Below are 245081 nucleotides of genomic sequence, written 5' to 3' on the forward strand. Positions count from 1 at the left end.
GACTATTTGCCAACTATTTGTACTCTGACAGATGAAATCTCAAAACTCCAATTACAGCCTCTTTATTGAACAGAAACCAGGCTGTTATGGCAGATTTGATGGCATGTAACTGAAAATAAACTTTGAGAAATGGTCATAAGTGTTCTTAGACGCATCAGATGTTATTGAGGAACAACACTTGTTTTTTGTCTCAAATAACAGCCTGACGTGACTTTGGTGTCCAGTTGTTTTTGTTTCTGAAGTAAATAGCAGCTGAAATTACCATTCGCCAAACCCCTCCTGTGAAACAGCAATTGTTCAATCATGGCTTAGCAACAGTAACTAGAGACAGCAGACCTGTCAGGGTTCGGATTGTTCCACATGTTGAAGTGGTGCGCATGATGCTGCCGTGAGGCCGATACTCATTAAATGAAAAGTCTGTAGGGTGGTGTCTTGGTTTTTTAGCTTCTCCAAAACCAAACACACAAGAGTGTATGGAATAGATTAAATAATGCATTAACCTGCTCTAACATAACCTGCAAATGTCAGCAGTCCAGGCTTACTAGCTTTTTACCTGCAGTAGTGGCCCTACATTATTTAACCCTACATTTTGTGGGGTTACAGGTTATGCCGCTGCAGTATCATATATGTAGCCATTAAGTGGACATTAAAGAGACTTGTATGGTTCTCGTTTTAAAAGGACTAAGCATTTTTGACCAGCTCGAAGAGAAGCCTGCTTTTGTCTACCTCTGTGTAAAGTCAAGGTCTCATTGTTTCAAGAATTTCTATGAATTTTGAGAGCTAAATCTGCCGCCATTGTCATACTACACATGTGGCGTGCAAGAATGGAGAATTTGACAGATATAGGGACAGTAACTAAGTCACTGTGCAGGGCTTTTTTTTGAACTATCAATCATGACTGAAAGTTGTATGCGATAGAAAATCAACACTAGCACTTCAGCTCTTGACTGTGGACAGTATCACTTTCTGGACTCTAACATGAGGGCTGGCCTGAAGCTGATCCACAGACAAATGAAGTGCAGTGCATATTTTCTAACCTTGGACTGATAATCCTCTCCCTGGGGTGTGCTATGACATTCCATGTTTCACTGAAAGTGCATTTGAGTGAGTCAGCGTGGTTCGGCTGCTCTCTCTACCTCTCTCTATTACCATAATGATGACTCAGTCCTGTTCTCTCCCACCCCGTCCTGTCCAATCCTGTCTCAGCCCTCCACTCTCATAACCTCTCCTCTCCACCCCTCCTCTCCTCTGCCGCCTCTCCTTCCACTGTCCTGTCCTTTATCACCTTGTCCTGTCGTCTGGTATTCTTAGACTGCTCTGTCATCCCTTGACCACTCCTCTCCTCATTCCAGATCGCTCCTGTTCCCGCAGTTACTCACATTCTCGGTTTGCTGACACAACCTCCCATGCTGTCTCTTATAGTTTTTCCATTACCGTCAGGTAAAAGGATTTGAATTGCTATGTTGTGTTAAGGGACCACAGTGTCATTTCTCCTCATTAACCGGCACGCTGATTAGTTTGAGCTGAGTCGATGGATTCTAGCCAAGTGTGTAACCGAGCTGTTCCACCTTCAGCCAGCTTTGTGTTTCCTCACCCCTCCCAGCGATCAGAGCTCATGTGCCGAGGCTGAAAATAGAATCTGCTGCATCATATTCCCAGTACTCCTGGTAAAGTACCCATGGTTTAGCACACTGCTGTGACGGCTGCTCTAGGTGAAACCGTCCTAGGATTTGGCAAAGGTTTTTCTAGAGGGACTGCACTACACATACAGACAGATGGATGGATTGATGAAATCTTCCATCTTAATCCCTGAAAATGTACATTCTGGAGGTTCTCCCCAAACGCAAAAGCAATTACATCTTTTCTCCGACTGAAGCTGATGGTGTTAACATGCCATTGTGCTCTGTCTCTGATATTGGATCTGATAATGCTCTTAATTTCCTCCACCTTCATCACAGCCCTGTGAGCTATGATATGCACCTTCAAACACATTCTTAGAAATATGATGTGATGTAGAGTCACATAAATTCAAATCACTACACTGAAGTGTTGCATAAATAGCAAAAAGACCCCAGCCCGTGACACAGGTTTTCATGATAAATAGCTTTTGATAATAAATAGAATTTAAACAGACAATATTTTAATATAATAAAATACAGAAGAAAAAGAGATAATGAGCCGGCTCAAGGTCTCTTTAAAATATTCATTCAGACAATGTCAGAAATGTTGCCAGGATCGTTACTGTGAGTGATTAAACAAATCAAATGCAGAATTAAATTTTGGGATGTTTCCTGGCAGAGTTTAAAACTGTTGGATGGCAGCATCTGATGCTCTGAAACCTGCCAGGATGATAGGATGCTGGGTTTAATCCAAAGGCACACAGGCAGGCTCAGCCTTCAGTGGACCATCTAGGTCATATCCAGGACCATGATGAACAAATACAGATTCCAATATGTTTGACTTGACACGTGGATCTGATGAATGAATCAATTACATGTTACAGTTCAAGATAAAATTTAAAAATTGTGGCAAACTATCGGTTAATGGTGAAGAAGTGAAACTGATTACACAATGTCACTGAAACTTTGTTTGTCCATGAAGGTCAAAAGTTCAGACTTACAAAAGCTAAAAAGTGCATTTTCATATGTCATGTATTTCCTCACATAGTGACCAGGGGGCTTTGTTTACCTCAGTTGCAGAAGGTAATGGGAATTTATTTGAAGCAGGCTTGTATAAGAGACCTTTATTTATAACCCCCTCTGTGTGGTAAGTACAGTACAATTGCTCATAAACTAGTACAAAGCCTTGGTTTTGGCTCCCCTCTGCCCTGTTAGTTACTACGTTCCTCTGTTAATACAAACTCTTCTTGTATCCATCTCAAATTAAAAGCTCTCTCATGTTTCAGTGGACAGAAACCCTTCATTTCTAAATAGGGCTTTTATTGTGAAACATTTGCAGACATACCATATGCAACAACAGCCGGACAGGATTAAAAGACAACAAAACAAAATGGATCAGAATGAATGGGTCAAACTCCACCATTGTGTCAGTTTAAAAACAAAGTGCTGAAAATAGCATGATATTATTGTTACATATCAAATTAAAGCAGTAGAAAAGTACAGGCAGGCACCAGGAGTTTCCAGTCTTTTTTTTTCTTCCTTTTTTTTGCGTCAATCAGGCCCCCAGCCATTATCAGAGACCCGGCTTTTAATTGACTACCAGTTTTATTTGATCAAATACAGTAACAAGGCATAGTTTCTGTATTGTGATTAAAAGCTGCAAAAGCCCATACAACTATTAAACAGATGTCTGGCAAATGCACTGACAAATAATTTACCATACTTTAGTAAAAACACGAGTGTAGTCCAGTGTAACAGTTTAACATTCATAAATAATTCAGTAACAATGACTTGTTAATAATTAAGTCATAATTTAATAACCATTAGTTATACTGATAACTTTTTAGCCTGATTACACACGTTAACACAAATGAATTGGCAGTGAAATGTGCTCCCGTGTTGCAAAAATGATTTCTCCATCATCATCATCGTTTTTTATTATGTTCCACTAAGTACCAAGTATTTGTGATATAATAGCAATAATCAAACCTTCATTCATAATCCGCTCATGGTCAGTGTTTTTAGCGTTTATACACTTTCAGTATTCTAAGTATCAGGATTTCACACCAGTTTTTTTCATCAGACGAGCAACTTGCCAATAAAAAGGGAATCAAACTGTCACAGTCTGTTGTGCAGTCAGTGATTCAGACATGTGGGGTTTATATACATACAGTGCTCCTCTGTCATCGTTAGAGAGTCAGAGCGCACGCATGAATTATTCCACTTCATTAAGTTATGTAAATATCATTAGAACGTCATACGATCAGTGGATTGATATCTAATTACATTAAATCTCTATGAAAGGATTTAATTAACTTGGTGTACAGTGCAAAGTAGAACCTATATGAATAAATCCATATGAATCCCTGATCATGGAGACTGCAAACCAGTCACTCTGCTGTCAGGCAGAACATTACTGAAGTTAAAAATGGTGTCAACCTTCGTCTTTATTTATATCATCTTTTTCATAAGAGTTAGCATTTGTGTTCTAATGATATTGCTGCGTTGCACTTTAAAATGTTTGCTGCCTCCAGGGCAGTTTATTGTTCAGTTATCACACCATGGAGAGAGTAGATTTAATCTATTACAGACTAAGAAACCTAAGAAATGAAAAGTTCTACAGTGAATGTGACTCAGCAGGTGATACAAATACTTGTTATCAGACTAAGGTCTTGATATTTAATATTGGTGAGCAATGGAGACATTTTAATGGATGTGACTAAATTCATGGTTTCAAATTCAACTGTCACTCATCAGCACTATCATACCATGCTTACCATACCAGCATCAAACCACTGAGACATTAAAGTTGGACTTTTTGACCGTTAGTGGTGCTATGGAGCAATGTTTGACGGTGTGAGTGGTCAAAATTGCTTAATGTAGCTAACCGCTGCACTGTGGAAACTAAGGGCCTTAACAACTGACACGATTACATCATTTTTTTTTCAGCACTTAACAGTTGCTTTAAGTGTGTGGCAGCAATTATAATGCTATTACTGTGTACCGATCTTTGATCGTAAGGTCCAAAAGGATTACCACTGTATCAAAGAGAATTTTCACAGTCGTTCATCAGAGTCCTCAGCTAGCAATCCCAAAATCTAACCCAGCAACTGATGGTCCTGTTCAAAAGGAAACACTCTTGATATTTGCCACACAGCCCAGATAAATGCCCCTGAGCCTGTGAGGCTCCGGGTTTCATTTGATCATGGTCTGACCTGTGTAATTCACTTATGATCAAAGCTTGGGGAATGTTAACCTTCATTTGTGCTCTATCCTTACCAGGCTGGTTAATTTAAGAGACCCTTGTACATATATGCGAGGAGGTCACAGTGACTGACTTTATATTTTTCCTTAGTTTTCTTTGTCTTTATCAAATTAGCATATCTGCAACAAGGACGTGCAAGCTAAATTAAAAAGCTAAAGGTGGAGATGGTACATTATTCAACATTATTACACATCTAAAGTTTGGTTTTTAGGGTCAGGTTTAAAAACATTTTACAAACTCCAAAATGCCCCACTCAGTCAGCTTAAGTAGCTTACAGTCCAAATCAAACAAACCTCTCCAGGTCACTCATTACTGTCTCATTCAGGGATGCACAACAACCTGGTCCTTGTGCTCCACAGTGGAAGACCTGAGGTGCTCTTGATGAATCTCTGAGGTAATTGTCCATATTCATTTAATCTGGTGGACAATTACTGTCCCGGCTGTGAGCGGTCTGTGTGTGTTTGTGTGAGAAACTGTGTGTCAGCGCATACATTTGCAGTGATACAGATGCTGGCAGACGGTGTTCGTCATTCTCTGTGTCACCAGAGCATCTGGCCGCACACTCCTCCAGGCACCGTTGTTCAATCAACAACAGCTGGTTATTACAGCAAAAGGAGGAGAGCGAGCTCGCCTCTTTGGGCTTCAACAGGCTCCGACTGAAGCCTCAGTGGTCTGAAGTCTGTGGCTTCACAGCCAAAGAATGTTATTCCAATTCTTTCGTTCTTTTGAGAGTTGCCTAAGAACAAAACTTTGACATTTTGTGTGGTTGGCATTCTTCATTTTTCTCAGAATGAATTCAGTATTCTGAAGATGTGAGCCAAACAAACCTCAGTGCTCGAGTGAGGACAGTTTATACCGTGTCTGATCAACAGATAAATATTCAGAATTATGTGACCGATAGGTGATTTTCCACCTATCTGCCGTTTTAACATTTTGTTCGTTAACAAAATAAAAACACACACTCAGGGAATTGCAATTATTTTAAAATGCACTATTTTTATTATGTTTGGCACAGTTCTGAAGGAGGTGGTCTTGCCAATTGCACCTGAATTTTCTTCCACAAGCAAGATTTAACAACGCAACAATAAGCACTGCTTTGATGCGTAGATGGCCATAAACGAGGTTCCACCCATCAACAAAATTAGGCTCTCAATAAAGCTCACCAGCTTCCAGATATTTGTCATTAGAGGGAAATGATTAAAATGTGCTCAAAGTTACCTCCACAATCTTTTATCACCTTGTCTTAATAACAGCGAATAGAAGTGTTTGCTGGAGGCTTGATTTTCTGAAATCCACGGTGATCCATTTCCATATAAACATGCTTAAGGCAGGAAATGCATTTTTGCCACATTTCACTCGATGGACAAGCAAATCATTTCTCTGACTTTTATTTTCAAAGTGATTAAATGAGCCATGCACGCTTCTCCCTGCATGCTGTAATTTAAATTTCCAACATCGTAGACAGCCGCATACGTCAAACTGTCAAAATGTCAAATATAACCTCCTGAGGAAACATACAAAATTAGACTGGCTGTGAGAGATTACAGAACACTCAAGTGTCTCATCATTGGCTCTCAGTTTAAAGCTTTAACCCTTTGATGGGTTTAATTTGTGATAGAAAAACATCAGTTGGTGAACAATGGAAAGTGCTATTGTGAGACAAATCGATGGTTTCACCACCGACTGTGTCAGAAACTCCATGCATAGGTTGGTGAACTTTTAAAAGGTCACAGTCAAAGCTCATAATTTCTGCTAAATAACACACAATCTCGCCTCGCTGAAAAAAAAAAAATGCTCCATATGACTCTTTGCCTGGTCGTTCTCTACATGCAAGAGCGCACTGATACAGACAATAGAACAGCGATGTGCACAGATAAGGAGATTTCTATCCCCAAGAGAAACCGTTCAGTTGTTAACATGGCGCAGTCATAAAAGGCATGTATTTGTGTTTCGTTGCTGTGCTAGGTTGTGTTTAAAGGTTGGTAGGTTTTAGGTATGAGCTGATAGATTTCAGTGTTGTCTCCTTCATGAGGGATTAATATCCCCAACTTTCCCAGTGCAGGACAGGGACTGAGAGATAGCAGAGCCCTCTATCTAAGAATACTTTGTTGTGCATTTTTTTTTTTTTTTTTTTTTAATCTGGGTGCTCACAAAGCTTTAAAACAAACTGCAGCTCACAAAATAGCCTTGCCTGACACTCCCTGTCTGTGATGTTGTTTAAGCTCTTGGTGAAAAAGGCTTTTCTTACAGATTTAGATGGCACAGCAGGGAATGCAAATGCACCCAGAAGATGTCTCCCTGTCAGATTTATTAAAAACTGAAGTTAATTTTATTTATCGTACTTCTTGTTCATGTGTCACAGAACAGAAATGTCTGACTATGTAGGTTTTGTGAGCAGCTCTGTGGCCGAGGCCACTTTTCAAACTTCTACCCTCCACAAGTTTAAGGGAATAATATATTTCAAGGGTAATATTTGGAAACCACAAAATGAAGACGGAGCCAAATTATATGTTTATTTCCATTTAGTTCTAAGTAATTAAGCCAAATAACTGTGGGGGAAATAAATGAAATTACATTTTTACATTCAGCAAATCTGTGGCACTTGATGTCATACCGAGGATGGCTAAACTAATATTTAATGTGTTTATTTAATATGTATTTTATCATGTCGGTTTTGGATGTGTACCATGCATATCAGTCTTTGTTCCCACATTCTAAGTAACAATAGCACGTCATTAGTGATGACAGTTGAAAATTTGTCATCTGATTCATGGGAAAAATGTATGTCTGTAACTTAATCAGTCAGTAGTCTAAATACGGTTACACCTATATAACATGCTTGAGGGACATAAAAAGTTGTAAATTCAATTATAATTGTTTTTTAATGCGCATTTGTTAAATAGTTGTACGTGGGTTTATAGTCATTTGTCCCTCTAATAATCTATTAATGTGCCAGAAATGTCAGAAGAGTTTCCACAGTTACTTAACCTCAAACATTAATAGAGATTGCAATAGATACAAAAGATTTATCTGATACTTAATAGACATACTAAAGTACAGTAAAATACAATGACACGTGTATGTGGATCATGAATACACATAAAGTGGGCGTGAGTATTTTGGAGACCTTGATGATTTTTCTTTCCCTTTCTGTGTCTCTGTATGCGTGTGTGTGTACGTGTGTGTAAGTGTGTGTAGGTGTGAGTGTGTTGCTGTTTTCATCTTTACCTTTCAAGGTGAATCCAGATGGCTGAAGAAGGACCATGTGTTCTTCCTGTCTCCTCTCCCAGTGTTGTGCGCTGTGATATCCCGTCAGCGTCTCTGTTATTACTCCACTTGATCAGAGAGACTGAGCAGCCTGACAGGCCTCTGAATTAAACCATCTATACACTGCAACAGCCATTCCTTATTGTACTGTAACACTGTGATATGTAATGTGTACAGTAATATTGTATCAGCAGTGTTGTTGCAGTTCAGACTCTTTCTGTGGAGGTTGTGTATCTATAAGGTCACAGAACTGTCAAATAATTTACAAGTATTTTCTAGAATTGACAGAAATATATTAACCCTGCAGGTGAAATGGGTCAGAGTGAATGAAAACTGAAGGATTCTCAAGCTGTTTGATCGACTGTGCTTTTTAATTCACTGTTTGACTGACATCCCAGGGTGTGTGGTCAGCAAATAGCAAGTAAACATCAAGTCAAGAAAAACTGTGGCTCTGTGTGAATATTAAAGTGAGGCACTCGTTTGTGATCTATGTCAGGCTTCTGTAACAAAATGCTAATTCCATTTAGCTCCTTATAACCCATGTTAATTCCACAATGGTGCATGAGCTCTCTTTCGCTCATTTTTTTAGTGGTGTCTATCTGAAGCAATGTCGCTTTTTAAGTGATGTCCATGCAAAAGTCAACACCTACCCTTAAAGCTCTGAAAGGTTTAGGATGTGAGAAGGTCCAGGTAATGAGTCATTAGGTTCTAGCAGTGGAAAAATTCCTCATGTTAGCAACACCTATTGTGGATCGATCCTTTATTACCATTATAGAAAACAAAGGCTGACATCAAAGTTGTTACCTAAACTTTCTGTTATACATGCTGATCTTCCAGGTTCATCTGTACTGTAATATGATATATGCAGACTTTCTAAGCACCAGAGGATTATGTTTGACATTTTGGTCAACCTCACTTAATGTCATTTCCAATTAAATATCATTAATTATTTTAAGTCACATTCCAAAACTGGGTATATGTTTACGACATGTCTTAGCTTTTTATCACTTGTATCGTTTGCTTTACTCTATTCACAGTGATGTGTTGACCTCACCAGAACAAAGCAAGTGACTTTGTAAGTTAAGTGCTTTTACAACCAATCGGACATGTGGCCAAAACACTGAAAAACACAGAACTGCTGTCCAGGCCGGGGCAGCAGGCAACTAATAGTATACTTACTGCAGATCCTGGTGGATTTGTGAAAGTAAAAGTAACATGAATCAATCCCAATCATATGGTATTGCTGACCATTTGCTAGCAACAGTGTACTGGGCGTCACTCACATTCCTGCTTGTCTACCTTCTTTTTTGGTTACGAAACCAGGCATTTTGACTGTGAGAACATTTTTATTACAGAATATACCTTTACCAGCTTTACAATGTGGTAATGTGAAAATATTTATGTGTGGCCAGGCACAATGAGTAAAGAAATTTCTTTTTCCTGAATGGCAAAGAACTGTCAGGTAAAGCTTACTTGCCTCCTCTTCTTATTTTCTCAGACATCCACAGTAGTCGTCGCATTTGCCTTTTCACAGCCCGCTCCTAAATGTGCCCAAATCTGTCAATTGATTTGGAACCTTTTGGTTTGTAGCTGCTTTTCATTATCAGCCTCGGCGGTTCACACTGCTAAGAGAAGCTGGCACATTATCTAAGCAAGAACCCACTTTCAACGTCTCCCGCACCCCTCCACTAATCTGCTTATCAGCTGCTGATAGCATGAGAATGAATGGGCTCCACTAATGGCAGCTACTCAAATAATGGTCTTTTCTGAACAGTAACACTCAGCAATTGTGTGTCGCACTAAATCAAGCATATGCTGTAGGGGCATCTGCCTTAAGTATTCAGATAAAGCTAATACAAATGAAAAATTAATTTCACCGGTAACTATTTTTATTCTGGACTTTAGATTTTGATATAAATGATTAAAAGAAAAACATAAAGTCCTTGTTGTCAGTATTGGTCCAGTGTAATAAACCTTGCCCTTTTATTCTGCAGTGGGAGGCAAAAGCACAGAACAGTGAATATCAATATGTGGGCTGTCAGTCTTCCCTGTGCTACTGTGCTCCTTACTGATGCTGAACCAGCAGCCAGGGAAATTATTTGAACATCACAGCTTAAAAATAGACTTCTCTCACCATGCTTATAATTATAATAACCAAATTAGACACACTGTAGTAACATTGCACAACACTGTTATGTGACTGCGTGATCTCTGTTGCGTCAAATTAAAGGCAAGTTATGGAAGATGTGTAAGATCTGATAACATCAATGAAATGTAGTAATTCTGTTTGTAAGTGTAATATCTGAGACATTCTCACCTGACAGACTATGTTTTCTAGACAAATCTCAAAACCACAAATCTTTCTCGGTGGCTACAAATGTCTGGTAGTAAATTGTCGTGTGTCGTGTCTCGATTGTAAGTGAGCAAACAATAAAATGCCTCTGTTTCAATCTAAAAATGGCAACAATGACAGTCAAGCAACTGACTACAAGCCAACAGCCTGTAAGTCTCAGGTTCTAACCACACTGTCTTTTTCACAGATTTATAGCATCTTGATATATGAATGCTACTGAGACAGCATCATCTGCTACAGTAATTGCCACAGATTATGTATGAAATGATATTCTTTTTTTTTTTCTATTTGGCAAAAAAGTCCACAAAAAGACCAAAATGTAGAATTAACCCTGTGAGCCCGTACGTATCATATATGATACCCACATTTCTGGGACTCATTGCATCACCATCAAGCATAAACTTTGCATTTAACCCTTTTAGATGAACTCTTATGCTCGTATACTGACTCCTGGTAGACACTCCTCACTTTTCTAAATGTTTTGACATGTGTGATACAAACAAAAAATATACTTAGAATTTTTTTTTTTTAATTTTTTTTTTTTACATTTTGTCAAAGGGACAAATAAAGAGTTCATATTTGAAAAATTAGAATTTTCTGACCATTCTTTCATAGTTCAGGTCTCACAGGGTTAAACATGTATTTTCTGAGTATCCAAAGCACATTATCATATTCCTCTGATCCACAGAGCTCCAGTTTTGTCCAACAGCTATTTAAAACACAGCAGTTAGCCACACTGTTGCACTGGGTGGCATGTTTCTGCACTGTGATGAACAAGTGCACTTTTGTTAATTTTGTGTCAGTGCAACATACAGGAAATTAAAAAATCCTTTTTTTAAAATGAAACTATATTTGTGACCCATTTTTAAAGATTGTAATCATCAGAAAGCTCCACAGCTCACAGGCAGGACTAACACTACAACTGTTCACTTGTTTCTATCAGATGCAGAAACACTTTGTTCATAACATTGTGTTAATTCGTTTGGAATTGGGAAAATCATTTACTAAAAAAGTAGTTGAAATCCACTCGTGCATTTGTATGTGAATTGTTAAAACAGTTCATTTCTTGTGTGGCATGTGGTGAAATATATCATCACGATTCTCTTACAAAGGGAAGGGGATGCATGGAAAACTGCAACAAACATAGAGCTAGTCTTATTTTTATTTGTGTAGAGTTTGTACAATAATTTCCTCAGGTATCACAGTCTGGCTCCTGAGTTGGAAAGGACTCATTAGATGGGGATCAACCAGCTTATTCCCCCTGATTTGATTCATGATGGCCTATCTCTGTCTGTGGAATTTGCCTACACGATAGTGCTGTCAGATATAACCAAGACAAAGTGTTGGTGCTGTGTCGAGCATATCTATGTGTGATTCTCTCAGTGTGATAATAGCTAAAATATGTTTCCTTATATACCCAGATGCTCCTGTTTCTCTTCTCTCAGGTACATAACAGAATTTGGTTTGGATGAGGAACTAATGGGAGATATGAGAAAAGCTAAAACACATGAATCATTTATTCAAGTCGAGGGTGACTTCAAATCTTCCGCGATCTCTGTGAATGTCGTTGTTTGCTATTGTGAGGCTTTCCTTAGCATGATATAATCTCTATATTTCTCTTCATAGTATTTCTCTTCAGTGGACAGAATCGTCCAGTATGAAAGTTAATCCTGGGCAGAATAGGCTAATAACGATGTTCCATGTTATGTGTTTTATATAAGTTTTTAATGACTAGTTACTTTCATTTGTAATCTCTTTTTTTTATCTTAAGCAATGTCTGTAATTCAGACTTAACTGAATTGTCTTAAATGGAAAAAGAAGCCGATCTTGAAGACGACTCAAGCACTGACAGGTGTGATAGAGGCTGTGTGTTTACCAGCACCAAGCTTTATTAAGGGCAAGAGTGACACTTTCATTAGAGGAACAGGAGGTTGTCTTAAATGGAGTGTCACATCAGTATTTTGGATTCTGATGTGCATGTGTGTGTGTGTGTGTGTGTGTGTGTGTGTATGTGTGTGTATGTGTGTATGTGTGTGAGTGTGGTGTGGATGAGCTGGTGTTAGTTGATGCTGCTGTGTTTCTACTCTCACTCAACTTCCATAGTTGCCTCTTTGTGTAGCTGAAATTCTGTTACTGTGATTTCTTTCTGCATGTCCTCTATGTGTTATATTGAACGTGTTTGACTTCTTATATGTAATAATATCACACTGTAATAATTTAAACTGTCTTCTATGAAAGTTTGGAGGCTAAGAAGATCAACTTCAGAGTCACAGGCCTGCAGCAAGGTTTTGATTCATTCATTACATTCAAAAGCGTAGATTTTCTTTTAGTTTGATTCATCATTTTCAAATTGCAGGTGCACCCCTTTTAAGTGCATTCAGTTCTTCATTAGCTGCTCTTTGTTTCTTTTTAGAGGCTCAAATCCCACAACTGAAAGCCCAGGTGTCATCACCGTTTTGGGACTCTGAGGAAGGAGATAAGCATAACAAAAACCAGGAATACAGGTGTGCATGTCAAAAGATACAGTAAAATACGGTTTTAAGATGTTACCACTCTCACTGTCATTTTGCTCTCTAAATTCACACAAGACATTTACATGTTAAACACCAGTAATCCAGATCTCTCAGTAGGTGCACAGCAGGGTTTCAGAATGCCAAACTCAATTAAGCCAGATCCGTAGCCCGTTTCTTTCATCTAGCTAAGGCTAGACATAAGAAAAAATGTTGAAATGCCAGCGTCACGTGGTTAAATTATAGTGAGTGAGGTCTACCTATCATTTCTCAGTTAAAATGACCAACTATGCTGTGAAGACCTATGGCAGTCTTAAATTTAAATAACACTCTTCTCTTGTATTTCTTTACCATATATTCTACTATCTACTACAAGACATTAAGATGGAAGTTCTACTCTCATAATTAGCACTGGATTGAAAAAAAAATGTTTTCCTGTGTGGTTTAGACTTGTGGTATTTAAGCTGCTCTACAGGAGGTCTAAATACACACTAATCAACTAATTGCCACAAGCTGCACGTTCCATCAGCCAAATAGATAATTAGCCAACGTGTAAACAGCCATGGTGGCAATTCATCCATAAATCTGGAGTTTCGTTTATAAATGTGAGCATCCTCTTCCTCACTGATGATTTTAGTAAGAATAAAAAATATTGAAGCTTGCCAGAAACTGATTAAAATCAAAAAAAAAAAAAAAAAAAGTATGTGAGTGGTAAGATGCCTTTTCACAGGAGATGCAGTTCAAAGTCGGTCTCTTAGATAAAGCTTTTAGCATCACTGCTTCCTCTCTTGCTCAGCATCGTACTCCCATCTCATCTCCAGAAATTTGTGTGTGCAGGGAGGGAATCTTTCACTTTGTAAATTAAAGGAGACAGGCTTTCACTACACTGCCTTAAAAATGTGCATCTCTCCATGCTGCATAGTATTAAATTTGAATCACTTTAGAAAGCATTTATTCCTAGGCGTATTTTTGCACTTTGTCATATTGATAGTATGAAAGGTTGACAGAGTTTGACCAGATTTTAAGGAGATGCAGTTGTGTTCATGAGAGAACTACATGTTCACACACTTTATTAATCTTGAGAGGTGTGTGGGCAATCCAGAGTCAGTGTTTTTTTTTGTCTCTTTTTTCTCTCTGCTGCACTGTTAACACTTCACTCACATTTGATTTAATATGAAGGAAATTGCTCCACTAGCCTCTTGAGCAGTCAACCGAGAGGAAACCGCAAAAGGGGGCAGGAGTATATATGACCCCAACTCTTAACACAGGGAGTTTAGGTCCAAGGTAAAATTGGAAATACTCAGCTAATTTCATCCAGTGCATGACCTCTGCCACTGTGGGACTTCATTGCCTTTAATTCATCAAGGGTTTGAGTTGGAGGCATTTATTCTTGCTGATCTCAGTTATTCGCTGGCATACAGCAGTGTGTTGGGAATTGGTTGAATTATTTTGTTTTATCTTGTTTTTATTTGTTTCTGTTTTATCTTAACTGAAAACTCTGCTCATCATACAGGTCAATAATCCCAGATAGATACATGATTACTCTTGATAAGTTACAACAGCTTTCATACTTCTTCTCCTCTGCTGCACAGAGAGATGAAAATTTGTGTAATAGATTTTGTGATTGTCATTCTTTCATGAGCCGGCCTTGACTTTGTGATGCATGCAGGTGTGCTCTGACTCTCTCCTTAATATTCATGGAAATGCAGAAAAAAGTAACCGTGAAGACTGCAGCTATAATTTTGTAATAAGTGTTGAGTTAATTACAAGGCAAACTCATAAACTGGGACATGTAATGAGTCCATTATTTGATTGTGTGTCACATCGTCATAAAGTGTGTGAGACACTACACACATATATGTTCTGTCACAAACATAAACATTCTCCTCTTTTTATTTTGAACCCTGTGACATTTATTAGACATCATGCTACCTCATTAAATGCTATGTGTCTTCATCGAGAGGGCCAGCAGAAAGACAAGAAAAGAAAAACTGTTTAGTTTATAGTACATCAGTATTTCAGTTCATGTGCTACATCCAACAATCATGTTATGGAGGTTTCACACCCAGGCCATTAAAAGCAGGATATAGCATTCACATGCACTAATTCTTAAACAAAGCACTCAAGCGTCAAACAATATGTACATGTCATTTGTATATACAATGAAAAAAAAACATCCCTCTGTGTTGATCTGATGTGGCTTATCTTAGAAACCTGGTTGTTATGATCCAGATGACTGAAGTTGTCCTCTCTCAACGGCTTAAGATAAACTAAAAGGCAAACACATCAGTTCCCTCAGTCACACTTCCTCCACCTAAATTCATTATCATATCATATCCTGTCAAAACACACAGGACCATGCCTATTTTCCTGTCATAAGAGTGCCACCTGCTGATCTGAATTATGCCCAGCGTCCATTTGACATATCTACTATAATGGACCCTATGTGTCAAAACAAAAGCACAGCCAGTCTTTCATAGGTAAACTGCTGCTTCAGCTGGTTTTACAACAATTTATTATGCTAATGCTCCAGGTCTGCTTGCTGTTTATTTTAAAGCTCCTTAATCATCAAGGGAAAGGAAACTGTGATATTAAAGGCAAAAGGTACTGAATGCACCAGGAGGGTAATTGCCAGTGTCTTTGATGCAGCCTGTTAATGATGAAGGAGCTGAGGAGATGTTCCATTTTTATGAGGAAAACAGATGCAGGAGACATAAATGTAGGGCTAACAGCATACATGGGTAAACTCAGCAAAATGCACTTGGAACCAGGAGAAGATTTTCTTTCTCTGTCTACACACATACAAACTTAAAATGCCATTGGTAGAGACGCAGTTATTATTATTTCACATTGCAGACAGGTGAGAGAAAAAAAAAATCTCAGGATGCTTCTAGTAATCTTATTAATTCTGATATGCATAAAATAATAGGCTTTCTTAATGTTTATATCCTCCTTGAGAACCACAACCCTGACAGATACACTTTTATGTGCAGTTCTGTGATGTGCCTCTTCAAATGTAGCTTTCAATGCATCTTCATCCTCATATTTTCCACCACAGAAAGTGGAACAGCAGGTATTTAAGATAACATAATGATTTACAGTAAACGTACATGTGCAGCTAATTGCGTGCGCTGTGGTTGAAGAATGGCAGTTGTGTGTGCTGTCTGTCCCTGTGCATGCTATTGTCTTGTCCTGCTGGTAATATAAAAGAGCTATAGTCTTTGTTTTCATAGGGAAAAGAGGGATGGTTGCTTGGCAACACAGCATGCCTGGAAAGTTAACAAACAAAATGAACAAATAATAATAATAATAATAATAATACACTTTTTCATTATTCTTTTAATCAAATTCAGTGATTTTTCCAATCATCATATTACTTATGCATCATAAAATGTACTGCCACATGCCGTAATTGGAAATGCATACAAAGAGTCTCAATGTGAGTCATTTAGTTAAGCCATTAAAGGTATGACAACAATAAACATGTAAATATAGCTATGTGATCAAATATCAACTTTCACTGCTACTTGAAAAATGAGTATGGCACATTGACTCGTGCTATTTGCCTCAAAGCAAAGATCACAATAGCTGATGAGCCAGATACTCCCATTTATTAAAGTGACACTCAGCCAAGATTGTTCCTCCCAGGCTTGTATCAATGTGGGCTTTGTGTTATGATCTAATGGCTTGCCATAGGAATAGAAAAGGTCATTAATAACGTTATAGCATTTGCAGTTTTGCTCTGCTGTTATTTTCATATTGTCCCTCTGGTTATTCACTCTGTTTATGATACTACAAAAAGTCCACATCTGTGTGTGTGTGTGTGTGTGCGTGTGTGTGTGTGTGAGTACTCCTGTTTGCAATATGATTAGAAGTCATGACATGAGGGTGAAGAGCCCTCTTTCCACTGCTGCTGTTTAGTTTTTGTATAAAGTGTATGCCTTCAGATAGAGAATTAGAATAGAATAGAATAGAATAGAATAGAGAATAGCTGAACTATATCAGTGTTCTTCACCATCTACCTCCATCTGTTTCTCATGAGACTGTATAGAATGAAAGGCAGTAGTTACAGTAATTGACTCATTTCATGTTTAATACCTCATGCCAGACTTACCAGTGCACTTACTCTCTAATCAGTAAAAAGTCCTATTTCCTGTACAGCATCAATAACACTATTAAGTAATGCTATAACACCCTAGTCCATCATGAAGCTGGGAACCAATTTAGAACTGTGGATATTTGTTTAGTTACTAATTAGCTTCTGTGACATTTGTACGAGTGGTTACCTTGACAGATGTCATGTATAATGGAGTGCTGGAATGCAGATGATCCTAAAAATAAACCATACTGAGAACCTCTGTTCATTTTTAATTGTTTAACAGTAAACCAACATTAAAATACTGTATAGTAGACACATATACACTCATGTTATTGACAGCGAAATTTCAGTAGATATTCGGTATCACTCTGTTGGGGGGGTGGGGGGGTGCTGTTGTCAGAGCAACGAGTGAAGGGGCAAAAAAAAAAAAAAAATCTGCCATTTAAAGAAGTATCACAATGATCCACGGGAGAAGAGTAAAAGGAGCTCAAGGGGATTCAGCCTGACCATCCTCTCTGCTCCGTTACATCGGTGGAGAAATATCTCTCCCACTTACCCTATGAAACACCAGCCTTCTATCTTCACCCAGAAAGAAAAGTGATCTGCGGTGCTGCTCATGTTCTTTTATTAGGTACCACAGAGTTATTAAAAAATCTATATAACTACTTAGAGAGTAGTCTATTAGCTATCCTGACTGTAAATGACCTAGGCCATAGCCTAAATGTATAAAGTGTCATTTGCTGTGTGTTGCAGGTACACTCCAGAGCCAATGGGTGTTTAATCATCTTGCTACAATGTTACCCAAAATATGCAAGCAAACAGGAGCGCAGAGGAAACACACTATCTATTGCCTCGGCAGTGGTTCACAATCTTAAATTAATATAAACGGCCAAATGATGAAATCAACCTGTGATTTAAAAACAAAATTACCACTAGTACAACTAGCATATTGCATAGCAACCACCTTGCACCATGTGGCCCTGTGTGCAGGACATTTCTTTGTAAGAACAATGTTCCATGAATGCTTTGAGAACATGTATCAAAATGGTTTAAATTGAAATGTGTCTAGAACTTTCACATTTCCATACGTTTTATGAAAGCGTTGTTCAGCCCAATGCAAAAAGGCGTCTTAGCTGTGATATAATCCCAGTATATCACAGCCGGTTGTGAGCTATTGCTCAAATACACTGTTAATATTTAGTGTTTTTAAAACAAAATGAGTGTATAGGAATAGTTTGGCATTTCAGAAAATACAGATATTTTTTGAGAGTTAAGGCCTGGCCACACCAGAAAACTTGATCTATTTTGACTCTATTTTGGACTGTCCTGTTCTCCCCTCAGTGGTAAGTAATGTCAAGAGGTTTGGAAGGCTTATCCATGGGTCAAATGAATTTACTTTGCCCACACAAGACTGGAATGAATCTATTTTGCCATTAAATTTCACAGTTTTAAAGGCTGACCTTTGGATGAAGAGTTTAATGCCATAGCCTACAGTAAAAGGAGCCTCTGCTCACAGTAACAACAACTTCAAGAACACTTTTATGGTGAAATAAAGTGATTTTTTTTAATATGAAAAATGTTGGCTATTTCTTGAATCTACCGTTCTGAGAGTGAGTTTACAGTAGCCCTGAACACCTATTCTTCAGCAGGTTGTTTTGGCATAAATGGGGCACGGCAGTCTCATGTGTAAACTGATTTAGGTGGCAGTGAGTGTGAAAGTGTAAAAGCACTGTACAGCGTAGGCTACAGGAGATGATGCTCGGGCTCCTCTCATGCACTTAATAGCTGCTGAGTGACTTAAAGGGAGGCGCTAATTCAAGGGATTTATCACATGATGGATGGGAGCTGATGTGTTAAGAGACCTATGAGGGCCCTAGACAGCAGTCATAAATCTTGGTTCATGCATGAAACCACAAACATATTTGCATCTCTCATTTCACCACGTGAAATTAGCTGTAAAATGTGATGGAACGGACCAGAGCCCATTCCACGGATCACTAGAGGAGGGATAGCCATTTTCATCCCAATTTCTGCAATCTAATTTGAGCACTGGGTTGGACTCTGAAGTGGAGAGGTAATACTGAAGCATTGCTCATATGGAAATGCACTGTCATATTGGTTTGATGCTGTCATGGTCTGCACGTACAGAAGCAAGATAAGAAAACTGCAGATCTCAAGGTGCTGATGAAGACAAATCAAATATATATTTTTTTCATTCCAGAGAGAAACACAGACATGTCACTCTCTATTGAGCTCTGTTCTAAATCTGTGTGTGTGTGTGTGTGTGTGTGTGTGTGTGTGTGAGCAATTAGTTCATTGATAGCTTGGGAAAAGAGTGCAAGCTGCTGTAATGAACAAAGTGCTTGGCAAGGTATTGTTCTGTCTGTCAGTTAGTAGCTTTATATGGAGAAAACACTGTTCTCTGTGTTTCTGATGCCATTTGTCTTCTTGATATGTGATACTACTCAGAAACCATATTGAGGTGCAGGTGTTCTTCCATGTCAGTGTTATTATATTTTCTGCAAGTTAGTATTCATCATGACTGAAATAGATTTATTTTCTGTGCAAGAGGCTACAAAGCTCCAAAATATCTGCACTCCGTTTGTTTTCTTTGTTTTCCTGTCCTTCTTACAGCCTCCATTGTTGTCATGCATCTGATTAATCCTGTAAAATGAACTACTAAAATAAATATGGGCCATATATACAGTGTTTCATCAACTCCTTATATGGTAATTCCATATGCTCAGCTCTTTAACTAATGTTTACACATTCAGTATTTATGTAAAATATATAAGAGATATAACAAATTGTGTTCTACCTAAGGCAGAACAAATAAGTTCATGATTGTACGAGGGCTGACTGACCATAGCAGAGATGGTACAGTCGTCATCATTTCCTTCTACCTTAGGCCACAAACTTATCAATCACCCCCATAAAGCTCTTGATGGGGTTGAATGTATATCTAAAGTATACACATTGAAGTGAAATGCAGAAGCTTTAAAAAGTGCAGACCACATCTTTTTTTTCTCCTTAATGGTCTAATCTCTGTTTTCTGAGAGAAATATGTTAGAGAAAAAATATCCTGAGATAAACAGAACAAGCAAAAGAACAGATCATTTGTTGCAGTAATTTCCAAGATCAAAACAGTTCACTTGATTTGATGTGATATAATTTTTCAATTATATCTGTGGTGGGGAGTCCTCCCCTACTCTAGGTGGAGCTGCTGAGTGCAGTCTTGAGCTAGTCCCTCCCAACTCCTCCTAATCAGGGTCAAGTTATATAAGACACCTGTGATCTTTTGTCTCTCTGTTTGCCTCCTGCTCTGTCCCTGCTGTGGTTGTCCAGGTGCTGCATTGCTTGTGAGTGGTTTGGATATTAGTTTTTAACATCTTGTGGTGAGTTGGCCTGCGACTGTTCTTTTTTTAATACCTTTTAAATAAGCAGTGTGAACTCGGTTAATGGTGTTTCCCCCTCTTCTTTTTAGATTCACCTGCACTATTGCTGTGTTTTGCCCCTGGTCTTTTTAGACATAGTTTGCTCCTTAATTTGCTCCTTAATTTGCCTTTGTTGGACCTTAGTTTAACTTTTGTCTACTTGTTTAGATTTCTCTTTTACATTTAGTTTTGGCTGGTAGATTTAGTTTGACCTTTTGTTTTTGACTTTTGCCTTGAGTTTAGGTTTCTGTTCCTTTAGTCATCTTTCTTTGATTTCATTTGTTTGAATTTGCTTCTGTCCAACTGGGTTACTTTGTATTTTTGCTTTGCTGTTTATTGTTATTGTTTATTGGGTTACATTATATTTTTTTGCTTTACCATAATTGTTCATTTGCTTGTGATTTGATTTAGTTTTGAGATTCTTTTCTTTCTAGGTGGAGTGCTACTGTGGAGAGGCTAGGCACCTGTGGTGAGGGCCTTTCACTGAACTGCATGTGCGTTAACACACAGGGACACTGTAGACTGCACCATTTGCTGTGAGGTTTCCATGAGTTTGATTTGCTGCACCAAGTGAGAGTAGTGGTACCACTCCTTTTGCTTAGTCTGCCTCTCTGTATGTGGCCTCTGCCTGGTGTTTTTAACTCGAATTTTAAAAACTTTAAAGATGTTGTCTTTTTAACTGAATGTTGAGGCCTTCCTCCTTTTTAGTATATAGATTATAATAAAGTACATTTTAACTATCTCATTCAGTTACAAGTATTATTTTCACATTTTTTTTCTTTCTTTTGCAGCAGTTTCCATCAGTTCCAGTCCTTGCTTGTTTTTTTTTTTTGTTTTTTTTTTTTGATTATTAAATAATTTATAAATCTTATAACTCACGTCTCTGCCTCAGTAATGTACCTGTGTGCCTTGTACTTTCAAGTATTTGTGCTAGGAATTTCAATCCTCCCCTTAGTGTCCCTTGCCACATTTGCACTTTTACAAATGTGTGTTCTCTTTAATAAACTATTTGAAATTCTATTAAGTGCACAATTGAAACACAATCACAGTATAAATCGTTTCATCATGCCTTCAGAAAGAGACTGTGACATAAAGGTTTCCAGATGATTTTATTTTATGAAACCCTTGTGTATTTGCAGATTACTTCAGCATGATCAGTATTTCTTGAATCCTAAAGCAAGAGTCTGTTTCCATATGAGTGTTTATGATCATGACAACCAAGGTGTATGTGTGTGTGTGTGTGTGGACACTAAAATATAAATGCTAAAAGGATTTCATTTGATACAGTATTTCACGTCACAGAGCTACAGTACTTTTTATCATTCAGACATACCTCTCCAAGACATTCAGTTCAGAGAGATCATTCCTGTTCTGTTTCCTTTTCATCATGTCTGAAGTGACATGTTCCACTGCCTCTGTGTTAGAAGCTGTTTCACAGATACTCTAACAAGGCTGTTGTAGGATTAGACGTGTCTGTCAATTAAGCAGCTGAGCTTATGGGGGGATGGGTAAAACAAGAAAACTGAAATTATTAAGGAAATGAGTGAAAAATGTATAAATAAGAACTAAGTGTTCACTATACATTGATGTACATCCATTGTGATAGGTATGATTAAAAGTTAGCGCACTTGAACATACAGTATGCACCCAGAGCAGTGGGTTCTAATTAAGATAACACTTTACAGTTCACTCTACAGTTCTTTCATTACTGTATGATCCAGTCAACAACTCTGTTTCCTGTCTGTATCCATCAGTTATCTCTGAGTTAAGTTTTGTATTAAATAGCGTGCCAACACAACGTGCATTCATTTTTCTTTACTACAGGCAAAAGTGTAAAATGCTTCAGTAAATAAACACCTGGCTGATCAACTCTTGGATAATTAATGTTACGCCTGATTTCATTTTTCATGCTGTACTTTTTAATTACTTTGGCCCATAATGGTTACAATAAACAGGTGAACCCAAATACAGGACTCAGAGTTAGAGGTGAGCAAGAGAAGCTTTATTGCTTGGTTGCAGAGAGTGAATGTGAATTGGGGAGGGATGAGGAGCTGGCGGCAGGCGTTGGGATGAGGGATGCTGAATTCTGGTGAAGGAGAGCTGGTTGTAAGAGTGACAGAGTAGCAGGCAAGTTGCTGGCAGGCATACAGTGATCCCGGAGCACAAGGAGACAAATATGTCTGGGAATACATGAGAGGTTAACTTAGGAGCCTGAAGGTATTGTACAATTGTCAGGTTAAAGAGTAAATGGTCAGGCTGATCAGCAATCAGGGAGCACTTCCACAGTACACATCCGAGAGAGACAGACAGGGAGGACAGGAGACACAGGGGGAAGGAAAAAACACTAGAAACATAAGGAATAAACTGGAGTCACGGCTGTGACTGTGACATTCATAAGGATTCAGCTCGAGGTAGTGCACTGTGAAAAGAAGAGTGAATATTGGACAACCAGACATGCTAATACAGCTCTATATCTGTTGCTACACTTATTTGCATATGTTAACAGTTACTTTGTATGACTGTCAGCTTGTTGAGGAGTTTTCCTGCCACTAATTAGTAAAATGAATTAATGCAGCTTTGAAGAACAGGTAAACTTGCCCTATGTGAGGAGATTATTTTCATCTCAGAATTTTCAGAATAATATAATACAGAAGTCACCAGGACTACAGAGAAACTGCTCTTCCAAAGTTACAATTTTTCAGTGCAAAATTTCTCTTTTCTTTTGTTGTCCCTGGACTGTGGTTCCCTGCTGAGTTGCAGCTCAGGGATAGTAAAACATAAAGTGCAAAAGTATTTTGTACTAAAAGGGCTGTAACTTTGGAAGACACCCATCTGATTTGTCTAATTTAGATTGATTTAGATAGATATATACGTATATATGTATGTGTATGTGTGTATACTATAGCTATGATACTATATTTATTATAGGAGTGCAAGAGTGTTGGAGTGTATATTTTATTTTATGCATTTTGACCTAATTTTGACACAATTAATCTTTAGTGCTTTTATTTTGAAGGTTAGCGGGGGGCTGCGCCTATGGATGACGTCGCAGGAGGAAATGGAAACGCTGATTTTATTTCCTCGCTCAGAAATCACAGAATATTAGTCTGTTTGTTAGTAACCCGGTTTTATAAGTGGTAGACGCCCTGTCACTAACTTATGAGCACTAATTTGTCTGACAGAGCTCTTCAGCTTTTTGCTCACGTGGCTGTTCTTATTTCCATGGCAATAACACTGTGTGTTGTTTTTATACTTTTAGCTTCTGTTGATAGCGATGGTGAGTAGACTGAGCCAAAATGTGTGCAAGCATTAAACTGCTGGAATGCAAACTAATAGTTTTCTCACTGTATTTTTGTAGAAGTACTGCTGTAGTCAAGGGGATAATATAATTGTCTGTGTGTGTGTGTAGATGGGAACTTGAGCTTTGCCTCCTATTATGGGGACTACATGGTACTGCAGAAGTCTCCAGAGAGAGCTGTGCTGTGGGGCTACGGCCCAGAGGGTGCACAGGTCACCGTCTCCTTGTCAGGACCAATAAAACAGAAAACCTCACCGGTCAATGTGACAAAAGGTAAATGCAGCCAGTTGCTGTCAGATGAGAAGTTAATCCTGACATCTGCAGGGTACTGAAGGCAACAGAGGTCAAACTAAATGATCCTGACAGAAGCAGATATGGCAGAGACCCTAGTTTTGTGTTAAAGTTTGTTTTGTATAACCGCTGTTATACAATTATGGTTAGAATGTGGCCTGAAAACATCATATAAACGTTTGGAAGTTTCAGAATTTGTCTCTCAGTCATGTTCTATAGTGTTAAAATGATTTTGTGTCATGGTGTTTTTTGATTTGCCTTTTCTATGGAGGCAACACAACATCTGCTGTAACTAATGCTTTCGTTAATAATGTCTGTTTCATATCCAGGGGTCTGGCGAGTCACCCTTGATGCTGTCGAAGCTGGCGGTCCATACAATGTGACAGCAGCCACTGAAAAAAACACAGTCACTTTGACAGGCCTGCTGTTTGGAGATGTTTGGCTGTGTGGAGGGCAGAGCAACATGTACTTTAAAACTTCTCAGGTAGCCCGAGCTAGATGAACACCTGTCTGTCTTTTTGATGAGCTAATTCACGCTAACATACTGTAAATGTGCTGTAGAAGTCTGTCTGTAGGGTTGAAGCTTGAATTGAAAGCCTTACAATTATATCACACCCAACTCATAGGAGGTTAGTATGAATTAAATTGACTTTATTTCCAATTTAGTGCAACACAGCTGGTTTCAAAGGACAGTATCAGTGCTAGAAAGACAAATAACCACATCTTTGACATGGAGCGAAACCTTAAAAATCCTACTTTAGATATAATACTCATGAAGGTTGGACTAATACATTTGTGGCACAAGGTATTCTAGTCAAAAGGAAATGTGTTTATTCATATTTTATTGTTTAATGAACTCTCTCAGTTACCCATTTATTCATTGTCCAATAGATTTTCAATGCATCAGAGGAGCTGGCCCTCGCGGCGAAGTATCCTCATGTGAGGACGTTTATGGCAGCCTTGCACATGAGTGAAACTGAGCTGACTGATCTGATTGAAGTGGAACTTCCCTGGACTGTGCCCACAGAAAGTGAGTCAAGGACTCATTTGTTTACGGGGTATATGGGGCATTGAACTGCAACAGAGGCTGTTAGAAATACTGTGTAGTAAAAACATGCATATATTGCATGTGTTCTAAATCTGGGCTTCTGGGTTTTTTATGTTTACAGCATAGGACAATATAGCACTGTGTAATGGGCTGAGATTTGATAAAATAAATATCGTATAAATATCAACCACAGTGCTTTTTGTTTATGTGTGTATCACCACCAGCTTGCATTCTACTGAATGATTAATGAACAGCCGTGTGTATATCCAGGCAGTGTGGGTGAGTTTTCTGCAGTGTGCTGGCTCTTTGGACGTTACATGTACGAGATTCTGAAGTACCCCATAGGACTGGTGGAGTCTTGTTGGGGAGGCACGCCTGTCGAGGCCTGGTCATCTTCAAGGGCCCTGAAGCAGTGTGGACTAGAGCAAACTATAAACAGGTAAATATGCAATTGAGCTGACCTGCAGTCTGATATGCATGGTAATCCTGTTCTCAGGCAAGTGTACTAATTATTCTAGTGTGTAACAACCAAGATAAGCGAGCTCGCACTAACTGAACTGTTGCTAACTCTGCATGTTATAATCTCTGAGTCCTAAAGATAGAAATTCGGTCTTGTGGAATTCAATGATCCACCCACTGCTCAACATGACTATCAAAGGAGCCATCTGGTACCAAGGTACTGTAGGACTTGTTAACCTATTGCACAATAACAACTAATGTTTACAACAGTTCACACTGTACTACCTCTGCTACCTTATCAAAACATATTGTGACTCTGTTAACATATTTTTTCCAGTTCAAGCAATTTGCAATTTTCATATTTATACATATATTTTTTTCCATATATTTCGTACACACTTTATATTATAGTAAAGTTTATTTAGCTGGTTTTGTTTAGATTATTTATTATTGTATGCACATCGCAGAGAGAGAGAAACAACATTTCGATTCCCCTGTATGTCTGACATATGGTGAAACTGACAATAAAAAGCCTTTGAATCTTACTTGCACAGGTGTTACAGGTCTGTTCAGCATAGCCAAATACAAATACGCCACATGTATCTATGAGGTATTTCACACTTTCAGGTGAGGAAAATGCAGGCTATCATCAGGACAAGTACAACTGCTCCTTCCCTGCCATGATTGATGACTGGAGGATGGCTTTTCACCTGGGCTCAGGGGGGCAAACAGCAAAGGATTTCCCCTTTGGCTTTGTCCAGGTATGTTACTATGTGTATTTCAGTAATAGAAACAGATAATAAGACAAGTTAAAAATTTTCTGGCTTTGGCTCCCCCTTGTGGTAGCATCAAAAAGACACACTACCACTGAAACATAGCCTTTACATATATAATTTGCGTTACTGTAGATGTGATCCATGATTCCTCTCTATGTGCAGCTGTCCACCTACAAAAAAGACTCCACAGATGACGGCTTTCCGAACATCCGCTGGCACCAGACGGCAGACACTGGCTTTGTCCCCAACCCACGGATGCAGCGAACCTTCATGGCTGTGGCTATGGATTTACCGGATGAAACATCACCCTATGGCACGTAAGGATCCTTTTTATAACTATTCATAGCATGTGAAATCTTTCCTACTGAATGTATGATTCACACTTCGTAGCAATTAAGAGCATGCTGATATAAGAATTTAAGAACATTAACACTATACCGCAGACCTAAGATTCTTTCTTAGGTGGTAGATGGAGATACCTTAAAAAACATTTAAATCAGTGCTGTGTAATTCCTTCACATATATTTGATCAAGTCTTATGTGTGTTAGAATTTTATGTATTGCTAACTAAATTTTAGAGGTGTGGTGCATAAGGTCAGTTCTGTTTTCAGCCATTACAAGTTTGATCTGATGTCTCTTCAGAGTGTTTATAACATGTTACTTCAAGAGTTTTAATTGGAGCAAAGAGCTCAGATCACACCTGTTCAAACTTTCCTGGCTTCTTCAGTCTTGAGGTCCTTGTAAATATCTATAAAATGTTTCATGGACTAACCTTATGCTGCCAAGACACAGTAAGTCCCTGGCATAACTCTAACATCAACAGACTTTGATGTAAAGCACCAGGGAAACTGCTTTCTGTTGTTTTTGTCTTTATTAGAAAAGTATGCAAATGCGATGATGTGACCTGCTTTTGTATTTGGAAGTGATGGGCTGCTTTTTTATCATGTGTATTTTTTAATTGGCTTTCAAGCTCCCTACCTGGTCTTTTTTTTTTTTTACCCCCCCCGTTTGTTTCAGGATCCATCCCCGGGACAAGCAGGATGTAGCTTACAGACTGACATTGGGAGCAAGGGCAGTGGCATATAATGAAAAGGACATGCCCTTCCTTGGACCTTTCCCCCAAAAAATCATTCTCTCGCAAATGTATGTTAACATTACCTACGACCAGTCAGTCTCTGTCACATTCTCTAAAGACATCTTTGAGGTAAGGCTGGAGGTGGTGGAGTCGGTGTAAGTTAAGATTTCTGTTCCATATTCTCCCACTAGTTTTTATAATTAACTTAACACAGGTTTTCTTCAATAGTCGTGTAATTGCACACATGTAGTAGTGGCACAACATTGAGGATGTACCACTTTGGCTGTGAGCACAGTTAAATAACCATGGGTTGTAACTGATGTGGTCGTGTTAAAGCAAACTCATTGCTTGTTCAGTAAATAATTGAGCTGTCTTGTGTCCATCTGTGTTTTTTTTTTTTCCAATAAAGATCTGTTGCTCTGGGATTCAAGCTCCATGCGGGCCTCGGTCCCCCTGGGTTCCAGCTCCCATCATCCAGTGGGGTCCGACCACTGTCCTGTTATCTGCCAGTTTGTGTCCGCCCACTGAAGAAGTAGCTGCTCTTCGATATGCATGGAGAGACTGGCCCTGTGACTTTAAAGCCTGTCCAATCTACAGTGGCAGTAGGATTTTACCTGCTCCTCCTTTTATTTTCAACGTAGCCAAAAATATTAGAAGGTAGTGAACCAGAAACGTATTTTAAAAAAAAAGGTTTGGTTCTGAAGGTCAGAATTACTTGATTGGACGGATATTAAGCTTATCTGTATACGTACATACTGTGTGCCACTGTTTACCCTCTATACAAACTGCCAGTAATTAATGGACTATATGAATGTAGAAAAGCATGACAAGTGTGTTTTTATTTTAACAAAACTCTGATTCAGATAAATCATCTTGATTTGCATAATTTGCACAAATAAATCACAAATAAACAACTAAGTTATGGATTTGTTACATTCAAAGCCAAAGCTTCTGCATTGGTAAAACAGAAAAACGAAACGAAAAGCAGTAAAATTACTGATTAATCCAAACCAAAAAGAACCCCTTTTTCAGGTTTTCCTGTGTGATCGCCAACAGGTAAATCGACTCAATTTCTAAAACCCAGCACATATGTTTGTATACACAGAGCAAAGAATGTTATTTCCACTACAGAGACATTGGGTTTATGTTGCTATTGGCAACGTTAAGCACAAAGCTAACTCACTAGCCACATCCAGTATATTATTGTCAACCGTGCTAGCACACATCCCCAGTGATGCTGCCTGGGGCTAGCTCGAAGATGACATATGAAAAATAGCATACATTTGAGTTGTTATGCCACCATTTCAAGAATCATTTAACCAAGAAGGTATTCTTGGAAAAACAAAACCAAAAAACATAAGCCTTGTAAATGAGAAAGAAAGTCCACAAGGATTAAGACTTTGCTGTCAGGATCAGGAGCTGAAATATGAGGTAGAGGGCTTCATGGTGGGGGAGGTCAGGTGATGCTGATGAGAGGAGCTAGGAGACTGCGGTGTCTGTCCTGAGGAAAGCCAGATGGGCAAAGAGAGGAAGAACAATCACTGTCAATGTGATGCAGTGATCACCATATGAGCATTAAAAAGTGCCAAAAATAAGATGTTCTGTGAAATAACTGGACAGACTTTTACTTTGAAAACCCAATACTAACATCCTTTGACTCCTGTAGGGGAGCGCACTTTAATTTTTCAGCTAAACAAACTGCTTACATTTAGGATGTATTATTTACGACAGAGGCCTGGAGAAGCAGTTGGTGGGTTTAGGAGGGTGACTGACAGACTCCAGCAGTTGTCGTGGAACAAGACACAGTTTCTTTGTTGTTTCCCCACCAGGTCACAGATAAACCTAGCAATTTAACCTAGAAGCTACCCTGCCCCTGTATATTTGATGGACACAGCAGCTTTAACACACACCTACACTGCTTGTGAAAATATTTGCTTGTGCAGCACATGTGATAATCAGGGTCTTGTAAATGTATGAGACAGAGATAATATACAGTACAACTAAGCTAAAAACACTGCCACTATGGAAAACTTCTATTTAAGCCACCTGTGATGTGCTCCGTCTTGATGTTTTCATCAAAGCCCTGGTGTCTCTGGAAGGCCTCGAAGTTGACAGAGGCATCGTCCTCTGATAGGCTTTGAGGAATCTGGCCATCACCTGGACGACACACCTCAAAACGAATCCACCTGTAGCTAATTAAAAAAAATGTAAAATATTGAATACAAGATGATCTAGTTCTAACAAATCATAGATGTACTATGCACGATGTCAGCATATTTCCTTGACCTAAAAATGTTACTTCCTGTATTTTTAATGTTTCCTAGTTCCTTATTTTGCTGCTCCTCCTGTTTGTAGGAGTTTGATTTCCACATCACCCAGAATCACAATTATCTTAATCATCATACAGTTCTATGAGTAAGATAAACAGGTTGGAAAATATATTTCACTCTGTAATGATTAATGTGACTGGGTGACCAACCTAAAAGATTTACTTATAATCCTCTGTCTGGGAGACACCTCCACATTTCATGGGTTTCCCAAAGTTACACAACCAGTGTGGATGTTGAAAATGCTGAGAATTGTCTGTGCTGAGTTTGAGGAAGTTAATCTGCCATGTTTTAGACAACTAAACCTGTATTGTTCCCCTGCAGGTTGTCGACAGGAATATTACCCACAGTACGCTCTTGTTTTAGTAATGAAGACCTACACTAAAACATGAAAAGTGCATGTTGTGGTTTGTAATAGATAATCCACGCTCAGCAAACAAAGTCAACGTACTTGGTACATTTTCGAGCTCCAGGACAGCTCTGGATGAGGTTCTGGATGGTTGGGTGAGAGAAGCCAAAGAAGTCAGCTCCTGATGGCACAATAGGCGCCACAGACTTGGAACTAGGAGAAGGACATGTTGAATGAATTTAAATTTAAAGTGACATATAATTATATATATGACATATATTCTGAAGATTTTTTTTCTGGGACATATGGTAGACATTTGACTAACAACATACCAGAGAAAACAAAACCTGTAAATATCGGTTTTGTGTTTTATTAAGAATAATCGCAATTCAATCAAAGTCTCTGTGGTGAACATCTGTACCTGACAGATGCGATGGCCTTCAGTAGGTTGGCGTGGCACATCAGGGCAGAGGAGGCCACAATGGCATTCTGAGGATCTTCTTCAGGCACAATCTCAAACTGGGGAGGGTGGGGACGATGTTGAAAATGTTTAAAGAAAGCCCCACACAAATCAGGTTGTGTTTTTGTCAGTAAAATTCACTGATGTCAAACTGGACAAAAACTGGTGTTTGATCTGAAAGGACCAAACTTTTTTATTTACTATTTTTTTTATAAATACTAAATAAATAATAACATCTGTGTACAAGGTTCAGGAGAATGATGATGGACATTTGGCAAAAAAAAATGACGACAATCACAAACCTGCGGGCCTGTTCCCCCGTCCTTGATTTGGCAGGTGTAGAGGCACTGCTGGTCTGGGTTCTTCATGCTGGCAAAGACTCGTGTGCTGCAGAAGCCCACTGGGTAGATGGCACACTCGTCATGGAACAGCATTCTGTCTGTGATGATCTGGAGAGAAGTCAGACCATCAATCTACACTTAAGATAGCCAGTTTAAGTCATAGCAAGATTTCATTTCAGAGGTTTCCAATAACTGCACCATAGTGATAACAAAGCTAGGACATGTCAGTCTCAGACACTGACCTCTCCGAGACTGTACACCGTTAACCCTCCCAGTACGATGGGAAACACGGGGCGGCCAGATGAGTCCAGAGGGATGGGCTGCACCAGCTTCCGGGACCCGTCTGCTAGCTTTCTCTTCTTTGACATCTTCTTTGGTACTGTACAAACAAGAGGGAATAAAATGATTGGTCAATTGTCTTGATAGATGAATACAAATCATTCAAATTCCATTTATAATCAATAAGTGTCTGCATTAATAGTTGATCATTGCACTCACATTCTTCCTTTCCATTCTCCCTTCCTCGTTCCTTCCTTTCCTTCTTAGGTTTTTTAAGATGTCCCTCTTCCCCCGTCGACACCACTGGCGCCAGGTTGTGCCCCCCAGAAAGGCCTGAAGGCCCCGCAGGACCTGAGGTTAATGCCACAGGTGGCACAGGTGGATGAGAGCTTGAGCTGGGTGTAGGTAGTATCTCCCCCTCTGACAGTGACTGGTACTGTAACAACGACTTCAGTAAAAACCTGGAAATAAAAAACGTTTCTGAACCTCACACGAAGTGAAAAATGTGCAAAACATTGCACTAGACCATCATAAATCCTCACCATATGGCATAACATAAACAGATCCATCTTACAGTATATAATAACAAAGCAGGATGAATGGGTAGCACCTTGCTGACCAAACCAGATGGCCAATACCACTTTTTTTATTTAGAACATTATGGGGATCATAAGCATAGCTGAAACATGTCTCACTCACCTTCGCTCTTCCTTTGCTCTCAGAAACTTCTCTTCTAAGTGGGCAACTTCATCGCAGAGGGCTGCGTTCTCCTGTGGGTGAAACAGTTTTACCATACAGATAATTAAAAAGCTGTGTATCTGAACAGTTCCTGAGTGTAACTTAAATTTTCATTCATTCCGTATAAGCAAGATGTGGAAGAAAACCTACAGTAACTAGGCACAGGTTTTTATTCATCAATAGGTCACTCACAAATATCATGGCACGAGCTGCTTTGCGCAGCCTGAGGTACTTGAGCCGGTACTTTTCGTTCTGGCTTTTCCGTGAACCTCTCCTCATCTTGGCCTTATGCTCAGAAGAACTGGTGGGGGATGGGAAGGCAGGTACCGAGGCACCTGAGCCAGAACTCATAGCATTCTGCTGCGGAGAGCTGAGAAAAGACTGGGCGGTGAAGGCCTGCAGGGCCTGCTGACGCTCCTCATCAGTCTGTGAGGAGACAGAAGGGGAAAGAAAGACAGAGATCCATTCATATGTGCCGTGAAGAATCTGGGGCTTCTGCTTGTGCTGCCTTCAGTAGAAAGGATGAAAATATAAACTCAAATAGAGATGAAAAACTAGAATCACCGCCTTGCAGTTGTCTGCCTCTGCCAACTAGTCAAGCTGCAGTTTATATCCACGCCTGTCCAGATTCATATATGTAGTCAAGACTTGGAAGGTATTTAGTAAAAGGTTTTAAGTGTATTTTGTCAGAATAAGCATGTGAATTTTTGAGGTCACAGTGATCTTGACCTTTAGCTACCAAATTCTATCTAATCTAGTCAGTTTATCCTCGAGTCCAAGTGGATGTCTGTGCTAGATGCAACAAAATTCTCTCCAGGCGTTCCTAATATATCCCGTTCACGAGAATGAGTTGGACAGATGGACAACCCAAAAACATTATGCCTTGGCTTTATCCAGCACAGAGGCATAATTAATACTGATGTAGCTTGCACTTAAATTGCTGTATGACAAACAATGAAAGTTGCTGAAAGCAAAATGTGCATGAGCTGTTCAAAATTAAAGAAATTAAAATAAACGCATTATTTCTACTCTGATAAGGAAATTAACACAAGATATCTTACGACATTAAATCAGATTATAAAACTGCCAGATTGGATCTCCGCTGCAAAATCACTGCGCCTGCCAATTTTAATGATACTGAAATGCAATTTTCAATGTCAATAAATTCTGTCTTTATGGTACAATTATGCCAGGCAATGATGTGTATCCAACTGTAGTTGGACACACATCAAGACCCAAGACGAAGGTCTTCTGTGAACAGCAACGCCTCAGTATTTATCAGTGACAAATAGCCTGGCATAAAAGGTCAAATGCATTTTCAGTGTCCCATAACATATTCAGGGTCTGTGTGAAATTGGCATCGTTGTCCCAATTAACTCACCAGCAGTGCAAAGACTCCGTTTCTGTTCTCAATCCTCTTGAATCTCCTGCTGCCTTTTTGTGTCTGAAACATATGTGAGACTGAGGCCAAATGCACAGGGCTGGAAAAGCCAACTCTGACTCCCAATTTAGATGAATTCCATCATTATTAGACACAGCAGGTTCAAGGCTTGTGCATCAGAGCACAGGGTATCCTTTGTTCTGATTACATCAGCGCTCGTCTTTAAAATCGTGAAATAAGGTCAAAGAAGCAGGATGGAAAAACATGGAGAAAGAAAAAATAGTAACAGAAATACAGATGATGCATGCAACATATCAACTGATCTAACACAAATGCTAAATGGAGATGGAGGTGCAAGTTATTACACCCAACAGCAGAGGTTGCTGTCAGACTGAGTCTTAAACACCGTCCTTACCTCACGGTACATGACAGCCTCCAGGCTTGATTTTGCACTGCCAAGGAGACAGCAAGACAGGTAGAGCGTAAGATTAGAAGAGTGTGAATATGGATTCATGAACACGTTCATGATCTGCTTAATAAATTCAGACAAACATTAGGCCTAATTATTCAGTGAACATTTTAAAAAAATCCTCATTGTTTCATGATTTTGCTTAACATCTGAATACATGGGAAAAAAGACGCAAGTAAGTTGAGAGGATTTCTGTACTTGGATTGAACAAGTCCCCTGTCAATGATTCTCTGTTTAATCTCCTTTATGTGCATGGGACGTCCCGCTTCCTCCAAGACAATCTACATGAGAGACAGGTTAAAACAAAATGAAACAAAAAACCTCACAGGAACTGATTGTGTTAAATGTTATTAATAACACCAAACTGTATTATGAGGAATAAATGACAGACACCTGTGCAGCATCGAGCCATGTGAGGTTTGGCTTCTCTGCAATTTCACTGGGTGGTTCGCTGCAAACAGAAAAAAACTAAGAATCATCCAGTGAAACATCAGATTTTAATTTATTAGCACTTAAAAATTCATTATTAGTAAAATACTGACTCCCACAAATTATAGATTTATTTCATTCTGGCACAGCTAAAGTATGTAACATCATGTGTGTTTTGAAAGCACATTATTTTGAACAACCTCTCCAGTGTCTCTGTTGTCCCAGAAAGACTTGCAATGCTGTCCAGAGCAGGAAACAGAGAGTAGTTCCCCTGTCCATCAGCCTCCATCTCAGATTCAAACGTGTTGAGAGACTCCATAGGAGACAGGGACGAACCTCTGCCCATTGGAGAGAAGAAACGTTAGTGAGACATTTAATATCCAGCTTATCTTTCTGTGTATACATGCGTCATACACTCAGCTAGAATAACATTGGCAACAATAAGCCTGTCAGGCAACAGCAACACAGAAACCTGCATATTCTGTTACAGTGAAGCTAAAACGTGCTAACAGCTCATAGCTGCTAATACCGTAAAATACAAGAGTAAATGTTATGTAGAAGCTACAACATGCGCACACAGAGAGACACACCTCAGTTAAACTGCAGCAAACCAACAAACCCACTTCTTTCAGTTTCGTGCTCCGGAATGTTTGTTTCCGTGTGTCAACCGGAACCTCCGCTCGTGCACATCGCATTGTTTACACACAGAAGCTAATGGCTAATGTTAACCACCATACAGTAATACAGTGGAGCCGTGTACACAATAAACGTTTCGGTAATATAGTTCAAAACGCGAGTATCGACGCTAAAAAAAAAAAAAAAAGAGAGAGAGAGAGAGAGAGAAAGAAAGAAAAAAACCCGTCATTAATAGAGATCGTCAGGGGAACTAAAGACAGTAGTTTCCACCGGACATTTTTACTGCGAGCACTTTTACCGGAAAAGCCTGTGAAATCAACAAAATAATTTTTCTGTTACAGTTACGGATATAGTGGAAAGTTATAGATTAACATGGTGCGTTTTGCATGTTAAAATATTCTGAGCTTGTAAAATGATTTAGAAATTAACTTCTATTCCACAGAAAACTGAGAAATTCGAGTTTGTATTTGTAGAGAAAAGAATTGGCTCAAATTGTAGGCTACTTATAATTTATGTGTAAGTCTTCTGAGTGACACAAAACTGTAGCCTACACGTATACAGAAGCAGTGTTTTTGTTCTAAGTCTTTCCTCACTTGTTTGTACCAAGTATCATTGAGACATTCTAAATTTTATGGACTGTAAATATTTTCTACACCATTTCTAAACACCATTTCCTAAGCTAAAAATATACGAAACTTTATTTTAGGCTATTATGATGTAATTCATTCAACACTGAAAGAACTAGGAGTGAGTTTTTTTGTTTTCTTTTTAAACATGCAATTAAACTATCATCCTGTGAACCATTAAATGTCTTCATATCAGTGGAAGAGATGCTGTCAGTGCCAGAATGAATCGCACTTCAGAGAAGCAGTTGTCGGTGTTAACAAATTACAGAGCGTAAAAATAATCTGAACTGGGTGTATTTTTTCTTTAATTACTCTTTAAATGGTCATATTTAATTAAAACTAAACTCAGTTACTTAGCAGCAGTCTTTCCTCCCACCTGGTATCATGCATAACTGTTGCTCTTGATCCCTTCTCATCCAGGTCACAGGAAATCTAGAAGCACTTAAAGAATCATTCATGTTTCCCTTTCAGTGTGTTGGTGTTAAGGTACATACCTGTGTAGTTTTGATAACCACTGTATGTAGCCATAGATCTCTGTGCACCATGTACTTCTGCTTCTTGTCTTGCAGCTGCAAATTAAGATAACATGGTGAGATATGCAAGTTTCTGTAAGGTCAAGATAGCTCTCATATTTACTTTAATTTTCTGTTTTTCCTCTTTCTGGCACGTGCCAGTGTTTTTAGATCATAACTTTCATCATATCCTTCAACACAACACCTCAACAAAGGCTCTTCTTCCTCAGGAAGCTCAAAAGGTCTGGACTCTCCCCTCAGCTCCTGACAAACTTCTACAGAGCCACAATAGAGAGCATCCTCTGTTTGAGTGCAACAGTGTGGTACGGGAGCTGCACTGCACAAGACTGGAAGGACTTGGCCCGGGTGGTGAAAACAGCACAGGGGATCGTGGGGAGTCCTCTCCCACAACTGGACTCTATATACGACGGCCGGGTTCAAAGGAGGGCCAGTCGTATAGCTGCAGACCCCACCCACCCAGGTCACAAACTGTTTGTACCTCTCCCCTCTGGCAAGAGGTACAGGAACATCAGAACCCACACCAATAGGCTAAGACACAGCTTTTTCCCCAGAGCTGTGAAATCCATCACCCCATCTCCTCACACATCCACCCTCCACCAATCCAAAGGCTGATCACTAGACGCCTGCAAAAAGACACTCATGCTGCACTGCACTTTAGTCAGAAATAAGTCAGAAATAAGCTGTACTCTGACCCATATATCCATATTCATACCAGTCACTTTATATATTGTTGCACTGTTCACCATATTCTTTATCCCTATTTATTTTATATTTTATTCTATTTTATACTTATTTAGATAGATTTTAAATATGCCTTTATGTTACTATTTGTGCCAAAGAGCTGCTGAACAAAATTTCATTGTGCCTTGCATAATGACAATAAAGATTCTTGATTCTTGATTCTTGATTCTTAATATGTGGAACAGTCCTAAATGTTTGTGTGGTTGTTTTAATGTGCAGAGAACGACACACAGATTAAAGGGACATTTTGCAGAGCATAAATATGCCACACCTACATTAAGGAAGGACAGTCCCGCAATAGAATACAAAGTTCTTTAAATTCATGGGTGACTTTCAGAAATGAGGACAAATTGGACCCATTTGCTGTGAATCCAAACTAAATTACACTAGAATTATTGCCTATTTTCTGTCATTCTGTCATGGTGGCAGGAAATAAAATGGTTAGCTTTCCCTTAAATTCATTTTAAACCAACCAGTCTTTTCTTAAGAACACCAAAAATCAATAATTAAAGTGTTCGTTCACCCAAATTACAAAAAAGAATTTTCTCACATATCTCTTATGGTATGCAGTCTTGCAGATAGTGTTAGTCTTATCTGCTGTAGTTTTGAGATAGCCTCTATGCTTCTTTCTTTTTTTTTTCTTTCCCCCTCCCTAATACAGTGGAGGTGACTGGAATTCACTTTGTGGTGTTGTAAACTTGTAAACTCAGATTTGCAAATTTTAACAGAAACATCTTTTTCCAGAAACCGTGTCCTGATCTGGATAATTCACAGGACTCACTGTGGACAGTTTTCAGTGTATCTGCTTTCTTCTGTGGTTATAGCCCAAATCACAAATGTTGACAGCATGTTTGGGGGATTAGCTGGAGTATTTGGACATGTGTTTGTGGAAAGAGATTTTGCTGTTACATAATACTGTGAAGAAGACACAAATTTAAAATCCTTTCATCTCCACTGCATTGGAGTGACAAAAGAAATTTCAGAGATAGATATCTCCAAACCTGGGCAAATAAAACCAAAACTATTTACCTTGCTGAGTACCACTACAGATAAGGGAGAAAATATCTTATAGTTTGATCACCATCCTTTTAAAGCTCCTCCTTTCTCATTGATTGTATCTTCTTGTATCATCTTTATTACCTCATTGGCCTGGGTTTGTTGTGTGCCTCAACCTGGATTCTACTGCATGCCCACATGCAACAACAAACTATAAAATCCTTAATATATCCATGTTCATGAAACAGTAGTGACTCAGCTCATTTTCTGTAATGGATTTCCTCTTATGTGGCTAAACAAACCCTGTGGTCCTAATTCTAAAATTGCTGCATCCAGGCTAAAGACAGGGTTATTTCACAACATAATAGTTCAGACATGATCGAAAACAACTAATGGCTTAAACTGTTTGCCTTTTTTTTTTTTTTGACTGTAACTAAAATTGGTATATTCAAATAAGAAAATCCTGCAAGCTGCGCCCAATTATGGTTAGAAAAAACAGTAAAGTTGTGGAGGAGCTTTTGCATGACTCCATTGTAGCATTTATTTGTAATCGTGGCATATATTCAGAAGCTTGTAACCCTTTATTTTATGCCTCAAATTGTGCAATTTAGCCTCAGTGAAATGAGTAAACATCTATCAGCAAATACATTCATCATCAGTATGTTCCTTTGCAAGTTCCATATAGAAAAAATTAACCAGAAGCATTTTGAAACAGGTCAAAGATCATTTACAGAATTGATCAAATGATAAACATTCACCGACCGACCTTTGCCTCAGTTTGACATATTTGCTATTCGTCTGCAGTCAAGCAGTCATTAGACTTCCAACAACATCTGTCTGTAAAAACTGTTCACCACATCATAGAAAAACACAATACTGTGCATCACATGACTCATTCATGATATGCATGCCAACCGCAGTTGCAGTTACGGCACGGACACTTGTGCTTCAGTAACAGTTGAGCCAGCCATAGTTGAGCAGCACACGCATCACTCTCTTGTATGGCAGGTAGTATTCGCTCTGCCTGGGCCCATCTGAGAAGTATAGATATCCTGTGGGAGGGAAGATTCAGTTTATATGCCATATGTATGCCGATGAATTTACAGGCAAATTAACAGATGTTTTGGCAGCAAAACAAGCTGTAAACATAACATTCACATTGTATTACAAACAATCTCTGTCACAGTAGCTTGAACATGAAAGCAAACAGTTGTCTTCTTACACATCCAGCAGGTACAGAGAAACATTAGCATTTATTTGAAACCACGTTCCTTTAAAGTTATTTATTTAATATAAAATACTAATTAGTGTAGCTTTCATTAAAAAGCATTTCTGTCATTCTAACCAAAAAGCTTCTTGAATTGTATTAAATGCATTAAATGTGAATGAATTTCTCACCTTGATTCTCAAACGCTGCATCTACTTTGGAGCCAATACCAGGGAAATCCTGAGTGATATATCGCGGGTATCCAAAGTCCATTCTGTTTCTGCTCTCATCATAGCTGCAAGACAGAACAGTGAGACACTTATAGATGCTTTATGGGTATGTAGCCATACCCAATCATTATTTCAGTGATCAGTTATATCAGTTATTTTCATTTTTGTCTACTAAAAACCACTGGGTACATGTCATGTCAATGACCAACACTCACCTCCAGTACTGGTTATTCACAAAAATGAGCGTTTTTCTAGTGGTTGGCACGTAAACAGCTGCATTAACCTTAGTGACTGAGGAGGGGAGGCCGAGGTTGGTGATAGACTTGGGATAGCCTGGCATTATTGTCTTTGCATAAGCCCTTATGCCCCAGTATTGACGACCTGTAGAGAAGAAGTTGGAGGTTATTATGTATTGTGTAGTTACCTGAAAAGCTTCACAGTACTCATGGCATTGTCTACAATCAATATTTAAAAGAAAAAAAAACCCTTTGAAAATTACCTTCAAACAGATACACCACATTGTTATGTGGGATTTCAAAGGCAGCATCGACATAGCTGATCCCAGGCCATTTTGTGCTCACTTTAGTGAAACGGAGTCCATGGAAACTTGTGCTCTTTCTCCAGTAGTATCTAGAAAGGAATTTAAATGTAAATGTAAAAAAAAAAATGTAGGACTTGTGTTTTACATTAATACATTGATGATATTAGAATATACCCGTTTTTAAAGAAGAACAGGTCTCCCCTGATGGAGGTAGCAGCGTCAAACACCAGCCCACGGCTGCACTGCTCATTTCGGGGGTCGGGTTTTTCTGTTGGTTCCTCCGGCTCTGGTTCAGGTTCTGGACGAGGAGGTGGCCTTGGATTTGGTTCTCTTGTGGGCACTGGTGTACGGCTTCCTATGAGATGGAGTAGCAAAATCAAGAGTAACTTAACTATGATCTTCAATCATCAGAAAACAGCTAACCATTAACATAACAAAATTAAAAGATGGGCTTTTAGTGCTTAGTTAATTCCTGTGCAGTCTGCTATATGAAAATGGAAATTACAATTGCAAACTGCAGCACTAGGAAATAATCCACTGTTCACAGTTGTTTAGTGATTGAATAGGAGTTTCCGTCATGTGATATAGAAAAGCCATATTTGAAGTTCAAAAATTCAGTTTAGGGTTTTTTTCTTACCATAGAGTGCTTGAACGCCACGCCTGTCATCGTCTGGTAGCCTGTACCTGTGCGTGTTGACATACTGATAAGTGGGGTACATCAGCGCACTTCTGTCCCTGGAGTGATCCAGGCCCAGAGCGTGGCCAAACTCATGGGCCGCCACCAACAACAGATTCACACCTGAACATAACAATAACAACAATGTAAGTCTGGTGCATTTATGATGCATACAGTACACTTGCTAGTTAGAGGCAAATTTGGGGGGATTTGCAGCATCTGAAAGAATACATATTTGAGTAAAAATCCAATTTTCAGGAAAATTCAGCTGAAAACAGAGGCTTTGTTTATTCCTCACACACCAAACAGTTTTCAGCTCTTATTCAGCGTTCATCTGCTACACAGGGAACTGCACAGATTATGTACTTCTTCCTCAGTGGACAGGGCAGGTTCAGCTTTACTAAAACAGCATGGTGGACTTTATTTACCTCTCTGGGTAAGAGTCCACGTTTCATCATCGTCAAAGTGTGTGTCCCCCCCGGCATCCCGTCCAGGAGAGTTAGCATGAGCTAAGACTCCACCTGCTCCGTCAAAAGGGTAAAAGTCTCCGTGATCTGGAATAACACAAAAATGTAATGTACTCTATAATTTAAACGTTCAAGTCTGTACTTGCGTGCAGATAAGGATTCCCATAAAACAAGAGGTCAGCTGAAATCACTGACGTAACCATGATCAATAGAAATAATGTGTATCAGGTCAGATTGCTCTAAAACAAAGTGACAAATTTTGACTTTTTAATTTTTAATTATTATTATTTTTTCTTCCTGGTAGGAGTCGAAAATGTGTTTAAAAACCTCTTATTATATCCAGACTCACATCCACCCTTGAAGAGAATCATGATATCCGCAGTGCCAGTGTAGATCTGTTTGAAGTCCAGAGGGATGACGTCGCTGTAGAGTTGGAAGGCCTGAGCTATGGTTGCATCCACCTGCCTCTGGGTCAGATCTGGGGTGTACCTAGTGATCCTGCTCAGATTATACATTGTTATGAGTGTCATTATTGTCACTGCTGTCATCTAGGAGTCACGTTTATATGTTAAACAGCCTGAAATACAATTGTGTAACTGAAGTATGGACAATATTGTAACCTCTTACCACTTACCTGTATGTAATTAGTCTTTTCTCCCATTTGGGTCTCCCAGGGAAGTGTCCATATCGACTGATGTCTGACACTCCACACCGAGGTGCTTTCATCACCTCCAGAGTCTTTTTATTCAAGACGCCAGTCACCTGGTGGTCAGATGATGACATGAGTGTTATGTTTTTAAACCACAGAATTGAAATTAGTTTTTTTTTTCCGTTTTGAAATGACATCCATAGCAATCAGCTTTCCTTTCTTCATCATTCCAGCTCACTCAGGTGATATGGGTACTGTTAAAAATAAAATGTTTCATTCACTGTAATTACCTCCAGGCCGAAGAAAGCTTGCATGGCCTGTAGGTCCTGGCTGAAGGAGCTGTTGGTGATGCTTCGCACTGACGAATTTGTCATCCCAACATCAGAGTAGAACTGAGAAACATATCCCTGACACAGAGAGAGGAAACATGATTTTAGCAAGAGGTGATAATGGCAGTGCCTATTACCAGACTACAATCTTAGTCTATAGTCTCACTATGTCTTCCCTTTGACTGATTACTGCGAAACAAATATGCAGGACACATACTGCATTACCTCAGCCAGCTCTTGGTCCTCTGATGAAACCACTGGAGCAAAGGTAGGCGCCGCTTGACAAAGTGCTGAACAACCCAGCAGCACTATCCAAAAATCAGTGAGAGACATCTTGTTAAAATGTTTTCTTCTCTCCATCCACTCTCCTCTTGTAAAGGCAGCGTTGACAGCCAGAGGTGTGTATTGGTCTGATAAACGCTGAACAGGAGCATTCCAGTAAACGTTAAAACAAGCCCCTGTGCCAGAGGGGGAAGGAGAGTAAAGAGTGGCCCCTGTGATAACACAGTGGGAGGAGATGATGCGATCAATTTAACTTCACTTTTAAAACACGTGAATTGGATAGTGTTTTGTAGACAATGTCCTCCTGCTTTTTCTTTTCAGTGAGATGCTTTCAACCAACCTTCACCATTTTCCATTTTCTTTTTCATGTGATATGTTTGTAGTATTTTGTACATTTGAGTATGATGTTGTATTTGAGTAAATATGCTGTAGATGCCGGTGCTTTATCAGCCAAAATCAAATACAAAGCTATATATAATAGCAAAGAGCGACCCAATTAAATGAGACCTTTTTTTTAATTTGCCAATTTGATATTCTGGTGTTTGGTGGAAAAACACCAGGAAGTGATAAACTGAAACATGAACAGAATAACAAAGTGTTTCCTTCACTTAATCCAGCAAACATCATATCTGTGAAGAAAAAGATAGATTTGTCAGCACTGCCTCTGTGTTTCCGATGTTCCTTTGTGCTTTTTGATAACCTTTGATGTATACTGACCACAGTCCAGTTTGGTGGGTAAACATAAGCATGCTGTACGTAGTTACCCAATGTTACATGGCTATACTCTAAGCACTGTCAATATTGACATTTCAAGAACATTTTAAGAGCACTAAACGTCATGTTTCAGCTGACGCTACAACACTAAAATGCTGTGTACATTTTGTTAATAATTGTCACTTTAACTTAAAGTTTCAGAGACTTTTACTTGACAATCAGAAGTATTTTTAAATTGGGATATTCCTGCTTTTACTTTGGAAAACAACTCTGAATATATTTTTTCCACCACTACCCTGGAGGGAAAAGAAGCATCTGAGAACTTTCAAGAACAAAAATGACATTTTATTGAGTTCACTTTAAAAAGACACATCCTGTTCATACATTTTCAGATTTACAACTTAGTTAAGCTTAGGTGTACACCAGGGGTGTCCAAACTGTTCCACAAAGGGCCATGTGGCCGCAGGTTTTTGTTCCAACCAATGAAGAGCACACAGTTTGACCAATCAACTGTCTGAAGACTGAGATCAGTTGATTAAATGAGTCAAGTCTGGTGTGCTGCTGCTTGGTTGGAACAAAACCCTGCACACAGCCCTTTGTGGAACAGTTTGGACACCTCTGGTGTACACTAATGTCATGTATTCGTGAGGTTTCTTAAAGTACATTAAGATCGAGTAAACTGAATTAAATAGAAAAGTTTAAGAAGTCCACATAAAAAACAGTCTACATAAAAAGAAAAACACAAAAGCCTAAACTGTAGCAGTTCAGTCAAATACATAATGTTACATTATTATTATTTTCTTTGATAAAAAAGAAACCCTCAGAATTTCTCATTTCAGTGTTATGAAATGTGCTATGTAAAAGATGTATTCTCATTAACAATTTAAGAAGCTCCAGCACTGTATCAACATCCCAGCCAAGAATTTGCTGAAATTATTTTCACCACCCGCTTTTGTCTGTAGTCGTACTGGTAGGATTTTATCCCACTGAGGAGGAAGATGCTTCCTGTGGACAGAATATCACACAAAAACTGACTTCAAATCACAAAAACAAACAAACAAACAAACAAACAAACAAACAAACAAATAAATAAATAAATAAATAAATAAATAAATAAATGAATGAATGAATAAAATCAAACTTCTGAACCATCTGTATTTCATTTCATATGTTAAGTGTTTGTTCATATGAAGTGTGTTATCCCCTCATGACGAGCTGAAATGTGCACAACAAAGCTCAGCTGTAAATAGAACATTTCTACTTGTTCTACACATTGTTCTAAAACTGGGCAAAATGGTGTTTTCTGTATAAGTGTGTCCAGTGCGGTAAACCCCACCCGTCTACCACCTAAACACGGTAAAAACAAGAAATTACAACTTCTATTTCAGTTGTTTTCTATTTGTATCCTGCTGCTGCTCAGATCCACGTTATACAGAGTTCATGACCATAAACTGTGTTTCACTTTTTTTTTTACCATGCAACTTAAAGACAGCGTCGACCCTTCTGGGGATTTCAGGCCAGTCTGTTTGGATGAGTCTGGGGAAGCCTGGGTCCATCCGTCTCTTGCGCTCATCATACCTGAGGTTGGATCATTCAAATTAATTCATTTTAAGTGCTATACAAAGGCAACTGGGCTTGCTTGAGGTTCTTGAACACATTTCATCTCTCATCCAAAAGTCTTCTTCAGTTCTAACTGACCAGTGGGGAGTCTTGTCTTAACCTCTTGTGGGGTCATTGACACCTTGTGTTGTTGTTGTTGACTCACCCAGCTACACTGTGAGTTGTTGCGGTCACACAAGTCATGGTGTGAATGGGTGTTAAGCTGCCTGGGAAGGGATCTCAAGCAGTTGTCCCAAACGTTGTAGACAACCTCATCTGTTTAGTGATGTTCTTTCAAACCATCAGTCTTCTCAGTCCAAAAATGTGGACTGCTGTCCTCAAATGAGTGTCCCTTGTCCTTGAGATGTAAGTGGACTGATGAGTCCTGACCTGAGAGTTGGCTCTCGACTCTCAAGATGCTAAGGACACCTCAAGAAGTTAAACGCCTGGATTCCCCACCAGTCAGTTAGAAATGAAAAAGAGAGACGAATGTCTTCAGGACACTCTAGTGAGTCCAGTTGCCTCCATATAGCATTAGAAAATACTGCAACTTGACAGAAAAACCTCACAGACATCTTCAGATCAGTTTATTTTGTTCATCTGGTTCATACTAGATATTTGCTGTTTGGCAAAGTGTTCCCTGATTAAACTTACAGCTGTTAAGCTCTAATGTAAATTTCCTGCACGTAGATGGAATATCTTAGTGGATAATCTTTGAGTTGAAACAAGACGTGTCACATGAGCTGTATACAGTGTTAAGACGTTTTGGACCAAACAATTCACGGAATTATCAAGAAAATGATTGGTAAATTCCTTGATAAGTAAAGTAATCATTAGCTGCAGCCCTGGGCAGCAGCCTGGGGCTGCGTGAAACAACTCACTAGGTGGCAGACTTTAACAGTTTAATACTGGAACATTTTCCATCATCTAATGTGTAAGTTTTCCTGTTTTTTTGTTTCTTTGTTTGTGTTTTTGTATGTTCTTTTTTTCCAAAATGTTAATGTGATTTTTTTTAACGTGAAGCTATTTGACATTCAGAAAAGTTACCTGTAATAAAATTCCCCCGTGAAGAAGAATGTTTTCCCATATTCACTGACGTGCACGGCAGCGTCAATCTGCCTGATTTTGGAGGAGAAGCCGTACTCATGGATGGAGCCAGAACGACTTTTCATCTTAAGCTGTTCAACCACCCAGTACTTATGACCTGGAAAAACACAGCCGTGTCACTGCATTTTAGGACACTATGAAAAACAGCAACATACCACAAGACTCAAACTCAAACTCAATGAGCCTCTTGCATGAACTGCAACACTTAAGTTGCACAAGGCTGTAATTTGGGCGCAACGCTGCGCTCTCCGACTGGAAATCCAGCCTTGTCATGCTGACAAGGCCTAAGTGATGCTTTACAGACTGCCCATTACTCTACCAGTGAATATGTATGCCACGCCTTTGGCAGGGATGTCATAAGCAGCATCAACGTGAGAACCGATGCTCGGTAAATACGTGCTGCTGTGGCCCTCTGTCAGGCGATTCCAATAGGTCGTCCATGTTGTTCTCATCCACATGTACCTGGGTCAAAACAACAAGTAGATTCAGTTGCAGTTCATCCATATAGAAGTCAGTCTGCGATCATGATCAATCCATAACGTACCTGTTTTTAAAGAAAACTATCACATTTCCAATTACTGTTGCTGCATCAAAAGAAAAGTTGGGGTCACATTTTTTGGGAGCCTGCTGGGTTTCTTCTTTTTTGGAGGGCTTACCTGAGAAATAATATTGTAGAACACATCACATATTATTAAGTGCCACTCTCTATAAATCATTTTTTTTTGAGCAAATAATAATTTTATATTTTTAATTTGTTCCTCACCGTACAATGTTTGGATGCCAAGCACATCATCTTTGGACAGAGAGTACTGTGTACTGCTGCGATACCTGTAATTGGGGTACATGATAGCAGAGGGATCCTTTGAGTGAGTCAAACCCAGTGAGTGGCCAAGCTCATGAGCTGCAACAGCAAACAGGCTGTAACCTGAAATACAGCAACAAACTCCAATTAGTCCAATTTCCTTCAGCTGCCAAAGACCCCTGTTACACCTGCTGTGACATCACTGACAGGGGTGTGGCCAGATCTGTTGACCCACACAGAGCCACCCAACAGCTTTTTTGCCCACTGTGTCAGTGTGTTCAGAATTGATTTACATTACATTTTAGGTATTTTAGGTGCAAGAAAATAGTCATTCAAATCAAAATAAGAAATATTGCACTGTTCTGATCATCTGCAACAAAGTTTTACATAACAATAATTTCATTTGTCTGGTGCTTTTGTCCAAAACGACTCACGGTGAGTGCATTTAAAGCATGTCAGATCAAGAGATATAATCCAAAACCAGGAGTGTATCTCTTTTAAACAAATAACTAGAAGCAGATTCAGTGCCAGAGTATAAGAGCTTTTTTTGTTCATTTAATTATTTATTTTTTAAACAAGACAAGTAAGGAGGTGTTAGCAAGGGTTGAGATAAAGTTTGAAAAGGTGGTTTTTTAGCTTTTCAGATTCACGACTTAAAGGATCAGCTTTTGTATTTTATTTTCTGTGGAACTTTTGTTGCTTCTCACAGCATTGCAAACATGCTTTGACTGACAGACCTTGCCTCCCTGCCGTCCATGTTTCATCCTCATCAAAGTGTACATCTCCTCCCATCCCCTCTCCAGGCTGGAAGGCGTGAGCCAGAACACCCCGGGGTCCATCAAAGGGAAAGAAATCACCATGAGCTACAACAGAATGAGTGAATAAGTTTATAGCGAATGTCAGATTTTCTCTGTTTCAAAAACATCACATCTTCTCTGTCTTTTTGGCATTAACCATAATGAGGAACTCCATTTTGAATGTATTTTAAACAACATAATAACTCCTCAGAAGTGGTTTGCAGATTTACTTCTGCGGGCGAAGGATAAGACTATATCAGCTTTGCCATGGTTGACTTTGATGAACCTCAGTGGTGCTGCATCACTCCACATCTTCAGGGCTGAGCGAAAGGACTTTTCCACATCCTCTCTCTTCATGTCCGGAGTGTATTTGGCAATCCTGTGTGTGAGACAGTAGGAGTAACAGCTGCAGCTACATAACCTCTATCGGCAAAAGGCAATCTGAAAAACATCCAAATAATCTACAAGAAAATTATCATTTTACAGTATTACATTGATCAGAATGATTAAGATGTGAGTTAGAAAACTAAGCATGGTTCCGAGTTGACACTAAACATCTCACATGTATGTGATGGTGGGGTTCTTCCATTTAGGTTTTCCGGGGTAAAAGCTGAAGTTTTCCACATCTGGAACACCACACCTTGGCTCCCTCATCACTTCCAGGGTATGAGAGTCCAGGTGTCCCGTCTCTCTCAGACCGAAGAAGTTTTGCATTTCTCTGATCTTCTCCTCCATGACTGCTGGGGGGGACCTAATCCGTCTCACTGGCACTCTGTGTCTGCTTCTGTCGTCCAGGTTGTAAAATCTCCTGAGGTAGCCCTGTTGTGAGAGGAGTTCAGGTCTGGGGGGTTAGGTCTATGTTGATCTATACACTGTAAATGGTGTTTTGAATGCTTTTTGTGCCACACCAGGTTACAGCAGATGCATTCTCTGACACAAAGATAAATAGGACTAAGGGATCGATTGTTATTTCTACAAATCATTTAATGTTAAAATTTAAATGACTAAGTTGTGTGTCCACCAGAGGAGATTTCTTAGAAATATCTTTGTTTTTTTATTTTAATTTTTTTTCATGAGGGACACAATGAGGAACGGTGTTAAAAGCATGGATTATGACCTTTTGATTTCACTTGTTAAATACATATTGCAAATAGTAGATAAAGAGCAGACATGGACAGTTTTTGTTCTGTTCAATTTGTTAAAATGTTGTGGACAAGGATTCGAGATTAGGAAAAAAAGAAAACATGCATGTGGTGGATGCGGTTAAAACCAAAATGTATTTCTGAATTCATCGACAGTTATATTTAAATGCAAAGAATTATCTCTCGTAATGTAACATGATCGTATTTACTCTTAAAGAATAAATATTTGTAGTTTGAATTAATTTAAAAATACAAATGACACATCTGCAGCTAAGCTTTTATAGTGGAACCAAATCAAATCCCACATAAGTCGCCATAAATATAGGCAACCAAACTGGCTTGGCGCAGTTTGTAACTGTTTTAAATTAGTTCTTCACTGGGTCCCTCAAAACAGTCACACTCCTCAAAATGTTCTGACGGGATATCTAAATCTAATGCACATGGCTCTTATATAAACAATGAGACCCTCTCATCTACCCACAAACCTCAGCCAGCTCCAAATCCTCAGGCCTCAGCTGCTGATCCTGATCAATGGGTAGAGTCCACGAGATTTCCGCAAACATCAGAGAGCCCAAAACAGATATCCACAACCCGAGCAACTCCATGTTTTAAATGCACATTTTCAGCAGGCTTCACATTTTTTATATGGGGTTGTTGGGCAATCACATGGCCCAGAAGCACACAATCCTGGTAGTTACAGCTGGGTCTACCTGCCCCAATTTTCTGGAGGTTTTGTGGTTAAAACCTCCCAATGAAACTTCTACATACTATGTCTGGGATTTCTGTCTGTAATGATGAAAGACGGGTGTAGTGTGTGTTTTGTAGTATAGAAACCAGAAGCCTAAAGTGTTTTTTGTAGATTCTGTAGTTTGTACTTACCCTGTAGCTGTTAGTGAGGCAAACCATATTTACACTCTACCATCATATCTGTAAATCAGTCTCCACCAGGGTGATATGCAGATTTTGATAAAAAAGACTTAAGCTAAACAAACCACAAAAGCTAATCTGTAAATGCTTTGAGCCTTTTTCTGTGGTGTACATGCAAAAACCACATGTCATCACGTTTAAATTGTAGTTCTTTATTTTGACAAAATGTGACCACTGATAAATAAAACCTCATTCAGAAAAGCACAGTATTTCTTTCTTCTTCTTCTTGTTTAATTTAATCAAGGTTTTCAGGTAATTTCCTTGTTGAAACACTGTAAATCCATGAGATTTACAGTGTTTCAACATCCAAGCCAGGAATTTGCTTTCTCAACTCCGACAACAAGCTTCTGGGTGTAGTCATATTTGTAGACTTGTGGTCCGACAAAGAAGTAGATGAAACCTAAGATGAAGAAAAATCAGACCTTTAAGAAACAAACAAAGTGATTCACATATATCACCTTTGTCATCTTGTGCTGTCTTGAACGTTTGTGCTGTTGATGATCATAATGATGATGATGATGAACATCTTTCTGAACTCAAATATCCACTTTTGCTTGCAGTTGAAATTACAGTATATAATCTGAAGGACTTTAATTGGTAAATTATACTGTTTAAATGATAGAGGGGAACAGTGTGCTCTGTAAAAACTTAACTACGCAGAGCTGTTGTTGCATGTAAATTAGCATTCCTGTGCTACTAATAACAATGCAACTTGCAAGAGCCCCGCAAGCTACAGACAGAAATATGCTACCTGCTAAATATAAACAAGACTACGGCGGTTTTCAACCTGAGGATCACCCAGTTTGTTTTACTCTTGTTGTGTGTTCTAGGAGAGTGGATCATTTTTAAGCTTTTGCATTTTGCATTCATATACGTATAGGCTATATATGTATTATGCCGTAAATACATATGCAGCTTGGATCAATTGCAAATGTCCAGCACAGTGGGCAAGAATAAAAACATTTGCTCACCCTCTTTATGAACAGCAGCATTTATTGTTGTGTTGACTCCTGGAAAGTCCTCGCTAATGTACTTTGGGTAACCAAAATCCATGACCCTTCGGTTTTCATTGTAACTGAAAATAAACAAGTCATGACTCATGATCATCTGTTTGTCCCACAAAGCGGAGACAAAACATTTGTGTACCGTTGCAACTGTATGATCACGTCATCAAACCTCAGAGTACAGTCTGAGCCCTTTGCTCTCTGTGTGAGGTCCAAATGACAGAGGAAATGTTCTAGTCCAGATCTGGGTCAACATTTTCACTGTCCAAGTCCATGTCTACCAGTGCTTTGTGATTCAACTCTTTTATATCATTACAATTTAGTTTAACATAATTTAGAAATAGCGCTTCATTAAGGCTGAAATAAGAAGTGTAATTTGATTTAACTGAGTCTGAAGCGCTCACACACATTAATTATGTCACTTGCTAATTTATGATGTTGATTCCTTGTGTTCATAAATGAAAAACGTTTTTATGCAGTACAAAATATTATATCCTCACACTTGCAGTGCATAAATGGGGTAAACAGTTCAAACAACGTCAAATGATCAAAATCAGAAAACTAAAATACCCTGATGTGTAAACGTGCACATGCAAAGAAAAGATGGGATTATTTTTTTTTAACTAATTGTCATTGGATTCAAGTTGTTAATTTGTTGCCTTACCTCCAGTAAATATCATGCATAAAGAAGAGTGTGCGTCCTGTTTTCACTATGTGCACGGCTGCATCAACGTCCTGCACCCAGGCTGGAAATCCAAAGTGGCTGAGTGCTCTGGGCTTTCCCTTCACAAGAGAGCCTTTCACCGTCCAGAACATGGATTCTGTCCAAAGATAAAGATCATTGGAAATATGATTGTTTACTTTGCAGTAATGAGTGATGATTGTATTCGTTCATGTTTTATGTCACAGGCCGTTTACTATTTTGGTGACTGTCAGTCTGATTGTATCTTTGAATCTGCTATGAATTGTGGGTGTGAAGTTCTGGGACAATTACTGGTTTAACAGTGTATGAAAATTGGGATTAGATTTAGTTACGGGGATGGAGTGATCAATGATCAATGAAACCTATGTTGCAGTTTACCTGTAAGACCCTAAGTATGAAAGATAGTTACCATGAATGAGGTACGCAGTGGATCTGCGAGGAACCCAGAAGGCTGCATCGATGCTTGTTTCAATCTTGGGCATAAAGTTGGTGATGGGACCTTCTTTGATGTCATATTGCTCATTATGTTTAATCCAGAGGTATCTTGAGGGAAAAATAGTATCAGTCAAGTCAAAAGTACCTTAAAATGGACCTTAAAACGTACTAACAGCACCAGATTCTGTTCATTGAAATGAAGATAACATTTGCCTGGAATTATAGACGGTAACAACCCTCAGATGACGAGACAAAAAAAAAAGGAAATTCTTCTGGTTTTGTTTTCCCCACATGAAACATATTCTTCTTGTCACTGAACTCTTCAAGTTAAAACTAAAAGCCATCAGCATACCTTTCTCTGAAAAAGAAGGTGGCATCCCCAAGAGTGGACACTGCATCAAAGGTCAGGTTTGGAGAACATTTGTTCTGCATGAGTTGGGGGAACAGCGATCCTGATATCCAGGGGTTAAACTGAGAGCTCCAGTCGTACCTCGGTAAGTGATTCGGACGACCTCCAGCTGGGCCTAACATACATAACCACACACTTATGTATCAGGTTCCACTTGGGGGAAATACAATGGAATAAAATATAACTATAGTAGTTAAATCAGTATTCAGGTAGAATATATCCATAGATAGATGAATCAAAACTCTTTACTGTAAAGTGCGTTGATATTTGCTACATCTTCTCTAGATAATAAGCTGATTGGACGGGAGGATTTGTAGGTCGGATACATCAGCGAGTCCGGGTTTCTGGAGTGCTTCAGGCCCAAAGCGTGGCCAAATTCATGTGCAGCTACCACAAACAGATTAAATCCTACGATGGCACAAGGAAAAATGCATTCAGATCAATATCTATTTGTTCCTTCAGAATGAATTTAGAGTGCCAGAGTGATTCAGCTCAGCACCTGTTTCTCCCGCTGTCCAGTGCTCGCCATCATCAAAGTGTGTGTCACCTCCAACGCCCAGCCCTGGACCGAAAGCATGAGCCAACGTGCCTCCGGGTCCATCGAATGGATACAAGTCACCATGTTCTTCATAATATAATCCAGGCCAAACATGAAATAGAAACCACAGAGAAAACCATTTTCTTTCATGCCACTAGAAAATTACAGGCCTCCATTCACCTCATCTAAATGAGTTCAGCAGCCAGTTTGTGATGACGCTGCCTTGGTTGGCAGCTAAATTACTGCTGAAGATCTCCATGTGCAAACCCATGACACTCTCATATTTACATAATACAGAGACTATCTTTCTTTATGAAAGCAGGACTCAAACTGTTCAATGCACTTTTAAACATCTTCCGCCGCTGTCCTTTATTAAACAGACAAATAAAAAAAAAAAGACAAACCCACCATAGGTCACAAACTCCACCATGATGTCAGAGTTGCGGGTGTGAGACCTGACAAACGTCAGACCACTGGCTCTGGCCCAAACGCCGAAAGCTGACTCAACCAGCGAGTCCACAGTGTTGCGAGGCAAATCTCTGGTGTACCTGCCAATGCTGCAAAGTATGTGTCATGTTGTTGAATCATGTCAAGATCAAAACACAACATCCTCTTTATAAACGTGCAGTAAATCTAAAAACAATGAAATCTTGTAGGGTTATGCAACCTTTTGGAAATCAACTCTTACATTTTAAAACAATGACAATAGCTACCTTTCTTAGTTTACCCTTTAATTATACATTTGTTCTGCATGTTATCCAGCAGGCATGTTTAAATCAGAAATAGACAGACAGTGTTACATAAGTTCAAGTGAAGCTGGCACTTTAACAAAAACCATAATAACTTTCAGAGGCAGGAGTCACAAACCCTAAATCTGCTAGTTATGATGATTTGTGAGAGTCGCTATTTTTCTGCCAAAGATTTTATTGCTTGCTGGCTCAAACCGTTTCCCACGAATTTGGCAGAGTTTGCATTTTAGGGACAACCAGACTTCTTTTTTTTTTTTTGGCAAGTTCAGTCTAGGTCAGATATGCCTATATCTTTCATTTACTGTAAGCATATATCTTTCAGTGACTGAAAGCATCTTGAGCATTAAACATCATTAAAGACCACATAGATACCTGTAGGTGATGACATTTTTGTTCCATCGGGTCCCCTGGATGTGGCTGTACTCCTCCACATCTGGAACGCCACATCGAGGGCTCCTCATCACCTCCAGGGTGTCTGAGTCCAGCACACCTGTTGCATTGAGCCCAAAGAAAATCTGCATGTCTTTCACTTTGGAGGTGAAGGCAGGCCCGCTCCGCTTCATGCGCCCCAAAGGCTCTTTTTGCAGGTTGTAATACTGCTGAAGGTATTCCTATGAGTAGATTTAAGATTCACATCAGACATGATTTTGTACAACTGTAACTGTACGACAGTTAATGCCAAGGCAGAAAGTTGTATTCTCCTCATGGATGAGCTCCTTATTTTCAGCATGCATTATATTCATTCATAACAATATATAAACACACAAAACAACCACCTTTGGGTGATCAGATTTACAGCATCAACTGAAAATTACACCTTCACAACTACTATTACAACAACAACAACAGCAACAACAAAAAATCCATTCACAAAAATAAACTGTAAAGATTTAGCAAGCAACACTGGTAATCAATTCCTATGCAGATTATCTTCTCCAACAGAAGAAATACAAGGACACATTTATGACAAGGATTTAGGCAGAGGAAAGAGAGAATAAGGATGCTGAAAGAAGCTGCAAAAGCATGCAATATAACAACTTCAAGGACTCAGAGGGCAGTGCAGTTGTTTACCTCCGCCTCCCACCCACACAAAAACAAAAGAAATAAAAACCAATATCTCGGCGTCTGACATGCAGGGGAGAATGGACCCTTCCATGCCAGTTAAACCCCACAGTAGAAACACTTTTAAATTGGCATGCTTTTGGCATTGTACAAGAGATTAAATCACATGCAGTCCAATCTCAAACATTTGTAATGCAGCTCATGCAATTACGCACTTACTGTGGCCAGCTTCAAGTCAACCTGTGGTTCTGTGGAAGGAGAGCTCGCTCCCTCCGGAATAAATGTGGGCGCCGTAAAACATGGACCGGGCAATAGCAAGACCAAGACACAGCAATAGAGCAGCATGACATGCATTTCACAGACTTTCACACTACATGAATTGTAGTGGCCTAGTTTACACACATGGAGATGGGAGTTCTGGTTAATGAGAAAGCCTTTTAAATGGTTATTGTGACTCATACCACTTGCAAATCCGAGGAAAGCCTCAGACAGTACTATGGAATTAGGGAGGGGTTTGCAGACAGCCAAGGACAGCAAAAAAAAAAAAAAAAGAAATGACAGTAGAACAGTTTTTGTCACATGACATGCTTTCTCCAATGATAATTTAAATGGATGAGGTGTATGGTTTCAATTTCAGCATCTTATTGAAATTCACTGCAAACTTGGGACTGAAATCAGTTGTTTCGAAGACAGATAATGTGAATAAGACGAAAAGACATAGTTTTTGAATGGGAGTTTTTAGAGTGCAAAGTGCTGGCTCACAGATAATCCCAAGCAAGTGGTGAAACTACAGCATGAGGCAAGATACATTGTAGAAAAGGTTTTGTTCTGCAAGATGTGATCATCACTGTTACTATGAGTGTGGTCGCCATAAAGATGCTGATATTTTCATGTTTAGAAACCAAGTAGCTCTGATATTGAGTAAATGATTTTCACTAATGGAATGTAACAAAGTATATTCACTCAAGTACTGTACGTAAGTACAAATTTGAGGTACTTGTACTTTGTGTGAGAATTTCCATTGCATACAACATTATACTTCTACTTCACTAAATGTCAGAGGTAAATCCTGTACTTTTTACACCTCTACATTTGTCTGACAGCTGTAGTTTCTAGTTACTTTTTAGATTACAATTTTTCATGTCACCCTTCCTGTCCAGTGAAAGCTGCGTATCTCCCAAACGTGTTGATTCTGAATTCTTGGTTTTGGTTTGTGATTAACCAAAGGTTTGAATGTTCCTTCATAGGTTGAGAAAATGTTTCTGTGTCTTAGGCTAAATAAATTATTCGGATTATTCGGATTAGCTGAACGTGCACCACCGCAGAGCTGAAAACAGGACTGTTTTTTCTGAGCTCATGAGAAGTTGACTATTAGAAATATACGGTTCTCATAATGCAATTTACAAATGTGACAATCTTATAGATTGTGATGCATTGTTGGAGAGTAAACTGCTTAATAGAACAGTCAAAATTAGCTGAACCCTATATGTGTACTGGACTAAAATGATTAATACAAGTTAATGCAGTAAAATTAATCCAAAGGCATCACATAGAATAGTAAAACTCAGACAGAGACTGCCTTACTGCACAATGAGCACATTTATTTTTCATATTTTTAGTACATTTTGCTGATAAAACTTTCAACTTTTTGCTTAAGTTTGGGTTTTGAATACAGGACTTTTACTTATGTATTCTCATAATGTGGTATTAGTACTTTTACTTGAGTAAAGGGTCTGAATACTACTTCTACCTCTGCTGATTTCCTCATGAGAGTCTCTGGAGGAACCTCAGCTTTACTCCCTCTAAACTGATATAACAGTCTGAGCTGGGTGGCACTGCTCAGTCCCACGCATTCTGCAAGCTCTCCCGAAATAACAGCATCAAAGCCCATTCTTGTCCTGTTTTAGCAAATACAAGCAAGATCTTTCAATGAGAGAGTTCACCGAAGGGGAGCTGAAATTGCAGGGGTGGATTTAGGGCCTTCGAAAAAGAAAATGGCTGCCAGCCAGGATGCCTAGACTGGCAAGGGTGGTGCCGCGGTAAATTCAAGCTGCAATTATGGTTGATTGGTCATTGTGGCGCTTTATGGGAGCAACAGCATTCCTCTGCGGGGCAACATGAGCTGACTTTTCCAGAGTTGCGCTCTTTCACAGAAAGACTCGAAGAATTTGTGTCGTTCTGGTTTTATGGTTTGAGTACAGACGAGGTAATGAAGTCATTTTAAGCAGGAGTGATGACTGAGAGTGTAGCTTGGACCTGCAAGGTTACAAGCTGGGGGAGACCGCTGTAGTAGTTAAACAAGCAAGAACATCTCTGTTTTCCAAACACACACTTTCACACTGAAAAGGTGCCAGAGATGTTACATACCAGAACCCGCATCTCGTATGTACCTTTGTATCTAATGTTAAGTACTGAAACGCTTTGTCCGTGTTTTTCTACTTTGTGCTGTACTTCAAGACTGTACAAAAAGGATGGAAATGAAAAAGCTTCCAGTGGCTGATAGGCGCATTTATCAATGTTGCAAAACAACAAATGCTGATTTTTTATTTTTATTCATTTATTTTTACAATATTCGCCAGTCACCATCACTGATACGTCCACTTCAGAAAACCACAAGTTCAGAAAATGCTGCTATTATGTTTGAAAATGTCTTATCTGCTTCTGATTTCAATCAGTCTCTCTCTCTAGCGTTAGAATTGCAATGATGCAAATGCTGGCACGTTCAAAGTGGCATATCCACTGTTTGAAACAGTCTAACGAACGATAAATCAAATTAAACTGAAACACATGATGGTGCCTCTAAAGCCACCACAAGATCTGACTTTGGCTTCCCCTAAAGTCACTGAGACAGACAGCTATGCAATGTGAGATGAACAGAAAAAAAATGAGACAGAGATTTTCTGATGCCATTAGAATAATTTTAGACGCTACAAACACATAACAGACTGGCTTTTAAAAAAAGTCAGCTTATATCTTAGATGTAGGAATACTTTTCACAGCAGTAACCTCACTACATGTTCAGTGATCACTGCATGATAATGTCTGGTTCCTTTAAGAGCTTTCAAAAATCTGTAAGCCAGGGGCCAATGAGCCATAAAGGGCATGTAAGACTTGTTAGTGCACATGCAGCTCATTGCACATCTGTGGCAAAGCCAACTCACGTTATGTTCAAGCAAGCAATTAACTGTGCTCACTATCAATGCAAAATGGCCCAAAAGCAATGAATAAGGCAACACAGCAAATCATCTTGTTGTCATATTTTAGTTTAGTTTAGTTTAGTTTTTGAAGGAAAAACAGGGACTAGAGCCATTTGTGAGAGAGACTCCTGCCAGAGTCTCTGCTGCCCTCTCGTGGCATCTCTCCAGTACATGTAATTTCTGAATTTTGCTGACTGGGCCTGAGTTTTCCTCACAGCAGTCACTGTGGTTGGAATCGTTGCAGTTTTTCAGCATCTTAATTTAATTTTTGTGGACTTGCAATGTGAGCAGATTCAGTACCCTTGCTAGGTGGTGTAATCCTGTGATACATTCAAGTTAGGAACTCAGTAGGCTATTATGTATGTATGTATGTATGTATGTATGTATGTATGTGGGTATGTATGTATTATGTATGTATGTATGTATGTATGTATTATGTAAGTGATTTTTTTTCCTTGTTTTATGATTCAAAATGTCTCTGCATCACTGCTTCGCCTCTCCTGAAGCCAGCTGTCCTCTGTCACTCAAAATATGTAACCAATTAGCAACACCAAATTCAGCTTTGCTAGTTTAGATTCAAACTCAAAGGCTTCATTCCATAGATGACTAACAGGTTAGCAAACAAATTCACCAGTGTTTCATGTGCATTAAGGAGAAAGATCTATATAACTGTCACATTTGTGTCCAAAATTTCAGGCCACAAAAAAGCTGAATGTGAACATGTGGTTATAATAAACCCCCTACTGTAAATCCCTTTCAGTGCAAACTTAGCACATTCCCAAAGCTTATTTTCTGAATGATTCTATGTGACTATTTCAAGTAAATTAATTGAACTGGCTTACCAAATTTTAACAAATAAATAGAAAGAGAGAAAGGAGAGATAGATAGATAGATAGATAGATAGATTGTGAAGCTCGTCTGATGCAGCAACAGGAACACAACAATCATATATTCAGTTTATCACCAAATGCATTCTTACATAAAACAATGGTTAAAATGGACAAATGGTTCATTACACCATCACATAATATTCTTTTTCTCTAAAGTTCTGTATGCACTAAACTCAATGAATGAAGCAAGATCAATCAAGATCATGACTCACTTATTTGGCCAAAGGGAGGGCTCCTGATTCATTAATCCTGATTCAGTAACCAGTTCCAAGTGAGGATCTAAAGTCATTGCTGTTTTTCACAGGAGATCTGTTGATTGGAGTACGTCCAAGGCCAACTCTGCATCACACCAGTTCTGAGCACTGAATTAACAACAAAATCTAAATGGCTTTGGGTTGGAAAGTAGCAAAGTGTTGATCTTTCTTGAGAAGAAGCAAAAAGGGAATCAAAACAGCAAACTACCAAGTAGCTTAGCCATTCCCCTCCAAAGGCATGAGTCACTTCCCTGTTGTGCCAAAGAAAGGTCAATGTAGGCTGATGAGGGACCAGATCATGGAAAAAGAAAAGACTAACTTTATATTAAGATAATAATTTGCCCCCCCAGCTCCCATAATTCTCTTGCCAACTTGCTATGAAAGAGCTGCTCTATGGTGGCAAACTGAGGTTTTAGCATGAGGCGTGTTTACACTGGAGAAGTGACAAACAAGCTATAATCAAACCGCACAGCATGAATACAAATGAGGTTGCTTTTTGAGTTTGCTGTTAGTGGTCATTCACAGAGGAAATGGAGAAGCTGATCACAGCTGAAAAAGAACAAAATTGTGGTGGTTAGTTGAAACCTTAAGAAAAACATTCTCATGTCTCTTTCAAATTTGATTGACATGCCATGTACTGTGTCATTTCCTGTTTGTATAAAATGAAATGGCTGCTAAAACGGTATAGAATCACTATGTATTATTGAATTGAGACACAGCTGCCACAAATATCTGGCACATTTGCTGTAAAACTAGTTGTTTTCAGCTGGCATTACCCTGGATAGTGCTATGGTAGCAGATATTTCAACACATCCGGTTACACAGCTGAGGCTGATGGATGTTGAGCTAAGCCTAATACTGTAAAGCAGAGCATTACAAGTTTAATCTGATAAGTCCTAAAACTCTCGCTATAGAGAGGATCCTCCAGCATCACCCTGAAGCAACATTTTACTTTTTTTGCCCCATATGTGGCAACAATTCCATTTTTTTTTTGTTTGTTTGTTTCTGCTGTATAATGAGGATTACAGCCTCGTGGTACAGCTAACATGTCCTCTGAGACAAGCAAATGCATCTCTCACTGAATATCATTCAGTGTACCAGTGTATCAGACTTGCCACTATAATACGCAGTCCATACAAGATGGACTGCGTATTATCTTTAGAGCTATGAGTTCTGGCATACAACAAGTAGGTCACAACACATACCAGCAGTGTCTGTTTCCATATATTTGTGTGTATGTGTTTGTTAGTGACCATTTTAAAATAACAGCAAAAATCCCCCTAACTCCCAACTTCCCCCAGGCATGAGTCAGGAGCACCCTGTTAACCACCGTCTGAAGAGTGATGTTACTCCAAAAATATTTGTCTCTGTAGGATGCTGGGGTGTTTGGACACAGTGTTTGGTATACATTGCACATGATATCACTAACGGGATGCATGACATACCTTTTTTGTGATGTTTATATATTAATTACCATTATTATTCTAAATATCATGTACATTACCATATCTTTCTTCCTTAAGAAAAAAAGTTTAGGATCAGTTTGAATTTTTAAACTGATCAGAAGGCAGTTAATGTTCCACATATCTCTGCTACTATAACTATTCCTCCTTTATAATGAAAGCAACTATTTGTAATCTGAACTTCTTATACAGAATATGGGATTAGGTATTCTCTCGCATCACAGCAGCTTAGTACTGGCCTTGACTGCAAAACGTGACGACTGTCTCACACTTAGATAAACACTGTTATTACAAGACATTTTCCAAAAGTATGTTGATAATGACTGGAATTGTGACACTGTAAAATCATTTCGTCAAATGTTTGACATCTCCTAACATTGTTGTTAGTGCAGATATTGAAGTTGAACTGGATTCCTTGAAAGCACAACTCCAACAAACAAACAAACAAACAAAAAGAAAAAACAAAAAACTGCCATTAGGCGAATGACTTAATTTAGAAAACTTCAGAATATTTCAAAATTTGCCATTCAAGTGGTCTTTTTTTCACCATGTAGAAGTTAAGGAATTCCTTCCATGTGGCAGGCAGTAATAATTATATACCATTGTTGTCTCACACAGACACTGATGGAGTTAAAGCAGTAATAGGCAGCGTGTCTTTACCTGCCCTGTCTCCAGGGACTGACGGATAGCTACACAGCTCTGTGTAGCAAATTTGGCAGTTCATAGTCCAACAGTTGTTGAGATGAATCACTTGATGTGAAAAATCTGACCTGCTGGTGGAACCAGATGAAAAGTCAGATGATTACCAAACAAAGAACGTCACTGCCGTGTCTAGTTACATTTATGAGTAAGTAGTGTGGTCTTTGTGCTTCTAAACATGAAACATGTGATAGGCTGTTAATCATTATTTGATTAGCCCGACTACAGTTTTTCCTCACTGGCAACACCAGGATTTCAGCTGTATCTTATCATTTATATTTTCTGGAGTGCTGGTAACTCTGAATCAGATACGACTGCAAATGGAAACAGGAAAACACTTAATTCAGGAGCATCTGGTTGTAATTATTGCCAAACAATCCCCAGGAGGGACATTTATCATAAAGAACATGTAAATCACTCGTTTTGCATTTATATTTCATGTTTTCGTCATCTCTTTCATTATATCAACGTGTTTGTTAGTCACGTATCCTGAGACGTCTTCACCTTAAAATAACAAGACACAGAATGACTATCATGAGACAAGCAGCAGCAGAAATGTATTCACAAAATTCCCTATTTTTTATAGTATAGGCTTCTTTTTTCCTTTTTTTTTCTCCAACTTAAAAAAGATGGACAAATAGTAACTAATGATGTGACATCCTTATTAATCCCAATGTGATTTCTACTTCTTTTAAACCTGCAACAGGAAAAGACGTAAAGATGTTTTGCCTCACAGACATTTCCAGTGAATTTATTGGCAAACTCCTTAAGTCATGGTAATTTGGGAAATGTTTATCATTGCATTTTACGTGGCTTCAGAGGAGTACACTCAGACCACAAACAAACCACGGTGCAGTTTTACAGATACAAGCACATTCTGGATATGCAAAGGAGGAAGTGGCAAGGTGCTTTCACATGAATCACTAAGCCCCTTTGAAGAAAAAAAAAAAAAAAAAAAAAAAAAAAACGTGGGCCCAAAACACTATAAATACCCCTCAGAGCTTCTTGACACCAATGACTGGTTTGGACAACACAGAGACAACAACAATGATAGCTTTGCTGCTGCTGCTGGCGCTGGTCGCTCACTCCTCCGCTTTGCCTCTGCCGTCTGAGGACAAAGACAACTGGCTTTTAGCAGAGGTAAGATCGGAAGTCTCTCATTCAGACATTGTTTAGTCTTGTAAACTGGTTTCAATTGGCTTTTTTGTATAATCAGTAATCTTCAGATTACCCACAGTCTAAAATGGAGCAATCTGATCTTCATTTTTCATGCCTCTGTGTGAATCAGACTCTCAGATTTTGTTCTCTTTCAAACAGAAATACCTTCGTCGCTTCTATGGTCTGCCAGCTGGTCTTCAAGGGAAACAGAAGGGATCAGGTGCCTTTGAGTCCAAGGTCAAGGAGATGCAGAGATTCTACAAACTCAAGGTGACCAGATGAGGAAAATGTCTCATTATACCGTTTTTTGTTTTAAGGGTGATCTTTCCTCAGTATCTCATTATGATCTGCAATTGTGGTTTTGTTGATTTTGTGGGAAAGAAGTTGAATCGGTGCATGTGCTGAATTGGAAATGACAACCTCAAAAGAAAATACACCTTAAAGGTTTATTAGATATTAAAATGACACCAATAATTTCCAAAGAAAACCACAAGCTAGAAACTTGATGAGGATTAAATCTGGTAATAAGTACTTTTATTGACAATTTCTTTCTTACTGTGGTGACACATATTTTCTTCCCATTTCTTCCGCCTCTGAAGGTGACAGGGAATCTGGATGACAGCACTTTGGAGCTGATGCAGCAGGCCAGATGTGGTGTCCCTGACATCGGGGAGTACAACCACTTCCCTCGACATCTCAAATGGCAAAACAACAACGTCACATTCAGGTATGCATTAAAATGACAATTGTGAATATGATGCAAATGTTGGCAAAAAAAAAAAATGTTTTAAAAAGAGCGGAACTTTTCATAGTCAGCCACTTACCTTATCCTTGATTCCCTGATGTTTCAGGATCTTGAATTATACACCAGATCTGAAGAAGTCTGACGTAGACAGGGCCATTCGCAGAGCGCTGAATGTTTGGTCTGATGTAACTCCCCTGACCTTTAAGAAGCTGCACAATGGCAATGCTGACATTATGATCAGCTTTGGATCAAAAGGTACAATAAACCTACAATGTTAACTTGGATACACTGTATATGTGCTTGACACTGGCTGAAAGGGTAATTATTTCCTCTAAAGAGGAGACAGTATGATAGTTTAAATATTCTTTGTCCAATATTCTGCAGAACACGGAGACTACAACCCATTTGACGGGCCTAATGGACTGCTGGCTCATGCCTACCCACCAGGCCAAGGCATCGGAGGAGACACTCACTTTGATGAGGACGAGCACTGGACCAAAGATTCATCAGGTAAAAAAGATTATGCACAAGTGTTCAACAAAAGTCACCATATTGTAGTGCAATGACTACCACTTATCTGAACAGTATTTTGACTGAACATCTTTTCTCTACAGCTTACAACCTGTTTATAGTGGCAGCCCATGAGTTGGGCCACGCCCTCGGTATGTCCCACTCCGCAGACCCAGGTGCCCTGATGTATCCCATCTACACTTACACCACCACCTACCCGTTGTCTGAAGATGACATTGAAGGCATCCAAGCTCTCTATGGTGGGAAGATACACAATTTTGCGTTTTAAGTTCACAAGCCAAATCACAGCTATTGATGCTTTGTGAAACCTACAAATTTGAATATTTCTGTCATTGAAAACAGTGCATTAATGCAGGATGTTCAATCACAGGTCCAAACCCAAACCCAAAGAAAGTGAAGCCAAGACCTGATGCACCAAGCAAGTGTGACCCCATGCTGAGTTTTGATGCTGCCACAGAGCTCAGAGGGGAGACCATCATCTTCAAAGACAGGTACAGGAAGAGCCATGATGGTTCATACAAATATATCAACTTTAGATCTTAAATCATCACAGACTAGACTGAAAATCTAATCTTTTCCTGTCCAAAGTCTACCCAAAAAAAAAAAAAGCTCTGTATATTCACCTTGTATTGTCATTGAGATTTGTGAATCAGTTTGTGCTTTATTTTGTTAACATTTTGCACCTTGTTGCAGATTCTACTGGCGTCTCCATCCTCAGATGCCAGAGCCTGAGCAGACATTGATCAAGTCCACATGGCCCTCTTTACCCAACAAGGTGGACGCAGCTTACGAGAACCCAGAAAAGGATCTAGTCATCATATTCAGCGGTGAGTGACTCTTTTTTTTTCAAGTGCAGGTGTTGTTATTTTATTTTATTTTATTTTATTTTATTTTGACTTTGATTTATTTGTGTTTCCACAGGGATCCGAATGTGGGCTTTGAATGGGTATAACCTTGTGGATGGTTATCCGAAGTACATACACAAACTCGGCCTTCCCAAGACCATAAGGAAAATAGATGCGGCTGTGTACATCAGAGATTCAGGAAAAACTCTGCTCTTCACCGATGAAGACTATTGGAGGTCTATAGATGTTACACATCTCACTTATTTTAAAGTTTAAAAGCCTTTAAATCTGTACAGTACAATATTCGTTAAAAAAGACTGCTTGAGTCATTCTTGCCAAATGTAATCTTGTATTTCATCAACACTATTTTGCTGTTATTTGTCACCCACAGCTACGATGAAGCGACAGGCACCATGGACAGTGGCTACCCACGATCCATTGAGGACGATTTTCCTGGAATGGATGATGAGGTCGATGCTGCCGTTTACCACTATGGTACCGTGAAGTCTTGAGTCCCATTTTTTCGTGAACATTCAAAAGGGGTATTTTTCCAACACTTCCTCTGTGTTGAATTTTCTAACACTTATCCCCTCTCTGCTCTCTTTCAGGATTCTTGTATTTCTTCCATGAACACATGCAGTATGAGTACAGCTATGCCTCAAAGAAGGTCATACGCATCATGAGGACCAACTCCATTCTCAACTGCTGATAAGATGGTCTGTGACTGTCAGCTGTGGCTTAGAAACATGTATAAATATAGCTGGCCACATGGCAAATGACTACAAACTTAATATACACAAACATACAGACACTTCAAAATGAGACAGGATGCAGTGCAGTGAATGAGCAGGGAAATGAATGCATGCAGGGAAGAGTTAACATAAGAAAAATGTTTTAGTTTTACCAGTGCTGGACACATGTAGGTCACGTAATTTGTCAGACACAGAATGCTGGAAAATTCCTCGTTTATATACTAGATTACTAGATTATTGCTATTTATTTTACAACTCTAAATTTGTACAAAAAGACACAAGATCCTTAGCAGGTTAAGTTTCTTGTCAGTGACAGTTGGTCTGTGAGCTCATTATTTAACTTCTTGTTACACTAATGTTTTAGTATTTCAACAAAGTGCTTTTGTAAGTTTTACGATTTATAGAAGCAGAGAGTAAAGTAAAGCTGTATTAATAACGTCAGTGTTAAAGAGCTTTGCTCCTGTCACCTTTTTGAAAGAGCATTTTGAGGCAGATTGCACTTAATTTATTATCACATTTATTTTTCAACATACTGCTTTTCATCGGATGTCATTTTAGCACTGAAACATTTCTGTGAATTTTATTGTCAGTATTTTCTAAAGTGTTGACAAATGATTTATTCCAAAAAAATATGTGAAATGAATTTAATGTGTGTTGTCTTTGATCAGGGCAATAAAGTTGTGTGTCTTCCTTGCACACAACATGCAACACAACGTGCAACATGCACATATTTTAACTCAAACTTCATTATACTTTGTTACTAGTTGTTTGTTTGTGTGGGAAGTCAGATTGGCTAAATAATGTTAATGTGGCTGGGCTCTTGCCACCATTCACAGACGGCATGGTTGCACACAGTGCACTGACCATGTGTAATGAACTTCAGTCAGACAAGAGACTTGAAAGGTTTTGGAAAGCGGTTTTATTCCTGATCCTCTTCCAAGTATTTGTGATTTTTTTTTCCTGGAGCCAACTATCAACCTCAGAGATGGTTGTTGACTTATTATGGCAAAAATGCATGATATTATGGACCAGTGTTATATTGAACAGTTCTCAACAAAGTTGAGTATTATTAAATTAATAATATTATTACATCAGTATATCTAAATCTCTCTCTCTCTCTCTCTCTCTCTCTCTCTCTCTCTCTCTCTCTCTCTCTCTCTCTCTATATATATATATATATATATATATATATATATATATATATATATATATATATATATATATATATATATATATATATATATACATATATAGATAGATAGATAGATGAATTTGACTGTGCACCACCAATATAACGTTAACAATACTAATAATACTAATTTTGAAACTACAACCCAGGAACCTCTATCCTCTAGTTACCATCTTCTTCCACTAGAGAGCACTCTTATCAACTGTTTGAGTACATAGAGGTCCTGTACAAAATATTGCTGATTTCAACTGAATCCTGACAGCAATTCCGGGATCAGGTTAAGCAACTGTAATACAGAAATAATATTTAACACAGTGACAATATTCCACTGCTTAGGTCTCCAAACCCTGGAGCTTCTGGCTCCCTTCCTGAGTTCGAAAAAAATAAAAATAAAAATGACTGTATGCTTCATTAGGACAACAAATGTTGGGGAAAATCTTTGGCTCTGGCCACATTAAATCTCAGCATACCACACATCAAACAGACTAAGCACTAATCACATTAATAAAGGGCCATTACACTGAGTATCTTCATCCACCAGCATACTGTAGCAATATAAATCTGTAGCAATAAAGTTATCCAAACAGAAAGTATAAGGATATGTGAGATGTTCTATGGAAATTAAAAATTTGTGCGCTGTGAGCAATCCAGTTTTGAAAGGTCAGTAAAGTATCTCTAGCTGAAGTTTAGGAAACAGCATAGCTTGAGCCAAGCAGCATAATCCACAGGCCCAATCATGTGGATGTAATTACAGTGCAGTGAAGCAGTCACCTCATTTGCTCATTTCCGAGGTATTGCGTGGTGTAGGCTCTGTCGGCGGCTCTCAAATTCTGTGTGTTCATCACTGATGTTGACTTTGAAAGTCTAAGCTCCGGTTTACAGGAACACGGATGATGAATCTAAGAGTCAGAGGCCTTTTTACTTTGGTCTTTTAAAAAAAAAAAAACAAAAAAAACAAATAAGACTAAGATTATCAGATCATTTGCATGTGTCAGAAATAATGCTCCACATTTTCATGGCACTCTAGCTTTTGAATGTCTGAGTGAGAACTGTAATTTTGCAGTGAGCAATTGAAAAAGCGGAGAGAGACCTGAGAAAGAAAACAGTGAAACTAGAGACCGTCTTGCGATGGGATCTTACCAGCAACAACCATCAACATGTTGACGGTCAGACCCATGAGTACTGAGTAGTCATTACTACATTATTACATGAGTACTCTGTACTCATAGGTCAGACCACACCCATCTGCGAACTCAACCTTCATTTTTATTCCCAAGTACACATTTATGAGGTTTTGTGACATGCACCTTGCACAGTTGTGACTCTATTGCAGTGACAAAATCTGCCAGACAGACATATAAACATTGCAAGCATTTATTAAAAACATTTAATAAATGCTTATTTCAGTGCAAGGATTCTTGTTAGTGTTTTCACTCCTTGGGAAAAGTGAACTGGACAGTATCTTGTCTCTAAGCATTTGCTGATGGCATGATCTTACTCTTTTGCAGAAATTGAGTAACTTTTGATATTGACTTGACTTCTGACTTTGGTCGAGCAGTGCAACAGAGGAAGATAAAAAATGAAGTCACTTTTAGCCCGTGTGGATTTAGAGGTCATGTAAGTCTCTCTTTTTTTTTTAAATCTTATTCCAGTCACAGTTGTGCACCTTTCTCTGATCCTGCACCAGCCAGGAGTCATTACCATAACCAACTCTTTCAACTCATTCAAAATGCAACAAGGAGGATTTGATCTGGTGCCAAATGGAGAGATCATAAATCCTGAATTCTAATGTCTTTCCGCTGGTTACAAGACCATGAGCTGATGCTGCTGTTTAAAGTACAGCTAAGTCAATGTTTAGCTTCATTACAGAGCATTCACTGCTCTGGGAGCTGAGGATTTAGATCCTGCAGCCAAAACTCGAGAGAAGGTGGGTGTGCTTTGGCCTGTGAGTGTTCCTAGACTGAAATGAGCTCCCAGAACCTAGAACCACAATGTTTTCATTCACATCTTGTGTTTTGTTGTTTTGATTTCATGTTTAACCACTTCTTTAAATTCATTTGCCGTTTTAATTTACTCCAATTATATTTGACAGGACTTAGTCTTCTGTCTCTGTTTAAGCACCACAGCACATTAACACTATGACAAATGCAGAGCAAGGACAGAGAAAGTTGAAAGAGGTCAATGAAAAATGGCATTGGAAGGGGAAAGAAGGTGGTTTCCTTTGAGGAAAACCTTTGCATAGTCCAGCCTAGCAGCTCCTGATGGAAACCAGATGGAGAAACATGACAGAGAGGGCAACAGAATCAGGATATATCCCTTTTCCTGTGGGGAAACTCCCTCCTTAGACCACCGATATGAGAAGTGGTGATGCAAGACTCCTGCTGTTCCTACACTGTGTTGGTTACACTGAGTGTGAGCAGGCAACAAAGTTTATGGATCACCAAGAAAGAAATTTCTTTTATTTTCTTTTTATGAAACACAGCTATTGTTTGTGCTAGTGCTGACTTAAGCAGTGTATCAGGTTGTTAATTTTGTCTTTGTGCTCACTTTGTGTTCTCTAACAAACACATTTTAAAGATAGCATTAGAGTGCAGGTCAGATACATGCAACATCCTCAGGGCAGGTAAGAGTCTTGTTTACTTAGTTTTAATGGTGCTGATGACTGTTTTTGTGAGTGAGCTTAGTGTTTGTTGATGGTGGCAAATATTATCTTCCTATGTGTATCTGTCCAGCTCATGCTCCACCTTTATCATTTTTTGTCACCTTCTGTGTGCAGCTTGTCTCATCTGCCTGTTGTTAATTCCTCCGTTTTTCCCTGAGCAGAATAGAACAAACTCTGAAGTCGCAGTGTTTATAAAGCTGCCACCTCTTTGCTGAAAAGGCATGGTCTCTGTTTTTCTTCCGCCTAGATGCTGGAATGTGAGGGAAGTCAGGATCTGTTTTGTGTCATTCCATGACTATCAGTAAATCAGACCAGATACGACCCAGGGCAGAGTCTTAAAAGTGACCCATAAATTCAGTAACTGATGCTATGTCTTTGGAGTGACAGCAAATCATTCAGCAGTGTTTTGTGATTAGATTATGTTAACATAAGTCTACAACTTCAGGTATTTGATACCTCATCTCATGGAAAATAATTAACTACACAAGCTTTTAACAAATATTACAAATATCTTTGTAAATACAGGAAAGCAAGGCCTTCAGTGAGAAGACTGCATGGTTTGTATATATGTTAAAGATACAATGGATTTTGAGCTATATTTTCTTTCCTAAAATGTTATATAAAACATGTGAAACAGAATTAATTAGTGAACAGACAATTTCCCTATTTGGATTTATTTCCCACAACAGTCAATCTAAAAGTCAAATTCATGAATGGAGATATTTAAAATCCCACTGGATATTTTCATTTCCAACTGTAATTTTGTATGAATATGTCCATTTCTAATGACTATAGTATACTATGTGTTTGAAAAAAATACAGTGTAAGCCAAAATAGAAATAAGCCAAGGTGTCAGTGAGAGAAATATGATCCAGAATTTGTTCTTTGACAAGCAAAGTCATGCTTTTCTCTCACATACCTCATGTCACAGGCTATAGATCCAGCTACTGATAACCTGAAAGTGTAGGAACAAGGTGTAGTTACTATTGTACAATATGTGGTGGTCTGACAATGTTGCTATATGAAGGCAAACAATGCTCCACCTTCATTTGCAACATAACCTACTGACATGTGGACGCAGCACACTGTCTCTGGTATTTAAGAGAGACATGGAAAAATAAAGAATTATTTTAAACAGTCTGGGTGAGTCAGATTCACATGGACATTTGGACAAGATGTGTAAGTCAGTCCTGTTATAAAATAGCTTGACCTTGGTGACTTTGCCACCATTAGTTACTGCTTGTAAGATCAGGAATATCTGAACTTGACTTGGCTCAAGGTGGAGGTGACATTTAAACAAGTTGGGATAGTTTTGTAATGGTAGAGTTGTCATGGTGCAGTTTTTATAATGCATGGGTCCATGTGAAGAGATGTTTATTCCTTCTGTTAAGTTTGACTTTTTGCTGATGTGAGATTTTTCAGCCATGCCACAGCGGCAGCTTTTTTGGTTTACAATGAAATCCCACAAACCAGTGGCTCCCAAAGTTGACTCTGACCCCTAGAAACAAAGCAGTGTTTGTCTTTGGGTTGTGACAAAGAAAGAGCCAAAAACCTTTAACTTTAAATGTAACTTTCAGAGGCCTGAAAAGGTAAAATCCTGCAGTAAGTATAAAAATAAACAATCTTTATTATCTGCTTACAAAGGCTTTTAATAATCTTACAATCCCTCAGATTTATCTTGTGCCTGACAACCCCCATGTCGGTTGGGACCTCCTGTCTTAAACTACAATGAGGCAGTACATTTTATTTATGTATTATAAATCCAATCATGTTCATGTAAACCTTGCAAACCTGACTCACAATATAGTGTGAAAAAACGTACATAAATGTGTCGCCTTTTCATTGTTTAAGCTGAATGTAAGAAAAAAACTTTTTTTGCATTGGGCAGATATTTACAGAAGAAATAACAATGTCATACTGTGGTACAGACTTCAGCAGCGTTTTAGTGGCTCTCAGAAAAACAAGCAAATCTTTGTGAACTGTGACAAGTTGAGCTGATCTTTTGTTTGTCTGAAAAACAAAACCTCTGTGCTGAGCTGCAGCACGCTGACACAGTGCCTTGGTGTCTATTGTCACGGTGGCACGACAAGCCAGAGGGCATTCGGGGCATCACTACGTCAATAATACCGTTGCCAGATGAAAACTTCATATTATTAACTCTTAAATTCTACCAAAAACAAAAAAAAAATGTCGAAAATTGCTATTAAAAAAACACACTGTTGGATTTTACAGCCTCTTCCAGGAATGAAAAGTAAAACCCTGCATGGAGCAATATATGGGCTCATTGTTGAAGCAAAGTGAATTAGCTGCTTGGATAGCTTGATCCTCCAGAGGATCTATGAGGGAAGGTCAAATTACATTAGTTTGATAGTTGTTCAAGCAAGAACAGAGCACTTAATAAAGACACCCTGGTTCTGCTTGCCTGAATTAATTATACACGCTTCAAAGCTTCCCTCTGCTTTGAAGCAATTACATCTCAGAGCCAGACCACTGCAGAGAAGCAAGTGATTACCTTTTGATTTCCTCACTCACATGTCCCGCTCCACCGTAATGCAAACAGCATGCCTGAATTAAGTTGTTTTCAAAAAATAAAGAATAATTATGATGTCTGAAATCCGCTTTCCGCTGCCGGTGTGCTTTGAATTACAACATGAGAACAAGAAAAACAGATGAAGCTGTTTCGGTAAAAGCTGACTCAAGAAACAAATCTTGTTGACGCTTGTCCAGACTTGGATAAATGTGAACCGTTGTTTATTTGATAGCGATTGCACCACAAATATTTGCATATAAGATATATATATATATATGTATGTGTGTGTGTGTGTGTGTGTGTGTTTTCAGACACCAGCTGAAAACTTTACTGAAAACGTGGCTCACTCTCACAAAGTTTCTGTTGACCCAGTTTCAACTTTATCCACAGAGAGAAACCTGAAAAAGGTCTCTTGTTCTCCTGATTACTGCCTCCTCTTCCTATGACTGACAGATTTTTGAAGGTACAGCATTTGTGCGATATTACCTCAAACCACAAAACCAAGATGTTATGAGGAGATAAAATAAGACGTTTCTTCATTGTCAGTGGATGTATTTCAAAGTGTCTGTTTCTTTATTTTTATGGGAAATGAAAATTTTCTTTGTAGTTGGGCAACCATATTCTGTTTAAATGTCATTGCACTGCTTTGTGAGTTCATCAAAGTTTGTTGTTCTGGATCAAACAGAAATGTCAACATTTCTGTTGAGATCTTTATCGATTCCCGTTCTGTGGGAAACTGTTTCACCTTCACTAGCTGTAAAATAGCGTAACAATTGCCCCACAGAATCAGTTTCTCATCTATAATGTTTCATACAGATTGCATGTCAACAGATTTGTGCTGCTTTTCAACACATCTGTGCATGTCCCAGAACAGAGGGCCATTGTTGGGAGCAAACTGAAATGTAAACAAACATGTGACCTGATTTTCATTCAATATAGCTTTCTGGTTAAGTTCTTCTTCTGACTTCTCTGAAATTTCAGTCATAACTCAGATTCTTGAACACACAATTTCACTTCTAAAAAAACTGGAATTCAAACTGGACTTGAAAAAAAAATGGCAAAAATGGGGACCCAAGTAAAAAAAAAAAAAAAACTCCTTACTTTTTGAATTGTAACCTGATTAGTTATGCTGTTGCATTCCCTGAATGTCTTTGCGATTTCCCAGTGTTGCAGTGAGCCTTTATCAACATTACTGAATGCAACCGGGACAGTTACTGATGGATGTTTGGTTTCTTAGGTCTCAACATGCCAACTGCTCAGGAGACACAAACATCTGGAAGTGTTTTCTGCAATGGGGTCAATCCACCAAGGGCTCTCAGGCAGCCTCCCACCCACTTGAAGAGAATAGAGTCACATTCACACAAACACACGTGGGTATAAATAAACTCAAATACAACACAACTAGATGAATTTGAGCTTGTTTAAAGCCCAACCAAAAATACTCTATATTCTTAAGCTCATTTTTCAGGATGTAACATGTACCGTCCAACTCTGATGCAATCTGTGAAAGTCCCTTGATTTAGTCAGCCTTTTTTTCTTGGCTGTTTCTAGAGTTTTAAAGATGTCACAGAAAGGGGGGGGGTGAATGTTTTCTCTGTCTCACAGGACAAACACTCATTGCCAGACACACACACACAGATCAGTAAGCTGCCGTGACTGAAACACAGCTTTCTCCCTCTTCTTTCTCCTTTCTCTTCCAGTCTCATTCCCAGCCACCTCCTTGGAAGGTTACCAGCCCAGTGTCGCATGGTAACCTGCCAAACCCTGCCGTGTCTGCCCACTTCAGTGTTTATTAAGGCCCATTCAAGACCACAAGTGAGTGTATGAGTCTGTGTACTCAGACACTTTCAAATAAAAAAAGCAAAAAAAAAAAGCTTTATACACAATATGTTACTGAGTTGTAAAAAGTGAAGAAACTGCTGTGAGGGTAAACCACTAAGATCTAAGCTTTAAGGAGTCACACCCTGCTATGAGTCAGTCCTGTGCATAGAAAATCTCAGACTGCTTTGAAAAACAGGATTTTCCGCAAAATGTTAGAATGCAGTGTCGACGCTGACACAATCTTGTCTTGTATTTGGTCTTGATTTTAATGTGTGTTTATGCTGCTTCGCCGACGCACCGAGCAACTGTTGCCATTCTTACATCATACAGCACATGAGTAACAGCAGTTATTCAGACCAAAGGTGTGAGAATAGTCCATTTATTACACATATGATTCATTTACATATATATATAAAGTTATATACAATATAGTTACATACATACAAATATAAATTTTGCACCAAGACTGGGCTCATCGGGTTTTCACTTGACCAACTGAAAAAGGTGGTCTCAAAACCAAAACCTTTATAAACAGCTGACATTCAAAACCCTAATATGCAGTCTTCAGGCTGATCGTCTTCTTAGAAATACCACAGGAATGCTAAGGAAAGGTTAGAGGTGACAGCACAGTGCAGCTGGGTGTCTAAATATCAACAGATACTGGCATCGCTTCATTACTAAATAGGTGAAAGTTGTCATAGTTCACTGGTCAGATCTGTTTTGAAACAACTGTCTCATTCAGCTGCAGACCGGTTTGTCAGAAGATAAAGTCCCAGTCAACATGGACGCAGCTTGTTTAATCCAGCGGTGTGATGTTATCGAAACAAAACGTAACACAGACCAGTGACCGTCGTATTAAAGGACGCATGCACCTAAGTTACAAAGGCTGTCCACCAAACTTAGTGTCAGGATGAAGAGAAATTGTCCAAAGACAATGGACAAGTTGTCAGATTTGGGCTAATACTTCTAGAAGGAAATTCAAGTAATAATAAAATGGTAATTTTGTGGCTGTGGCATGAAAAGAACTTTACCCTCAACTATTTTTGTCACAGTGTGTGTAACAAGTCTTTGTTGTAAGTGTCCCACGCAGGATACGCTAGATAAATGATTTCTGGTCCTTGGGTTGTACAGGTCGACAATATGGAAAACTATTTACTTTGTTACAGCGAGTTAGATAAGAAGACTGATACCACTCTCATGTCTGTAAGGTAAATATGAAGCTATAACCAACCAGTTAGCTTAGCTTAGCATTAAGACTGGAAACAGCTAGCCTAGTTCTGTAGCTCCACACTGAACAAACAGATATAAGAGTGATATCAATGACCTCGTCTAACTTTCCACCAGACAGCAAATACGTGCATTTCATGAAAATGTCGAACTATTCCTTTAATTGTTTCCATAAAGCATCACATTCAAAGTCAAATGAAAATTCTTAGTGGTCAGCAGAAGTTTTTGTATCGCACTGGATGACATTTTGGCCATGTGTAAGTGCATTATTCAAAAAAAAATCTGCAACCTGAATAAGTGCAAATAACTAAATGTGGTCCCACTTTAAATAAAACACATTAAGTACAAACATTACTTAAAGTTTTGGATCTATAAAAGTTTCTCTATGACCTTAGACTATACTGTATGTTAAGATGTAAAAGTAATTGATCTGTGCTCCTTTAAAATGCTGTACATTCTGCCACTGTGTTTCTAAAAGGAACAGCATTTGAGATACTTGTGTCAAGAGTTCATGAAGGCTGCATTAAACTTTTAACACATATTCCAAAGTTTCCCCTTGGAACAGAGGTAATTGAGTGAGAGTTACGCACAAAAATGTGTTTTGCATATCAACGCAGATAAGGCACAGCTCTGGCATCAGGACTGTTAGGAGCGGTCCACGTCCACAGGCACAGTCTCACAACACGATGCCCTCCACGTTACAGTTCAGAACCTCGTTGTGTTGGACCTGACCCAGCTGCCGGTGGAACTGCCCCTGTTTCTGGGTCCTCCAGCAGTGGATGCTTCGTCCCAGTGTAATGCTCTTAATACTGGGCAGGTGGGTCAGCATGTTATTTGGCAAGGATGCCACACCGGAGCCCGACAAATTCAGCTCTTGCAGGGAGTCTAGTCCGCTAAAAACAGCAGGGCTAAGAGTCTTCAGCTTGTCGTTGTTGGAGAGATCCAGAACCTGGAGGCTCTGGAGGCCCTTGAAGCTGTAAGGCTCAATTTCCTGTAGCTCACGGAGGCCGCTGATGGATAAATAAACCAGATCTTTCAACTGAGCAAAGGCTCCCTCCTTGATCTGCATGATGGGGTTACCATCCAGATTGAGGTACCTCAACGGAAGACCTGCCAGCTTCGGTACGCTCGACAACCAGTTTGCCGACAGATTTAAGCTTTGAATGTGTAATACTCTTCCATGGGAAGCTGGGGAGACTGACGTGAGCTTGTTATGAGACAGATCCACGCTGACAGGTTCACCATTGACTTTAGTAGCGAACACATCCATGTCGAACTCCTGGAAGCTGTTGTGGCTGAGGTCGACTTCAGCCAGAGGGAGGCCGGAGAAACAGCTCAGGGGGAGGGTGTCCAGGTTGTTGTGGCTCAGATCCAGAGTCTCCAGGTAACGCAGCTTGGACAAAGCACGGGGGCTCACCTGAAAATGAGAAGGCAAAGAAGAGATTAACACAGAGAAACGTGAGACGTTGAGACACGTTCGACATCCCTCACTTTTCCGTTGTTGTATAATTTCAACATATTTTTAATGATTCGTCCTGCTCTCTGAGGTGTATAAACAAATTCTCATGATTCAAATTTAAAACACATTGTAACTCATTAACAATGGTGACACAATGTCCATCAAAAGAGTGCATTGAGTAAGTGTATGAAACTGAGAGTGGATAAATTATTTTCATTATATATTCAACTTTTCATTTGTATGATAAAGGACACGCTATGTGTTCATTCAAAAGTTGGATTGCTTCATTTTATAAGGTCTAGACGTGACTTCAGCAAAAGACAGACCTTTGTAATGTGGTTGCTGCTGAGGTCCAAGCTGACCAGAGTGGTGTAGCCTGGACCAGCTAACATGGTGTCACTGAGCGGGCCCATGGAGTTGGAGGACAGGTCCAGATGGGCAGTGTCCAGCGGGATTGGGACAGGCCTGGTGGTGCTGGGTCCCAACCCTCGACAGTCCACCCTGGTCAGGCTGAAGCTGTCGAACAGCCCAAAGCTTTCCACCTCACAGTGGCAACCAGGGTGGCAGTTCTTGACGGAGCTGGACTGGACAGCCGCCAGCAGCGACAGGCCAAAACACAGGAGGAGTACCATTATGTCCTGGGACAAGAACAAATTAAATTATTTGCATTTCACTGACGTCCGGAAAGTTTTTTTTCTAATCAAAACCATCCTTTGACATCGAATCAGCTCTCGGGTTACAAACTGCACAACCTCAATCACCGGATCAGATCAGAACGCCTTGTTTGCGACCTTAGAAATTAGAGAAGCTGTCTTTGTTAATCGCTGTCTTCAAGGTGTTTGTAAGTCTTTGGGAAAAGACCTTAAGCTTTTTTTTTTTCATGCAGCTTGAGTAGCTCCAGTTTCTCTCCCTCTTGGCTTCCCAATGGGTGCGACCTAATTTCTTTGATCAAAGAGTTCATTTGCACTTTCTTCGTTTACTCACTACAATGAGTGTGCATTGCTGTAAAAATGAAACTTTGAGTGCATCGTAAATCAAGGCCCTTAAAATATTCTGGCTCCATCTTAAAATAAGAAAAAAAATTAAATGTGCCCACTCTCTGAGCATCTCCTCTGAACCTCAGTGCATTGAGACAAAACAAACTGAGAAACAACTTATATACTTCCATACAGTCTGATACTCATTGCATCTGAAAGAGCAACAGAAAGGAAAGCTTCAAAATGAAACAAAAATAAATTAAACCAAAGGACACAAAGCCTGTACATTCATATTCATAAAGAAGTGAATAAAATAGTACACACAAATGTATGATAAGCAAATTAAAAGACAGTTTTATTTAAAATCAGAAAACCTCTCATACCCTTTTTCAGCTGTTGCTAGGTCCCTCTACGTGTATCCGTTAAGTATAAATGGAAGCTGAATAGAGTTCACCCTGTTCTTAAGTAACGTGTACACACACTCACACACAACACTCAAATAAGTATGAAAATTGGGCAGAGGTTAACAGTTGCGTAACAGGTAAAAATGAAAAGTCATGGTCAGCTCACCCCGGACATGACACAGCAGAGAGCGTGTCAAGTACAACCCAGTGTTTTACAGCGTTACAGCCGCCCAAGAAATTCAATTACAGCCTCAAAGACGCATTTAAAGCTGACATCAATCTCTAATCAAACTATGTGACAGTGTGTCAAAAATATTTTTTTAAACAGGAGACATAGAACTGTTATTATTGTCTGGGCTGACACTTGGCACAACCTTATAAAGGACTGTATATTTTTTAAAGACTATTTTGTTGCATTGCTGTAAATGATTATTTAAGGGCCTTATTGTGACCACTTCTCTTCACAATTCACAGAAAATGCTCCAAAAAACAAAAAAAAAAGGATTTTTCATGAGTAAGTTCAGCTTTTCCACGAAATACATATTAGTATGCTCTTGCAAAGAGCAGCAGGCTGGTAAAGCTCTCCAGTCTTTCAAGTTGTTTTAAATTCTGTCTTTTAGTGTATGTAGTTAAGTCACACACAGCGACCCAGGCTGAGGCTGTTAGCAGATAAATCTAATTGGGGTTAAGGTTGTTTATCTTAGCTTATGTAAGAGGATGAGGTTGCATAGCTGCATAGTACTCCTGGATCTACATTTGCAGGCTGATTACCAACGGCTCAAAGTCTACTTACACAGAGCTGTTCACCTCTGTGCAGCCTTTCTTTTGTTTTGACCCTTGAACTTCTCACTGCTTCTGGGTCCTTATAATTTATGAATGTAGTCAACTGTACAGTTTTAGTTTAGTGTGTCACTCACTAGTTCTATTCAATTTGTGATAACGTAAGTACATGGAGTTATATTCTTTATTGCTATGTGTAAACACTTTACACTACCTTTACACTTTATGAAAAGGAGACTTTAGAAAAAGAAAACAAGCAAAAAAAGAAAAACAGTAAAAAGCTGCTGCTAAACACAAATTAAAAAATGCACAAAAGACAAGAATCTGAAGGTGCTTCTTTGCACCAGAGACTAAAAGTGGTTTTGTAAAGGCCAGAATCTCTCAAGCTGCAGGTTTTGACCAAACAGGAATGGACGAGTTTTATGAGTGTCAAATTAAGCCGAGTACACGAATCTTTCACTCACTGAACAAAAATTAACAAGATTTTTTCTGGTTGAGCACTTCAGAAGCTGAAGAGTCCACCCATGGAATGAAGCACGTAAAAGGACAGGGGAGGGAGCTGATGAATAAATTGATGAATGAATTCTCTGTATTTTAAAGACAGAGCCGTCTGGTGTAACCACATTTCGTGCACAGTGTTTTAGAAATTAACTTTACATCTACAGTTTCTATAGCAACTGCTAAACTCCTATTTTTGTGTGTATTGCTAACCACTGGCTGTCGATGGCATTAAGGCCTCTCTGTAATTACAAATTTTGTTTCACCTCATGCAAACTCCATGGTTTTCAGCAGCTCGTCCCCCTGCTGTGTGGTTTTGCGGCCACATTCATCTGTCCCTCCTTCCCCTCTTGTATCCCTCTGCCTCCATCTGTTGCTTCAGCGAGAGCCGTGAACCCTCTGCACCAGGTGTTCCTCTCAGCCTCTCACCAATAAATCTCAGCTAACAGCAAACTGCTGCTGGCGCTGCCTTCAAATCAGGCACTTTCTAACTACTGCAATTACCCAACGGCAATGGCAGTTAGAGCTGTGAACCCCCCTGAGCGGACAATTGGCAAAGGCCTGTGAAATCACGCCCCGACACCTTCTCACTTTCAGAGGTCTTTTCGCACCTTTTTATCCTGGGAAAGCAGCATAACAACCTCCGCTGTCCTGTAAGGATCATCAGCCATTAGCTGTGTATATATTTATTTACCAATCTACAGCTAATGTATACCGCGCTGATTGCTTTTTAAGCCACGATTTTCTCTAAATTTTAACTTATCGCCTCGCAACTATGTACAGACTTTTGCAAAACTTTATCAATGTGATAATCCAATTACTGCAGTCTCTTATCACACAATGACTTAATGTGTCAAAAGCCCCACTTTTATTGCCCACAAGCAACAGACTTATCTAAAGTCAAATAAAAGAGTTCTTCCAGCTGGCTCCTCTTTATCAATTGTATGCAAATTTGTTGACAGTGAAAAGTCTGAAACTTGATGTACATTTAAAGCAGAAGATAAAGTGAATGTGCCGAACACAATATCTTCTTAGCTCCCCCATTTAACACGTTAATTTGCATCTGTAACCCCATCGAGCCCTCAGCTGGTTTAGTATCCTCCAGTGCTCTGATGCGTTCTTCATGTCACTGAGGCCGCTCTTTCTCAATTTAATCTTCAAGTTGAAGGCTGAAAACTGTGTAATTAGAAGATGGATGCCACGCTAATCCTTTTAAGCCAAATTAATGCATGACACTGAGGAGGACGCAGTGAGGTTAAATTAAATAGATGGTACTTAAGTGTTTTAAAACAATTAGGCAGCAATGAGATGCCTGTAGTTATATATAAATCCGTTCACAAGCACAGAGACTGATCGAATCCATCACAGTGTATTGTAGCAAGATTAAAACGGTGCTGAAAGATTCACAGGAGGTTTTACTAACTGCATGGCCTGAATATAATTACCAAATCTGGCAATGAGAAAGTGTAACAGGTAAACTTCACTGAAGGCTGTAGGGATAATATCCATTTTTTCAACATACTGTTGAAAATGTTCTCATTATTTGCCACAGAAGAATAAGCTGAAGTTGATATTAAAATTAGTCTCACTTACCAGAGTATAATCTTAATGTCTTCTTAATGTATTTCTATGCCTCTGTGATGCACTTTGAATTGTCTTGTGTCTGAATGGTGCAATATAAATAAACTTGCCTCGCCTTGCAGAGGAGGAGGTATACATATACGTTTGTTATATAAGACCACAAGTTTTAGGTACTTGTACTTTACATCAGTATTCCTATATTATGGTGTTTTATACTTCTACTACACTACATTTCAGAGGGAAATATTGTACTTTTTACTTCATAACATTTATGTGACAGCTTGAGTTAAAATTTTACATAAAAATACATCTATGATCACTTTATAAAGTATGATGTATTGTTATAGATTACCAGTCCGCCAGTATATAAAGTAGTTATCAGTATCTTGCACAGTAACCAAACAGTAATAATAAAATAATATAAAATACAATGATATAACACAGACAAAGCTTGTGCAGCTGCGCTATGAGTAATGTTCTATGAGTAATTCAGCTGCAAATACTTCTGTACTTTTGCTTAAATAATATTTAGAAGTCAGGACATACTTACTTACTTGTACCAGAGTATTTCTACATTGCAGCATTACTACTTTTACTAAAGCAATAAACCTACTTCTTCCCAACCAAAGAACCATATGAGCTCTTCTTTCTGGCTTTAAACGCCGACATCCCGCCCCCCCGTGTCATAAAAAGTCTGACTAACTGTGACAAATTTGTCACTCCTCTCTCTGCATGCATTACCACAAAGTGAGCCACCGTGCCATGCTCTGGGAAGTCAACATAAGGGGCGGGTGTAGAGTCTCTGCATGGGCACCTCTGCAGATCAAATTTCCTGCAGCCGTACGTGGCAAACCACGGAGAGCGGAGAACTCCACCGGAGCCTCTCCGGATAAAATATCCTAAACAATTATCACATGTGTGTCTCCAAGTCTCCTTAATAATACCTTCAGTGTCAACCCCGCCCCTCTCAGCTGTCAATCACAGCTCCACATGTGACCCCTGCGCGCATCATTCACAGGAGTTTGTATACTCCATAAAGTTTTTTTTTTCTTCTCCTTCTTTTTCTTCTTCTTCTTCTCTGTCTGGATAATTTGCGGTAACGACACACAAGAGCCTGGTCAGTTCAGTCGGGACAGACAGGGGCGGTTTCTAAAACACAGAGGCAAACGTGAAATCTGATCTGACCACAGAGGTCCTCTGTCCGAAACTGCACCGCTGACAGACGAAGGCTTTAACAGACAGCTTCTGACGAACAGAAAACTAGAAGTAAAAGAATAAAAACTGTCCCACTCTAATTACTTTTCTCTTTCGCGTGTGTATCGAGTAACTTACTTTGGTGCCTTTCATCCAGACAGTGCGCTCTTCGGCCGTTTTTCACTTCACCGCTCCCATTTTTTTTTTCCAGACCCCCGCAGAGCCGCCCGGTGGTTAGCCTGCCCGCTGACTGCTACATGAGCTCCGCAGATCCCTCTGTGTGTCTGCTCCGCCGCAATAAACTGCCAAGAGCTGGAAACACTGGGACCCACTCGTCTGCACCCATCCCATGAAGTCCTGCCTGATGACTTCGGCTCGTTTTACCACGGTCAAGTCAGCCGGCGTACAAAATAAGAGCACTTCCTGCCAATGTTTTCCAAAACAAAATGCTTCAGCTGCAACTTCGGGGTCTGCTTGAGATTTGAGCAGAAACATGCGTTAAATAAATAAAACATAAAATAATAAAATAAAATAAAAACATGATTTTTTTTTTTCAGTCTGTGCTACACAGAACATTTACAAGAAAAGAATATGTTCTGAAACCGTCTCAGCAAATACTGTCTGTTAGGCACTATATTTCTAACTACATAATCTCAACTTGCTCCCTTGACTTATATTAAGCTTTTATTTTTTTTCAAGGCGCACACGTGTAACTTCCGGGCTCTGTCCGCTGTCTCAGCCACTGGTCGGCGCGCACTCTAGCGGAGTCGCCGCAAACAAACTCTCACGAAAACAAAAGCTAAAACACTGTTGCGCAACAAGGCGGCGGTTTGTTACATTTGGCCTGACGTTCACATTTTGATGAAACTGATAAAAGATATAATGAGAGCGGAAACCAAAACATTTCCTGCTGCTGCCTTCGCAGCATTTCGACCCTCGTTCTTTACAATCTTGCAGACATATCCTAAAGGTTTATTTAAAAGTAATTTGATAAAATATTTCACATAATATAACTTAAAAATAAGCCATTACAGTGTGTTATGAAGAAAAAACTAGTTTAAAAATATGGAAAATCAGCTTTTTCCTAGCATTCATCTAGACAGGAATATTACAAGAGCCTGACAGCCTAGGACAGGACAAGTCCTGCACATATTACTGTGCTGCAGGCCACAGAAAATCTTGTGGAGGTATAAAACTGCATCCTATTAGATCAGACATTGTACAAAGTTCTCAAAAAGGAGGGACAGAAACACACAGGTCAAGTGTGATGAATTATGGTGAACATCTGTTGCTGCTCACACAATGCTGAGGGGCCTCCACTCTTCATCTGCCCCCTCGGCCATTGTTTTCCTCATGAGAGCATGACAGAATCACAGCACACACCCATACAGTACAGCATACACATGCACTCTCACGAGTCCACACAAACTAAGGCTATAGTTTGAAAAAAAAGCGGGGGGGCATTATTGTTGTTTTCATGTAGCTATTCGTACATACACACATGCATGTCCACACACAAGCCACTTGCGTGTTGCAGTGTCTGTGAATCTTCAAGGCTGTGAAGATAAGATAAGGGCTGAGGCGGATAGAATGCAGCCTGTGACAAGTAGTTAAAAGGAAAAAAGAAAAAAACGCACAACCTGTGAAAGAAAAACATGACAAATGAATGCAAATTTTACCTAAAGCAAACACAAGGTGGACATGTATTATCACACAGTAATTATCTACACATTAGCCTATTAATTACACTCAATTCTTCCAGGCCTTTGTTTGAACAGTTTTTGTCCTTTATACATAGTTTTTATTTTTTCTTCAGTCACCTGAAGCCATCACGTGTTGTTATATGCTTTGTTTTCCGGTGAAAGTTATTGCGAGTCCAAGTTCATCAAAGGCTTACCAAATTGTACAGCATGTCCCAATTGTTTTATGTACTGAGGAGGGTAAATAGCAGTAACATACATTTTAATAGCAGAAATACAGTTTTGCAGAGAGTTCAGTTTAAATTAATAACCATATAATAGATGTTTGCTGCTTGAGAAAGACACAAACATTCTGTTGCCAAATCTCAGCTCTTCTTGCTGATTTGTGCTCTTTTGTTATGGAGGAATGTTATGGAAAACAACCCTATCCAAAAAGCATGCATAAAATCTACTCCATCCCAGTGCAAAATGCAAGAAGCATCACTGCATACTCTTTTCCACTAGATGGCACCAGAGCTAAAGACATCCTCTAATAAATTCCCTGTATGCCCTTGCATTACAAAGGCTAATGAAGCAATTCACACAAAAAAAAAACTTTAAAAAACATGAGAGTTTTCACTGAAAGTAAAAGGAAATAAAACAGTGTTGGCAGACACAAGTGGACAGCTTGGCTGCCATATTACAACACCATCAGCGCAGTCAGTTTTAATTCATGGCTTGTGTTGTGACCATGAGGGTAATTATTGCATAGTCAGGATAAATAATGTTCAGAATAGGCCTGACATTTGTTTTGATTAAACACTGATCTTGGTGAGTCCCAATAGTGACAGTGAGAGTCCATCTCAGCCATGAGTAGCTTTATATACACTCTTGCTCAAAACAGCTTTAACAGAGGCTATGCCTACCCATTCTAAATAAAATAGCCCTTCAGCTCACTGAATACATTCAAGTTCATCTTATTTTTTTTGCATTTCCTTTTTAGTTTTTAAGATCTCACGTACATCATGAATACAGATTCAACTACTGAAGCCATTATTGTAGGTTAAGCAACATTCAGGGAGTGTTTCACCTAAATTGCAAAGAACTCTGTTGTCTGGTGTCTCCATTTACCTTTCACTGGTTTATTTTTTTCTGTCCATCTCCTCACTGATCCCATTTTATCAGTACAAGGACAAATTCAATCATCTATCTCCTTTTTTGCCCACACAGCATTTCCAATTTCCCTCCTAGCTTCATACAATATAATGAAAGAAGGGTCTTTAAAAGTCTGAAACATCACTTGCTTGTATTATTTAGCCAATCCACTTTTTTAATCATTAATTTTTTTCATCTTTTATGAATGCAGCATCTGATGTGTTGTGTTCACTTCTCACTGGCTGGATTTTGCGCTGAGTCGTCACTTCTATCCTCTATTCCTGGATGCAGGACAGCGGTGTCAAGGTGTTACGTTTAAGAGGCTCATCGGCTTATGTGGGATATGGGTCAACAAAGGTGGAATCATTTTCCAACTCCATGTGCATTTAATGCAAAGTAATATTCCTCTAACAACGAACTGCGCTGTATTCTGTAAAATGTATGTAATGCTTATTTACAGCCTCACCTTCCCTTTAAACTCAGAGGTCAGGTCTGAGTTTAAAGGGAATGTTTCTGACATGACAGACAAAGAGAGAGAGAGAAAGAAAGAGACAGACAAATGGAAGAGGGAAGGAGACAGAAGGGGTGGATAAGTCCCTCTCTCTCTGTCTCACACACACACACACACACACACACGCACACACAGCTGCAACCTGATGTTGGCTGAACTATTCATTGCAGATTTACTCCTTTAAGCATAAACACACATTTAATTTGTCTTTATTGTATTTATTATATATACCTTGATGCATACATGGCCTTTTGGGGCCGCTGCAGTTTACCAGAGGCCTAATAAAAGTGATATGTTGATGATATACAACATTTTACAAAATCTCTATAATCTAAATTTTCAGTATTCCCTTAAAAACAGTTTTCTATGGCTGTTTGCTTTCTAATAATCCATTTCTTTTTTTAATCTAAGCTACCTACCACTGCAGGGTCTGATATGGTTTTGTTAAGTCATCCATCCTGTCCATATTCTGTCCCTAACACTGTCATCCAAGGGTTGATGTTGTGGCAACCAGCTGTTCTTGGAATCATTTGCCAGGCAGGCTGTTTCACCAGTGGAGTCTGAAAAAAAGAGCTGAAAAGACTGACGCAGGCAAAACACAGCACAACTCAGGGGACCCACAGGGAGAGCCCTTCGTTATCTTTAATGACTCCCACTCCACCAGGGTTCAAATTCATTTAATCTATGGGACCTGCTGCACTGAGGGCATATTAGGCCAATTAAAGCACGGTTCAGGTGTCTTTGCGCAAGATGGCTGAGGTGTATCCATGGAGAGAAAAATAAATAAATAAATATAAATATTTATGTCTATATTGATGTAGAGATCTAAGCTATAATTTTGCATTTTTATGATATTATTTTAATAACACACCCCACATATTATCATCATATCTGAAGAGAAAAAAAACAATTTGTGACTAGATTTCCACAGGAGTATATAAACTGGTTTGAAGAGGCCCTGTTGCCTCTCCAGCAAACATGATAACAAGGCTTTTAGAGTGGACTAAGGCCTGTTGTCAATCCTCTTATACTATGCCTCACTGAAAATGGATTAGTGAGTAACACCTACGTTTTGGCCCCAGGTCACTTTGGAGGGATTTGATTGAATGGGCCTGTAGCTGACACCGGCCTCCTATATTTATAATACATCAAATACTTTTCCATTTTTATTCATCAGAAACGTCTCTTGAGGGAAGACAGCTCATTTTTGCTTTTTACCTCGAGCTGGAATATAGGATTTTTTACCCACCCCCAAAGATACACATGACCGACAGAAAACCTGGGGGCCAGCGGTGGTTTTTTCCTCTGCTGCCTATGCTGCCTGTGAGCAGAGCTGTTTGTGGAAACGCACGGGAGCCTTCAGAGGCGCTGACTGCGGGACGTCAGTAGCTCTCCAGGGTGCTGAAGTTGTCTCCAAACGCGACAGACGCGGCGCCCGAGCCCTGCCTGTCACTTCCAGCCCATAATCCAAGCACAATGACTTGGCTGTGTCCTCGTCGGAGCGGCACGGCGGATCCTCGGGGTGAATAGGTAAGGTTTTGGAATGGTTAGGTGAGGGTTTTACAAAAAACAGACCCGAGAGGACACCTGTAAGACTGTCTCATCGGACCTTGAAGCTGTCCTGATGGCATCAAAGAAATGGTAAGTTATTTATTTGTTTAAATTTAGCAGTTTATGTCTCTTAATTTAATTTCAAACTACAATATCACACAACATTATTTTGCTCTATTTTGCAGGTGTCACTGGTCTAATTGATAGTTTAAAAAAAAAAAGTGAACACAAAGATTCACTCCCTTGGACTCCCTGGAAGGACAATGCAACATATTCCTCCAAATTTCAGAGGGACGCTATGGGAGTCCAACCATTCATGTGTTCCCATCATTAAAAGTCGACCAACTCTGACCACACTGCCCTTTTATAACTTTCTGTTATGGGTCCTCCTCGGAGTGTTGACGTTCCCTTGTTGTGTCCGATGTTTAATATTCAAAGTGGGGGTCTTGGGGCCTTGGAACTGCGACCCTGTATACTACAGGGCCCTGCCCACAGCGGCCGCAAGGCTCGCTGTAAGCAGGATAAACGGAGACCTGAACCTGGATCTCGGCTTGAAAATGGACTTCATTATCCTCCAGGAGCCCTGCGAAACATCCAAAGCTCTCACCGCCTTTATTTACTATGAGCAGATGGCGGATGTGTTTCTGGGCCCCACCAACCCCGGATACTGTATTGCAGCTTCTCTGTTGGCCAAGAACTGGGACAAGGCCGTCTTCTCTTACGGCTGTCTTAACTATGAACTGGACCGCGCCACAGGATACCCGACTTTCGCCAGGACAGTGCCGTTTCCCGTTGAGGTGTTGTTCACCGTATTGAAACACTTCAGGTGGGCCAATGTTGTGGTGGTCTCATCCAATGAGGATATTTGGGTGGATACTGCTGGGAGAGTGGCCACTTCTCTGAGGAATAAGGGGCTTCCCGTTGGCCTGGTTACATCTATTGGTATTAATGAGACAGAGGTGGAGAACACACTGAGGAAGATCCAGGCTGCAGGAGAGATCAGAGGTGAGTCTTTGAGGAAAAAACAAGAACTGGTGGCATTACAGTGATGAATGGTAGCTGTAAGATTATTATATGACACCAGGAGAGATAATCATTAAGTAGAAAAAGATAACAGTGAACGTAGCACTGAAATAGGAGAGTTATAGAAATAAAAGAGCTGTGGGATATTAAAAAAAACAAAAACTTGAGAAGTAGATATCACATCACAGGTGAACAACTTGCAGAACTGCAAAATATCAGACCATCAGCTGTCCTGATTTGCCCCACCTGAATATTCTCACATCCCCATTCAGCTGGCTAGTCACTGTCATCTGACCAGGAAGCCATTTTGACTCTTTCACCTTGTGTTTAAGGTGAACTGGGGCAGTAATTAAAAAAAAAAAAAAACATTGCAGTGATTCACCACCTCCCCAATCTCTCATTCTCATTTAAATATTTTTTTACCAGTGGTTTAGTTTCACACATTCAGCCAGTTTGTATCCTATTGACCTGAATTTACAAAGGAAATAAATAAGTCTTTGTGATCACGTGGTAGAAGGTAAAGTCACTTCAAAAACATCTGTACAAGGATCAGAGAACTCTAGCTAAATACATTTACTCCTGTTACTCAGTGAATTCTGGGCACTGCACAGGAGGAGGACATTAAAGCACTCTTAACGACATTGTTTTTGTTCATACTGGTCATCTAAACTACTACCAATGAAGCATATATTTTACTGTGTTTTTTCCTTGTCTGTTTCAGTCATAATCATGTGCATGCACTCAATCCTGGTTGGAGGTGAGCAGCAGGCTGCTTTTCTTCTCAAAGCACAGAAAATGGGTCTGACCTCAGGGAAGTACGTGTTTATTCCCTACGACACCCTTCACTACAGCGTGCCCTACACCAACGTCTCGTATGTGCCCCTGCAAAACAACAGCAGGCTGAGGGAGGCCTACGATGCTGTGCTTACTATCACTGTGGCCTCCGAGCCTTTATCCTTCAACGAGGCGTTCACTGCAGCCAAGAGGAGTGAGGAACTGACGCTGGCTGTGCAGGCAGAGCAGGTAGGAACTGTTAGGATGTCACACCTAACAGTATCTAACAGTACGACATTCCATCTTTTTCTTACTTTTCCTCCACCACAGTTCCACAAGAAAGGACAGTCCAGGGACAAACAGATACTGATGCTCATTATTTTGTGCATTTTTAATGAATGATTGTGAGCTTCCTTTTGCCTCTCCTCACGCCATGCATCTTTCTATAGATACCCGTCATTTGACCTCATGCTTATCATAACAAATACATCCCATATTTAGTATTTTTGCCTCCATTATCAGTTATTAACTTTGTATATCAGCCCAGCTTTCAATTATTTGCTGTTATACTTTTCTACAGAGGACATTTTAAGATATTTGTTATTGAATATAGTAACACATCATGTTTTCTCTTGTGCACTGACCAACAACCCTTGATCGTCTTCGCAGGTTAACCCACTATTTGGGACCATCTATAACAGCATCTACCTCCTGGCTAAGTCCATCCACAATGCCAGGAGAGCAGGCATGCAGCTGTCAGGCTCGAACCTGGCCTACTTCACAAAGAACACAACCTTCAGTGGTTTTAACCAGAAAGTCCAGGTGGACAGCTCTGGGGAAGTCAAGACCAATTATGTCATCTTGGACACTGACAACACTGGGAGTCAATTGTACCAAACTTACATAGTGGATCTAACGTCCGGAGTGCTTCGTTTTGCTGGGAGGTCCATTAATTTTCCAGGAGGATACCCTCCGCCGTCTGATTCCAGCTGCTGGTTTGAAAAGAATACCGTCTGCACTGGAGGTACGATATTTCAGTTTGGCATGTGTAAATATTCATCATGTATGGATGAGTTTACTCAAGTCTTCACAGTTCCACACTTGTTTCCCACATCATCTCATTACCTGTTGTCATCCTCAGGTGTGGAAGTCACCTATATCATAGTGGTGCTGGCTGTCATCTTGATTCTGGCTGTGGGAGGGCTCGCTATAAGTCTTTATATCAGGTACAGCCTGTAAAACCAAACAGATTCATGTTATGTAAAATTATACAAATCAAGCTTTGTGTTTCTCATTTCACCTCCATCTCTCCTACCATTTCAAGTAGAGGGATTTTTGTACCGGAAATGATGAATTTGAATACTCGATGGTGTGATGTGCACAATAACAGGTTTTCTGTCCTTGAGAATAAAAAAAGGAAGATTGAAGGGATAATCCTCTAAAGCATTAGTGATGAAATAAAAAGTCAGCCATATTTTTATTAATATTTTTGAGAGTTTGACTCTGCTTAACATTTTATAGAAGTTGGTGGAACCAAGAGATGATTACAATAACCTATTTAAAATGTAGTTCAGACCACACTATTGATTTTCTTGACCTATGGCAATAAGTCAACAAAACTTTTTAAAATGTCCTTAAAATGTTGTGTGCCATCTAATGTACATCAAAATACTGTTGAAATCATGTAAATGGCTTTTTCAAAAGTGAAGACTTCACAGATATCTTATTCTGTATCTTCTGATCTGACTACCATATGCTAACATTAGACTAAATGTAGTTCTTGTTCTTAATCTTCCTTTGCTCCAAAGATGATCTCTGAGACAGTTTTAGCAAACCCTAAAACTGATTTCCTTATCTTTTCTGAATCTCATTGGCAGGCGGCGGCTCCAGCAAATCCAGCTTGTCAAAGGTCCCAATCGGATCTTGCTGACCTTAGAAGATCTCACTTTTATCAACCCCCAGCTTAGCAAAAAGGTAAGCAGCATCTCTGCATCCTAGTCACCAATATCAAATTAAACTTTAGAACATCATTCTTTTGACCATGTTTTTATCTGCATTTCTTGGGCATAACACACAAAATATTTTTGTATGTTGTATGTGTATTATGAATCACAAAATATAAGATACAGCTCATTTCTGTCAACTCTTCACCTGGTGGCTGCATTCCCACAGAAAATCACTTTGGAGGATCTGAGCGAGTCCAAGAGTGCTCTGGACGAGAAATCTGCTGACTGCTCACGCTCTGTAAACAGCATGCAGACAGCAACTCATGAGACCACCAATGTAGCCGTGTATGAGGTGGGTCAGAGTGAGTCAGAGTGAGTCAGTGCACTTGCTGCTTTATCCTGTACTGCATGGATACACAATATTTAATACAGTTAAGTATGTAAGCGAGGGAGTAAGGGTGTTCTTTTGAGGCACATATCTTAGTGAAATGTTTTGGTTAAGGGTGGAGTACAGTAAATTGATCTGGTTAAAGTTAGAGTAAGGTTTTGTGCATTTTTTATACTCTCTAATTAAATCACTTTGACTTTTTGTATAAGCAAGCCAAAGTCTCCTGTAAGATTAAGATCCTATGTAATCAGGAATTAATTCAAAACCTCCAAACAGATGCTCGCATTAGTTTGCTAGCTGATGAACAGGCAGCACTGAAACAGTATGGTTATTGTTTATATCATTCAAGATTATTAAGAAGGCATGTTGCCACATTTAGAAGTAAAAGAAAACACATGAAAAATGTTTAATACCTCTTTAAGGATTTAAAACCATCCACTGTTTCACTGTTTGTAACATTTCCAAAAACTGCATGTAGAAGACAATATTCAAAACAAAAGTTTGATCCCACTGTATGAATGTGGTTTCTTTTACAGGGTGACTGGGTTTGGCTGAAGAAATTTCAGGAAGGGCACTTCAAGGAGGTGAAACAGAGCACCACAAAGATTTTCACCAAGGTAGAGTAACATATCCTGACCTGTCGGGGGGGGGGGGGGGGAAGGCACAGACACACTGACACAGAATCACCAAATTTAGGTGGTTTGAAAAGCTACTCAGTGCGTCAAATGTTGACCACAGTTTTTTATATTCTGTGTTGATAAAGTAGTCAACAAACATCACAGACGAGACACTGTTGAAAGCTAACAGCTGGGCATGGAGTGCCAGTAATAACTAGAATGACACTCCATAGAGAGCATACCTCCGCTAAGGCCAGTGTCAAACAACATACACAAGAGCTCAGAGAGAAAAATTCAAGCTCATAGTAAATGATCCAGATCTGCCTCAACATTTAATGGGTTCCACCCTGGTCTATGTCCCATCTCTCCACCAAGTTCGGTGCCAATTGGTTCAGTGCACTAACCTGTTTGTCCACCTGTGCTCTCTCAGATGAAGGACCTGAGAAACGAGAATGTCAATCCATTCCTGGGCTTCTTTTCGGACTGTTTCATGTTTGCGGTGGTGACAGAGCACTGCTCGCGGGGCAGTCTGCAGGACCTGCTGAGGAACGAGGACGTAAAACTGGACTGGATGTTCAAGTCCTCACTTGTGCTCGACCTCATCAAGGTAAACATTAATATGCTGTAGGTGATAAAAACTCAGAGGTTTTGTGACAACCCGGCTTGTCATTTTACCATGTTTTTCAAAGGTGAATTTTCCTGAGTTGACCACTGATATTTTATGTGAGTTGAATGTGTTTTGCTTCCAGGGAATGAAATACCTTCACCACAGAGACTTTCCCCACGGCAGACTAAAATCTCGCAACTGCGTGGTAGACGGCCGTTTTGTCCTCAAGATTACTGACTATGGCTTCAATGAGCTGCTGGAGTCACAGAAAGCTCCTATCGAAGAACCTCCACCTGAAGGTAAAAGCAGGGCTTACATTTTTTTACTGGTAGTGTCTAGTGATGCACACATACACAAAGTCATAGCTAAAATTTAGTACCACCGGCAAATCCTTTTTTTCCCCCACTCAGATCTCTTTTGGACAGCTCCAGAGTTCCTCAGGGACCCTGCAAGCTCACGTAAAGGGACCTACAAGGGAGACGTGTACAGCTTTTCTATTATCCTCCAAGAGGTGGTAGTCAGAGGGCCACCATACTGCATGCTGGGTCTACCACCTGAAGGTGTGTATCAATCACAAAGGAGGAGATGCAGATAAAGAGAAACAGCGAAATTAGAGAGGGATTCTTCAAACGTTTGAGACAAGTGAGATGCAGAGTCCAGGAATATGTCCCCAACAACTTTACATTTCTACCACGGAACAGAGCTAAAATCCGAGTGTGACAGAACAGTGATCCATATTGTAGTCTGACACTGCATTGTCCCATCTCCACCATCTGCTCACCAGAAATCATCCGTAAGGTGAAGAAGCCTCCTCCAATGTGTCGCCCCACTGTGGCCCCAGACCAGGCTCCACTGGAGTGTATCCAGCTGATGAAGCAGTGCTGGAGCGAACTGCCCGACCGCAGACCAACCTTTGATGAGATCTTTGACAGGGTAACACCGCTGTGACGTTATTGTTCCAAATTGTATTGTTCTCACAATATCTCACTCAAATTAACCCATTTTTGAAAATGCAATACATGTTGTTTAACATGATTCTGTAAAAAAAAAAATTTACGGCTAGTTCAAGATCATCAACAAGGGTAAAAAGACCAACATTATTGACTCCATGCTGAGGATGCTGGAGCAGTACAGCTCCAACCTGGAGGACCTCATCAGAGAGAGAACAGAAGAGCTGGAGGTGGAAAAGCAGAGAACAGAAAAACTGCTGTCAGAAATGCTCCCACCGTGAGTTAACTCACATCATGATCAAATCCACGCCGTGGAGTTAGGAAATACATGTAGTGTTTACTGCCTGATTAAGTTATTCTTGTAACCTTCCTGCCTCTCTGTCTCCAGTTCTGTGGCAGAGGCTCTGAAGACCGGTGCAACAGTGGAGCCAGAGTACTTTGACCAGGTGACAATCTACTTCAGTGACATTGTAGGTTTCACCACCATCTCCTCGCTCAGTGATCCCATCGAGGTGGTCGACCTTCTCAATGACCTCTACACTCTGTTTGACGCTGTGCTCAGTAGCCACGATGTCTACAAGGTCAGAAAGCATGCATATCTAGTAAACTCTCATTTTCAATCAGTGCGGTTGAAAAAGTTCATGGAGTTTGTTGCATTTATGGCCTATGAATGCATCCTTCCGGCATCTTAACTCAATATATTGATATTGCCCAGGTGGAGACCATTGGAGATGCTTACATGGTAGCATCAGGTCTGCCAAAAAGAAACGGCAACAAGCATGCTGCTGAGATTGCCAACATGTCTCTGAACATCCTCAGCTCTGTGGGAACCTTCCATATGCGGCACATGCCAGACGTGCCCGTCAGGATACGAATAGGAATCCACTCAGGTGAGCCCCGTTCACAGCCAGAGCGCTCATCACCCTAGCCTCACCCACGCCTTGAGTGTTGTTGGGCTTGTACTGATAGGTTTGAAAACTGTACTGTTAGTGCATATAAGAGTTGCAGTAATTAACACAATCTCTTGATATAAGATACCCAGGTACAGCAGTGGTGGAAGTGTTGCACATCAGCTTGAATCATACTTTATAATGTCTCAGTTTTAACTAGGTTCACTCTATTTAGAGTCTTACTGTTTAATCCATCTCTAGACTGAACAAGCCTCAGTTCTTATCTCATATATCACTCTTGCATACAGCTGCAACACAACTGTATAAAAATACATGTAATACAAATAGCAAAGCCTATACAACTGATATATCAGTGTGTAAGATGCAGCAACTATGCATCAAATGAAAACAAAAAAAAATGATGTGCTCGGCTCCTCTTTTTCTTAATCAAATTCTTTTACATATAAGTGTTTGTTGTTGTTGTTATTGTTGTTGTTTTCCACAGAATGGCTTCATTTTGCTCTGTATGTGTTTGCAGGGCCGTGTGTTGCTGGAGTGGTGGGTCTGACTATGCCTCGGTACTGCCTTTTTGGAGACACCGTCAACACTGCCTCTCGTATGGAATCCACTGGGCTGCGTGAGTATCCTGAACACATCTCCCACTGTGTTCTATTGTGTCGTTTCATGTTTTGTTTTGGTCCGATCTCTCGCTCTTCTATTCTTCCCTCAGCTTATAGAATCCATGTTAATATGAGCACTGTGAAGATCCTCCATTCTCTTAACGAAGGTTATAAAATAGACGTCAGAGGCAAGACAGAGCTGAAGGTAACATTTTACCTCAGTGTTTGAGACTAATATTTTCGGGGAGACAGTCTCAGATTCTTCTTATCCATGACTTTTTTTTTCTTTCAGGGTAAAGGTATTGAAGAGACATACTGGCTTGTGGGGAAAACAAACTTTACAAAACCTTTGCCAAAACCACCAGAGATCAAACCAGGGTAAGAGCTTCAACTCACTGTTATTCTTTTTATTCTTGGCAAGACTGAATCATTCAAATTTGAACAAGATGTGTACAAATTCTTTATAATGTAATATAATATTCAGAACATGGCATTGGGAGCACGCTCACCTCCCATGTGATCTAAAATTGCATAAATACCACTAACCTGCAACTGAAACAACTTAGAGTTCATGCAAACTGCCACTATATGCCTGTTACTTCAGGGAAAACAATCATGGGCTGAACCCTGAGGACATAGCTGCGTACAGGAGAAAGAAATCTGAGAAAAAGGCTTGATCTTGTTGGTCCAAACACAGGAGGTAGAGACCTGCATGCCAGCTGGTGTTGTGGTGTGGAAATGTTATCGTGGCTGTCAGTTTGATGTGACCAAATGCAACCTTTGAGCCTGTGCAGACACAATTCCCTTTCATTGAGTTCTGAATCGTAGTGAGTGCCTTGTGATTCCCTAGTCTCATTAATCTCTTGATCTTATCACCTTCTACGTCTTCTTAAGCAGATTGGGAAAAGCCCTCTTTGTTTACTTCATTTACTTTACTTACTGTGGCCGGCACATTTTCATAATTAACATTACTGTTGTGGCAGCATTGTTGGGTTTTTTGTGTGCTTGGTCGTACGCTTTCATTGCGTTTTTGTGTGTTTGCTTCCTAGAGCTCTGCTTAAAAATGAATGTCTCTGTAAAATACAATATAGGTTTCAACTCCACTCTCTGTCTTTACTAGCGACAACTGGCAGGAGATGGTGACAGAGGAGATCAAGACACTTTTTCGCAAGGCCAACAGGCAGGTGGACAAAAAGATCTGAATGAGAAGAGAGATGTGAAAGACGCAAAACCACAAAGGCAGAAGAGAGGAGGACACATCCAGAGAAAGAAAGAGACAAAAAGCTGTGAGGGGTAGGCAGAGGACAGAGGGTAGCACCCAGCCTCTCACTGTGGCTTAACGCAGACTTGTTTAATAGGATTGTCCATCGGCTGGCTAATCTGCCTGTAGCCAGCGCAGCAGAACACGACGAAGCTAATGTAATGAGAGTTGTCGCATTACTTGCCTACGTATCTGCTGCTGAGAAGCGCAATGAAGGTGCACCCGCCCCTTAATGAAGGATGCACTCATTCACTCCTCTCTGCACACACTGGCCACTGAGTGGTCACCTATTTCAGGGCAACAAGAGGTTCACCCATTGGAAGATTCAATGCCCCAAACACCTATTTCAAAATGAAATGTTATTTTATTCTGGTGATAATGTCTGTCTTTAGTTTGTCATGAAAGCGCAGAATAGAGTTGTGGAGCCGAGGCTGTTACTTAGCTATGGCTGAATATTATATGTTATTAGCCCTCCAAAGTTGGAGGCAAAGGCTGCTATTGTATATAATTATCAAAACAGAAGAAGAGGAATTTGCCACTTTTATTTCTACTCTACTAGAGCAGAATGAGAAGGAAGTCAGTCCAGTCCATAAATGAAAATGTATTTTTTTTAAGCTGTCACCCTTTTATTAGCTGATGCTAATGAAAGGGTGACAGCACTTTGGAAAAAACGACAATGCAATGAAAGCAGTGAAAATTATCGCTCTTTCGCTTTTCTGTCATCGTCAGTAGAATTTTAAGGTTTAGTTAAACATGTAACTGTTTCCAAAGTGCTCAGTGATGGATTTTATTCCACTGACACATGTTGGCACATTCTGTTTGCAGTAAATTGAATTGATTGCGCTACTTCTCCAAATGATCTGAAAACTCCTGCCGTCAATAACAGACCTGTAACACAAAACTAAATTATGTGAAGGAAAATGATTTATAATGGCCACTGACATTTATGCATTTTAACAACTTAAAATCTTGCTTATTTTCTGTTATCACAAGTTTACAACCTCTTTATAGTGCGTCAGTGTAAGAACACAATCTGTGTGTGTGCCTGTTCGTGCAGCAGTTTTTTAAACATCATTCAGCATTTCATGACCAGAAATTCACTTTGCAATGTCAGAGTAACTTTTGTACACAAATCCGTACATGTTTGTGTCTGAGTTCAGGAAAGCAAACTTTGTGCACGATGTTCATCACATCTGGAAGTGTTACAGCTGATTTCCCCAACAGCTCATGTTGCACTTTATTAATGTTCTACTAAGTTACATTGAAAGACTTCCAGAACCCCAGGTATGTTTTCCTCACAGAAGCACGATATGTGTGAGAGCTGTGCACTGGCTGAAGAGCGCCATCTAGTGTTGCTCCTCTTGTCCCAAATTTATACATTTGCTAAGGAGCATTGAATGGATTTTTATTATTGAGTGATTTTGAGTAAAAATTTAAAACCAACAAAATAGTTAGTAGATGTTCACTGCAGTTTATTAAAATGGCATGTAGGTGTAAAGGAATACCTGAGAGCACAAACTAAATAATAATTATATATTAAAATATGTTATTTAGTAGAAATATATTTGTGAAAGTTTTGACCTAAACCCCAAATATTGAGTCTTGTCTCAACCAAATCTTAGCCAATTATTGTCTATTTTTAATAACATTTGGGAATAATCCCCTTATGTCCCATGATTTTAATGTCGACTATAGGAGCAGCTTAATCCATGCTTGGTGTACAGCAAAGCCAGTCAGAAACTTGTACATTGTGTAATTTATGTTGTTATTTGTCTTGTATATTACTTCTTCACTGCAACGTACAATGTGTATGTAAATATGACATGATAAAGGAATTAAACCATTGATTTGTAACATCCTTACTGCCATTCTCCTTATAGTCCTTTTACTCTTTACAACCAGAGGGTGGTGCTGCAGCTCTTACACAGAAATCCATCAAAGGTATCTCTATCTTACAAAGGGATTGCATCATTTTGGAAGAGAAAAGTATTCAAGAACTTTTTTTCATTCAAGTTTTGACATTTTTCTGTGATTAAATTTTGACAGTACATGAAAACAAAAGTCTTGAGATGATGCTTTGACCATGTGAAAGATGCTGACAACCATGGATTTTGATTCTTTACTTTACCTTCTGTTCAGTTGCAGCTATGCCTTTGCATTTGTTGTGCTGGAACTGCAGGAGATTAAGTTTTCCACTCACCATGAGAACACTGCACTCCAAATTTTTGTAGTGCAGAGTCTGCTTTTCCTCTGGTTGAGACGTCCTAGCAAAGATCCCACTGACTTATTATTTATGCTAGTGGTGGTTGGAGAAATGAACCACAAATTCCTCTGGATGGTTATCTATGGCAGATTAGCAATATGAGGAAAGGCCGGTCATTGTCATATCCCTGCATTCCAGACCTGGGAGGATTGTTCGACCTCCAGTCAGCTGGAAAGATTGTTATCCCTTTCCCTTTGAGATGTTAACTCTAGCGTGCTCACATTCCTCTGTTCAACACTCTGGAGGAGGGTATCACCTGCTTTTTTGTGGTATTCAGACATGCTTTGTAAAAATAGAACATGCACACAAAGGTCCCTTTCTTTATTTTTATTGAAAAATCAAGACATTATCACATAATCGCACAATTCCAAAAAGCCTCTTTGTGGAAAATACCTACAGCAACAAAATGGCACAGTATGGTTGGCAAGTGGCCATAAATAAAGCACCAGACGTTTGCCTCACCTTTCCACTGCAAGCTCATCTCGTACGGAGGAGCAATGCAGTGCAGTGCAGACTGGAGGCAGTTAAAGGAAGTAGTGAGACAGAACTGTAAAACAAGCTTGTGCAAAGATCTACCTCTCTTTAAACATTAAAGATAATGCAAGAAAACGCACGTGAATCATGGCTGAACCAACAAAAGTAGGATGTAAAGAAAAAGAGATCATACTTAATATAAGCATGTTGTCTGAGTGCCAACTGCCATTTGCCTATGGAAATCTCAAATGAGGCACACACTGGTGTATTTCTGTGCGATTAAGAACATTATTCAGTCTAAAGGGTGTTGAGACTGAGATTTAAACATACAAAATTGTTCCCTGGGAAGGTTAGGTGTGTTTAAAAACATTTAGTTCAGATATTCAGTCCACAGATTGTCTACTGGAATGTGCTCATGAGGTAACAGTCAAACCAAAAAGTACACACACAGGATCCTGACAAAATTTCACAAAGCTACCCAATTACCCAACATTAACATTATAGCTCATCACGCATCTTCTCTCCTTTAGGTCTAACCACTCTGCCAATGTAAAGGATGGAGTTGGTCTTGTTGTCCTTCACCAGGAAAATGAAGGGGTGATCCACATAGAAAAGTTTGGGGTTCCTCAGCTTTTCGGTGCCGAAGATGCTGGTGTCGTACGGATTTCCATCGACATCCAGCTCCAGGGCTGAAGCATGGAAGACACTGGATAGGTAGAGGTCCTTCTTTCCAGAGATGTTGGACAGGTCAGCTTTGGCTTTGTCCACAGCCTCAGTCAGGCCGAGCTCAGCCAGGTGTTTCTGGAAAAGCCAGAGAAAATGTATTTGCTCAACACACAGAGTTCAGTTGATTTTTTGATGTCTGTACTGTATCTCCATGTTGTGATAACCATCAAATTCCCACCATTTACCTGCAGATTGTGGCTGACTTCCAGAGAGACCTTTGGAAGAGAGATAGCCACTGCTCTGTTCTCCATCTTGCTCATCCAAGTGGCCACCTGCTTCCTGGTTAGGAGTTTCTCCAGGCGTTCCAGGGGCTCCAGGTGGTAGGGCATAATAAGGATCATGGAGGCCTGCTTCTGGCCCAGAGGCATGTTGAGCACAAAGATACGGTTCTCTGTGTCCTCATAGAAGTCATACAGACCTGTGAAGAGCAGCCAGACAAATCAGATATCTTATCTGGTTTGCATTCTTGTTGAGCCAGTTATGAGTTTTGAAGACATAACAAGATCAGAAACAAAGATAATGAAGAAACTCACCTGTACGATGCATCATGGGAACTCCAATGGTGAATGAGCGAGTAACCAGGAAACCACGGGTGTCCACCATTTTATCATGGAACTTCTCGTCCCAATGAGCTGTGGGACAGAATATTAAAGACTCGTGTAAACCTCTGCACTTTTTTTTTTACATCCCCATGTGTTCCAGTTATGATCAGAAATGTAAAAATAACTAGGCTTTGAATAAAAGACACTACTTATACTCACGCTTGAAGAACATGGCGTTGACAATCATGGCTCCATCTGGGTTCTGCACGTCTTTGGTGATCTCAGGCAGCTTGCCATCTGTTGACTTTGCCGCCCATTCATTGATGGAGTTTACAGCGCTCCTCTTGTCCCTGAAGTTTATTTTTGAGTGGTCGTAATTGTAGTGCTTCTTGCTGTTTTTCACAAACTCATCAGCAAAGGAGACGGAGCTTGGGCCGTAGATACGGTTGTTGATCTTCCAGGTAGTGTTGCGTGTCTTGGCATTGCTCACCTTGTGGCAGTAAAAGAGAATTATTAAGGATGACAGGTAATTTAACATGTTGATAATAAGGTGTAATATAATGTATTTCATATTGGTGAACTCACCTCAGAGAGCAGCTCAGACAGCCCTGCATGCAGATGCTCATCCTTCAGTTTGTCAGCACTGAGGACTGTTTTGACCTGGGAGGCTGTGGAGGCCTTTCCACCAAGAGCCACCATCCCCAGAGAGGAGGCCACCACAACAGGAGAGATAAGGATGTTCTCTGTGTCTTTGTCCTTTGCCATGTTGTGGTAGAGGCTAAATCACAGTCACAAGAACAGTTGTTTGATTGCGTTTTCTAAGAAAAAGGTGTTTCAGCAAAACTAATTCAAATCATTCAGCCCATAATCAAGCAACTTTGTGTTACAGTTGTATCATGGCCATAATATAGTTAAGTATTATCAAGTCAACAAACCTAAAAGCCAGGTTGGCGCTGTTGTCAGCCAGCGTGGTGGCATGGCCGCTCAGCTTCTTGTCCTCTGCGGAGGCCACAAGGGCCAGAAGACAAAGAGCTACAATGTGAGTCATCCACATCCTGTCTGTCTCCAAAAGCTGTAGCAGCCTGCGAAAAAGGAACAAAAGAAAAAAGATGGCGTTAACATTACTTAACCTGGTTTGGTTTAGTAAACTCAAACAAATCGTTTACATGTATTGAGTTTGAGATGGTAGGCGCATGTCAGAATATTTCCTCAGAGAGAGTTTTGTGGAATGAATAAATATTCAAAGCAATATTCGTTTATTAAATCTGTATATTTAGCCGAAAGAAACGGTGGAACTGCCAGGATGCAGACTGGGCAGGGCAGGGCTCAGCCCACACAGAAGCTTGGGAATGCCTCCAGTTTGAGGCAGACATGTTCCTCGCCACGTCAGCAGCAAGCAGAGGCTCAGCTGTACAGCTGGAGCTACCATCCACTCAGAGTGTAGCTCTGTGCTGTGTCAAGGCTGTAATATGACACCTCTCAGTTCTCTACCTTTTTTTCCTAATTGATGCAAACTGTTGCACATACTTTTTGAAATTTTATTACTTTAAGGGCTGATTCTTCTTGAGCCAGTATAGAGCTACGGATCAGAAAACGCTGTGTTTGATAGGTTTGTTCTCTGGTAGCAACAATCTGAGCCATCTTTTGTCCCAGAGAAGGGTGTGTGCCTGCTGCAGGCTATATCTAACTCACCCCATCACTTGTTCAAACAAAGGACCAAATGCATAGCCTAAGGTTATAATTTACCAACTGCCCTGGTATCTCTGAACACGTTTTTGACTTCCCTCCACCACTGCAGAGATATGTTGTCTGCATCTCTGTATTTGCATATTTGTGACACAGAAGAAATGACTTTTTGCATCATGTTCGGATACCTTGAGATGTTTTGATGTCTGCGATTTTCATTCTGAAAGACAAGAGGTGTATGTAGTAATGTCCACAGAGCAGGCAGTAAAACATTATTCAGGCTCTGATGGAAACATTCTGTGTTGCCTAATTTCTCCATCTTATTTCCTAGTTTTCATTCGTCTGACTTAAAGTTAAAATTATTATACTAGTTATCCATCACTTATTCACAATCAGACACGTATGCTGTTTTCATTGGCTGTGTGTGACCCAGAAAAAAAAAAACTTTCATCCAATCAGCTGTGCCACAGTAGAGCAGCTCTGATATCAAGAAGATAGATTTGAACCTCTCATCGTCAAAAAGTGATGGATTGAAGTTAGTCAAAAAGCCAGATTGGGTGCATATGAAGAACTTTCTCGTTATGAATCTGATAGCACTTAAACGCTTTTAGTACAAAGCAGCAACATGCAGGAAGCAAAAAAAATTTTGTATCATCATGCCGGGATAAGTTGCATGAAAACTTAAAGCTCTGCAAACAAGTCTGAGTTTGTTTTCCCTGCAAATAAGCCAAAGATATTCTGTGAAATATGCAGGTCAAACAGCCAGAGAAGTAGCAGAAGATTTCAAACTGGTTAAAATGGAGAAATGCTGCATTGTAGCTTTAAACCTAAAAAAAAAAAAAAAAAAAAAAAAAAAAAAACCCTCTGCATTCCTTCCTGAAAACAAAGACCGTTATCTTTTAATCCTTACCTGGCACAGATTTGCAGCGTTGCTCTTCTGAGTTGTGTCCTGAGGATAGTGTAACTGTAACACACTCTCCTGCTCTATATAACCCTGAGAGAGAATTTTCTAGAAGTGGGAATGGGATATTCAAATGAGGGTGGCTGTGTTTTCCTCAGGAAGTTGGGAGCTGGGACGTCCCCCTTGAACCGCAAGCTGCAATGAAAGGGGTCGGCTGAAGTTAACTCCTCAGCACTGGTCTGGGTTCAGCTTTGAAACTTTCCCATAAGCGGCTGCAGACAGCAGCTCGGAGAAAATCTGATTGTGGGTCAGTTGTAGCTGCTGATGTACAGAAACACTCGTCAGCTTCTAGGTCCTAATGCTGCTTGCTGACTCAATCTCTAACACTGGTTTCATCACATATAAAAGACAAAGATTAAGCTGTGTTTTAATACAACAGAATGATTCTTCTGCATAAGAAAACAGTATGTGGTGTGTCAAAGCTGGTTTTGCAGTTGTTGCAACTTTTGAGTGTGTCAGCCTCTTTGGGACACCACCCCTCTGCATTCTCCGCAGATACGACTCCAGTGAATGGATACAATTGTTCTCTGAAGACAAGCAGTAATTCATTGTAGTGAACCTGGTTAGATTAATGTCTAATTTCAAATGGAAATGTTAAGTACTTCAAAAGCTTCATTCAGTTGTAACCATGCTTCGCAGAAGTTGCTAGAGCTCCAGCCCTGCCCCCACACCCACCCCCACAGTGCCACGTCTGTCCAGCTCAGCTGCTGATTGCAGGGTAGTTAAAAGACAGGGGGGGTTGTAGAGGACCAGTGTTGTAAAAACTGTTGAGTCTTCACCAGGTCTGTCTCTCTTAATTTGTGCAAGAGTATTTTAAACAACATAAGTTGGACATATAACGTATGTGAATATGTTAATTCTCCACTTTAACACTTCAGACTGATGTTAAAGTCTGCATTATGATAACACAGATTAACAATGTTAGCCATAACATTTTTTTGTATAATCTTTGTAAAGAAAAATTTATCAAAATCATAACCGCTGTGAAAGGATAGAGCAGAACCATTGATAGTGTAAAACACTGATCATGGTGTTTCTCAATCTCTTAATCCCCAAACCCCTCCTCTTTTGCAGTTCTCAACAAATTGTCCTGACATGTCAAGTGATGAGTGACTTGCCTTGTGTTTTTTTTTAGTGACTGGTCGGGGGAGGTATCCTGAAAATTCAAAGAAAGTTTGAGGAATATACACTGCACATTCTAACTCCATAGTCCAGCCATGGTCATTGGGATCTTAAAGAACATTTAAAAATTCAGATAAGATGTGACTCACATACTGGGGACGGTGACACCAGCTAACAAATCTGACTTTGCAGCCCCTTCCCTCCTGTGAGGGATTGTTTGTCCACACAGATAAGACTTGGAAAGTAAAGGAAGCTCATGGGGAGGAAACATGAAAAAGATTGTGTATGGTTACGTTAAAGGGTGCAATAATTTTGTAACAGTACATAATCTCATGTGTGCTTTACAGAAAAAGGCTCCTAATACATGCAAGAATAGGGGGTCGTCTAAGATCACACACCCTGTGTGTAACCTCTTTGTGCCGTCTAAACTTATACCACGTGTCCACGTGTCTGCTTGAGCATAAAGAAGTTTCCAGCACTCTTCTTAACCACCACCACCACACATAGATTATATACTGCAATACTTTCATCCTTAAAAATATGTTGGGGGAAGGATGTAAGAGCTCTAGGCACCGCGATAAATGATGCAATTTTTCAGAAAAGGGAAAATTAAAAGAAAATTACTTTTAATGACGTAAGTGAGTAGAGTCAGGAATCCAGCACACGTCTGTCACGTTTTCTCTACTACAGAATTTAATATGAGAGCAGGAGTAGCAGACCTCAGAGGGTGGAGCAACTCTTACATAACTACAGCCACAAAATGCTATTTGAAGACAGGAGCCCATTCAACATCTACTCGTCACTACACTAACCTCAGCACCAGTTTTGGCCAGTCGCATCCACAGCTGAGTCTCTCTTAACATTGCTGAAAGATAATCTATCACGAAGGTTTTTGCTTTCTGCTTTCCTTCAATAAATAACATTGATTTCTAGTCTATACATTTGGATTTCACTGACAGATTATGTTCATTGTTGGCAGCATTTTTACAAACAGGATCATCAGCGAAAGATTTAGAAGTATTGACTGGAAAATGTAAGGTAAATCACTTTTATAAGCTGTTAGTCTTGAGAATTTTTCATGTTATATGGTGCATTTTTTAAGGAATCGAAAGCAAACAAATCAAATTAAAACAGTGGTTCATGCAATTGCACTGTAGTTAAAGTTGCTACTGTAGAAGAAGACAGAGCCATATAGGGGGGTTGTGAACAAACAGAGGAGTTCAGTCACTCTAATGTCCCACCATCTGTGTTAGTTCTGCAACCGAAAAGACCACCAGGATTTTAACAGACTGCTGCAACTGTTGAGGGCTTTTCTAAACACCTTTCTTCCTGCTTATCTCTTCCAAATGTATCAGTGTTAGGTTTCCTCTACTATATACATTCCACATGGCCAATGTTGTTTACTGATTCCAGAGCTATAGATCGCGCCAGGTGCATCCGAGACAGTTTAAAGCACTCAGGAAGGACTAAAAACCAAATATTTTGGATTGTGATAAAAGCTTTGATCATACATGGTTTCAAAACAACAGCAGGTTTCTAAAGGAATTTTAACATTTACAGATATATACTATCTATCTATCAGCGTTGGTTGTATTCTGTCACAATCTGCAGCAGCCGCTTCTCCACACTGAGGAAATGTTGGACACAAAGACTCCACTGAAGGAAGTGGAGCACAGCTGCCAAGAAGACCATGACGCAAGAGCTGAGAAATGTTTCAGCTCTGCTATGTGATGTAACTTTCTGAGGATTTGTGTCTATGAGTGCACATAGCTACTGGAGCATATTGTAATCTGTCCATGTGCATTGTCAGTTTAACCCAGACTCACATTATAATGTGGTAGCAGTAACAGTCTTACTTCACTTTTAAATAGACTGAGCTCAGTAACTGAAATGAAAGCTTTTATGAAGTTGAAGATACATAAAAGCAGGCCATGGACTTGGAAGACATGAAATGCGCAGCAAAGCAGAAGTCTTTGAAGGGAACCAGATCTTATGGCTCCCTTCTTTTTTTACCACTCAGTTCTCCTTGTTCTTACCAATCAGCCACTGAAAAGAGTCCAACCGTAACCTCAGCAAAGACTTTCGTAATTTTTTTCATATACGCTATAAGCCCCAAAGTACTGTAAAATCCAGTTTCAGCAAATTTTTGGTTAAATAGTTGTATCATCCAGACTGTATGTCATCACTTACCAGTCTCATCTTTCAGTTTATTAAGAATTGATTAAGTTACTCCAACATTTGAAACCCTCGTGCCTGATTTAATTTGATATAAAATGTTTGACAATGTTTGAAAGTAAGTGAAATTTCAATAAAATGTGCTTGCATATTTCACTAGATCACATTTTTTCACTTTTCACTTTCAAAAAAAAAAAATCTATTTTGGACATTTAACTTGTGAGCTGTAGCTGTAATGTGATGACAAGGCCTGAAGGTGAAGTTTTGCAATGGTTTTAAAATGAACATGCCCCCTGGTGGGAAAGGTTTGAAAGCTCCAAGGCCACCAAAGTTTTCTTCACAGTAACTGAAGTCTTAATTAATGTTCTTAATTAAGTTTGTATTAATTCTTTTACTCCAGAGGTGTTTTTAAATTGAACGTCTTTTATTAGGCTTCATCTTAAAATACAGACAGGCTATTACATTTTTTTTATCCTCCACTGCAAATATGAATGACAGACAATTAAATTAAGTTCTGCACATAAACCAAAGACATCCACTGACTCTTCACTGTGTTTAAGGGAAGCCTATTATCTTGGATATTAATGTCTGCAATGCCAGAAGAAACAACAGCAATAATTCTAATTGTTAGCTAGACACTATTCTTACCACAGATACAGTGCCAGCTATTGTATTGTGGACTAACAACCACTAGATGGAGTGAAAAGCAACTAAATAAATTACTACCACTTTACCAGAGGCTGTTTTCCCTCTCAGGATGATTTCCTGGGGCATATCCCTGTTTGATGTGGCTGACCCAGGCTTCCCTGCTCCTCTCTCCATTGGTTGGCTGTTTTTAGCATCCTCAAAGATAAACTCACAACAGACGTTATTGATCTATGAGTACAAACATGCAAACATCATGAAGTTATAAGCTTTGTCAGCAAATCTAATACATTATTAGAAAACTAATTAAGCTACTCTGTTGATATAAAATAAGAAGAAGCTCAAGACACGGTTACTACCACTTTCTGTTACGGGTTACAAATATATATTTTTGGTTTCATAATTTCACCTTGGCAAAATAAAGGCAACCGAAATCCAAAAACCTAATATTCATGAGCCCATTGCTGCCTCCAGACGGCAAGAAACACAGCGTTCACACTCCAGCTTCTACCTGTGAGACAGCGGATAAATAGTTTCAGAGCTACGCAATAATTTTCATACCAACTCCTAAAGACATCTATAGTTTTATACGTGTATAAGTATTATACTAAGACAGTGCTGTCTCAGTTCTTCTCCAGAGTTGGTGTGAGTCTAATTCAGACCTTCAAAGTCAGAAACAGCTGTTGTATTTGCACTCAGATGACACAGTCTGACACTTTGCTCCCCTTCTCCATGCTTTAATCGAATTCTGTCTCCTTTCAGACAGAATCAGTCACAATCTCTTCACCTGACCCTGCAGCATTACGTAACACCACCTGCAGAGGAGACCCCTACCAGCTGTCCTCCCTTTCCTGTCTGTGGATGCTGGTTGGCATTTTCAAATGGGTGGAGTTCAAAACAAAGCTCAGCAGCTGGAGCTACTGAATAATGCCAACCTGTGGAGAGAGAAGCAGGGAAGCCTGGGTCAGCCACATCAAACAGGGATATGCCACAGGAAATCATCCTGAGGGGAACATTTCCCTTTTTTCCCCACCCGCAGATGCACATGGAGAGACAATGTCAGGGTGTGTGTGTGTGTGTGTGTCTGTGTCTCTGCGTGTCTGTATAAGCGGCTGCATGGATGCGAGGGTGGTCGCATAATCATCAAACATCTACTTGACTTGTATTAATACCAAGATATTTAAAGTACTGTTTGATCTAAATACAGTTTTATGCCAAAAAATCTTGCAAGAGAACATACACAAACACTTCATTTGCATCAGTCTGGCGCTAATGAATCTGGCAACATCACTGCACTGACTGTTTCCTTGGTGATAAATCTGAGCCATTACTTCTTTTAACTACAACTCCTCCACCATTTGACGTTCATAGTTCAGGCGACCAATTAAATTCAGCTGATCTGAAAATGTTTGAAAGCTTCAAACACTATTCGTATCCCTTGATGAATCATTTCACACTTCAGAGACCTGCTGACCATCTGTAATTGTCTAAGATGATCATCACAGTCTTTGGTGCAGAGAAACATAATACCATGTGACATAATCGAAACTCAAACAAAAATCCTTTTCAAATTAAACGCTTTGTTTGATTCATGTGCTGGAACTCATTCTCCCCATGAGAGGTGAATGTTTGATATCATCCACCGGCACCGTGGCTCCATCAGTGGTACTTCAATACAACCATGCCACTGTGCGCGTCAGTGGGTTGATTATGACGCACCGCTGACAATACATGCCATCTCTGATTATGACTGCAGATGATGTTGTTTTGACAAAAATCAATAAATGACTTTGGTTTAATGAGTCATCAGATACTTGTCAATATGACAGAAGATGACGAAGTCTGGAAAACACAGAGTTCACAAAAGGCCAATAAACCTTTTGGTGGTTTGCCTGTTTACTTTGTTTATTTGCCTGGTGGATTGATGAGGCTTATTTGAACAGTTTGAATCTTTTTCCCAAATGAAGTGGTTCCCAGTGATACTGTAAAATAGACCCTATAAATAATAGACTGCTTGTTAAGGTGGATTATAATCACATCTCTCAATATGACAGAAACAAGATAAGTTTGATGGACATAAACCTGCTCCGATTATGTGTATGAAAATAACCAAACCACCATCCAAGCGGACATTGCTGTTAGTGGGCATTTACTGTCTGTCACATGTTCATAACAAAAACTTAATTTTGTTTATTATCTCTTGATATCAGAAAAGTTCTTGGTGTATGCTGTTAAGATATTTAGCAGTTTGATAAAATCATATTTTGACTAAAAGGGTAGGTTCACAGCTTTTCAAGTCTGTCTTAAAGCAATTGTCAGGTGCCCTTATGAACATTTGATCATTCCTCCTGTTCATGCTGGACATAGAGCGATCCAGTGGGGACCGTATTTATAGTCCTCATGTTGTGGGAAAATGTTCGAGGTCCACTTGATTTTGACAAATCAAGTGGGTTCCTGAGACCTATCTTGTGGCAGACTTGAACGATAGTAAACCATTTTTTTAATTACTGAATTTGAATGTTGTGACGTTCAAGTCCCGTCGGATTTTCTGTGTGCCAACAAACTGCCGACCGAGAGGAGACGGTAGTTCAGTTTAGTGCCTTCGACATCTCTCCTTACACAGAGCCAATGGTTGACATAGTATAATGGCAAGTAAATATGTAAAGCCAACAAATGTCCTTTAATCTTGGGAATTGCAGTTTAATAAAAATGGCGTGAATGGGTTTAAGGTGCGGTCCGGTCAACGATGTGTCGTGAAGGCGCAGACCTGGAGTAAAGTCAGCCTGGTGACGCTCCCTCACCGTACAGGGGGGGGGGTGGAGATAAAGAGACCGACTCCCACTCCACCCACAGCTCAGCAGCCTACGTTGAATTACGGTGCCGGTGTGTGTGTGAGTGTATATGTCGCTGCTCACACAGAGGCGAGGCGGCACGCTGTACCTACAGAGAGGACGAAAACAAAATACGAACAGGACGAAGTGTCTGAAAACATGAGACGGGACTTTTTGTTGTAGCCACTGACACCGTCCTCACCCGGCTCCTTTTCTCCTTTTGTTTTCGGTGTTAAACTTCGGCTCTGCCAGCGTTTACCGGAGTGCCACTCACCTCGCACGCGTTACCTTTCACACCGGCTGCCTCCGTTTGACTTTTCGTGATTTTTTTTTTTCTTCGGGTCGGGGAGGAAGAAAAACAAAAGCCAACTTTACCGTGGTCCTCTGAGCCAGCTCTGAAATCAGAGAAAAGTGGTCGCAGCCCTCAGACAGGTGAGTGTGTAACGGTATGGGTTGTTTGACTTGTTCATCACGGTTCAGTGATAGCATTTATGAGCAGCCTCTTTTTATTATTATTATTATTATTATTATTATTATTATTATTATTAGTTTTATTATTGTTTTTTTTTTATATTATCTTATATTTAAAATGTTTGTGGTTCTCTATAACATGCCTGTAATGTGCCTATACAGTCAAACACAACTAATATCCCTCACAAGTTTTCAGGATTTGCATTTTTCATTCCTGTGTGTGTGTGTGTGTGTTTTTTTTTTTTTTTCTAAACCCATCACAGCCTTTAAAGCTCAGCACTTACCCTGCTGGTGGTCTCGTGCACCCACAGACATGGGGGACACGCCCATGATGTTTTATCCCATTAAAAAAAACCAGGGTTGATTCAAACACTGGAGTTTCCCACCCTCAGTTTATATCTGTCACAAAAGAATGAATGTAATGGAAAGCTGTATATTGCAAGTCTACAGAGGTTGATTGTTGATTCATCCATTCATATTTACAGCACATGTATTTGTGTTTACTCATTTGCAGCTCTCCTTCCACTTACTTGCATAATTCATGACACCTGTTTTTTTTTTTTTTTTTCATTTGAGGATGAGGCTTGCCATTTGGATGTTGCTGGTGTATTACCATTCCAAGAAAGATTTAATAATGCGGTTTACTTATTATCTTCATGTCATGTAGCTCTTCCTCAGAGGGATCTTACTCTGGTAAACATGTAGGACTTTAATCATCTTAAAACTTTGGCTGTTGGAGAGGATCCATTTGGTCCAATGTCTCTAACCGTTACGTCCTTCTTGACCATTTTAACACTTCCCCATCTGTCACTGCTACACTTTCAGTAAAAACAGCTAACACCTATTTGTTTTTGTTCTGAGCTCCAGTTGACAGATGACATTTATTTACATCCCATAGGCATGTAAATAATTACTTTTAAAAGGGATTAAAAACCTGTTTGGTCAGGGCAAGTCAAGACTTTAAACTGCAAGGCTGTTCTCTTTTTATTGCTTCTTTTTCCCCCCACAAGATCTATAAAAGGATTGAAGGCAGTGGAGTGCAGTGTGCTGAGTATTGTGCTTTTGAAGTTCTTTTTGGCTTGTATAGCTTGTTCAGTGCTGTATATGCTCCTGTATAGCAAGAGGGGCTCATGCCCTGGGGCCTGCCAGCACTATGAAAATGTTTTTAGGTCATGACACTGCAAGTCATGCTGTAGCGCACAGGAGAAAATAAATATTGCTCTTGATATTCAGACTGCTCCCGTTTCGGCAGAGGAACTTTGATAAAATGATACGATAGTTGACATTTTGAGGTTATTTGGAAATATGGTGACATAGCATATACATTTCTACAGTTCTTCCACTTTGCTTGGAGCAGAGTTTAGATATGGGTGAGGTGTTGCATTTAAAAAAAAATAAAGTCTTGCTGAAAAGGCTTGGATTTGCTTCAAAACTGTTTTAAAGATCACAGCTGATTTATAAATGTTATTTTAAGAGAATAAAGGGAGATGTAATAGGCTAGAACAGTGAGGAATGTGGTGTGCTGAATTCACAGCAGTAATCCACTTACTGGTTACCTGCTCTTTTACACACACAGTCTTGAAGATGCATTTCTGCACTGAATATATGTTCTGTTGTAGAGCTTTTAAACCAGCTTTCAAGTTTAACGCATGTTATTTCTGATTGGAATGTACACTCGGCAAGCACTTTATCAAGGACACCACACCAATACTATGTAGGGCCTCCATTTGCTCTCAAAACAGCCTCAGTTCTTCGTGGCATGGATTCCACAAGATCTTGGGAACATTCCTCTGATATTCTGCTCCATGTTGACATGGCTGCATCACATCATCTCTGCAGATGAGCAGTACTTTCATGCCGTGACTCTCCTGTTCTACCACATCCCAAAGGGGTTCTACTGGATTTGGTGACTGGGGATGCCATTGAAGTTCACTGAACTCACTGTGATGTTCATGAAACAAGTTTGAGACAACTGTTGCTTTCTGACATGGTTCATTATCATGCTGAAAGTAGCCATTAGAGGATGGTATACTGTGGCCATAAAAGGGATGAACATGGTCACCAACAAGACTGTGAGATTCGGACTATGATTCATTGGTATTAAGGTCCAACGTGAGCCAAGAAAATATTCCCCACACCATTACACCACCGCCACCACCAGTCTGGACTGTTGACACAAGGCAGGTTGGGTCCATGGATTCATGCTGCTGACACTAAATTCTGACCCCACCATCTGCAGCCTCAGCAGAAATCCAGATTCACCAGACCAGGCTACATTTTCCCAGTTTTCAGTTGTCTAGTTTTGGCGAACCTGTGTCCACTGCAGCCTCAGATTTCTGTTCTTGCCTAACACTCTTTTGCTGTTGTAGGTAGCCCATCCACCTCAAGGTTGGACATGTTGTGCATTCTGAGATGCTTTTTCTGCTCACCACAGTTGTGGTTCTCTGAGTTACTGTAACCTTTCTGTCAGCTCCAACCAATCTGACCATTCTCCTCTGACCTCTGTCATTAACAAAATTCTAGAGACTGTTGTGTGTGAAAATCCCAGGAGATCAGCAGTTTCAGAAATACTGGAACCAGCCTGTCTGGCACCAACAATCATGTTGAGTCTTTGAGATCACTTTTTTCCAAATTTTGATGTTTTATGTGAACATTAACTGAAGCTCCTGACTTGCGTCTAGATGATTTTAGGCATTACAGTGCTGCTACATGGTTGGCTTATTAGATAATAGCATGAACAAGCAAGTGTACATGGAGTTCCTAATAAAGTGCTCCTGTGAGTTCAGTTGAGTTGTGCTGTGTAGACAGAAGTTGACCCGTATTGCCCATTTGAGATGAGTATTGATTCTCCGTCTCAGCCATTCTACTTTGTCCTGCTTATGTAATGGCCACTATGTACTTAAATGTTTATGTTCTGTAAACTTAAATAGCCGCTTCTAAGAACAGAAACATACACAGCACTCACCCTTCAATAGATGTGATATCCTGTAGGATATTTACTAGCTTCATTTATCAGAGGAACACATCTGGATGATCTTTTGAACTCATCCAGAATTATCCAGAGGGAGTGTGGGTCTGAGTTGTAAAACACGACCTGTTGTCATTGGCTGTCCTGAACCAGTGAAGTCAAGACCAGCCCTCTCTATCTCTGTCGCACCCACACACACACGCACACACACACACACAACACACATGCACTCATCTTGTATGCCAGTCTCCAGTAAGGATGATGAACCTCCACATAAAAGCCGCCACTCTTCTGAAAGCATTTGCTATTCATTTGCAGCGCCCACATGAAAAAATCTGATTTCTCTGTGGTTCCTCTCAATGAAGCAATAGCAAACATTTAATGCAGAAGTAAGGGGTAACTAAATTGGATTTAAAGATTTGAAAGAAAGTCGTGGATACAAGGCTGTGTATGTAACATCCTGGACTCAGTTGGAAACTCTAATTTCCATAGTACTTGACGTCATGCTGCTTCTTTATTGCAGGCAATTTTCCCTTCTGCCAATACATCTTACACCATCTTAGAAAGAGGTTAATAGAGCTGGAATGCAGCACATGCTCGAAACACCTATGGTCGACTTGATGGTGTGGAGTGGCAGCTCATGAGGTGTAGGGATGTTGAAGGTGTCATGGAAACGTAGATAAATAAGAATGCTTGTTTTTTCAGAGCAGATTTCGAAGGACAGTCATTGACGTGCATTCACATAAAGCCTTGTCTGAAGGAGCAGGCTTACTTAGCACTGAACTGACTGAATGCAACCTGAATTTGGATGATTGCCTGAGAATCACTTGTGTATAATAACTCAGCTCTTTATCTGCACGTGATAACACAGACGTTGTCAGCATCTTTCCATCCACAGCTTTCAGTCTGTCAGAGAGCAGAGTGGGCAGGGGGGCTGAGCTTAGATCATTCACCAGCCAGGGTCGTAGCCCTGCTGTTCCCGAACGAGTCCCCTCTGTGTACCACATGCTTGATATTTGCGATGCATAGCAGACCTTGTCACTGTGGATAAGTTCACTGTTCGGCATTACATAAAATTGACAAATTGTTGTCAAGTGGGAGCCTGCTGTAAGAGTCAGATGGAAAACATTGCAATTTTCCTTTTCTCTGCTGCTTCCGTTTTTTTTTTTGTTGTTGTTATTGTTTTTTTTTTTTTTGCACATGTAAAATTTCCAGGTCTAATTACCATTAATGTAACTCACATAGGAGCATGAGAGGCTATGGCTCACCAGTTTGCAACTTGAGCTCTCTTCAAAGCTCATCACAAACTGGGAGGTGCACAGTTATTTTGTCAAAGCTGAGGTTCCCCTTTGAAAGAACGCAACAATACCTCCTTCACTGGATAACAAGTCTGCTTGTTTTTCTTTCATTCTTGGGAATATTCCCACCATCTGAAACCCACCACCACAGAGTTCAGACATTGACTTCTGTAGTTGAAACATTAGAATTAGCCTTTCTACAGTTTTTTTCATATCATCTGTGCCTCAGGTGTCTCCCTATCACCTCCTTTAGGGAGAAGTATCTAAGGTTATTATCTAATCCTCTTAACTGGAAAAGGAAAGTAGTTTTTCAGGTTTTTTCAGGAGTTCATTTCAGACATACTGTACTTGTATTTACTTCTTCTTTGCTGCCGGGTTTTGTTGTTTTTGTGTCACCATCCTTTGTCTAATAGAATTAAAGAAACCAAATGTTCATATGATGAGAAAGCTGAGTTCCTCTCTCAGAAAGCCAAGTTCATCATGGTGGCACCTGCTCGTCTGGCCATGCCTCCCGGGCTCAGACAGCAGTCACAGTGGAGGACAGAGCTTGGTGTAATGTCAACACACAGATGGTGCTGAAGAGCCCTCATGCAGACATACAGATGGCACCTTGATAAAACATACCAGTCCACCCACTTTTTTTTCTTTTCCTTTCTGGCCATGACAAACGTTCAGGCTGAGGAGGCCTGAGTGAACTAAGCCAATGGAGTTGTCCATTTGCCCACACGGTATAACAATGGTTCCCACCGTGTCTCTGCATGCCACGGATGTCTTTGTCAGCTGTTTGCTTTCCAGGCCACAGTATCAGCACCACAGTATCACCTATGATTGGGAACCAACCCGAGAATACTTTTTCTCAACCCTAACAAGCAGACAGACCAGGAGGAGTCCTGACATAACTCTTTATGTCAGGACTATTTATGTCCTGTTTATGGAAAATAAAGTTTTCAGGCAGCATTACTGTCACATGCCATGAAATGCAAGGCACCCTGATTTCATTACAGTTCAGTCACTGATTTCACTTCTACAGCTTGGCTGCCCAAAGAACTGCTCATTTAGATCACCTGAAAACCTGAATGGTCTCTGCTTCTATGAAATGTTATTACACATATCTGCCGTAAACAGCTGTCAGTGATTTATTGCTACAGTGAGGGGCCCTACACCTCCCTTTCTGTTGACTAATCGTGGCAAAAGCAGCTGTGAAAGCACTGACATTTGTTGTATAAAATACTACAGGTTCAACTATATGTGGAACTGTAAAAAACTGAATTAGAGCTTTGGCTTAAAAGTATTTTAAGTATGCTGGAGAGCTCTGACAAGTGGTTGTAATGGACTGTATCTGTTGCCTTTACACGCTTTCAGACAAAATGCATTTTGTTGACTTATAAAAATGACCATTAACGTCATCAGTAGACAGATATCCAAAAATATCTGTCCACATTTTTCTCTTTCATTACCAAATCCATGGACCATTTTCTGAACAGTTTGGTGAATTAACAATTATATGCTTGAACAGCTGGAACAGGCTGTTTAATGGAAGCTGCTGATATGCCAGGCGAGTAGGGCACAGAAGCTTAAAGCTTAGTTCTCTTTCATTATTAGAGCTTTAATAATCAGCAAGAAGGAACATCAAATCCAGATGAAAGTGAGACTATAAAGCTGTTTGAAAAAAAAAACCTCTTCATATAAGGCTTGAATATATGATCCAGATGTGGCTGGTTATAACACCAACACGCTCAAGTTAGTTTGACAAAAGAGGCAAAGTGCCCACTTTCATACCCCAAAACTACTCTCCTCAAAACCATCTTTGTCTCACTCTTTAGAAAATATATTTGCGCAAGTTAGTTTTGGTCGTTTAATGCAGGGTAGCAAATCATGTGTGTCTGTGTCAGTACAGTCGTTCATGTCATAAATTTGCCTGTAATGTTATATGTTTGAAAAGGAGTCAAACACGTCAACAGTGTGACTTGAGAGGTCGTGCATTTAAGAAAAGGAAAACTGTATCTTCTTATTTTACTTATGTATTTGTATATGTATGTATTTGGTTGTTCCACTCCAGTTAAACTGGACTTTCCTTAGAATTACCTCAGTAGAATCAATTTTTGCCAAGTGAAGCCAAAGCATCTAGCTGTAATTTATGGATTATAGTTAGTTTGAATGTTTTGTGTGGGCATCACGGACACTGACATTTAGCTCTGGCCTTTCCCACACATATCCTTCATATTGGCTCTTCATAGCCTGGCACTCTTCTCTGGGGGATCCACCTCCTATTCTGAATCCTGTCTTTCACTTTCCCTCCAGACGTCTGAAATCGCAGGCTGTACTAAAGTGGATGAGAAGTGGTGGTGCAAATATACATTATGCAGACAAGAGTCAGTGTCATTCGGTTTTTAAAGTGCTAATTATTCAAACCCACACACCATCAGCTGCCTAAACAGTGGCTTGGTGGAGCAGTGGTTAGCACCGTCACCTCACAGCAGGAAGGTTCTGGGTTTAAACCCCAGAAAGGGCAACTGAGGGTGTTTCTTTGTGAAGTTTACACCAAAACATGTGTTTGTCATACTTCAAAACACACGTTAGGCATTGGGAGGACTCCCACCTTTGCACCTGATGTCTAGTAGATGAAACCTAATAGAAGCTGGTCAAAATGACAGGTGATGCCTCAGTGAAGAAGCACTGCATTTACAGTGCCTCAAACGCACAAGTCAGTAATGACCAACCCCTCCACCCACATGCTTCTATAAAGCTCCTAATATGGCTTTATTGTTTTCTGTAGCCACATTGCTTTGCCAAGTTCTGTCCTTGCAGCCACATGCTAGCTTATACTCATCAAACCAAATACACTTCTATGTAACCACCTTTGCTCGGAAACCAAACCTGTCTTCAGCTCTTGAAGGTGGCTTCATGCTGTAAGATGAAGCCTGCTCCTTAAAGATTATTCTCCCAAAGAAAAATGAGAGCGATATCTCCACATATTACTTGACCCACTTAAAGGTGGATTTCCTTCTCCTCTCCCAGGCATTTGTTTCATTTTGTTTTGCTCTAATAATGGAAACAAATGAGAGTCACAGGACTTCCTCTTCCTGCTGTCAGTTTTCTAATTTGAAGATACTGATGGACTGTGATTAGATTAATTTTTCCTTGGATTATCTCTGGCCCACATTTTTTTTACAGATTGATGGGCTGTCAGTCTGATGAGCAGTGAGATGAGAAGTGTCAGATTGTCTGAATGTCCCCCTCCCCCCTCAATTCTACTAATTCTGTTTATTTGCTGCTGTCGAGCAGTTTGCAGCTTCTCTCTCCTCACAGTAATTCTTCTTTCCCAGCTGGCTTTGAGCTACAGCAGCTCTGCTCACTACCTCCCATGGCACAACCCTGTAGCATACCTTTTAAATCAAAGGTTTAATGTATGCCTGTGATATTGCAAGCTGCTGTGACAAGCTTGGCTTAGCTGGCCACAAGAAGACACTAATCTCCAACAGTGAGCAGTTTGTGCTCCTTCAGGCTGTTCAGTTTCTTAGGTTATCTGTTAAACGGTTATATTAATATGGTGCCTTTTCTTAAGCCTTGTTAATTTCATATAGAAAACTTTTGCTAATGGGTTCTGTCGCTTTAAGTAATAATAGTAATTAAATATGAAATCATGACATGGCCATTATCATGAGATTGAAGGTCATTAACACCTGAGAGTCTGTCCTTACGTGAGCATTTTGCAGTAGCCCTCCATTCTCAGTTGCCGGGGCAGAGCGATCTGACACCAGCGTCTCTCCACAAGTACGTGTTGCATACTCAATTCTTTTTTTCCCTATCTTGTTGTCAAAAGCTTTGACAGCAAACAAGAGAAACTTGAATATTGATTCATGTTCCTGAATATTCATTGTGCCTCAGGTCTTGTCTGCATATAGATGAAACAGCATTCTTTCTTATGAATATGTTAAGGAATATTCCTTAAGGCCACCAGGCAGACAATAGACATGTCGCCTCGCATTGCCCTCTTGTTAAGATACATTTGCTGTGGAAGCCTAATGGCTAAAGCACATAACACGTAACCACAGCGTCCACGGTTTGACTCCCAGCCAGAGGACCTTTGCTGCATTAGTTTATTAGTTCCTATCTGTATCTCCACTGCTCCACTATCAAATAAAGGCAGAAATGCTGAAGGAAAAAAAAAAAAGAAAAAAGAAAAGACATCACTACTACAGCCACATCCTCACCCAGCTTACTTTCTGTACCTGCATTGAAGGAAGTAACAAGGGATGAATCACCTTGATTATCTGCCAGTACTAAGTCTGATTCAATATTTCTGTGTATATCAGTACGTACTTTTAAAACATGAATAAGATATCTTCACATGTACAGGCCAGTTTATTCTTGTTGCATTAAATCCAGCCAACCATTTCTATTAGAAAATGGAAATGCATGTACAGAAAAAAAAACAACTAAAAATCATTCTTTTTTTACCCTCAACATTCAGGGTTAAACATGTTGAACAAAGACCTCGAGAATGATTTTCTTGACATCAACCTTCAGAGCAACTTTCAACATCAGAGCAAACTGCTTGTTAGCCAGAATGCACTTAATTCTGCGTTGTCAGTGCTTACTAACTTGCCTTTTGCTTGCATGTTGTCAACTAATCATTATTCCTCCCTTCACCTTTTGATATTCTGAGAAGGCAGGCTGTTAATTGTAGCGTCTTCCTCTTATTAAAATGTCCTATTAATTCTTGCACCAGATTTCTGGATGAATAAATTTACTTAGGTGGAAAACTTTAAGCACTCTCACCATGTGGGCCTACATGTCTGAAAGGCATAGGGAAGGTGATGTTTTCTGCACTATCACAAATCACCTTTCTTCTCCATGTGCGATAGCTGTCACTGACTTGCACAGCTGACAGGGCAATTTTCGAGTGGTTTCTGGTGGGACGTAATGTCAGACTCAGGAGCTTGTGGGCATCAGTTCTCTGCCACACAACACACTGACTCATGGGAGTGATATATATTGGGATGTGGCCAGTTATGTTGATGACTCATGTTGAACTGATAATATGTATGAGTGCATTTAAGATTAATGTCTAAGATTAATGTTGGGTAATATTTGTATTGTTAACACATTACATGCAATACTTTAAAATCTTTGATCTTTGAATCTTTGAATGCTTCTTTCCAGAACTCGCAACCTCATCTGAAAGCTCAGTGTTAATTTGTCAAGCGATTTTCATGTCATGAAGAAGTAAACATAATAATATTTGAAAATATAGAATATTAAATCACTGCAAATTAATTAATTGAAGATTTGGAGCAACAGGAGAAACAGGCTGTGGAACCTGAAAAATTTGTCTTGTTTTACAACGAAAAGTCAAAGAAAGTTGTTGTGGAGAAAAATCTGCTTTTTTTTTTTTTTCAACCTTGGTGAACAAAATGTTGGTGGGTCTCGTGCCAGAAAGCCTGCAACACATGCATGATAAACATGTGTTCACACTAAGTCACTCATAATCTTGTGATGAACTGCCCCATATTTGTTACGCATTTTGTCCATTTCATGTGTGCATGCTGTCCTGGCGTCAGAATGAGAATTTGTGATGAGATTTGAGGTTTGTTTGAGGTTTGTTACAGGGAGCTTATGACCTTAGTGACTGAGCAGCTCCATTGATGTTTTATGGTTAAATCCGCTGCTCATCAACTCCATGATTATCAAAGGGGGTGTTTTCTGTCAGTACATGATGGTGGCTAGCTGATGATTATTTTCATCATAGAGGTAAAAGACACCAAATGAAACAGTTGCTTTGAGGGCCTCAGAAGCCCTTTAGTGTGAATAAGCTAATTGACATGGTGAACGCACGGTGGACGATTACCTCAGTATTTGTTTGTTGTGCTTACTACTTGATTGCCTTTTAAACGTGGGGTTACTTAGCTGTGATTGCCCAGTCTGTTCTTTATGATACAGTTGACTGTTTGCATTATTGTGCAGCCGTTTCAGTTTTTACCATCCAGGCGCTGTGCTGGCACTCTTACAGAGATTACCTAATTAAATGGCTTACATTGTAAGTAGTCTGCATTATGGAGGAGTAAGGGCCAAAAGTAATATTAAGGCAGTATTAATTTATGTTACAGTGTTAGGGAAAGAAAAGAGCTGTGCAGAAAAACAGTTTTTGATGTATGTTCCTCAGTCTCTAACTTGGTTTTAAGAGAGTTTAGACCGCCTCTTTTCTTTGATCCACAGCTCTCCTATATGTCTAAACTTAATTTAACAGAATCAGTTAGTGACATGTAGTTTTCCATTTGCTTCACTTGAAGTTGAAGTAGTTATGTTTTGAACAGTACACACTCACACACATTATGCAGTCCAAGCCTTGCCAGTAAGAACTTGTCTCAAGATTTTTGGTTTCCCAGGAAACTCACCCGGCTTTGTCTCATGGTAAGAGGAATTAAAGAAAGCAGTGTGAAGCTCAGCCTGCATTAATATGAGTGTGTGTCCATCTTTATTATCTGTGCTTACTTCTGTCTACATGATTGAATAATCTGCTTTTATGTGAAGCATCAGTAGCCATACAGAACTGATCAATTGGAAATCAGCCTTCTTTCCTTTTTAGGTTACTTGATCAGAGATTTGCTGAGGCCTTGTAACATAATTTATACTTTCAATTACTCCTTAAACTAAAAATTTTTCATTTTCTTTATATGCATATGAATTTTACTGCATTCTTCCCAAAGAAATGACAGAATCAAGGGCAAGTTTTATAAAAGGACATTCTCTGTTGTGAACACAGGAGTCTTGTGCTTCAGGTCTGTCCGACAGTGCACAGGAAGTGACAGGATTTACTTTATAGAAAGCAGCAACAATGGTTTGTTTAAATTAAACAGCAGAAGAGGTGGGTAGCGTGAACTACCACTACCAACAGTACTGCTTGAAGGTTGATGGATCTTTTGTGACTAAATTTTAAATGTTGCCAAGTCTCTCTGTAGCAAGAGCTGTCGACTGTCAGTGCTGAGCCAGCTCTAACAGCTCTGATGTAATGACTCTCGCATTGCATGTTATAATGGGCTTTATCACCCATGTGTCACTAATCAACTCTCTCACAGGCATCTTCTGATGCCACATGGTTCAGCCAAGTCTCCATGGTGCCGTGTTGCTTGGGATCCATTGCACATTTCAATAAGCAATTCAGAACATTCAAACACAACCGGGATCAGGAGAAGAAATGGAGTTACATTTTTGTAAGATTATAGAATAGATCCCTTAATGTACTGCAGGTAGACATGTGCCTGCTGTATTTTGCTGTATTTATTCAAGATAACCCCATGCTTTTTTTTTTTTTTTTAGAGTCCATTACTGTCAGTGTAACCAAGGTGTTTGCATCTGATTTTTCCCTCTAGAACTTTTTGGCCTTTATACCAATATTCTTCTGATTTCACTTACCTGAGTCATGCAAAAGTCTACTTTGTTATGTTTACCACTTTGTTGGGACACCCTATCATGCACTGCAAGGGACAAGATAACGAGTTAAATATGCGTTAAATATGTTTTGGACTCACATTGCAAACCATTAAACTCTGAAACATTATGTTATATGAATCATTTTCTTTTCCCCTTTTGGGGAAATACTGTATCAGACACCTCTGAATTGAAACTACAGCAGCTCACTAGCTAAATGTTCCATTAACATACAGAGATTATTAAAATACCACATGACAGTGGCCCTAAAATAAAGCTTACCTTTGTGAAGCTTAGTGTGTCACCTCTTTCAGTTCAGTCAGAGTTGCTGGTCCAACTCATTAGTGATAATGAGTTGTGAACAAGAACATCTTGCACTATAACACAATCCAGTACAAGAACAATACTCCCCACAGTGTAAACAAAGTCTAGCAAGTCTACTAAATACCTCCCTGAGAAAGGTAGTGAATGAAGATTAGAAGCTTCACAGCATTAGTGATAAATGCAAGCCTGTTGTATGGGATTATAACATTGAACAGGAATTTTTGTCATTTTGCCCACTCTCTTTACATTACCGTGGGGTTTTGAATGATATTGAGGAGGTTAAGTGAGGATAATTTGTCCCATTTTTTTCATGAACTGCTCCTTTAAGGATCTTCTCCTTCTCAGTCGTGGGTCGGCCTTTGGTCCCACAGTTCTCTGCTGCTTGGCCTGTCCCTCAGTTCTCTTGTCAGAAGAAGACACTGCGTTCTGCTGCGGAAACTGCTGAAGCATTTCCTCCCTTGCAGACTGTTTTCCCTCACTGTGCCTTTGATTGGAGGAAATGAGGCAGCAGAAAAGGAGATGACAACAGCCCTTTTGGGTTTTTTTTTTATACCCCTCATAACTTCTCTCCTTGTTGATCCAAGTTCAAATAACTTGTGACAGACACAGAAATGCCAGGAAAGCAGCTTCTCCTGTTGATTTCGCTTGGTTAATCTGTTTCAGTCATGACGTGGTAGTGCAGAGAACAGGTTCTAACAGGGTGTATAAAGCCTGACGCAGTGGATCTATTTATTATAAAACCTGATGTGCAGCTTAGCATGAAGAGAATGGCCTTATTTGTATTTTGTGCTCAGTTTTACTCAGAGTTTCAGCTTTTGTGACTCAGTTGTTGTGTCTGTGACACACTGAGTCATTGTGACAATGCAGCCCACTCTCCTTATGGTGGTCACATTTCTACACCTGCTGTGGTCAGAGGTGTCACATCCATGTTGGCAAAACATGGTAGTGCTGCAGAGTCGTGGACGAATATAATTTCTTGCTGTACAGAACATCACTGCTCATGGTGTATTTAACTTTGCTTTGCCAATTCATCGCGTTTTATTCAAGATTTAATTGTGTCCACCGGGTTGAATTTAGCTGATGAGTTTCTGGTAAGACATCTTTCTGATAAAGGGATTAATTGCAGAATTTTTCCAGCTGTGTTTACACAGCCTAGAGGGAGGGTTGGGGCATATTAACTATGAAGTAAAAAATGGATGAGCCTCTTATTTCAAGGTGACAAGCCTGTATCCTCAGCGCTGCCCTGCCTAATTATGATAATATCCTACATCAAATAAGTGAAATTAAAGGGCTTTTGATATTCAGCTCAACTGAAGTAGCAGTGATGAGTTGGATACTTCTGACAAGTGGCTGCGACACTGGCATGAATGGAAGCTTTTGGAGGTAAACTTGTTGCAACATAGTCTGCATGAGCCACTTTGCTATAACAACATGGAGACTTTGCTGTGGATACATGTTTGAACATTATAATTTGTCAGCATGTGACAACATGACAGTGCTGAAAGTGGTTGTTACTTTGCCTCGATGAACACACCAACAGAGCTTCACTGTCAGCTGCATGATTGTTTTCTGTCTTGAAGGCTTGGTGTTCATGCCCAGACACACATCCATATTTGCCTTCTGTTCATTATGTTTGGAGTTGTTGATCATACTCAACCAACACTGAAGTTCAGGCCTACCAGTATTAATAAAGTAGTCCAGTGGGAATGTCATTTTGCATTTGCATGTTAATGATACAGGTTGAATGTTTTTTTAAATTTTTTTTAATTTATAAATGTTTTCCCTTAAACAGACTGAGAATGCTGTGCTTGCAAAGCTGTGATCTCCATCCACCAGACAGACATGCTAATATAGCATAGTAGATAAGCCAAGTCCAGCAGTGCCTGATCTGATCCTGATCAAGGTTTATATCCTTCAGTTCAGTGTAGTTACTGCATGATACCTAGATGTTGTGTAATGCACTGGCACAGACTCCGAGTAAGATAAATTGATTATTGACAACACATTGGTGCAAAGTGTAATTAGACAGTGGTAGGATATAAGAATGTGAGTCTCTGCATTTATCTGGTCTGTGCCTGGTTTTATTGGACCAAGTTTGTCTTGTGAGTCAAGCGCTGCATTGACTGTCAGCATTTTCATTCTCATCGATGCCACTCAGTACAAACAGTATAATTACTCACTGTACTTAATGTATGATGTGTATGATTTAATAGGGTTCTGAACTTTTATAACCTTAGATGCCTAATGCCTAAAATCACTTGCCAGTATTGTGCTAGCTAGTGAGCTGCTAAAGATATTACACTTTGTATATCCTATTTAAAACAAACAAAAAACTGTCAAACTATAGTTTTGCATAGCCAGACCTCCAGATCTCTCCAGATTAGATCTCCACACTTTGTTTTAGCACCGTGCTGGAGAGTCAAATATAGTCTATAGCCTCAAATATGGTCTGTGTTAAATTATAATAACAGTGTAACTTTCACTGTTTTGGCCGGTGCCCAGGTTGCTTGCTCACCTACCTTCAAAGTGTGAGCATGTGCATGAGCAACAAGAGGCTGCCTGCAGTTCAGCCGCTGGTGTCATTAATAACAAAGGTTTTCTAAATATTACACATAGAATCTTTTAAAAATGTGGATTTTTGTGCTCGAGCTCTGTGCATTTGTGCTTTCCTTCTTCAGTTTTTAGGCTTGATACTTCTACAAATGATTTGTAATTGCCATTACTGTATGTAGTTAATTAAAGTATAACACTTAACACTTCTCATTTTAAGGCAGAGTGCAGCATTGCGCATTGCCTGTCAAAGACCCTTGTGGTCCTGCTGTGGTGGGCCAGGTTCATTATACCCCCGGGTCAGGCACGCCCTCCTCAGAGCAGTTTTACTAATAACAGGAAGCATGGTCACTGCTGCAGATGCTAATTAGCAGCTGCCCAGAGCCTGAGACAGCCTGATTACAGCAGGAGGAGTGTAGTTAGCATGCAGAAAAAAGGCTCTGAAACATCAGATCAGACTTAGCCATATGCTAGCTGTGCCTCACAAACTGCAACTAAAGAGGAATATCTCCACTTAAAATGCTCCAGGGAAACGTGTTTGTGTGTATACACTTTTACTCCTGTTTGACTCTCATCAGCAGAGAGATGCCATTAATTATGCACAGTTTATGCTTCGATAACACCAAGGTGCACTTTCTGCCCCAGATTGAACTGAGGTGTGTGTTTTGCAACTGCGGCAGCAGCGCAACAGGCTCCATCATGTCCCCGGAGAGTGAGGCAAATTTGTGATAACAGTCAGCACTGCTGTAATATCATTGTTGTTATTATAGCTGATTGCGGAGTCTAAGTGCTGAGTCAGCAGCAGTTCAATTGGAAGACTTATGGTTATAACCCTGAATATTCACAGCTAACACAGCCTGGTACGTCTCACTGTGGTCACTACAACAGCATTAGTCAGGAAGGAAATGGGCGCTGGGTTTTTTCAAAAGTATCATGGTGTTCTGATCCTCCTACACACTGAGAGGGAGTAGTGGAGCTGGAACAGGCACCAGGGTAAGATGCCTCCCTGATATAGACCTTTGCCAGCTGAAATGATGATTTGTAGAAGGATGTAGAAAAGGCAGGAGAGAGGATGGGAAGGCCCTATGCACATGTCTGGGTTCAGTGCATCACAGCTTTGTTGTTGTTGTTGTTTTGCTCGCAGGTTCAGTTGCCACAAGTACAAAACAGCGTACATGTGGTTTTTTTTTAATAATACTGTAAGTTGAAGGGTTTTGTTAAAATGTCACTGTTACATAACATGCTTGTTACATCTATTGGCCCTTTCTTTGTCTGCCATTTTCTGGCCTGGCATAAAAGGGAGAGATGGCGCCTACGTGCTGCCTTTTGGCCCAGATATGTAGTGACTGTGCTGATATATTCATGGTCACTGTAATTTAATGTGATGTTCAATAGATGGTCGGTTCACTGAGCTCTTTTCAATTACATTTTTCTTTTTCTTTTTTTTTTTTTTACCTTGATCATATTGATGAAAGCTCCTAGCAGTCTCAGTTGTCACTGGAAACAGGAGCTGGGAAACAAGGTCTTAATTTGAGGCTGGGCTTTGTATCAAAAGCATGGTGCTTTTCAAGCCAGCATGTGTTTTCTATCAAATTGCCAGACATGTTACTCCAGTAACTATTTGTTCCATGGATTGTCCAGTGTGGTAGTAGTCTTTGTAGTCCCCAGACAATTGTGTTTGTATATGTGTGTCTGTGTGTGTAGTATAGAGCCTGGCAGTTGTTTGTAACTATGTTGTTTTCTTCAACATTAAAGCTTTTTTTTTTCTTTTTATCTTCTGACAGGATCTTTCATAGTCAGTGGGATGTTAGTGCTCTGGAAGCAGGACCAGGACTGACTGAAGGAGCATGGTGAAACACCAACCCCTCCAGGTCTATGAGCGCCAGCTGTGTTTGTCTTGTATCACTGGGATCTACGGTTGCCGCTGGAAACGCTATCAACGTTCCCATGATGATACCACTAAGGTGAGAGGCGGAGGAAACCCCCCCCCCCTTTATGGGATCAGAATTTGCTGGACAAAAAAACACACACATCATGAAACACACAACATACTGCATAACCTGACACTGTGTAGCTTATTGCATACAGTACATGTACAGGATGGTCACTAGTTAGAAAGCCTTCAGCAGCTAATCTGTTAATGTACCAAAGAATGACATTTGCCTGACCTTGCAGCGTTGTATGTCTGAATCCTCCACATCTCACACATTTACTCATTTATACCCACATTTAGGAGATTGTAGATGAGCTTTCTCCTGTGATGAAAACCCTTTTGACAGTTGAATATGTGAAATTTTCCTCCCAAAATCACTGGGAGGCAAAGCAATAGGGAACATTGTTGAGACTCCCCATGCTGTCATTGATTATCTCACAAGATAATTATAAGCTGTACACACTCAAACTGTGTATGCACATGTGCTCACGTCATATTTGCAGCATGGACTCGATTGCTCCATGCTGTGCAATTTATCTTGTCAAGGTCAATTTCCGTGATAACAGCACAGCTCTCCTTAGAGAGACTGTTGTGGAATGATATCAATTTTCAGGTTTTTAAAAGCATCCCTTTTTAAGAAAGTTTTTTTTTTATGATTTTCTTAAATTAGACATTTTGGTTTTCCTCATCTGATTTGTCCATCTTTCAATGACCCTATCAACTATATTTCTGTCCAAAATGTGTGTATAAGAAAATCATCACATTCCTCTTTTTAGATTTTTGGCTGCTGAATTTAAAAGCTATTACTCTAACTGTTAGATTAATGTGAGTCTTTTCACAGCTCTGAATAACAAGATGGCTGTGTAGGAAGTGGAAACATTGCGAAAGCACTCCGTTACTGAATGTGCTACTAAGGAAAAAAACATAAAACCCATAGAAGGATGTAGTGTACAGTTTCTGTTTGGCATCCGCTGCAGTGTGCTCTTACACCTCATGGTCTCGAGATACCCTTCACTGATGTTTGACTTTCAACATTGATTTACAAAGAACAATTATCTTTGACCAAATATGTCCATGCTGGCTTATCCTCCATTCAGTAACCTTGAGTTATCCACATAGACTCTTTCGACATTACAATGCTCCACTGTTTCCAGTCTGGAATCATTTTTAATTAGTTTTATCAGATTTTTTTAACCCATAAAATGGCCTGTCTGTTGTTTAGTGCAGGTTATACTAAAAGTATTCTGATAAAAGTCACATTTGTTGCAGCCTGTTGAAGACTTTGAGACAAGGAAAGTTGTGTATTTGGCTTATAAATTATTTTTTAAGCAGGTAAGGGTACGTTCGAAATTATGCAATTTTTAAATTGTTTTATCATTCTGGCACTTTTTGTGGCTAGACTTTCTTAATAGAAATTTAAGCCAGTGTGCAACCAAAACCTTTTTTTTTTTTTTTCTAGTTTTAGGGACATCTCAGGATAATTATCACAGCCTACACAAGATGAGCCGTGTGTCCTGACCGTTCCCTTAATCTCTTCTATTCTGTATTTAGGAAGGACAGACAGGTTATGTTGCTGCAACAAACTCAAACACACAGCATATAACCATGTGTGCGTGTTCATGTGCACACAGACACAAGGTTGGATGATTTATTTATGCCCACATACCATACTGTAGACAAGCAGAAACCTGGGACACACACACAATAGGCTCATGTCACTCAGCGCGCACACACAGATGTACCAAAGAAAATATATAGCCTACATTAACCCTGCATGAGGTGTTTAAACAGAAACAAACAACAAAGGCATTTAAGGGTGGTTAACACTGGATCACAGGGTGGACACTTGGATCACATAAAAAGCATAGCAGAACTAAATAAAGAGATATTGATTCCCCCCCACCACCACCACTGTTTGCAGGAAACTGGACACCGTGTAGCTCTGTTTCCTGTTTCAAGTGGTTGTCTTTCAGGCCAACTGACAGGATAATGCCCAGTCAGCATTATTTGTTCACTGCGCTCATCCTTTGTTTTGACCGCGCGGTGTTGGACGCCACTTATCTTGACCTAAGCATAAGAAGCTCTCAGTTGGGCACTCTGCAGGCAGCTGACCATTTCCATTCAGTGGATTCAATATACCCCCCCCCCCGCCCCGCCACCACCAACATTCTTTTAAATTGTTTACCCAATGGAGGAGAGAACTGAAAACAGACTGAGCCACTACTAAGAGTGCAGCTTTGCCCTGGTGCTGTCAATAGAGCTGTGTAATCTGCTATTTATTTATCTGTCTTTATTTTAGAGTCTGCTCGAAGCAGAGAGCTGTCATTTCAGCACAAGTCGAGGTGACGTTATATAAGACTGCATCTTTAACGATCCCAGTAAACAAACTGTGACCAATCAAGGGCAGGTATCAGCTACATGTAACCGGACCGGAGCGAATCACAGAAGCGTGAGAACTGAGAATCTCATGTTGAAACAGCTGTAGACTCATTCATAATCCACAAGTAGATCGTGCTGTTTCTCTCCTTTTTTCATCTTTGTTCACTGTGATGAGCCGTTCAGCTCGACCGGCTGTCTCCGTGAAGCTGCTTCTGTCTGTGTTCAAGGTGCTTTGTGGGAAGACAGCCCACGTCACGCAGTGCAAGCCGATCTGGCCTCTCAGTAATAATTGAAAGTATTTCCATTTAGCCACTCATTACCATTCAGTCACACAAAGGCTTCAAAAATAGAAACAAAGGTGCTCTGCCATCATTTGTCAGTGATCTTGTGGTCTTCATTTGCCCTGGACTGTGAACCTTTGGACAAGGCAGACAACTCAGTTACCTTAAACTAGCAGTCACACTTACTTGGTTGCAGGAGTGATGGTGACTCCACAAAGTGACAAACATATTATTGCTTTCATTTGCTTTGTATAGCAGCAGTTAAAATGGCAGAAGAACAGGAAGTCGAATGTGCAGAATTCAAATGAGATAGTTGTTGACAAGATGTTGCTCATAGAATTATTCAGTTTTTTTTTTCTTGCTTTGGATTTATAGCATCCTCTGAAATTGAATTTTTAATGATTTCAGTTTTTGGACTAAAGGGCATTAATGTTTTCTGGCTTTTTTTCCCCCTACATTTTAGGTGTCTGATCACATGCTTGTCCGCTCATTTTCCCACTAGCTGTCAGACTGAAAGGTCATAAGCTTCAGTAAATCAGATGTGAGGTGACTCAGTGATGAGGCTGAGGGTGTGGTGGTTAGTGATGTCTTTTTGGATTTGAATTTGGCAAATAGATACTAACATGTGTATTATATGTATTTTAGTGAAATTTTTATAGATGTGTTATTTCAGACTTCAAGATAAAGCCACATTTTTCAACACATTATCAGGTTTTGGTGTTTTCTGAGTGACTTTTGCTTGAATGGGATGCCTACATGTATCGCTTTATGTCAAAAAAAGCAAAGAGGGTAGTTTTTCTGGATCATATTCTTCTGATGAACCTCCTTTCTTTCTAACTTCCATAATCATCTGAATGAAGCTAGACATTTAGATTTACTGGTCCATAAACAAACCCATATATCCACAGCATATTTATAATAGGGAATGTCCTGAAATGCATGGGAAAAACCTTGTTTATTCACAGTGTGTAACGCAGTTTTGTGCTCTCCACTCTGATAATGGCAGTTCATCATCTACAGTAAATATTCATCAGAAGCTATGAGTCACGCAGTGTTTGTAAATGATTCATATATTTTCAATGAGTGAGTTTCCCTGATGTAGTAAAACTTTCACCCTATGATGGGAAAAAAAAGATGATGCAGGGTTAAGCAACGATAAATTTGGAAATTCAAATTTCAAGTCAAGTCTATTCTGATCAAAACCCTTGAACAGAATGTTCAGTTATTAAAAATAAAAAACAAAATGTTTGTTATTTTGCTCAGCCACGATATTAACAGCTGGAATAAACCTGAAGTGCTGTGTTCACTCAGTTCACTGGTTGGGCCTTTATTGTAGCCTCACTATTATGTCAGTACACTACACGAAAGGGTTGCAGTTTTTTGTTTTTTTTTTTGGAGTGATTTATTTTGACTGAATCAAAATAGATGGTCGTTGAATAACATATGTACTTTATCTGGTGCGATTAGAAAAACCCCAAGCTATTTCCTGCGTGGCTGTTCAAGCTTGTGATGCATACAGTAAGTGCCTTGTGCCAATTAGTCTGGTTTGTGGTCCACCTCAAAGTAGAAATCCCAACCATCAAATGATAAATGCAAAACACTTGTATACTGTAAATGGTAGCATGATTCCTGCTTAAATTCAGTAGATCTACACATTAAATTTTAGAAAATGAACAAATGTTAGTGCATATAACACATTGACAGTATTATCTGTATTTATTATTTATTTTAGTATCGAGGGCAATATGTCTAAAGATATAGAGGAAAATGAAGGTTCAGTTCAGTATTAGACAAGTGTTTGTAATGTTTTTCAGTTTCCAGGACCTTCTTCATATTGAACACTTTTGCATTTTGCGCGTTTCTCTGGTCGTATAGCTGCATTGTAAAGCAGTGTACACTCAGCCTGAAATGCCAGGGACTTATCGGGATAGGCTCAGGAATGTGACGAAGGACTGAGGTGTTAAGTCCAGTGAAGATAGAGGCAAAGGGAGAGGCATGTGAGGCTGTGCCGTCCTGCGAAAGAAAAACAGCTACAGCAGCTCTGTATTTTTCTTTTCTGCTTTCTCTCCTACATACGCTTTAGTTTACAAGTTTACCCACACAAGCGGACATGTTTGTGTTTGTTTCTGTGTTCATCTTTGACTACAAGTTGATTCAGGATCCCATGCCATATTTTCTCTCCACAGTGTTGGCACATTAGATGGCAGCATACTGAGTTGAGCTGCCATACCTAATTGAATGCATCATTTAATTGTGTAGCTGTGTAACTATATAGCAGCAGAGATCTGCACTGAAATGATCTGACCAGAAATCATCTCATAAATGTAATTTATCATGTGTATGTTAAAGTTGAATATGTATTTTGTTAGAGGAAACCCTGATGTTAGCTGTCAAAACATAGCTAAAAATGTAAATATATAATAAACTAGTAAAAATGAATAAATTAGTTGCATTTACATGTTCTCTAAGCTTAGGTATTATGCTTCTTTAGACATTGTCAACATCTCTTAGTACAGTCAGTACAATAGTTAGTATTTGTCTTCCCTCTGATGACTAATCTTATTATTTATCGGTTTGTTCAATAACCCACAGAAAGTGCAGTTCGCAGGAAAGGAGTTTTATCACTGCCAGAAGTTCATAAGTCAGTGTTGAAAGTTATCTTGTTAAAGTGGTATCGACACAGTGACACACTGCACATGACACAGGCACCACGTCTTCATGTAACCCTCATACTGTATTTCTTTAAGAGAATGCTGTGGAAGAAATGTGTGTAGTTATTATTATACTGGTTATCCATATGCTTGCCCGTGTGATTTATTGGCTGTTGGCCTGTTTTCTTTCCCTGTGCGCTGCTGTAAAGGGGGTCAGAGCTAAGCCCAGTATGCTCGTGTATTGTAGCTATATTTGCATGTTTGACAGCTTGAAGAAGATTTACATTCATACACAACAATGCATGCTTGACTTGTGAATGTGCAGAATGACTAGTTTTGGTGTGCAAGTGCATTATTTATTTACTTTTTTATAGCGTCCTGGTGTGTCTGTCTGTCTGTGTCATGTCTGTCTCCAGGTTACCTTGCAAATCAGATGCAAATCAGAGTAGATAGTATTGCTATATGCTTTGTTTTGATAGTAACACAACACGTGTGTGTGATTTTATTATGTGAGTCTAAGTAAGCAAGCATGCCCGTGCATGCGTACACTGTGCAGTGGTGTCTCTGCTGAGCATGAATAATAACCCTTCTGTGGACACCATATTGTTGCCCTGATCCCGTTTGACATATTGAAACATTCTTGGAGGATTAAAAGAGAGCACACACCGATTGTTCAGTCATGTTAGTGTTATCACTAGGAACCGCAGTCATAAGGAAAAGGAGGAAATGAAGATCAGAAAACCTCTGTAACCAAACATTGCAGAGTGAGCTTAATGCTGCTATTGCCTTTAATTTGACCGCGATCTGTGCATGCCTTATTTTCCTGGTTTTAATTTGATTGGGCACCACATTGGTGGTGGCTGTTCCAAAGGACCACACAGAAAGAAACGCCAGCAAGTCTACACACAATTTAATTTTTTTATTTAAAAGTCACCTTAGGAGACCATATATCTCTGTACACTACTCTACCACAGTAAATTGGTACGGTAAACCTGACCCTCGTGGTACTCCAGACACAAAGCAGAGATATTCACCGTGCTTATGACAGTTTGCCATCAGGGCTGCAAAAAGTTTTTGGTTTAGTGGTTTATTAAATAATACTAATGATGTAAATGAAGCCTGGCTGCTATTAAGTTCATTTGAATGAACTAAATTCAGACTGATACTTTTTAAGACTATTCATATGCACATGTAGAACACAACAAAGCACAAATGTTCTCTACTAATGAACTTGATATAAAAGGGAGATGCTATTTTGGAGCTTTGATCAGACAGATGAGGAAATATTAACTAAAGGGCTTGATGGTGTGAGCTCAACAAGGATATCACTGATGGTATCAAAAAAGTTCTCCTAGGATTATGTCGGACATTATAAGTGGTTCTTAAACCCTAAACTTAACAAGATTATTGCTGTAGACAGAGAAAAACAATCCCGTAAGCCTATCTAATAAATATGTTATTGGCTCATAATCCACTATACTGGACCTGCTGTGAGTCATTTAAAGTCAAGACAAATTAAAAAAAAGAAAATCAGACTGACAGCCACAAAGGGAAGCAGAAAGCTGCTCTTCTCTCCTGTACTACAGTGGTCCACAGCCCCTGTAAAGGTACTTTACATGCTCTTCCACTCTTCTCTCCACACCTGCTCTCCTCAGATGTTAAAATCAGTGACACAATGTCCTCTGCTGCGGTGGTGAGTCTGCTACGATATATACATCATAGTGTCAGGAAATGGCTATGAATCCTTAGTAGATACATTCCTAAGACCTGTTTAGCATTTATGACTCCGCTGCTTGCAGGAAGTTTAATGAGCAAAGTGCAGGTGGAGGATTTTATGGAATGTGCCCTTTTTAGGTTTTAATATGAGTGTTTATATTCTCCATAGATATTTGCCTTGATCCATTTAATCCTATTTTAAGCAGGGAAGTTTTTTTTATATAACTTAGGCTATGACTTCCATCCTTTTTTCCATTTATACTTTAGGGAGCAAATTCGTTCATTCTTTTTAAAATGTTTCTAATCTTAACTATTGCAGCTGTTTGGGCTACATGTGTTAAAGTTACTTTTTAATTAAAGCTCAACCACATAATTTTATTTGAATTAAAACCAATTTAATAGCTATGAATTTTCCCAAGGAGAACTTTGTCCTCTTTGTCTTCTATGATTTCTCCAAGGGACGAACATCATAACACTAGTCTGAATGATTATCAGAGCAAAGCTCTGGGCGACCGTTAGCTTGCAGTGCTCTTCAAACAGCCTCATTCCCAGAGCTTGTGATGTTCTGATAGATTTTCGGTTGCCGCACTGTCAGTCTGTGCCATGGGGTGTTGTGCCCAAATAAAATGCTAGTCATGCAGAATGTTAATGTGATGTGGCCAGGGCAGGCCAAGTCATGTCAGGCTGGACGAGCTCTGCTGCTGAGTTAGCTGCAAGACAGGAAGCAAGAGTATCAGGCCTATCAGGGTGTTTAAATCTCCACTAACTGAGAAATGGAAGCTGTTCTTCAAGGCTCTGTTTTTGATACAATAACACGGTTACAGTTATAAACCTGAACCTTTAGTAACCTAAATAAAACATCCAAAATATCCACTAATCCACTAATACACTGTGAGAGACTTTCTCTCCTGGAAATGAAAGATTTAGATTTATCCAGAAATAACAGATGCCTAATTTACATATTCAGACCAATAGAGTGGTGTGTGTTAATGATGAATAATAAAATCCCATCTTTAGCATTAGATCTCTGCAATGACACACAGTTTAACAGATGATCTGATTAATTAAAGAGCCCTCAGTTATTACAACTTATTGACCACACCATCTCAGCTCTCTCAGGGGCATCTCAGGTCGCATCCATCATAATCCAGAGGGGAGTAGGGGGGGGGGGGGGGTGGAGGAGTGAGAGAGTGGGGGTTGAACAATGTCACTTCTCAGGAGCAAGGTCAGATTTCCCAGGTGTTCCCAGGTAGTCATTAAGGACCATGGGAACCAGGGTCGGCGCTTTCTCATCAGTGAGCAGAGCTGCCTCCCACAGAGACCACGGTAACCTTTTTGTTCCTCGAATTGATTTGTTGCACTCTTTGTCATAAGACAACATTTATGATGTTAGTAAATGTTGTGTGTTTTGCAGAGAAGGTTAAAAAAAATAAAGATAAACCCCCAGAAAAGTCAAACTATTTGCTTTTTCTAAAAAGATAGCTCTTTTTTTTTTTTTTTTTTTTTTAGGGTTATTTACTTGTTGAAAAAACAGACATGTGCAGCCCATTATTATTTGGATGGTGCCCATATTATCTGATGTAAGAGGGTATTCTTACATAATAAAGGTTTTTTTCTAACACTTCTGAAACTTTGTTCAGAAGGCATGCCCAAATATGACAGGGGATTGAATCAGCATTCCCCTAAGCTTGTTTCCCTTTTTTGTACAACTTATCACTGACATGCCATAAAACTAAGCCCAGAAATTAAATGATGCATCTCTATTCTGTCACGATTTCCAAGTTAAGTCTGACCCAGGTGGGAAACCTCTTCAAATAAGCTTCAGACAGGAGATTTTATTTATGATTCAAAACTTCCGTACTAAACAGCGAGAATGAGACCAGATATAAACAGGTTAGGCAGCCTGTCTGATGTGTGTCGCATCAGCTTGTTGAGGCGATAATAATCTGATCCTTGACCCACACATAATACATTCAAGGTGACTGCTTGACTGAGAGTTTTCATTTTGACGTACGGTGTATATCATCCACACGTAGAGGTGATTTTATATTTAGGAAGCATTATCATACATATGGATTAGTCTGTTGTTTCTTTGTTTTTTAGTTAATCATTTACTGGGTTTCACTGGGTTTTCTGAACTCAAAGGGAAATCTTCACATTGCTTGTTTTGTCCCACCACCAGTCCAGATCCCAGAGAGATTGAATTTACAGATGTAGAACAGACAGAGGCAGCAAATCTTCACATGTGAGGAGCTGGAACCAGTGAATGTTAGGCCTGTCTACTCTGATTAATCAATTATCGACTAATCACATAACTGACTTCTGGTTTTTGTATTAAAAAACACACTGATCTAATGTAAATACACTTTGTTTATGCAAATGTATGCATGCATTTTGCCAAATGTCTCTTGCCTTTCGTTGCCTTCTTATGTTCTAAACACCTCTATAATGACAGTCACAGCTGACTTATGTCTAAAGGGGAGGTTTTCTGAGAAAATGTTCCATTGTGCAATTTTTCCAGATTACATAAAATGAAAGTCACTGAGTTGGCCTCCCTACTCTTCTTATCAAAATATGTGTGTTGTTTTCTCATAACCTTTCACTTTATATGTTCACTGGCGTCAGCTGATAAACGTGTTCGCTCCTCACGTCATGGAGCAGTGAACATTCTGACTCCCTAACACGCCTAACTAGCACTTACTTCTTTAGCTGATCTCCTTGCACTTTATCTTATTGAACAGATTTAGTTCTTAGTACTTACTTCAAGGTCTCCTACTGTACTGAAGCTTTAATGTTGTCACTCACATAAGTCACTTTGGATAAAACTATCTGCCAAATGAGAAAATGTAAATGTCCTATTCCTCTTTAACCTAGAGATGTTGTTCTATTAATATTGTATATACGTGTGTGTTAACCAGCAGACGTCAGCCAACATGGTAGCTGCTCAGGTTCTCTGACTTTTCTTTAAATGATGAACAGTTCTCTGGACTTTACAAAAAAAAAAAAAAAAAAAAAACCTCAAAAGGTTCTTGTCTGAATCACAGCAAAAGTGTAGACGGATTTAATGTACACGGGGAAAGATAGAGACGAGTCTGTCTGTATGCACGTGTCCTCCTGAGTATGACCAAGGTGTGCTTTTTCTGTCTGAGTTTCTGAAGATGTAGCCAGTTTAATATTTGCCACGGTACGAAAGTGCATGACAGACGAGGACCGTAATTAATCAGCTTGCATGTGCAGTTATTAAAAGTCATTGCTTGATAATGAGCAAAGTGTATTTGGGAATACTCTCTACAAAGGTCAGCAGCCAGGTTGACATTATGTTCTCAAAGTAGATAAGTTTGTTGAAAGTTTACTTGCAATGAGCTCTGCCAGTCTCTGAAGATATTCTGGAAAAGTTGAAGTTGTGCTTGTCAGTCCAATAAGTTACACTGAATGTGTATTGGAGGACTTTGTATAAAAATAATATTAGTATTGCTATAATTGGATAAAATAATAATGTTTGCACAGCAGGAGAATTTTTCTAGTGGGTATTTCCTTTGTTTTGCCATCATTCAGAGCTGTTCTGCACTAATTGTCACACCATGGAGCACATGGAGCAGTGAATATGCTATTAGTCTTATCAAATTCTGATTAAATATAGTGGAGCCACAGAAATAATGGATTGCATTTGTGTGTGTGTGTGTGTGTGTGTGTGTGTGTGCAGTGGGAGCTGCTGTGGTCCCTCATCCTCCTTTTTACCTTCTGTCTGCTGCTGGTCTGGTTCTACTTCTGGTGGGAGGCACATAATGACTACAATGAATTCAACTGGTGAGTACACAACCAAACTGACTGTGCATGTGTTGTCATGTCAAAACCTGGGCCAGACGTCTGTCACCATATTGTTTTGGCTGTAAATAGATCCTGTCCGTGCTCTGTCGGCTAACTGATTTCCCAAATCATCGGTTTAATCTGTCTTCTGCCTTAATCTGAGCAGAGCTCACCCAGCCCCTCACAGATTACACCATTACATAACGGAGAAATGGCTCGCCAAACATTTCCTATACTGTACGTCACTCATTTCTTATGAAGAAATTCTGAAAACATTTCAACAATATTTATTCCAAACCCATAAGTGGAGTTCACGTCTTTTCAAACCCCACATACAATTTTCCTTAAAGTGCAGGTAACACCATGATTTAATACAAAAGATGCTGCTGAAATTCAGTATATTCACATTGCAGGGTAACTGTAAATAAAATGTGAAATTGGGTATTGTTTTAAGTCTTACATAAGTCATGTTATAAAAGGTTCTTCTAAATGCTTTTGTACAAAATGGCAACTGCTGTGTCCCATAATGTCACATACACTGGTCTTTCTTGGCAGCTAGCTTTCCCCTCCCCCTCTCCTCCTGCTCTCAGGGGCCTCTACAATGTCACCTTTTCCTTTTATTGTCATTCATTGCCTTCCATTGCCTCTTCCCACATTCCTTTCCCACTGTAGTTTTTTTTTCTGTGATATCCCAGTTCCCTTTTTCCTCTCCCGTTTCCCTACAGTTTACCTTCTAATAGCCTTTTTTTTAAACATCATTTGCTGTGTGTATATTCTCCATTCTCTTTTTTTTTCTCTGTTCCCCAAACAGCCACCCAGCCCAGCTTTATCAGCAATCTCACTTGTGCGTTTTCTCTTTATCTCTGCATGTCTGTTTTGGTGGCCAGATATTTGCCATTCCTTTTTAATTGGAAGTGCACAAATGTCCTGCTTTTTGTGTGGGTTCCACAGATAATCACAGAGATGACATCCCTGTCCTTATGTGTTCTAGTGATTTAGCAGCAGGGAGTGTCCCGGTCCATCTGTGGTATAAATGTATTCATAAAAGGCTGGGAGCATCAGTGCTAAGTGACCCTGCTGTGACTCTGTGCCACTGGAATCACTGATAAGGCTTTGAATGTAATTAGTTCTATAGGCCCTGGCTGCCATGTCAAAACACTCACACACACACACTCACACACACACTTACACACTTGTGTTTGCTCTGCAGCTGTGAGCCTCTTGATAGACCCAGTGTCAATCTTTTGAGCGTTACAGCTCAGAGCGACATGCATGTATATTTATGCATGTGCGCATGTGTGTGTATGTCGGGCTGCATGTGTTTGCAGAGAAAAAAAAAAACTCTCTTGTTGTTGTCTCTGCTGTCTGTCTCCCACACTGAGGCTCGTCCACAAGACAGAAACCAGCTGTCAATAATTCGCCATCCATCCATTAATAATAACAGTCACATAATCTCCTATGGCCCCGCAATAATGTCTGTGGTCACTGAGGCTGCCGTCTTTGTCTTTATGTTATTTTATTGCAACAATAAAGCATTAAGCTCGAGGGTGTCTGCCTGTAGGTCAGAGACCTTCAAAACACCAACAGTCTACCAGTAGCTCACACGGCTTTCATTTTGTACAGTGTGTGTCCTCATTTTTTTTAACTGGGGTTGTACCTGTCTTGTAGATACATTAGAAACTGATACGGACAAATAACGACAAACCTCATCTACTCGCTTGTTCCTGCAGGTCCCTCTACAACCGCTCTGGAGAGTGGAGTGATGGCACTGTTCCCATCCTGGCCACCACCGCCGCTGGCTTCACCTATATTGCATTTTTAGTGGTTAGTACCACATCAAATACTCACTAAGGAGGTGCTAAACATGTTGTGCTTACGATAATGTCTTGTCGAGGCAGCTTTTGAATTGTCTGTTTGCGTTGCCGATCAAAAGTAGTCCCATGGTGGTGCTGAGCAAGCTGAGATCTGTGAGGCAGTAGACCTGTTTTTGAAACTTGTACACTTATCTGTATCTGTTTTTTGTTTTCTTTTTTTCCAGGTTTTAGCACTTTGCCACATTGCGCTTGGGCAACAGTTAAATTTGCACTGGCTCCATAAGGTAATGCGCCGAACGTGGGAGCAAGTGTGTTTGTGTGAGTGTGGGTGGTGGGAAAAAAATGGGAGGTAGGAAAAGGTGGATGAGTTTTATATATACACTGTATATATGTATCATTCTTTCTGTTGGTGTCCATGTGTGTGTTGGCGGCCGTGTTTATACACTTATCTGTTTGCATGGTGCTTGCGTGTGCGTTCATTCAGTGCCAATCAGCTGGACTTGTCCTGAACTTACGGTTTGGATCGTGTTGTCCCAGGAGGCTTGTGAAATCCCAGTAAATGACCTGCTTGAGAATACTATCAGCAAACCAAACACAAGGGCCAAACACTGTTGGAGGTGTGAGAGGGCCCGGAGCTATTCAGGGTTATTCTGTGGTGTGTGTGTGTTTCCAAAGTGACAGCCTCTCTGATTTTCTGCATCTCTCTCTCTCTGTCCACACAGATAGGAGTGACTGCTGCTCTGCTCACCACCATCGTTGGGGTGATATCTGTCTGTCAAACATGGGGGCAAGAGTGGGATGTCATCCCCATCTCGCTGCAGGTCAGCAGGCTGTGAAACAGGAAAGCCCCAAAGCTGCTTTTTGATACGCTTGACATCACTCTATTTTTTTTTCCCTCTTCTTCTTTTATTATTAATTTTTGGACGGTCAATAGTGAAGAGGCACTGAGGCACTTCAGTTGTTTAAAAGCTCTCCATATCTTTTTACAATATCTTGTTCCATATGGAACAAAGTGTAATATACTGTGTATACTGTAGAGACACGACACTCGATCTGCATTTATCTTGGTAACAATTAGCAACGACATTCAACCAGTTGTGAGAAGTGCATAATTAGTGCACCCCTGTGAGATTATTGCACCACCATTATTGAAGTGGATGCACAGTTCCACTCAAACAGATGCCGTTAAAACTGAATGCCAGTGCAAATTATAGCTATTATCTCTGAATAGCGTTACCAGTGTCTTAACCCCAGACAATGTCTGTAATTTCATGCCTGTCTTTGTTTCTCTTCTCTTTTGTCATCTGTCCTGATTGTCTTTCCCTTATCTCTCTTTTTTCCCCTTTATCTCAATTTCTCTATATCTTCTTTCTTTTTTTTTCTTCCTCCTTCCATCCTTTCTACTCTGTCTCACATCTCTGTCCAGGCTACAGGTCCGTTCCTGCACATAGGAGCTCTTGCTGCGGTCACGGCGCTGTCTTGGATTGTGGCCGGACAGGTCGCCCGCGCAGAAAAAACAAGTACGTTTACTTTTGCGACACAGAATACGAGTCACTGTTACCTGATGTAACAGTCTGCCACATAAACACACACACAGGCGCAGGAAGAGTGGTGAATGATTAACACTATGTAGACAGAGGCCAGGACCTCCACCCAGGGTGTCGGAGATAACGAACATTCCTGCGGGCTCATGTGATGTTTTCCAGCCAGGACACCTTGGATTGTTTTCTCCTCAAGTGCAGGACTGTTTCAGGGGATTAGCAGCACTGTGTGTGTGTGTGTGTGTGTGTGTGTGTGTGTGTGTGTGTGTGTGTGTGTGTGTGTGTGTGTGTGTGTGTGTGTGTGTGTGTGTGTGTGTGTGTGTGTGTGCGCGCGCCAGTTTTACTGTCATCTGGAGAAATTATGGCCAGATATCAATAGCATTTATTGCGTATGCTGTTGATCTTGTAAATATCAGTCAGTCATGCACATTGTAAAATTGTACATGACCAAGTAACAGTCTAAGTTAATATAAAGTTACATGTGGCTAAGAGAATTTTACTTCCAGTGAGTTGTTTTGGTCAAGGCACTTTCTAGCTAGTACTAGTGATAGACATTTAAAATGAATGAAATGGATGCTTCAGCTACATATTTTAGTTCTGCTTTTTAAGATTTTGAAGAGGGGGACAGGCCTTGGCCAGATTAGTCCTCACTGTAGCATCATTGCTGTAATGCAGATTAGTGTCTGAATACCAAAGAGAGTGTGTGTGTGAGTGGATGAGAGCTGTGAATCTCCTGTGTGTAACAGGAGTTGTCTACTCAACCCTGCCCTACAGCTGACCTTGAAACAAATACATTCCCTTGTGTGTGTGTGTGTGTGTGTGTGTGTGTACATTCGCAGCCGTCATTGCTCATTTATACTGAGGTGTATGCTGGGAAAGTGTATGTCCTTGGCCCCTCATGTGGAAGTTGTTGGCCGCTGTGTGTAGATATAAACGGCGCTGAACATCACTGACTGCTTCCATCACACATCTCTGTGGAAACTGAACAGGAGTCCTATATGTCACATACATTTTCTCTCTGCTACAATGCAAAGGCAATTATTTGCCAAAAACTTGTCACATTTTAACACGTGTAAAACTACAATAGAAAGATTATAAGCAGTACAAATTTGTATGCGTTTTTTTTTGTAAATTAATTGAAATAGTTTTGGAAAATATGTTTATTTACTTTCTTGTTTAAAGTTAGATCAGAGAAATTATATCACCGTTGTCCAAGGGCAACAAAATCTGCTACAAAACTCCCTGTAAACAAACAAGATGTTAACTGTGAGCTTCAGAGGTGGACAAAGACAGGCTCGCTGTTTCCCCCTGTTTCTAGGCTCTATGCTAAGCTAAGCTAATATTTACGATACAGATGTGAAACTGGTGTCATTCTTCTAATCTAACTCTCAGTAACAAATTAAATCAGGGTATTTCCTAAAATGTGAACTATACTTTCAACCTCTGTAATTATTATCATCTGTCTTGTATCAGTGTTCCAGGTGGTGGTCGTGCTGCTGTATCTCAGCGTGTTACTGGGACTCTATGTTATGCCCCTCTACATCACCTCCCCCTGCATCATGGAGCCCACCACCCTCAAACCACGTCCCGATGTCATTGGTCACCAGGGAGCCCCCATGGTAAGTCAGCTGATCTCTATCATTCATCCAGAATGTGGGAATATAAGACAAGTGACTTTTAGCTACCTGATAGTGGCTCCAGAGAGAATCGAACCCTAAACCTCAGCGATGTTGATGATAGTGAGCCGCTCAGAAAATGGAGCCTCTCACCCAGTTTGATTTGGAACAGGCAGAGGAAAAACCTGTTCTGCTTTTATAGATATTTGTCCCCCGTCATTTTTCATTAATATTTCTTCTCCTGCTTTTCCCAGAGCTATTCTAGTCTATTAATGACCTTGTGGTCCTGCAGCTGAAAATAGTCCACAAACGTTACCCAGACTGGAGCTTTTCGCTGCCAGATGTATGGTAGGGATATTTTTCCTGCAGGATTTTGTATATTTATTCCTGCGAAAGACAAAGACGTGCAGAGACGATTATTGAATTTTCAGCTTGATGTGAAAGAGAATCGATTGTAGATTTCTTTCATGATCTGTTTCATTTGTGTCCCTTCAGCTGTGTTCACCTCTCTCACCGATCAAATCTTAGACACCACAATGTTTCAGAGTCTTTGTCAGAGCCTCTTAGTTAAGCATGCATCAGGAGGCCACATTAATATGGTTTATGCACACCAAAGCACATTTTCATTTTTTTTGATATTTGATTTATGTGCTTGGATTAATTTTAATGCTTCTAAACGTTAACTGCAGAAGGATTTATTTACTTGGCACAATAAACCGCTGTGTATTATGCAACACTTGGCAGGAGAAGGACGGTGAATTTCTTGTTATTCACAGTCATTCACGCGCTCAAAAACACGCCCTGCTTCTTGTGGTATTTGTGTACAGCGATCGATCCTCACGGTGGAATCTAAAATTAGGAGTGGCTCTGTGAGGCTGTAAGAAACTCCCCCTGGAAAAAGAAATCACATGACTGGACTCAGTTTCCCAGAAGGACTCTGTATTGATTAAAGCATCATTCCTATCCTGTGGTTCCCAGTCGATAGCTTTACTCACAGAGTCTCATAGGAAGGTGCTTTTTTTAGCAAGTGATGTTTAACCTACTGGCTTGGTATTGATCATAACCTTGACTTGACATAAGAGGGGCGCTACCCTTTTTTTTTTATTTCACAACATTCCTTTGTGTTCACAGGAAAGAGTCTATTTTCACATACATCTGCAATACAACACGCTAATGTTTGCTTTTTAAAATTTACTTAAAATATATTAATAAAAACATTTTGTTTTATGTTCACCTCACATTTTGTCTGACATGTTTTTTTCTTCAAGTAGTAGAACTGCCAGTAAAGTCACCCATTAGGTCATTGTTATAGGACTACATCCAAGTGATGATTGTGTGTTTGTCTTTTGTGTTTTTGTGTGTGTGGCTTCCAGCTTGCTCCAGAGAACACACTGTGGTCTTTCCAGCGAGCTCTGCAGATGAACGTCACTGGGTTTGAGACTGATGTGGCTATCAGGTACACACACACACACACACACACACACACACACACACACACACACACACACACGTGTGATCAATACAAGAGAATGATGAAGCCAGATAAATGAAAGGTTATTTAGTCTCTGTCTAGATTCTGCCTCACCGTTTACTTTCATGGACTATAAAATTCTGGTTATCTAAATACCAGCACTAGGATAAGCTCACACTGGGCTTCATTTCAGTTCAGTGCTACAGTCACAGGACTGTAGCACTGAACAGGCCTGAGCAGCGCAGCAGCAGATCAGTACATCAGCAGTCAGTAGATGGAGGTATGACATCACAGACATAATGGGAGGTGACAGGCTGAGCCCCACGAGACACACTTGGAGGAAGAAAGAGGAAATGGGGAGGGTGGATGCTGTAGTGGCCATGGTATATGATGGATAGTGGGTGTACATGTCTGCTCATGCATGTGCTGTGATGGAGGATGAGCTGTTGTGTAGAAGTTGAGAGCGCTGCTTAGTTGGTGCCGGCTGTGTGTTTGTGTGTGTGTAGGGCCTGTATTTTACAAATGTAGTGTGTTTCTTGTTATTGTCACTAAACTCTTGTACTTTAAGAAGCTGCAGACTCTTTTACTGTATTAGCAACCACCTTGTCACCATGTGTATGTGTCAGTTTGAGTGTGTGTCTGTGTGTGTCTGTGCTCATCCTGTTCCCTGTACAGTCCTAAGAGAGGTGAATGGCTGTGTGATTGGTGCCGGCCGCTGACAGGTGAGCTCCTGACTGTGCTGAGTAATTAGACTTGATGACAGCCAGAGCGACAGTGAGACTCCACTGCTGCAACAAACCAGACACACACACAGACACACACAGACACATACAATATACCAACATATTTTTCTGCCCCTATTTCCTTTTAGTAGTTTTATTTCTCCTGATGAATATATTTTGGGAATTTACAGTTCACACATACATTCACACACAGAAAGGGATTGTTTTCAGCCAAGAATTTGACGAGCAAATATTAGGAAATTGAACCTTTAATCTCATTGATGTGAAACAGAAATGATCAATGCACCTATAATGGAAGGATTCATGTCAGTAAAGGATAATCAATGAACGGGTGAGTGGTGATGAAGCCGGTACATCAGAGACAGGCCAATCACAATGAAGCATTCTGTGTGACCATTGTATAATGATGGAAATAAGAACACTAGTGTATTATTCATCTGTTCTTTTTACCATCGCTCCTTTTTCTTCCCTCATTTCCTTTCCAACTTGTATCCTTAAAACTCCGAACCCCTCTCTGATCACTAGCATGGATGGAGTGCCTTTCCTGATGCACGACCGCACCCTGCGGAGGACCACAGACGTAGAGAAGGTTTTCCCAGACCGACAGATGGAAGATGCCTCGTTCTTCAACTGGACAGATCTGCAACAGCTCAACGCAGGACAGTGGTTCCTCAAGGTACTTTTTGGTTGCTAATGAGGAACTAAGTTTGGGGATTATTTTCGTAACCATTTCTACTTTTCTCACAGCGTGATGTGCAGCGATGTGCGATAAAGGCCATTAGCCCATTGAGTCATGAGTACTCTGTGTGTCCTCGGTCATTGATCCTCTATGACGTGCTCTGGTTTCATCTAAATACTGAGATCCATTAATGTTTTTGAGGTTCTGTCCTCCATGTAGAGTGGATCAGGGTCAAACAGTGCTTCAGACTTGTGTGTTTTCAGCCTGTTTGACGTGCCAGACTCGTGAGCCAAACAGTATGAAAATACACTGGCAAACAAGCCATGAAAGGTGTGTATAAATGCTGACCGTCCCGGTAGCTGGTTATTCTTCCCTTCATGGATCCATACAGCAACGCACAGTGTACAAGAAAAATGTGTGTTTTTTAAATGTTTTCTTCTGAAGCTTAGATTTTATGAGATCAGATTGGTGCATATAGATGCATGACTGTTCTGCCTCCGCCGCGTCAATATTCGTTTGAATCTCCATTACTTTCTCCACTCTCCTCTTCAGTCCATTTACATTGCATGTGCGCACCATTGTGGCTGGACGTTGTATTCCAAGAAAAGCCTTATTACTTCGTTTTACAGTTATGACAATCCACTGCCATTGTCTGCCCAGACATGCCACTAAACATGTCCTGATTATATAATAACTGTGTCATTAAAATGACAAATCCTTTTCTTTTTAGCCAGAAAAGTGAAGTGAAGCACACCACTGAAGAGCATAAATGAGGAGCATCTGATCGTTTTCTCCTGTGTGCTTTGATGAGGAGTGAGGGAGCGCTGAGGCGAGAAAGGATGTGAAAGAAATGAGGAAAAAACATTCCTCTATTTTTATATCCTGTAGGCGTTGTCCAAACAGTCTAAATAACACTTGGATGGACCCTTTTATTCAAAGAAACTATTAGGATTATGAATTAGCTATTACCTTGTAATAATTGTATTTTAAACCATAAAACTAGCGATATTACTCGTGTTAAATACATTTGTGATATCCTGGTGCTGCTCTGTCCCTCTGTTTCAGGATGACCCCTTCTGGACGGTGCACACCATGTCCCCGCATGAGAAGACTCTGATTGCCAACCAGAGTGTGTGCAGCCTGGAGCAGCTCTTAAAGATGGCCTCATATCATAACAGCACAGTGGTTTTCAGGCTCGCGAGACCTCCTTCGGAGCACCCCTGCTACGACAGCTGGATCAATGATACACTGCACGCTGTGCAGCAGTCCGGGGTTCCTCAGAGCCTGGTAGGTGTATATGAACTGAACATTTAGATGGAGCAAGTCTGCATTGCACTTTGTCCTCTCCACAGCATGGAGTCTGTCTGTGTATTGTAAACATATTTCAGCGTGTTCAACAACAGCATGGTCTGTGTATTGTGCTGTGTGTAGGTGATGTGGACACCAGATGAGTACAGGGCTCAGGTGAGACAGATGGTGCCCGGTCTGATCCAGACCTCACTGGAGAAACGGAGTCCTCAAAGTCTCCCTCAGTCGGGCATCAGCAGGCTGTTGCTCAGATACAATCAGGCCAGCACACAGGAAATCAGGTAGGACTGTGACACACAGACACAGCCCTGTGTGTTATCAGGTTTGACACCTTAATACTCGGTTTATATTTATCATTATGTGTTGGAATGTGTGTGATTGGTTTCAGTGAGTTCTCTGAGGGACACATCAAACTCACCCTCTACACTGTCAACGAGCCCTGGCTGTACTCTGTGCTCTGGTGCAGCGGGGTGCCTTCGGTGTCTTCAGAGGCCCCGCATATCCTCATAAAGGTGCCTTACCCAATCTGGCTCATGGTAAGGATCCATCACATACTTTCTAGCTTATAGCTTTGTCTAGAACTTTTCACTTTTCTTTGTAACCGAGCACTGTTGTTTACAAGTTTGTTTTTGTTTTTTGATAGATTAAGTTTGAGGTTCTCTGGGTGACCTTTTTCCCCTTTCTGTTCGGCTGTAGTGGCATTTCTTGTATGAAAAACTTTACTTAAATTGATCTAGGTGTTTCATATTAAATTAAGTTTTATGCTTTTTTTTAATATGTTACACTCCATCTGCGATGTGTGCATCTTATACATCTCTGAACTGGCTATAAGCTCATTGTCAGGGCTTTGGTGCGTCTCTTCAGTCTGTCTCCTCTGCATGACTAAATTGGATTTTACCAGGTGATATCAACAAGGGACCCTAGCTTTCAACTGAGCTCATCTACTGTGTTTATTTCCTACACTGAACATGCGATCCTATTACTTTCCCACACTCATCTGAAGTCCCAGCACAGTGGAAAGACAAGCATCATCACTGTAGTGTATCCTGTACAGTATGACTCATAGATTTCTAGTTCAGGCGTCTCCTGAAACTTCTCAACATGGGTAGCGCCCACACTGTGCCTCTCTGGTATTGTTTCACCTGCCTCGACTGTGCAGCGTACCAGCCTGGTTTTCCCATCTGTGCCACCATATGGGAGCTCTACATGACCCCGTGCTGTGGTTCAGGGAAAGCCAGAGATGTTGGGCATCTGCACTACTGTCTGTTAGTTTGACCTGTGAATCTAAGTCAAATGAAATCTGCCACTGAGTTAGTGTAGGTAAATATTTATCATCAGGCCACCAGTTATTTCAGACAGGTTTTCTGCTTGGTGATATTTGCCAGTTGACGAGAGTGTATATTTAAAAGAAGTGCAAAATTGCCTCATGTTTTTTTTTATTAAAATACATTAAATGCATTTTATTAATTGTGGATTTATTCATAAGAGAATCTCAGATTGTGAGTTTATTTGCAGGAGTATTGTACATATCATTTCAAGATGTTTAAGAAGTTGCTGCTCACGCAAGACGCGTGTATTGTTAATAATAATATATCACCATCCAGTGGTGGAGCCTGCCATAAACTTGCTGTGGGCAAAATTTAGACTTGCCATAATATGTGTGTGTGTGTGTGTGTGTGTGTGTGTGTGTGTGTGTGTGTGTGTGTTTCCAGAGACCACATGAATACTGCCTGATGTGGGTGTCTGCAGACCTCATCTCCTTTGCTGTAGTCATAGGAATATTCATTTTGCAGAAGTAAGTACAGTGGTACAGAGTGATGTAACTGTAGAAAAAAGAAAAACTCAGTAAAGTGGGAGCTTATGCAAGAGTTAATGTTTCTCCATTTTGAATGAGGGGGAAAGTAATGTTTTCTCTGTGTGTGTGTCTATGTGTGTGTGTGTGTGTGTCTCTCTCTCTCCTGTTGTTCTCTTTCACACCCAAACTCATACGAGCACATAGCACTAATTAACAAGTCCCATTCACTTACATGTCTCATTCAGTCTGTCTCACTTTTACCCAGCACACACGTCTCTGTCTGGAGCACGTCATGAAAATAACAGCTCATACATAACTATGCTCTTCATCACTTTTTTAAAATGATTTTGTTATGATGACCTTTACATGAAAAGCTGGAAAATACACACAAATGGTTATTTAAGAACGTTTTTGTTATGTGGTTTTGTAAGCTGTTGTGATGTACTATATTTCTGCTGTCCTCTCCCCCTTTCTGCCTCTGTGGGCAGAACCAGTGGTGACGGAGACATGAACATGTCTTCTCGGAGCTAAACTGTGTGAACTCTTCACATCCATCCAGTTCCTCTGTTGGAGAGTGTGTTGTGGTTTTTGAGACAGATGGCCTGTCCTCCTGTTGTTTCTGGGATTATTTACTTATTTATTTTTTGTTTTCATGATCCGGTGCAGGTTTGCTTTTCTTAGTCAGGCTCTACAGTAGCTTCTGCTGGCTTCTAAACTGACCTCTCTTGTCTCCTGCCTCCTTTTGTCCTTTTTTGTCCTTCCGCCTCTCCTTCCTCGTCCCTCTCTCCTTTGCCCGATGTGCATGCTCTTCTCCTCCTCTGCTGCATTCTGGCATCTTCTCTCAGCTATCACATGATCAGGTAACTGGGTCACCTATCTGACCCAAAGTCTTCTCTCTTTTCACCCTCTTTCTGTCTTTCGCTGTCTTTATCCATCATTCTTTTGTTTGAGGCATTCTCTGCCTTCTCTCTGTCTTTTTTCCATTCTTTCTCTATCGTTTTATTGCTTGTTGTCTTTTATGATGACATGAATCTCCATCCAGTTTTTCTCTCCATGTTTCTTCCACTGTTTTATATTTATTTTCTCTCTCTCTCTCTCTCTCTCTTTCTCCTCTCTTTCTCCTCTCTATCTCACCTGAATCGTTGAAAAGCACTGCTGCCACTTTCCTCTAGTGGGACAAACTCTTGTCTATATCTGTGTGGGCTGAGGAAAATTAATGTTTTCCACCCACACAGCACAAAATATCCACAGCTTTAAGTCCCCACTGAGATTTTAAATTTATTATGTGTCTTATTAAGCCAAACGACTAAACGTCCAAAATGAACTACGGACCTGCATTCATCAGGGGAAGTGCCTCAGGATTGGCTTTTATTGAAGCGAATGAACTAAGGCCTCGCTTGTTTGCATTCCTGTGTCTGAATGCCTCTGTGCATTAGTCGTGGTTTGTTGTGACTAATGCTCTTCAGTTAAGTTAATTGAAATCAAGGCTGTTCATTAAAAGAAGGACATTATTTTAACATAGACGGGAAATGAATTCATCGGCCTTGACTGATACTAATCTGAGGGAGTTAGGGAGTGATCTTCTATGCAAATAAAAAATGCTGATTAACTAAACACCGTCGCAACATTTCACAAAACAAATCAAAATGTTCGTCTTTATGATTATTTAGGTGTTTTCAATAGACAGAGCACCTGCAGGAAAAATGCTTAATTTTTTATGATTACTTAGTTCTATTAAAGCACCATAGTATATTGTAGACACTAAAATGTGACATATTGTCTTAACACTTTCTAATATGGCTCCATTTATAAGGCTGTACAAGTTGTAATTGCATTATTAATGGTTAGTTTGTCATTAACTAATGCTTAATAGATCAATTATAAGCCATTAGTGAACATAACTTCAGGGTTGTCAGGTTTTGAAAAATACCCTTCACTGGTTGGACCATATGACTGGAAAAGAGCTGCAGAGAAAATTCTTTTAACAAATTATGAAGCATTTATTTATGGATTATCAGCACTTATAACTACTTTATTAATAAATACACAGTCAAATTGATTGTTCACAACCTGGCATGGCAATGGCTTATCAATGATTTATAAAGCTTTAGCAAATGCTTCATTAGCCATTAATAGGTACAGCTTATAAACCCTTTTTATTTTGCTCATCTCAAAACTCTGTACAATACACACAGTCTTAGGTGTTTATCTAAACTGAATTTAGAATATAAATATATTATTTTATATATAAATATATTAAAGTGTGATTCTTCCGTGAATCAAAACTAAACCTCAAACTGTACATTGTGAGCAGAGGCAGCAGTATTTAGTGACCTCCTCATTGTCTCAAGGTGATTTCTGACCTAACATGTGACCCCCTGCAGGTATCGGATGAGCGGCATGCGCAGCTACAACCCTGAACAGATCATGCTGAGCGCCGCAGTCAGGAGGTCCAGTCGAGACATCAGCGTCATGAAGGAGAAACTCATCTTTTCTGGTAGGGAGCTGACAGGGATATGTACATGTTGTCCAGCCTTCGATGTCTTGTAGTGTGCTCTTGTCGTTGTTTATCTGGGCCCCTGAACTCAAAAACAAATTCCTCTCTTTGTATTGTACCTTTTCTTTTTTTCTTTTTTCTTTTTTATTAACTGACAAGTGTGATTGACAAAAACAATCTCATACTTTTAAGTTGAAGATGAGGAATGAGCCGTCTTGAGTTTCAGGTGCCCCACTAGCATGTCACTCCATCCCAGCATGCATCTGTCTGAGTATTTGTGAATGTTGTTGCTCCTCCTCTTCCTCCTCCTCCTCTTCCTCTCTTTCCCTGTTGAAGGTCAGCCCCAGTAGCCGCCTGCCTCCTCCATCCTTCGTGTGTTGATGCGCACCACCTCCTGTCCATCCTACCTCCTCTCCATCTCCTCCGCCAGCAGTGACTTCCTCCTTTTATTCCATGCATCTGTTTCCTCCCTCGTTACCTGACACCTCTTTGCCCACTTTGCCCCTCTCCCCTTCATCCATTCATCCATCGCTTCATGCACCAAATCTCACCCACATTCCTCCCAATGGACACAACGTTATGTGTAGGGGAGCTTATAGACGCCCCAGTCTGTCTAGTGGTGGGGACGAAAGGTAAGCCATGTCAGTGTCAGCTGATTGTTGTTCTTCATCATTTTCTTGTATTTAAATTCAGTTTTGCACGCTGTTACTCCTTTCCTGTCTTTAATTTAGTGACAAAAGGTGAGAATTTTTGTAAAGTTGTATTATCGTTTCCTGACTTTCCTGATTTTTGCTTTATCCTTTGGCGCCCTCCAGAGGTGAGGAATGGCGTTGGCAGTGCTGAGGAGCTGTATGCGGACAATGGCTACAACTACTACACCAATCAGGGCGCCAGCCAGTGATTGGAGCGAAGCCTGTGTGAATCTGCTGCGCTGAGACGGAGACAAAAACACTCTCAGTGTTCAGATCATTCCTGTGTAAAAGTCTGTCCTCCTCTGCCTCTGACGGAGAAAACCACCACCCCCCAGTTTCTTTGTGTACATTGTGTAAATAGGGTTTCTGCTTGTCAGATATACTGTGTATCACACAGGACTACACGCACTTTTTATTGATGGAATTTGCCCCCCACCCCACCTCCCTTATCTTACCAATGCCTGCTTCTCCTTAAAGATGAGTTTCCAGCTCATTTTCCAAAGCAGTTTATTATTTCAAGCACTGTAAAGGCTGTTCCTCTCTTAGCAGATGAATTTCTTTTTAACAAGGCTTTTTACGATCTTTTATTGCAGCATGAGACAAAAATCTTAACAGCTCATTTTGCGCCTGCCTTCTGTCAGCACTCCGCTGTGCTGCTGTTCATACTAGTAGTCGATATTTATATTTAAAGAGAAAAACAAAAAAAAAACAAACAAACAAGCTGTTTACAGACGTCCTGCCTTCTCCTCCAGGTGAAATATTCACATGGTGTATGTAAGAGAATTATTTTGATAGAGGCCGAATGGACTCCCTGCCCTGCTATTGATCAGTGCATGTTACAGTAATGATCATGTCAAATGACTTATGTGAGCTGTGCTCCCAGTGCGTAACCAGAGGAAGGCCTGGTGAAAATGGTTTGGGGTGGGGCTTTGTGCTATCTTTTAACGGTTACTGTGAATGTGTTATGGATTATGTTGTTTTTTTAAGATGTGTATGGTGTATTGTGTGCATCCTGGCTGGATAGGTTTTTGTTTTTTACCCCGTGTGCAGTGCTATGTTGAATGTGTTATTGTAAATAAAAAGGTGAACCTATGTGAGAGATGCTCCAGCCAACTAAGAATTACATTTGAACAATGTGACAGTTTAAGAATTACAATAGCAATAGTCTGGTCATGATGGAAGTCATTGTACTTCCTACACAGCCTCTGGATTGCAGTTAAATCTGTGGTATTGTTGTGCTGACTCACAAAATGCATCTTAATGTTAAGTTTCTGGTGTAAAATGCTGTAAAGTAAATGAAGTGGGTGCTAAATGTGAAAATAAAGCTCCAAGCTAATTGAAGGGACGCTACCACAGGTGTCACAATGGGCAGCACAGGGTCAAGAAATGCATCGCCTTTTGTGTTGACTTTCTTTCTTTGGGTATTACTGTGCCTCAGAAGTAAACATTAAAAAAAATCTTCTAATACATGAGTTTCCTAAGTGTGTTTCTTATTTTTCTTGCAGTTCACTAGCTTTTTTACTCAGATATAAGACACCATTTTTCTCAGCACTGTAACTTTTTTTTTTTTTTTTTTAACATTTCTGATTCCTCTCCATCTGCAGAACTCATGTGACGATCAAGTGTCAAGAAGAGGCTTTATTATTTGCCAGGAGGGGGCATCAAAACACCAGTCCTACTGTTAAAGAACGGCCGACTCTACCACCTGAACTACCATCTCATTTTCAAACGGTAAATAAAATCTGCAGGTTAAATATGTTTAAAGTGTAGCCTTAACAGCAGCAGCGTCACCCAGAGAATCTGTTGATACAGCATGTGTCGAGTATGCAAAGTATTTTGTGTAAAAATTTACCCACTTTAATTTTTTCTCAAAACAAACAGGACATGAGAGAAGTTGAGAAATGCAGTTTTAATAGGCCATAGCAATTTAACTTGTCTTTTTTTTTTTTAGGCGGCTAGACTCTTTGCAATACAAAAATAGATCCCGGTCTGGTAGTTTGTTTTGTTTTTGGTCTCCCTGCTTCCACAGGGACTGAAACTATCTGTACAGTATCAAATACAAACAGCAAACAGCCTCAAATTTACTTCATTTCAACTGAAGTCTCTTGTATCAACATATCAGTTACAACATGGGAGATACATCATTTAAAAAAAGGGAAATGAAATAACAACCAAAAAAAAAAACAGTTCTGATAGCTTTAAAGGAATGTAGTACCTTACGTTCTTGGTGAAAAAAAAATGGTGATACTCACTGAGTTTGAGCAGAAATGGAAATCAACTTTCACTGGTGGATGTACAATAACCAGCCTACTGTCCACCAGAATAAGTGCAGGTGAAACTAAATCACCACACAGATTGGTCAGATTTTAGGCACTCTAATCAAGCATCCTACATGTGACAGTAACACGTGACTCGATAACAAATACACAAGGCACCAGTAAGCAATGCTTTGGTCCTTCTGTGGGACTACCAGAGTTGACCTTCTCTACCTACAGCAGCAAAAAGCAGGCTGTTGTTAACACAATCATCTGCAGTGTGTAAGTTACTGCTATTTAAATCAAACGTACGTTGTTGCACCAAAAAAAAAAAAAAAAAGAAAAGAAAAACAGAAGCTGGGCAACAAGTGGAAGTCCTCAAAGTGCAACACTGAGCATGTCGCCTCCATCTCTCTCAGAGGCAAATAATCGGATGTGTGTTCTCTTCAAAGGGAGGGCTGATGCTAACGACTTCAGATTTACAGTACTGTGTGAACATTAAGGCTTTCTGCACCTTCATCTGTTCGCTGGGGGACTCTGCACATCACCTGGATACCTTATTTACGAGGTGAGTAGTCTATATTGCAGTGAAATTCATTTTAAACTAATTGTGCATATCGGATTGACCAATGATGTCCAGAGGACATAAAATCATCTCGGGGGACCTGGACAAAGGCCCCTGTCTTGAGCCACTGACTTGCAGTGGTTCACTTCAATTCAAACAATATAGCAGCTTTCTGAAAAGGCACAAGCACACTGTACGTCAGCCTTCGATGGGAAGATGTGAAAACTAGAACCCGACCAATGTTTCGGCATATATGTTGTGTGATATGAACACTTGTTTTTTTTCCAGAGCATAATGCAGAAAAAGATTCTTGGGGTAATTTAGAAATGATGTTATCACATAGTTTGTCCACCAGAGAGCGCTCTCAGCCCACTGAATGCAATACTCTCAGCACTGTCTGCCATGCGTAGCAGAGTGCACACCTGAGCAGACAGAGGTGAGGGCTGAAGCGGTGCCTTTACTTTAAGTTGTTAACTTGTAAAACACAGTTCTGGAAAGTTATATAAAGAATATCAGCCAATATAAATGGAAATCAGATTTTTTCTGCTCCTTAAATTCGGCATCCGTCGGGCTCTAGTGAAAATGCATTAAAGGTCTGCAAAAACACCTGCACTCATACATACTGACACACTGTTGATGAGAATAAATAAATAAATAAATAAGCTGAAGATGTTCTGGCCAGTCTTAAAGTCCTTTAAACAAGTAGTTGCTCCCTGAATTGAACACTGTTTAAAGTATCTACCGTAACTTAAGCATCATCAGTGAAGCTGAATGGATTAGTAGATACGTGACACAGAAGCTTCTCGTTCACATTTCACTGGAATCTCACTGTTATCTCTGCTGAAACTTTGCACAACAAGGGGAGCTGTCACTCTGAGCGTGAGAAGAAGGCTGCATACTTCTGCAGATGTTATCAGTCACTAAATATCAAAGGGGAACATTGGTATGTTTCAATACATGATCTGCTTTTTTTCTTCTTTTTTTTTCACAGCGATCTTTCACAAACAAGGAAGCACAAGACGAGTTGAAAACCTGAACGTCTTGTATGTCTCCATTTCGGTGACAGTGATTTTTGTTGTGCGTGCGTTTTTCTGACACCAGCAGATGTTATACTAAGCATGTTAGAGAAGCATGACACAGTTAGGAATCTGTGACAACTCTCTGTGGCATTCATTTAATGCTTACTACTTAATAAATAAACAAAGATTAGCTGAAGTTCGTCTTGCGCAGGTGTCTGTTGGGGATTTCTATAGCGCTCACTTGCAAAGGCCAGGAGCCGCCCATGATGCCAGCCTGAATGGCCACGCCTGTGACCACAGCCAGGTCGGGGTCTACTGACGTGTTGGGCTCCTTCCCGAAGTACTCACTGATCAGCCTCCTGATCCGTGGTATCCTGGTGGACCCTCCGACCAGAACAATCTCATCCACGTCCTCTTTCCCCAAGTGGCCCTCAGCTAACACGGTCTCAACCGGGGCCAGAATCTTCTGGAAAAGGTCCTCGTTGAGCTCCTCAAATAGTTTGCGAGTGATCACAGCCTGGAAAAGAACCGGAGCAGGAGAGGAGCCTTCAGGTGACTCTGGGCTGCCGCCGGTGTTAAGGTGCAGGGGTACCGTGATGGTGACACTAGGTTGTAAGGTGAGGTTGAGCTTGGCGGCTTCCACAGCCTGTCGGAGACGGTGGATGTCTTCTTTGAGGGTGGGTGGGACGCCAAACTCCTGTCGGACTCGTTCTGCAGTGTACTGGAGCAACCGCTGGCTGAAGTCCTGGCCTCCCAGCTTGTTATTTCCTCCAAAAAAAAAAAAATCTATTCAATCCTGTTCTCTAAAGACAAAACACTTCTTTAGACAAAAGCTGCCTTGTGGTGTTTCAGATTACAAACAGTAAAACTAAATCAGGTTATCGTCTGAGCAGATATTAGACACCTGACTAGGTGAAACCAGGTGAAAGTTCTGACCCCGTATTATTTTCAGCTGTTGTTCATACGGGAAGAAGGGAACACGATGCTCTGTAACTGTAGTCTGTAACTGTAGTCTGTAAGTGTAGCTGCTTTTGCTCATGTCGCCTCCTGTTTCTTCTTACTACAGCAGTGAGGCACCTACCTGCCATGGCTCTGGTGAGGAACATGCCTCCCTGCTTGTTGAGCAGAGACACATCCAGGGTTCCTCCCCCGAGATCGACCACCAGCACGTTAAAGACGTCCACCTTGTGCAGGCCGTAGGCCATGGCTGCAGCCGTGGGCTCGTTGATCACACGCAGGATCTCCAAGCCTGCAAGACGGGAACAAGGAAGTGAGTGTACTCATTCTGTCAGCTACATTTCTAATGCTGTGTGTGTATCTTGTATATTTGATGATTTTGGGGAACAAAGGCCATAATGGATCTCAGCTGACTTGTCAAAAGCCCCATTAGGTCATCCATCATCATCTTAAAATAATCAGCGAACTGACCAGCGAGGTTGGCGGCCCTGACAGTGTAGTTCCTCTGTCTCTCGTCAAACTCTGCAGGCACTGAGATGACAGCTTTCTGGACCAGCACACCAAGCTGTCTTTCGGCCATCTTCTTCATCTTCAGCAGCAGCCTGGAGCCGATGAACTCCGGGCTCACGGTGAAGGTATGATTGGTGGAGATGAGAAACTCTGCACGCCCATTGTTGTTAATCACCTGAAGGAGGGGACAAAGAGAGAGCGTTTGTGAATCCAGATGAAGAGATCAAGATGCTAAGGACACTGCGTGAAGTCTGGCCAACCCCAGCATGTCACCCACCTTAAACGGGTACCGGGCACTCTCCTGCTCCAAGACCTCCGGTTCAAATATCTTCCCGATGAACCTCTTGGCATCGTAGATGGTGTTTTGAGGGTTGGTGTCGGCGAGGTCCACGGCTTCGTGTCCGGCCAGCACCGCGGTGGTGGTGAAGGACACGGCGCTAGGGATGCTCTTCCTCCCCTCTTCATCTGCTATCACCTCCACTTCCCCGCTGCCCGGGTGGAAGACGCCGACAGAGCAGAAGGTGGTACCCAGATCCAGGCCGATCACTTTGGGCTTCGGGGGTGGTAAGTACTGCTGGCCCAGATATCCGGCCAGAAACAGGGCCAGGATCACCGAACCTGTGGACCGGTAACAACACGCGTATTACTGTACAGATGGACGGAAACAGTTAGCTCATGTGTTAGCATCCGTATATATATGATATCCAAGTATATCGATTTCAACTTACCAATCATAGAAATTTCTCCGGACATCGTCACACACTGTTGCGAAGCCACACACCGCTTCAAATGTACAAGATGTCAGTAAAAAAATTGCTTCAGTTGCGGTAAAATGATGTCCGGCTCTGCCAGCTGGATGATGCGAAACAGAAAATTTCAGACCACCAACAAAATACACGTCAACATTGCATGGCTCATTGTGGTTACTGGGTAATGTAGTTTTCGGCACACACCCGCGGCGTGACGAGTCGAGCAGCAGATTTCAGTTTTGTACTTCAGTTCCCATCAACACTAGCGACATGCAACGTAAAACGAAAGTTTCTTGACGTGTCCGTGTTCTCAGCCAACCAGGAGCAGCCAAACCAGTCAAGGTTAAAAAAAAAAAAAAAAGAACACAACAGCAGAAAGAAACGTAAGGAAGTTGAATATTGTTAAATTAAATTAAGTGTAATAAAAGAAAATTCTAATAACAATAATCAATAATATATAGTGATTAAAGTAGAAAAATAATTCAACGTTTAATTAAAATTACTTTTTTTTTAAACTATCAAACTAAAACCTTTTATGTTTTTTATTTATTTACTTGTTTTTAACACTTCATTCATGGCTGTTTCAAAGAACTCTAGAACTTATAGACACTAAGTTGGTAGGTGAAATAATTCCAACTGACAACAAAAAAAAAAATCTGATTTAACTATTTATTTTATTTACAAAAACTCAAAGGCTCTCTCACACACTCTCCCATTTACACACACATTCAGAAAAATAACACACGTCTTCCTGTACAGTATACATTATAGGCAAGATCTGAATATGCTTTGTTCAAACCCAGACACTACTTTTCAAAAACATCACTTGACAACATAACCTCATTCGTAGGAAAAAATAGATGACACTGGATGTTGAATTGAGACCGGATGTAATGAGAAAGGTAAAAATGATGCAGCTGTGATAAATAAAGGCATTACATGCAAAAACACTGAATGATTTAGAACGCAATAAATACAAGTGGCATTAAATCAATGAAATGCCACTTCTTCAACAACATAGAAAAAACCTCTCCAGAACTCAAAACTCACAAGTTAATTATTATGTTTATAAAGTGACAAATGGATAAGATGACATTTAGAAAACTGGTTGTTGGTTGCTCCTATATGTGTATCACTTTTTTAAAAAGCTTGATGGAATAAGGGATATTAACATGACATTTTGAGACAATTCAGAGATCATTGTTGAAACCATCAGTCATAAGAAAATACCCAACTTTGAAATCCAAATGTTAAAATATCCATCTGACAAATGAGCACATTACGAGTCCACAGCATCTGTGAGCTGCTCTGCGTCCTCTTTGCTGTCTGAACATTCAGATGGGATGAAGCAGCCCGAGTCTCTGGGACAGTCGCTGTCTTCTTCCTGTAGACTGTGGGAGGATTTGTGCTCCTCCGCATCCCTGACATCATCACCTGTGACCACAAACCAAATGGAATTAAACCAAATGTCATAATATTACAAGCTTCTGTTTCCAACCACATTAGAGAAAACTGAAATCTGTGCCAAATGATTCAGTCAGTGGAAATTAACCCATATTTAAATATGAACGGCTGATATTTTTAGACACTTGACATATACTTTGATTTATTATTATAGTAATGGTCATGTACATTATTTTTGCCCATAAAGGTTGCTATTGCCAGAGTTAAGGTGAAAACATCTGTGTTGTTGGCTGACTGTGAAAGTCAAAATGATGAACACTTAGCTAAAAGCAGCACAAACCTTCATCAAACCTGCCCTTTGACTTTATTTTCTACTCTTACAGAGTGAAAATATTGCGCTGACATGCACCATTCTTTAATATTTCTACCTCACCGACAGAAGCTACTAATCCTCGTGCCCATGTTGCCAAAGCACTAACCTAATGGCGTTCAGCTTGATTAAATTACTGGCATCTCATGTGAGTCAACAAGCTTGGCAGGGTCATGCTGCAGCCTCTGCCATCTGTTTGGTCAAACTGTCACCCAAACAGAAAAAAAAAAAAAAATTACAATGACCTTTAATTTGTCTTGCACGCATCTACTTAAGTTACATTAAATAAAACATGTCCAGACTCAATAAAACTAGCCACTGCATGCTGTTTCGTCTTTGTGCTGGAAAGTAGCTTTGCTTTCATTCATGCAGGGCTCTGCTGTAATCAGCCTTCTGCCTCAAGACATCAGATTACAGGAACAACTTCTGCCCTCTTAAGCACTTTCTATCTGAGTAACAGGAAATCACTGATAAGCCGCTCACGGTGTGCAGGATGTATTTCTGTTCAGTGTGGCACAAGTGTCTCAGCTCCCACCTGTTATTTTACATTTTAAAGCAAAAAAAAGTTTCAGTTCTTGTTCTATTTTTGTAATAAATTATTAAGTAAATTTTTAACCAAGTTTTTGATACACTACAGTATGCAGTAATGCAGTAAGAAAGTTATTCTCTTCATATTTGTGTCAGATTGAAAGGTTCATATTCTTTTAGTGTTGACAGAATTTTATATGTTGCAGTTGTGTGTCATTTCAGGCAGTTGAAACTGAGATAAAAGATTTGTCAGATGTTCATTTCTGATTGGCTGATGAATGCATTCTGAGGCGTGTCTGCTCACACAGGTGTTTGTTGATTGTCATCAAACAAGTTATTGCCACCTGGTCCCAGAAAGATACTGGCTGATTAAATTTGCCAAATATTCTTAAACTGAGATTTTCACAATGTTAATTTGACCTAAACCTTTTTAGTGCTGGTTAGAAGTTAAAGTCAGTCATAATGAACTTTAACTAACTTTAGAGTGCAGTTGCATGCCATTTTAGAAAATAAGTCCCCTCACAATAACAAGAAGCCTTGTATAAAAGGATCTTAGAAGTTTGCATTAATCTGCTCACTGTACATTAACTCTTACAGACACCTTGTATGATAACATTTTAGTTGACCATCAGTCATGAGTGGACTGTAGCATAAAGTGTTACAGTCATTGAACTTCTGATTGGTTGAAGATGTGATCACAGTTTGGTGTGTTCCTGACCTTCTGTGTAGTGGTATTCAGCAGCAGTGAGAAGCCTGAGTCTGTGCTCAGGGTCTTTGACGTTCAGCTCTATCAGGTGTTTCTCCTGCAGGTGCATCAGGTCCTCCACTGTCTGGTAGCCATTCAGTAGCAAGGCAGAGGCGTACTCCTACAAAACCAATAGCACTGTTTTCATTACCATCAACATACTGTACGCCTTGATAAAAGACCCCACACCAGGTTTAAGGTTTTACGTCTGGTGCAAAGTGTTTACAAAAGTACAGCATAGATTCCGAAGTGGTGACTCACAGAGGGAGCTGATAACATCATCATTTCATTTTTTTATTTCTGAGGTTGAGTTGAGAAAGTATAAGCAGCATTTCAGCAGCAAGTTTGTTTAAATTCAAGTGGATTTCTTTGAATTTTCTGACCCTCAAAATGAACAGTTGCATATCATTCTTGTTTTAACCTCACTGTATTAGATAAGGTTTAAAACAGCAGAAGACGTCCTTCTAATTAACATGGTAAACAGAAGTGTTTACTCTTTCAACTGCTTTCCTGTTATGGTCTTAAACTGCCTAAAACCCCTCTGACTTGTGACCCCAGATGTACGGCTCCCGTCCTCACCTCGAGGTTCAGTCGCTCCAGTAACTCCAGCAACGTTTTAGGTCGAGGTCTTTTGCAGAGCTTCTGTTGTCTGATCTTGGGAGCCTCTTCTTCCTCCTCCTCTTTCTCCACCAAAACATCTACGTAGATGAACTTGAAGTTTCCCACTTTGTTGTGTAGCATTCCCGTCCAGATGCCCATCGGAGGCTTACTGATGATACTGATGATGTCACCCACCTTGGAAAAAAATTTGCGGTAGGATGTGGTTGATTAGCATATTGGCTAATTGACCTGAGTTCAACTGTAATTCTTAACTTTTGTCTTTCAGCTCAGCCTGAAACTTATTAATATGATATATACATTATAGTCTTTATCTAAAAATCATTTTCTATTGAGATTCTTTGTTGAGATATCCTTGTTATCACTGCACAGTCTGGCACTGCACACAAACAGCATCGTATGCTACCTTGAGTTTGAGAGAATCTGTATCGTACGGACTGGGAACAAAGTCCGTGTGGACACGAGCTCTGCCACAGAACTCTCCCTGGTAGGAGCCGTCCTCCTCCAGCCTCACACTGTCTTTCTGACCCGAACCATTGGACTCACTGGTCACACCACCTGCGCCCACAAACACGACACATTGCAGTATGATTACACAGTTATGATGATCTAATAAATAAGATAAAATATTACCGGGGAGTTACTTTTATAATCAATGGAGCAAACTCACTAACGGGCTAAAACAACTCAGTACTCTGCTCCAGCTTTGCAGTGTATACAGCATATGCAGATACTTACTAGAAGAGCTCTGGCCACTGTAAAGACTTTCTAATGAGTTGCTTGTCTTTGCAGAGTTTTTCTGAGCTGAGGGGCTGCTCTCTGTCTCTGCCTCTGGGTCTTTATCTGTGTCATCACCCTGGAGGAAAAAAATAAAGAAAAAGATGCACATTTTAAATTGAGAGGCATGTTATATAATACAGACAGTTACAACCATCTGTCAATCGTGATCGCAATTGCTGTAACCTGATTACGTACTGTAAGTCCATGAGAAAGTAAACTGAAACAGAGAGCTTCAGGTGGAGATGTGGGTTGTGAAAGTCCCGTAGCTACTCAAAAGTTTCATCTTATCTCTGTGTTACAGTAAATCAGAAAACTGCCAGAGGACACTTTTTGTTGTCGGTCAGAGTGAAGTGTCCCATTTAAACACTGACAGGAAGAGCGTCACATTTGAGGATGTGGGTTTCATGAGGGATGAAATTGATAAGACTCTTGAGAAAAACAGCGCAGGTTTGCTGTAACTGAGGCTGACTGTGACTGAATCTGGACTTTTACCATGAGTGACAGGTATCAAATGGGGTTTTTGATCATCTGTGCGCACAGATGTTTGATCTGTTTACATCGAATAGTGATCATTACCCTTGAATTACTCATTTATGTGTACGAATGATCAGAGGCTTTATTCATGCCTGATAGTGGCCTAATTGAATAATGAGTGGATGCTGTTTGTGAATGAGTGGGTCTGTTTTCCAGTGACTCACTGTCTCCTCGGAGAAAGACTTGGCGTGTTTTTTGCCCATTTTTCTGCGCATGGTCAGTGAAATTGCCTTCATCTTCTTCCCAAGTCCAGCTGATTTGTTTGGGTCTGAACTTTCACATTCTTCTGTGAGCTGTGTGCAGAAAGTTGGTTTAGTACATGTTACACAGTAACGACAATAAATTTAGACCATAGCTGCTCATATTTCTCCCATGTCATGTAATTGTTTCGTCCAAACAAAGTTTACTTCTGCTCCATAAACATAGAGGACAATGCATCACTTCCACCACATAAAATGAAAACAAACATATCTACAAACCATATTGATTCCATTTTCTTCTGGTTTGGCCGCTGACGAGTGATGTCTGAGACCCTCGAACTTGCCGAAGCTTGTAGAGCGCTGTGAGAAGACATTAAAAAAACAAAGACAAAGGTTGTCACAAAAACGACTGGCACTAGTTTGTGTAGCAAGACATACCAGTATTGCATAATGTCAGGTCATTGTACTTATGAGTCCTTGTCTCGGCTCTGTCAAGGCTCAAAATCCTGCTGCATCTTCAAGTGGATTTCATAGATAAAATAACATTTAAGCTGTCTAACACAGAACTGTCAGACTCAGGTTCAAACTGTTCTAGTTAAATAAAGTTCATTTCAGATACAAATTTTTAAATGAACCCGCTCAACATAAATAATTATGTATATGAATTCTATACATATTCAGCAAAGTGTTCAGAGTGTTTCAAAATCAGAGCTTTTAAAATGTATACATAAATAAAACAACTGTGTCCTCACAGCACTGGCGACATGCACTCATAGTTGCTTCACTCTGACTGCGTTTTAATTGTTTCTCCTTTTTTTTTTTTTTTTTACCCAATTTTTCATAAAACTAAAAGTCATTATAATCTCCTCCAAACCCCCATCATCTCCACTGCAAAGCACCAAAATAATTATATAAATGAATAATCCCTGGAAATCCTGGTTAAATATGAACTCCTAGACAGCTTTCTGTGGATTGATTTAATGCAGTGTCGGCTACTTTGACTGACAGAGCCCACATTTCACTCCGCTATCCCCAAATGCAGCAGCAGAATTTGCACAAATATTTTCAGTCAGAACAATGATCTCTCTATCTGTCTGCCTCTCTCTTAGTCCTTGAAAATGTTCATCACTGATGAAGAAACGATGAAATGTGACATTTGAACATCTCTGCTTGCCACAAAATGCCATGTCATGTCACTGGCTTGTGTAGTCAGATTTCTATTTCAATTTTCACCTACCTTTGGTTTGCTGCTCCTCGTTTTGTCTGACACATTGGATGCTGCCCTCTGTAACATTTTGCGCCTGTTTTAAGGTGTTATGAAATCTCAGTGCTCTCTCCTCTCTTTACTTTACCCCACTCTCCTGACAGTGAAGTGTTCACTAACACAGAGATGTGCCTGTCTGATAGCTGACTGGCCCACTTCCTTACAACACACAGGATATGAGGCAACTAGCATCGCGCGTTTCATTGCAGTATCGCTTTGAAAGGGAAAAATACAAATGCTTAAGTGTGCAGTTTGTGGCCCCACTAAACGGTAACATCAAGAACCACTTCCAGGAAGAGCTACATAAGTGTTGTATTTGTTTTTGATAAAATATGAGATATCCTGGTGAGCATGAGCTGGTGCCATGTTTGCTACTCGAATGTGTTATGTTTTGTGGCTGGTTAAGCTCAGATTTTGACCAAGTGTAACTCAATCAAATAACCAGCAGTGTGGCTCATAATGTAACAGCAGTAAGGGTACATCCTCATGAATAAACTGTCAAAACAATTATTCTAAATAAGTAAAAGCTGGCTATTTTTTTATTGCATGGCTAAAACAGGACGACATCATCTAAAAATATAACAAATCTCTGTCTCAAATCAAATCTAAGCTCAGTATCCCTCAAAATTCCCCTTTAACAACAATGGGGAACTTGGTTATGGTAAATGATGCTGGAGTAATTATTCTTATGCATTCATTTCTTCATGTGGGCTGACCGCTTTTAAGGAAGTGCTGATGCATGTTAGAGGAACAGCTGGAAGTGGCAACTTTGTTGTGTAACGAAACACTTTCCGGTTTTTCTCTGCTCTAAATATGGAAGCACACATATTAATTTTGTGTCTTAGAAACACTTCACTGTCAAACACATGATAGATTTTTCTTGTTGATAAAGGTCGAAAATCTTCAAATAAACTACCTGTCACTTGGCCTCCCAGGTGTGTCTGAAAGTGTGAGTCAGTTTGACTTTCCACAGGGTCCTGCATTGCTCTGATGTTGCCATGTGGGGATTTGCCGCTGTGTTTACATTGTGGAGAGTTTGAACTGGTCAGTTGTAGAAAAGGGAATTCTAGAGACAAAACCATTGCCTAATCCCACTGCTTGCAATCAGCTGTAAACTCCTGTATATCCAGATTAAGGCTTCTAATCTATTACTTCAGAGGCTCCTGATTCCCTGGAGAGGCAGTTGTTCATCTGAAGAGTTCAAAATGAGATATATACGTCTGAAAATGTCACCTGATCTTTGTTGAAATACATTTTATACGACTGCTACTTAAGGTTTTGTAATTTGTTGTATTACTTGGCAGATTTGATCTCAGCAGTTTTCAAACAGATCAGGAAAATATGATGAAAGTGGGCTTTCTTTCTTAAATATAGCATAACATTTACTGTGTATGTGTTATTGTTTTCACTGTGTGAGAAAAATCTGATGGATTCGGCCGTACAGTACAAAAAGGTGGAATATTCACACTGAAAGGAGAACAGAAGAAAACTAGCTTTTGTTTTCTTCTCCTTTCATGTCCTTGTGGAGAATCTGCCACATCATCAGAGAGGGTGAATGAAGAGGGTCTTAACCTCCACAGCATATCTGGCTATATACTCTTAAGAGGCTTCATGTCCAATGAAGTGACATTTTATCTCTAAGAACCAACGACACTATAGACCCATTAGGATCTTGTAATCTCAACACCGGATCATCCTTTTCATCGTAGACAATTTTCTCCCAAGTCATGTTAAGCTTTAATAACTGCTTTGTGTCACACAGGGCGCACACTGCACGTGCTCACTGGGTATCAGTGAGAGTCTTATGTGTTGAGAGATGTCAAATGCACGCGAAGGCATTGACCTTTAAGGTCAATCTGCACTATTGTGTGGTATTAGCATTGAGTGACCGCTGAGCCCCAGCTGAAAAAAATCTCAGTCTCAGAAAGAGTTTCATTTTAATTTGAAAACTACTTTAAACTGGATCGGACACATTTTTCACATTTCTATTTTTTTAATGGACCTACTGAAGGGTCTGTGAGGTTAAATTATGATATCACAGCTATTTAAAGGATAGGTTTACATCTTCTTTTAAGTCTGTCTTAAATCAATGCTCACGTGCCTATAAACAGTTTTTGGTTGCTGTTATTGTTCCTATTGTCCATACTGGCTATGAAAAGATCCATTCCCAGCACGAATCCAATGTAACTGATCAGGGACAAAATCCACAGTCCTCATTATGTCCCCCAGGAATGCATCTCAAAGCTAACATGTAATCATATCAGCAGTCTGAGTAAAGCAAGTCACGCTTTCTAACATTACCCCTCTGCTACAGCTCAGCAAGGAATCACTGTATGATGTGGGAGCACAAAGAGGGAATTTGGTACAGAAAAGACAGTAACGCTGGGGAGTAATGCATTAAATGTAAATGTGCATAATGCAAAGACAAAAAGTAGCACCACAGTTGTGGTGCTACTTTTATATAGCACCACAACTGTGGTGCTATATAAAAGCACCACAGAATATAATCTGGACCGAGTAATGGTTTAAAAAACACACACACACATACACATCAACATAAACTCACATTTGGTTCTGACAGATCCACATCTGTGACAGACCTCGGCACCTTTGGTGGAATCTGGGGTTTACAGTCCCGTTTCAAGCTGTCATCCTGGGCCTGCTGCGGTCGTCCTTCCCACTCCTTCCCATTCGGGGTGGCGAAGTCATGGGAGTACACGCGATACTCTGTGAGTGGCCTGCGACAGGTGTGCTGGATGGTCCCCCAGGCGGGACTGCTCTCACCTGGGTTGCTCCAGCGCTGGTGGTGGGTGGGGGTTGCACCACCAGGAAGGCTGGCCATGTCCATGCAACGGCCCGGGGTTGTGTTCTCCTGAGCGGGGAGAGTGGACGACTTGCCGAGGTAGGGCCTCCTGTCTGATCTGTATGGCACATCCAGATAATGGGGTCCCACGGGTGGGCTCATAGCCATGGGTGGGGAGTGCACTGAGAGAGAAGACAGAGTGTGTTCAACAGTTCAGTACTGCAGTGTAAAGAGTGATTCATACTTTTGCAAAGGCTCTCCCCACTGAGTGGCACAGCAATGCAAAGTATAGCCGTTCAGTCTCTATAAACCTTTACTTCTCAACAGATCAACAGCAAAGACAGCGAGAGGAAGTGCTGCAGTGAAAATGGCTTTTTTTTCTTAGATGAGGCAGATCATCTGTTAGACCACTTTACATGTTGAAGCAGCCGTGGAAACAGAGGTGGAGGAAATGTGAAGATGGCCAACAGACCAATCGGTGTTTTGCGGTGGCTATGTGTAGCTTGAACCGATGCCTGCTTGCTACAAAGCAGCGCTCTGTGTACCTATTTTTTAAGGACGCCACAGACACCTACACTGAAGGTGTTGCAACATCTAAAAGCAGAAGTATAATTCAGAATCTGTCGGAGCATAAAAAAGTCACAAACTAGAATTGCCACATTTTGACAAATGCTTGCATGGGCCTGTTCTGCTACTGTAAGCACAAGTTGAGTTTAGTCATGGCTTGGTCATAGAGTCATATAGGTGCTAGAAAGGTCAGAAGGACAGTTGAATTTAGTGAGACAGTATCCATGTCTTAGAGTTTTTGTGTAAAGCTGTCTTACCTGTGGAGCTGTGACTTTTCTTTGATCCCTCTTTCCCACCCTTTCCACTCGGTTTCTTTCCAGGCTTTTGGCTTCTTTTGACGGCAGGTTTAGACTCTGCTGCCGCTCCGTTGACACGGACACTCTGGTAAGATGCAACACACATCCCATTCAAATACCTTAATTCCTAAAACAATACTGATGGACCTTTTATGACATGGTTATAAAAGACAAAGAGCATAATCTCCTCACTCTGACATAACACAGCTCAGTTTTTAGCCACACTGGCTGTTAGTCAGACAGTCAGTCAGTCAGTCCACCACTGTGGTCCAGACTGAAACATCTGGAACAGGAATTCCTGTTATATATATATATATATATATATATATATATATATATATATATATATATATGCAAAAAGGTAGACACAGTATCTTCTATCACTGGCTCCAAAAACTGCTGCTGATCCAGTACTGGCAGGTTCTGCTTTGTTTACTTCTCACTATGATAGGCATTAGTCAGAATGGGCACTGGGTAACCTGGCATAAGGACTCTAAACTCTCACCACCCCAAACAAACACACAGAAACATGCAGTCCCTCCTCTTCTTGTTTTCACATCTCTCTCACTCTCTCTCTCTCTCTCTCTCTCTCTGCCATGTGGCCCAGAGATTACTCAGAGGGCAGTACCCCTCTTTAGACCATCTGCACCGTATTAAAACCCAATCAGCATTTAAACGATTGTGCCATTTAGGCCGCCAAAGGCTCTCTGGGTGTCACAAGCAGGTGGCAGCTTGAAACTCCTAAGTTAAAACAAAATGGCCTGGTGTGTCATGTGACCCTGAGTCTCATACGTCTTGTGCAGCAACACGCTCATGTTATTGCTGCTCTAACATCAGGTCAGTGAAGATATAGCAAGCTGAGCTGGACGATAATTTAATTTTATTCAGTGCTGTGTTAATAACAGTGGTGCAATGTGCTCTGACACGTCACATTGATTGTAACAGAGGGAAAACACAAGGTCAACAACAGATTCACTTTCTTTCACTCACTCGGTCTTTGTGGTTGCTGTTTGGCCGGTCTGGATTTGGCTTCCATCCGTCATAGCCACTGACCTATAAACCAAAAGTAACAAGCTGTTTCACTGGGTTCTTAACTATATTTTCATGTAACCCACACCTGTGCCAAAAATACAAGCGCAAAAAATAATCAATGTTTCAGTTTAAATTTAATCTAACATTGTTTATTTTGGCATCATCGCACCACGTCTGGATAAAAAAGTCTGCTGAGTGAGGTTTGTGATGAGTGAAACGGGCTGAGAAGGCTGCAGTGAAGCTTTTTTTTTTCTCTAACCTGGCTCGAGGGCAGTTTCTCCTTTTTCTTTGTGCCAGAGTGGTGAGCTCCTTTCCCTCCTTTGGTTTCTGTTCTGTGTTTAGTCTTCCTCATCTCTAGAGGGGCACAAGATATTACAGTATGCAGTATAAATCATCAGGGTAGTGAAACAGTGGAAAAACCAAAACTCCCAAACGAGGTTACTGTGCTCAGGAAGCTTATTTATTATGTGTTTTTCTACTCTTCTGGTTCAAAACTCCTGTAGCTTCACAGAGGTGTGTGATTTGTTGCACTGTGTCACTGTCTTGAGAATTAAATTAAAGAACCTTTCTCAACCTTAGTGCAAATCACAGTGTTTAGAAAAGGCCTCCCACTTCTTTGTTTTCAACATCATGTTTGATCGCAGGCCTGTGTCACATTTTTAAATACCCAGTAGTTTGGGGTGATTTACCTTCATTGTGATTGTTGGTGATGTGGACTAAATCTTCTCGGCTCTTGGCAGCCTGCCAAACTGCAGTATTACAGCCGGGGTTATCTGCAGCGGAGGGAGACAAATCATAAACACTGAGGATTTTAAGTGAGATGTACCCGGGGTGAATGGAGGCCACGGAGACACATCGGACTGAATGAAACCGTTTTCTGTGTCACGGACAGGCAGCCTGGCAGGTTATTGGAGGCTTTCATCATTGTTCATTATGTGCAAATACACTTAAACAGCAATGAAGGCAGTGGCTCACTTGCTCCCATCAAATCACTTTGAACTTACGGAAGTCTTTAAATCAATAACATTATAATTAATCAGTAGGCATTTGCTTATACTCACCCACTGTTTCGTTATCTGATGCAGATTTGGACATATGTGTTCTGAAATGAAAATTAACAGACATATAACATTACATGCTTGCCTCTGAGCAGTGTCTCCTAGCAGCTCAGTCAAACAACACACCACAACAAACACAGTTATATGACATATTTCTGTAATGTATAGTTACTCAATGCAACAAACAAAAATCTGACAGAATGACAACCACAGAGCACATGATGCACAGAGGATGAGGGTAAAAAGCTCACGTCTCATCATGAGGAAGTAAACTCATACTGTACAGATGTACTCTGAGTAAAAACAAGATCTAGTCTAGACCACACTGTGAGTGTAAATTGTGTTTCCTTCAAAGAAAAGCCAGGGAAGTAAAGGTGTTCAGATAACCAGCAGGGACTCTAAGTAGGTGGGCCTTGAATCCGCTTAGTCCAACTAGCCCAAAGCCATAATCTGCCTTCTGCTAGCCCAACAGTCCACAGAGCCCTGCTTCTCAAAAAACATGCACTTTCAGTCAAAACGAATAATAATATATATAAAGCTTTTTTTTTTTTTTTTTCCAACTGTCACTCCCACAGCGTTGTATTAAACAGTGGGCACAGGGCACTGCTGAAGAGCCTGCCTGCTCTGCTGCAGGAAGGATTTACAGTATTAACCCTAGGAGAAAATAAACAGGGAGCCTTTCAAGCCATATTATTACTCTATGGGAAAGCCCTTTCACTTGCAGGGCAGCTTTCTGCTCTGCTTTGCACGCAACAAAAAGAAAGCGAAAGGCTACAGTATACAGCACACACACACACACAAGCCTACATGCCAAGTGAGATTACAAAATTTCAATACAATCTCATTTTCTGTTTACAGCAGAATGACACTAATAATAAAGGACCAAGTTACAAAAATAGAAAATGGATTTGCTCTAGAGATAAAAACAATGTATTTTTGTCCAAACAAGTGCAGTGGTAGTATGTTTGTGTCCAATTCCTGGGTGAACTCACCTTCTTTTCTTTTTATTACAGTTGGTCCCCTGTGTCTGAGGCATCTCCTGAAGGAAAAACAAAGCATTTTCGGTCAGATGTTAGTGGATTTGTTTTGTTTTGGGGTTTTTTCTCCTATCAAATTCAAATGGATTTGGTAAGTAAATCATTGTTTTCTCATGTACATGTTCATCAAAATGGCATCAGAGACATTTATTTTGCATAACAAGCTTGAAAATTACACATTTTGTCACATCTTGTCTCAGTCTGGCTTCAGCTGCAGCTGTCAACCGGCTCTGCTCATCATTTCATAATCAGCTTTTTATTATTCTGACTGTCTGGTTGGTGGGAGAATTGTGCACATGGCTCCACCAGTCACAATATGAGCAACATGCATGTGTATGGACATGTTTGTGTGTGAACATACATGATGTTTTGCACACTCAGAATGTGTCCCTCTCACCATGGATATAGATCTTCCAGAGCCTCGCCACTTTGTGTTGTTATCCAGAAGGACTGCTGGGCTGCAGGAGCGGCTGCATGAACGGCTGGACGAGCGGCTGGGCACAGGCTGTGGTGGGCCGTCACTGGAGCTCTGCACCGCCTCATACAGGCTGTCCATAGACCCCTCCTGATGCCATGTGGCCATACAGACAGACACACACAACTGTTAGACAGGTGTAATTTATGGATGGATTTCATCAGTGCTGTTGGATTAAGTCTGATGATGATGACGTGAGCATAAATCAAGCAGGTTTCATGGATATTACACTCATCAGTGATGTGGAAATGTCCTGCTGTATAGTGACTGTTATTTCAAACCTCACAATGTCAGGAAGAAAATCCTCCACTGCTCTAAACACACACATCAATTTAAAGTTTAAACAATGGCTGAGCCCAAAGCCTAAAACTCCTAAAATGCACGACCCATTCCACGTAAATCTTCAGTTCATAGTAAACCGAAGCAAAGCCTCGAAACTTTGTTATGAGGATTTGATATGACAGCAGGGATATGCTGCTGATGCTCCTCTAAAGCACTTTCAAATTTGCTTGTCAAATGTGGATGTAAGGGAGGATTGAAATTCCTCAGAACAGATCTCAGTGTAGATTAAAATTTTTTTCAGCTTGTTTTGGTTCCTTCTAGGAACGCGTAACAATTTTCTCTCATCATCCATCTCATCTTGTCTGTACGATGGCATCTTATCTGTGTGCTGGACAGTGGCAACAAGTGAAGGTGTTTTAGTTCAAAATGATAATCAGTCAATACAGTCGGTCTTTTTAGGTTGGAATTCTCATGATTTCCTCATGTTGTTCTCATTTTATTCCTATTTTATTCCATAATCATGTAATTTCACAAGTTTTCATAAAACTTGCCCCAAATGATTAGACAAACCAAACATGTATATGTTTTTTGTTTGTTTGTTTTTAATATCTCATGAAGGAGTTTGCGTTTGTGCATTAAATCATTGTACACGTGATGTGGAACAATGACAATAGAGAAGACAATCAGTGAAAGCACAGTTCAAGCATCTGTTTGCTGCAGCGAGACGTCAGTTAATCATTCTGATTATTGGTCAACATCCCCAACATCTGTCCAAACACAAGTTTTTTGTATACATGCCCATATGCGGCATGACAGCTGCGGCAGCATCTGAAGGACCATATGTGTGTGTGTGTGTGTGTGTGTGTGTGTGTGTGTGTGTGTGTGTGTGTGTGTGTGTGTGTGTGTGTGTGGTGCATGTGCCATTGTTGTAAACTACAGAATAACAGTCACAACAATGATACTGCTGTGTAACATTCTTCTCGTGTAGTACACGGAAGTTGAAATATAGCAGATGAGTTTAGAGCAGTATTAGAGCAAAAGCAGCTCAAAATCAGGAGGATATGGCCAGTGATTAACAGTCAGTGGCTTAATGATCCAGCAACAAACAGTTGTAGACATAACAGTAGGAGTCTCACGAGAGTTACAGTCACCTGTCTTTGGGATAATGTTTAGCTTATTTAGAGGCACACTAGGATAAAAAGCTTGTGCATCTGTCTGTAGTTTCCCACACTTAATGGCTTCCGCAGCATGTTATGATTTACAGATACTTAGTGCATTCCTTGTGGACAAGCTCCCATTTGCACCACAGGGCTAAATTCTCTGTCCCTCAGCTACTCACACACAGCGTGTCAAGTTAGCACAGAAAGTACAAGTGTGTCTCCTACCAGTGAGAAGCAGAAAAGGTTCATGTTGGCTGAGAGGTCTCCTGTTCGCTTTGGTGCGTCTGATGGAGGTGAAACAGCGAGCTGAGTGACAGCCAGAGAGTGACTGAGAGACACAACAGCTCAGCGTGAGCCCAGCCCGGGTCGCCTGCTGTCTTCTCAGATTAATACCACAGTGAAATCCCTCCTCTAATCCAATAGATGGACCACCATTACTCTACCAGCTAAAGCAGAACTCACTCTTGACAACAAGGCCAGCATTGCCCATTGGTGGAACAGATTAAGTCTTTGTTTTGAATCTTTTATTTATTTATTTATTTTTCAGGGTAGCTTGGTCCAGCAGCCATGCTCTTTTGCAACCTACGCTCAATAGTACTCTGTCCTTTACTATATAAATACTTGTTCTGCAAAAAAGTGCAGAAATTAAAATAATAATAATAATAAATTAAATTAAATTAAATTAATTGCTTTATTATACATGACATTGTATTGTTAAAACCATTACATTTATGTGTGAGCTTATTTTACTGCTGTAGCTGATGGACCAGTTTGAACTTCTTTATATGTTATTTACTATGATGTTTTACCACTTTATATACATTCAAGGAGGTTTAATTCTGTAGCTCCCAACCTAGGGAGTGGGCCCCTCCAAAGGGTCACAAGATAAATACAAGGATCATGAGATGATTAACAGGATTGGAAAGAAGAAAAAACAAAGTTCAGCCACAAGAACTTTTTGTCACGTTACTGTTTTGGCCCAGGATGCTCGATTGCCCCTACCAATGGAGTGCAAGCACGTGCACAAGCACGACAGGATGTTGACTGCAGTTCACTTAACAGCCACTGGGGTCATTAACAAGAGTTTTCTGAATGTTACATATACATGTTACATATAGAAACTTTACTAACTTTAGTAACAATCTTTAAGCTTATCATGTGTATGTATATTTTATGTAGTAAAGATTATGTAAAATTAAAAAAGTATCTATTAGGGGAGTAAAAAGTACAATATTTCCCTCTGAAATGTAGTGGAGTATAAGTTTAAAGTAAATTAAAATGTAAATACAGGAAAGTACCTAAATAGTGTACTTAAATACAGTACTTGAGTAAATGTACTTAGTCCTTCCACCACTGCATCCAAGTATTACAGAGACTGAACAAGTAACTTTAAAACCTGGTTTGTAGATAGAAAAAAAAAATCATCTAAGGCCAGGCCTGCTAGAGGAGTGGATTAAATAACAACAAGAGCTATTATGACATGAAAAATGCACTTCCAAGAAGACAGCTTAATTTAAAGCAACCTGGTCCTCTCGCAGCCACCAATTTAGACAGTAAAACAAAACACGTCAAGCACAGGGCATGCTAATTCTCAGCTACAGCTCCTTCCTGTGTGGGCAGCTGATGCATGCTGTATTTTTTCCTCACACTCTAAATGTGGCTTTATGCAGCTACTGTCTTCTTCAGAAGTAATACAGAGATGGAAAGTTTTTGGTTTGGGGTAAGTCTACCAAAAGTGATGCAAAAGATAAAAACTTTTTTCACACATTGACTCTTTTTTTTTTTTTATCTGAATACAGTTTGTGAGTAGTCATTTGGTCAGTCTGTGCATCATTTGGACCAATTCCCTGAACAGTATGTGTGTGTATTAACTGATAACACGTTAAGTGTGAACGTTTTGGTCTGTGGTCTGTTAATCCACCAATCATCCAGGTCTGATGTCTGAGCTGCTGTGATGTAGAGAAGAAACAGCTGGAGAGATTAACACTTATGACCTATATTTCATGCAGACATGACAGCATGATTTGCTATATGTGTGATGCTGAAAACCATTCTGAGTCCATCTAGTTCACTGAGCTTAGTGAGTTAATTGTTATATTCAATTGTTATACATTTGTGTTTGTGACCTGGTGTGCATGCTTTTGTGCTATTTGAGCAACAGGAAACATGTTGATGATCTTAAATGGAAACATGAGTCTAAGAGAAATCATAAGCCTATAAATGAACGAATGCATCAAATAGTCACTTTTGCACTGACCCTATTCTGAGAGTCTCTTTAAGAGTCTCTTTAAAGCTGTTGAGCAATTACTAAAAACATTCAAACGTTCTCCGTAGTCTGTATTTAATTGCAGTTTATTCTTAGATTCTTGACCTCAGTCTCTGAATGCAATGTGCTTTCCACAGTATTTTAATTATGGGAAGGGCCAGGCAGCCAGGTACTGTACATACCTGACACTTACAGGGTGTAACACGGCCAGTCTTTCTTTGAAAACAGGGTGGAGAGAGTGAATGCTGTCAGGCAAGATGCTCACAACACCTGCAAGTGTGAACAACAGCTTTGTCGATGACTCTTGGGTAGATGTTGTGTGTTTGTGTTTTATTGTCTACATTAAAGAAAAACCATTTGGCTCTGTGGTGAAAAGCTGGATCAACTCGAGTGGGGCCATCACCGGTCCAAGTGGGATATTTGTCTGTTTCTAAACAAGCTAAACATACTTTTTCACCTTTTTCCTTACTAGCATTAGTAAACTGACACGAAACTGAGACCTTGTGGGGCCTTCTGAATGACCCATCACATGGTCCCCACTTACAATCCATCTTGGCCCTTTAAGCAGGATTTGTACTCTGCATGTTGGATGATTGGGTAGCATCGGAAACCCCCTCCCCCTACACCTTTCCGACGTTGAATGGGGGTGTCTGTGTCAAAGGTTTTGTGTAACTTTCCGAACCTTACGAGCTGACATTCACAATCCCTTAACGCTGTGATTAATCAGTTGTAAGAGGTGCCAGGCATTGTACTTCTCTCTAGTTCTCACATTTTCCTCAACGATTTGTCGCACTTTTAATGCAAACAACCAAGTGCAACCCCATGAACGACTTCCTGGAGAGACTGTGAAAATATGCTGTGTTTTCCCTGTTTTTAAACAAAATCATGTCTCCCCTCTTTCTTTTGCAGCCAGCTTTTCGCTTCACCCTTCGGTGTGGCTGTTCAGAACAACACTAAACACATTTGATTTCTGATGTGGCCCAACAGCATGTCCCAAGAACTAGTTCTGAGAGACCATAAACCAGTTTTAAGACTCCCACTTGGGCTGAGAGACCAGGGGCTACAACTAGCTAATCTACAAATTCTTCATCTTCCTCCTCCAAATGCTAGTCTATCACAAATGAATGTACCACATGGGCTTATTGGCAAGGATAAATACCTCATTGTAATTTACCCCTTCATGAATAAAATTTATAATAAGTATGTTTACATATTTCCCACTGAAATGAAATATGTACAGCCATGAGGCCTAACATGTGTTAACTGTTTTCTTCTTCATAAAACATTTTCAGAGCAGATTTTTTTTTTTAATATTTCAAAACCTTCATTTGTTCACATCCAAGCTTAAATTGTCTTCCTCTTTGTTGCCTACGCTCTAGAGCACTGTGGTGTCTCTATGCGCGTTACCCCTAACAACTGTCAGTCAGTGAAATAGCATGACACAGTGTGTGATTGCTTCACCCTTGTGCGTCTACATTCATATCCTCATCTGGGTGCTGGTAAAGCACAAAAAAACAAAACAAGCACTATAGCACAAGTCCCTCAACCTAATACAAACAGTGGTCTCCCACGTCCACCAAACCACCCCAACCACCTGCAAAAGCTGACATTGTCGTTACATATACAATGTCACCTGACTCCTCCTTCACTCTCATCATAATTACTACAGTCACTAGATGTCGCCCAACAATAAAATGTAAGTTTTAATAAGCTGCTTGCACACACGACCTATGGACTTGTTTTCTTTGCAGGTGGACAGTCACAGACATTGCTCTACATGGTCACTAATGGCCAAGCCTTTTCAAGTCAGTGGCATTTGTATGAGTTCAACCTTACCCAAATAAAAACCCACAAGGATCATACTGAGTCAGCACATTAGCTGCACTATTTTACTGAACCCACACAGGACTCATGTTTTTTTTTTTTTCCTGCTTTACGTGGAGCAAAAAGCAGCTGAAACAAATCAATGAGATCAATTAAAGCTTTATTATTTTCCCACTTATTGAGTTTGAAACAGATGACTCCCTAAAGGAAGTCTAACTTTACAGTGCAGAAGTGACAGACACCGACCCACATAGCAGTAGGCTGTTGCAGTGACCCACTAAGTGACAGCAGGAAGGGATTAAGTGTGTGTGTGTGTGTGTGTGTGTGTGTGTGTGTGCGTGCGTGCGTGTGTGTGTGTGTGTGTGAGTGAGTGAGTGAGTGAGTGAGTACGCATGTGTAGTCTGCTTCATGGCTAGCTTTGCTTCATGACTGTGTTGCACAGTTTAAGAAAGCTGTGGGACGATCAATGCTGCTAAATAATCAAGTCCAAAGTCAAATGAAAATTTGTAGCTTTCAATCACACTCTTCAAATAAAAGCAAGAAAAATCAAAAACAGGTTGTCACATTAAAGTTTGATAAACTACCAGATCATCTTTCATCATTTTCAGATTTACGAAGTCCACTTTTCCATACTACTGTGATTAATCAGAAAGTGAAAGTGAATGCCGAGTGATGCCTCAGGTTTAACACAGGTCATCATGGCAGCAGGTCGTGAAGAAGTCTTCAGCACAGAATTCCTCACAAGTTCGAGAAATTTGGTCACCTTTTGAAAAACAAATACAACAATTAAAAAACAAATGAAATACCAAAAAGATTAACACACATTAAAACAAAGACATAAGAGCAGATAAAGTCAGTGCAACAGAACGTGTCCTGCATGTACCTCTCCTTGTGGTTTTGCAGTACTGATCTGACGCCTGGCAATCTGTCACTGTCTTGCAGATGTCGTCGTTCTCACCTTCGCAGGTGTAGCATCTGAGTGTCAGCACTAACACAAAGAGAAAATCCATGAAAAACAGTCTCATGGTTTTTGGGTGTCACTTGCCATTTTACCATCAGTATTTAGAACTTTCAAATTGGACTGATAGTCCAGTGACGAGAAACATTTTCTCCTGTTTTGGAGGAAACAATGTACATCCACAGGTGTCGCACATTACTGATCAAATCAGATGGTTCCAATTAAATGGTTAATGATTCTCACAAAAGTTTTTTTTTTACCTGATTTTAAGCTTTAACTTAAATAAAGCTAAAATTCAAAATAAAAGTAAAGTTCCCTCACCGTGAGTGCTACACACCAGCAGGAGCAGCAGCGTAAGAAGCAGGACCTTCATGTTGTCGAATGGTATGTGGACAAACCTCTTGTCCTGGCACTTTTATACTGGCACACACACTGCATACCAAACTAGAAATGAGTTGTGTACTTCCTTGTATAAGTTATTCCAATAAATGTACCTTCAGCCCTGTTGTTCCTCAGAAAAGACAAAAGCTAAGCAAACAAAGAGTAATTTAATCTGCTTTATACTTTGTGAATGAACAAAGTGTTGTATTACAGTTTGCAGGAAGACTAAGGTTGGTTTTTACACTCTCCCGTGGGATTATTAAAGATGTTGTTGTATGTAGCTGCACTAAAAAAGATGCTATCTATTAATTTCAGATCAATGAGACAACGCCCCTCCCACAACAGGATGACAATGTTTTATTGTTATTGTTATTTCTCAGCCTACAGTGGCCTCTTTTGGTATGATTTCTAAGGACATCTGGATAAACTGAATAATATTCACTGTGCCAGTGCCAACAGCCTAAAAAATAGCCATCATTCATTTAAATAACCTTTTTGCCCAGTTGGTCGATAATACAAACACAACTCACCAAAAGTTTCCTCGTGAGGAAAAAGCATACCTGTATTAACAAAGGAGACTAAATGTCTTCAGCATTCAGTGTTTGTGGCTTTGTCAGGCTTTACTTTAGGCACAGCTGTGCTTTGAGCTAAATGCTAACATCAGCATACTAACATGTTCACAATGATAGTGCTAACATGCTGTGCATGCATGGTGGATAATGAAGGCGGCAGGTTTTGATAAGGAAGAGGAATGTGGAGTAGGCAGAATAAAAGGCAAGATCTATCTTCTGCTGTTTCACTTTAGATTCAAATCTGCATGTGAAATTTATCATCATTTTACCATCATTTACCCGTCCTATTTATTTGTTGATTGATTGATTGATTGCATCTGTACGTTAAAGTTATGGAATAGGCCACTGAAAGAAGATTTAGAATGTAAAAATGTGGAAATGCTCTATTCATGTCCCCCACTGGGAGAGATAGATAAAGTCCTCAACCAGCTGCAGTTAACTCAAACTGATCACTCAGGAAAGCAGGTGACACATACTGAGTGCGTGTTCCACGATGTCTGTCTCAAAATTATCGAATTATCTAAACACTTACAAAAGATGTGTCTCAAAAATGAATTAGATGATAATTATTGAAGCTTTAATGTGAAACAATTAACATTCAGATATGCTGTTGTCAAATAGCCCATGCAGAGTCTTCTAGTTGTAAATGACTGTGCTGTTGAACGTGGTTAGAGTATGACGTTGTCCTTTAGCGACATCTATAGGCAGCAATGAGAACATGTAAGACTGTGTGTGTGTGTGTGTGTGTGTGTGTGTGTGTGTGTGTGTGTGTGTGTGTGTGTGTGTGTCACTGATGAAGGACCAGGAACATTCATGTACCAACTGTAAGATGTAATTTATCAGTGAATATCTTCATTTACTAAGTTAGGGCCATTTGCAAGAAATAACATGACACATCCGTCCTCTAAGCTCCTTTTGGTGCCATCTGTGTTTTTGTCAAAGTTGTTCTGCACTCACCAAGCAGCTGCAACTGTGAGTCCTTTGAAAACAATGCACAAGAAAATATGTGCTGCTTAAAAATGCAACAATTAATTTCAGCAGATCTATTTCCTCAGAAGACAGTAGCTCCGATTAAAAACGCTCACAATTATAGCAAAGCTGACTGTACAATCATAGCACTGTGAATTCTTAAAGTAACTTTTCAATGTGATCTCTATTACAAGCAAATTCTGTTCACTTTCATTGTACTGATGTAAAAACCAACCAACACTTCCATCTCCACAGCTATACACTAATGTGTAAAACATCACAACAAAACTTGCTAAGTCATGTAAAACAAGAAAGTGCTGCGAGTTGTCTTAAAGGTGAGTCGGTTTAAAAATAAGTTAAGGAAGGTAACAGAGCAGAGAAAATAAGAGATGATTGGTAACATTTCCCCTTTTCCTCCAAAGGAAATATTTAACAAAGGTCCTGATTTATCTGATCTTGAGGTTCATTCAGGAGGGAAGAGTTCCTGTCATTGGTCACTTGATACTGAGAGGCATTTAACATGGCACACACACACACACACACACACACACACACACACACACACACACACACACACACACACACACACGTATACAGATGAATAAACCCACAGAGTTTCTGACCTCTCGCTTTTGCTTTAGTCTACTGATCCCTGGTTGCAAAGGACAGAGAAAGATAAAATATGTTATAATGACAAATTCTTAGTCAGGTTCTTGAGTAATTTAGGATCTGTGTTACTCTTCATGAGAAATCAAGTGGTGAATCTCACTTTCCTGTGAGCCTACACTGATGTCCCTAGTATGTGATAAAACAGTCTGAGTTGCACTTGGTACTGGCACAGTATCAAGAGGCTCACCACCTCTTTGTCATCATACTGTATCTGTTATGATCAGGCTCCGAGGGGGCTGTTTTGAATGTTTTGAACTCCTTGCAGACTGGATTTTGATGAACTCTGTTTTTGGACGCTTTTGGTTGGTTGTTGAACTCTGTTTTGGAGCACTGTCTGGACACACTGGTATGTCCACCTCTGGGCGCAGTTGTTTATTAGTTTTGGATTTTGGTTAAACTTGTTTAGGTCTGTTGAGATCTCCTGTTTGGTTTCTCAGACTTTGTTTACTAGTTTCCTGTTTTTTAGTTTGTATTTATGTTACTCTTGTTTTGGGTCTCTTGAGTCTTGTTAGTCTTTCTTGTTCTATGTTCAAGGTCAGATTACTCCACGTGTTTCATTTTCAGTTGTATAATTTTGCTGTAGGTTCCTGGTTGTGCTGATAGCCATGTACTTTTCTTTTTGCTGAGCATTTCCTGTTCCTATTTTGCAACCCTGGTCCTGGTGTATCTGGTCTTTGACTAATTCATGTCTTTGTCTTGTTTCCCTTTTTGTGATTGTCTGCCCTGATTGTATTCACCTGTCGTCTATTATCCCTGTGTATTTGTCTTGTTGCTCCCCAGTCCCCTTGTCAGTTTGTCTGTGTCTCTGTTTTTCTCCTTCACAGATTATTTTTACTTGCTTGAGTTTTGTATGCTGGCCCCTGGACTTTATGACAGTGATTTTGAGTTTGGGGTTTCTGGCAACTGCCTCCCCTAGTGTTCATTTTAAGTTGTTTTTAAGCAGTTTTTCCAGTGATCATGTGTGGACACTCTGAGGCTTCATTATGTTTGAACATATTTTACATGTAAGTCCAGTCTAAATAGTGCTTTGTTACATATCAGCTTCAGGTGTTACAAGTATATAGAAGTAAGAAGTAAGACTTCCAACACGCCAGGTGTAAAAAAAAAAAAAAAATTCAAATCTTTATCAGCACATTTACTCAGGTTACAGGCAGAGATTTTCATCTGTATCCATAAATAAATAAAAGTTTAGTTGGTAAACTGACAAAACAGAACAAAATCACACAAATGATGCAACACACATTGACAGAAACTTGACACTTGAAGCATTATTTACAAATGAGGTATATTCCACTTACAGGAATTATCAGTCATTGCAAAACAAGCAGGAAAAAATGTAATTATTAAGGAAAGCAAAGTGATTAAAGGTGCTATATATAAGTTTTTTGACAGTGAATCACTGTGGGGTCCAGTCTGCCAGCATGAGAGGGTGAAGATGTAGCAATGCTGCATTATAACCTCTTGTTTTGTAAATGCAACAATGGCTGAAGCTCTTGGCAAGCAACTGTTATCACCACCACCACCCAACTCCCTGCAAGGAACCATGCTGGGCGGCAGAGAAAACTTACACATAGCACCTTTGAAGACTTGCATCCTGCATGTAAAATGCTAACTTTTCTGTGTGGAGATTGTTTGTCATTATCGTTATCATTAAAACAAAGTGGTCAAATATTATCCTGGCATGTGATAGTTCAATGAGAACTTCTGCAAACATGAATGACTCATCTCACCCACAAAAAGACAAAGAACCAAACCAGTGCGGTGTGACTGAGCCACTGAGTAGAAAACAGCTACTCTAAACAAAGATGTCACAAAGTACACAGAGTCATCAGTATAAACCTTGTTACAGTCAGTGTATCAGAGTCACCATTCCTGTTACACCACCTCTTTAAGGTGAGGCACTAAATGTGACTTACAAAAATGTCCTTCTGTCCAATCAGAAACCAGAATTAAGATCTTTACGCAGTATGTTGTGATGACCATATGGGAAGTCTGTATTTCCTTAAAAAATATTGAAATTGATTCCTAGTAAAAAGAGAGGGGATGAGGTTTGAATGGAGACTCTTCTTTAAATCTGAGGTAGCAATGAAAGAAATGAAAGAAATGAAATTGTTGTCAAATGAAAAGGAGTGATGAAATTCATAGGATCACTAAAAGGCTCTTGTGTCCTATCTTGATTCCTGACAGCATTCCATATGTTTTAAAAGTACAACACAAAGGTTAATCTTTTTTTTTTAATAAAAGTTCACAGTCATTTAGTTAAAAAAAACAGACAACATTGCTAAAACAGGTTTAACGGCTAAAGGTGGTGTAAAGTTAAATTAATATCTGTTCATGATTGTTATAATTATCGCAATTATCATTTCCAAAGTTTTGCAATGCTACCATTTTATACATAGCATTGCAGTTACATTTACTGTTACACTAAAACAGAAAAGGACACTCTACAAACTCAAGGGCACGTTGCAAACTCACGTCAGATTCTCCTGCTCCATGGCAGCCTTTCTATGCTGCACAGTGTTTTCTTCAGATGTTGGTTTTTTACCTCTGTGGACTTCTATGGTGGAGGCCAATATTTGCGAAAAATCAGACTCTGTTAGTAGATAAGAAATGTCATACAAGAGTAAGACTAGCAAAGAACAGCTTAAGATTAGTTAAAATTCTTCCTTTGTTAACTTTCTCTCCAGAAAATTCAATCAGTGTTTAGAAAACATGGTTCATCGCTTTCCTATTTTGTAGCAGTTACACTATATTACATTACATTACACATAAGAATCAGCTAATTGCAACATAATATCAGCTATATTATGCATTTGTCTATAACATGATTAAAACTGGAGTGTCTTACGGTCTTATCCATATACATAAGCACATTATTTCCTATGATTTCCCCAAACTGTTACAGTTTCAGGGTGTTTTATTCACAAAAATCTGTCTATACACTGCTCTCTGATTGGCCAGCAGCCAAGGACAAGGGGATAAAAATGCTGAGGCGCTCAACTGAGTAGATCTGGTAGATTTATAAATGTAAATAAATGCAGGATATAGCATTACTGCTTTGGATAAACTACACAGAAAATAGATTAAGTATGTAGAAAAAGACAAAGAAAATTCTGCATCAGTATACCTCTGTGTTGCTTATCATACCTGGATTCTTCATACTTGCGTTCTCGGTAAAACTTGCCCTTCTTCATTAGGTAGAGAAGGACAAGATCACAGAAGAAAGCTCCCTGTTATATGAGGTTTTATGCAGTGATGAGGCATGTCATAACTGAGTAAATACAAAAACAGAAGAGGGGATGGCAGTTGATCTAAAAATGTGAAGACAGAATTATTGGTACTTACAGCACCCATCAAAGCCAGTCCTGAACCAACACTGATGGCTGTTGGGACGATGCTGAACTTCCCAGCCTGTAAACAACATAAAAAACATAAGAATGTGTGGGATTTTTGTTTGTTTGTTTGTCTGTTTTTCTTTATATTTTCTTTTTTTATTTATCTTTTGAGGGATATGTGATTTAATGTTGATTTTTTAATAGAACCTTAGTGTTGGCACTGTATGTCACATTAACTGTACTGATACAATAAGAAATGATAAGATAAGGATATAAAGATCACATTATATCCTAATCCTGTTATTTCTATTATTGTGGATAAACCGAGGCCCTACATGCATTTATCAGTTTGTTACTTTGTGGTACTGTCCTGTGTATACCTGTGTGTAGCTTAAATCATGTAACATTGTAATGCTTAGATTAGTATAGTAGATTGTATTTCATGCATTCACCCTGCAAAAAGCATCTTCCATACCTTTCCATACACCATGATGTGAAATCGGACGCCATAGACTTTGTATAGAGATCGATAGCTCTCACCAGCAGCGTTTTTAAAATACCGAGTGTGTCTGTTGGAAAAAATAAAAAGAAAGTATGTAGGCATGTGAATACAAAACAACAACAACAAAAAAAGTATATGTTTTTTATAACAATGAAGGTTTTTCTCTTTGTCAAATCAAAAAAGGAGTGAATCTCACCTGAAGTTGAATCCTGTTGCAATGGTCTCATTGGTACTGATGTCCAGGCGACTGAAGTAGTACTGTGGATGGCAGTTAGAGAAGCCTTTGTCCAGGTCACAGTCCCAACGTATCATTATCCCAATAGAGCCACCCTAGGAAGCAGAACACAAATGTGAACATATCCTCAGTGTTTTTTTTGTTTCAGTCATGTCTGGCACCCCTGTGTGCACATCTCTATAAAAACTGTTTTGTTTTTGTTTTGTTAATTAGTCAAAGATAAACTTTAAGGTTTAGGTTATGTAACATTCACTAACTTTTGACCATATGCAGTTGAAAAGTATAATACTAACAAACGTGGCCATGTTCAGGAAGTTGTGTCCAGCTCGCTGGGCGATGTTTCCCAGGCGAAAGATGGGGCAGTACGGGTGGCGCTTCTCATCATATCGGCATCTCTTCAAATAGGATTTATTGGTTGTTTCAAGAACATTGGACCTCAGGGTTGAGAAACACACAACAGCACAGAGTGTATATGAGTGTGCACTGCTCGCTGTACACAGCTCCTGGTTGCAGTTAAGCAAGCGACACACGGAGACGTTATGGTGAATGCTGAGCACTGAAGGAGAGGACTTACTTTGAAAATTTGAATTTGGGAAACTGGACAAAATTCTTGATGTAAATGGTGAAGTTTTCAGCATTAGTCAGCATAGGCCCTCTGTAAAAAAAGAAAAAAAAAACAATTTAACATGTTTGCAAAAGGACTACATGTCTGAAAGAGTGTTCACGTGACTGCATTGCTCCTTACTGCGGTTTGAATATTCTTTCAACGGGACACCAGCCGTAGATTTCACAGGTACCAGTTAAGTTGCCGTCTTCTTTTAAGCAGCGGCCACTCATAATTCCTTATGAAAAACAGCAGAATAAAACAGCCTGAAGTCATTCACCTCATCACATGTGAAAAGACACGTGACATTTGAGTTTCTCCTGAAAAGATATAGATACTGTGAGATACTGTTTCAGTTACATTTAACAGACGGAAACACATACAGAGATACTGAAACACCAAAATAGAATTTGTTCAATTTAGACCTGAATTATCTTTCAGAATGGATCTAAGTCGAAAGAAAAACTTGACCAGTGATGTTTATTTCTTACCGTGGCCAGCCACTACCATCTTTCCCTCCTTACAGTCGCTGTCGTTTCGACAGCGGCCATCCAGTACTTTGGGGCTCTGGGCACAAAAAAACATCAGAGGTTCAAGAAAAAAATTGAACCAAAACTGATAATCAGAGATCTTTTAGCAGCCAGTTTGATTTAAAGAGTCTGTTAGGTTGTGATATTAAGACCTGTTGCACAAGCCACACTGTAAGATGCAAACACCTGGACTTTAGCTACAGTATGCTAAGACTCATATTTATGGAAGCCCACTGTAGCCAAGATAAGAAAAAGCAAAATTTTGAGACAGTGTGCCAGATTTTTTGTATCTTGTAAATTCAGTGTCATTTCACTTCAACGTGAAAATGAAAGAAGAGTGAAGAACACTTTCAGTTAAAGGTACGAGTTTCCTGTTTTTCTTGAAACACCTTAAATGTGAAAGTAAAAATTTGTGGCGTGAGTTGGTGGCTCCTACTCAAGTGTTGCAGCCTTTCAGAAGCAGGGAAACTTCAATTGGTGAGGTCCGAAACATATACAAGAGAAGTGTTTTATGGCTGTGCAGTTCTTGTACGGGCTCAATGTTCTTCTTGGCTGCTGTGTAGTGAGGCAGGAGACCCTGAGAGGCTGAGTTTACATACCAGAAACCCTTTGCTAAAGATATAGCTGGGGCAAATGATGAATGGGATAACTGACACACACACACACACCCCACAAAAGTAGTAGGAGGTGTCATCCTTTGTCAAAGGTCCTTTGTTATGACTAACACTGTGAAGAAAATGCAGACCAGTGCTCTCCTGGCTGTGCCACCACTCCTAAAATCAACAGAGGGACTACAGATCAGCCAGAGTCCATATTACTGCCTGTTTCTCTGCTTATTGAGGACAATACTCAAAATGCACATAGAGAAAATGTAACTACCAACTAGCTGAAAAGATGTCACTGATTTTAATAGTTGCGCTGATTTCCGGAGACATGCTTGTCTCTACAGTTCACCAAGATGACAAAATATCAGATGAGAATGGAATTGTTTCAGTTTATTTATGTTTTTTTTTCAACACTATCACAAAACAGCTCTTTCCTGACCTCAGTCATACATGGCTCACTGTGTCTTTGAGACATGGCTAGCTGGAATAGTTTCCAGAGGATCAGACGTCAAACAGTGGAGAGTAAATAAAGCAACCTTCCAATAAATACAGTCAGTTGGACAGAAACTGTGAGGCAAGCAGAGTTCAGCAGAGTGAACAGAGTGTCTTCAAACCACATCCTGCCTTCAGGTGCCAAATACTCCTAACAGAAACTCACTGGTATCCTCATGTCACACAAAATGTGTTTGTCTCAAAATTTAACAAGGTGCATCCTGCTGACTGTTGTGGCAATCATTATACAGGCAATTGCAGAGGCAATGGCAAGAATAAGTGAAAGTAAGGGGAAACAACAACAGCATCAACAACACAGAAAATGGAAACTCTTATTTGCAAACAAAGTTAATTCCCTAAACAACCATACTAATAATAAAACAGGGAGTGATGGTCTGTGTATGGTTGTTTTATTGTGTTATGTATTATGTGTGGGGAAAAAGTCTTTTTGGGCCGGTCATGATAACAGTGCACCTGACAACAAAATTCTCTCCTCTCCATGTCATAAAGAAGAATACTGTACATCAATACCAGTCAGTTTGACTGACACACACTCACGCTGCAGCTGTGCATGGAAACTTGTTTACATGTTTATCTTTCAGGATTTCACAAATAAACAATAACAAACAAAATGCTCACTTGACAGCCAACTGTGACTTGGTGAGGAAAAGATAATGCGACTACTGCAAAGTTATTAGTAAAGTTCTGTACCGTGTTGCACAGTAACTTTATCTACTTTATCTATCACTACTAGCATTATGTGATCAAACATGAAAATAATGGAATTAAAACAGAATAAAATATAATTCATTCTTACTGCTCCTACCACGGTCACTGAAAGTACCACTGTGGTCTACCACACAGTCAGTGATTTACATTTCGACAAAATGTTCTTACCTCTGCACAGTATTTCAGCTTCTGGTTTGGCGTCTCTAAGAAATTGGTCACAATGAACAGAACAGCTTCACCCTATATGCAGAGGAAACACACACTGTAAGTTGGTCTTTATATGGACATCATGTCATGATGACCCCAGTGCTGCCTCCCTTTTCCCTCCTCAGCCTTTGACTCTCTATCTCCATGTGTGTAATACCCACTGTTATCTAAATGTGGCTGTGGCAGGTGGTAACAAAAATCCTATACCTCTTAAACTCACTAACATGTTATGTCTGGTTTGTTTAATCTATACAAAACATTTTTAGTATAAAAAGTTAAGGCTTTACAAGTGGTAATGTCATCTTTAGCTAAGCTGACTGCAGGCAGTTGCCTCATATTTACCCTGCAGATATGAGAGTGGTGTCAATCTTCTCATCCAGAAAGTGAATAAGTGTATTTCCCAATATGTCAAACTATTCCTTTAACTCAGCCAGGCCTGCCTGAGAGACTGTATTTGGATCCTCAGCACACCTGCTGCCTGAACAGTGATGTGACCTCAGACTCTTTGCATTTAATTGTGTTGTGAGCCTGCACTGATTCATGTTACTGCTGCAGGGCTAACATCCTGCTTTCCCTATGAATTCAAGCAGACATAAGGAGCCACCAGTACGTGCATGCCTTTACCAAGTCTTTGCTCTTGTTCCAAACTACGCTGCTTGCTAAAGATGAAACCTCTGAAGTGGACAGTACTGTCCTGATGGTCTGTACATACAGGTGCTGTGGTCTAAGTGTTTTCACCTGTGGTGGGATGACATAGTCCTCTGGTCCCCACACCAGCAGACCAGACTCAGTGGTGTTGGTCACAGAGACTCCCTTCAGTTTAGTTAAGACAGTGCTCTGTATGGACTCATCCGTTTCCTGGTAACCTTTCTTGCTTAAGAAAACCCACCTGTGGGTAAGAGTGAAAAGATCATGGCCCTGTGCACCAAAAAAAAAAAAAAACAACCAACGTGATGGAAATATTACATTGCTTAAGTAAACAGTGTTGTTCTTATTCTTTGATTGTTTCTGTTTTGATTTTTGTTTTTTGTGGTACTCAGGAAATACACTTCAGGGATTCTGTGGTATCATCATATTCACGTAATACTCTTACATGGAATTAAAAGTATTGCCATAATACTGCTAGGTATAAGACTAAAATATACAGTGTTATAGAAACACTGTACTATAAGACTTGTATTTGTTTATGTAATTACTTGGGTTTTTTTTTTTTACCCTTATATTGTCTGTATTTTATGCCTGTTCTCTTGTCATTAAGTCACTTTGTAACTGAAGTTCAATTTACTTTCTACAGCAGGCCTGATTATATCAGGCCTGCTGATTATATCAGGCCTGCTGTAGATTTTTTATTTATGGATTTTGCTAAGCGTGTGCTATCAGTGACACGCTGGTCCTGTCCTATACTTACTATAGCACTGACTATTACCCGTTCACTTTATCAAGACGTGAAAACAACCTCATGCTCAGCATGTACACTGAACAATGTAGATGTAGTATATTATACAATTATTAATTAGCCTATAGTTCGTTTATTTTTTTATAATTGGCTATAAAACCCACAGTCCGATTAGTTTCAACATAAACTGCTCACAGATGTAAATTTCCACATTAAGTTTCTAGTTATAATTCACTGTTCCTTCAATAATTTATAACAGTTTGTATCACATGGAAGGAGGCATTCCCTCTTCGTAAAAGTAAATAAAATCATTTACTTACCCAATAAGGTAACCGATGATAGATAACTGAATAACTCTGTACAAGACCCCAACTTTCCTGTTTTTGGTGACATAGTATTTTTGCGTTTTATAGTCGAATAATGAGGAAAAACACTCTGCGAAGAAGCTCCCAGCCATCCTGCAGCTCTCTGCAGCTGCGTGTCAGTGAGTACCGAGAGCTGCAGCGGTCCACCCATACACTCAGTTCACTTTCAATACCGCCGCTCACAGACAGCGAACACACTACCGCACCCACTCTCACCCTCCACCTGCAGCGACCACTCCTTAACACCTCCACACAACCTTTCAAAAATAACAATACCGGCCGTATTGACAATTAGGACATTTCTGTGACATCCGGTTCTCTTGTATACAAGTGTCTGGTCTGAAGACGCTAATTTGAGGTGATGGGAAGGAAAAACGATTATATGGCTATTTAAATAAGGACTAAACGTACAAAGACACGCAGACTGTCCCCCGCAGGTATTTGGTCCTATATCAGTGATGATATGGCGCTAAATTCATTTACTAGTCATCCTGAGGGATATGACTGCTTGTAGAAAACTTTATGGCAATAGTTACAAATATGGACCTTATGGTGTCGCTAGAGGAAAAGTCAGTATCAGGTATCACCAAAGTCAGTAGAATTCATCTTTGGAGCTCTATGCTTATATTTCCACCAGACTTAAAGGCAATCCATCCGGTAGGCTAATTGTCCAGATATTTCACTAAAAGTCACTAATATCAGCTTAGTGACACTGACAAAACGTCAGAGGTGCAGGCTTGAGTGGTGAAAGAAGTACAAAGACTTAAACTTATAAAAGCTGCAACACCACCAGACTGTAAAAGTTCTGAAATACTCCAGAGGTAAAAGTCCCACATGACACTCAGAAGTACAAAAGTAGCATCAACAAATTGTAAAAGTATTTGAAATGCAAATTGCCTTTCAGAATATTATAACATATAATGCCACATTAACACAGCTGCATTAAGCAGGCGGTTGAGGTTACTTAGAACCGCAACATCAAATAATTAAGAATGAAATAGCACTGGAAATGGGCTCTTAGGAGCATGCATATTTCTATTTAATCAGAGCTTCATTGTGAATGTATTTGTAAATGTAAAGGGAACTGAAGAGTTTGTAATATTCAGCAGTTAGAGGGGTTGCAGTGTAGTGATGTTGCGTTGATAAACGATCCAATCTTTGGTACAAATGCAGGGAACCGAGTCACACTCGAGAGACTTTCTTTTTATTGTTTTTTCCAAATTCGTACTGCCTGTCCTAGTTGCTTTGTTCTTGTCACCAGGACTACCACGACCACCCCTTCACCGGGTCAACTGTTGCTGCCCTCTTGTCATCACCCCACCCTACACTAAATGTTGATTGGCTGACTCTGAGGGTGGTTGCACCTTACTTGCCATCACTCGTGCACCATTCTGGGAAGTACAGCAATACCAGGTAGATGCATGGAGCAAGACCCTATTCGATTTCACTGCCCTAAAAGTCAGTTTAATAAATGGTTCCTATGTCGGGGATGTATCTATTAAACTGATAAGAACAGATACTACACTTGATTGTAAACAAAAGGCAAAGTAGCAATGCCTTGAATGTTTCAGCGATAACAATCTCATTCTCCACACAGTCCCTCTCACTGAGAGAGCTGTTATAGTCACTGCTGTGGCCAAGAACACCAAGGGTGAGAGGACCCAAATGCAGAAACCCCAAGACAGACGGATGAGTGAATAAAAGTCCTTTTATTTAAACACAAAATCATTGGAATGAGTTCAGGGCTAGGAAACAAAACTTAAGAAACTAAAAATCATCCATGAGGGAGTAAAAACTCAGAAAAGCAAACTCACAAAACTCAAAAGTCCTTACTGGGGAAGGCAGCTAACTGTTCCCTGACAAGGGAACAACAAGACTTATATACTCAGGGGTAACAGGCAATAGGTGAATCCAGTCAGGGCAGGGCAGACAATAACAAAGGAGGGAAATGGGACAAAGACAGGAAGTAGACTGCAGACAGATACACGAGGGTCAGGGTTTCAAAATAAAGCAAGAAGTAGTATCAACAACCAAAAACAACTACACAGGGGCAGGATATCCAACTGGAACCAGAAATACTGAATAATGTCAAGAACCAAAAACAAAAGTAACATGAATACCAAGTCTAACCCAGGAGCTACAGAACCAACCCAAAGAAGAAACCCCAAAAAAACCTTTCTAGTATGTATTACTCTTTAGTTATTGTGTTCAAAATCTATTTTAATTTGTTAGCTTTACGTGTTAAGTTGTTACAAGAATTTCTAGGAAATCAGTGTTCCTGCATTTATATGTGAACTTATGCAGAAAGATGCTTCAAATCATTTACTCCATATATGGCACCTGTGGTGTAAGTATAAAGTTTCCATTTTGTATTTTTTGAGTTACTGTGTACACAAGAATGTATCTGCAGAGTAGCAGATACCATTATGACAGACATAAAACTATCGCTTCCTATAATGTCCTCACGGAAGTTACACTGCCTCATGTATTCACAATCATTTTCTGCAGATAGAGATCATTTTCACTGGCTTTATATTTATGATTTGAGTTTGCGTAGTCTCCCTGTCTCTCCTGTCAGCGTGGGCTTTACCCCGGTCCTCCCACAGTGCAGTGACATACAGTGGAAAAACTTGTGTTTGTTTATCTGTGTATGATAAACTGAAAATAAAGTAATCATTTTTAAGCTGAAACTGTGTCACCAACTTTTTGGGAAGCACAGTAAACTGGGGCAATTTTCCACTGCCAAACAAAGCTCAGATCTGATGTCCTCCTAACATAAAATTGGGGCTTTTGAAATGTACTTCTTCAGCTTTAAATTTAGCCTTTCCATGTACCTTTATCTGTGTGGTGGCTTTTCAGAAGCACCACCCGTTTCAACAGGAAGTGGTCTGGAGGCGACATGACTTTAGACCTTTCATAGCCCTGATCTACGTGTTCACTGTATAAAATATAATTATTTACAGATCTGATTTTGAAGTTGTCACCAGACAGTTTGGGAAAAAAATGAGTGTCAATCATTTGGTCGTTCTTGTGAAAGTGAAACAGCAGCAGAGCATTTCTATAAATAACTCAATGAACTGTGATGGTCTTGCCATTTTGTCCCATGATGCTTAGAGGGTTTGACAAACAGCACTGTCGCCTTGCTGTTCACTCTGTACGAGATGCTGAAAATGAATGCAGACAAGTGGATTTTCTCTTTAGCCGTGTGCTTCACGTGTGTGTCTTCAAATGGTAAGTCATTTTGTGAAATTAGACAATGAGATATTATGTATATAAAGACATTTAATTAATAAAATGCCTCTTTCACTAATGTATATGTATGTAATGTAAGTATGTGTATACTGTGATGTTAGATTTGCATATATACATTTATATATACATTTATATATACTGTACACATACAACATTAAATATATTTAAATCTAACACTAACGCATACTTGTCAACAGATTACGAAAGCTTTCACTACATAAATGTATGTAAATATATATAAATGCTTTTCAATTTGTTTCATTTAATTTTTTTTTCACTTTAATGCACATTGTTTGTAATCCAGATGATAGCTTAATAAAGTCATACATGGGTATAATTTTCATATTTTCTGTTTACCTGACCTCTATCATCGTTATCCAGTTACATTAAATAAATTTATTGTCAACGCTGACAGTTAACGTGAAGGTGTCCAGGCAAGTATTTTGAATATCTAGGGTTAAAATTAGAGTTTTGTTCTTGTGTTTCTCTCTTCCCATTAAGACTTGCAGCACTATAATAATTCTTGCGAGCAGTATCTGGGTTTTTGTCCGAAAGAGCACAAGCTCAGCGCTCCACTTGGCTCGTCTGTGCTTCTCCCATGCAACTTTAGAAACAATGGCAAGAACTGGGTCTCATGGACTCACGCTTCTGGAGTGGACCTGGTCAATCTTACATCTGGAGGACGTATTGAGTTCCTGCACCCCAGAAGGGGCCGGGTGAAAGCTTTTCCAAACCAGGGCTCAAAAGGAAATTATTCCATCAGAATTGATGAACTTGAGGACTCAGACCTGGGGTGCTATCGCTGTATGGATGAAAAAGACTGTCTTCAAGTGGAGTTGGTTTCTGCAACGGGTAAGTGGATTTTTGTTTGAAGGTTTAAAGGTGATATTTTCTCAAGTCTGAGTGGACCTGTGAGTGAGATACAGCCTCTTCCTTTCCATGGTCACAGACCTCACAAGCAGACAAGTAAATGAGCTAGAATTTCCTGTCAAATATATCTTTGTAAAACCACAGTATACCATGCAGATACACTAAGAGAAGACATGTGGCTACTGATTTACATCTGTGTTGGTGTTGCTGCTCCCGTCCTGCTGATTGTCTGCAGCTACTGTGAGTATCTGCCCAGTCACACATTGTCAGGCTATCACTGCAAGTTGTTAGAACAAAGGTGTTGTTGCTGTGCTGGATGGATGAATGAATCGGTTTTCATTTCAGTGCTCTATACTATCAGAACAAAGAACAATACCAGCTGTCCTGTCAGTGTGGTTATTAATGGTAAGCAATCATTTTTTTAATAATTAATTATTTACATTAGATGCTTAATTTTTTTTTACATTAGAGAACAAAAATATTGGGTAGATTGTTCACTGGTTTTGTGAAGGATCGTTCACTATTAAGGTCAAACCCTGCCTTTCTGGTTAAGTGGCATGTCTAGATGATTTATCATTCATATGATATTTATTAGCCCGTAGACTGACATTGTAGCATTCACAGAGCAATAAAAATTTACATATACATACAGTCATTTCAGAAACCAAAATATAACTTGTTAATTTGTGAAGTTTAGAGGTGCTGCTAGGCAGATTTGTTTACCTTTAGACAGAGCCAGACTAGCTGTCTGCCCCTGTGTCCACGTCGCGTATATTTAGCGTACAGACATGACAGTGGTGTCAGTAATGTTCTCTAACTCTCAGCAAGAAAGCAAATACTAATACTTTTAAGTGTCATTCACACTGCTGCATAATGTCCCACAGAAGGCGTCCATGCTCCAACTGTGGAAACAGGCATTGTGCCAGTACACGAACAGGACGGAGGTAATCTATTTACACATACACTCATTCACTCAGCTTTATACTATACTATATGTTGTACATGTGATGCACTATCCACAATGTGTTTCTTTTTCCTGCAGGAATAGACAACTATAATCTTGTTTACGGTGCGTACACACGGCTCTTCTTTCATCTATTGATTCATCTTGTTAAGAAGTTCAAGTCAATTCTATCCCACCTGAAACATCAATAATGTCTGTGTTAATATTTTTTAAAATAATCTTTTTTTTTTAATATTAGAGAATGATGACCAAGGCCCTGCCAAACAGCAGAGTGACCCCACCAGAAACCCTTGTAGTCTGCCAGGAGTTCCTCACCATCTGAACAGGACTCAGGCCTCTCAAAGCACCTGTGAGAATTTTCCAAACTTCAACCAATTTAACCTTGAAAGGGCGGAAAGTCAGACAAGAGCACAGAGATTCCACAGAGGTACATAATAATCAACGTAATTACCGCAGCTTGTACCACTGGTGACACTTAAATCAAACTGGAGTAATTCAGTCTTCCCGTACCTCTACAGAACTCTTCAACAGATTACGACAAGCAAGTTTCAGTCGACATTATTATGGTAAAACAGTTATCTTATATCATATTACATCATTCCAGTACTGTCAGGAATTTCACTTATTCGTTTTATTACACAGCTAACCAGCGTGAACTCAGCCAGCAACAAGCTGTGTCAGCTCAGGCGGAGCGTCATCCCAGAGGTATTAAGATTTTATTTGTCTTGCATCATCCATCAGAACAATTTATCTGCTGGTGGGAATAAATAAATATCCTACTTTAATAAAATATCTTTATTCAGTGTGCTGTGTTGTGTTGTGTTGCGTTCTGTTTTGCAACAGGTTTAAGGAAGAAGAAAGCCAAACAAAGTGAGTGTTGACTTCACCTCTGGGCATATTTGGGATGAAATGATACTGTGCACTGAGCCGCTCTCCTCTGATGTTTTTCCTCTCAGATGAAGAATACAAAAACCCAATTTACAACAGAGGCACCGACCAGCTCAACTATTGGTAGAGAACAAAGAGTTTTCACTATCAACATCCCTTCACAATGACTGTGATTAATCATTTTCCTGCTTAATGTGTGGTCTTTGGTAAAGTTCATGAAATATAGATTATCACATACAAAAAACTCAACAGATTTGTTGCATGTTTCACAATAAAAAACCTATCAGTTATGAAGCTCATTGTAGTGGATATATATATATATATATATATATATATATATATATATATATATATATATATATATATATATATATATATATATATGGAGGGTGTGCAAGCATGTCTGCGTGTGTGTTCAATGAGACTAAAGTGTGTGTGTGAGGTGTGTTTAATGCATTGAAAATCAGTACTTGTAAATGAATTGTTTTGACGTCATTAAAAGTTTGACTTACAAATCAAATATGAGACTTTTGTGCATTTCTGAACTGATCAGAAATTAAAACTAAACTGCATTCACACCTAGAGACCATTTGATGTTTTTGGTTTCATGTTTATGACTTTTAACCGCGAAGAAAACCCATAGATGCAAACTGCAGATACAGCCTGGAAACCATGTGATTTAAAAGCAGGGCCCTCACGCTGTGATGCGACAGTACCAACACTCAGTGGCTGTTTGTCACTATGAGATTTTGAGCTGCTTTTACTCTCATGGGAGTTGTGCCAATTAAGCCAAATGAAAACCAGCTGCACCACTTGTTACGCTGAGTCTCAGCAACCAAAGATGGAGACCTACAGCACAGACTTAATTTGGGTGACATTAATTTCTTTATCACTGCTTCTTCTGAAATGTGAAACCCACAAGGCTTCAAAACAATATCAAGCAACAGCTTATAATGCAATGAATAATAATATGTTGTTTTGCCATGATGGGTTCATGTCTGTTTACATAGCAAAGGTGCAATTTGCTGATCTTCCTTTCACCATTTATGTTCAAGGTGAGTCAGGCAATCAAAATTTGTCTTACTGATGATGGCACATAGCTTTTGAAGTGGTTGTGTTTGCAGTGCTCCTGTTTGTGTTCACATTTACACACAGATGAACAGGGTGGATATTATCAAGCCATTGCGATAGGAAAACAGTGCCACTACTTCCTTGGAGAAAGTGACACCTTTGTTCTCTTAACAGTTGCTTCCCATGGCTGTTTTGTGAAAAGACACGTAAGTTTCTTGAGCCTGAGCCTGTTTGTATGTTTGTTTTTTAACAATACATATTTATATTTAAATGTACAGTGTTTATACATTCATGTATAGTATGCAGGTATAGTACATATACTTTTTTTCATATTCCAATCTTTTCAATTTTGTTCATTAGAAAAATGTCACAAGTCTGACTGTTGTCATCATGGCACTTGCAGACAGAGGAAGAGTTGAAATTGTAAAGTCAATACCTCTCATCTGTAAAGGGGAAATTAAAGGTAGTAGTTCCAAGTGTACAGATGAATATCATGACATTATGTTTCAGAATTGTGTTTATAACTAATTCTTTGCGTTTTCTACAGAGGCAAATGAAAGGCGTGATCCACCAGTGCCAGGGCAATTTTTCTGCAACAAGGATGGGTTCAACATTACCATTACCCAGAATGCCACAGTGCCACCTCTGAACTTGGATGCTGTCTGGATCCCTTCGGATCAAAGCCACAATTGTAAACCCAAAAATAGATCCCAGGATGCTGTGACTTTCAGCTTTCCATTCACCAACTGTGGCGCTCAGTCCACGGTAAATGTAAATCTGTTCCCTTCCATCTACAGTCTTCAGACAGGTCGGGTGGCACTTCTTGGGACTAAATTGAACAGGTTTGGTTTTGTCTTGCAGGTGGCAGACGGGATTATTACCTATTGGGTCAACATCAAAGTGAAACAACAGCCAGAGAAAGGCTCTATATTTCGTGACACTCCTTTCCAGTAAGATTGAGAAAACGTTTAACTTCCCCTTGCTTTTTGAAGCCAATCAACACCCATTTCAGTTTTCTCTTTTTTTTCAGTCTTACTGTACGTTGTAGTTTTGCACTGGCCAGGGTGACTCAACTGGGTATTATGGTTCAGAGAGAAAAATCTGAGTACCCATCAACACTGAAGAGCAAAGGAACACTAAGGACTGAAATGAGGTTTGCCAAAGGTTGTCTGTTTTTTTTTTTCACTGTTATTTTTAAGGACTATTTTCATACTTGGAGTATAGTGAAACCCTCTTCTTGCCAACTCTGTATTTCTTTTTTTCTAATCATTTATCCACAGATTCCTCTTACAGGTCTTTTTATTCCTCTCAAGACCCACCAACAGTGACTGAGCTTGGCCAGCCTGTTTATGTGGAGGTGTTTGTTCTCAAACATGAGGACCAGGACTTGGTGCTTCTGCTGGAAGACTGCTGGGCCACACCGACTGAAAACCCACATGATCCACAACGATGGAACCTGCTTGTTAAAGGGTGAATACGCTTTTTCCTTAAGTGGCAGAAGTTACTCTTTTTAAAAAAAAAAAAAAAAAAAGCTCATTTGCTTAAAAAATCATGTGTACTTTGAAAGCAGAGTATATGATATGATGCTTATCTTTGCATCCAATCCAGGTGTCCTTTCACTGGTGATAGCCACAGAACTATTGTGTTGCCAGTTGTCTCTGGTGAGGAGCCGATGCATCCCTCTCTTCACAAACGGTTTGTGGTCAAGCTGTTCTCATTTGTGAAGCCCCCAACATTTGAAAACCAGGTACTTAAGAGAAGTAGATAGTTGTATCTTTGGCCTTGGTGCTTTTATTATTATTATTTATTATTATTATTATTTTTTTTTTTAAATCATGAACATGTTCTTGTACAGGTGTATTTCCACTGTGATACAGAGATCTGTAGAGGCAAAGACTGCTTTCAGTCCTGCAGCAATGGTAAGTGGAGCTGTAGCATATTTATCCTTTATGAGGTCGCTCTTGTCTAATGATTCTGTCTGCGATGGCTGATTTACACACTTGCTTGAATGTAACACTGTGAACGATGGTGTCTGTTTTTTTGTGTCTTTCAGGAAGACGGAAATTAAGAAGAATCACAGCAGGACCAGGACAAAAGATTCTTTACAGTGTAGCCTCTGGTGGACCTCTTCTTTATCTACTTTAAACAAGCAGAGGAAAGGACAGCTATTTCATGTCATATTTGGAGGAACCAGGACTGAAAACAGTTCTGCCAAGAACTATTTAAATTACATGATTTGTAATGAAAAGAAATCTATACTTTACTATAATGGTCTAAAGGTTTCCTTTACATCATTTTCATTCATTCAGCTCAAGTGTTGCCAGGAGGTCCACTTTTAGATTCAAGGTTCCAGTCCCAAAACCTGACTGGGTGAGCAACATTACCACTTGATATTAAAACTAGATAAATCCTCCATTGCCCTACTCCATCCAAAGTCCTGTTCTAAGAAGAAACTCTGAGTTACATGTACTAACTAGGAAAAACCAAGAGCAGGGATTTCAGGGTTTTATATGACTTTAGGTAGTTCTTTTTTTTTTTTTTGGTGGTTGTTCAAAACTTTGTTAATGAATACAAAACTGCAGATGGATAATTAATGCAGCTAAGCATGTGCCTTAAGACCGGTAGGTTTGAAGTGAAGACCTCAGACGTGTTACTGATTAAGTCTATGGCAAATATAGCCTAACGGTAAAAAACAAAACAAAAAACAAAAAACAAAAAACAAAAAAAAAAAACAAAAAAAACAAAACAGTCCAGCCAGACTTTTATTGTGGTGGAGGAGTTTGGGTCATGTGCTCACAACTCGACCAATAGAAACGCAGAATGGGCTCGTTTGCGGAAGTTACTGAGCGAGCGTGTCGTCAGTGAAACGATAGAAGTGAGAAATGATATTGTGCTGTGTTTTGTAAAGTTTAATTCTGTCTGTGGGCCACAAACACCGACCACGTTTGCTTATTTAGACCCTCACTCTGATATCTGCCTATAAAGCTCGTCAGAGTTGTCAGGTATGTCCAAATCAACAAAATGGGACCGAAAAGACAACGAGTCCAAACACCTGCCGATCTACCAGCACAAAACCAAACTGATTCAGGCTGTCAAAGACAGCACTTTTCTAGTTGTCACCGGTGAGACCGGCAGCGGGAAAACCACACAACTTCCACAGTACCTGCATGAAGCTGGTAAGATGTAATTCTGCTGTCCCATCCCTGGTCATATGAGGTTAACAGCACAACTAAAGCAGGAACCTTTACCTAAAAAGACAACATCTTAATACAATATGGGAATGTTTGTTGGTTTAACTTGCACATCAGCCCTGGCTTGTGTGAAGTTTGTCAAGTTAGGATACAAATTTGACTGTGGCTTCAAAAGATGAACCATTACTTGTTCCCTTTTTCGTATAGGTTTTTGTAAAGATGGCAAAATTGGCATCACTCAGCCCCGCCGGGTGGCTGCCATCACAGTGGCCCAGAGAGTAGCCCAGGAGATGCAATGCAGCCTGGGCAGAAAAGTGGGCTACCAAGTCCGCTTTGATGACTGCACATCACAGGTGAGAGACAGAGACCAGACGGGCCTGCAGAAAACCCAATGTATTTGTTTTGAATATCTGGTAACATGGAGATTGTGATTGTGTTTGAGCCAGGACACTGTGGTGAAGTACATGACAGACGGCTGTTTGCTCAGAGAGATCCTGGCAGACCCTGGACTCTCTCAGTACAGTGTTGTAATCTTAGATGAAGTCCACGAACGCAGCCTCAACACAGTGAGTCAGTATATATATGTAATATATCTATAGAAAATATATCATCCCCCATCACACACATTGAGTAAGCGTTTGTATTTGCTGCAGGATATTCTCCTGGGTTTACTGAAGAAAATCTTCTCCAACCCTGCCAAAGCTACAAAGGGTCGATCTTTTCCTTTGAAGGTGGTGGTCATGTCCGCCACTTTGGAAACCGACAAACTTTCAGCCTTTCTCGGCGGCTGTCCCATCTTTGCTATCCCCGGGAGGACTTTTCCTGTTACCTGCACGTTTGGGTCTGCTGTAGGACCGAAAGACACAGAAAGCACTGGTTATGTAAAAGAGGTATTGAGCTTCAGTTTTGAGTTGAGTTTTTTTTCTCTTTCCTTTTTTAAAGCCTTTCACTTTAATTTGGTTTGACAATATTGTTGTGTCTTGCTGCATTTTGTTGTTGTTCATTTAATTTGACAGTTGTTGCTCCACAGGTCGTAAAAATGGCCCTTGATGTTCACACCAGTGAAATGGCTGGGGATATTCTTGTGTTTTTAACAGGTGAGTTACAGTAATCAAACTCTAAGATCACATCATACTTTCACACTTACTAAATGTAGCACATTAACTCTCTTGATGTTTGACAGGTCAGTCAGAGATTGAGCGTGCTTGTGACTTGCTGTATGAGAAAGCAGAGTCTATAGACTATCGCTATGATGTACAGGACCAAACAGTGGAGGGCCTTCTCATTTTGCCTCTGTATGGATCCATGCCCACTGGTAAAAACATACAACAGCTGTTACATCTTATTGCAAGGCAAATTTTTGAAACAAGCGTCACCTTTTTTTTTGGTCTTCTCATAGATCAGCAGAGGCAGATCTTTCAGCCACCACCTCCAGGAATAAGAAAGTGTGTAGTGGCCACAAACATTGCGGCGACATCTCTCACCATCAATGGTATAAAGTGAGTAAGGGCTGTGGTTATTGGTTTATTGTGACATTAAAGAAACTCTTAAAATGACAAATGCCTCTGCAAAGCCCATGATCATTCTGTTCTTTCCTCATATAGGTACATCATAGACAGTGGGTTTGTGAAGCAACTCAACCACAACTCAAGGGTGGGCATGGATGTCTTGGAGGTGGTGCCAATATCAAAGTGAGTCTCAGAAAATGTAAAATGTCTTTTCAAACTTGCAAGTAGTTTTGTCTGAGTCATTTTCCTGTTAACACTGATGTCATTAAGAAAGCTTGCCAGTAGAGATTTGGACTGGACTTTTTTTTTGTGGGGGGCGGGGGGGATTTTCTGTGATTAGGAGTGAGGCTCAGCAGAGAGCAGGCCGAGCTGGAAGAACCTCAGCCGGGAAATGCTTTCGAATCTATAACAAGGAATTCTGGGAAAAGAGCATGCCTGAATATACAGTTCCAGAAATCCAGAGGACAAGTCTGACCACAGTGATTCTCACACTCAAGTGTCTGGGCGTTCATGATGTCATCAGGTACACTGGTACCCATTCTCTGTCTGTTTCTTAAAGTTTATAACTTCTTTATGCACACTTTACTGTCATTAACAATGAGTTAATTTAATTTAAACTTTTAAGGTTTCCTTACTTGGACAGTCCAGAGGAGAGGTTTATTCTAGAAGCGCTAAAACAGCTCTATCAATTTGATGCGATTGACAGGTGAGTGGTTATACCTGCCGACCAAGCATTTGGTTTTCCAAGCACAACTGACATGGGTTAAATATAGTTATTGCTGAAATTTCATGAGCTCTGTGTGTCTGGTGTGTGGGGCTGTAGGAGAGGTAGAGTGACCCACCTGGGGGAGTTGATGGTGGAGTTCCCGCTGCACCCGGGCCTTACCAGGGCCTTGCTCAAAGCTGCCTCGCTCGGCTGCCAGGACCTGCTGCTCCCTGTGGCTGCCATGCTGTCTGTGGAGAACATCTTCATCAGGCCAGGTCAGCAATTTAGCTTTCTGATATAGTGGAAACCTACATGCTTGTAATGAAAGATTACAAGGGTAAAAAAAAACATTCCTGTGTGATCTTTAATATACAGGGTTGATTACAGGGCGCCACTTGATGCATCCTTGGGCAAGATACTGAACCCCAAATTGCCCATCAGCGTGTGAATGTGTGTGTTTGTTAAAGCTAAAGTAAAAACCTCTGTATGAATGTGAGTGTGAATAGGTGACTTGTAGTGTAAAAGTACTTTAGTGACTAGAAAAGCGCTATATAAATACAGTCCATTTACCGCTAAGGAAATTATTTAATAGCAGAGATACTAAATTTGTCAAATATAGACAAGTCATTTATTTATTTTCTGATGTGTCTGTTCACTGGTTTAAATTTGGTCCTGGTGCCAGGAAATAGCACTGATACTGATCTTATGCTCCCTGCAGGTCACCCTGAGAGACAGAAAGAGGCAGATAAGAAGCACAGAGAACTGGCTACAAAAAGTGGCAGCATGAACGACTTTGCCACACTTCTGAGTGTGTTTCAGTCATGCAAGTCCAGGTACTGAATTTGACTGATTACTGCTGCAAGATGAACCTGTATTACTTCTAATTTTTTGCCTGTACAAATAAATGTGAGTTAGTCCATCACTTTCCATGTATTAAAGACTTTATGTGATGATGTTTTCGCAGCTATAATAACTGGGAGCCTTTGTCTTGTATTCTGCAGTGACAGACCCTCAGCGTGGTGCAAAGAGCACTGGATCCACTGGAGGGCGCTGAAGTCAGCCTTTAGTGTGGAGACTCAGCTGCGAGAGATCCTCCACCGCCTCCAGCAGGTACAGCAGTGTGCAAAACTAATTTTCACATCACTAACTGCGGTGTGTTGTGTATATGTCCCCTGTTAAAGGCTTCATATTGATGTAAACATTACAGCTTCAATACATCAGTCTGTCTATTTGCAGACAGATCATTGGTTGCTCCCCACATCAGTGTTGTACTTGAGAAACTGTGATAAACCTCTGCAGATCACTGTGGTCACATGTTTACCTCCTTATCTGTCATTTATTTTTTTAGTCATTCAGTCATTCTGTTTGCCAACACATTGCTTTGCTAATTAAAATGGCTGTCATTATTCATTTTGTGGATGCCTCCCAGAAGAGAGATTTCCCTGTAGAAACATTTGATGGCAACAAGAATGAACTCTTCAGACGATGCCTGTGCACAGGATACTTCACCAACGTTGCCAGAAGGTATCACCTAGGTTCATTTGAAATGATCTCCCTTGGTATTGTGAGATTTTTGCTGGTTGTGAATAATGTTTACTTCATATTTTTTCCATCCCATATAGGTCTGTGGGAAAAGTATTTTGTACAATGGATGGCCACGGGTCTATGGTTCACATTCATCCCTCATCATCGGTAAATTTGTTTGTAAATTCAGTTTTAAAATATCTTAATAAATAAAATGCTGTTTTCCTCGAAAACACATTGTGTTTTCATTCGTCTTCTCCAATTTCCCCTGTGATTCCTTGTGTCTCCAAGCTGTTTGACCAGGAGGCAGAGCTGAACTGGCTCATTTTCCACGATGTGCTGGTGACTTCCCGGGTGTACATCAGGACAGTGTGTCCAATTCGATATGAGTGGGTGAAGGACTTGTTACCTAAACTCCATGAGGTGGATGTCTATGAACTGAGCAGTGTGGCAAGAGAAGAAGTGACTGACGAAGAGATGCTGAAATGGGAGGCCAAGGAAGCAACCAAAAGACAACCAGGTTTTCTGAATAATTAATTAGATATTTATTTGGAAATTGTGATGTTGAACATGAGTCCACCTGTAGCACAGGGTGCATTAAAAGGCCATTTGGGTGTGAAGATCTTAGTTGTTTTACTGGGTGAATGAATGGATAAGCTATGCCATGCTTTATAACAAATTAATTTAACTTATGTTCTTTTTTCAGAGGTTTCTACTGAGGACATCATGAAGAAGCTGGAGAAGCGAAACAACGAAGCCACCGTCAGTGATGCCCGTGCTCGCTATCTGCAACGAAAGCAACAAAGACAACAAAATAAAGCTCATTAACAGAAAACGCTTGCTTTTGAGGACATGATTCTTATAATGTATCACAAAGGAATATTTTGCAGATGACACCTGAATAATAAACTTTTGTCATATTTTTAACATTGCCTCTCTCTTGTTTAATTCCTCCTCTATAACACACAATACTGCAGCAGAAGTTGGTCTCATGGGTTTTTGGCAAGGTTCAAATCTAAAGAATATTGGAGCTTTATTCTCCAAAATAATTCAGTGGGTAGACTGAAATAAAGTTAACGGTTTACAAAAAAGGTTTGGTTTACACTGGTTTAAAAGGAAGACACATTTTGGGACATTTCACATGAATTTTCCGACATTTTATTTTGCACTATCTGTCTCTAAACCAATCTGTAATCCAGTTATGTAGAGCCGGGGTGAGGTTAAGGTTACTGTATAGTACTTGATGTACTTTCGCACCGACTGTGGACCCTCTCTGGCCTCGTACGTCACTTCCTTTTGTGTGCGTCTGCGGGGCTGCTGTACTGTCTGGCTGGGACGGAGGGCTTCCACGCTAAGCAGGCGACTATCCACACTAAACCCACAAAAGGCGGCTTTTTATTTATTTATTTTTTATCTGCCCAGTATTTGGAAATTATTTGTAATCGTATTCAACATAACTATCCATCAAGTTGGAGCTCAGTGGACTTTATCCATTGGCTGGTTTGCATACGCTTCAGTGAGCTACTGCAGCAGCAACAGACCAAGCACGCCGCCGCTGCTGCTGTTGTGAGAAGAAGAAAACAAGCCCAGCGAGCAGTCCGCTAAAGCTGTGTGATCATTGACAGAGTTCAATACACACAAGCCTCAAGTGATAACTTGTGGGAGCTTTGTGCAGCGCACCTCGGCGCCTCTTCACGCACCGACGACTGGGTGTATTTTTTTGTCACTGAAGTCGGGGTAAGTAAAAGCCGGGGTAATGAGAAGTAGCGCCAGTGGCTAACTGACACGCTAACTAGCTGTTAGCTTGAAAGCTATTTTGGCTAGCTGCCTTGTTTGGTCGTAATGCGGTCATGGTCAGTGTCCTCACTGCTGTCTGGCGCGCCACTTGGCCAGACTGCCCACCAGCTATGGCTGAAGTGTTGTAGCAACTTCTGTATTATTAAGCTACGATAGCAAAGCTAACGACCCGTCCTGAACTTGGAAGGCAACGTTTGTTGACTTTGCCTCAGTTAGCTAGCCGCTACACTCAAAGGATGAGGATGTGGTAGCGTTACGGTAATGTTTACGTTAAGCTGCGTGTTACTATACAACACTGTCCGTGTCGGTTACGGTGTGGAGTTATACAGACATTAATTACCTAGAATTATCTGTGTATTTTTATGATATTGATATTTATTGTCTCTTTGTCGTCCCTTTAAATTGTGCTACTTGTAAGCCACATACCTTAACGCCTCAGTGGGTGTTACTGTTACTGATGTTTGTAAAGACAAATTGATGTGCAGTGCACAGTGAAAAGTTGTACATCTTATTTATTTATCACAAATAGCTGCCTACTACACTGATCATTTCAGTAATAAGGTGTAAAGCCATGAACAACCCGTGGATACTCTTCTAATGGTCATAAAAAAGTCTGAAGTCTAGAGAAGCCTTATCTGTTTTTGTCTTTGTAAACAAAGCAGTTCAAACAGTCTTTGTGGTCTGGTGACTGTATGCACTGTAATATTCAACTCCATCACTTTCTCTGAAATACTGTGAAATTCTGGTAAACCTATTATCTAACATAAGCTGGTGATTCAGGGCTGACCCCAGATCAGCAAGGCCTCTCCTCAAACAATCAGCAAGAGCTGTGGTTATTACATTTGACAACAAAGAGCTTTGCAGTCATGTTTTTATTTGTTCAATCTGTGGCATTGATCACACAATTGTTTGATACCAGCATCTACCATTTTTAGCGTCTTTGAGCACCCGGAAAAGCGCTATACAAATTTGATGTATTATTATTATTATTATTTAGATATAACATGACAAACTCCAGGAGACGTCAGGGAGAGTTGTATAACATGATCGATTGGACTTTTAATATCTAGCTTGTGGTTATGATTGTCATTATATGAGTCCCAGTTTGGATACTTCTGACAGTTTCAGATGATCAGATATAGGGGCCAAGAAGATGTGCAGATTTCAGCAGTTTTCTTTGTTGTGGAGTTGTGTTTCAAAGTAACAGAAGGAGAGGAATTAATTCAAGTGCAGTGCTGTAGTGACAACACTCTCAGCCCAGATAGGCATCAGATGCAATTCACGCAAAGTTTCCTTTGTTATGAGAAATAAGTTTCACTGTAAGTGTGAACCTCCACCTCCTGTGCTATAGTTTTACTTTCTATAGGTCCATTCTTTTCATATTTATTTTTCATCGCTCCTCTACATTTAAACAGGCAAGGGTGTAAAAAAAATTACACCTGCTTGGTTCACACGTTTACAAGTTAGCAGAGGTTTTAAATGTTTAACAAAGAGTAAAAGTGCACTCATGACATTCTGTAATTTTTGCAATGTTTTTTCTGATGTAGGTGGTTTGTAGCACTTCTCACATGAATCAGTGTTGATGGTCTTAGTGAGTTGCAATTACATGTTAAAGCTACGCCAGGATACAGTGAGCATTGTTTTAACTGACAGTTTGAGACCTGTACATTTTGTATTCTGTATTAACAGTGTCTCTTTCTGCTCCCTTCCTCTAGGTGTTATATATGTGTTTTTTTGTATCTGAGGCACTGTCAGGCACTTGACCAGTAGGAACAGTTTGCACAATTTCCACCAGCTTGTCTGCAGCCCCCTCCCAACCCAGACAGTCTTCTTCCCCAGCATGAATGAAGTCAGTGTTGTGAGAGAGGGATGGCTCCAAAAGAGAGGTAAGGGGGCCCCTTGTGTTCACTGTCCATCATCTGAGTCTACATTGAAGTGATAGTCCATCTCAGAATCTCCCCCCTGTAGGCCTTTAAGGTACCTGTGAAGTTTGTAGTTTCTTAATGGACTAAGAACAGCAGTGCTCAGTTTCATTCATTCACTTAAAACGTACTACCTTTGTAATAATATTGTGACACGGATGAATGTATTTCACCACACAAACCACCAGTCAAATGATAAAAGTCAGTTGGCTCAAAAATCATCACCTATCTGTGCTCCCCAGGTGAATACATTAAAACGTGGCGGCCTCGTTACTTCATCTTAAAGAGCGATGGCTCCTTCATCGGCTACAAAGAGAAGCCTGAGGTGTCCAGTGACCACAGCCTCCCACCACTCAACAACTTCTCTGTTGCAGGTAAGTTTTCCGTTCTGACTGGCAAATATCAACTCAAGTGCCAGATTAAACTCCGAGAAGAGTTTTAACATTTTGTTGTTGGTACCTTCTGTTCCTCCGTGTTAACGGATCTGTCCGTGTTTCGTAGAATGCCAGCTGATGAAGACAGAACGCCCCAGGCCCAACACGTTTGTCATTCGTTGCCTGCAGTGGACCTCGGTTATTGAGCGCACCTTCCACGTAGACAGCAATGAGGAGAGGTAAAAGACATAAGGATTTTATTTGAAGTCACATTTTCTGTCCCCATGGTTGCAGAAGCCTTGGTTAAAATGTGAGAGTCCTGGCTGTGTAATGGGCTTAGACAAGTACATCTGAAAGTTTTGAACATGCAAAAACAGCTTCTGTCCAAAGTGTTGTACTATAAACTCTGCTCTCCTGCCTCCGGTTCTCCATTATTACTTGAGACGTCTGTCAAATCATGTGCCACATGTGCTTCATGTTTGAATACAGCATGAACACGAATCAACCCCTAAAATTATTTCCTAATCGAATGAATTAATTTTAGTGTGTTGTTAGGTAAGACAAGTTTGAATAATCAAGTCTTTCTTTAAAGGAAGTAAGAACAGAAAGACATAAGGAGCCTTTTAACAAATACAAGTACAAAGAGCCTAAATGGGCCGTTGTTCACTACAGGCAGTGAAATTCATTTTAGTTGGGGAGAGTTGGAAAGACCATCATGCTCAAAATAGAATTCTGTGCCAGATTAGACCTGATTATTCACCCCTCACCCAAGCAGTCGTCATTGAGTTTTGTTTACATCGGCTCTGCCAAGTACCAAATCCCAGCATCCCCCAGCTGAACAGTGCAGATTATCCTCTACCTTCTAAACCTAGCTTGCTGTTTTCCCTTTAAGACATATTTTTCGGCACATGTATACCATGTGTCTGAATAGAAAGAATTCACAGTTTGAGAACAGTTTGCATTATTCAGCAAAACTTGTGCGGTTTCTTGTTCTTAGAGAGTAAATTTTAGAGCAATGTACACATGACACTGGCCAGATCTGATAAGGGTAATGTATGTTTTCTTCTGGGTCAGGGAGGAATGGATGCGATCGATCCAGGCGGTGGCAAATAGCCTGAAGAGTCAGCAGCAGGACGAGGAGCCCATGGAGATCAAATTTGGCTCCCCGAGTGACAGCAGCGGCACAGAGGAGATGGAGATTGCTGTGTCCAAATCCCACACAAAAGTGGTCAGTATTTGCACAAGCAGTGCCTGGCAGCTGAGTGTTTGCTGTGTTTGTCCAGCTAAGCTCATCTTTATTGAGCAAGTTGTTCAAACTTTAAGCCTCTTTCTCAAAGCTTTTTTAGTGAAGCAACCTTTAAATGAGTGGAGGGCAACATTTGTGTATATGTTTCGTGCAATGCTGATTTTCAGTTGCTCTGGTTTTATGGACATTGTGGGTCTGTTGACTGCTGACTTAGTCATCCACTGTCAAACCATATATAGAGATGCAACATGGAAGTACAAGTTTGTGGTTCTTCAAAATAGTTTGATTTTGATTCATTATTTTGTGGGGGGAAAAAAATTCTTTTGCATTTATGGACTTCCTCATTTGAATGATTTCCTACTTTACAACGTATGTGATATTATTCAAATAATGATCAGTGTCTACCTGTTACTACAGGCCCGCCAAAGCCTTTTAAGTATTTTTTTTTCAGTGTAGAAATTTTCTTTGTTGCTGCTCTTTCTCAAGTGCTAATCGAAAGGCTAATTTGAGTAGAAATATTTATACCTATTTCAGCAAGTCACAACATGTTTCACATTTGCATACATCAAATCCAACACACAAACATCAGCAGTGGGGACAATGCAGTGGGGAACCAGTGACTCTTCAAAATGCTATATCTGTACATTTCAAAGGCTGTTGTGATATTTTTATATTACATAAGAACTTTAAGTCCTATCAAAACTCACACATATAACATTCATGGCATCTCTAAGAAAAGCAGGGTATAGGCTCATTCTGGTGTGAGTGTACCAGCAGTTGTGTGCGTCTTTGTCATGGCTCATCTTTGACCATTGTTCCTACAGACCATGAGTGATTTTGACTACCTGAAGCTGCTGGGCAAAGGGACATTTGGTAAAGTGATTCTGGTGAAGGAGAAGGCCACAGGGATGTACTACGCCATGAAAATCCTCCGTAAAGAAGTCATCATTGCCAAAGTTAGTGCTGATCACGTTGCAGTAAAATCTCCTCTTTAAACTGTTTTAAGACAGCTATCTTTTGGTGTGTGATCTTGCTCTCGGTGCATGCTCTGATTATGTCTGTGTGTTCGTATTCCTGTAGGATGAGGTGGCACACACAGTAACAGAGAGCAGAGTTCTCCAAAACACACGGCACCCCTTTCTAACGGTAAGTCATCAGTGCCTGTATTGTAATTAAGGAGCCGTTCATTCAGTGTGATGCAGTGACTAATTTTTGCTCCTTGTTCCACAGACACTAAAGTATGCATTTCAAACTCATGACCGGCTGTGCTTTGTGATGGAGTATGCAAATGGAGGAGAAGTAAGTTCTTCTCTTCCACATCTGGTCTGCAGTTTTGTATGATGTGTTATTACACCTGTGTAGGACCATTTGGAAACTGAGTATCTGTAGCTGTAGGGGTGAAAAAACACATATTGTGCTGCAGCAATTTCAGATTTTAAATCTAACTGTTTTGGATTGGAAGCATCTGAATCTGGTCAAATTGTGGGCCGAATGTTGGATTTGATGATGCTAACTGCTGAAAGAAATGACATCAAAACAGTGTTTAACTTAATTTTTAACACCGGTACATGGCAGGGAGTGCTCTGGTTACAGCATGAGCTGCACTTATTGTTAATCTAACAATTCAGATTAAAAAGCTATTTTCTAAATGATTAAGTTCCTTAAATGTCCGTTTAAGGAATATGTGGCATTGCTCTGCCCCTCATTCCAGTTTTTACGTTTTTATTCTTTTGCAGCTCTTCTTTCACTTATCACGAGACAGAGTGTTCACAGAAGACAGAGCGCGATTCTATGGTGCAGAAATAGTGTCAGCACTGGAGTACCTACACTCACGCAATGTAGTTTACAGGGATTTAAAGGTAAGGTGTCAGCTTTCTCTGACAGTGTAGTATTAATTTATTGTTACACAGACTACAGTGATATTCTTTATTATGCTGGAACATTTTCTCTGACTAGCTTCTTAGATACAATGCTCGGTCCTACCCTTCCACCATATACCATTTTTCTAAGTCCTTTTCCCACCACAGCTGTCAACTAATTTGACTCTAATTTGAATCTTTCCCTGCACAGCTGGAGAACCTCATGTTAGACAAGGACGGCCACATAAAGATAACAGACTTTGGGTTATGTAAAGAGGGGATCACAGATGGCGCAACCATGAAAACCTTCTGTGGAACCCCGGAGTACCTGGCACCAGAGGTAAGTCCACATTGACTGTGGACATCAGTATGATTAGTGAGCAGGATTAGGTGAAGGAGCAGTGATGCCACAGGGCTGGATGAGCACATGGTGGAAACTAGTTTTAGTTATTGATTAGGATGTCTGACAGGCTCATGTCTGCATGTTTTGGAACAGCTTTGATGACTTCATTGTTGGGCGCTATGTGAAATCCAGTAAGGATAGTTACTCACGATAATAAATCCTACAGTTTGAGTGTTTCTGAACTTTTGCTTATCGTCAGTGTGAGATTGGGAAACAGTTGCAATGACCTTAAAAGGTTAAGTTTTCCATCTTTTTCCTCTCAGGTGCTGGAGGACAATGACTACGGACGAGCGGTGGACTGGTGGGGACTGGGCGTGGTCATGTATGAGATGATGTGCGGTCGGTTGCCCTTCTACAACCAGGACCACGAGCGCCTCTTTGAGCTCATCCTCATGGAGGAAATCCGCTTCCCCAAGAACCTGGCTCCTGATGCCAAGGCCCTGCTGGCCGGCCTGCTCAAAAAGGATCCTAAACAAAGGTATATAAAAGGGTTATTTAAATTTGGTTGTTAAAGAAATGTGACCAAGATACGAACTGTGTGTGACACTGTTAATTACATCAAGCATATTTAGGGGTTCCTGTGCTGCAGTGTGTTGTTACTTCTCAGCCAATATTATTGGCTGAGAAGTAACAACACACTGCAGCACAGACTCATCTATATTGGTGTCATTATTGGCCCAATATTGACACCAATATAGATGAGTCTGTGATTAGCCAATAATGGCTAGGCTGTAATTATGAAATAAATGCTGCTTTATATACTTTATATACTGCTTCAATGCTGCTTTATAACTGTTCAATTGAATATTTTCCTCCTGAAGGTGCAGCAGCACATCTTGAGAAAAAACATTTTCTCCCTGGGATTTTGCAGCATGTCTGTCGCCCATTGCGTACTTTTCTGAATCTTCCGCTGTGCTCGGGGGCACCACGTATTCAGCTATAAAATAAGTAACCACATTATTTAAGCCCGTGTTCCTTCTTGATTAGTTTTGGTCCAAGGTAATGGCCACACAAGCACATAATTGATTGTTGTTTTGGCTCAAGCCTCTGTGTTTCTGGTAACAGTCGAACAGCTGCTAATATTAGCACACTGAGTTCTGCTGGCAGGCTTACTAAACACACGTACCTGTAAGTAGTAAGGAAATGAAGAATAAATTTGTCTAGAAATTGGTAAATACAAGTCAGGAGGAGAACAACACAACATAAATGCTTGTTGTGCATCTCTAATGAAGTGTTTACACAATTATGTGTATAAGAAAAGGTGGCCGACGAGTAGATGGTAATAATAGTCGTTTGGTTTTGTTGACAGGCTCGGAGGCGGACCAGATGATGCCAAAGAAGTGATGAGCCATAAGTTCTTCACCTCCATCAACTGGCAGGATGTGACTGAAAAAAAGGTGAGAGACTGGGAAAGGAAACAATGTGTTGATGTTCTGAGTGTAAAAATGACTCATTTTCTTCTCCCCCTCAGCTTATTCCACCCTTCAAGCCCCAGGTAACATCAGAGACGGACACTCGTTACTTCGACGATGAATTCACAGCACAAACCATTACAATAACTCCTCCAGATAAGTGTATGTAGATGTGCTCCTGTGCATCTTTTTATTTGTGCTTTAATATTGGATCCACGTTTCTAAGAACATATAAGTTTTTACATCTGTTTTGAACTTGTGAATATTTTTTTCTCTCTCTCCCATTGTGCAAACTCCAGATGACAGTTTAGATGCAGAGGATTCAGATCAGCGTACGCACTTCCCTCAGTTCTCCTACTCTGCCAGCATACGGGAATGATCACTCAGACTCTTGGACAAGCAGGCAGGCTAACACACAATCACAATCCCACACACACACACTCACACTGCTGGGGAATCGGAACGACACGAGCAAAAACTGGCACAAGACACATTTTCATTTGGTCTTTAACGCACACACAGACACAGAAAAGACAAGGCAAATCAGAAAAGACACGGATCATAGAGAATGCAATGAACACACAGGCTGTGAATGACTGACCTCAGCAGGTTTGTGTGCATAGACTGGCAGCTTTGTCTCTGTACGTCCTCTCAGGGTTGGCTTTAGACTTCCCTGCAGGACCTCCGCTGCACTACACTGGGCACCACATCAAAGCCTTGACACTTTGAAAACCAGGTTATGCCAGCAAGTACCACCTCTTTACCAGCTGTACCCACGCTACACACACACATACACACACACACCAACACAAACCAACCAACCAACCCATGCATTGACTGCATATGTATACACAAACGTACTTGATAGAATTTTAAAAAATTATAATCAAATTTAGAAAAGTGGAAAAGATTTGGGGAAAAAGACAAATTTTTATTTCATCAATTGTTGCGGTTTTAAATGTAAAGCCATATTTCTGCATTCTTTTGTGTTTTTATTTCTTTCATTTTTTTTAACAAGTGCTCTTTCTGGAACTTGCTGTTACAAATCAAGTGTGGGACTGTTCCTACAGTAGGGGGAAATGGGGAAGACGGGGAGGGCGAGGCGGGTTGCCATTTCTGTGTTTGCACTGCATGTGTGTATATGAGCGGGTGTGTGTGTGTGTGTGGGTGTGTGTGGGCATATGAGTGTAGGAGAATGTATGAACAAGCATTTTGATTCTCAACCATCCATTTGTGTCTGTTTTTATGCATGTTTTTAAAAACTCAGAACTATTGCTGGAATATCGACGGGAGGACACTACATGGCACACTCAATGGCCTTTTTTTTTTGTAAAGGGAACAAGCATGTAATTTATGATTGCTTTGACCAGCTTGGCGCTAAATTGACTCAGTCAGGATTAGAAACTGGGATCTCGTGCATGGCTAATCTTTGCTTCCAGTGCTGCATTAATTTAACTCAAAGCGATGCAGCAGTCAGGCTCTTTGGAGTCCACATTGCTGTGTCCAGATTGACTGATCAACCAACTAGCTGCTGGTTGGAGGTGTAAGAGTAAGTTTTCATTAAGGCCAGTTGTGCTGTGTGTTGAAGACAGGAATAAGAGAAGGAAAGAGATAAATAGAGACTGTACACTTGACCACAGTTTTTCCCCCAACCGTCTAGAGAGACCAACGTAGATGAACGCAGCCATTCGCTGTCCTCGGTCCAGTAATTCTCTCTCCCTAGCTGGAAGAGTTAGGCACCAATTTTTGTTCATTTTCTATTTTTTAATATCAGTGTAAGTGTTTAAAATATTTTTTAAATAAGCCTTTGAATGTTTCTGTATTTAAAGAATGAAAAAGTTCAATCGTTGTTAAGTCTTTATAATGAGGCCAAAAAACTGACTGACTTGGTGGACACACTTCAGATGATTCCACATCTAATGTTTAGAGTCTTTGGTTTGTGTTTTCTTTCATGCTGTGTCGAAGCACTTAAATCGACATCGTCGTATGTCTGGATCAGCAGGTCTGCAGGTTTACAGTCCAACTAAACGCTGCATGAGCTGGTTGACCAACCTTCAAACCTGCACACGGGGGAACTAATCAAAGCATCAGCTGATGCACTGTGTGGTTGAAATGAAAACCTGCATGCTTTGAGTCATGACAGCACATGATTGAGAGAAGTTCTGGGCAGCATATTGAAATGTGCTCATATTGACAGAAGCATTTTGTAATTCCGTATTGCTGGAAGAGATGCTGGTTGCTCTTTGAGCTTCACTAAAGGAACATCAAGACCTTTTTGTTTGTCATTGTTTTGTTTTTATTTGTTGTTTTTTTCCCTCCTTTTTTGTCCATTTCTCAAATCTTGGAAGACACGTTGTCTTGTTTAAGTATACATTACATAAAATATATATATTAAAAGTTTCTAAACTGTCTTTTTGATTTAGTTCTTCATTTCAAGGGGTTCCTATTAGAGCCTTGCTCATTTTGCTAAGATGCTATCCGTTTGCATCATCACTTCCCTTTCATACACATACCTATTTCATACATAACTGTTCATAATTGGCACATTTAAGGTAAACAATCACAGTTGGATCATTCTTTTTAAAAGTAAAGAGAAATTTGTCCCTAAACCTAAACAGACTTACTTACATTTTTTCAGAACACATTTTAAAGTTGTTCTGTTTTAAGGATTTTGCAGACAATACTTGAACAAAGCAGATAAGCACCATCCTGTGTTCTGCAGAATAATGAAGCTGATCAGTTTGATACCATTCTCTGCAGAGCACTGACTCAACAGTCATTTTTTTTCTTCTAAAACATCAGCACTCACTGGGATACCCCACACATCACGCCTTAATTTCTTTTTATTTAAGTTTGTGTGAGTGACAGAGGGTGCCTGTGAGATGTCTGAGTGAACGTGGTGAGAAAGACACAGAAAAGCAGCAGGTTTTGACTCACCGTTGAGCGGCAGGTGGCCCCAGTTCCTGCAGATGATAGAGTGATCAGTGGCTTTGATTTACAGTTCACAACTCCAGCACCTCTTCTCACTGGCTCAGGCACAGCCATCATACTCTAGCCTAGTGTCCTGCTTTGGAAAGAGCAGGACCGGATATCAGAACCACTGCACTGATGGACACCACTGTGGATTTGCCTTCATTGCTATCATGGCCATAAGGGGGTGCTGCTGAACTTTTTTAATATTGGTTGTGAAGCCATACACTGAACCTCGCTGCTGGCCACGCTTTAAGCAATGCTTCACAGCTAAACATGCAAGTTAATACCCCTGACCTCTCCTGTAGGCATACACAGGCACAACAAGTGCCTCCTCACTATTGTGTAAATACCAAAAAAGAAAAAAAAAATAGAAAAGCTTGATGATGAATGCAGCATTAGTAGAAGGGGAGGCCTGTGGCTTTGTAGTGTTTGATTTGCAGCTTTACTATGGTTACCTTGCTTCTCTGTATATTTGAATGTGATCAACAGTCACGAATGTCACACCTGATGCTGGTGTAACGAGATTTTCTTTTGCTTGTTGCTGTTAGTTGAGGCTCAGAGGACAATGGGGGGGAAAAAGCAATCTTTAAGGGGAGGACATTGTCCTGGTAGACATTTTCAGCCCCCCCCCCCCCCCTTTGCAAGACTTTACAATGTAACGGGTGATACCTGCTACAATATGGTAGCTTATAACATTTGCAACAATAATGTGCCAGTAAACATTTTTACTGAATAAAACTCATGTGTGTCTTTTTTGTGCCATTTTACAGTGTACACTGTTGACCTGCTCAGTCCTCACAGTGTATGTGTATAATGACCACCGAGCACCGAGGACAGTGAGATCATGTCCCCTCATCTTGTTTCAAGGAATTCAGGGTTTTGATATTTGGGGAAGAATTTAGTTTTAGTTCTTATAAATCTGGTCCAAAATATTAAATTTTTCTTTTATTTGACAATTTTAGGTCAGAAACACAAACTAATGAGTAATTTCTCCACCAGAATAATATTTTGGGTACTGTGTAAAAGGCATAGAAATATAGTATATTTTAATCATTTAATACAGAAAAATGTTTGGGGGAAAATTATTTACTTTATTTACTTTTTTTTTTTTTTTTTTTGGAAGAAAGTCAAACTTTTTGTAAGAACAGAAGAACAGGTGCAGTTGCAGTCTGGGACTTTGGACTCAGTATGACTTCAGTATAACAGTAAAACTCTGAGTACAGCCCTGACTGTGACACATTGCCAGGGAGCTGTTGATTTAACCAGGGTGTACTTTTTAAGGTGTAGTAAATAGTTTTAATATATTTTTTATTATTTTTGAAAATATTACCATTATTGTGTCTCCTCCAAATACGCAAATGAGGGGGGACAAAAACAATCCACCACACGAAAAAAATTTATGTTTATGTGCCCGCACTTAAATAGGTGTGAAGTTTTTGTTTGAGATGCCTTAAGATGTTTCCAGTTAATCTTAAATGTCGAGTAAACGACATATTGCTGTATTGTGATGCATGTCAAGGCATTTCACTCGCACCTCACGTTAAAGCTTAAAAATCAACTTTAAGTCTCTTCAACGCAATAAATAAATAAAATACTATAAATAAAAATACAAAAAAAAACTATATAAATGAAATGATTGATCAAAACCCGGCTTATATTCGAAGCGTCGACCGGAAGTCCTCGTTCTAACCTCTCTTGGGGTGTCTCCACCCCAATCAGTGCGGCCCACCTGTCTTTATTAGCGGCTGTCCGGGCGGTATGTCGTCTCTCTCTGTTCCAGGCCTCCGCCGACACCCGTGTTTAAGTAGCTGCAGCGGCCCGGCACGGGAACTCTGTCTCCGGCTGTAATCATGGCCAAGACCGGTTTCTCCGACTCCAAGCCTCTGCTGGACTTACACAAGAAGGTGAGCATGTGAACAGTGAGCTCAACAGCTCAGTCTTACTCATATTTCTAAACAAATTAAACTATGTTGGGGCATTTAACAGAGGAAAACTCAGTAATTAAATCATGTTGAACTTATTTTTAAAAACTGATTTCCTACTATGTGTCAGTCCTCTTTGAAGTGGAGCAGGCTACATTTCTGTGTCATGATCCCAGGTGCCAGGGAGTCCCTGATTAGATGGCTGCAGTAGGACCTTGAGTCATGCTAAACAGATCATTATTTGATCAAGTTAATTTCTTGGCATCACTGTTCACTGATAACTTATTGTGACTCAAAGACATTAGACCTTTTTGTGGGCTCAATTATGGTCATAAAAATGGGTGGACCTGTAGTTTTTAAGTGTCCAGGATCAGTACAGAGTTTCTGTTGTCCCCCCAGGCGGATGAGAGGCGAGCCCCGTTAAGAACTTGGGCTAATGCCTGTGGGCCTATAGATCGCTGGCAGCCTGTGGAAGTGGACGAGTCCAGGATGGCCCCTGTCAAAGTGGAGCCAGAACGCAGATGGGTACGCCTTCTGTCCTGCTCATCATCCTCACCCAAAGCATACCACAGTGTCTCTGTCATCTTAGTTTGGTCTTGTTTTAAGTTCTTTTCTCAGCATATTAGTCTTACGTGATGACTAAGTGGTTAGCAGAGTAATGTCAGGATGTGAAGAGGCTGCCCATTGCTCATGCACATCTATACATATGAGCAGTTGCATTCGCTGTAAATTTCTGGCATCAGCAAGGAGCATTGCTTTGTTTTTTCTGTCACAATTCCACTTGCAGGTGCATTTTACACTGACGTAAAAGGTGTCGTCTGTTTGCAGGAAAGGCGCCTATCAATGCAGACCAGCGAAGGCATCATCATGGGGTTCCATGAAGACAGCCGGACACACCCAGCTGGTACTGTAATCAAAACCAAAGGTTCTCTAACTTCTTTTCACTCCAAAGAAAAATGCACGTTAGTGTGGGAATAACCACAATGTCTACACCTCTCACGAAATTATCAGAATGACGGACGCTGTGCTGTGGATTGTTTCCATAAAGTGGTTAAATGAAATTTAAGCAGCCATTTTGCTGGAGGAAAATTGGGGTTTCTTAGCTGTATTTTTATTCACTAGGGCAAAACAAGTTGTCAGTGCTCAGCTAGTTTGAGATAAAGTGATAGTGGAACAGTGGATAAGAACAGGTGGAAAGTCCATCTGCTTGTGTGTTGCATTACATTGTCTTGTCCTCCTTTCCATCCTGTGTAGATGTAGATGGGTGTGTGGAGGAGCCTGTGCTCCTTTACCCTCACGGGCTGCAGGGTCTTCACAGCCTGCAGGCGCTGGTGCCCAGCTTGCTGCGCCGTGAAGTAGAGATAGCTCTGGAGAAACTGGGCCTCATATGGGACCGGACATATGCCTGGGACATGTTCTTGGACATGATGGTGAGACATCATGAGAAAAGAGGCCACTAAACTGCTTCATATTGCTGTATGTTTTCTCTTTAAGAAGGGAACAATTTCCCCAAAATGCGCTGCAATCAGACCTTATCACTAATTGTACAAGAGGGACAATCTGTAAGACTTATCGTAATGTTGCTCTTTAATTAATTAGTGTGTGTGTGTGTGTGTGTGTGTGTGTGTGTGTGTGTGTGTGTGTGTGTGTGTGTGTGTGTGTGTGTGTGTGTGTGTGTGTGTGTGTGCGCGTATGTGCGTGTGCGCGTATGTGCGTGTGCGCATGCGCATGCGCATGTGCACACTGCCTGTTTTTTCCTGTTGTCACCCTGCAGAGATCTCAGACATGGAATTCTTTTCCCAGCGCTGACCTGCCCCAGCATTTCACAGATGCCACTCGAGCTGTCCTGGTAGACTGGCTCATTCAAGTTCACGTGAGTCTCACTGTTAAAACAAGGTTACTCCTTCCGGAAAAAAACAAAGCTTATCTACATATTCTGCTAATTTGAGATCATATGCTTGTTTTGGTTGTCATAGTGCAACGCTAAGTTAAATGGCCTGCCAGGAAAAAATAAAATCACATCCATGTTGCTTTGACAATGAGGCTAAGCTAAAGGAACAATTTGACATAAAATATGCTTCTTATGTCCAAGACTGTTTGGGGTTAGGGATGCATGCGAGCTCAGGTGATGATAAACTAATGGGGAAACAGACTTTGACACAGCAATCAAATTTTTATGGAGAGTTAGATGAGAAGAGGTGAGGAAATTGGGTGGAAAAGGGTGATCTTGGCTCTAGCCGATGGTAAGAAAATCAGTGTCTCTAAAGCTCCCTAATTAACACATTATATCTCATTTGTTTTGATTAATCTTTACAAAACTGATGTGTAAAATTACAAAAATGTGGATTATGTCTCATACTGCTTCTTGGCTGAGGACTTTCTAATGTGACCAACATATAAGCTAAAATAAGATCTCAGTCTTGAAGGCCCTGTTTATTTCCTGCCAGGAGATGATGCATTTCCAGGAAGAGACCCTCTATCTGGCCATACACCTCCTCAACTGCTCCTTGCGTCTGATCAAGGTGACCACTGCCAATCTGCAGCTCCTCGGCATGGTTTGCCTCTTCCTTGCCGCAAAGAAAGAGGAGTGTCTCCTCCCTGAGGTACGCTGGCTCAGTTCTCCCCCCAGCCTCAAAAGCTACAGTGTGTTAAATATTTGTGCTGCTTCTTCCAGGTGTCTGGACTCTGCTACTTGATGGACCACACCTACACTAAGCATCAGCTGCTGCGAATGGAGCGCAAAGTCCTGTGTGGGCTGAAGTTTGATCTGTCCTACTGTCCCCCTCTTCATTTCCTTCTCCTTTTTGCCTCCATTGCTCGCTGCAGTGCTAAGGTATCTCTACATTGTGGGCTGTTTTTTTTTTTGTTTGATTTCTCATTCTTGCCATTTCCCCCATTTTAATACTTTTAATAGAAGTATCCTCAGCACAAGTATCAGTGAAGGTCTCAAGTTTCATCCCATCCTGTCATCTGCGCCACCAGATGGTGTGGATGGCTCGATATCTGCTGGAGCTGTCTCTCCTGGAGGCCCAGTGTGCGGTGTTTCTGCCGGTGCAGCTGGCAGGAGCGGCCCTCTGCTTGTCCCGCCAAGTCCTGCAGGAGCCCCCGACACCGGAGGGGGAGGCTGCCTGGTGTCTGGCCTCCAGCATCCATGTCGGCAGGTTTGTATCTTGACTCTTAAGCTGCACTTCCCCTCTCCAGCTGTCTTGTATCACATGCTATCTTGTGATGACCAGTTATCCAAAATGTCCTTTAAAAGCCCTAGATGTGGCCTCATTAGCACTGTAGACACTGAGCTCTGCCTTCTCTATGCTTCTAACTCAACTGCTGCAAACCTTACCAAGGTTTTTTTTTTTTTTTTTATAAGTAACCACCCATCCTCACTTTCAGTTTGACATCTGTATGTTTTGTGGTTTTCAGTGAGACTGCCCTGCTGAGGATCATGCACATTCTGGCCAATGCAGCCACCAAGGCCAACACCCGAGAGACCTGTGCTACTTTTATTAAATTCTCCTCCCCAGAGACCATGCATGTCAGCAGACACCCAGGTCTAAAGAACGCCTCTGCCCTGCTGGGCATATGCACTTGATGCACCTAACTCACAGGAACTTCATTATATCCCAAAACGTCAAGGTAGAAATACTAGACTGGTATAACTTGACCACTTGACTCCTGTGTGATCCAAGCTCCTCTGGATCCTGAGGAATTACCATGGAAATGGGCGAGGAAGAAGTGTGAAAGATTTGTTGCCAAACATTGTTTGACGAAGAATTCCATGCACATAGCATGCATGTGATTTAGCCAAACCTAGAGGCACACCCGTTTTATGATCTTATCTTGCAGCCGATTTAGAAAATATTTGAACTGTACTGATGTGTCCTTGTCTTGTCATTTGTGGAGAGGATGTGGGCTGTCGATCAAGTTATTTGAGAAGTTTTAATGTAAAAATAAAGTGTCTGCTGCAAAGTAAAGCGTTTCAGCCATTTATTTTGCACAAAGGTATGACAGCAGACTGTAACCACAGTCCTACATGAAAGCGGGGCCACAGTCTGACTGCATCGCTGCATTGTTGGCCACTCCTGCTCACATGGCTGAACATGCTGACACAGCTGATTGGCTTAAAGGAGTCTCTATTTAAAAAAAAGTGAGGCAGCTGCTACACCACAACTTTATATCCCGAGTATTTCTTGTGTACAGAAACAAATGCACACCCTGCATATTCTGAAACTAATTTTCTGTACATGATCACGTGCAGCAAAGTTTTGTGCATGCAGGCTTTCATTCCATCAAGCTGCACAGCAGGAATCTGATCACAGGCCACACGGGTGCAAATGTGTTATCACTGATAACACATTTTATCCCGTTTGGAATAAAAGCCTAACAACACGACAGAAGACTGCAGATGAAGTTCATCTCCTGCTCCTTCTTCCCCAGCCTATGAATTTCGTCTACTACCATTGTCCGGCTGCTACACGTGCATTAATTTCTGATTGGCTGTCGTAGTTGTGTCACGGGCCAATGGACGTTTAGTTCGCGGACAGATCGTTTTTATTGTGTCTGGTAGGTGGTCCTACAGGCGGCTCCGGGTTCATCTAAGGTAACGCAGTCAGCCGCTAACCAACCCCATGTTAAACTGTGTTATCGCTGGGCCGCATTGTGTCGGCCTTTTACGTGTCGATATTACTTGTGTTTCTTTTTTCAACGCTCTTTTTTTTTTAACGTTTCTTTGTCACTTCAAACGGCGGCGTCAAGCTAGCCAGAATTAGCCACCGGGGTTTCAAAACAAAAGCGTGAAAGTTTCTACTTTCCACGTTCAGGTAAGTATTCTCTGAGGAATATAAGATCAGGGTAATGGTTGTGCATAGCGCGGAATATTATCACACCGGTTGGTGTTATTTATAAAATGCTACTTTTTTTGTAACTGTGCGTTTTATACTGAAACCAACCGGATGTGCTATGTCTTTTTCTGACTTGCTTGGCAGACGTTTCCGAAGCTGAACCCCGTTCTCACAGTAGTCTTATCACACGGCATATTTAACAAAGAGAGGAAAATGAACCATTTTTTATTGTAATTCCGACTGATAACAGCTGCGGCATGGCCCTGCTTGTTAACGTTAACGCTGCTCGGCGCCTTAAAACTAAGCATGAGGGGGAAAACGACCTTTAATTGGAAATAACTGGCTTTTGCACATTTGTAGGTAAGTTTTCCACTGTAGATAGGAGCCACAATAAAGCTGTTGCCTTTGTAAAGACGTGATATTGCCAAACCTCTGTACTTCCTATTCAAGCTTTCACTCTTTCATAACTTTTTTTTCGTTTTTCACGCGGCTGTCGATGTTTTCACTACGCATAAGGTCGTTAAAAAATTATAGCCAGTTCGACTGTTCTGTATCTTTTGTATGTGTTTACGACCAGTGTGAGAGAAAGTGTATGTAAGGGAGGGCCGGACTCAAAGTTGAGTGTTGCATAACATGTTGGGGGTGGGGGGGCTGTTTCAGCTGAGAGCGAGATGTGCTGCCTTCACGGAACCACTCCCTCCGAAAATATCAGACGCACGGATTGAGCGCACACAACTACAAATAATGATAATAAAAAAGTTTCGCCACCTGTATTGATGGAATTGTATGTGAAAAGGGAGACGTGGTGTTTGTCAGTGGTGGAGAACTCTGGTGGTCTTCTGCAAGAAGGGAGGATGTCCTATTCTGTACAAACTGCAAAGCACCTTGGGACAAAGTTGTGAGACAGTGTTTGAGATGTTAAAATAAAACTGCCTTGACATGACTTTACACTGAAGTTTTACAGCCGATCTTAAAAGTAAGCAATTCATTCCAAGCTTAATACTCAGTTCCTGTCCAGCAGAGCGTCAAATGCTGCTGCAGGGTAGATCAAAATATGAACATCAGCTCTAAGGCTGCTGTCAGTTCTTATCTCCTCCTAAAGACTTCTCCTCCCTGTTCGTCCTCATAATAGGAAATCACTCATAATAGAAGTCACGGGGGAGCATCTGTTGTCCTGCAGGGTCACCTCTTAAGAGGTGATCTGGCTGATAATTTCCCAAGCTGATTCAGTCACTCATGCTCTACGTGCTCTTCTGTTTTTCGATCTGTACTTTGACCATCAGTTACATTAGTGGCAACTAATGGCCATCTTCTCAAGGAGGACACAGGAACACATACAAAAAGAGTTTTATAAAAACAGCAAAGAAATTCTCTGATTGGCAAATTTTATGTACATACAATTTAGGAGTGCTTTACATCAGAGGTTAACTATGTTTACAGCCCATCGTAACTCTTTATAGACAAAGGGTTTATAGAACAATAGGGTCCTGTCAACTCAAACCATATGTGGACAAATTAGTATTTAATCCACCTTATAACCATGCTCTAATGTTAATATGCATTGCTATATCAGTTAAAACCTCATTATGTATGTATTTATTTTAAATGCCCCTTGTCAGGCATTTCTGTTAATTATCAGGTATTACCAAGGACACATGTGGTGCACCATTTTGGTTTCTATGGCGTCAAGACTGATAGTTGTCATGCAGGTGCGTGTGAGAGAGAAAATAGGAATGAACTAATATTTAACCCCAGCAGTAACTTGGACATGTAACAATCTTGTAGAAACATGAATTTACTCTGAGCACCGTGCTTCTGCCTGCTAGCTTGAATTGCAGCATTTTATTTGGGTAAACAGAGTGATAGGTTTGGCATTGTCTGTAAGGGATTAATGAGGGTATGCACATGCTGTCATCTTGCAAAAGTTGCCATGGTTACCCCCCCAATACTTGTCAGTATGTGCCAGTGTGGACGCACATGGAGAAAAACACTGGAAAAACCGCTAAAATGGTTTAAAGCTGTTGTGCAGTGGACCGTACAAACAGCTTAAGAAAGAATTCAGGCAAATGTTTTCACAGACGAAAGAAGAGGGGCAACATGATCCTTATTTAGGAGAAATGTAGCATTAACAGAACAGTTTTCATTAAATGAAACTGGTGCTGCTGATAATGTTTTTGGTTATTATTGTCACCTAAGACTTTTCAGTGATGGTGTTTTGTTGTTTTCTTTAGCATTTTGCATCTAAAAACATAAGTAAAGACAATTTTCTCTACTGGTCTCCAAAAGGGGCTGGAGCCTGTCTCAGCCTTCACTGGGTGATAGGCAGGGTACAGCCTGGGCAGGTCATCAGTCTGTCACAGGTCTGAAATGATGTTTTTATGCCCACATTTTCCCGCATTCAGTAACAGTCTTAACATTATGTATTTTCTCATCAGGTTCCAGTATGCCAAAGGAACAGCCTTGCTTGAGCGAGCACAGTCCCTGTGCTACGTCCAGCAAGAATGCTAAAGACAAGAACAACAGTACGGCTCTGCTGGCGATGCGTGATACTAAAGATGCGGACTCCAGTGGAAGGGGCTCCCACTGCAGCTCAGAAAAAGACTCTGGCTTCTCCGGTGAGTTGAAGTAAATGTGGCAAAAACATAAACAGAGAATAAACAGTTTGCCAAGTTTGATTCTCTACGGCTATTTTCCATAAACTCCCATATATCTGTGCAAGTCAGTGCAGGCAGGGATAATTATAAACTCTGGATGGGACAAACAGTGCTGTGCATAATGCTTCTGAAATTGAACAATAACAAAGAGGTTACTGTGTCGACTTTCATGCTTGATTTCAGTAGAATGTAGGAACTGTAGCAGTTCTCATGCTTAGCTCCCCAAATGTAGGGGGACAGAAAGTTAGCAACACTTAAATTAAGTTTTCATATTTAATGTTTTGTGTCAAAGTCTTTGCTGCCTATAACTGAATGACAGAGTGATGGTGCAGCTAGTCATCTTTACCCTGCTGCATTTTCCCAAAATGGGTATAAAAAAAGAGTCAGCACTTCAACCTCATTGCCAACTTTTTATTTCAAATCAAAAGAGCTAAAACATGAAAAATGTGTTACTTTTGTAAGAATAACTACTGAAGGAACAACGCTGTATGACTTGACTATGAGAAGCCTGAATCTAATTCTAGCCTCTGTATTTGGTAATCCTATGCTACAAGGGTGTGTGTGCAGTGTGTGAGTGTTTTTATGGAAGGAGTGAAATTATAAACATATGACATGATGTCTGTCTCTCTTCTCGTTCCTTTTGTGAACATAAAGTAAATGTTTTAATATTTTGACACAAGGTGGTGTTACATGGCAAGATGGTATGAGTGACTATCACAGCAGCTCAGCGTTTCTCAGTTCTCTCCGTTCCGTCTTCTCTGCAGACTGCTCAGACTGGCAGCAGACAGATGTGGAGGACCAGCATAGCAACAAAGGCCAGTCCAGAGGCAGCCAGTGTGCACAAACTTCACAGCCAACCCAAAACCAAGAGCGTGGGCAAGGAAATCCTGGGAATCCTACCCTGATGCCAATAGGCCGTGAGCCCCCCTCCGTCTACGTAATCAAGAACATGGTGCTGAAGCAGGTAAGGCAGGTGTAGGTGCACACGCTGACGTAGGGAATGGGATACACACTACTGATTTTCTTAAAATTGATGTAGAAACTAAAATAAGAATTAAGATATTCACAGGACAGTGTGTACCCCAGAGCCACTGCACAACAGGAGCAGAGATGCAAACCGAAGCTGATGAGCTGCTAAATGTCAAAGAGAGTTCAGGGTGGGTGACTGTAAAAATGGCACAGGTCTGAAGACTCTGACCTGCCTTTTGTCTCTTGAAGGCATCTCGGTTATTTTGGTGGGCGTGGTCACATTTTTGGCATTCACATGTGGCAGTGATCTGTTACGATTTTCTAACTTTCCTGGTTAAGGCCAAAGCTTTGGTAGAAATGTGTTTCTTTATAATGTACATTTACTCATACCAGTCCTTCAAATGTTTTCCTTTGTGTATTTTCTTTGCTTTCTTCACGCTCCCTATCTCACCAGCCGGACACGATCCAGAAAAGAGGTCAGGTGCTCTGGACTAACAAAAGCAGGGAGACTGGCACTTCTGGTACTCCCCATATGATTCTTTTGCAGCAGCCCAGCATGTTGCCGGCCACCCTGCAGCTCCACAAGCCCTTGTCCCGGAAGTCCAACGTTACAGGGAAGAAAATAAACGGTACATACTTGCCCATTTTCAACTCCTACCCCCGCATTGCGCCACACCCCAGCAAGAAGCCGCCTGATAAACCTTCACCAAACGATGAATCCCAGAATCTGAGCAAGAGGGTGTGTACAGAAGACAAGAATGATAACACATCTCTCACCAGGAGTCTACCAGAGCAGCACCTTCATAAGCAACCCAAATTAGCAGTTGCAGCCTCTGTGCAGCCATGTTCCTCTTCAACCAGAGATAGTCTGCCCTCCTCCAGTTCCACTACTGCTTCCTCGAGCCTGGGCTCCCTATCTGTGTCTAGTGTGCACACCACCACTTCCTCCTTCCGCGCAACAAGAGGACTTCACAGAAACAGCACCACCTTTACTCGCCACCGCCGTTTCCTCAACACAGTAGAAATCCTCAGACAGTCAGGCTTGTTGGACATAACATTGCGCACCAAGGAGCTGCAGCGCCAGAGCAATGCCACTGAGCGGGACATTGTCCAGCTACGCCAGCACACAGAGCTACTGTGCCAGGCCGCCAGCGGCCGCAGCCTGAACGGTATCACAGCCTGGGAGCACCTACACAGAGCCATGGCCGAGTCCAACAGCTACCCAAGCCTCAAACTCCTGCAGAGCTTACAAATCCCGTCTCATCCAGATTCTTCTGGTCAGCCACAGAGTATTGGCACAGGTGACACCGACGGGCCACCAGCTGCTGAGAAATCAAATGTGCCAACGTCTCTCCTTCTCACCGCCTTACTGGAGCCAAACCAGAACTGTCCTGTATCAGAGCAGTCTCAGTCAGAACAAAGCAGGGAGCTGGAGGCCAGCAAGGAAACCTCAGAGAAAGTCACCTTCATGCCTCCTGACAGTTCTACCGGTTAGCACGATCTGCAGTGCCTTCAGAAGGAGAACTAGTACTCAGGGCCAGCCAGGGGAGAACCAGTAGTCATGTTTGGATATTATGTGTGTTTTTAATGGTTTATCCCTGGCTGTTTAAACCTAGTTTTATAGGGGTTGCGTAAAAATATCTCTGCAGGTCAACTGCAATCTGAGGATGACGTGATTTTAAAAGTTACTGTACACGTCGCTGTTTTGTTTGCTTAATTCACTTCACCGTATTTCAAGTATTTGACTTCTGAAAGCTGATCCCATAATTGATGCACTAAAGTGCAGTTCATTCCCGAGGCACCATCACCATTACCACTGCAGACTTTATAGAACCACACATAGGAAGAGAGGGTCTGCGTGTCCACCACGTAAAGGATTCTGTGAAAATGCAATGCGTTTCCCTACGGGGAAGAGGGCATTTGGCTTCAGTGTATACTGTAAGTTCGTTTGGTCATTTTGCTGTCACAGCAGACTAGCTTTATTCAGGGGAAAATGTGAATAGATCTATCTTCTGAAGATAAATGTTGAAAGAATGGTTTCTTATAACTTCTTTCAGTCAACAATAGTGGTGCCTTCAAATCAACGTAGCTGAACAGAAAGGTTCCCAGAAAAATAAAGAGGCACTTTAAGGTAGGAACTGGTAGCACTCACGGCACAACTGGGAGCTTAGTGTTGCAGAGAAAATCACTCTGTAACATCACAGACTGCATTACACTGGACTGCTGCAAGGACTTGATTTCAAATGATTCTCAGCAAAGCCTTAAAAACTCTTTTTCACTTGATATTTTTTTCTTTACCAGGCCACATCATCATCACAGGTTATTATAATCATTATACATTTTACATATACAGCACTCGTCTTTTGACAATGGAAGCAATTCAGACTGTATGAATCCAACACAGCATCTCCAAGGTAATCAGTTATGCCATTTCCCCTCACGCAGCAGCTTTGTTGTCCGTTTCGATAGTATCCTTTTTGTTTGCACCAACTAATTGTTGGTGTTATGTGGTCATCTGTTTTGTTCATAGATGGAGCACAGTTTGCATCGAGAGCTTGAGCTTGAGAGAGTTTCACAGTGTTTAAAAGTGTGTAAAAGTATGTTGACTAAGTGTGTATGATTATTTTTCTTCCATTTCTTTGTGCTTACGTGCATTTGGCAGACAGCACTGCCAGCAACACACACCTTTCTGAAATTTAAAGTGGTTTATACACCATATTTTTTCATAATTTTAAGGTATTTAAATAAAGCGATATATATATATATATATATATATATATATATATATATATATAAATGTGACTTTTTCCAGTGTGTTATATGAATCTTTTTAAATTGAGTCTCATATTGTGGTTCAGTTTTCCTCCAGTGAGTTTATATAACCCCAAATTAATCCAGCGGCTGGCATGGCAACATCCCACAGTGAGAGGATGATTTTGTGATGTGAAGATAATTATTATAAGCACCTTGTTGTCACAGAAACTGTTGAACATGTTTTCCAAGAGACATTGCTCATCTAATGTCTTGATATATATACATATAATCTCTTGAAATTTAAACAGCAGCATTTGCACAGATGCCATTTATTTCACAATTATTTGAACACTTTTACTATACAATTTTGCAGACTTTTTAGGTATCAGATGGTGATTTTAGTTTGAGAAGATTCACATTTCATCAGCAAAGAAATGTCAACGTAATATCAATATCAGTTTTATCAGTTTTATGTCAACCATTTATCAGAACGCGTGCAATATTACTTGTGATATTTTCTTCAAAAGTACAATATCTGTAATCAGCCCAATACAGCTGAAAAAAAAAAGATAAAAGTATAGACTTCCCTGAAGAAGAGCTGAGAGAGTAATATCACAATGAGTAACCAGTCCACCTAGTGCTGGATCTTAATTGGACCCATTATGCATTTAAGAGTTCAGGATCAGGTAACCTTTCATATCAGGTGGTGAGCCATTCTGGATCTTCTTCTCTGATGTGCTGCAGCTCAGCTTCTGTGTTTTTGGCCAGTGAGAGGTCAGGGTCAGGCTGGCACAGATGTTGGAAACGCTAAGAAAGTGAAATAAATATCCTCCAGTCACTTTCAACAGAAGTACACCAAAACTTCCCATTGACCTGGAGCAAATGTGTAAAACTAACAACATTGTTATGGGTTGGTACACAATAATATGGGTTTATTTCTTCAGTGCAGCAGCGTTAACACAATAATCACTGTAAATAATACTGCATGTCGGCTGTTGGCAGTTGGATCGTTCCCATGGGCACAAACTGACAGTGCAAACATTTAAAGGTCCTCCCTCCTAGGTGATAACTATAATTCTAAAAATAACAGCTTGTTTTGTAGATGGAGATCTGAGATGTGACTTGTCTATAAAATCTTTTCTGACATTTCATAGGACTTGTGCATATATATATATATATATGCCTATATATCTATATGCCTATATATATGCCTATATATATATGCCTTTATATCTATATGCCTCTATATCTATATACCTATATATATATGCCTATATATATGCCTATATATATATGCCTATATATCTGTATGCCTATATCTATATGCCTATATATATATGCCTATGTATCTATATGCCTATATATGTGCCTATATATCTATATGCCTATATATCTATATGCCTATATATGTGCCTATATATCTATATGCCTATATATCTATATGCCTATATATGTGCCTATATATCTATATGCCTATATATATATATGCCTATATATACACACACACACACAGTGCAATTTCTTAATTTCACAATCACAGTCCATAACACAATTGTCCCACCTCTCTGAGGGTTCCGCTTCCAGTTGCTAGCTTATATAATGCCCACCCTGGCACAAGTAGGATGGAGGACAGGGCCAGTACCCAGCCCAACACGTATGCCCAGACTGGGTACACATACCAGCGATTGAAGGTCAGAGGCTGGTACTTCACTAAAGAACATATGAAAGAAGCCTGAGAAAATAATAAAAAAAGACACTAAGTAGTTTGTTGTTTTTGTTGATCTTAAACATAAATTGTATGGATATTTCAGAATAAATAATTAATTTGGCACTTTTAAAAAATCATTAAAGTACAAAGACATACTCAGGTGAACATGGGCATAAGGACCAAGGCTGTGAGGAAATTCATAATGCACATATGCAACACTGAAAGTCTGACTCACAAGTGAGACCAGTGGTGTGAGGAAGAGCCAGCAGATTTTGAAGAACGGGTTGGCGTGCACACCTGTCATGTCCTTTATGATGCCGTACAACCGCTCAGCCCCTTGATGGAAGATGAGGTTGGATAAGTAGTATACAATTGTGTGTGTGTGTGTGTGGAGGGGGGGGTTAGCCAAGACCAGTTGCCAGGTAACCATCAGAGACTCCTGAAGGTTGCTCAAGCCACAACAGTTATGATGGGACATAACAGGAATTATTCCTTTAAAACAGTACACCTACCAAATATCCATCCCAGTGCCAGGGTTTCAAACACACAGAGGAAGAGGATGCAGGCTCCGTTACAAGCATAGTAGTCAAACAGCTGAAACACATACATCCCTCCCTGGAGACAACAGCAGAGACATTTATTTGACATTTTACTGTCAGTGTCAACCTCAGATGTTTGGAGCCCTGTTCTAGCCTATTCTTTTACATTATCATAATACACCGACTTATAAGTTGTTATCAGATGCCATAATAACCTGAGGGCACTTTCTTATACAGATGATTAAATGATTAAACAAAATCGTGACATAAAACTTGTTATAGTCTGACAGCAACACACTGCCATATTGGAGAAATAAATAATAAATGCAGATGTGAGACAGACCTCAGTGATCATGACAAGCTGAGAAAAGAAGCACATGAGGCAGAAGAGGAGGAGGAAATATTCCCGTCGGCCTGGTCTGCGCATTACAGTGGGAAACATATCTATGATGGACGTCATCACCACCTCCATGACGACAAACTGAACAGAGAACAAACAAGACAGAATAAGTAGATTACCAAATGGAAATGTGGTCTTCTAAAAAAGAGTTCATCAGCATCTTACTTGTGTGTCCAGACCCAAGAGAATGAGCATGACGAAGAAACAGACGGACCACAGTTGAGGCAGAGGCATCATGGCTACAGCCTGAGGATATGCGATGAATGCCAGGCCTGGACCTGGAAAACAACATCAGAATGGACTCTAGACTGGTCTCCTTCTACTAACTGCCTCTGGATAACTTACTGGAAATCACAAAGAGGTTTAAGATACACCAGGAAGGACCAAATGTTGAACGGGAGAAACATGGCAGTAGAGGACAGCACCAGAGGTCGCTGTGAACAACAGGGCCCGAGGGACAACTTTCTTTTATTTTTGTGATCACTTGCAGTTTTTGTTTATGTGTCTACTGATGATCGAGGGAAGGCACTGTAGCTGGTACTGATATGGAGCCTGCCTGATTGTGTTTGTAATGTAAATATTTGGGTAGGGAGGAGAAGAGAGATGAGAGTAAAGCAACATGAGCAGAGTTATAGGGCCTGACCACAAGCACATGAATGAAAAATGAATGAGTGTGCAGAATTTTATCTAAAGTCTACGCCAGCCAGCGTCTGCTGGGACGCCTGGACATGCTGCAGGCTGCAAACTGCAGTGTCCCGCTGACTGTCAGTTAGCTGATTAACAGTAACTGTGCTTGTAATGTCTGTGGTTGTCCTCGAGATGGCAGCAAAGATTCTACCCGTCGTGGACCAGTGGTGGAAGAAGTATTCAGATCCTTTACTTAAAAAAAAGTTTAAAGTTACATAAAATGGATAGACTCAATTAAAGCTACTGTTTGTCTAAACTAAGAGTGGAGGCCTCCTCTGCAGTGACACAGCAGGTTACCATACTGTAACAAGTTGGCTGAATTTAGGCTGCATCTTTCTGAAGATCTATGGTGGCCTTCATTACCTGACTCGGCCACTTCTGCAATGGGAACGCCCTGCTCGTTGGCCATGAAGCCCAGTACTGAGAAGACTGCAAACCCAGCGACCACGCTAGTACCACTGTTCAGAAAACACAGCCACAGACAGTCTCTGCAAAACATAAAAACAGGGTGCATGCTCTGTGAATTCATAGCACAGTTCTTGGTCAGAAAAACTGATTTCAGAAGAAACCCAATATTGAGCCATATCACACACTGACAAATACTTACTTATAGCAGTTGTTGTTGTAGGTGTTGTAGCTGCCTAGCACAGTTAAGGAGCCCACACCCACACTGTATGAGAAGAAGATCTGAGCCCCAGCCTCCATCCACACCTGCCCCAACAAAGCAACAGTGAGCGCATTTGTCCACTTACACTGTCACAATACATAAAAAGTTGACAAATTAAAGGCAAAACCTCTAACCCTAAAACCTCTAGGTGGTTAAAGACTTATGCAAGGCTTTGCAGTGATGTGTTAGGCAGCGTTCCCCACCACCATCAACAAAACACCAAATATGAGAAAGTCCTTTTGGAAGAATGGTGTTCCTCCCTCCAGCAGAGTTCAATACTTAAAGAAGAAGAATTTATGACAAGGAGCACTGAGGATGTTACTGAAGATTCGTGATGGAACATCCCATTAATAACATACTTTGGTATCAGTTCCTTTTAATTTGTTTCCCATCTGTAACTTTCAGCTCCTACCTGAGGGTCTGTGAGTCGTGAGGGATCAGGCAGAAGATAAAACATTATTCCTTGTAGAGCACCGGGAAGAGAGAGTCCACGGACCAAAAGAATTAACAACATCAGATAGGGGAAGGTAGCAGTGAAATAAACCACCTGGGGAAAGAAAAACAAAGAAAAACAAAACAAAACAAATGTAACACTTATAAATGTACTGTATACATATTTACCATGGTTTAGGGCTCATATAAATACCTTCCCTGTAGATTTGACTCCTTTCCAGATACAAAAGTAGCAGATGATCCACATGACAATTAAACACAACAGCACCTCCCACCTGATTCTGCCTGTCTCCTCAATCCCCCCTGAAATAGCCAGCACTCGTCGTCTAGAAGGAAACAGATAAACAAGAACAAATTATTTTAGTGATCACTGTTTTATCTTTCACAAAATGTTAGCTAAATAGTTATTCAGAACATGAAAACTAGACTGGAGGCTTAGTTTGTTAACGATGGACATACTCCCAAAATTCTGTGGCAGCAGAGGTTGAGTTAGTCTGGTTGGTCCATTGGATGGTGATATTTCTTTGTGAAAAGTCTACACAGTCATCTGAAAGGATAGTGAGACAAATTATTCAGACAATAACTCACATGCCGTGATGTGCTGTGGTTTTATTCCATCAGTTCATGCATAAATGTTTTTCAGTGGATCTGCGAGGGTTAGGTCTTAAAAAATGTTTTATTATTTTTATTGTCATACCAAATGTCTGAGAGGGACAAGTCGGTTCACTCATCATGCAAACATTAATATGTCCTCTGCTAAACAACAGTATCCATTTTACCTGTGTTCCAGTAGTTGTTGCAGCTGGCCCAGGGGAGCTGGGAGCTAAAGGAGAACACCAGGTAGAGCAAAGCCCAGGACAGAATAATGATGTAGGTCATACAGCTGTACAGGAGGATCAGCTGCCCACCATAGCCAATACCTACAGGGTCAGAAATACAAAAACCTCTTTTAATCCAGTACCCAAACCTCTTATTGCTCAGGGCCATGGGAACACCACAGACCAAATTTACTAGTAAAACTGCTTACCCAATTTTCCCTGCAGACAAAATGGCGGACCTTCGCAAGACGCACCTCCACAGTTGACAGGAAATCATGTGTCCTCAGCAGAGTAAGTTGGTCTTCTCTTTATCGTTTCTAAAGTTTATTCATTTGAAATGTTAAAACTGTTTCCCTCTTGCCGTGGTGGCCTCTGCTTGGCCAGTGTGTACTCAACAGTACTATATCCATTTTAAGATCATTTAAACTCAAGATTCATTTAAGTTACACTAATGAAAACAGTGCTTATATTACTGGCAAGATTGAGACAAATATTGCTAATGTTGAACACTTGGAGTCACTTAACATTTTCAAATGTATTTTCTCCATATCAATATACTTGCATAATGCTGGATTCTTTGATAAATTAAAGTCTGATTGACAGAAAATTACTTAATAGTAAAGTCCTCACAACTTCTCATCTTTTCTGCCACAACTGAGCTACGCACATGCAGATTAATTCAAGCAAAAACGACATGAAGAAGATCAACTTTTTCTGCCAAGGTCACGTGATTTCCTGTCAGCTGCAGTCTGCAGAGGTTCGCCATTTTGTCTGCATCCAGGTCCCTCTCAATAACTTTGACAATCATCTGTCATAGATTCAATCTTTGTTGTAAGAAACGTTCCTCCTCCGATTTAGCATTGCAATTCTAAGAAATTTTTGGACTCACAATAGACTTCTTCCTTTTCAAAACCTGGCATCTACATTATCTACAATACTACTCGACTGCCACTTTTGTGGCAACACTTTGGTGAGCGATTCAGGTGTGTCATGCTAGTACCAGCCAAAGTTGCCTTGAGCCACTAGCCTCTAACAGATATGAGCCTGCTCCTCTTATCTGTTAGAGCCTGAGAAAGAAGTGAGGATAAGCTCATTTCTTTCACAGCCCACACCAACGCTTTGCACAATTCATTCTGGAGCCACAAACGGTTTTATAAAGCTTTTTTAACATATGCAGCAGCACTACCCAGACAGATAAGCAGTTAAACAGATTTATTTATAAAATGTGCTCCTTTAAAATAAACATTCAGTAACAACTAAAAAGAAAAGAAATCCCAGTTCCCTTGTTTAAATATTAATATGTTTTTAGCTTGGAATAAGGGTCACAGAGGCCATATTCATCAATGTTTGCCTTGTGCTGACAACCATCATAGTGCTCTCATATAGAAGAGAAAATGTGCTTCACCATTTATGTTTTAGTTTGTTTAGTTTTAGTTTCAGAGTGGGTAATGTGTTACTGCCCCCCCAACCCCCACCCATAGGTGTTCAAATGGGTTGAAGGCACAGCATATGACTCACATCCTTTTCATACTCATTAAACCACTCAGTGACCCCTCATGGCCCATGGATGGGGCCATTGTCATCCTGGAAGAGACCACTCCCATCAGGATAGAAATATTTAATCGCTGGTTAAAAGTGATCACTCAGAACGTGGTATTGATTTACTGTGACTCTTCCCTCTAAGGCAGAGGTCTCAAACCTGTTCCACAAAGGGCCGTGTGGCTGCTGTTTTTTGTTCCAACCAATCAAGAGCACACAGTTTGACCAATCAACTGTCTGAAGACTGAGATCAGTTGATTAAATGAGTCAAGTCTGGTGTGCTGCTGCTTGGTTGGAACAAAAACCTGCAGCCACACGGCCCTTTGTGGAACAGGTTAGAGACCTCTGCTCTAAAGGGACAACACACGTCTCTATGTAACTGTCACCACACTATTCTTGCTGATCATGAGTTGCTTTGATGTTATCAGTCACCTGAGGAAGAGTTGCTCTTCTGTTTTTCCTGACATGCCGTCCTAATGCACAAGCAATCATGGTCATCAAATGTGCAATGTCAACCACAATTTCCAGCCCTGTTTACTGACGTCTTTGCCATAGATCTAAATGCAGATGCTTACTTTAGTCACTGTTCCTATTGAAACACGCTCTACCCTCTTCTTCCTCTTACCAGCTTGATACAAAATCAGAATCAACTGGGCCTGCTCAGCATTTTTATACATGCCACAGCGCATCACTGGATGTTAACTGCTTAATTGTACCATTCGGTGCACCTGTGTGGAAGCAGCGGCCTTTATTATGTTTCTCGACTCAGTTATTAAGGTCCTGAATAGTATACCTTCTGCCAGTGGGCATAGCTTCCTCCAGCAGGTGATGCTGCCCTCCTGGGTGTACTGGCCTATGGTAGTCTCCAGCAGGAAGAGGGGTACCCCACAGGTCACCACAAACACCAGATACGGCACCAGGAATGCACCTGAATTTACAAAATACACAACAGTGCGTATCTCTGCTAAACTTTTTGGTTAGCAAGTCTTGAGCATCACATTTGCTTACCGCCTCCATTTTTGTAGCAGAGGTAAGGAAATCTCCACACATTGCCCAGGCCGACAACATTTCCCGCCACAGCCAAGAGAAACTCCACCTTACTGCCCCAGTGTCCTCTCTCCTCCACCTCTTCTTGCACTCGTATTTTGTTGCACATTTTTTAATTCAACATACCCAAAAGTTCAGTCTGGCAACAATCTTCCTCTTAAGTGCTGCTGCTTCGTGTCCAGGTTTTTGTTGCCTTTACTTCATCGTGTAATGAGCAACTGATCAGTTAATCAGTTGTCAGTGAAACTGTAAATTATCTCCTGGTTGAGCGTGGATTTATTCATTCATCTTCTATACCTCTTGATCCATCAGTTGGAGCCTAGCCCAGCTGACTATGGGTGAGAGGTGCTCCGGTCCAGTCCACCTCTCACCCATAGTCTTTCCACCACCAGGCAATCGCAGGGCTCGCAGGGCTCAATTGCAACACTCACACCTAGGGGCAATTTAGAGCTGCCAATTAACCTAATGTGCATGTTTTTTGGTGGTTTGTGGGAGGAAACACGCAAACATGCAAACTCCGCAGAGCGGGATTCAAACCCTGGAACCCTCTTGCTATGAGGCGACAGTGCTAACCACTGCACCACCGTGCCACCCTGAGCATGAACTTCAGTCTCTAAATGAAACAACTGATCAGAAAAGTCCAAGTTGCAAATCAAGTATTGACTTTCTTATGTAAGTTGAATTCTGCAAGGAAAGGCTAAAGTTGTAAATCCCTTTTTAACTAGGAATCAAATATGTTTTTGATTGCATCACGGTTATTTCATTACTTTACACTACATTGTATATTTATGTAGTTCCCCATTATTTCCTGATTGAAAAAGTAGTCTCTACATTAATCACTCCATGGCACGAATATATTCGGTGTAAAATTGATGTTAAGGATGAGGGAGGCAAAGCATGGAAGTTGCAAGTGGAAAAAAAAAAATCAAGTTCCTGGCAGCAATATTGAAATTATTAATTTATTTATTCAGTGCACTTTCATTAGAATTACCGCAGCCAACAATCAGTTTTTTTCTTTGAATTAAGTGCACTTTGCATTAAGTACACACTTATTTTTCAAATTTTATCCTCCAAAAAAGGACAAGCTTTATATCTTCTGTGATTAACTCATTACTAGGAATACTGGGATCCAGTGATCAACACTTAGATTAGTTTCACCTGCAAAACATTTGTAATCATTTCAAGCTAAAGCAAAGGAGACCACACCAGGCTTAAGAGCAAGAAGAAGAGGCTTGTGAGTGTCATCCTCCCAGTTCCATTGGTTTCTGTGCTTCTGTCTCTTGGCTGCCTCTGCTGACCAGGTGCTAGATGGCAGCGCTTCATGTTTCCAGCTGTATCCCACACCAGCAGCTCTGCCTGAGCAGAGCAGCAGCTGGACGTGTATTTCACCCACAGTGGCTGAGATGAGTCCAGGACCCATTCAGACATGTTCAAAGGGGTGTCTCCTTTTTCTAATCTGGCCATGTAGTCATCGTGGTGGTGGTGGTAGCCTCCGCTGGTTGTCTTCTCTCTGTGTGCCTGTTGCTGGTCAGAGCCAGGCTGGGTGTCTCCCACGCTGTCCTCTGTGGGTGGAGGGCTGAGGAATAAACTGAGAATGCCATCACCCTTCTGGAGCTGGAGGGCAGCGAGGCCAGAGCGCCCCCTGTCTGACACGACCAGAGATACGCTCCAGCTAGATTCATTGCAAATGGAAGGGCAGGTGGATTGACCTCCAGCAGGAGTGCAGGATGGTGGGGATGTGTCAGGATCCTACAGGAGAAGGAGGAAGTGATGTTCATCATGTGAGATTGGTTAACAATCTGCAAACAGACTAAAGCACAGGAGAAGTAATAAAGGTAGAGTATATCTTATTAGTCAATGCTCACCGGGGGGACCACGGTCAAGTAGACAACTTGGTAATTTGAGTCTGTAGAGTCGAGAGCGCGCACAGTGAGTGTAAGAGTGACAGTTGCTCCTGCCTGAGCCGTGGCAGGAGTGTGGAGGTTCACCTGATCATGGAAAGACCCATTTCCTGCAACATGGAACCTGAGAGACAGAAACTCAAACTTTAGCGACACCAGTTCTCAAATGGTATGAAATGTTTTTTTCTACTATTGTGTAGATATTGAATGTAAGTGGCCTGCTATTCACTCAGTAGCTGAGCAAGATTTTTGCTTTTATTTTTTTACAGTACCTGAGAGGTCCTATCTTCTGAAGATATCCACAGTTGTCATTTATGCTAAGACTGAAGTGTCGAGCCGGGCCGTGGTTCAGGATGTTGAACTCCACCATTGTACTGTGGCCAGGTACCAGGCGAGGGACAGACAACACCTGAGGTACAAAAATATGAGATTGTATGAATCAGAAAATCCACTAACACCGAATCGGGTGATGATTCTTTGTGGGTAGTAAAAATGTTGAATAGGGCAGATTTGAATTATGGCAAATCACTTAAAAACACAAAAAAGTTTTGGCACATAAAAGGAATTAGCATCCATAAAAAATGTTTAACAAACAAGTAAGAGTTTTGAACCACTTGTTACCAGTAATAGATGTTCAACGTCACAATGACGGGCAGCCCATGTCTTTTGTTTAGCACTGCTACTGATTACCTGTATCTGAACATGAGTGGGCTGCACCATCTCCGTAGAAACCCTCTCCAGCTTGTTTCCTCTGCTGTCTCGGCCTGTAAATTGAACACAGAAGGGAACTCTGGGAACAGAGTCCACCCATCCCACCAGCTCATCCACAGAGTGGGATGATGACAAAGAGGAGGAAGAGGAGTTCAGCTTAACCTGCTGCAGCGTCTCCCCTTGAGCTCCCAGCAGCGTTACATGACTGAAAGATGCCTCCTCGTCTGGAGCCAGGCCTGTAACAGCCAGCACCAGAAAGGCAGGGGCACCTGGGAAATTAAAACAAGGTACAAAGTGGTTTTGCTTAATGGCAAGTGCATTCCTGGGTGTGAGGCCTATTTTACACTGTCACTGATACATCACTAATTATATATCAGTCCCTTACCTGCTATAGGACTACCCTCCACTCTGGCCAGACCTGGGTGTGTCTCATTGGTTACAGTGGCGAAGTAATACAGGAAATCTACACTGCTGTCACCTGGTGGTGCAGATTAGATTTTTGCTTTGTCTCAAAGTGCAGTCACATAATATCTCATATACCAGTAATTCTGTTTGTTTTTTCTTTACCTATTACATTGAATATGATGTTTCTGTCACTTGTGGCTTGGACTTTCCACTGGCCTGGCTGTATAGGAGGAAACAGGCTGATGCGGTACAGACCCTCAAAGTGCTCCAACTTTGCTAGGGGGCCTTGCTCACTCAGCAAAGACTGGCTTTGGTCTGACAAGGGGAGGAAAATGAACAACAGCAGTACATATACGTGTATGGTTTATAACCTTGCATGACACTTACCTGATGGATTTGTAAGGATGCACTCTTTTAGGATGCCAGTGACATGTAGGGTGACATTTTTTACAGAGCTGTCAACTCTGAAGGAATAGGAGGATTTTGACTCCTGGGCACTCTCCACATGGAGTAGGGTCACCTGGTGGAGGAAGGTGAAAAAAAATTGAAAGTGTCTATAATCAGTGCTTCTAAAATATAAACGGATTAGTATTTTTTCATACTTTCCTGTAATCTTTGCTTTGTAGCTACCTTCTTCACCCTGAGAACTCATTTGATTTAGTTCGACTGAGTGTGTAAATGATCCATGTGTACCTTGTCAGCAGCTGTGTTATCCTCCACTATGGTAGAGACCTTGTGGATGTCAGAGTTAGTGGTGAATATCGTCAGTCCTCCTGACAGTGAGGACAGGGAGGAGTAGAGAGAGAACCGATCAGAGGGCAAAGGTTCCCTACTCCTCCTCTTCCTGATCCTTCTCCCCCGTCTGATCTCTGTTGTGTACTGAGGGTCATCAGTTAAGAGAAATGTGACCTGTGGGAAAATCAGATCAGAACTTGAGTTTACTTTAATTTTACTTTAATGGATGAGCCTAAAGAAATGTGCTAAAATACAACTCGTTTGACTGCAGTCCTCTTGCTATCACAGTATCTGTGCACCATAAACATAAACAGCATGTAAAATAAGCCTCAAAGTTCATTACAGGAAAACAATCCATCCTAAAATGCAGTCTAAATAATGCTACTTCTCCTCTAACCTTTGAAATTAAAACCTACCTTGCTCTGTTTCTCAAGTGCGAGTGCCTTCACTTCATCAAACAAGTGGGCATCTTTAGGAGAGGCATCGGTGAATACAAAGATCTCTGACATTGGTGGACTGTGAGTGAGCGCCAGCTGTAAACATGCAGAAAAATGGGAAATTAGCTGCTGCATGTGCTTGCAGTTCTTGCACTATGCACGTGTTCACACAGACCTGATCACTTTACCGTGAGTGCTACAACAGAAACTGATTCTAAAGTTACCTGAATGGCCGAGAGACACATCTCCGGTTCGTCTCCTCCTCCCAGCGCCATCAGGTTCTCCATGTACTGCATAAACTGGCTTGGGTCATCGGTCTCATAGACTGGACCTACGGCTGCAGAGTAAAGTAGAACAGAATGTTAACCATCACGTTGAACTATGGAAAGCTTTGAAACTTAATTCAATTGTTAAGTAGAGTAGTTCAACATTTTGGGAAACACAGGTAACACAATAAGAGTCAGATGAAAAGGTCGATGTCACTCTCATGCTTGTAAGGCAAATATTAAGCCAGTGGGGGCCTTCCACTGCTACTGCAAAGTTGCAAGCACACTATTTTCTAAAGCGTAAGTATGCTGTTGTATTGAGATTTCCCTTAAAAGAGTGCTCCACTGATTTAGCCAACTGATGCAGTAGAGCCAGAAACATCAACAGTCAGAGATAATGCCAGTAGTGGCTAATGTAGTCTTGGTAAGTTCAGTTCTGTTTAACATTACTCCTGCAAGTGTCTACATTTGCAAACTTGTAGTCATCAGCCCCGACCAGTGCTGACTAAAGTGGCAGTTCATCAGATGTTGTATAGTTGCCTCTGGAATCACAGAAAGCTTTATACAATTTTTAAACCTGTGCAGCTGCACTCCACAGTGTTCTGTCCACGTACTTTTAGCCACAATAAAGAGCTCAACCCATACCAATTAGTCAATCAGCATAAAATCATAACCCAGACCTATTAAAGTAAAAAAAATAAAACAGCTCACATGTGAAAGATTATCACATGGCAGAGTTTCACAGAAGTGATTTGAAGAGAACATAGATTTGGCCCAGCTCTCAAGGCAGATGTTCTGTACAGAACGGTGTTCATTGGAGACTGCCACAAACTCTCACCTGGGTCATGGAAGGGCACAAGTACAAAGGTGACGGGCTGCTCAGGGCTGTTGGCTCGGCTCTGGATCATAGAGTGAGCCCGTAGGCGAGCAGCAGTGATCTCCTCAAACATGCTGCCTGTGGTGTCCATGACAAATACCAATGCAGGGACCTGCTTCACACTGAAGAGCCTGTTGAAGAAAGTTTGGAAAATAAAAATAAAGACCAGTTTTCTATTCAGACAATTGTAACAGTAATTGAAACTTACCGGAGGAAGGCTTTGTAGCCCACATTGTCCCTGAGGTCTCTCAGTACAGTGAGGGTGGCCTCAGTAGCCAAAGTAGCAGCTTCCGCATGGAGGTAATGGTGAGGGGAAAAGAGAGGTGAGGTGCTGTCTTTGTTGATGCCTCCTTTAGCCCCCATGTAGCGGCTACTGTCCAGAATACCTCCATGGCTACATTTACCTGAAAAGTAAAAAGCCATTTAAACATTTTATGTAGAAAATTAGATTTTACTTGTTCCTTTGGTTTTTGGCAAGACTGCAGCCTCTAACACTGCACAACATACCCTGAGGTTTTGGAGGGGAGGTGCTGAAGTAGCCAGTGGTGAGCAGCTGGGAGTCTTGCTGTGCATTTCTTAGGCTTGGCAGGAGGTTGTTTCGACAAGTGGCACTGAAGCACTCCATACATGTAGGAGTGTCCTCTGGACAGAAAGAGAGAGGGTTTAGTAAGTGTTTGATGTAAGGAACCTAAATGGAAAATATAAGGTTGAAATCAAATCATTATCGTGATATCAATCACAATACTCAACACCATTAGGCAAACATTGGCATAAAATAATCAAGCTAAAGTTCAAAGCACTGTTCCACTGTTGTGAAACTTGAATAACTAATTTCATCAAAAGATCCCATATAAAATCAAAATTATAGGATTCTACATGAAGTTTATAACCAATAGTAATGAATCATCTTCCAGCCCTTGGATCATGTTTTGATGTGGTAAAGTGGGCATCAGTGTAAACACAGATTTAACTTACCTTTAGCCACAGGGATGGCAGGCTCCTCTGGCTGCAGCAGGTGGAGGTATATTGAGTGCTGGCCCATCTCCACCCAGTTACTGTGGCTGTAGAAGTCCTGGCATGACACGTTTGAAAGACTTTGAAAAAAAAAATTTTTTTCCGGCAGGTATTGGAGGAGAATATCTAAAGCTAATTCCTCACTCGTGCTCTTGATCCATGATTCCATGTTTCTTTGTGAACTGGTAAGTGTTAAATTTCATAAGCCACAGAAGGCAAACTGTTTACCTTCTGCATTTAAAGCTACTGTTGTATGATGTGTGTGTGTGTGTGTGTGTGTGTTTTCTTAAATTGTAAAAGTGTTGTAAGTTTTGTTTGGAAGTAATTCGGCTTTTGTCACCATTATAGTTTTTTGTATAAATTTATTACCATTATTACAGTCCATCACAGTTATACTTTGTGGTCTGAGGCTTAATTATACAGCAGTGCATACCTGTAGGGAATGAAATAGCTGGCCCAAGCTGTGACGAGCACTCTGATACTCTTTAGCCCGCACTGAGAGCAGAGTCTGAGTCCAGAACTGCCGTAACATCGCTAAAGCATTGTCTACACGCTCTGAATCAAAGTGGTACACCGGGTCGGACCTGGTGGAGATCAGGAAGTCCATGGCAGCATTGGACTTCACCACCTCTCCCACAGCTCTCCAGAAGCCACGGCCTAGTCTGGTCTGGGAGGGATACAGGCAGATTTTTACAGTCATTGGAATGAGATGTAGCTCAGTGCTTGATATCACATGGATTTTATGGACATTTCTTGCTACAGTAAAGCTTTCATTAACTCCTCTGTGCAAAATATATTGTCAGCCACTGACGATGGCACACTTCATTACTGACCTTAGTCATATGTGATATGATTTGATGAATTCTGCAAACCAAAAGTGAGTCCTTTATACTGAATGTACAGTAAATATCCTGACTGCAAACATCAGCTCACCCGTTCCTCGGCATGGTTTCCCTGGTGTTTTTTGGTGCCTTTCAGAGTGTCCAGGGTGACATTGAGAATGGCCTGCTCTGTGATGTACTGGTGCGTGTGTGAGCCCCAGGACAGCGTCAACACTTGAGACCAAAAGTTGGGGAGGAAGCCCATGCATGGTGAAGCCAGCAGGAGGAGGTAAGTGAAAATAAGCCAGTGCATTTGCTTCCTACTCCCTTCCCTGATTCTTCCTCCGCTCTTTGACATTATGTCCTGGAGATGAGAGTATGACACATCCTACCTGCATGGAATAAAAGAAAACTATGGTTTTTGCTGTCAGCTGGAATATAAAGCACAGTACTTTTACACTACCAATTTGATAATGTTTAATGTTTAATGACACATGGCATAGACCTAAATAGATGTTAAGATGCTCCGTAGAGCAGATGAATCAGGTAGTAAATATCTGTGGGTTTGTTAAGGATCAAACACAGATCTGTTGTTCATTAAAAAATAATGACTATTGTAGCTTAAATACATCTAATTTCACCATTTAAGCTTTTTTTGTGAAAGTTTTCTTATTTTTGAACCAGTTTTTGTTGCCTAGCCTTTCATTGAGTCATGTCATGTTGAAAACATTGTTCGTTCAGCCATCAAACCTCATTCAGCTGACCTGAACCAACATTACCAAAATACTTATTTAATGATTCATGATTGTGTCACATAAAAAGCAGCTTCCTCTTGCTAAGTGGAAGGGCATGAATTGTCCCTGCCCCCTATTGTTCAGTAAAGTTTTGTGCTGATTTGATCAGTCTGTGCCAGTCATCCATGTGTCCTTTTCTGTCATCACCCACTCCTTGACCCCCAACCCCCCCCCCCCCCCCCCCATTTCCAAAAACCTCCTCTCACATTTTTCTCAGCCTTGTCTGTACAGAAGCTCCTATTGTTCTTTGTCCACTTTATTCAGATACAATACTTTGGTTTTGTTCTCATAGTCTGTGCTTTCACAAGGGAGACACTGAAACAAAGCATGAGGCCTATAAACAAGCACTCCCTCCATTCTGACAGCCTCCATTCAGCACATCAGTTTTAACTGATCACCGTGGTCCCTTCAATTGAGAGCTCAAAGACTCCTCCTTTCACTCATTCTGCTGGAATGATGCAACATCTGATTCTTGTCCATGCACTATTAATGACATTTATTGTATTTAACATTTCCAACTATATAGCCTGCGTACTGTGGTTCTCTTTAATCATCATTGCATCATCTTTCGCTCAGTTTGTCCAGTACACTATATTAACTAAACCTTAGCTTTGGACCAAACTTCCTCCTTCATCACAGTGCAGTAATGTTAAATCAGAATGAGCATGTTTTTCTTCCCGCACAAATTAGTGCATGCTGTGTTGATTATTTTTGAATCCTGGTTTGTATATTATCAAGCGACTAAAAACATTTCCTTAGTGTTGTACTTGTAATCTAAGAATTTCTACACAAAATAAAAATGCTCTCACCTCAGTTCATCCCGTCAGACTCTTTCTCTTTAGACTTTGCTCAGAAAAGTCTCTTTAGACTTTGCTCAGCGGAGATGCCACAGTCACAACAACTCCACACACGTACGTTCATGTAACAGGGTAAACCACCACAAACAGAGGAAACTGGTGGGTATTACAGCATACTTGTCTGTGTGTCAAAACTGTTGAGTCTTTGCATTTGTCTGTCCTTGGGCTTTGGTCTCTGGCCAGCTCCTTAAGAAAAATAACAACCAAGATATGAATGGAAGAAGCTCTTTGCTGAGCTCAGATGAGGGTCTGGTTTGACACTGCGCGGTCTTGGGTGTGTTTCTTAGTAAGGGGGGCACACCATGAGGCAAAAGACATCCCGTCCTGGCTCCCCTACAGCCTTGTGCCCCTCCTTACCCCCCATTATTGCATGGTGCATTGATTCACCACAAAAGGGCCGAATATAAATTACCAGCCAGGGTGTTCAGCTTAGGCCTACCCCAACCCCCCTGCCCTCTCTCTCTCCATCACTCTTGCTTTTTCTAACGACACCAGAAACACCACTTTTCACAACTGCAAACACCACAACACCTTCCTTTCTCCATAGTTACCCACATTTTTAATGGCAATGCAAAGAATGGCATCAGTTGCTAGGGAATAGTTCTGAACTTCAGTTTGTGGGACACAGGGCAATTAAAAGATATGAACTGAGTGACTGGAGTGTTTTTTTCAGCTTTGGTCTTCTGTTATTTCAGAAGACCAAAGTTTCTCAGCAACCTTTTAAGAGATAAAATAGTTTTCCACTGCAAAAATAGTTGATTGTGTCAGAGTTGATCCTGTGTTTAAGCTGTGAAAAAGAAACAAAGAGACAAGCGGACAACTTCGTTTGTGTGGTTGGGTCCATATGTCACTGCTCTCTTTGGCAAACAACAAAAAACCCACAAGTTGTTTTTTTTTTCTGAAAGTGAAACGAAGATCAGTGGGAGGCTTGATGGCACGGCTACAGAGCTACGAGAGGATTGGAAAATCACACAAATTGATGTGCATTGATGTGTGCATGTAGCTGCAGACAGAGGATTTTACTGAATTTATCAGTTTACTGGAAGACAACTGCAGATTAGGTTAATGCATGTTT

At 40.3% G+C, this 245081-nt stretch overlaps 22 protein-coding genes and 1 pseudogene across 38 annotated transcripts; 10 read left to right on the plus strand and 13 right to left on the minus strand.

Moving 5' to 3' along the window:
- The first annotated feature begins 23594 nt into the window (after nucleotides 1-23594).
- siae (sialic acid acetylesterase) lies at nucleotides 23595-28266 on the plus strand. The gene is made up of 10 exons (XM_041046911.1): nucleotides 23595-23824; nucleotides 23957-24118; nucleotides 24466-24620; nucleotides 25028-25166; nucleotides 25455-25623; nucleotides 25775-25860; nucleotides 26271-26404; nucleotides 26582-26736; nucleotides 27437-27623; nucleotides 27904-28266. Exons 1-10 carry the CDS (start codon nucleotides 23707-23709, stop codon nucleotides 28153-28155), a joined length of 1557 nt encoding a protein of 518 aa, XP_040902845.1. The 5' UTR covers nucleotides 23595-23706; the 3' UTR covers nucleotides 28156-28266.
- Nucleotides 28267-28308: 42 nt separating this feature from the next.
- tbrg1 (transforming growth factor beta regulator 1) lies at nucleotides 28309-34938 on the minus strand. The gene is made up of 15 exons (XM_041046910.1): nucleotides 34858-34938; nucleotides 34468-34605; nucleotides 34232-34289; nucleotides 34037-34119; nucleotides 33785-33821; nucleotides 33370-33432; nucleotides 32181-32414; nucleotides 31950-32020; nucleotides 31470-31711; nucleotides 31214-31350; nucleotides 30933-31079; nucleotides 30592-30689; nucleotides 30273-30383; nucleotides 29541-29686; nucleotides 28309-28995 (listed from the first exon to the last, which is right to left on the minus strand). Exons 2-15 carry the CDS (start codon nucleotides 34584-34586, stop codon nucleotides 28907-28909), a joined length of 1635 nt encoding a protein of 544 aa, XP_040902844.1. The 5' UTR covers nucleotides 34587-34605; nucleotides 34858-34938; the 3' UTR covers nucleotides 28309-28906.
- A 3467-nt stretch (nucleotides 34939-38405) lies between these two features.
- Nucleotides 38406-42326, minus strand: LOC121187095 (collagenase 3-like). The gene is made up of 11 exons (XM_041046199.1): nucleotides 42124-42326; nucleotides 41860-41976; nucleotides 41555-41682; nucleotides 41270-41418; nucleotides 40882-41007; nucleotides 40415-40576; nucleotides 39952-40132; nucleotides 39736-39866; nucleotides 39452-39617; nucleotides 39198-39301; nucleotides 38406-38851 (listed from the first exon to the last, which is right to left on the minus strand). Exons 1-11 carry the CDS (start codon nucleotides 42256-42258, stop codon nucleotides 38748-38750), a joined length of 1503 nt encoding a protein of 500 aa, XP_040902133.1. The 5' UTR covers nucleotides 42259-42326; the 3' UTR covers nucleotides 38406-38747.
- Nucleotides 42327-43719: 1393 nt separating this feature from the next.
- On the minus strand, nucleotides 43720-48946 carry mmp20a (matrix metallopeptidase 20a (enamelysin)). The gene is made up of 10 exons (XM_041046197.1): nucleotides 48827-48946; nucleotides 47762-48018; nucleotides 47430-47578; nucleotides 47140-47265; nucleotides 46364-46525; nucleotides 46145-46256; nucleotides 45920-46062; nucleotides 45541-45697; nucleotides 44369-44472; nucleotides 43720-43899 (listed from the first exon to the last, which is right to left on the minus strand). The coding sequence occupies exons 1-10, from the start codon at nucleotides 48944-48946 to the stop codon at nucleotides 43799-43801; spliced, it is 1431 nt and encodes a 476-aa protein (XP_040902131.1). The 3' UTR covers nucleotides 43720-43798.
- A 499-nt stretch (nucleotides 48947-49445) lies between these two features.
- mmp20b (matrix metallopeptidase 20b (enamelysin)) lies at nucleotides 49446-58571 on the minus strand. Of its 2 annotated transcripts, none has more exons than XM_041046196.1 (10): nucleotides 58468-58571; nucleotides 53479-53717; nucleotides 52766-52914; nucleotides 52319-52444; nucleotides 52069-52227; nucleotides 51763-51934; nucleotides 51385-51518; nucleotides 50937-51093; nucleotides 50240-50343; nucleotides 49446-49668 (listed from the first exon to the last, which is right to left on the minus strand). In XM_041046196.1, exons 2-10 carry the CDS (start codon nucleotides 53667-53669, stop codon nucleotides 49568-49570), a joined length of 1293 nt encoding a protein of 430 aa, XP_040902130.1. In that variant the 5' UTR covers nucleotides 53670-53717; nucleotides 58468-58571; the 3' UTR covers nucleotides 49446-49567. The 2 variants fall into 2 exon arrangements, with proteins under 2 accessions (XP_040902130.1, XP_040902129.1); XM_041046195.1 differs by lacking the exon at nucleotides 58468-58571 and adding an exon at nucleotides 54388-54522.
- Nucleotides 58572-61699: 3128 nt separating this feature from the next.
- Nucleotides 61700-65728, plus strand: mmp13b (matrix metallopeptidase 13b). The gene is made up of 11 exons (XM_041047294.1): nucleotides 61700-61811; nucleotides 61989-62099; nucleotides 62429-62556; nucleotides 62681-62829; nucleotides 62959-63084; nucleotides 63189-63344; nucleotides 63476-63596; nucleotides 63799-63932; nucleotides 64027-64186; nucleotides 64342-64445; nucleotides 64559-65728. The coding sequence occupies exons 1-11, from the start codon at nucleotides 61719-61721 to the stop codon at nucleotides 64657-64659; spliced, it is 1383 nt and encodes a 460-aa protein (XP_040903228.1). The 5' UTR covers nucleotides 61700-61718; the 3' UTR covers nucleotides 64660-65728.
- Nucleotides 65729-73267: 7539 nt separating this feature from the next.
- Nucleotides 73268-81426, minus strand: tsku (tsukushi small leucine rich proteoglycan homolog (Xenopus laevis)). 2 transcript variants are annotated; one of them, XM_041046290.1, is made up of 3 exons: nucleotides 81163-81426; nucleotides 75917-76228; nucleotides 73268-75548 (listed from the first exon to the last, which is right to left on the minus strand). In XM_041046290.1, the coding sequence occupies exons 1-3, from the start codon at nucleotides 81175-81177 to the stop codon at nucleotides 74808-74810; spliced, it is 1068 nt and encodes a 355-aa protein (XP_040902224.1). In that variant the 5' UTR covers nucleotides 81178-81426; the 3' UTR covers nucleotides 73268-74807. The 2 variants fall into 2 exon arrangements, with proteins under 2 accessions (XP_040902224.1, XP_040902225.1); XM_041046291.1 differs by lacking the exon at nucleotides 81163-81426 and adding an exon at nucleotides 76951-79052.
- Nucleotides 81427-86183: 4757 nt separating this feature from the next.
- gucy2f (guanylate cyclase 2F, retinal) lies at nucleotides 86184-94937 on the plus strand. Its single transcript, XM_041046270.1, has 18 exons — nucleotides 86184-86925; nucleotides 87665-87966; nucleotides 88387-88741; nucleotides 88859-88943; nucleotides 89595-89691; nucleotides 89890-90015; nucleotides 90588-90668; nucleotides 91099-91275; nucleotides 91418-91574; nucleotides 91686-91835; nucleotides 92060-92208; nucleotides 92339-92502; nucleotides 92614-92806; nucleotides 92941-93115; nucleotides 93654-93752; nucleotides 93846-93940; nucleotides 94028-94113; nucleotides 94856-94937. The coding sequence occupies exons 1-18, from the start codon at nucleotides 86184-86186 to the stop codon at nucleotides 94935-94937; spliced, it is 3315 nt and encodes a 1104-aa protein (XP_040902204.1).
- A 2643-nt stretch (nucleotides 94938-97580) lies between these two features.
- Nucleotides 97581-101714, minus strand: serpinh1b (serpin peptidase inhibitor, clade H (heat shock protein 47), member 1b). Of its 2 annotated transcripts, XM_041047345.1 has the most exons (8): nucleotides 101598-101714; nucleotides 100876-100907; nucleotides 99937-100083; nucleotides 99587-99779; nucleotides 99221-99491; nucleotides 98993-99091; nucleotides 98645-98877; nucleotides 97581-98534 (listed from the first exon to the last, which is right to left on the minus strand). In XM_041047345.1, exons 3-8 carry the CDS (start codon nucleotides 100053-100055, stop codon nucleotides 98232-98234), a joined length of 1218 nt encoding a protein of 405 aa, XP_040903279.1. In that variant the 5' UTR covers nucleotides 100056-100083; nucleotides 100876-100907; nucleotides 101598-101714; the 3' UTR covers nucleotides 97581-98231. The 2 variants fall into 2 exon arrangements, with proteins under 2 accessions (XP_040903279.1, XP_040903280.1); XM_041047346.1 differs by lacking the exon at nucleotides 100876-100907 and having other exon boundaries at nucleotides 101598-101697.
- Nucleotides 101715-108462: 6748 nt separating this feature from the next.
- Nucleotides 108463-151853, plus strand: gdpd5b (glycerophosphodiester phosphodiesterase domain containing 5b). Of its 2 annotated transcripts, XR_005894580.1 has the most exons (17): nucleotides 108463-108853; nucleotides 125248-125427; nucleotides 136127-136230; nucleotides 137961-138054; nucleotides 138269-138328; nucleotides 138767-138865; nucleotides 139471-139564; nucleotides 141059-141204; nucleotides 142575-142657; nucleotides 143941-144091; nucleotides 145160-145381; nucleotides 145526-145683; nucleotides 145791-145938; nucleotides 147115-147197; nucleotides 149582-149694; nucleotides 150031-150326; nucleotides 150510-151853. XR_005894580.1 is itself a non-coding variant. In XM_041046302.1 (16 exons), the coding sequence occupies exons 2-16, from the start codon at nucleotides 125311-125313 to the stop codon at nucleotides 150593-150595; spliced, it is 1758 nt and encodes a 585-aa protein (XP_040902236.1). In that variant the 5' UTR covers nucleotides 108463-108853; nucleotides 125248-125310; the 3' UTR covers nucleotides 150596-151853. The 2 variants fall into 2 exon arrangements, 1 of the variants encoding a protein (XP_040902236.1); XM_041046302.1 differs by lacking the exon at nucleotides 150031-150326.
- Nucleotides 151854-154359: 2506 nt separating this feature from the next.
- Nucleotides 154360-156604, minus strand: hspa13 (heat shock protein 70 family, member 13). The gene is made up of 5 exons (XM_041047007.1): nucleotides 156421-156604; nucleotides 155970-156310; nucleotides 155654-155867; nucleotides 155307-155474; nucleotides 154360-154993 (listed from the first exon to the last, which is right to left on the minus strand). Exons 1-5 carry the CDS (start codon nucleotides 156443-156445, stop codon nucleotides 154413-154415), a joined length of 1329 nt encoding a protein of 442 aa, XP_040902941.1. The 5' UTR covers nucleotides 156446-156604; the 3' UTR covers nucleotides 154360-154412.
- Nucleotides 156605-157096: 492 nt separating this feature from the next.
- On the minus strand, nucleotides 157097-163043 carry samsn1a (SAM domain, SH3 domain and nuclear localisation signals 1a). 2 transcript variants are annotated; one of them, XM_041047113.1, is made up of 8 exons: nucleotides 162858-163043; nucleotides 161900-161980; nucleotides 161585-161713; nucleotides 160845-160962; nucleotides 160513-160670; nucleotides 160068-160283; nucleotides 159462-159609; nucleotides 157097-157875 (listed from the first exon to the last, which is right to left on the minus strand). In XM_041047113.1, exons 1-8 carry the CDS (start codon nucleotides 162912-162914, stop codon nucleotides 157721-157723), a joined length of 1062 nt encoding a protein of 353 aa, XP_040903047.1. In that variant the 5' UTR covers nucleotides 162915-163043; the 3' UTR covers nucleotides 157097-157720. The 2 variants fall into 2 exon arrangements, with proteins under 2 accessions (XP_040903047.1, XP_040903048.1); XM_041047114.1 differs by having other exon boundaries at nucleotides 160513-160664; nucleotides 162858-163042.
- A 12784-nt stretch (nucleotides 163044-175827) lies between these two features.
- On the minus strand, nucleotides 175828-177093 carry ly6d (lymphocyte antigen 6 family member D). The gene is made up of 3 exons (XM_041045602.1): nucleotides 176964-177093; nucleotides 176568-176672; nucleotides 175828-176447 (listed from the first exon to the last, which is right to left on the minus strand). The coding sequence occupies exons 1-3, from the start codon at nucleotides 177013-177015 to the stop codon at nucleotides 176368-176370; spliced, it is 237 nt and encodes a 78-aa protein (XP_040901536.1). The 5' UTR covers nucleotides 177016-177093; the 3' UTR covers nucleotides 175828-176367.
- A 3240-nt stretch (nucleotides 177094-180333) lies between these two features.
- On the minus strand, nucleotides 180334-188434 carry LOC121187696 (P2X purinoceptor 5-like). Of its 5 annotated transcripts, none has more exons than XM_041047070.1 (13): nucleotides 188189-188434; nucleotides 187211-187361; nucleotides 186434-186505; nucleotides 184401-184476; nucleotides 184051-184147; nucleotides 183880-183960; nucleotides 183599-183740; nucleotides 183267-183400; nucleotides 183044-183137; nucleotides 182579-182644; nucleotides 182361-182463; nucleotides 181709-181826; nucleotides 180334-181307 (listed from the first exon to the last, which is right to left on the minus strand). In XM_041047070.1, the coding sequence occupies exons 1-13, from the start codon at nucleotides 188323-188325 to the stop codon at nucleotides 181259-181261; spliced, it is 1320 nt and encodes a 439-aa protein (XP_040903004.1). In that variant the 5' UTR covers nucleotides 188326-188434; the 3' UTR covers nucleotides 180334-181258. The 5 variants fall into 5 exon arrangements, 4 of the variants coding, with proteins under 4 accessions (XP_040903004.1, XP_040903006.1, XP_040903007.1 ...); XM_041047072.1 differs by having other exon boundaries at nucleotides 182361-182421; nucleotides 188189-188433; XM_041047073.1 differs by having other exon boundaries at nucleotides 180334-181826; nucleotides 182381-182463; nucleotides 188189-188433.
- Nucleotides 188435-189609: 1175 nt separating this feature from the next.
- LOC121187900 lies at nucleotides 189610-189785 on the minus strand (annotated as a pseudogene).
- A 1513-nt stretch (nucleotides 189786-191298) lies between these two features.
- On the plus strand, nucleotides 191299-194528 carry LOC121187619. 5 transcript variants are annotated; one of them, XM_041046945.1, is made up of 11 exons: nucleotides 191319-191464; nucleotides 191987-192337; nucleotides 192500-192595; nucleotides 192701-192760; nucleotides 193240-193299; nucleotides 193398-193424; nucleotides 193558-193746; nucleotides 193838-193885; nucleotides 193962-194024; nucleotides 194163-194189; nucleotides 194276-194528. In XM_041046945.1, the coding sequence occupies exons 1-11, from the start codon at nucleotides 191395-191397 to the stop codon at nucleotides 194332-194334; spliced, it is 1050 nt and encodes a 349-aa protein (XP_040902879.1). In that variant the 5' UTR covers nucleotides 191319-191394; the 3' UTR covers nucleotides 194335-194528. The 5 variants fall into 5 exon arrangements, with proteins under 5 accessions (XP_040902878.1, XP_040902879.1, XP_040902880.1 ...); XM_041046946.1 differs by having other exon boundaries at nucleotides 192512-192595; XM_041046944.1 differs by having other exon boundaries at nucleotides 191299-191464; nucleotides 192500-192760; nucleotides 194123-194189.
- Nucleotides 194529-196147: 1619 nt separating this feature from the next.
- LOC121187620 (zona pellucida sperm-binding protein 4-like) lies at nucleotides 196148-197776 on the plus strand. The gene is made up of 6 exons (XM_041046948.1): nucleotides 196148-196228; nucleotides 196309-196442; nucleotides 196559-196748; nucleotides 196887-197025; nucleotides 197134-197197; nucleotides 197332-197776. Exons 2-6 carry the CDS (start codon nucleotides 196361-196363, stop codon nucleotides 197421-197423), a joined length of 567 nt encoding a protein of 188 aa, XP_040902882.1. The 5' UTR covers nucleotides 196148-196228; nucleotides 196309-196360; the 3' UTR covers nucleotides 197424-197776.
- A 262-nt stretch (nucleotides 197777-198038) lies between these two features.
- Nucleotides 198039-203134, plus strand: dhx40 (DEAH (Asp-Glu-Ala-His) box polypeptide 40). Its single transcript, XM_041046941.1, has 17 exons — nucleotides 198039-198454; nucleotides 198677-198822; nucleotides 198916-199035; nucleotides 199123-199359; nucleotides 199500-199566; nucleotides 199653-199784; nucleotides 199869-199968; nucleotides 200074-200160; nucleotides 200318-200500; nucleotides 200603-200683; nucleotides 200801-200958; nucleotides 201402-201516; nucleotides 201685-201793; nucleotides 202113-202207; nucleotides 202306-202375; nucleotides 202499-202727; nucleotides 202914-203134. Exons 1-17 carry the CDS (start codon nucleotides 198283-198285, stop codon nucleotides 203033-203035), a joined length of 2223 nt encoding a protein of 740 aa, XP_040902875.1. The 5' UTR covers nucleotides 198039-198282; the 3' UTR covers nucleotides 203036-203134.
- A 389-nt stretch (nucleotides 203135-203523) lies between these two features.
- akt2 (v-akt murine thymoma viral oncogene homolog 2) lies at nucleotides 203524-213620 on the plus strand. Its single transcript, XM_041045959.1, has 14 exons — nucleotides 203524-203944; nucleotides 205720-205890; nucleotides 206169-206300; nucleotides 206428-206539; nucleotides 207375-207528; nucleotides 208371-208502; nucleotides 208627-208692; nucleotides 208777-208845; nucleotides 209283-209405; nucleotides 209617-209745; nucleotides 210072-210286; nucleotides 211118-211205; nucleotides 211280-211382; nucleotides 211520-213620. The coding sequence occupies exons 2-14, from the start codon at nucleotides 205845-205847 to the stop codon at nucleotides 211597-211599; spliced, it is 1449 nt and encodes a 482-aa protein (XP_040901893.1). The 5' UTR covers nucleotides 203524-203944; nucleotides 205720-205844; the 3' UTR covers nucleotides 211600-213620.
- Nucleotides 213621-215871: 2251 nt separating this feature from the next.
- LOC121187510 (cyclin P) lies at nucleotides 215872-220034 on the plus strand. Of its 2 annotated transcripts, XM_041046779.1 has the most exons (9): nucleotides 215872-216097; nucleotides 216515-216640; nucleotides 216944-217019; nucleotides 217370-217545; nucleotides 217890-217988; nucleotides 218563-218718; nucleotides 218790-218948; nucleotides 219098-219276; nucleotides 219536-220034. In XM_041046779.1, the coding sequence occupies exons 1-9, from the start codon at nucleotides 216044-216046 to the stop codon at nucleotides 219702-219704; spliced, it is 1194 nt and encodes a 397-aa protein (XP_040902713.1). In that variant the 5' UTR covers nucleotides 215872-216043; the 3' UTR covers nucleotides 219705-220034. The 2 variants fall into 2 exon arrangements, with proteins under 2 accessions (XP_040902713.1, XP_040902714.1); XM_041046780.1 differs by lacking the exon at nucleotides 216515-216640.
- Nucleotides 220035-220666: 632 nt separating this feature from the next.
- Nucleotides 220667-227333, plus strand: si:ch211-132b12.7 (uncharacterized protein LOC564531 homolog). Of its 3 annotated transcripts, XM_041045714.1 has the most exons (5): nucleotides 220667-220932; nucleotides 221098-221313; nucleotides 223389-223568; nucleotides 224372-224571; nucleotides 225031-227333. In XM_041045714.1, exons 3-5 carry the CDS (start codon nucleotides 223397-223399, stop codon nucleotides 226069-226071), a joined length of 1413 nt encoding a protein of 470 aa, XP_040901648.1. In that variant the 5' UTR covers nucleotides 220667-220932; nucleotides 221098-221313; nucleotides 223389-223396; the 3' UTR covers nucleotides 226072-227333. The 3 variants fall into 3 exon arrangements, with proteins under 3 accessions (XP_040901648.1, XP_040901649.1, XP_040901647.1); XM_041045715.1 differs by lacking the exon at nucleotides 221098-221313; XM_041045713.1 differs by lacking the exon at nucleotides 220667-220932 and having other exon boundaries at nucleotides 220984-221313.
- A 183-nt stretch (nucleotides 227334-227516) lies between these two features.
- On the minus strand, nucleotides 227517-232678 carry LOC121186855 (sodium- and chloride-dependent GABA transporter 2-like). The gene is made up of 12 exons (XM_041045716.1): nucleotides 232564-232678; nucleotides 232244-232331; nucleotides 231978-232110; nucleotides 231744-231878; nucleotides 231272-231375; nucleotides 231028-231152; nucleotides 230143-230255; nucleotides 229921-230058; nucleotides 229551-229653; nucleotides 229274-229374; nucleotides 228892-229062; nucleotides 227517-228137 (listed from the first exon to the last, which is right to left on the minus strand). The coding sequence occupies exons 1-12, from the start codon at nucleotides 232661-232663 to the stop codon at nucleotides 228030-228032; spliced, it is 1419 nt and encodes a 472-aa protein (XP_040901650.1). The 5' UTR covers nucleotides 232664-232678; the 3' UTR covers nucleotides 227517-228029.
- A 3473-nt stretch (nucleotides 232679-236151) lies between these two features.
- vwa7 (von Willebrand factor A domain containing 7) lies at nucleotides 236152-244068 on the minus strand. Its single transcript, XM_041045684.1, has 17 exons — nucleotides 243959-244068; nucleotides 242468-242747; nucleotides 241968-242201; nucleotides 241496-241592; nucleotides 241028-241162; nucleotides 240729-240924; nucleotides 240482-240651; nucleotides 239602-239714; nucleotides 239357-239473; nucleotides 238899-239114; nucleotides 238593-238725; nucleotides 238368-238520; nucleotides 238186-238278; nucleotides 237780-238069; nucleotides 237362-237498; nucleotides 237054-237213; nucleotides 236152-236937 (listed from the first exon to the last, which is right to left on the minus strand). Exons 2-17 carry the CDS (start codon nucleotides 242711-242713, stop codon nucleotides 236374-236376), a joined length of 3054 nt encoding a protein of 1017 aa, XP_040901618.1. The 5' UTR covers nucleotides 242714-242747; nucleotides 243959-244068; the 3' UTR covers nucleotides 236152-236373.
- Nucleotides 244069-245081: the final 1013 nt, after the last annotated feature.

The sequence above is a fragment of the Toxotes jaculatrix genome, chromosome 9 (assembly GCF_017976425.1).
Source record: "Toxotes jaculatrix isolate fToxJac2 chromosome 9, fToxJac2.pri, whole genome shotgun sequence".
Taxonomy (NCBI): Eukaryota; Metazoa; Chordata; class Actinopteri; family Toxotidae; genus Toxotes; species Toxotes jaculatrix.

Bases quoted from the DNA above. Each gene is read 5' to 3' on its own strand.
- siae (XM_041046911.1), top strand. From the start codon at position 23,707: ATGAGCACTAATTTGTCTGACAGAGCTCTTCAGCTTTTTGCTCACGTG. The intron at 25,167-25,454 runs GTGAGTCAAGGA...GTGTATATCCAG, and splicing joins CTGGACTGTGCCCACAGAAA to GCAGTGTGGGTGAGTTTTCT. The intron at 26,737-27,436 runs GTAAGGATCCTT...CGTTTGTTTCAG, and splicing joins GAAACATCACCCTATGGCAC to GATCCATCCCCGGGACAAGC.
- mmp13b (XM_041047294.1), top strand. From the start codon at position 61,719: ATGATAGCTTTGCTGCTGCTGCTGGCGCTGGTCGCTCACTCCTCCGCT. The intron at 63,085-63,188 runs GTAAAAAAGATT...TTTTCTCTACAG, and splicing joins CTGGACCAAAGATTCATCAG to CTTACAACCTGTTTATAGTG. The intron at 64,187-64,341 runs GTCTATAGATGT...TGTCACCCACAG, and splicing joins ACCGATGAAGACTATTGGAG to CTACGATGAAGCGACAGGCA.
- vwa7 (XM_041045684.1), bottom strand. From the start codon at position 242,713: ATGTCAAAGAGCGGAGGAAGAATCAGGGAAGGGAGTAGGAAGCAAATG. The intron at 242,202-242,467 runs GTGAGCTGATGT...TATCCCTCCCAG, and splicing joins GAAACCATGCCGAGGAACGG to ACCAGACTAGGCCGTGGCTT. The intron at 237,214-237,361 runs GTACTGTAAAAA...TCTGTCTCTCAG, and splicing joins CAGAAGATAGGACCTCTCAG to GTTCCATGTTGCAGGAAATG.
- mmp20b (XM_041046195.1), bottom strand. From the start codon at position 54,522: ATGCATGTCATGCTGCTCTATTGCTGTGTCTTGGTCTTGCTATTGCCC. The intron at 52,228-52,318 runs GTGCTGAGCTGA...GTGCCATCGTAG, and splicing joins CTGGACAGCGGGAGAAACAG to GATTTAATCTGTTTGTGGTA. The intron at 51,519-51,762 runs GTATGCTGATGG...TTTTCCCTCAAG, and splicing joins ACCTTCTTTTTCAGAGAAAG to ATACCTCTGGATTAAACATA.
- si:ch211-132b12.7 (XM_041045714.1), top strand. From the start codon at position 223,397: ATGCCAAAGGAACAGCCTTGCTTGAGCGAGCACAGTCCCTGTGCTACG. The intron at 223,569-224,371 runs GTGAGTTGAAGT...TCTTCTCTGCAG, and splicing joins AAAAGACTCTGGCTTCTCCG to ACTGCTCAGACTGGCAGCAG. The intron at 224,572-225,030 runs GTAAGGCAGGTG...CTATCTCACCAG, and splicing joins AGAACATGGTGCTGAAGCAG to CCGGACACGATCCAGAAAAG.
- dhx40 (XM_041046941.1), top strand. From the start codon at position 198,283: ATGTCCAAATCAACAAAATGGGACCGAAAAGACAACGAGTCCAAACAC. The intron at 199,785-199,868 runs GTAAAAACATAC...GTCTTCTCATAG, and splicing joins GTATGGATCCATGCCCACTG to ATCAGCAGAGGCAGATCTTT. The intron at 200,161-200,317 runs GTGAGTCTCAGA...TTCTGTGATTAG, and splicing joins GAGGTGGTGCCAATATCAAA to GAGTGAGGCTCAGCAGAGAG.
- hspa13 (XM_041047007.1), bottom strand. From the start codon at position 156,445: ATGTCCGGAGAAATTTCTATGATTG. The intron at 155,868-155,969 runs GTGGGTGACATG...CCCCTCCTTCAG, and splicing joins GTGCCCGGTACCCGTTTAAG to GTGATTAACAACAATGGGCG. The intron at 155,475-155,653 runs GTCAGTTCGCTG...CCCGTCTTGCAG, and splicing joins CAGGGCCGCCAACCTCGCTG to GCTTGGAGATCCTGCGTGTG.
- LOC121187095 (XM_041046199.1), bottom strand. From the start codon at position 42,258: ATGGAGAGAAGAAAACATTTTAACAAGATGTCTCTCACTGATTTTTGG. The intron at 40,133-40,414 runs GTAAGAAAAAAA...TCCATCTCATAG, and splicing joins TGGCGTTCAAGCACTCTATG to GAAGCCGTACACCAGTGCCC. The intron at 39,302-39,451 runs GTGAGTGTTGGT...TCTGTCTTGCAG, and splicing joins GTGAATAACCAGTACTGGAG to CTATGATGAGAGCAGAAACA.
- LOC121187619 (XM_041046942.1), top strand. From the start codon at position 191,395: ATGCTGAAAATGAATGCAGACAAGTGGATTTTCTCTTTAGCCGTGTGC. The intron at 192,338-192,499 runs GTAAGTGGATTT...GTAAAACCACAG, and splicing joins GGAGTTGGTTTCTGCAACGG to TATACCATGCAGATACACTA. The intron at 192,761-193,239 runs GTAAGCAATCAT...AATGTCCCACAG, and splicing joins TGTCAGTGTGGTTATTAATG to AAGGCGTCCATGCTCCAACT.
- serpinh1b (XM_041047345.1), bottom strand. From the start codon at position 100,055: ATGTGGATGACTCACATTGTAGCTCTTTGTCTTCTGGCCCTTGTGGCC. The intron at 99,780-99,936 runs GTTTGTTGACTT...ACTGTGATTTAG, and splicing joins AGCGCCAACCTGGCTTTTAG to CCTCTACCACAACATGGCAA. The intron at 99,092-99,220 runs GTGAGTATAAGT...TCTGTCCCACAG, and splicing joins CAACGCCATGTTCTTCAAGC to CTCATTGGGACGAGAAGTTC.
- LOC121187696 (XM_041047070.1), bottom strand. From the start codon at position 188,325: ATGGCTGGGAGCTTCTTCGCAGAGTGTTTTTCCTCATTATTCGACTAT. The intron at 183,961-184,050 runs GTAAGGAGCAAT...CTTTTTTTACAG, and splicing joins GAAAGAATATTCAAACCGCA to AGGGCCTATGCTGACTAATG. The intron at 182,645-183,043 runs GTATGGAAGATG...TGTTGTTTACAG, and splicing joins ACATCATGGTGTATGGAAAG to GCTGGGAAGTTCAGCATCGT.
- ly6d (XM_041045602.1), bottom strand. From the start codon at position 177,015: ATGAAGGTCCTGCTTCTTACGCTGCTGCTCCTGCTGGTGTGTAGCACT. The intron at 176,673-176,963 runs GTGAGGGAACTT...TCTTTGTGTTAG, and splicing joins GCTGGTGTGTAGCACTCACG to TGCTGACACTCAGATGCTAC. The intron at 176,448-176,567 runs GTACATGCAGGA...GTTTTTCAAAAG, and splicing joins CTGCAAAACCACAAGGAGAG to GTGACCAAATTTCTCGAACT.
- LOC121186855 (XM_041045716.1), bottom strand. From the start codon at position 232,663: ATGACCTACATCATTATTCTGTCCTGGGCTTTGCTCTACCTGGTGTTC. The intron at 231,153-231,271 runs GTAAGTATTTGT...TATGTTTTGCAG, and splicing joins TACAACAACAACTGCTATAA to AGACTGTCTGTGGCTGTGTT. The intron at 229,063-229,273 runs GTGAGTCAGACT...TTATTTTCTCAG, and splicing joins TCACACCACTGGTCTCACTT to GCTTCTTTCATATGTTCTTT.
- samsn1a (XM_041047113.1), bottom strand. From the start codon at position 162,914: ATGTTACAGAGGGCAGCATCCAATGTGTCAGACAAAACGAGGAGCAGC. The intron at 160,671-160,844 runs GTAAGTATCTGC...TCGTGTTTGTGG, and splicing joins CAGTGGCCAGAGCTCTTCTA to GCGCAGGTGGTGTGACCAGT. The intron at 157,876-159,461 runs GTCAGGAACACA...TTGTGGTCACAG, and splicing joins TGAATACCACTACACAGAAG to GTGATGATGTCAGGGATGCG.
- tsku (XM_041046290.1), bottom strand. The intron at 75,549-75,916 runs GTCTGTCTTTTG...TCTCATTTTCAG, and splicing joins GCAGCAACCACATTACAAAG to GTGAGCCCCCGTGCTTTGTC.
- mmp20a (XM_041046197.1), bottom strand. From the start codon at position 48,946: ATGGAGTTGCTCGGGTTGTGGATATCTGTTTTGGGCTCTCTGATGTTT. The intron at 47,579-47,761 runs GTGAGATGTTTA...TCTCACACACAG, and splicing joins AACCCCACCATCACATACAT to GATTGCCAAATACACTCCGG. The intron at 44,473-45,540 runs GTAACTTTTCTG...ATCCAACCTCAG, and splicing joins ACGGGGGAATTTTATTACAG to GTATGATGAGCGCAAGAGAC.
- gucy2f (XM_041046270.1), top strand. From the start codon at position 86,184: ATGCAACATATTCCTCCAAATTTCAGAGGGACGCTATGGGAGTCCAAC. The intron at 86,926-87,664 runs GTGAGTCTTTGA...TGTCTGTTTCAG, and splicing joins GGCTGCAGGAGAGATCAGAG to TCATAATCATGTGCATGCAC. The intron at 93,941-94,027 runs GTAACATTTTAC...TTTTTCTTTCAG, and splicing joins GAGGCAAGACAGAGCTGAAG to GGTAAAGGTATTGAAGAGAC.
- LOC121187620 (XM_041046948.1), top strand. From the start codon at position 196,361: ATGGTTCAGAGAGAAAAATCTGAGTACCCATCAACACTGAAGAGCAAA. The intron at 196,749-196,886 runs GTGAATACGCTT...CATCCAATCCAG, and splicing joins TGGAACCTGCTTGTTAAAGG to GTGTCCTTTCACTGGTGATA. The intron at 197,026-197,133 runs GTACTTAAGAGA...GTTCTTGTACAG, and splicing joins CCCCAACATTTGAAAACCAG to GTGTATTTCCACTGTGATAC.
- akt2 (XM_041045959.1), top strand. From the start codon at position 205,845: ATGAATGAAGTCAGTGTTGTGAGAGAGGGATGGCTCCAAAAGAGAG. The intron at 209,746-210,071 runs GTAAGTCCACAT...TTTTCCTCTCAG, and splicing joins CGGAGTACCTGGCACCAGAG to GTGCTGGAGGACAATGACTA. The intron at 211,383-211,519 runs GTATGTAGATGT...TGCAAACTCCAG, and splicing joins AATAACTCCTCCAGATAAGT to ATGACAGTTTAGATGCAGAG.
- tbrg1 (XM_041046910.1), bottom strand. From the start codon at position 34,586: ATGGAGTCTCTCAACACGTTTGAATCTGAGATGGAGGCTGATGGACAG. The intron at 31,080-31,213 runs GTCAGTGTCTGA...ACTTCTCTCCAG, and splicing joins CGGTGTACAGTCTCGGAGAG to ATCATCACAGACAGAATGCT. The intron at 28,996-29,540 runs GTGGCTTAAATA...GGCTTTCCTCAG, and splicing joins CAAGACGGAGCACATCACAG to GACAGACACCGCAGTCTCCT.
- LOC121187510 (XM_041046779.1), top strand. From the start codon at position 216,044: ATGGCCAAGACCGGTTTCTCCGACTCCAAGCCTCTGCTGGACTTACAC. The intron at 217,020-217,369 runs GTACTGTAATCA...CATCCTGTGTAG, and splicing joins CAGCCGGACACACCCAGCTG to ATGTAGATGGGTGTGTGGAG. The intron at 217,546-217,889 runs GTGAGACATCAT...GTCACCCTGCAG, and splicing joins ACATGTTCTTGGACATGATG to AGATCTCAGACATGGAATTC.
- gdpd5b (XM_041046302.1), top strand. From the start codon at position 125,311: ATGGTGAAACACCAACCCCTCCAGGTCTATGAGCGCCAGCTGTGTTTG. The intron at 145,939-147,114 runs GTAAGGATCCAT...GTGTGTTTCCAG, and splicing joins CTTACCCAATCTGGCTCATG to AGACCACATGAATACTGCCT. The intron at 149,695-150,509 runs GTAGGGAGCTGA...GGCGCCCTCCAG, and splicing joins GGAGAAACTCATCTTTTCTG to AGGTGAGGAATGGCGTTGGC.